Genomic DNA, 288,358 nt, shown 5'->3' with positions numbered 1-288,358 from the left:
TGCTGGAACATTTTCTGCATGGCACTCTACCATTAATATTACTATAAATTTGGTGCCTAAAATAAAATTTGGAAATAGTTATATTCATCTTTAATAATATGAGTCTGCTAATAGGTTTAACCTGTTTATAAGTGATTGCTACAGAGATGAACCCACCAGAATGCTCTCAGACACAAGAACCAAAGCAGCAAGTAGCAAATAGATATGATAAATAGACTTGTGTCAATACAGGACAGTTGTTTCTACTGTGATCTCAGAGTCTTTTTTTTTAATCAGTACCTGATCAATCTTAGAGGTCCTGTTGAAATAAGAAAATACTGACTTTTAAAAAAAGAGGACTGTATATCAGGTGGTTAAAGGTGATACTGATCTTGATCAAATGACAACTTCCTTTGGCCATTTTATTCATCCTTTGAAAACGTGTTTATGTGTTAATCACGTCATAAAATTACTCTCAGCTTTTTTAGTGTGTAATCACTATTCAGAGGTGATTTCCCTGTCTCTATATGTGCACATGCATGCTTCCACAGGCAAGATCACCAACTACTTTGTCCTACAGAAGTCTTTAGGGAAGATTTGGCAGCGTGCTTCTTTGAGACTTAAAGTCTCACTCATCAGTTTTTGGAAGTCTTATTCATTTAAATTGTCACAGCTCAGGAGCGCTGGGATTTAAATCTTGCAAAGAGTAAGGCTTGTCAGCAGAATTTCTGTGTTAATTTTTAGAGATGAAATATATTAAAATACATTCACACTGCAAAAGACAGGGGAGAAACTATAAGAGAGTTCAAAGGGGTAGGAACCATGACTTTCAAAAACTCCTGAATCCCTATTTTATACTTTCATCTTACAGGATAGGAGTGACATATATTTAAGAAAACAGGAAGATCATGTCCAGCAGAGACAATCTTGGAGGAACCAGAATTAGGAACAGAATAAAACAAGTAAAAGACAGTCATGATTTATGAAATAACAAAAAAAATTGTACCCTCCAGATACAAATACATTCCAGAAAAGCTTTTTCCAAATTTTTCATCTTTTTCTTTTTTAGCTTAATTTATCAGAGATTATGCTATTGGTTAGTGTATTTCCAGGAAATGTTTGTTCAAACACAAATTCCTCTATGTAAGAGTGACTGGACAAATTGTCTAATTTGTTAGAAGGCAGCTCCTTAAAATTACTAATGCTTCCCACCACCGATTTAAGGAGGTGAAAAAGAAGCACAGCTCTGGGGAGACTTTTTACCACCCCAACCCCCTTGCAATTGTTGAGATTCCCTGACATAAGGAGAGTTATTTTGAATGGACTACTTGATTGCAGGAGAAGAGACTAAGTCAGCATGATATGTGCTATACAAAACACAAGGGAGAGATACAGAAGAGACGGTTGGTATTTGAGCCAGTGGAATCTTGCCTCTGAGAGGCTTCTCTATCTGGAAATATAGGACTGAAGGGGTCTCTGGGAAGTAAAGGTGGTGGTGGGGCAACTGGTTGCTCTCAGAAACTTCATTTCCTTGCCTCCTTCCCAAAGTCATCAGGGAGTGTATTGAGATTGTCCTCAGTTCCACTGGAGACCTCATGACTCATAAATTATAGACAGTATGTTGAGTATTTTATAAGGTGGGTTTTTTTTCTTTGTTTTGCAATGGTGAATGCTCATGTTCTCTTCTGAATTATTTTGAGAGAGACTTGCAATTGACCAGTAGGATCGTTTACATGGTCATCCTCCGTTGCTTCTCATTTCCTTTTGTCTTTCCTCATTTCACAACTGAAGGTCCACACTTTCAGGCTCAGTGGGGAGCACAGGAAAAAAAGTTAGTCTACAAGCCTCATAGGAAATGGTGAACAGCAGGAAGAACGAGCACAGCACCATTTATAGCTCTGTGGTGCACTGCGAGAGCAGGTGCTTAAATTCTTTGAGTCCCTCAGGCCTAAGATCATGAAAGCGAAGACTACAAAGAAATAACGAAAGTGTCTCTGTGATTCAATGATGCCAAAGTTGGTGGAAAAGAAGGGTGGCTGACAGATCAAATGAAACAAAGTGGGCCTTAGGTCGGAGAATGAATTGAATCTTGCCATCAGAAGATTATTGATAAATTTAGCAGGTAGAATAGACGCAAAGGCTGATCATACACTGCGGACACAGCACAGTCACCAGTGCAATGAGGGAAAGCTGAAAAACTGAAGTTTCATAAATAAAAGTTGTTGAGCCTTGAGGGAGGCTCTGGAGCAATTTTGGTAGATATTGTGAGGAAAATGAGAGATCTCCCTAGGCTTAGGGTGGGAACTTGTAAAGAGATATTAGAGCATCAGGGAAGCAGAGTTAATTGGGCAGGAAAGACAGGCGAAAAGCAAGCCTCGAGCACTGCAGGACAGGACACTGGGAGCTGGCAGGAGTGAGGACAGTGCTGACAGCTGCTGCAACCTTGGCGCACCTGTGAAAGCTTGCACTAGGCTTAGAGAGCACTGGGCGCTTGGAGCAAAGCATTCCAGGGAGACCATAGGATGTAAGGGACTTTGACAGAGGAGTGAGGGCTTCTGAAAGAAGCCAGGAGAAGAGTTCAGTTAAAAAGGTGTTAAGACAATTAGTACAATTACTGCCTGGCAGCAATAGAGGGCATGGGATGAATTTACTAAATTTTTGTGTGTTTATTGATAGTTAGGAAGTAATAACAGGGTTAGAGTTATAGTCCAAGGGCCTGGGTGCATGCGGTGCATGTAGGAAACCTGGCTCCAGCACAGCAACACTTAGAGAGGCCCCTGAACACCGTAGGCTGTGGCCCCCAAGCAACCACTCCAAATAAAGCAACATGAATAGTTACTGATTTAGAATTTTGAGTCTTCCTGTAGCAGAACATTAAGGCAGTTATTCATGTGAATTTATTGAGTGGGGGTGTTGAATCTTACATTTCCAGTAAAAGCAGAGATGTATGGTAGATATGCAAAGAACAGAGAGGATGCTGACATCTCAGTAAAAAGACATGAGGAGGCATCTTAGCAGACTTTCTCATATTATTGAATCACCATGAGATACACTTACAAAGTTGATGAATGAGTTTCAGTCATACAATATTCCAACACCCATCCCTTCACCAGTATACATTTCCCATCACCAATGTCTCAAGTTTTCCTCCTGCCACCCCTCAACTTGCCTTTATAGTAGATACTTTTACTTTTGTCTCTCTCCCTGTCTCTCTTTCTCTCTGTCTCTGTGTGTGCCTCTTTCTTTCAATTTAGGCATTGTCATATGCAATACAGATACTGAAAGGTTATCATATATATGTGTATGTCATCCTGTTGATCTTCGGTTTGCTCGAGGGGGCACCAGTAACATTTCCATTTGTCCCTGCCACATGCCAGTGTAGCCCAATGTTATCTGCTAGCTCCAGGAACACGAAGAGCCTCAAACCGTTCATTCAGGGTTTTGACAAAGAAGTATGGCCATCTCATACATGGGTGGCCACACGGTCTTTTGAAGTCCCGTGGAATCCAGTCTGTAGCAGCTCTAGTCCAGCAGTCACCTCTAAATCGCATTAGGTGTCCGGCCCATCTGATTTTTGAGGCCTTGGCAAACAAGACAGCGTCCCTGATTCTTGATTGTCAACAGAGGTCAGAATTCCAGATTCCTTCTCTCACTTGAGTGAAATGTGATATTCCAAACATAGCTCTTTCTATTCCTCTTTGGCAGACCTGAATAGCGTTCTTATCCCATTTTCATAGGGCCAAGGTCTCTAGGCGTATATTAGTGCAGGAAGAATGATGGAGTCGAAAAGATGTGCCTGGAGCCGGAGGTTCTTAATCCTCTTAACAACTCTTCAACGTTCTTGAAGGTGTTCTACACGCTGCTCTCTTCCTCCTGCGCAGTTTAGGTGCCAGATCATTTGTCATGTTGAGTTCTCGACCGAAGTATACAGAAAACCGCTGCATTCGGAGATGTTCGTTCCATTGAGAGCAAAAACCACATCTGTAGTGGGTGAGATTTGATCAGGAAAGAAACAAGAAAAAGATTTCACATTCAAAATAAGTCCAGTCCAAAGACTCTTTTCTTCACTCTGACTTCTGATTGAGACAAGAGCAATTTGACTTTTGAACCAAAATGTCTCACACCCAAATATTTCTTCTCTCCATCAGAAAGCTGTGGGTTCTATTACCCTGGCAGCAACTCTCTGACTCCCTACTCCTTAAGACACCATCTTAAATGCTTCTGGCTAGTTATCAAATGGTTTATGTAAAGCTTTTGTTCTAAAACCTAAGTAGGCATCAGAATCACCTGGAGATTTTGATAAACAGCCTAGGTGCTGAGCCCTGCCCTCACAGTTACTGATCCACTGGTCTGGGAGGAAGACTGACTTGCAATTTGTATTTCTAACAAGTTCCCAGGTGATGTTACTGCTGCTGGTCTGAGAGTCAAACAGAACTGCTGGAGTCAAAAGCTGCTTTTCTAATCTCAAAAGCTCAAACCCACCTGACACAGTTATTAGTCACAGAATCTGAATCCCGACTCATCTTTTTTCCTAAATCTGGAACTGAGCTGCTTCACGCATACTTCCTGGGTCCTTCCTCTTAGTTTGAAGCCTGTAAACCCTCTTGGAGCATCCTTTCTGCTTTGCCTACAGGATTTGCCATCTATTGCTCAGCTTGCCATGACACAATCCCAAGGTTGGGGCATTAACATCATAGAAATCTAGAGGCTATAAATCATATTCTGAGAGGTTAGCAGGACTGGTTTCCTCAAAGGTCACTCACTGTTCTTGGTGACAGTAACCTTCTTGCTCCCGCATCTTCACATGATCTATTGTGTGCCTCAGCCCAAATTTATCCCTCTTATAAGAATACACTGTATCACTGTCATCCCATTGCTCATTGATTTGCTTGAGCAGGCACAGTAACGTCTCCATTGTAAGACTTGTTTTACTGTTTTTGGCATAACAAATACGCCACGAGTAGCTTGCCAGGCTCTCCGAGAGGGGTGGAGGAATCGAACCTGGGTCGGCCGTGTGCAAGGCAAATGCCCCACCCACTGTGCTATTGCTCCAGCCCAATGTAAACATACCATATATATAAATTTGTATAATTAAAAATATAAAAAATATATATTATGCATTCATATGATATATAAATTTATATTATATATATCACAACTCCTTTAGTTCTTTAGCCAATCATCTGTAATTGGACATTTGGGTTGCTTCCATATCATATTTATTTTTAACTAAGTTCTGCAATGAACATAGGTATGCATGCTTTTTTTTTTGAGTACTTAATTCGGGTTTTTTTTATAATTTATTTATTTTTAATTTGTGAATCGCCGAGAGGGTACAGTTACAGATTTATACATTTTTGTGCTCATATTTCCCTCATACAAAGTTCGAGAACCCATCCCTTCACCAGTGCCCATTCTACATCACAAATAAACCCAGCATTCCTCCCACCCCCTAAACAAATCTCCCCCCAAACCAACTGCCACTGTGGCAGGGTATTCCATTTTGTTCTCTCTCTCTAATTAGGTGTTGTGGTTTGCAATGAACACAGTGGTCATTGTGTTCAGACTCTAGTCTACATTCAGCACACATCCACCCTTCCGCCGCGTGGCCTCCAACCACACTTTACTTGGTGTTCCCTTCTCTATCTGAGTTGCCCTATCCTAAGACTGTGAGGCCAGCCTCCAAGCCATGGAGTCAACCTCCTGGTACTTATTTCTACTATTCTTGGGTGTTAGTCTCCTACTCTGTTATTCTATACTCCACAGATGAGTGCAATCTTTCTATGTCTGTCTCTCTCTTTCTGACTCATTTCACTTAGCATGATACTTTGCATGCTGATCCATTTATATGCAAAATTCATGACCTCATTTTTTTCTAACACCTGCATAGTATTCCATTGTATAGATGTACCAAAGTTCCTTCAACCAGTCGTCTGTTCTAGGGCACTCGGGTTTTTTTCAGGTTCTGGCTATTGTAAACAGTACTGCGATGAACATAAAAGTGCAGATGTCATTTTGACTATATTTTTTTGCTTCTCTGGGATATATTCCCAGTAGTGGTATTGCTGGGTCAAATGGGAGCTCAATTTCTAATTTTTTGAGAATTGTCCATATTGTTTTCCAAAAGGGCTGAACCAGTCTGCATTCTCACCAGCAGTGTAGAAGGGTCCCTTTCTCCCCACATCATCTCCAACAGTGGTTGCTTTTATTCTTTTGGATATGTGCCAGTCTCTATGGTGTGAGGTGGTATCTCATGGTTGTTTTGATCTGCATCTCCCTGATGGTTAGTGATGTAAAGCACATTTTTATGTGCCTTTTGGCCATTCGTATCTCTTCCTTGGAAAAGTTTCTGTTCACTTCTTCACCCCATTTTCTGATGGGGTTGGATGTTTTCTTCTTGTAGAGTCCAACCAGTGCTTTATATACCATTGATACCAACCCCTTATCTGAGGGTATTGTGTAAATATCCTTTCCCATTCTGTATATTGTCTTTGTATTCTGGTCACTGTATCTTTAGCGGTGCAGAAGCTTTTTAGTTTAATGTAGTCCCATTTGTTGATCTCTGTTTCCACTTGGTTGGTCAGTTGCATGTCATCTTTGAAGATACATTATCTTCAATATTGTGGAGGGTTTTGCCAACCTAGTCTTCAATGTACCTTATGGTGTGTGGTCTGATGTTGAGGTCTTTAATCCATTTTGATCTGATTTTTGTGCATGGTGTCAGGTCGAGGTCTAAGCTCATTCTTTTGCAAGTGGTTGTCCAGTTGTGCCACCACCATTTGTTAAAGAGGCTTCCCTTGCTCCACTTCACATCTCTTGCTCCCTTACCAATGATTAGATGATCATACATTTGGGGTTGTGTGCAGGAATATTCCACCCTTTTCCATTGGTATACAGCTCTGCCTTTGTTCCAGTACCATGCTGTTTTAATTGTTACCGCTTTGTAGTAAAGTTTGAGGCTGGGGAGGGTGATGCCTCCATCGTCTTTTTCCCAAGAATTGTTTTAACAAATCGTGGGCGTTTGTTATTCCATATGAATTTTAGGATTGCTTGATCCATTTCTTTAAAAAATGTCATGGGTATCCTTATAGGGATCGCTTTGAATCTGTATAATGCTTTGGGGAGTATTGCCATTTTGACAATATTGATTCTCCCTGTCCATGAGCAGGGTATATGTTTCCATTTCCTCGTGTCCTCTTTTATTTCATGGAGTAGCGTTTTAAAATAGTTTTCTTTGTAGAGGTCCTTTACTTCCTTGGTTAAGCTGATTCGGAGGTACTTGATCTTCTGGGGAACGATTGTGAATGGGATTGCTTTTTTTGTCCCTTACCTCTGTCTCATTGTTTGTATATAAAAAGGCCATGGGTTTTTGGGTATTGATTTTGTAGCCTGCAACTTTACTATGTAAGTCTATTGTTTCTAAAAGTTTCTTAGTAGAGGCTTTAGGCTTCTCTAGATATAGTATCATATCGTCTGCAAATAGTGAGAGTTTGATTTCTTCCTTTCCTATCTGGATGCCCTTAATCTCTTTTTCTTGTCTAATAGCTATCGCAAGTAATTCCAGTACTATATTGAAGAGAAGTGGTGAGGGTGGGCATCCTTGTCTTGTGCCTGATCTTAAAGGAAAGGCCCTAAGTTTTTCCCCATTGATAATAATGCTTGCCATAGTTTCATGGTAGATGGCTTCAACTAACTTGAGGAAAGTTCCTCCAAAATCCATTTTGGTGAGGGTTTTCATCATGAATGGATGTTGGATCTTGTCAAATGCTTTCTCTGCATCTATTGATACGATCATATGGTTCGTATCTTTACTTTTGTTGATATGGTGGATTATGTTGTTTGATTTCCGAATGTTAAACCATCCTTGCATTCCCCGGGATGAATCCAACTTGTCATAATGTATGATCTTCTTGATGAGTTGTTGGATCCTATTTGCTAATATTTTTTTGAGGATATTCGCATCAGGGTTCATCAGGGGTATTGGTCTATAATTTTCTTTGTTGTTGTGTCTTCGTTTGCTTTTGGTATTAGGGAGATGTATGCTTCATAGAAACTGTTTGGGAGAGTTCCTATTTTTTCAATTTCCTGGAAAAGCTTGAGGAGAACTGGCAACAGGTCTTCTTTAAATGTTGGGAAGAATTCGCCAGTGAATCCATCTGGGCCTGAGCTTTTGTTTTTGGGGAGATTTTTGATTACAGTTAAAATTTCCTTAACATTAATGGGTCTACTTAGGTATTCCACGTCTTCTTTGTTCAGTCTTGGGAGATTGTAGGAATCAAGGAATTCATCCATTTCTTTTAGGTTCTCTTCTTTTGTGGCGTACAGACCTTCAAAGTAGTCTCTAATTATCTTTTGAATCACACTGGTTTCTGTTATGATGTCCCCCTTTTCATTCTGATTCGATTTATTATGAATCAGATTCGATTCGATTTATTATGAATTCGATCCGATTTATTATGAATCTCTTTCTTTCTTTGTGAGTCTTGTTAGCGTTTATCAGTCATTCATTTTCTCGAAGAACCAGCTCTTTGTTTCATTGATCTTTCGGATTGTTTTTTTTTGGTTTCGATGTCATTAATTTCTGCTCTAATTTTCATTATTTCTTTCCTTGGGTCAGGTTTGGGTTCCTTTTTATGGTCCTTTTCTAAGGTTTTGAGCCATGAAGTCAAGCTATCTATGTGGGCCCTTTCTTCATCCTGAAGAATGCTTAAAGAGCTATAAATTTTCCCCTTAACACGGCTTTAGCTGAGTCTCATATGTTTTGGTAGCTCGTGTCTTCATTCTCATTTGTTTCTAAGTATCTTTTGATTTCTTCCTTGATTTCTTTTCTGACCCACTCATTGTTCAACGTTGAATTGTTTAATTTCCAGGTGTTTGATTTGGTTCTCCATGTTGGTGTGTGGTTAGCTTCTACAGCGCATTGTGTTCTGAAAAGATGGTTGATACAATTTCTATTTTTCTGATTCTATTGAGGTCTATTCTGGTACATGGTCTACTTAAGAAAATTTCTGTGTGCGCGGCTGGAGCAATAGCACAGCAGGTAGGGAATTTGTCTTGCACCTGGCCGACCCAGGTTCGATTCCCAGCATCCCATATGGTCCCCCGAGAACCGCCAGGAGTGATTCCTGAGTGCAGATCCAGGAGTAACCCCTGTGCATTGCCAAGTGTGATCCAAAAAGCAAAAAAAAAAAGTTCCGTGTGCACTGGAAAATAATGTGTATTCTTTCTTTTGGGGGTGTAAAGCCCTGTATAGGTCTATTAGGCCTCTCTCTTCAATTTCTTCTTTCAGAGTCAGTATTTCCTTGCTGAGTTTTGTTCTTGTAGATCTTTCCAGAGGTGATTAGGCGGTATTGAAGTTCTGACTACTATTGTGCTGTTAGTGATGTCCTCTTTGAAGTCTGTTAGGAGTTTTTTAAATATTTAGCTGGTCGTTCATTAGGAACGTATACGTTTAAGAGTGTGATTCCTCCTGCTGTACATATCCCTTGATAAATAGAAAATGACCTTCGCTGTCCCTTTTCATCTTTTTCAAACTGAAATCTATGTTGTCGGATACTAGGATGGCCACTCCAGCTTTTTTAAGGGAGTTGTTTGCTTGCAGGATTGTTTTCCATCCTTTGACTTTGAGTCTGTGTTTACTTTGTTTGTTCAGGTGTGTTTCTTGCAAGCAGCAGAATGTTGGGTTTAATTTCCGGATCCATTTTGCCACTCTGTGTCTCTTGATAGGCACATCTAGGCCGTTGACGTTGAGAGAGATTATTGTGATGGGGTTTTGTGTCATCTTTCTGTGGGGTTTGTTGTTTTTATGACTCCTCCTTGTCTTACAGTAGCCCCTTTAGACCCTCTTTTAAGTTTGGTTTTGAGTCTATGAAGTTCCTGAGCTGTTGTTTATCCGAGAAATAGTGTATGGTTCCTTCGAGTTTGAGTGAGAATTTAGCCGGATAAAGTATTCTTGGTGGAGAGGCATTCATTTCGTTGAGCTTTTTCACTATTTCCCACCATTGTCTTCGGGCTCGGAGGGTTTCCTCTGACAGGTCTGCTGGGGGGTGCTCCTTTGTATGTGATTTCCTTCTTCGACCTTGCTGCTTGTAGAATTGTGTCTCTATCCACAGCATCCATCATTCTGACTATGATATGCCTTGGAGTCTTTTTATTTGGGTCTCTTTTTGCTGGTACTCTTCGGACTCCTTGGATCTGGATGCCTGTCTTCTCCAGCTCTGGGAATTTCTTAGCAATGATGTCTTTGACTGTGTTTTTTTCATTGGGATTACTTCCCTGTGCTTCTGGTACTCCAATGATTCTTACGTTGTTCCTCTTGAAGTCATCTCCAAGGACTCTGATTCGCTCTGTAGCCATTTTGAGGTCTTTCGACATTATTTGTTGTTGTCTATAAGCTTTCTGCAGCTCGTCTTCATGGTCGCTGATTCTGTCTTCAGCTGTAGTCATTCTACTGTTGAGGGCATCTACTGGGATTTTTAATTCATCTACTGATTCCTGTATTTGTGTGACTTCTTTTCATAGCTTTGAAATGTCTGCTCTCATTTCTTCCTTCATTTTTTTGGTAGACTGTTCCAGTGCTTCATTCATCTCCTCCCAATAAATTATTATTGGATGTCTGTTCCATGGTTGCTTGGGTACGTCGACTCTCCTCAAGATTTCCTCTCTGAATTTTTTATCTGAGAGGTCGTAGATATGAGTAGCCCCTGTTGAGGTTTCTGGAATCTTTTCTTCTCCCTCTCTTCGTGGAGGGGATTGTCGCTGCTTCTTCATATTGTTATGAAAGCGTAGAATCGGAACTTTTTAGTTGTTTATTCCTATTCCCTCTTGCTGTGGGAAGGAGGGGCTCTGTTTGTGCTATTGCTGATGGCAGCTTTGTTCCTATTGTTCCTATTCTAGAGTTCTTTCTTATACTCAGGTGCTCTTCCTGATTGATGTGGGGCCTCTAATGAAGGCTTAAAGCTATGTTCTCTTTACAAAGGTTTAGCTAAGCTTCTCTATTCACTGATAGCTTTTATAAAGTTAAACTAACCTAATGGGCTACTTTGCATAAGTGATTGAGATGGCTAAAGTGATTTTCAAAGAAATATACAGTACCTATTGTGCTAAGGTAAAAAAATAATAAGGGCAGCCGCGGGAACCGCGGGAACCGGGGGACCCGGGGAGGCGTGGCAGGGGGGTGGTCTGAGTACCTGGTGAGAGGGCCAATATTTGGGAGCCAGGCGGGAAGTCGGGGCTGCAGGACTGCATACTTCTTTTGAATTAATATTTGTGTTCTTGGGGTATACACCAAGAGCTGAGATTGCTGTATCATATAAAAACGTTATTCTTTTATTCTCTACAATTTCTTTAATTAATTAATTATCAAATATTTGGTTTACAGTGCTACTAACAATGATTTCTCATGCACATAATTCCAACATCCCACCAATATACCCCCTGACTCTCCCAAGGACCCCAAACCCCCTCTCTCTGAAGATCCTCCCCAAATTTAGTTTTGTGGATCAGTTCTCCTGTGGCCTTTGGCATTTTGTCGCTATCTTACTGTGCCCCACATATGAGAGAGCATTCTGAATCTATCCTTTTCTTTCAGACACCAGAGATCCTCTAGAGGAAGCTCTATATTATGTTTTTTTAAAAAAAATCAGTTTGTTGTTGTTGTTTGTTGGGGGCCATACCCAGTGGAACTCAGGATTTACTCCTGGCTCTGCACTCAAGGATCACTCCTGGCTGGCTCAGGAGTGAGGATTAGGGATCAAATTCAAGTTGTTCGTTTGCAAGGCAAATGCCCTACTGCTCTGGCACAGAGGCAGTTCTCTTAAAGAAGGTTCCTGTGGGTCACCTACCACAATATGCTCTGAGTCTTGCTCAGCTGTGCCAGTCACATCCTTGTCACCAATCATCTGGCACTATTTGGCTCATCCCTCCAAATCCTGAAATTCTACACCTATTTCTAGGCTTTAGGCCATGGGTCTAGAAGGTAGCATATTGTGGGTTTGTGGGTTTTGTTCCCTTTTAAACACTGGTGGAGAACGTGTTGCTTCTCAGGAGTCTCTGGGTCCCAGAGAGGAAGCAAGCAAAGAGTCTGCTGGCCACAGGGAGGAATCTGATACTCTTTATGGACCCGCACACATTCTCTCATCCCCATGCTCTGTTTCAGGATGGTCCTCATAGCAGTCTTTGAGGCAAGAGCAGGGGTAATGGCTCTCTTAGTTGTAGTTGATGCTCTGCTTTCACGGATTTCAGAGATCCCCCACAAATCTGCACTCTCTCAGGAATTGGACAGCAGTAACCTCCTCTGGTCTCCACAGGTTATCTGGGATCATCTCTGTGGCTACAGAGAGCTCCAGGCATTGGGAACACCCCTTAGCTAAATGCACTCAGGCAATGTCTGTCCATTCTTTAAAGAACCTCCTAAAAATGCCTGTTCTCTAAAACCCTCACCTGCAGACTCATGTAACTCTCTTTTGTAGGGAAGCAGGATTAAGACTCATGGTCATATGGTTTATCCTGTATCCCATTCCCAAGATTGTACTATTCTGCCTGAATCAGGGATTCTTTGTCTCTTAGTTTTACCTAAGACTAAGGACTCATTTCGACTCTGGGCTCCCAAAACAATCAGGCATGGAACCCAAAAGGCCAAAGGTCTGACTGTGCTTAGTGTAGGAGAAGTTCTTCTACCTACAGACCCACACTTCTACACTGCTTTTCTGCATACTGAACCAGGTGACATTCCTATCTTTGTCTTTGTATTCTGGTCACTGTATCTTTTAGGTGCAGAAGCTTCTCAGTTTATTTATGTATTTATTTGCTGAAAATTAATTTAATTCAAACAACCATTGAAACTGAAAGTCCAGGGGTCAGAGAGATAGTAGAGTGGATAAGACAAATGCCTTCCAAGTGCTGACCTAGGTTTGATCTTTGGCATCCTATATAGTCCTCGAGAAGCACCAGGAGTAATTCCTGAGTGCAGCACCAGGAGTAAAACTCCCACCCCCACCCACCCCTAGTACTGCTAGGTGTCCAGGTGTGGCCCAAAACTGAAAAACCAAAGACAAAAAAACAAAACCTGAAAGTTTAAGTATGCAGAATATTGACTGGTGCAGCATTCTAGTTCATTCTTATGCTAAACACCATGCATTTTTTTAAATTTTTGATGGTGCTGGGGATAGACCCCAGGGTTTTATGCATGCAAGGTGAGTGCTCATCTGCAAAGCCACATAGGTAGGACAAAGGTCAAGTACTAGAAACACTGCAAGTATTTACACACACACAGAAACACAGACACACACACATTTCTTCTCCACATATTTGGGTGGGGCTGGATGTTTTTTCTTGTGAAGTCCTATCAGTTTTTATATATTTTGCACGTTAACCCTTTATTAGATAAGTGGAGGGCAAATAATTTTGCCCAGTGTGGGATGTCATTATATTCTTGTCCTCATTTTCTCTTATGTGCAGAAGCTTCTGGATTTAACATAGTCCCAATTATTTATCTTTGCTTCCACTTGCTTGTACAGCGGTTCATCTTTAAAGATGACTGTGGATTCAGTGCCCTGGAGAGCTCTGCCAGTTATTTCCTCTATGATTAAAAGCCGTATGAATTCAGGTCTAATATTGAGGTCTTTCTTTAATTCATTTTGAATTGACATTATTGCAAGTTATTAGAAAAATGCCTGAGTTTATTATTTTGCATGTGTCTAAACAGTTTTCCCAACAACACCTGTTAAAGAGATTTTTCTTGCTCCACTTCATAATTTATGTTCCTTTATCAAAGACCAACAAACTACAGACGTGAGGGTCTGTCTCTGGATTTTCTGTTCTATTCCATTAATTCGAGGGTCTGTGCTTATTCCAGTACCATACTGCTTTAATTCTTACTGCTTTATAGTCCAGTTTGAAGTTGGGGAAAGTTATGCCTCCCATCTTATTTTTCCCAAGGATTGTGTTGCCTATTTGGGTGCATATTACTGTTCCATATGAATTCCAGGACTGTTTGATTTATTTTATTGAAAACTGTCATGGGGATCCTTGTAGAAAAATGGTATTGAGTTGGTATAATGCTTTGGGGACAATTGACATTTTGACAATGTTAATCTTCCCAATCCAGGAGCAAGGGGTATATTTTAATTTTTCCTGTATTATTACTTTAAGCAGTGTTTTATAGTTTTCATTATATGATCTTCATCTCTTTAGTTAATCCACTTCTCTGTATGTGATTTTTTTAAGGCACAAATGCGAATGAGGTTTTTAAAAAAATATCTCTCTATTATGTTTTATTATTTGTATATGGGAAAGCCATGGACTTTTGAGTGTTAGTTTTTATATGAGATTTTTTATATTAGAAAAATGCCACCTTTTTATATATGAGATTTTTTTCTATATAATCTTTAGGGTTTTCTAGATATAGTATCATTACATCTGCAAATAGTGAGAGCTTAAATTTTTTCTTTCTTATCTGGATGCCTTTAATGTGTGCTTCTTGCTATGGCAAGTACTTTCAATAGTATATTGAGTTGAAGTTGTGAGGGTGAACAAACATGTCTGTGGCTGATCTTAGGGGCAAAGTTTTTAGTTTTCTTCACATTGAATATAATGTTTTCCGTGGGCTTGTGGTAAATGACTTTGAATATGTTGAGTAAGATTCCTTAAATTCCCATTTTATTGAGTTATTGTCATGACTGTTGGATATTGTCAAATTCTTTCTCTAAATCTATTGATATTATATTTTTTATTTTTTTCTTGTGTTGATATGGTGCTTTACATTGATTGGCTTGCATATGTTAAACTACCCTTGAATCCCCAGGATAAATCCCTCTTGGTCATGGTCATCATTTTGGTCCCACTGCTTAATTTTTGTTGAGTGTTTGTATTTAATTTGCTAGTATTTTGTTAAAAATCTTTGCATCTGTATTGATCAGGGATATAGGCCTGTAATTGTCATTTCTTGTGGCTTCTTGTCTGCTTTTGTAACAATTTACTCTTTGCTTCATATAAACTATTTGGGGATGTTTCTGTTTCTCTGATTTCCCAAAAGATCCTGAGAAAGATTAGCAGTGTGTCTTGTTTAAGCATCTGGACCTGGGATTTGTTTTGGGGTAGGATTTTTATCATCATATTGATATCCTCAAGAGTCAAATCTGTTCAGGTATTCCATATCTTCTTGGTTCAGCCTTGTGAGATATAGGAGACAAAAATGTATTCATTTCTTCTAGTTTTTCTCATTTCATGCACACAGAATTTTAAAGTAATTTCAAGGTTACTTTGAAATTCTGTATGCCATAATATCTTGATGATATGAAATTCTGTCTGCCAAGATATCATGGTGATATTTTGAGTTTCTGTGGTATCTGCTGTGACATCTCCTCCTTAACCTCTGATTCAGTTAATGAGGGTTATCTCTTTCTTTGTGAGTCTTGCTACCTATTTATCAATCTTATTTAATTTTTCCAAGGCCTGCTCTTGTTTTCATTAATTGTTTGGACTTTTAAAATTATGATTAATTTGTGCTCTATGTTTTATTATTTCCTTCCTCCTGCCTTATTTGGGCTCCTTTTGTTAGTTGATTGTCAGTTTGTTAAGCTGTATGCTTAGGTTGTTTATATGGGCCTTTTTTCTTCTAACCTGATGAATTTTCACATAGCTATGAAATTTCCTCTTAACACAGCTGTTGCTATATCCCATAAGTTCTGTTAGCTCATGCTTTTTTTCTCATTTGTATCCAAGAATCTTTCATTTCCTATCTGAACTGATCATTAATCAGTAGTGAGCCATTTAATATCCAAGTGTTTGAGTTATTTCTCCATTTCCTTTTGTGATTAATTCTATTTTCAGTGCATCATGGCATGAGTAGATATTTTATATAATTTTTATTTTGTTTAGTTTTTGGGTCACAACCAATGATACTCAAGTGTTATTTCTGGCTCTGCATTCCTAATGTGCTCAGGGTACCATATGGGACGCTGGGGATTGAACTCAGGTCAGCCACGTGCAAGGCAAATGTCCTGCCTGCTGTACTATCACTCTAGTCCCCATTTGGTATTATTTCTATCCTCTTGACTTTATGGAGATATTTTTTGTTGTCCAGCATGTGATATATCATGTAAATTGTCCCAGTGCATTGGAAAAGAATGTGTTTTAAGCTTTCTGGGGATTAAAAGAAATTAGACATTTCTTCTAGACATATATATGTGTATTATATATATTTATCTTTTAAAATTAAAAAAAATTTATTAGTGGATCACTGTGGGGTACAATTACAGATTTATAAACTTTTGTGCTTGCATTTCAGTCATGCAATGATTGAGTACCCATCCATCCGCCAATGCCCGTTCTCCACCACCAATGATCTCAGTATCCCTCCCAGCACCCCCACCTCATCCCCCCCACCACCCTGCCTCTGTGGTAGGGTATTCCCTTTTGTTCTCTCTTTCCTTTTGGGTGTTGTAGTTTGCACTAGAGGCATTGAGTGGCCACTGTGTTCGATCTATAGTCTACATTTGGTTCGCATCTCCCAACTTGAGCTGGTCCTCTAAATACCCTTTACTTGGTGTTCCCTTCTCTCTCTGAGCTGCCTTTACTCCCAGCATTTGAGGCTGGCTTCCAAGCCATGGAGTAAACCTCCTGGTACTTATCTCTACTATTCTTGGGTGTTAGTCTCCTAGTCTGTTACTTTATATTCCACAGATGAGTGTAGTCTTCCTATGTCTCGCCCTCTCTTTCTGACTCATTTCACTTAACATGATACTTTCCATGTTGATCCATTTATACACAAATTTCATGACCTTATCTCTTTTTTTTCTTTTCGGGTCACACCCGGCAATGCACAGGGGTTACCTCCTGGCTTTGCACTCAGGAATTACTCCAGGCAAAGCTCAGGGGACCATATAGGGTTCTGGAAATCGAACCCGAGTCGGCTGTGTGCAAGGCAAATGCCCTACCCTTCTGTGCTATTGCTCCAGCCCCAATGACTTCATCTTTTCTAACAGCTGCTTTTAAAATAAAAGATAACTCTAGATTCAATATCATGGTCATAAAGTGTTCTGCCAATGTTTTCTCAACATAATTTATGTATTCATGTGTGATATCAAGGTCTTTAGTAGATATTGAACTAATTTTTGTGCATTATGTTAGAAAAGGGTTGAGTTCCTTTTCTGTTTGCTTATATATGGCCAACTGCTATTCCCAATACCATCTGATAAAGACACTTTCCTTGCTTCACTTCTTGTTCTTGACTCCTTTATCAAAAAGTAGTTAACCATATACCTGAGGCCTTCTCTGGGCTCTCAGTTTTATAGCACTGATATGAGAGTCTCTCCTTTTTTCTAGTACCACACTCTCTTGATTACTATAATTTCATAGTATAATTTAAAGTTAGGAAAAGAAAAACCTCCCATTATCTAATTACCTAGGATTTCTGTGGCGATTAAAGGGTTGTGGTGATAGTGGTAGTGGTGGAAATTACTCCATATAAATGTCAACACTTTATATAATCTATGTCTTTAAAAGTGTCATGAGTAATTTTCCTTTCTGGAGAAGTTTGTATTTTCCCTTGAAAATGTATTTCTCAGCGGTATGGTGTAACCAACAGATAAATCTGAACCTGTAGGGTGAGTGCATCAGCAGCTTGATGATCCCTTCAGACTTCCAGATACCCCCAAATTGCTGTTGTGCCTTTGTCCAAACCCCAACAACTTGGGGCCAAGTTTACCAAGAATTAAATGGCCAAAGTTAGGTATGTGGAGGACACACCCTTAAACCACCTTCGGCTCAGCTATATAAGCTAATTTATTGGCCTTATTTCAGAGACCCATAAATCATTTTTTTCTCTTTTATTTTTTTTATTTTTATTTTATTTTTTAAATTTTTAATTAGTGAATCACCGTGAGGGTACAGTTACAGATTTATACATTTTTGTGCTCATGTTTCCCCCATACAAAGTTTGAGAACGCATCCCTTCACCAGTGTCCATTCTCCACCACCAGTAAACCCATCCCTCCCACCCTCCCCAGTCCCATCTCCCCCTACCCCAAACTGCCACTATGGCAGGGTATTCCCTTTCTCTCTCTCTGATTAGGTGTTGTGGTTTGCAATAAAGGTGTTGAGTGGTCATTGTGTTCAGTCTCTAGTCCACATTCGGCACACGTCACCCCTCCCCCGCATGACCTCCGACCACATTTTACTTGGTGTTCCCTTCTCTGAGTTGCCCAGAATGAGAGACTAGCCTCCAAGCCATGAAGTCAACCTCCTAGTACTTATTTCTACTATTCTTGGGTGTTAGACTCCTAGTCTATTATTCTATATTCCACAGATGAGTGCAATCTTTCTATGTCTGTCTCTCTCTTTCTGACTCATTTCACTTAGCATGATACTTTCCATGCTGATCCACTTATATGCAAACTTCATGACCTCATTTTTTCTAACAGCTGCATAGTATTCTATTGTATAGATGTACCAAAGTTTCTTCAACCAGTCATCTGTTCTAGGGCACTCAGGTTTTTTCCAGAATCTGGCTATTGTAAACAGTGCTGCAATGAACATATAAGTGCAGATGTCATTTCGACTATACTTTTTTGCTCCTCTGGGATATATTCCCAGAAGTGAGAGAGCCATAAATCTTGAAAGATCAAAAGATGCAGTTAGGACCTGTAGCACAGAGGTAGGTGGGAACCCATGACTGAGAGCCCCAGACTCACTTAGATCAGGACTTGGCCTCCTTCCCCCAGGTTCCCAATTTTCCAGTAGCTTGGCAGACTGCCCCTGTCACCATGTGACCTAATCAATGGCCAAGACCAAGAGATAACTAAAGCTCCCAGAAGAGAGCGCCTCAGAATGCCCTGATCCTGCGCAAGGCTGTCTTCACCGGGGCACCTTTCAGGGGGCCAGAGTTTCCCTCCCTGCCCCAAGCAGAACCCTGCCAGCCAAAAACCTTCAGAACCCAACCACCACCATGTCCAAGATCACTCTCTACATGCTCCGATGAGCCTCACCCCAAACGGGATGAACCTCACCAGAGAGCGGACAAGCAGGAAAACCCAGATATGCGGGAACCTATAGTTGAGATCTTCAAGCTCGCTTGGAATGGGTCTGGGCCTCCTCCCCGCAGGTTCCCAGTTTCCAGAAGCTTGGCAGTCACATCCACAAACTGCCCCTGGCGCCATGTAATCTCATCAATAGCCAAGACCCAGAGACTATAAACTAAAGCTCCCAAAAGAGAATGACACAGAATTTCCTGGACAGTATATTCTTTTTTTTTATTGAATTACCATATGGAAAGTTACAAAGTTCTCAGGCTTATGTATCACTTATACAATACGCAAACACCCATCCCTTCACCAGTGCCCATAGTCCACCACCAAAAACCCCAGTATACCTCCCATCCCCTGCCCCCGACCCCCGCTGCATAACTGATAAATTTCACTTCATTTTCCCTTTACCTTGATTACATTCCATATTTCAACACAAAACTCACTATTGTTTTTGGAGTTTCCCCCCAAAAAAGACAGCCCTACTGCCAAGGAAGCATTTGATAATTAGTTTTCCACATTGCTGAGAATGAAGTACCTCTGTTCCAAGTACATAACTCTTTTTTTTTCTCCTTCCCATGCCACCAAGTTTGTGCCTACTTAATAGTCCTAATAATATGGCTCATGCCTCGCCACCCGAAAAGGGAAAAATGACCGAGAAAGAAGGATATTTCCTGTCCTCGGCCGGCATGGGGCTATGGCTTAGTTCATAGTCTAAAGACATGGCTGCAAGCAGTTTCTGGAACCAAAAGTAGTCTAGTTGGCCTCCGGATTCTGGTTTATCAGCAGCAAAGCAGCTGCACAAAAGTGTGGCCACCTCGGTCGAATCTCGGCGTAGCGTGCGCTGGTATTGGCCCCAGCCCGAGACTGCCCAAGCGTCCCACTGTTCCAAGTACATAATTTTTTTCCCTTTCCCGTGCCAACAAATTCGTGCCTGCTTAATAGACCTCATAATATGGCGGACGCCATGCCATGGCCTAAAATGGAATGACGAGGGTGAGAGACTGTCTGAGTTCATCATGTTGACCAAGACCATCCATGGTAACTCCCAGTTCCAGAAGGCCGAATCTAAACGTTGGACATGGGAGTCTCCCGGTGGACAGTTCCACAATGAAATTGACCACATGATATTCAATCGAAGGTTTTCCCTGACTGATGTTGCTGTTGTCCTAAAATTCCAAACAGGATCAGACCACCATCTTCTTTGTGCAAAATTTACTTCATGGAGCAGGGAGAAAGAGCTGCAAAGTTTAAGAAGTGAACTCCCAGCTCCCAATTGGGAGCTCTTTGGCACTACTGAGGTAATACGGGAAGATGCCGTCGTTGACAACATGATGATTGACTGGTTCAGCATCTCCATGATTGTGCAAGGAATGAGAGTAAAAAAGCCACGAAGAGATGCCTGTCTTTAAAAACTCTCGAGCTCATTTGCCAATGTGGTTTGGCGCAAGCCTCAGGCAATCACAAGCTAATATCCAAGCTCACAAAACTGTGCAGAGAAGCGATAAAGAAAGACCTCAAAGAGAGGTCAGCAATGTTGGCCGATGTTGCAGAAGTTGGGAAAAGTATTCGCAACTCCCACCTGTCCTTCCCCAACCAGAAGATCAAGATGACTGCCCTCTGATATGCTCATGGATCTATCACATCTTCCAGAAGGGCAATGACAAGGTTATCCATGACTTCTACTCAGATCTCTTCGATAGCCACGTCCACCTGCCCACATACCAAATTCCACAGGGTGGATATGTTGTTCCCAGCATTCTCCCTTCCAAAATCCAATACACAATTTCATCGGTAAAGAAGTGTACAGCACCCAGTCCAGACAAGGTCAGACCAAAACACCTGAAGAATCTGCTGCCAGTACTCATCATTACACTGACTCAGCTCTTCACATGCTAACTCTGAATGCAAGGTTCCATCCCAATGGAAAACCAGCAGGATTGCTCTGTTGTACAAGAAGGGAGGTATCCAAGGCATTGGCAACTACCGCCTGATCTGCCTGTTGTCCGTCTTCTACAAATTGTTCACTCGAGTTATCCTGAATAGGATTGGCAGAACACTAGATGAAGGACAACCATGTGAGTAAACCAGGTTCCGAAAAGGATTCATGACAATCAACCATATTCACATAGTGACCAAGCTCATTGAGGTTTTGTGAGAGTTTAAGATGCCGCTCTGTCTAACATTCATTAAAGAAAGCCTTTGATTCTGTTGAGACTGAAGCGGTCATCAAAGCCCTAGCCAAACAGGGCATTCAAACTCGGTACTTCAGGATCCTCCGTGAGCTGTATTATGGATTCACCACCATTCTACAAGGAAGTGAACATCGACGTAAAGAGAGGGATTTGGCAGGGCGATACCATTTCATTGAAACTCTTCAGTGCCACCCTCAAGAACGTCATGCGATGACTGGAATGGGAAGGAATGGGAGTGAAGAAAGACAGTCAGCAACTACACCACCTCTGCTTCGCTGATGATATCATTCTAATAACACCAAACATTAGCCAAGCGGCACGAATACCTGCCTACTTCAACTGTGAGTGTGGAAAGGTCAGACTGCAGCTGAATCTCACGAAGACAATGTTCATGAGAAACAGACTAGTTCCTGATGTTCCATTTGCTCTCAATGGAATGGATATCTCCGAATGCAGCAGTTATGTGTACCTAGGTTGAGAACTCAACATGATGAGTGACTGAGCTGTGCAGAAGGAAGAGAGGGATGTGGAACGCCTTCAAGAGTGTCGAAGAAGTTGTTAAGAAGACTAAGAACCTCTGGATCTGGGCACATCTCTTCGACTCCACTGTTCTTCCTGCACTAACATATGCCTCAGAGACCTGGGCCCTATGAAAATAGGATAATAATGCTATTTGGGTCTCCAAAAAAGGAATTGAAAGAGCTATGCTTGGAATATCACATTTCACTCAAGTGAGAGAAGGAATCCGGTGTTCCAACCTTCCTCTATGATCAAGAATTAGAGACGAGATGCTATGTCATTTGCCAAGGTGTCGAAAATCAGATGGGCTGGACATGTAGTGCGATTTGGAGTCAACCGCTGGACTAGAGCTGGAAACCAACTGAATTCCACAGGATGTCAAAAGAACGCCTGGCCACCCAGCTACAAGATGGTCAGACTTCTTCATCAATACCTTGAATGAACGTTTTGAGGCTCTTCATGTTTCTGGAGCGAGCAGACACCATTGGGCTACACTAGCATGCGACAGGGATGACTGGAGATGTTACTGGTGCCTGCTTGAACAAATCGATGAGCAACAGGATGACAAGTGATGCAAGTGATACTTTGCGCTTTCTATCATAAAGATTGTCATTTTGATGATATTAATTCTTTCAGTCTATGATGCTCATAGGGATGTGCTTGCATTCCTGTATTTATCTGTAGTGATTTATAGTTTTCTTTGTATAAGTCTTTCACCCCTCAACGGTTTCTTCGATACTATTCTTTCAAGCACAATCATGAGTGGGATTGTTTGAATTTCTCTCTCTCTCTTATTTTATTGTTTGCATATAAAAATGCCATGAATTTATTTGTATTGATTTTGTTGCATGCCATTAAAATGTATATATATTAAAATGTATATGTATATATATATATATATATATATATATTTGGTTTTTGTGTCACACCTGGCGATGCACAGGGGTTACTCCTGGCTCTGCACTCAGGAATTACTCCTGGCGGTGCTCAGGGTACCATATGGGATACTGGGATTTGAACCCGGGTCGGCCGCATGCAAGGCAAACGCCCTACCCGCTATGCTATCACTCCAGCCCCTATTTATTTGTTTTTGAAGATGTTTTGTAGAGCCTTTAAGTTTTTCTAAATTTGGTACACTGTCATATGCAAATAGTGAGTGTTTGACTTCTTTTTTTCCCAACCTGGATGCCCTTGATATCTCTTTCTTGAGGTTTCTGTGGCAAGAACATTAAATACTATGTTGAAGAGTAGGGGTGAAAGTGGACAATTTTGTCTTGTGCCTGATCCTAGATTTTCAGTTTTTCACTATTGAGTATGATATTTGCTGTGAGTTTGTGGTAAATGGCTTTAACTATTTTATGGAAAATTCCTTCTACCTAAATTTTATTGAGTTTTTAATCAGAAATGTGTGTTGAATATAGTAAATTATTTTGTCTGTATGTATTGACGTGATCAGGCTGTAGCGATAGCACAGCGATTGGGTTTTCGCCTTTCATGCGGCCGACCTGAGTTCGATTCCTCCGTTCCTCTCAGAGAGCCCGGCAAGCTACCGAGAAAATCGAGCCCGCACGGCAGAGCCTGGCAAGCTACCCGTGTGTATTGGATATGCCAAAAACAGTAACAATAAGTCTCTCAATGAGAGACGTTACTGGTGCCTGCTCGAACAAATCGATGAGCATTGGGATGACAGTGACAGTATTGATGTGATTATATTATTTTAGTTTTTCCTTATATTGATTGCATATATTAAACCATCCTTGCATTGCTAGGATAAATCCTGCTTGGTTATGTTGTATGATCATTTTGATGTGTTGTCAGATTCAATTTGCTAATATTTAGTTGAGAATCTTTTCATTTATATTTATAATGTACATAAGTCTATAATTTGGGGGGTTTTAGTGATGAAGTTCCGTCTGCTTTTGATATCAAGGTAATGTTTGCCTCGTAGAAACTGGGAGGATTACTCTTTTTAATTGTATCACCGTGAGATACACAATTACAAAATTTTTCATGATTGATTTGGTTTCAGTTAGACAATGTTCCAACACCCATCCCCTTTACCATTAGGTTTCTTTTAGGATTTGGAAGAACTCACTAAAAAACTCATCTGGGCTGGGCCTGGGCTTTTATTTTGGGGAAGACTTTTGATTACTATTTCAATTTCTTTGATAGAAATTTATCTTCTTGGTACTGTTTTTCCGTTTCATTCAGCCTTGAAGTATCATAAGAGTTTTTTTTTTAATTATCCATTTCTTCTATGTTCTTTAGATTTTTGACATATATGTTTTCGTAGTAGTAGCAAATGGTTATCCTTTGAATTTTGGTAGGTTCATAAAGTTTCCCCTTTGATTTCTGATTCTGTTTTGTTGTTGTTGTTGTTGTTTTTCTTAATTAAGATATAGTTGTGATTTGATATGTTGCGTGGAAAAGCAGAAAAGCGGTCTGGAGTATGGCGGCAGTTGGGCCTTTAAAGAAGCCCTTTGATTCTGTTGAGACTGAAGTGGACATCGAAGCCCTAGCCAAACAGTATGTTCAAACTCAATACATCAGGATCCTCCATGGATCCTGATGGATTCTTATGGATTCACCACTAGAATCTTGCCATTCTACAAAGACGTGATCATTGACATAAAGAGAGGGGTTCAGTAGGGCAACACCATTTCACCAAAACTCTTCGGTGCCACCTTCGAGAACTGGAATGAGAAGGAATGGGAGTGAAGATAGACTGTCGGCAACTATTCCAGCTCTGCTCCCTGATGACATCGTTCTCATAACACCAAATACCAGCCAAGCTGCATGAATGCTGGCCGACTTTGACCGTGAGTGTGGAAAGGTCAGACTGAGGCTGAATCTCATAAAGACAATGTTCATGAGAAACAGACTAGTTCCTGATGTTCCATTTGCCCTCAAAGGAACAAATATCTCTGAATGCAACAGTTATGTCTACCTAGGTCGAGAACTCAATATGACAAACAACCTGGCACCTGAACTGCACAGGAGGAAGAGAGCAGCATGGAATGCCTTCAAGAGCGTCAAAGAAGTGATTAAGATGATGAAGAACCTCCAGCTCCAGGCACATCTTTCCGATCCCACTGTTTTTTAAAATTTTTTTTTTTTATCTAGGTGAAATTTTATTTATTTTTATTTATTTTTTAAAATTTTTATTGAATCACCATGTGGAAAGTTACAAAGTTCTCAGGTTTATTTCTCAGTTATACAATATTCAAACACCCATCCCTTCACCAGTGCCCATATTCCACCACCAAAAACCCCAGTATACGCCCCGCCCCCGCCCCCCCACCCTCAACTGTATAACTGATGAATTTCACTTCATTTCCTCTTTACCTTGATTACGTTCCATATTTCAACAAAAAACTCACTATTGTTGTTGGAATTTCCCCCCAAGAAAGATAGCCCTACTACCAAGGAAGCATTTGATAATTAGTTTTCCATTGCTGAGAATGAAGAGATATGTAGCCCCACTGCTCCAAGTACATAACTCTTTTTTTTCCCTTTTTTTCTTTTCCTTTTTTTTCCCCCTCATCCTCCTTCCCGCGCCTCATAGTATGGTGGACGCCACACCACGTTTTTCCCTGAAAATGGGAAACAACCTGGAAAGAGGGATATTTCCTCTTCTCCGCCGGCATGGGGCTGTTGCTTAGTTCACAGTCCAGAGAAATGGCTGCTACTTTCATAACCTTTAATATTTCAACAAAAACTCACTGTTATTATTTGGAGTTTTTCCCCCAAGTCAGACCTGTTAAAAAGGAACTGTTTCACATTGCTGACAATTATAGATGTTAAGTTGCGGGGACACAGTAGCTTTTAATTTTGGATTTCTGTATAAAGTCCAGGGAAAATTCTGCCAGAAATTGCATAGCCCAGCTCACAGTCTCAGTGCATTGTTGTAAGGAGTCTCTGGAATTAAAGTCTTTAGGCGGAGAAGGTCCGTTTCACTCTCAGCAGCTCCGAATTTATCTGGGCCGAGGGCGTGCCAGTTACACCCACTTCCCATGATTCCCTAGGAGCCCCAAGTGTACAAACTGTATACCTCTGGGTTAGGAGTCTTAGAAGATGGTTCCTGCCATGTGGATGTTGCTGCCGCCGCCATTTTCCATGCAGGAAGACAGGGTGGGCAGGAAAGATCCACCCCCGGGCCTAAAGACTTTGATTCCACAGAGACTTCTTACAGCAATGCACTGGGACTGTGAGCTGGGCTACAACTCCGTGCTGCCCCGGGGGTGGATCTTTCCTCCCCACTCTGTCTTCCTGCACGGAAAGTTGTTTAAACAAAAGATTTCTCTGACTTTTCTTCTATATAAAACTTCTAAAAGTAGATTTTCATCTAATTTAAGAAATTCATAGAAAACACTAAAACCTGTATCCAAAGTAATTTGGAAAGCAGTAAAAAATGCACTTAAAACATTTCTGAAATTTTCGTAAGAATATCAGCTTCAGATACGTGCAATGTTAGTTCATTGTAAATATCTCTGATGGCTACCATGAAGAATTGTAATTCTTTTAATATTTATTTATTTTTTTAAATTTATTTATTTTTAATTAGAGAATCACCGTGAGGGTACAGTTACAGATTTATACACTTTTGTGCTTATACTTCCCTCATACAAAGTTTGGGAACCCATCCCTTCACCAGTGCCCATTCTCCACCACCCGTAAACCCAGTGTCCCTCCCACCCTCCCCAATCCCATCTCCCCCCCACCCCACCCTGCCACTGTGGCAAGGCATTTCCTTCTGTTTTCTCTCTCTAATTAGCTGTTGTGGTTTGCAATAAAGGTGTTGAGTGGCCACTGTGCTCAGTCTCTAGCCCTCATTCAGCCCGCAACTCCCTTCCCCCACATGGCCTTCGACTACAATGTAGTTGGTGATCGCTTCTCTGAGTTGACCTTTCCCCGGAACGTGAGGCCAGCCTCGAAGCCATGGAGTCAACCTCCTGGTACTTATTTCTACAGTTCTTGGGTGTTAGTCTCCCACTCTGTTATTCTATATACCATAGATGAGTGCAGTCTTTCTATGTCTGTCTCTCTCTTTCTGACTCATTTCACTCAGCATGAAACTTTTCATGCCCATCCACTTAACTACAAAATTCTTGACCTCCTTTTTTCTAACAGCTGCATAGTATTCCATTGTATAGATGTACCAAAGTTTCCTCAACCAGTCATCCGTTCTGGGGCATTCGGGTTTTTTCCAGATTCTGGCTATTGTAAACAGTGCTGCGATGAACATACATGTGCAGATGTTGTTTCGATTGTACTTTTTTGCCTCTCTGGGATATATTCCCAGCAGTGGTATTGCTGGGTCAAATGGGAATTCAATATCTAATTTTTTGAGAATCGTCCAAATTGTTTTCCAGAAGGGCTGAACCAGTCGGCATTCCCACCAGCAGTGAAGAAGGGTCCCTTTCTCCCCACATCCTCTCCAACAGCGGTTGCTTTTGTTCTTTTGGATGTGTGCTAGTCTCTGTGGTGTGAGGTGGTATCTCATGGTTGTTTTGATCTGCATCTCTCTGATGATTAGTGATGTAGAGCACTTTTTCATGTGCCTTTTGGCCATTCGTATTTCTTCCTTGGTAAAGTTTCTGTTCATTTCTTCGCCCCATTTTTTGATGGGGTTGGATGTTTTCTTCTTGTAGAGCTCAACCAGTGCTTTATATACCATTGATATCAACCCCTTATCTGATGGGTATTGTGTAAATATCCTTTCCCATTCTGTGGATAGTCTTTGTATTCTGGTCACTGTATCTCTTGAGGTGCAGAAGCTTTTTAGTTTAATGTAGTCCCATTTGTTGATCTCTGTTTTTACTAGATTGCTTAGTTCCGTGTCACGTTTGAAGATACCTTTATCTTCAATATCGTGGAGGGTTTCGCCGACCTTGTCTTCAATGTACCTTATGGTTTGTGGTCTAATGTTGAGGTCTTTAATTCATTTTGATCTGACTTTTGTGCATGGTGTCAGGTCAAGGTCTAAACCCATTTTTTTGCATGTGGTTGTCCAGTTGTGCCAGCACCATTTGTTAAAGAGGCTTTCCTTGCTCCACTTCACATCTCTTGCTCCCTTATCAAAGATTAGATGGTCATACATTTGGGGTTGTGTGTAGGGATATTCCACCCTGTTCCATTGGTCTACGGCTCTGCCTTTGTTCCAGTACCATGCTGTTTTAATTGTTACTGCTTTGTAGTAAAGTTTGAGGTTGGGGATGGTGTTGCCTCCCATCATCTTTTTCCCAAGAATTGTTTTAGCTATCCTTGGACGTTTGTTATTCCATATGAATTTTAGGATTGCTTGATCCATTTCTTTGAAGAATGTCATGGGTATATTTATAGGGATCGCATTGAATCTGTATAATGCTTTAGGGAGTATTGCCATTTTGACAACATTGATTCTCCCTATCCACGAGCAGGGTATATGTTTCCATTTCCTCATGTCCTCTTTTATTTCATGGAGTAGCGTTATGTAGTTTTCTTTGTAAAGGTCTTTTACTTCCTTGGTTAAGCTGATTCCGAGGTACCTGATTTTCTGGGGCACGATTGTGAATGGGATTGCTTTTTTCATGTCCCTTTCCTCTGCCTCATTGTTTGCATATATGAAGGCCATGGATTTTTGGGTATTGATTTTGTAGCCTGCAACTTTACTGTATAAGTCTATTGTTTCTAAGAGTTTCTTAGTAGAGGTTTTAGGCTTCTCTAGATATAGTATCATATCGTCTGCAAATAGTGAGAGTTTGATTTCTTCCTTTCCTATCTGGATGCCCTTAATCTCTTTTTCTTGTCTAATAGCTATCGCAAGTACTTCCAGTACTATATTGAAGAGGAGTGGTGAGAGTGGGCATCCTTGTCTTGTGCCTGATCTCAGAGGAAAGGCCCTTAGTTTTTCCCCGTTGAGGATAATGCTTGCCGTAGGCTTGTGATAGATGGCTTCGACTATCTTGAGGAAAGTTCCTCCAAACCCCATTTTGGCGAGGGTTTTCATCATGAAAGGATGTTGGATCTTGTCAAATGCTTTCTCTGCATCTATTGATATGATCATATGGTTTTTATCTTTACTTTTGTTGATATGCTGGATTATGTTGATTGATTTCCGAATGTTAAACCATCCTTGCATCCCTGGGATGAATCCCACTTGGTCGTGATGTATGATCTTTTTGATGAGTTGTTGGATCCTATTTGCTAGTATTTTGTTGAGGATCTTCGCATCGGTGTTCATCAGGGAAATTGGGAAACAGACCAATTCTTCACAATACACAAAGTATAATATCTTACCCAACATAGAGCCTATAAATATAAGTTAAATATTATCAAAAAAACCTCCTCAGGTCCTGATTGTTTTACTGAAAAATTCTACTAGAAGCATAAAGAAGAGTTAAAATTAATTTTACAAAATATATATCAGGAAATAGAAGAGAAGAGAACACTTCTCAATTCAAGATACGAATGTTACATTGATACACCAAAGACTGAAGAGAAAGAAAAAGAATAGCCAGATGAATAGAGTTGTAAAAATTCTTGACAAATTATCGACAAATGGAATTAGGTATTATTTTAAAAAGCAATCTAAACATGTAATGTACTATGTGATTCCATTTTATGACATGTTTAGAATGACAAAATTACTAGAAAGCAAATTAGAGTTTGTGAAGGGTTGAGGAGGCACTAAGGATTGTAGGTGTCTGACTAGTGTGAGGCATATGTTTGTAGTGATGGACTCTGTATCTTGATTTGAGGTGATTGTTATACAAACACACGACTGACATAAAAGGACAGAAAACTCTGCACACCAATATATGGATGTATTTTCTATTTTGATGTTGTTTTATAATTATGAAAAACATAACCATTAGAGGAAATTTATGGAAGAGTACATGGGACTCTACACCATCTTAGTAACTATGTTTTATTATTGTTTTAAAATAAGGCATTTGGAACTATCTTACTCCATTTCTCAAGCAACATAGTCACAACCGCCAAGTTTTAGTCTATCTTCCAGCAGGTATCCCTATCCATGCTATTACTGCTTCAGTGTTCGAAAAGGGGTCACTTCTCACAAGGCATTTTCTCAAGTAAATGTTTACAGTTATCCTTCCAGTTCCTAAATTAGAATTCAGATCCTGGGTACAAAATAAATAACTTATAAATTAAATTGTTTTTCCTATCCTCCTTTTGCCCCTGTGGCACCATCCAGGAAGTCAAACCCAGAAAGGTGATAAAAAGTTATACGGTCTTGTTAGCATCATGCATAGCTGCAGAGTTATCTTTAGTCCCTCTCTCAATAACATCCCTGACCATGTCAGAGTTCAGATGGTTGGGTTTAGAGTCTTAGCTATGAATGAAACTTGAAGGGGGAGAAAAATCTATTCATACAGCAAATACCTGGGCCCAGTCTAAAGCATCCAAATTGGAGATCCAAGCTCAAAGTCTCCAAGTTGGAGAGTGGAGATGGTGCTTAGGTAGAGAGAAGACTAGGAAAACAGGGAATGTCAGAACCCAAATATTTCTGCTAAAACTCTTATCAGAAAAAAACGCCGAAAGTGGCAGGATCTTACAGGCATTTTAATTAATGCTGCCAGTCACCCATAAACTGTTGAGCATATGTGTAAGTGATGTGCTTGTGTGTGTACATGTATGAGAAAATAAAAGAGTGCTTTTCCAAGGATGAGCACACTTGAGTCTTCAAACTCACATTGAGCAGTAATCATGGTAGAACTAATAATTTATTAAGTAGTTTATTAAATAGATGGTGGTGCATTTCAGCACAGTGAGTGCCCAAGAGGACTTAATCCTTTTTGACCCACAGGTTGATTCTTGTCAGTAAGCTCATTGAAGTTAAACTTGGCCTACTGACTGGTGTTCATGGTCTTTATCTTCTACCCTTAATAAATTCATGAGCCTTAACTTGCAGCACTAAACTCCTCCTCTCCCTCAGTATTGAAAAGCATCTGGAGGATGAACTTTAAGGTCTATCAGCAAATTACCAGGGTATGGAAACCACGAGGTAATCTGTAGCACTGGAACTCATTTCAGAAGGAAAAACCCAACTCTAAGAAATGAGACTAGTATCTTAGGTGTTATCACAGAAATGTTTAACAGTTATTGAAAGTGCCACAACTGAAGTGGCAAAATCATGAAGTATCAACTCTTATAGCATTTCAACACTTCTTTAGATTTGGTCTCAAAATGATGTGAGGGGACTGGAGTGATAGCACAGCAGGTAGAGCATTTGCCTTGCATGCAGCTGTCCCGAGTTCGATTCCCAGCATCCCATAAGGTCCCCCGAGCACATCCAGGAGTAATTCCTGAGTGCATGAGCCAGGAGTGCTCATGCTCATTCCTGAGCATCACCAGGTATGACCCAAAAAGAAAAAAATGCCGTGCGATGGCAAATATAGCAATGTGGCCCCAACACTAAGTCTATAAAACAGTCTTTATTTACCTTCATTCATTTGTGGGATTGGAGAAAACTATGCAGTGTCAGCAATAGAATCTGGAATTTGTACATAAAAAACATGTGCTCCAGTTTGTTGAAATATCTTCCTGATCACATGAAACAATTTAGAGTTTAGAAGAAGACACGCACATACAACGTTCACTTAATTCTCAGTCAATTCTGTGAGGCAGGCAGATTAGGACTTGTAAAATAAAAACTACCCCAGGTACAAGATACTAACTTGTAAGGGCTTATAGCACTTACAGTTCTTTAACAACCCTCTTTGCAAAATTTAAACCTTCTATATCTATCTATCTATCTATCTATCTATCTATCTATCTATCTATCTATCTATCATTCTATGTATCTCTCTCTGTCTAGTTTTGGGGCCATAGTTTGGGAATTACTCCTGGCTCTGTGCTAAGGAGTTACTCCTGTCAGTTTTCAGGTAGAATATATTCAGTGCAATATAAGCACCCCGGGCCTTATATTTATATATAAAGAGGCATGCCACAATGCTAAACTAAGAGTTATTCACATTGATCCCAAGCTTAAGGAATTTTGTTTGGTTATAGTTCTCAATCAGAGAATCTTTGAAGTCACTAATATGTTTAATCCATTTATTTTCAGTAAATTGTACACAGTAATAAAAAATGTTATTGCTTTAGTAGTTTCAGACTCCACAGAAACAATAGAAAACTGGGGTGGGAGAACTTTGCTTAAATACAAAAACCGGAACTGGGTAGGTAGAAAGGAATAAGTTAAAGAGTTCCAGGTTATTGCATAGTGTTTTAGACACTTGTACTTAGTACTTACACTTGCATATGAGTAAAAGGACTCATCTTTTCTTATACTGAATACTTCTGAGAAATATCCAGAGTAGTCCTAAATCTTGGTAGAGAATCAGTAGGTTGGCTAGAATTTAAAAAATAGTTATAATTCTTTTGTTAACTTTTGAGTAGGAAAAAATCTCCAATAGCTATAAAGCTATATACAGAAATCTTAAAGCCTTCAAAATCACACACACCTAGGGAATTGTGACTCAATATAAGGTGTGTCTCCAGTGGGTACAAAAAAGCACAATAGAAATGATATCTGCACCTGTATGTTCATTGCAGCACTGTTCACAATAGCCAGAATCTGGAAACAACCCGAGTGCCTGAGAACAGACGATTGGTTAAAGAAACTTTGGTACAGCTACACAATGAATATTGTGTAGTAAAGATGAAGTCATGAAATTTGCTTATTAGTGGAAAGTATCATGCTAAATGAAATGAGCCAGAAAGAGAGGACAGGTATAGAATGGATGCATGCATTTGTGTAATATAAAATATCATAATATGGGGCTTACACCCAAGGACAATAGAGACAGAGCCAGGAATATTGCTTCATGGTTGGAAATCTGCCTTATGATCTGGGGCAGGGGGAAGTCAACTGGAATAGAAAAGGGATCACTAAGTCAGTGATGGTTGGAGGGATTGCTCGGGATGGAAGGTGTGTGCTGAAAGTAGATAAGGGTCCAAACATGATGGCCTCTTACTATCTGTGTTGCAAACCATAATGCCCATAAGTAGGTAGAGAGTAAGAGGGAAGCCATAGAGGCAGGGGGAGGGGTAGAAGGTGGGGTAGGGATATTGGGGACATTGTTGCTGGAAAATGTGCACTGGTGGAGGGATGGGTGTTAGATCATTGTTTGACTGAAACTCGAACATGAAAGCTTTGTAAGTGTAGTTCATGGTGATTCAATTTAAAAAAAGGTGCATCAATTAGATATGATTTTCCTGTCATTTCAAAATCTAAGTTAAAATATTTTCATTAGAATAGTTAATTTATGATTAAAAATAAAGATTTGAAATTTATCATTTATAATTGGAAACTGAAACCATAAAGTAGAAAATGAACCTTCTGGATATTCTCTTTTATCCTAAAATGGTACTAAGATTAACACTTTTTTTGGTATAGGTATGAAAGGATAGATGGAAATAATGATATATTGATTATCCATCTCTTTTTAATAAATAAAAGTAATTTTACCAATAAAAAGTTAATTGCTGCTTTAATCTTAACCCTAATGTTTAATATATATCATGGGGCAACTTTTGTGAATCTATAGCATTTTATTTTAAGGAAGTAATTTAACTATCCTCTACAGAAGACATTGTTTTCAGTCATTTGATATTATAAGCATACTGTGATAATACTGTGGTGAATGATCTCTCACCTTCATCAGTTTGTAACATGTTATCTTTAAATTAAATTTTCAGAAGTGGAATTGCATTTTTATGTTTAATTTTGATAGACATCTCCAGGTTGCCTTCCTCATCAAGTGTATGTTGAAACTAAACTTTCAAATTTTGCTGATTCTCAGCACAACAGATTGCTTTGGTTTGGAAGCTCTACAAAATGACTTTATCATAGAATCCAACACATGGTAACAAATTTTATTACACACCAACGAATTAGGTCTTCAAGAGTAGTCTTCAGAAAACTGAGTAGAGTGACCCAACAGAATTAACATAGCATATGGTTCCCACCTTTTGAGCATTTCCATGTGCCTGCTAAGGTGGCAGGTGGGGGTTGACTGGGGGATTATTGTGTGGGAGGGGTGAGAGGGAATATGGGAACACTGGCAGAGGAAAGTTGACACTGGTGGTGGGATAGGTGTTGAAATATTGTATGCCTAAGACTCAACTATCAGTAATTTTGTAAATCACAACTCCCTAAATTAATTTTTTTTTAAAGAAAGTATTTTCCGAAAGAAACCTTGTAGCAGTATACTATGAACCAGGAACTGAGGGAACTTATTTCACTGAAACTAAGAATAGAGAATTCAGATAAGAGATCTAAGTCCAGCAGGGATATCCTGAAGGGAATAGATAGTAGTACTAACTCATGAAGAGTGAACAAAAAAGTGGGCTGAAAAAGCATTTATTAATTCTCTAGATTGGCTCTAAGAACAATTGTTATTGTTAGCTCTTAAAGTAAAACAAATTTCTTTTAGATATGGAAAAGACAGTTTAATCAAACACTTATTAACCTGCCACTTCTTGGAAAATGTCAGGCTCTTCATTAGAGTCTGGAGTCTTATTACACAACAATATGGGGAGCATGGCTTAAGGGTAGGTTTGAAGCAAGTGATCCTGATTACTGTTGATACAGGGATCAGTGCTATGTCTTCAACAGAACTGTTTACAGACATATCCAAGCACTGTTGAGCTCTTTACTGAAAGGAAAATACCAGATGAATATTTATTCATGGAAAAGACACTAATTATGAAAGCGAGTTAGGATCTTAATGGCACAGCACAAACTATTAATTAGATCCAAAGGTATTTCGAGACCTTGGCTTCACTATAACGTGAGGTAACTATTCTCCCTTGAAGTGTTTGAAACCAAGTGTGGGTATGTGTGTACATCACCCATTCTTCAATGCTCCTATTTAAGCATCTTTCTCCTTCCAGAGTTTTGATAGCAAAAAACAAAATCATTGATTAATAACCTTTTTTCCCTAATAAAATATATTATAGCCAGGAATGGGATGCAGTGGTAGAGTACATGCTTAAGGCTACTAGTCTGATCCTTGGGATTACTCCAGTTGATCTCTTGTTGGATCCCCAACTCACTGCAACCACATGTGATTCTACTAGCACATGGTAATAACAACAAAGGAAGAAAGGAGGGAAAAATTAAAAGCACCCCAATGGTCTTTATCCCTGAACACTTCCATTCTCAGCCTCTAATATTTTATAAAAGATGCTCTTATATGGGACCTAGCTGACCCCTATCATGCTCAAAGCCATAATCTTGGTTGTTCCACTTCTATAGAATTAGTATTGAGGTTTGAGACATCTATAGTTTCATCAAGCTGACTTCTGTCGACAGTTTACAACTCTTCCAAATTCTTTCCTAAGAACAGTCCTTAATATCAAGGCTGGTAGCACTGAATATTGAACCTGTCAGGTTCAATGGAGGAGGGGAGAATTAGAAGACATTTTGCATAATTTTGCTACTTGAACCGGGAATATACCTGTGATACATTTAACTTTCTTAGTTGAAAAATATGTATTTTGCATTAGTCTCATGAATACATCATGTTGCTTCATCAACCTTAATAATGAGACCAAAGAAAGCGACCATGGCTGCCTTCAGGTAAGGTGGTAGGAGATGCTTCAAATATTCAGATATTTCTGTTTATCAAAAATATATAGAGGTGACTAAAGACACTAGGTCATTTCCTTTCTCTTTAATTATTGTGGGCAAAAATCATTTATGATGCAAACACAAAAAAAATGCAGGATCTTCCAGTAAGGGAAGGTAAATATTTTTTTTAATCCAAAGTGATAATTAGATACTTTATTTGATAGAGATCAGAGAAGAAAATACAAATGAAATTTTATCTAATAACATATATATACATATAAAGATGTTATATATCAATGTTAACAGATTTGTTAAAGTGAAGATTTATTGGTATGTCATCAATTGTACTCTATGTGGTTATATTTTATAATGGAAATATTTTAGCTAGGAATGATTTGATTTGTATGTAATGACCAAGAGAAAGTAACCAGAAGAATACGAAACCAATTAAGAGTTCCGATTTCAGGTGTGGATTACTACTATAGAGTCTGAGCTAATAATGCATAGTTGTGATTGGAGAGAAGCAGACACAAGAGCTATTTCAGCGCAGAAGCCAGTGACTAGACAGCTAACGGACATAGAAAACAGTCCAGGAAGATTTAAGTGACCAGTGGTAAGGTCAGGTTAGTCATTAATAAAGGTGAATTAAAAGGGACCATTTGGAGAGCTTTACCCAGAACCTCTAAATTAGTAAGCATCTCCAGGGAGGCCTGGACATACAACATTGTCTCATTGAGCTCATTGAGTGGCAGTTATGCCTGAACTTATCGCCCAATAAACTTTTATCTTTTTTTTATAATTTATTTATTTTTAATTAGAGAATCACCGTGAGGGTACAGTTACAGATTTATACACTTTTGTGCTTATACTTCCCTCATACAAAGTTCGGGAACCCATCCCTTCACCAGTGCCCATTCTCCACCACCCGTAAACCCGGCGTCCCTCCCACCCTCCCCACTCCAATCTCCCCCCCACCCCACCCTGCCACTGTGGCAGGGCATTCCCTTCTGTTCTCTCTCTCTAATTAGCTGTTGTGGTTTGCAATAAAGGTGTTGAGTGGCTGCTGTGCTCAGTCTCTAGCCCTCATTCAGCCCGCAACTCCCTTCCCCCACATGGCCTTCAACTACAATGTAGTTGGTGATCGCTTCTCTGAGTTGCCCTTTCCCCGGAACGTGAGGCCAGCCTCGAAGCCATGGGGTCAACCTCCTGGTACTTATTTCTACAGTTCTTGGGTATTAGTCTCCCACTCTGATATTCTATATACCATAGATGAGTGCAGTCTTTCTATGTCTGTCTCTCTCTTTCTGACTCATTTCACTCAGCATGAAACTTTTCATGCCCATCCACTTAACTACAAAATTCTTGACTTCCTTTTTTCTAACAGCTGCATAGTATTCCATTGTATAGATGTACCAAAGTTTCCTCAACCAGTCATCCGTTTTGGGGCATTCGGGTTTTTTCCAGATTCTGGCTATTGTAAACAGTGCTGCGATGAACATACATGTGCAGATGTTGTTTCGATTGTACTTTTTTGCCTCTCTGGGATATATTCCCAGCAGTGGTATTGCTGGGTCAAATGGGAATTCAATATCTAATTTTTTGAGAATCGTCCAAATTGTTTTCCAGAAGGGCTGAACCAGTCGGCATTCCCACCAGCAGTGAAGAAGATCCCTTTCTCCCCACATCCTCTCCAACAGCGGTTGCTTTTGTTCTTTTGGATGTGTGCTAGTCTCTGTGGTGTGAGGTGGTATCTCATGGTTGTTTTGATCTGCATCTCTCTGATGATTAGTGATGCAGAGCACTTTTTCATGTACCTCTTGGCCATTCGTATTTCTTCCTTGGTAAAGTTTCTGTTCATTTCTTCGCCCCATTTTTTGATGGGGTTGGATGTTTTCTTCTTGTAGAGTTCAACCAGTGCTTTATATACCATTGATATCAACCCCTTATCTGATGGGTATTGTGTAAATATCCTTTCCCATTCTGTGGATAGTCTTTGTATTCTGGTCACTGTATCTCTTGAGGTGCAGAAGCTTTTTAGTTTAAGGTAGTCCCATTTGTTGATCTCTGTTTTTACTAGATTGCTTAGTTCCGTGTCAGAAGGTAAATCTTTTGTTGAATACATTGATAACTTTTGTAGGATGGTCCTTTTGGAAAAAGTTTGTCTGATAATTTTAATTTGTCTATTTAGTGACAAACTATGGTTTCATACTATAGCCATTTGCGTTTGACATAGATTCAGAAAGAATTATTGATCTGGGGAAATCAGAAGAAATCTTTAAAATCTAGTTCTTTTCTCAGGCCTCCACTGAACCAAGATATAACAGACTACCAACTGACATGGACACTGAAATTTCCTTAATTTTCTATTTGTTTTTCCACTTAAAGCAATTCAATTAAGAGTTAATCAGGTAAAAATATGAATGTTTTTTGAATATAGTGTCTTAATATGGAAACATCCTTCTCTTTGATGCCTTACCATCTTTTATAAAATGTTTATCTTCAAAGATGAAACACTACTGACCAAGCAAGTGGAAGCAGAGATAAACAAATGGACTATCTTAAACTAAGAAGCTTCTGCACCTCAAAAGAAACAGTGACCAGAATACAAAGACACCCTATGGAATGGGAAAATATATTCACCCAATACCATTATGATAAGGGATTAATATCAAGGCTATATCAGGCACTGGTTGGATTCTACAAGAGGAAAATATCCAATCCCATCCAAAAATGAGGCGATGAAATTAAAAGAAACTTTCTCAAAGAAGAAATTTGAATGGACAAAAGGCACATGAAAAAATGCTCTTCATCACTAATCATCAGGGAGATGCAGATCAAAACAACAATGAGATATCATCTCACACCTCAGAGACTGGCCCTTCATTGCATCATATGCACTTCACTGCAGCATATTAACCACAGCCAGAATCTAGAAACAACCTGAGTGCCCAAGAACAGATGAAAGAATAAACAAAATATATATAGTATAACAATAATATCCATGGCCAGGAAAAACAGGGCTTAGGAGAACTGGTCAATGGTTGGAACTAACGACAAGTGTGTGTGAGACCGAGGGTAAGATGAGAAGAGACCGCTATGATAATAATAGCTGGAAGTGATCATGCTGGGCAAGATCTGAGGGTTAAAAGTAGGCAAAGGGATCTACTTGATAAACTTTTAGTATCAATATTACAAGCCACAATGCCAAAAAAGAAAGAGAGAGAGAGAGAGAGGAAAAGCACCTGCTATACAGGAAAGAGATTATTCTGCATCTGTATCTCCTTCTGACTAACTTTTCTCAGACCCATCTACAGAGCAACATTATATGGGTTTTTTCTTAAAGATCAGTAGTATTACATTGTGTATATGCACCATAGTTTCTTTATTCAGTCATACATTATTGGATACTGGATTATTTACAGCTTTGGGCTATTGTGAATAGTATTGCAATGAACACAGTGAAAAATGCTTTTCTGAATAGAGTGTTTGGTCCCTTGGGGTATATACCCGAAGTGGAATGGCTCGGCCATATGCAAGCTCAATTCCAAGTGTTCTTGAGAAGTGTCAATCTTGTTTTCCAAAAATGCTGGACTGATTGACATTCTCAACAGAAGTGAATGTGAGGAGTGAAAACACCAGCACTGTTTGTGTTTGATGATGTGTACCAATTTTACTAGTGTGGGGAGATGATATCTCATTATTGCTTTTATTTGCAATCCTAATGGTAAGTGATGCAGAGTATTTTTTCATGTGCATTTTGGTCATCTTTATGTCTTTTTTGAGGACGTTTCTCCTCATTCCCTATCTTTTGATGGAGTTAGTTATTTTTTATTTTAAAATTCTACCTGTGCTTTCTAAATCTTGGTTATCAATGCTTTATGAGATGATTGATGGGAAAATCCTCCCCTCGTCTGTGGTGTGTCATTTTATTCTGGTCATTGTTTTCTTTGTAATGCAAAATTTTCTTATTTTGATACACTCCCAAATTACACTTTAGGTGCCCAGAAAACAGACCTAGAGAACTGCAAGACTACACCTCACTTGCTTGGCTATGGTGCCCCTCAAGCACCTAGGCCACAGGGGATCCCTGGAAAGTTTTAGGACTGCATCAGAAGTAGGACTTTAAAGCTGCTCAGGCACTGATGTGGCCAACTCCCCCACAGGTACAGCGACAGGAGGGGGCATGCCCTCCAGGAAGCTTGCCCAGAAAACTGACCCAGGAACTGCAAGATCCCCCTACCTCTCAGGAAAGGTGTCCCCTGAGAACCCAGGCCAGAGGGGATCCATGGTAAGTTTGAGGACTGCATCAGAAGTGGAACTTTAAACCTGCTCAGGCACCTACAAGGCAAATTCCCCCAAACGTACAGTGGCAGCAGGGGGCATGGCCTCCTAGGCAGCCACACTTAATTTCCCCTTTACCATTGCTTTGGACTTACATCTCAATCTCCATTTCCTAATTCTGAGGAGGACAGCCAGGCTATACCAAACACATTAGGCCAATAATCCAGTAGCCTATTCCAATCTCACCAAAATAATGGTGAACACAAGAAACTGAACGAGCCTAATGTAAAAGAACACATCTTCTGAAGCTGGACCAGTGGCCACACACATAAGTCACAGAGGAGCACCAGGAGAAAGTTAGTATTCTAGAAGGGGTAAAAGGAGACAATCATCAACAAAGCTCATCCAGAATCCCTTCTCGCATCGAGAGGGGGACCAGGGGGATAGTGAACTGGAGGGCCCCACCTCCAAAACAGCAACATGAAGAAAAAGCACAAATCCCAACCATGAGGAGTAGATGAAGAAAAGAACCCAGAAGCCTCACAAGAGAATACCCACAAATACAGTCTCCTTGATAAAGAATTCAGAGATGAAATATTGAGGATGTTCAATGAATTCAAAGAAGCAATGAAACAGGCATCCAGTAAATGAAAGGAATACATGAAAGAAATAGTGGAATTGACAGCCAATAAAATACAGGAAGAAATGAGAGCAGAAATAAGAAAGCTACAAACAGAAGTATCACTAATAAAGGATTCGGTAGATGAAATAAAAAACTCAGTGGGTGCCCCCAACAGTAGAATGACTACAGCTGAAATAGATTCAGAGCTTGAAGATGAGCTGCAGAAAGTATGCAAGAAACATACAATGGGAAAAGACTTAAAAATAGCTCTATGTCAAATCAGAGACTTAGGGGATGAACTCAAGAGGAACAATATAAGAATCATTGGAATACTAAAAGGACAGGGAAGTAACTCCAATGAATTAGCAACAGCTAATGAAATCATTGCTGAGAAGTTCCCAGAGCTGGAGAATGCAGGCATCCAGACCCCAATAAAAATACTCCAAGACATCATAATCAGAATGATGAATACCACAGATAGAGATACAATACTTCAAACAGCAAAGTCAAAGAAGGAAATCACATACAAAGGAGCAGCCTTTAGACTTATGGCAAACTTATTAGAGGAAACCATCTGAGCCAGAATACAATGGTGGGAGGTAGTGAAAAAACTCAATGAAATGAACACCTCACCAAGAATACTTTATCCGGCTAAAGTTTAATTCAAACTTGAAGGAAAGATACACTACTTCATGGTAAACAAAAGCTCAGGAACTTCATTGACTCAAAACCAACTCTAAAAGAAAGACTAAAGGAGCTACTGTAAGACGAGACAAACCCCTATAAGCAGAATAAACTACAGAAAGATGGCACAAAACCCCGTGAAAAATAATGTCAATGGGCTAAGTGCACCAATTAAGAGGCATGGAGTGGCAAAATGGATTAAAAAACTGAGCCCAGCATTCTGCTGCCTACAAGAAACATATATGAATAGTCAGAACAAACACAGACTCAAAGGCAAAGGATGGAAATCAATCCTTCAAGCAAACAACTCCAAAAAAGTCAGGATGGCTATACTAGTATCCAACAACTACTAGATCCATACTAGATTTCAGGCTGAAAAAGATCGGAAGGGACAGTGAAGGCCATTTTTTAATAATCAAGTGATATGTACAGCAAGAAGAAATCACAATCCTAAACATATATGCACCAAATGAGGGGCCAGCAAAATACTTAAAACAACTGCCAATAGATTTCAAGGAGGACAATGGTAGCAACATAATAGTAGTTGGAGACTTCAACACTGCCTTATCACCTCTGGATAGATCAACAAGACTAAAATTCAGCAAGGTAGTACAGACTCTGAGGGAAGAAATGGAAGAGAGAGGGCTAATAGATGTATACAGAGCTTCTCATCTCCCCCAAACTGAATACGCATTCTTTTCCAGTGTACATGGAATATTTTCCAAGATTGATCATGTCCTGGGCCACAGAATCAGGAAGATAGAAATTGTCTATCTTTTTGTCAAAAAATTGTCAACTATTTTTTCAGACCATGATGTACTGAGGATAGAAGTTAATCACTCACAGATGTGTAGAATCAAATCAAATATCTGGAAATTAAACAACTCAATGTTGAACAATGAGTGGGTCAGGGAGGAAGTCAGAAGAAATCAAAAGGTACCTGGATACAAATGAGAATGAAGGCACAAGCTACCAGAACTTGTGGGACACAGCTAAAGTTATGTTATAGGGGAAATTTATAGCTCTGAAAGCATTTCTCAACAATGACAAAAGAGTCCACATAAATAACTTGTCTTCACAGCTCATGATCTTAGAAAAGGACCAACAAAAGGAGTTCAAACCAGCAAGTGGAAAGAAATGATAAAACCTAGAGCAAAAAATAATGACATGGAAACCCCAAAAAACAATCTGAAAGATCAATGAAACCAAGAGCTGGTTCTTTGAGAAAATAAACAAATAAATAAACCACTTGCAAGACTCACAAAGAAAGAGAACCCTAATAAACCTCTTGAAAACTCTAATAAACCGAACCAGAAATGAAAAGGGGGACATCACAACAGAAACCAGAGAAATTTAAAAGATAATCAGAGATTAATTTGAAAGTCTGTATTCCAGGAAACAAGAGAAACTAGAAGAAATGAATAAATTCCTGGATTCCTGTAACTTCCCAAGTTGGAACCAAGTTTTGGAATACCTGAATAGATCTATTACTATCAAGGAAATTGAAACACTAATAAAAAATCTTCCCCCCAAAAAAAGCTCAAGTCTACATGGGTTCACTATCAAATTCTTCCAAACATTGAAAGAGGAATTTTTGCCAGTTATTTTCACATTTTCCAGGAAGTTGAAGAAACAGAAATAAACAGTTTCTATGAGGCACATAACACCCTATTACCCAAAGCAAACAGAGACACCACAATAAAAGAATATTACAGGCTGATATCCCTGATGAACACAGATGCGAAGGTCCTCAACAAAATATTAGCAGATAGAATCCAGCAACTCATCAAAAAGATTATACACCATGATTAAGTGGGATTCATTCCAGGGATGCAAGAATGGCTTAACATTCACAAGTCAATCATCATAATCCTTCATATCAATAAAAAATGATAAAGACCATATGATCACATCAATAGATGCAGAGAAAGCATTTCACAAGATCCAGCATGGTTTATAATGAAAACTCTCAGCAAAATGGGAATTGAAGGAATTTTTTTTTCAATATAGTCAAAGTCATCTACCACAAGTGATTGGTTAAAGAAACTTCATTAAAAAAAGAATATTAAGATGAGAGAATATAAATTCAAATAAATCTCTAACTGGTAGAATTTAGGAGCTACATATACTTTTAAGGCAATATGAAAAGACAGCTTTATAGGCAAAGGATAATTTCTTTGACTTTGCCAGATTTTAATTAGAATATCGATTTTATCAACCATATTATAAAATTTTAAGTTTTGTCATTATAAAAATAATGCTTATTCATCATTATTATGCCACTTACAGATTAAATAATACTTGTTACTAATAAAAAACCAGAAAACAAAGCATGCTATAATTTTTGCCTCTGGACATCAGCTTCTCTAGTACCATTGATTAAAAAATGCTATTTTTATCTAATTGAATTTCTTTAGCAACTTTGTCAAAAAATCAATCAGGCATATTTATGTGAATCCTTTTTTTATTTTAAAATTCTATCTCGGGGCTGGAGCGATAGCACAGCGGGTAGGGCGTTTGCCTTGCACGCGGCCGACCCGGGTTTGATCCCCGGCATCCCATATGGTCCGCCAAGCACCACCAGGAGTAGTTCCTGAGTGCAAAGCCAGGAGTAACCCCTGAGCATCGCTGGGTGTGACCCAAAAAGCAAAAAAAAAAATTCTATCTCATTGATTTATGAGGATCTTTCCACGAATCCCATACTGACTTAATTATTGTACTATATACTAATTCTTAACATCATGTAGAATGATTTTTCTACTTTATTTCTTTTTCAAAACTACTTTAGCTATGCCAGTTCCTTTGCCCTCCATATAAACTGTAGAACAAGGTTGTGTGTGTCTACAAAACACCTTGATGAAAACTTGATCGGAGCCACATTAAGCCCATAGATCAGTTCTGAAGGAATGGTTCTCTTTGCTGTGCTGCACCATCCAATCTAGTCAAAAGCTGTGGCTCCCATTTGTTCAGCTTTTATTTAATAAAAATGTTTTGTTATCAATGTTTTATAATCTGAGCACATACTTCTCTACAGCTTTCTGAAATTTTAGCCTAAATATTCTATTTTACTTATTCATATTATGGCCTTAATATCTGCTTCCACAATGATCTATTTGCAAAATAAATGTTATATGTTTATTTCTTCTCCTAGAATCCACAAAAATGATAAAGTCATTTATTCTAAGATTCTTTCCTTTATTCCCTTAGATTATCTATATAGGCCATAACTCCATCTATCTATTGGTTTGATTTTATTCCTTTAATTCCAGGGCATATCTATTTTAAATTTTTGACATTTAATTTTAAAGTTCTTTAATTGTGTTTGGGAATATGTTAATTTATGTGAACAATCATTGGTCAGAACTCCTGCTTTTAAGATAGCACATTTATGTCCTATATCAGAAAGTATTAAAATTGAGGCAGCCTCTAGTTTTGAAGCATTTAAATTTAATGAAACATTCAAAACACTGGAGACAATTTATTTAATCATTCTCATATTGGAAAAATATTTGGTGAAGACAGGTATTAAAAAACGTTTTTTGAAATACATTTGAAAATATTTGGCTATTTATGTACTTTAATTTCAAAAATGAAATTTAGGGCCATCACCATTTGCATCACTCCATACTAAACCAGGAATTCACACTGCCTGGCTTCAATCTCCAAACCTTATATTCAGCAATGCTGTAAAAAAAATGGGTACCTTGCTCTACTCTTCCTCTTGCCCCGGCCAAGTTGCCAGGAAGACTCAGGCTTAGACCCCCAGGGATCTCTTACATATCTTCTGACAGACTTAATTGCCCCCCAAAATACCTGCTTATCACATTGGGAGATGGTGGGACAAACCTGATTAATGAACAGAATACTTCCATAAATCTCAATTAACTAAACAAATTAACCTTCTTGTCATATTTAAATACAATTACGTGGTAAGAAAAATAAGCTGAACAACAGAGGTAGAAACAGTAACCCTCAAGTGTAAGCACTTGAAAAGATCAGTATTTAGGTTACCAGTAATCTAAAACTTTATGATTAGCACCCATAAAACTTAAAAAACAATGGAAAACAAAGGAACTCTGCAGCTATGGCAGAAAGAGACAGAAGCCCAGGCAAGTCGTCAAGCTCATTAGAACTCCCCAGCCAAAGAACTTCAAATCAACAATCACTAAATTGGCATTAGTAAGTAACTGGAGCAAAAGACTTGACCGTCAAAGACCTAGCCAAACAGGGTGTTCAAACTCAGTACATCAGAATCCTCCACGAGCTGTGTTACGGATTCACCACCAGGATCTCACCATTCTACAAGGAAGTGGTCATCGACATAAAGAGAGAGGTTCAGCAAGGTGATACTATTTCACCAAAACTTTCCAGAGCCACCCCCAAGAACGTCATGCGATGACTGGAATGGGAAGGAATGGGAGTGAAGATAGATGGTCGGCAACTACAACACCTCCTCTTCGCTGATGACATTGTTCTAACAACACCAAACATTAGCCAAGCAGCACGAATGCTGGCTGACTTCGACCATGAGTGTGGAAAGGTCTGACTGTAGCTGAATCTCACGAAGACAATGTTCATCAGAAATGGACTAGTTCCTGATGTTTCATTTCCTTTCAATGGAACAAACATCTCTGAATGCAGCAGTTATGTGTCCCTAGGTCAAGAACTCAACATGACAAATGATCTGGCACCTGAACTGCCCAGAAGGAATAAAGTGGTGTAGAATGCCTTTAAGAGCATAGAAGAAGTTGTTAAGAGGACGAAGCAATTCTGGCTCAAGGCACATCTTTTCGACTCAACCATTCTTGCATTAACATACGCCTCAGAGACCTGGACCCTGTGAAAACAGGATGAGAAAACTATTTGGGTCTTCCAAAGAGGAATCAAAGGAGTATGCTTGGAGTATCACGTTTCACTCAAATGAGAGAAGGAATCTGGAGTTCCAACCTCCGTCGACGATCAAGGATAAGGGATACTGTCTCATTTGCCAAGGCAAATCAGATGGGCTGGGCATGTAATGCGATTTGGAGATGACCGCTGGACTAGAGCTGTTACTGACTGGATTCCATGGGACATCAGAAGAACGCATGGCTGCCCACATACAAGATGGCCAGACTTCTTTGTCAAGACCCTGAATGAATGGTTTGAGGCTTTTCGTGTTCCTGAAGCAAGCAGATGTCATTGGGTTACACTAACACGTGGCAGGGATGAATGGAAACATTACTGGCACCCGCTCGAGCAAATCAATGAGCAACGGGCTGATAGATGATGCACTGAAAATAGGTGATAGTCACAGAAACAAAGTATCAAATCAAACACCTAAAAATTAAACAGCTCACTACTGAACAACCAGTGGGTTAGAGAAGAAATAAAAATAATTCTGAAAGCAAATGAGACATGAACTATGAGAAGTTGTGGGACACAGCTAAGGAAAGTGTATAGCTCTGAAAGTATTCATCAGAAAGGAAGAAAGAGGCCACATAAATAACCTGACTTTAAAACTTAAGATCTTGAAAAATGATCAAGAAAAGGAGCACAAACTAGGCAAAAATAATAAGACTTAGAGTATGAGTTAAAGAATAGGAACCTACCAAAACAATCCAATGAAGAACTGGTTTTTTGAAAAATAAACAAGATCAATAAACCGCTAGCAAGACACACACACAGAGCCTTAATAAACCAAATTAGAAATGATTAGGGACATCACAAAAGAAGCAACAGATATTCAAAAACAGATATTCAAAAGTAATCAAAGATTACTTTGAGAATCTATATGCCATGAAACAAGAGAACCTAGAAATGGATAAATTACTGGATTCCTAAGGCTGAACCAAGAAAACTTGTAATACTTGAACAAATCTTATAGATTATATAAATCTATAATCTATAAGGAAATTGAAAGGGTAATCAAATATCTTCACCAAATCTTTAAAAAGGATCTACTGCTAATGCTTTTCAAGCTTGTCCAGGAAATTGAAGAAGCAATAACAGTCCCAAACAATTTCTATGAGGCAAACATTACCTTGATAACAATTGAAGACAGAGACACCAAAAAGAGCAAGAGAGAACAAGCAAGAGAGAGAGAGAAAGAGAGAGAATTACATGCCAATATCACTGATCAACACAGATGCAAAGATCCTCAACAAAATACAAGCCAATAGAATCCAACAACTCATCAAAAAGATTATACGCCAATATCAAGTAGGAATTATCCCCGGGATGCAAGCATGGTTTAACATTCACAAAAAATTCAATATTATACAACATATCAATAAGGGGAAAATTAAGAACCATATCATCCTATCAAAATATTAAGAGAAAGCATTTGACAAAATCCAGTACCCTTTCATGATTAAAACTCTCAACACAATGGGAGTTAAAGGAACTTTTCTTAAAACAGTTAGAGTCATCTACTACAAACCTACAGCAAAAATGATCCTCAACAGGGAAAATCTAAAATCTTCCCTTTAAGATCAGGCACAGAACAATGTTTCTCCCTCTCACCACTTCTATTCAATATAGTACTGGAAGTACTTGCCATAGCAGTTAGACAAGAAAAATATATTAAGGGCATACAGATAGGAAAGGAAGAATGAAGCTCTCATGATTTGCAGATGACATGGCACTATTCTAAGAAAATCCTGCAGACTACACAAAAAAATCTCCTAGAAACAATAGATTTGTATATCAAACTGGTAGGTTACAAATCCAATGCCCAGAAGTCCATGGTTTTCTTTCTTTTTCTTTGTTTTATTGAATCACCATGTGGAAAGTTACAGAGCTTTCAGTCTTAAGTCTCCGTTAAACAATGCTCAACACCCATCCCATCACCAGTGCACATTTTCCACCACCAGGAGCCCCAGTATGCCTCCCCCACCCCCCGCTTGTGTAGCTGATAGATTCCACTTTACTTTGATTACCTTCAATATCTTAACAATAAACTCACTATTATTGTTTGGAGTCTCCCCCCCCCAAAGTCAGACCTGCTAAAAAGGAACCATTTGTTAATGTTTTACGTTGCTGACAATTAAGAGATATGAGGTCGTGCGGCTGCGACAGCGGCCACACAGTTTTGGATTTCTGTATTTTAGTAATAAAGTCCTGGGAAATTTCTGCTAGAAATTGCGTCACCGCAAGCTTTTTACTTCCCTTTTGTGGTGCTCATAAGATGAAAAAGCCAAGAGAGAGAAACCCTACCCCCCAAGCGCCGCATGGGGCAGTGGCTCAGTTCACAGTCTAGAGACATTTCTGTGAGCTGCTGGTGTCCAAAGTAGTCTAGTTTGCCTCTGGGATCATGCTCGTTCATCAGTGAAAAGGCCGTGCTCATCATTTTTGATGTCACACACTTTGATGGATACCTGTGGTGAAGAGATATGAGGTCGTGCGGCCGCTATTGCGCGCTATTGTGGCCATGCGGTTTTGGATTTCTGTATTTTAGCAACTAAGTCCAGGGAAATTTCTTCCAGAAATTGGATCATTGCAAGCTTGTATCTCTCATTAGTCATCCTCATAGTATGTCAGTCGCCACGCCCTCCCCCCTCGGCAAAGAAAAGGTGAGAGAGAGAAAAACTTCCTCTCCTAGGCAGGCATGGGGCTGCAGCTTAGTTCTCAGTCTGGAGACATCCTGCAAGGAGCTGCCGGTATCAAAAGTAGTTTCGCTGGCCTCTGGAATCATGCTCGTGCAGCTGTGGTGAGGCTGCACACTTGCGGCCCCACGAGATCACATCTTGGCGGAGAGCAGGGCGGTGCCGCCCACCTTCCCAAGAGCACCCTCGTGTCCCTTTGCTGCTGCTTGTACCTCTCATCTGTGGTCCTTATAGTATGGCCAGTGCATGGTTTTCTTATATGCAAATAATAAAAGAAGAAAGAGGTATTAAAATAAAACTCCCAGTCCCATTCACAATTGTGACTCAGAAAATCAAGTACATTGGAATGAGCTTAACTAAAAAGGTGAAGGACCTCTACAAAGAAAATGACAAAATACTACTTCAAGAAAAAAAAGAGGACACAAGGAGATTGAGACACATCTCCTGCTCATGGATTGGGAGCATTGACATTATCAACATGCAATATTCCCCAAAGATTTATACAGAATCAATGCAGTCCCTATAAGGATACTCATGACAGTTTTCAAAGAAATTGATCAAACAGTCCTGAAATTCATATGGAATAATACTAAAGTCATACTTGGGAAAAGAAGATGGGAGGCAACACCTTCACAAAAGTTCAAATCATATTATAAAGACATAGTAATTAAACCAGCATGGCATTAGAGTAAAAACAGGCCCACAGACCAATGGAATAGAGTTGAATATTCTGACACAGACCCTCAAATATGAGATCACTTAATCTTTGGTAAAGGAGCAAGAACTATAAAGTAAAGCAAGGAAATCCTTTTCAACAAGTGGTGCTGGGTGGGAAAACTGGCCAACTATACGCAAAAAATAAAATAAAATGAACTCACACTGTTAGAATTATCTAGCTCCAAGCACAAAAGTAATATCAAAATGGACTAAAGATCTCAACATTAGATCTGAAACCATAAGGTTTCATGGAACAAAAGGAAGGCAGAACCCTCCATGACATTGAAATAAAGGCTTATTCAAAATTAAACCACTAACCAAGCAAATGGAAGCAAATAAAAAACAAATGGGACTACATTAAACTAAGAAGCTTCTGCAACTCAAAAGAAACAGTGACCAGAATACAAAGACAGCCCATGGAATAGAAAAGATTATTTACCTCATATTCATCTGATAAGGAGATAATATCAAAGGTATATTAGGCACTGGTAGAACTTTACAAGAAATTCAACATACCAAAAAATGGGAAGAGAAAATGAACAAAACTTTCTCAAAGAAGAAATTCAAATGGTCGTAAGGCTCATGAAAAAGTGCTCTACATCACTAATCATCAAGAACATGCAAATCAAAGAAACAATTGGATATAATCTCACAGAAACTGGTACATGTCAAAAAGAACAAAAACAATCAGTGCTGGTGCAGATATGGAGAGAAAGAGACTTTCATCCATTTTTGGTAGGAATGCTGACTGGTATCGCCTCTTTGGAAAACAACCTGGACATTCCTCAACACACACTGGGGGCGGAGGGCAAAACCACACAGCAGAAATGCCATCTGCACTTCTATGTTCATTGCAGAACTCTTCTCAGTAGCCAGAATCTGTAAACAACCCAAGTGCCTGAGAACAGAATAATTGGTAAAGTCTGTGGTACATCTAAACAATGGAATGCTTCGCAGTCGTTAGGAAAAATGGAGGTGAAGACGAAGATTAAAAAGAAGGAAGAAGGAGAAGATGAAAGAGAAAAAGAAGGAGAAGAAGAAGAAATAATAAGATAGAAGACAAAATGAAGACAAAGAAGAAAGAAGAAAGAGAAGAGGAAGACGAAGAAGAAGACGATGACGACGATGAAGAAGAAGATGATGATGATGAAGAAGAAAAAGAAGAAGAAGAAGAAGAAGAAGGAGAAGAAGAAGAAGAAGAAGAAGAAAAAGAAGATGAAGAATAAGAAGAAGAAGAAGAAAGAAGGAAGAAGAAAGAAGGAGAAAGAAGAAGAAGAAGGAGGAGGAGGAGGAGGAGAAGGGTAAGGAGGAGAAGGAGAAGGAGAAGGAGAAGGAGGAGGAGGAGGAGGAGGAGGAGGAGGAGGAGGAGGAGGAGGAGAAGGAGGAGGAGGAGGAGGAGGAGGAGGAGGAGGAGGAGAAGAAGAAGAAGAAGAAGAAGAAGAAGAAGAAGAAGAAGAAGAAGAAGAAGAAGAAGAAGAAGAAGAAGAAGAAGAAGAAGAAGAAGAAGAAGAAGAAGAAGAAGAAGAAGAAGAAGAAGAAGAAGAAGAAGAAGAAGAAGAAGAAGAAGAAAGAAGAAGAAGAAAGAAGAAAGAAGAGGAAGGGGAAGAAGAAGAAAGAAGAGGAAGGGGAAGAGGAAGAAGTGTCTGCCATAAAGGCAGGACAGGGGGTTGGGGTGTGGGAGGTAACTGGGACGTTGATAGTGGGAAATGTATACTGGTGAAGGGATGGGTATTGGAACATTGTATGATTTGAAACCCAATCATGTAGCATTGTATCTCATGGTGATTCAATTTAAAAAACTGATAAATATAAAAAGGGAAACTAAAAAAGAAAAAATTATGCAAGCACTGGCAAGTAAAATGAAGCAATAGCTGAACTAGAAATTAAATAATTCAAAGAAAAACTGATTCAGAGTAGAAAGTATTCCATATATATTGAATTTAAGGATCTATAAAACACAATATCAGGATATAGTAGTAAAATGTCACACTATGGGGAGCCATAAAGATGAAATTGAAGACAAAGTACAAGCAAGCATAGATAAGGAAGTGGAAAATAAAAGAAATGCAAAAGATTGGATGAGATGGCCTGTTCGCAACAATGGTACACCAGGTAGGGCATTTGCCTTACATATAGCTGACCCGTGTTCAATCTCCAACATCCAATATGGTTCTCCAAGGTCTTTCAGGAGTTATTCCTGACTATAGAGCCAGGAGTGACCCCTAAGCACGCCTAGGTGTGCCCCCAAAAGACAAAAAAATAGAATGTAAGAGAATATAAGATATTTAATGGATACCAACAAAAAGAATAATCTACACATGATATGAATACAAGGAGAGGGAAAGGGAAGGGAAAGAACAAGGAGTGGAAGAGGTAATAGGTGAGTTCCCCACCATTTTGCAGGAGGCTGCTACAGGTTCAAGAAGCTCAAGGAGAAACAAACAAAATAGATTCAAGCGAACAACAAAATATCACACAGTCATCAAAATGGCAAAATCCAAAGAGAAAGACAGACTACTTAAAGCAGAGAGAGAGAGAGACAGAGAGAGAGAGAACCCACTGAAATACAAGGGAAATTACCTAAGTATTGCAACAGACGCACAGTAAGAAAAGAGTGCAATGATATGTTAAATGCACTGACTGAATAAAAGCTTTCAACCTAGAATCAACTAATCTGCAAAACAGTAATTTAAATGGGAGGAAGGGACAAAAACATTCTCAGACAAATAAGATCTAGTGACATTTGCTACAACTAAACCGGTTCTGAAATAAATACTGAAAGGCCACTTACATAAATCAAATAATGAATTGTGGTTTCAACAACCCCCCACAGAATAAGGGCAACACAAGCCTTTATATCAACAATATTCCTGACTGACAATGAGCTTAACTCATCTATCAAAAATGGCAGAATGAATTATGAAAAAAACGCATCTATTTGATGTTTACAGGAAACATTTAAAATCACAGAATATATAGAGATTGAGAATAAAAGAATGTGAAACAATTATATAAGCCAATGGTTAACAAGCAGAAAAAAGCTGGGGCAGCCATACTTAGACTAAATAGAACATTTAATCAAATAAAATATATAATATAGAAATGAACACTTCACTTTGGCTAAAGAAACAATATATCAAGAAGTACTAACTACAATCAACATGTGGTCAGCGAATTATAAGACTTTTCTCACAAACCTAAATAAACAAATGTATATAAACACATTAATAGTTGGGGAGTTTAACCACTGCATAAATCAACTGTCAGTAAAGACTAAGAGGTCTAAATGGCGAACTAGAACTGGAACTAATGGATATATTCAGGGACTTCCATCATTAAAAGTTGAATACACAGTCTTCTCTAGTGCACACAGTATATTATCCAGGATAAATCACACATTAGGATATAAGTCAAACTCACATAAATTCACAAACATAAAAATCATACTAAGCATCCAATTAAACCACAATGCAACAGAGACAGAATTAATCATAAATGAAGTTGTGAAGAAACGCCAATACCTGAAGACTGAACAACATGCTGCTGAATAACTACTGGGTCAAAGAGGAAATCAGACCATAAATAAAAAGATTCCTTATGACTAATGATGATAAAGAAACAAGCTATCAAAATCTGCCAGAATCAGCAAAAACTGTACTTAAATATCTGGAGAAGCAACATTAAATGAATCCAAAGATCAGCAGGGGAAGGAAATCATAAAAATCAGAGCACAATTCAATGATAGAGAAACCCAAGAAAGTTGGGCCAAGAGGTAGTACAGCGGATAAGGCCCTTGCCTTGAACACAGCCAACCTGGGTTTTACCCTCCGCAGCCCTTATGGCTCCCCAATCCCCACCTAACTCCTGGGCTCAGGGTTAGGAGTAAGTACTGAGCACTGCCAGGTGTGGCCCACTCCCCCCCCCCAAAAGAAAGCAATGCAAAGCAAATTCATTGATTATGAAGCTAGGAGCTTCAAAATAATAAACAAGACAGAAAATCCTTTGGCAAAACTCATGAAGAAAAAAAACCAGTGGTCCAATATATTGGTTCAGAAATGAAAGGGGAGAAATTAACACAGAACACTCAGAAATCCAAGACATCATCAGAGATTACTATGAATAATTCTAATGTGTTTAGCTGGATAACTTAGAAGAAACGAACACATTCTAAAATAAATTAATCTCCCAAAACAGAGTGAGGAGAAAGTACAAAGCCTGAACAGGCTAATGTGAAGCAAGGAAATTGAAACCATTCTCTTAAAATTTTTTTAAATTCTTTAATTAGTGAGTCACCATAAGGGTACAGATACAGATTTACACATTTTCGAGCTTTTTTTTCCCTCATACAATGTTTGCAAACCCATCCCTCCACCAGTGCCCAATCTCCACCACCAATAAACCCAGTATCCCTCCCATCCCCCAATCCCATCTCACCCCCACTCCACCCTGCCTCTGTGGCAGGGTATTCCCTTTTGATCTCTCTCTCCAATTGGGTATTGTGGTTTGTAATAGGGGTACTGAGTGGCTGTTGTGTTCAGATTCTAAGAAATCCAAAGAACAATAGTTCTGGTCCAGATCAGTTTACTGGGGTTGGAGCAATAGCACAGCAGGTAGGACATTTGCCTTGCATGCGGCCAACCTGGGTTCAATTCCTCTGTCCCTCTCAGAAAGCCTGCAAGCTACTGAGAGTATCCTGCCCCCATGGCAGAGACTGACAAGCTACCCATGGTGTATTCGATATGCCAAAAACAGTAACAGTAACAAGAAGCCCCCCCGCCCCCACCCGCGGTCTGGGGCTCAGAAGCTCCCAGCCCAGCCTTGCTGCCCTCAGTCACCTCTTCGTGCCATCCTGACCCCAGCCTCTTCCCCAGGTTGTTTGGGGCGTGTCCTCACTTTAGGGGGCGTGGTCTCAAAAGGGGACGTGGCCTCCTTCTGGAGTGGCCGTGGTAATTTCTCCTGTTTCATGCATAGGGATTTGGTCACAATCGGTATAACCTATTCCTCTGAAGAATACCCTGGTCATCTTAGTCACTATACGCTAATAGTCATCTAGCCAAGCCTATCCTAATTTCACACAAACTGTCAGTGAACACATCAAGCTGCACAAAAAGTTGTTTGTAAAGAGACCATAGCTCCATGTCTTCAATTGAGGCCCCTCACAAGATAAGGAAGAGTGCCTGACAGTAAAACCCATAACAACATGAAGAAGCAGTGAAAATTTCCACTGCCAGGAGAGATGGAAGAGAGGATCTCAGAAACCTCAGCAGGGACTTCCCCAAAATACAACCTCCTCTCAGATATAGAATTCAGAGAGGAAATCGTGAAGATGGTTGACGAACTCAAAGCAACTATGGAATGAACTTCCAATAAATTAAGGGAGGTAATGGATGCAGCATTGGAACGGTCCACCAAAATAATCCAGGAAGAAATGAGAGCAGAAATTTCAGAGCTACGAACAGAAGTGACACAATTAAAAGAATCGGTAGATGAAATAAAAAACTCAGTAGGAGCCCTCAAGAGTAAAATGACTGCAGCAGAAGACAGAATCAGTGAGGTTGAAGATGAGCTTCACAAAGCTTACAGACAACAACAAATAATGGCAAAAGACCTCAAAATGGCTCTAGAGCAAATTAGAGTCCTAGGGGATGACCTCAAGAGAAACAACATAAGAATCATTAGAGTAACAGAAGCACAGGGAACCAATCCCAATGAAAAAAACACAATTAAAGACATCACATCATTGCTTATAAATTCCCAGAGCTAGAGAATGCGGGTATCCAGATCCAAGGAGCCCGAAGGGTGGCAGCTAAAAGGGACCCAAATAAATAGTCCCCAAGGCATATTATAGTCAGAATGATGGATGCTGTGGATAGAGACACAATACTGCAAGAAGCAAGATCAAAAGAAGGGAACCACATACAAAGGAGTACCCCTTAGATTCACAGCAGACCTACCAGAGGAAACCTTCCAAGCCCAAAGACAATGGTGAGATACAGTGAAAAAACTTAACGAAATGAATGCCTCACCAAGAATGCTTTACCCAGCTAAACTCTCAGTTAAACTTGAAGGAACTATACACTATTTCACGGAGAAACAACAGCTCAGGAACTTCACAGACTCAAGACCGAGCTTAAAAGAAGGACTAGAAGGGCTACTATAAGACAGGAAAAACCCTACAAGAATAATAAACCCTACAGAAAGATGGCAAATAATCTCACGACAATAATTTCTCTTAATGTTAATGGTCTAAATGCACCAATCAAGAGGCACAGAGTGGCAAAATGGATTCGAAAACGAAACCCAACTTTCTGCTGCCTACAAGAAACACACCTGAATAGCCAGAACAAACACAGACTCAAAATCAAAGTATGGAAAACAATCCTGCAAGCAAACAGCTCCCTCTAAAAAGCGGGGTGGCCTATTAGTATCTGACAACATAGAATTTTTCAGAATTCTTCTGAAAAAGATCAGAAGGGACAACAAAGGTCATTTCCTATTCATCAAGGGATATTTACAACAGGAAGAAATCACACCTTTAAACGTATACGCACCTAATGACTTACCAGCCAAATACTTAAAAGAACTCCTAACAGAATTTAAGGGGGACATAACTAGCACCACAATAGTAGTTGGAGACTTCAGCACTGCCTTATCACCTCTGGATAGATCGACAAGAACAACACTCAGCAAGGAAACAATGGCTCTGAAGGAAGAGATGGAGGAGAAAGGGCTAATAGACCTATACAGGGCTATACACCTCAAAAGGAAAGAATACACATTCTTTTCCAGCACACACGGAAAATTTTCCAAAATAGACCATGGTCTGGGTCACAAATTATACCTTAATAGAATCAGGAAGATAGAAATTTTATTAACTATCTTTTCAGACCATGATTCACTGAAGATGGAAGTTAATCACACACAGACGCGGAGATCCAAATCAAACACCTGGAAATTAAACAACTCAGTGTTAAACAAGGAGTGGGTCAGGGAGGAAATAAAGGAAGAAATAAAAAAATACCTCAAAACAAATGAGAATGAAGACACAACCAACCAGAACCTATGGGACGCAGCTAAAGCTGTGTTAAGGGAAAAATTTATAGCTCTGCAAGCTTTCCTCAGGAAGGAAGAAAGGGCCTAGCTTGACTTCGCAGCTCAAGATCTTAGAAGAGGACCAGCAAAAGGAACCCAAACCAGATCGAAGAAAATAAACGATAAAAATTACAGCAGAAATTAATGATATGGAAACCCGAAAAACAATCTGAAAGATCAATGAAACAAAGAGCTGGTTCTTCGAGAAAATAAGTAAGATTGATAAACCACTAGCAAGAATTACAAAAAAGAGAGAGAGAGAACCCTAATAAACCGAATCAGAAATGAAAAGGGGAACATCACAACAGAAACCTAGGAGATTCAAAAGATCATCAGAGTCTACTTTGAAAGTCTGTATGCCACAAAACAAGAGAACCTAAAAGAAATGGATGAACTCCTTGATTCCTACAATCTCCCAAGACTGAACCAAGAAGACTTGGAATACCTGGATAGGCCCATAAAGATCAAGGAAATCGAAACTGTAATCAAAAGACTCCCCCAGGGGGCTGGAGTGATAGCACAGTGGGTAGGGCGTTTGCCTTGCACGCGGCCGACCCGGTTCTATTCCCAGCTTCCCATGTGGTCCCCTGAGCACCGCCAGGAGTAATTCCTGAGTGCAGAGCCAGGAGTAACCCCTGAGCATCGCTGGGTGTGACCCAAAAAGAAAAGAAAAGGAAAAAACGACTCCCCCCAAAAAAAAGCCCAGATCCAGACGGATTCACTGGTGAATTCTTCCAAACAATTAAAGAAGACTTGTTGCCAGTATTCCTCAAGTTTTTCCAGGAAATTGAAAAAACAGAAACCCTCCCGAACAGTATCTATGAGGCACATATCTCCCTAACACCAAAAGCAAACAAAGACACCACTAACAAAGAAAACTATAGACCAATATCCCTGATGAACTCCGATGCGAAGATCCTCAACAAAATACTAGCAAATAGAATCCAACAGCTCATCAAAAAGATCATACACCATGACCAAGTGGGATTCATCCCGGGGATGCAAGGATGGTTTAACATTCGGAAATCAATGAACATAATCCATCATATCAACAAAAGTAAAGATAAAAACCATATGATCATATCAATAGATGCAGAGAAATCAATTGACCAGATCCAACATCCGTTCATGATAAAAGCTCTCACCAAAATGGGTTTTGGAAGAACTGTCCTCAAGATAGTCAAAGCCATCTACCATGAACCTATGGCAAGCACTATCATTAATGGAGAAAAACTAAGGGCCTTTCCTCTAAGATCGGGGACAAGACAAGGATGCCCACTCTCACCACTTCTCTTCAATATAGTACTGGAAGTTCTAGCAATAGCCATTAGGCAAGAAAAAGATATTAAAGGCATTCAGATAGGAAAGGGAGAAATTAAACTCTCACTATTCGCTGATGATATGATACTATATCTAGAGAAGCCTAAAAGCTCTAGTAAGAAACTCTTAGAAACAATAGACCTATACAGTAAAGTTGCAGGCTATAAAATCAATACCCAAAAATCCATGGCCTTCCTATATGCAAACAATGAGACAGAGGAAAGGGACATGAAAAAAAGAAATTCTGTTCACAATTATGCCCCAGAAAATCAAATACCTCAGAATCAGCTTAACTAAAGAAGTAAAGGACCTCTACAAAGAAAACTATAAAGTGCTACTCCATGAAATAAAAGAAGACATGAGGAAATGGAAACATATCCCCTGCTCATGGATAGGGAGAATCAATATTGTCAAAATGGCAATACTCCCCAAAGCATTATACAGATTCAACGCGATTCCTATACAGATTCCAATGACATTCTTCAAAGAAATGGATCAAGCAATCCTGAAATTCATATGGAAGCACCCATTGATGGCTTCAACAATTCTTGGGTAAAAGATGATGGGAGGTATCACCCTCCCAAACCTTAAACTTTACTACAAAGCGGTAACAATTAAAACAGCATGGTACTGGAACAAAGGCAGAGCCACAGACCAACGGAACAGGGTGGAATATCCCTACACACAACCCCAAATGTATGATCATCTAATCTTTGATAAGGGAGCAAAAGATGTGAAGTGGAGCAAGGAAAGCCTCCTTAACAGATGGTGCTTGCACAACTGGACAACCACGTGCAAAAGAATGAACTTAGACCTCGACCTGACACCATGCACAAAAATCAGATCAAAATGGATTTAAAAACCTCAACATCAGACCATAATCCATAAGGGACATCGAAGACAAGGTCGGCAAAACCCTTCACGATATTGCAGCTAAAGGTATCTTCAAAGACGACATGGAACTAAGCAATCAAGTAGAAGCAGAGGTAAACAAATGGGACTATGTTAAACTAAGAAGCTTCTGCACTGCAAAAGATACAGTGACCAGAATACAAAGGCAATCTACAGAATGGGAAAGGATATTCACCCATTACCCATCTGATAATGGGTTGATATCAAGGGTATAGAAAGCACTGGTTGAACTCTCAAGAAGAAAACATCCAACCCCATCAGAAAATGGGGCGAAGAAATGAACAGAAACTTTTCCAAGGAATAGATACAAATGGCCAAAAGGCACATGAATAAAATGCTCTGCATCACTAATCATCAGGAAGATGCAGATCAAAACAACCATGAGATACCACCTCACACCACAGAGAATGGCACACATCCAAAAGAACAAAAGAACCGCTGTTAGAGAGGATGTGGAGAGAAAGGGACCCTTCTACACTGCTTCGGGAATGCCGACTGGTCCAGCCAGCCCCTTTGGAAAACAATATGGACGATTCTCAAAAAATTAGAAATTGACCTTCCATTTGATCCAGCAATACCACTTCTGGGAATATATCCTGGAAAAACACAAAAGTATAGTGGAAATGACATCTGCACTTATATGTTCATCGCGGCACTGTTTACAATAGACAGAATTGGAAAAAACCTGAGTGCTCGAGAACAGGTGACTGGTTAAAGAAACTTTGGTACATCTTCACAATGGAATACTATGCAATTGTTAGAAGAGATAAAGTCATGAACTTTGCATATAAGTGGATCAACATGGAAAGTATCATGCTAAGTGAAATGAGCCAAAAAGAGAGAGACAGACATAGAAAGATTTCACTCATCTGTGGAATATAAAATAACAGAGTAGGAGACTACTACCCAAGAATAGTAGTATATAATACCAGGAAGTTGGCTCCATAGCTTGGAGGCTGGCCTCACACGCAGTGGGAAAGTCATCCCAAATAGAGAAGGGAACACCAAGTAAAATGTGATTGGAGATCCTGTGTGGAAGAGAGATGCTTGCTGAAAGTGGACTAGTGACTGAACATGATGACCACTCAATACCCCTATTGCAATCCACAACACGCAAAAGGAGAGAGAGAGAGAAAACAAATTGGAATGCCCTGCCACAGAGGCGGGGTGTGTCCGGCGGGATGGGACTGTGGGTTGGGAGGGATACTGAGCTCACTGTTGGTGGAGAATGGACACTGGTGGAGAGATGGGCTCTCGAACATTGCATGAGGGAAGAACAAGCACGAACATGTGTGAATCTGTAACTGAACCCTCACTGTGACTCACTAATTAAAAAAAACCCAGTAACAAGTCTCCCAGTGGAGACGTCACTGGTCCCCCGCTCTAGCAGATCGATGAACAGCAGGAAGAGAGTGCTGCAGTGCCGCAGTCTAGTGGTACAACAGTTTCCAGAGAAGTTTCCATTTTTCAACAGTTATAACAGTTATAACAAAAAACTATTATGACCAAAAGAAGTTTAAACTAATATATCAATTTCAGGTTTATTGGCATGACATACAAGTTTTCTATGCAGGTTATATCTTGGAAATAAATGGAAAGAAGGACATGTATATCCATCATATAATCATCGCAACCCTAGACACTGCACTGCTGATGTGGTGGCCCTGAGAACGTGCGATAGTTTCCCAGGACTGTTCTAACAAGTAACCCTAGACTGAATGGCTCCAAACAACAAAAATGTATTCGTTCTGGGGTATGAAATTCAGAAGTCCAAAACTGAGTTGTGGATAGTACTGAAACCTGGGACTGGGGATGGAAGGTGGGATTTCTTCCTTGCTGTTTGCAGATTTTTGTATGCTTTGGTATTCCTGGGATTGAAGCCAGCACCTAATATTGCCTTCACTTATTTTCCTCCTTCAACATCTCTTCACTTCTTCTAAGGATATGTATTATCCTTGGGTTGTCTCCTGGCCTATACTCATGTTTGACCTCTCACTCTACATCTCATATACCAACAAAGATTATTTATCCAAATAAGGTCACACTCAAAGGTACAAGAAATTAGAGAATCAACCCATCTTTGTAGGGAGAAAACCAATTCAATCTTTCACAGTAAATTTAATAATTGCAGTCAAGATTTTTGATGAAACTGTCAGTGAAAGAGTGGAAGTGGAGTGTTAGATTACTGGCACCTTCAGCGACTTCAGAGAAACAGGTAAACTCGGGAAAGAGAAAAATTCAAAATGTCAAATGTTTGGTGTATTTGTGGTAGCCAGAAACATTGTAGCAAATAATATCTTTAGACCTCTTAAAAGAATCTAGTCTTTGATAAATAAAGTCTTTAACTTCCAAGAGAGATTTTTGAATGATATAGATTCTATTGTGTGGAATGTATATTGCAAAGACATGAAGCCAAGTACTAATGTAGGTCATTTGAATTACTGACCCCAGAGATAATTTAACTACTAACCATTCAGCTTTCCACTGACTCAAGGATACACCTTGGAAATTTCCTTAGGAAGCTTGAAGTAGTACATACAAATATGCTGACATCTTTCAACAGCTGGGAGGATTCATTCTGGGTGTTAACACAGCAGGGAACAGCCAGAACTAGAAGAAGAAGTGATTGACATGCTGACACACTGCTGTAAGAATTGCAGAAGGGAACAATTACATTGCTCAAAGAACCCTTGACAATTGGATAGGAAAAGAATTATGTCAGTGCTAAAAGATTTCACAGCTGTACTCCAAAACAAACCTGCAAATGCACATTATAGGTATTGGAAACAATAGAGCCTATTATTTTGTCTCCTTTTAGCTAAGTGGTAAAGTATTGGGAGGTAACAGAAAAGATAATTCTAAAGGGCAATTTAGCCTCCTGTCAGCACCTGGATCTTGCTAGATGTCATTTCCAAATGTATAACTTCCTTTCCAAAAAAGGCAGGGTAGGCTTTGTGTAGAATAGTTGAATGAACTCAGTCTGCTCTTCTTATACACACAATGATTATTTTACTGTGTTGATTTAGGACCCAGAGCACTTCTCATAAGTATTTTCAGAAATACTTTGGTATATAACTAAGGAAATAGAAAAAATTCTGACTTTGGAACACTGGATGGGTAAACCATATGTGTGCGTATCATCGGGGGGAGGTGTCTGTGTGTATCTCTCTGTGTAAGTATGTGTGTAATAATCTCTTGATTTAAGAATATAATATAATCTTGGGGTTGGAGCGATAGTACAGCTGGAGAGTATTTGCCTTGCATGCAACCAACCCAGGTTGGATTCCCAGCATCCCATATGGTCCCTGTAGCACTTCCAGGAGTAATTCCTGAGTGCAGAGCCATGAATAATCCCTGTGAATTTCTGGGTGGGGCCCAAAACGCAAAAAAAAGAATATAATAATCTCTTGACTTAATTGAGCCCCTAGGATCACTGACAATGTAAGTTATAGTGATAAAAACAGCAAAGTATGCTAGGGTATTGCTTCTTTCCCTCCCCTGAATGTAGAGAGGGTGCATAAGAGGCATGTTCATTTTTTTTAAGGTAACCTTTCAATGCAACCTTTTATCCCTTTTTAAATGGATGCACAGAACAGTATTTCCTTCTTGGTTCAAAGCTGAATATTTTTCCATTATTTTAATAATACTTTAGTCAAGTCCTATGTCAGTTATAACAACAAATTTTTTCAAGCCCCCACCCCTGCCACTACCACCACTCATACTCTCCCTATGTTCAGAAGCATATACATATTCCTTGGTTTGCTTAATTCCTTTTTTGGGGCGGTAGGGGGTGAGGTCACACCTGCCATGCTCAGAGATCACTCCTGCCTCTATGAGACCAAATTCAAGTTGGCCACATTTAGGGCAAGCATGTTACATACTATCACTCCGATATCCAATTACTAAGCTCTTCACTTTAATCTTTCCCATGCACCACTGAGTAGTTCTCAGCGGGGACTCTATCCACATTTCTCCTTTGCCAGCTGGTTCCTTCTTAGGTTCTGCCATGGGAGGTTCTAAAGGGAGACCTGAAGGATGAGACTATTTGTAATTTGAATCTGAGTTCTAGAGCTGTCACTCCAGAAACTTTTGTGCATCACAATAGGTCACAGTAGGTTCCAGTGATTTTCATGATCCCAGAACCAGTCTCATTTTAAAAGCCACAAGCCCTGAAGTCTAGCTCCTATTTGCAGATATCCAATGCACAGCCAAGCAATCCTTCTGTAGCAGCAGGCAGGCAGCAGGCATCTCTCGGAGCTGCTGAGATAGCAGTACCCAGCTGTGTGCCCCAACTACTTGAGCGTCACCTCTTTATCGCCCAGCTCAGAGTGTGCTGTAGCAGTCTTCCTCCTTTGCCTTTTAGCTCCCAGAAGTTGCTTAATCAATTCCTTATATGAAATTATTCCTGAGCACTGAGTCTCATTTCATGACTAGTCTTTGACTGACAGGCATCTATAACATAACACAATTTCTCTATTCTAATTTTAATCACTACATTTTATGTGACGGTAACTTAACTGCCATAACAGCTCCAGGCATTAGTACATACACATACCCATGGAGCTTTAATTCACCAACATGTCAGCCTGTGTTTCATATCTCACCTGAAATAGTGCTCTAGAGTGTTTAAATATGGGCTGACCTGGAAAATCCTTACAGCAGGTACTGGTCTTTAGTGGAATCATTACATTAGAGCATTCTCTGAGTCGATGGCATAGCAGCTTTAGGTAATGGCTTTGAAGAGCACTTAGACACTCTTTGATTACCTGGGTATCTGTTTCAAAATGCAATGAAGTATTACTCTGAGATATCTGAAGTTAAATATTTGAGACACATAGGGAATGGTATTAATCTGCACTGATGAAAAATTCTTTGATAAAAGAAAGGGCACTTTATTAACTGACAACTAAGGTGGATCATTCCTTAGCTTATCATGGTGTTACAAGAGATTTGCTCTTCATTTGTTACTGTCAAACTATTCTGTGATTGAACCAAAAAAAGGAAAACCACATATCCAAGAGTTAGGAAACTTTGAATCGAGGATGTCTTAAGAGGCAGTAAGATGCAGGTTGGGAGCAAAACTTCACACTCATGGGTAGGAAATAGCCAATTTCTGAGCGACAGAAAGTTTGTAGTGAAAATTTTATTCACAGAAAGGACCCATGCCACCTCTGAAAATTTAAATAAAAACATACTTTATTATCTTATCAACAAATCATAAATAAACCTTGATAAAGTGTGTATGACAAAGAAACAGATTCTGTACAATTATGGGGCTTCTAAGAAGAATTAATTATGCCCTCCCAACACTCACTGGGAACCTAGTCATTTAATATGTCTTATATAGTAAGCAGTTGTTATGTGAATCCCCATGCCAACTTGTTTTAAAAGCAAGAAGGGAGAGTTATTCATCAGTTATGAGAATTTTATAGGTGTTTAAAGCCTTAAATTTGGGGCCTTAAAGTTCTAAGAGAACTCAAGATCAGACAAAAGAATTAATATACCTGAATCCATGGGACACTTCCCAATCTTAGAGATACATGTAGATGCACTAGATATGGAAGTACTGAAAGAAATCTGTCTACATGTCACAATTAATCTCCATTTCTTTTTTTTTCACTTTTTTTTTTATTTTTGTTGGAATTTATCCCCTAAGAATACAGCTCTATTAACAGGGAAATATTTGATAATAAGTTTTCCATTGACAAGAATGAAGAGATAAAATGAAGAGATAAAATGTTTACAATTTCTGTATTATAGTAATTAAGTCTGCGAAGATTTAGGTTTGAAAATGAATCATTTCCCTTCCTGGAATAGCATGTAGCCAAAATTAGTTCACAGTCTCCATACATGGGTGCAAGCACTTGCTGGAACCCCCATTCCTAAAGCTGTCTCTGGTTCCTGCTTGTTCCACATCCACCGGCTCTGCAGAGGCATGGGCACCCGGGCCGAAAACCCGACCGGCCGGAGCCGAGCACGGGCCCCCGGCTGGGGCTGGCCCTGTAACCCGCGGCTGTTTCAAGTTCAAAGCACACATTTTTTTTTTTTTCCGCACCACAAGTTCATACCTTCTCAACGGACCCTCCAAATGTCGGACACCACGCCTTCTCCCGGAGGGGAGAGAGACCAAGAAGGAAGGTTATTTCCTCCGTTAGCCGGCTTGGGGCAAAAGCTTAGTTCACAGTCTCCATACATGGGTGCAAGCACTTGCTGGAACCCCAATTCCTAAAGCTGTCTCTGGTTCCCGCTTGTTCCACATCCACCGGCTCTGCAGAGGCAAGGGCACCCGGGCCGAAAACCCGGCCGTTAATCTCCATTTCTTTCTCTTTGGTGACTGATTTAGTAATTTCTGCTCCACAATAATGAAAGTTTCTGTTGAATTTTTCCTCAACTTTTCACAATAGGAATCAGCCCATTTCTCTGATAATTTCTTTCAAGGTCAAGAATTGAAGAGCTGAAAAGGACTGACTCGTATGCTCACAAACAATTGATAAACTCTTCTGCTCACAGTGTGTTTTCCTTCCTTCCTTCCTTCCTTCCTTCCTTCCTTCCTTCCTTCCTTCCTTCCTTCCTTCCTTCCTTCCTTCCTTCCTTCCTTCCTTCCTTCCTTCCTTCCTTCCTTCCTTCCTTCCTTCCTTCCTTCCTTCCTTCCTTCCTCTCTCTCTCTCTCTCTCTCTCTCTTCTTTCTTTCTTTCTTTCTTTCTTTCTTTCTTTCTTTCTTTCTTTCTTTCTTTCTTTCTTTCTTTCTTTCATCTGTCCATCTGTCTTTTGTTCTGTCTTTCTATCTTGGCACTGTGATTTACAAACTTATGTATACTTGAGATTCAGACATACAACTAATGTCAACTTACCTCCACCAATATTCCCAGATTTCGCCCCCTTACCTCCCTCCCATGCCATCCTTCAGCTTGCTATCTTAACAGACACCTCTTTAAATTCAGTTGTTATAGTTTGGGTCTTATGATTTCAATGTTGTTGACTCTCTTTAGATATTTAACGCTATGCTTTCTTAACATGGGCGCAAGCGGCACATGGACGTGGGCAGCATTGGGCTGAAGTAACAGCACAGTGGATGTGGCATTTGCCTTACATGTGGCCGACTGGGGTTCTATTTCTTTGTTCCCCTTCGAGACCCTGGCAAGCTACCGAGATTATCCCGCCCACACGGCAGAGCTTGTCAAACTACCCATGGCATATTCGATATGCCAAAAACAGTAACAACAAGTCTCACAATGGAGATGTTCTTGGTGCCCGCATAAGCAAATCAATGAACAACAGGATGGCAGTGCTATCATTCCCTAACACCATCAATGTGCCTGAATCTCTTTGACTCCTGCCCGCTATTGTTTCTCACCTGTATCTTCTCCCCCTCTCCTCCACACTATTTCTTTCTTTTTCCTTCCAATACTCTGGGACCAAGAGTGATCTAGGCACCCCCTCTTTTAAAGCATTATATTCCCTTATTCTAAATATAAGCGCTGTTTTAACTCACACCATACCCCACTTACGTAAACAAAATCCCTGGGTTTTCCATGCCCTTCCCCTGCCTCCCACAGGGAAAACAGAAATTTTCTCCTTCGAGTCTTAGGAGTTCAGTACATACTCCACTTTACTAATTGTATGCTTGTTGCACACAATTGTCACTACCAGAGCCTCTCATCTTGCAAATACAGTACAGCCTTTCCCATGGGTCTTTCTCCTGCCATGGGAGGACATTTGTTATCACCACCACATCCTCTTTGAAGACCTTCCCCCTACACTGGCTTTTTGGAGCTTCTTTCATTGCTCTATCTGGTGCCTCAGTCTAAGGCACAAGTCTAAACTTAACAGATACCATCCACAATTCTAAAATTTCAACCCCAAGCTCCTCATTTGACTAAAACTCCCTCTTCATTCACCAATCTCAATTCTAAATGGAACCAATCTGAGCTCTGATTGAGCCTGATAGCAGTTAGTTGCCTTCAGTACTTTCCAGAAACTTCCTTCTGACTCAGTAGGACTTTGTTCCTCTTAGATCAACAGCCCACCTGCCAGTGCACCAATTCCTCCTTCTTTCAAATCTTCTTTTAGAGATTGGGCACCAATTTGCCACACTGATCCCTGTGAAAGGAGAATTCCATCCATCTTATAGACACATCTATAGGTGGTCACCCCAAGACCTAACATTTCTGAACACTATCTGTATAACTCATTAATTTGAAGATCCCAATCTTAGAGTCAGTGTGTAACTTCTATAACCCCTTAACACTGGTCACCATATTGAGCTACAAATTTCCTTTTAGTTCTCAGAGCTAGCCTATGAATCCACTTTCTTCCTATATTCTGCCAACCAGTATCAGACATCTTCTATCCCATGAGTTCTCCATCTTACCCTACCATTCACTCACAACCCATCTCTGCAGACAAAGAAAATTGAAGTAATTCACATCTCTTTAAGGGACTCAGGATTTACCCTCTTCATCCACTTGCTTGGTCTCCTAGGAAGGGAAGTACCAATGCCCCAGATACTGAATTCAGAACATGTATCCACCATTCCTTCCAGAGGGAATTAATTGACACAGAACAGGACCAGTTTCTTTACAGACAAACACAGTATGTACTCAGTACTCTGTGTGAATGACTGTGGCCTTTTTCACACTGTATTACACAACTGGTCTTTTGCTTCCAGAATCCCTGAGTGCAGGCTGGAATCACCCATCTCCCTACTCACTTGCTGCCTCTAGCAACAAATCTGAGACGGGGCACTGGTTTCCCACTGAGAACTCCCTGGGCCTTCAAGTGGCTTGTTGTCAGCTGTACAGTGTTTCCTGGGCTGATGCCATATCTGCAGTCACATTCAGCACATTCAATCTAGACAGGAACCTAAGGCCAGGAAACACAGAATGGGTACCACATGGTCTTGACTCAATGTGATGTCTGCTGGTCCCCTTGTCACATATCAGGGTACCTTGGATCCTCAGATCTTCAGAGTGTCCCTGACAGGCCCTGAACATTATTTGATAGAGCAGAACTTGGCAAGTATTTTAGGTCTTGAGGACTGGAAATAAGCTTCTAAATGAAGAGGAAGTTTCTTGCTGAGCCCACCCATCTGCTGAGGGAAGATGGATTAGGGGTGGCCATGTTCTTTATTTCCTGTGATACGCAGGAGTGTGCTGGAGACTGCTGGAGATCTTCAGAAGAGAACCTCATACTGTGCAGGACAGGCCTGGCAGTGCTGGTGATCAGAATGCTGCTATTAGTGGACAAAGAGGGATTCAGAACCCAGAACTGCTCAGCCCTGTCCGCCTTGTGGTGGCACTGCCTTAGAGTGTCTTCTGAACATACAGGGTTACCCATCTTCCCCCTTTCTTCAGGTAACCCCTGTGGGGGCCTGCACTCTGGTGCTGACACCAGGACCTACCCTGTTGTTCTGGTTTCCCCTGACTCTGTGGGCTACGCACACTGCATGCCTGTGTCATCCAAAGGCTCATCCTCAAGCCCCAGGGTCTTATTTCTGGACCTGGAGTGCCAGTTTCTAAATCAGGAAAGGAAAACTCTAGGAGCATATCGACTTCTTGGTTATCACATACCCAAGGACACTTCAAAGCCTCGGACTCAGGGCTAGGGAAAGAGTGTAGGGATTAGGCCATCACTTCTCTTCCCAGAACCACACAGCTCCTGAGTATCTGGAGGCCTAAGCACTGCATGTGGCCTGCTGTTTCCTGGCACTGCCAGGACCTGAGCAGCACATTCTCAGCCTTACCTAACCACTGACCCATTAGGCAAGTATCACTAGGAGTAGCATCCAGACCATCTGAATACCACTTGGAAGGCACAACCCTTGGCAGGGGCTAAAACAATGAGGATAATACAGTACGTATAAGGAAATGGTTCCCCTCAATGAAGATAACACAGTGAGTACAAGGAAATGGTGCCCCTCATTCAATTGGGAGGAGGAATTGGTGCTGAAAGGTGGTAAAGTGTTATGTATGAAACCCTATTAGCAACAGTACTGTAAACCACAGTGCCAAACCATATATAATGCATATTAAGAGCTGCTCATAGAAGCAGACTGATGGGTAGGAGGTAAACAGGGCTGGGGGGACATTAGTGAGAGAAATGGACACAGGTTAAAGCATCAGTGTTGAAACATTGTCTTTCTGAAACTCAATCATGAATAAAATCATAATTTCACTGTGACTAAATTTAAAAAAATAAGAAAATGATGTCTCCCCAGCTACCCTCCCCCCATCTCCTGGACTCTTTTTAGGTGATTGACTGGCTATCCCCCGCCAAAACACATGCATAAGCTCTCCCTATTACCTAAACATCATGGGCTTAAAGCAACGTCTGGGTCTCTTGGCAAGAAGCCCAGATGGCAACTACCAGCTCTGAAGCCATCTGTGTTTTCTGAGAGTTCAAGTAGCTAGGGGGAGGGGGTTACTTGCTGGGCACTTCACTCAAATTGAGAAGAGCTGTTCTTTACCCACCAGGTTTTAAATACTCCACCATAAAAAGAAAGTGTGAAATATCCTCTTACTGATTCAATGTTCACGGGATAAGATTTTGTATCCATTGTGTTTAATGTACTAAAATTCTTTTACTTTGTGGGTACTGGCTGGGGGGCTGGGTCATCCTGAGCTTGGCTTGTATACCATTTTGTGTGGTGATTTATGGTTCCTGAGGATAACAGAATATGATTTTTAATTTTGTTCAGTGCCCACTTTTGGGGGGGTAGGGGTGCTACCAAGTGGTAGGTACTCAGAGGATCTGAGACCCACTCTCAGGGATTCTCAGCCAACCACTGGTGGATCAATGTGAGGGCCCAAGAGTGTAATGCTTCTTGGATCCTGCCCTGTGATGCTCAGAGACCACCAGGGCCCCCAGCAGTGCTTGAAGGACCAGTGATGTTGGGTGTTGAACTCAGGTAAGACACATGCAAGGTATATCCTTGTACAAATTTATTTTTATTATTTTTTTTTGCTTTTTGGGTCACACCCAGCGATGCTCAGGGATTACTCCTGGCTTTGCACTCAGGAATTACTCCTGGAAGTGCTTGGGGGACAATATGGGATGCCGGAGATCGAACTGGGGTCGACCGCGTGCAAGGCAAACGCCCTCCTTGTTGTGCTATCGCTCCGGCCCCTGTTCAGTGATTTTAGAGCAGCTTTTTTTTAACTGGCTGGCAGCTTTGTGGTGTGGACATGACTGCTGAGGCTTCTGAAAGTACAGGGAGGGTGGGAGCAAGTTGCCCCAAGAAAGTCTGGAGATTTCAGTCACAAAACCTGCATACTCAAATTTTCAGCAGATTGCGTCTCAGTGAGGTCTGTCCTGAGTCAGTGGAGTCTGGATGGGGGCATATCAATGATTTTGGATTGTGGACACTGTTGGGGATTCTGTTTGGGCAGGCATTAGGCTGACCCGTCCCCCTCCGATTTATTTGAGTCTGTTCAGCTTTGCATGCTTCCGAGATTAACTGCGGCTTTTGATCTCTTTCTAGATTTATTTATGGCTTTCTGAAGGAAAGCAGAAAAATGAGCTTGTATCGCTGAATCAGAGGTGGTTTGTGGGTGTGGCTCCCACATATCTAACTTTTGGCTGTTTAATTTTTGGGAAACTTGGTCTTGAGTTGTTGGGGTTCAGCCAGAGACACAGTGACAACTTTTAGGCATCAGGAAGCCCGAAGGCACCATCAGACTGCTGATACACTCACCCTGTAGGTACAAGTTGACTGTTGGGAACTGTTCAGGACCCTGAACAAAAGAGAACCCCGAAACCTTTACCCTGGACAAACGGAAAATTCCATTACCAGCGTTTGCATAACCTGAGGCACAGGTGCCCTTGTGACAAAGGAAATAGCCAAACTCAAGAAGTAAAAGTATCCCAGGGCAGTTAACCACGAGACCCCAAAAAGCCCGTAAAGTAGAATGCCTTCCTCTACACTAAAAGCCTTGTGCATTCCTCCTGACAGATGCTCCTGCCAGATAAACCCTTGTCTTCCCCTCCCCACTATTTCTCAACCTACTCTTGGAGAATGTTGTAAGCCCACCAAATAACACCCCGAACTTTTCCTTATTTGGTCTGAGAAGACACTTCCCTGATGATTGACAACTCATGTACCAACCCCCTGCTAAGAAAGGTATAAAACCAGCATGACTGCCAATAAAGACGCTCTTGATCGGCACGTTTCGTCTTGAGCCCCCTGTTTACTAACCTCACCAGTTTTAGTTTCAGATCGGGACCGCTCATAGAACCCACCCAATTAGGAGCGCTTTCCACTGTTGTCTCTCCGCGGGCCGAAGAGATCTCCGGGGGAACGCACAGTTGACGTCTTCTTCCTCTTCCTCTTCCTCTTCCTCTTCTTCTTCTTCCTCTTCTTCTTCTTCTTCTTCTTCTTCTTCTTCTTCTTCTTCTTCTTCTTCTTCTTCTTCTTCTTCTTCTTCTTCTTCTTCTTCTTCTTCTTCTTCTTCTTCTTCTTCCTCCTCCTCCTCCTCCTCCTCCTCCTCCTACTCCTACTCCTCCTCCTCCTCCTCTTTTCTTCTTCTTCTTCTTCTTCTTCTTCTTCTTCTTCTTCTTCTTCTTCTTCTTCTTCTTCTTCTTCTTCTTCTTCTTCTCTTCCTCCTCCTCCTTGTCTTCTTAGTTTCTCCTTCTCCTCTTCCTTCTCTCTCTCTTTCTCTTGCCCTTCTCCCTTTCCTGCATCCCTCTATCTATCTCTCTTCCCCTCCCTCCCTCTCTCTCCTTTTGAAATACAAGTATTGAAAGCTTATCATATATGTACCTTTACCTATTTCAGCCTCCTTCTCATAAACTGCCCTTGGTGCTGTGTAATCCCATCAACGGCCACAATCCAGAGACTATAAAACAAAGCTCCAGGAAGAGAGCAACACAGAGTCTCCTGCCTCCATGCCTGGCTGTCGTCACTGGGCCCCGTCAAAGGGGATAGGTTGAATTTCTCTTAGGTCCCACCTCAAGCAGAGCCCCAGCAGCCGAAGATCTCCAGAACCCAGCGACAGCCACGCTCAAGGCCACTCTCCACACGCTCAGACATGCCTCACATATGAAGGGAACTGCAGGGAAACCCAAGTGTGTGGGATCCAGGGTTGAGACCTCCAAGCCTGCTTAGATCAGGACTTGGCCTCCTCCACCTAGATCCCCTTTTTTTCCAATAGCTAGGCAGTCACACCCACAAACTATTCCCAGTGCTATGTAATCCCATTAACGGCCGGGATCCAGACTATAAAACAAAGCTCCCAGAAGTGTGCGACAGCATTTGCGGCCACACGACCTCTTATTGTCTAGTTCTCCCTCTCGAAGAACCCTGCAAAATACCAAGAGTATCCTGCCCACAGGGCAGAGCCTGGTAAGCTCCCCAAGGCATATTCAATATGCCAAAAATAGTATGATGGGTCTCATTTCCCTGACCCTGAAAGAGCCTCCAGTGAGGCACCATTATGAAGGACAAGTAAAGAGAGGCTGCTAAAATCTCAGGGCTAGGACAAATGGAGATGTTACTGGTGCCCGCTTGAGCAAATCAATGAACAACAGGATGACAGTGATACAGTGAAACAGTGGTACAGTGATACTTACTTCAGCACTCAGTTCTTATCCACAGTGATCATTTCCAACTATTATTGTCATAGTGGTTCATTCTCTATACTAACTGCCCTCCCCAATACAACTGTAGCAAACTTTCATCCATGGCAAATTTTAACCTTCTGGCCTCTGTTTCTACTTTTCTTGGATATTAGTCTCATAGTAAGCTTTTTATATCCAAAAAATGAGTGCCACCATTCTATGTCTGTTCAACTTTTTCTGACTCATTTCACTTAGTATGAATTTCATAACTTGATTTTTTCCCTGGTGGCTGTGTAGTATTCCACTGTATAGCTGAACAATGGTTTCTTTATTAAGTCATATATTTTGGGCACTCTGGTTGTTTCCAGATTCTGGCTATTGTGAATAGTGCTGATATGAACATAGAAGTACACATGGTTTTTCTGCTGTGTGTTCTTGTAACCCCAGGTTATATTCCCAGAAGTGGTATTGCGGGGTCAAATGGGAGCTCAATTTCTAGTTTTTTGATGAATGTGCATATTGTTTTCCAAAAAGGTTGGAATACACCCATTCCTACCAACAATGAGTCAAAGTCCATTTATCCCCAAATATGCACCAGCACTGGTTGATGTTATTTTTGTTGTGTGCCAGTTTCTGTGATGTGAGATACTCAGAGTCGTTTTGATATTCATCTGATGATTAGTGATGTAGAACTTTTTTCCCATGTGCTTTTGGCCATTTGAATTCCTTATTTGAGGAAATTTCTGTTTATTTCCTCTCCCCATTTTTTGGTATGGTTGAATTTCTTTTCTTGTAAAATTCTACCAATGCCTTATATATCTTTGTGTCTTGGTTTTTGTACCTTGGTCAGTTTTTTTTTTTTTTTTGAGGTACTGAAGCTTCTTAGTTTAATGTAGTCCCATTTGTTTCTCTTTGCTTCCTCTATCTTGGTTAGTGGTGTTTCATCTTTAAAGATAACTTTAGTTTCAATGTCATGGAGGATTCTGACTACCTTTTCCTCCATGAAACTTTGTGGATTCAGGTCTGCTGTTAAAGTTAAATCCATTTTTATTTGATTTTTGTGAATGATGTTAGAAAGAAATCTGAGTTGATTTTTTTGCATGTGGCCCCCAGTTTTCCCAGCACCAGTGTTTAAGAGGATTTCCTTGCTCCACTTCATATTTTTGGTCCTTTATCAAAGATTAAATGATAATATACTTGAGGGTCTGTATCAGGATATTCAACTCTATTTTATTGATTTTACGGGTCTGTTTTAATTCCAATACTATGTTGTTTTAATTACTACCACTTTATAATGCAGTTTGAAGTTTGTTTCCCCAAGGATTTCTTTAGCTATTCGTGGAAGTTTATTGTTCTATATTAATTTCAGGAATGCTTGATCTATTTATTTGAAAAATGTCACTGGGTATCTTTACAGGGGTATCATTAAATCTGTATAGTGTTCTGGGGAGTATTGCATTTTCACAACGTTAATCCTCCCAATCATTGAGCAGGAGATGTGTCTTCATTTCTCCATTTCCTCTTATCTCTTTTTATTTAATTTAAAAAATTTTTATTGAATCACCGTTGTAGGATTACATAGCCTCAGGTAGTTTAGGTTTATTGGGCTACTCCTATCACAGTGCTCCCATTCCTCTGTGTTTATTTGTAGCTTCGTTCTTAGTGTTCTGTTGACTTGTAAATATTGTTTTTCTCTTCTCCTTGAGTCATAGTTTATTCAGAGCCATGTCCTTTTTGTATGGACACAGGCAGACTGAGCAAATGCCATGCTTTTGTATGTATCTCTTGCTATGATCATACAAAATAACTAGTATTAAGATGTTAATGAGTGCTTGGACTGAGGAAAGGAGAAAGACACCTTAAGAGTCAGGAAGGGCTTTGGAATGCCCGGCTCTCAGGAAGGGCTTTCTTATGATGATTTTGCTACCTGGCTGGGTGTAGCCTAGGGGCAAGGGGGAGAGAGAAAGAGGGAGGAGAGAGGTAGGAGAGGCCAGAAGAGGCTTCAGTAGATCCAGAGAGAAGGTGGAACTGGGAGTGCGGGAGATGAGAAAGATGGAAGATTGAATAAACGGTAACTAATCAGCAACCAGCTTTGTCCTCGTTCTTCCTTCGCCTGTCCTTGGCCAACGGCCATCCCGATCCAGCCCATAAACAGCGGTTCCAGAGCACTGAACGCGGGCGGCGAGGCACAGCAAGTGCGCACGCCCCTCGGCGTGCCTTAGTTTTTTACAACAGTGAGATAGTTACAAGCTTTCATGTTTGGGTTATAATCTGCCAATGATCAAACACCCATCCCTCCACCAGTGCACATTCCCCACCACCAATATCCCGGCTATACACTCCCTTTCCCAGCCTCCCTCTGCCTCTATGGCAGACAATATTCCCCACACTCTCTCTCAACTTTTGGGCATTATAGCTTGCAACACAGACATTATAGGTTATAATGTTTGGTCCATTATCTACTTTCGGCATGCATGTACCATCCCAACTGGTTCCTCCAGCCATCATTCTCTTAGTGATCCCTTCTCTATTCTATCTGCCTTCTCCCCTCTGCTTATGAAGCAGTCTTCCAGCTATGGGGCAATCCCTCTGGCCCTTGTATCTATTATCCTTGGGTGTCAACCTCATGTGATACTACCCTACACTCCACAAATGAGTGCAGCCCCTCTATGTCTGTTCCTCTCTTTTTTTTTTTTTGGTCACACCCAGCAATGCACAGGGGTCACTCCTGGCTCATGCACTCAGGAATCACCCCTGGCGGTGCGCAGGGGACCATATGGGATGCTGGGATTTGAACCCGGGTCGGCCGCGCATGCAAGGCAAATGCCCTACCCACTGTGCTATCACTCCAGCCCCTGTCCCTCTCTTTATGACTCATTTCACTTAGCATAGTATTCTCCATGTTTATCCACTGATAAGCAAATTTCATGACTTCATCTGTCCTAACAGCTGCGTAGATGCACCAATGTTTCTTTAACCAGTCATCTGTTTTAGGGCACTTGGGTTGTTTCCAGATTTTGGCTATTGTGAACAGTGCTACAATGAATATATAGGTACAGATGTCATTTCTACTATAATTCTTTGCATCCTCGGGATATTTTCCCAGAAATGGTATTGCGGAGTCATATGGAAGCTCAATTTCTAGGTTTTGAAGGACTGTCCATATTGTTTTCCAGAAAGGTTGGACCAGTCAGCCTTCCCACCAACAGTGAAGGAGCGTCCCTTTTTCTCCACATCCACACCAGCACTGTTTGCTTTTGTTCTTTTGAGTGTGTGCCAGTCTCTGTGGTGTGAGATGATAACTCATTGTAGTTTTGATTTACATCTCCCTGATGATTAGTGACGTGGAGCATTTTTTCATATGCCTTTTAACCACTTGTATTTCTTTTTTGAGGAAACTTCTGTTCATTTCTTCTTCCCAGTTTTTGATGGGGTTGGAGGTTTTTTTCTTATACAATTCTGCAAATGTTTTGTATATCCTGAATATTAATCCCTTATCATATGGGTATTGGGTAAATATTCTTTCCCATTCTGTGGGCTCTTTCTGTATTTTGGTCACAGTTTCTTTTGAAGTGCAGAAGCTTCTTAGTTTGGTGTAGTCCCAATTGTTTATGCTTGCTTCCACTTGCATGGTCAGTGTTGTTTCGTCCTTAAAGATGCTTTAGTTTCAATGTCATAGAGAGTTCTGCCTACATTTTCTTCTATGAGCCTTATAGATTCATGTCTCATATTGAGGTCTTTAATCCACTTTGATCTGACTTTTGTGCCTAGCATTAGACAGGGTCAGAGTTCATTTTTTTGCAGGTAGCTATCCAGTTTTCCCAGCACCACTTGTTGAAGAGGCTTTCCTTGTTCCACTTTGCATTTCTTGCTCCTTTGTCAAAGGTTAAGTGGCCATATATTTGGGGATCTGTGACAGGGTATTCAACTCTGTTCCGTTGGACTGCAGGTCTGTTTTTATCCCAGTACCATGCTGTTTTAATAACTACTACTTTGTAGTAGAGTTTGAGGTTGGGGAAGGTGACGCCACCCATCTTCTTTTCCCCAAGGATTGCTTTAGCTATTCGTGGGGGTTTATTGTTTCATATAAATTTCAGGAGTGTTTTGTCTATTTCTTTGAAAAATGTCATGAGTATCCTGATAGGGACTGGATTAAATTTGTATAGTGCTTTGGGCAGTATTGCCATTTTGATAATGTTAATTCTCCCTATCCATAAGCAGGGGATGTGTCTCCATTTCCTAATGCCCTCTTTTATTTCTTGAAGTAGTGTTTTGTAATTTTCCTTGTATAGGTCCTTCACCTCTTTGGTTAAGTTGATTCCAAGGTACTTGATTTTCTGAGGTACTATTGTGAATGGGATTGTTTTTTTAATGTCTCTTTCTTCTCTTTCATTATTTGTATATAAGAAAGCCATGGACTTTTGGGTGTTGATTTTGTAGCCTGTCACTTTATTATATCGACTTATTGTTTCTAGGAGCTTTTCTGTAGTCTCTATGGTTTTCCAAGTATAGTATCATAACCATCTGCAAATAGTGATAACTTGATCTCTTCCTTTCCTATATGTATGCCATTGATATATTTTTCTTGTCTAACTGCTATGACTAGGACTTCCAGTACTATATTGAATAGGAGTGGTGAAAGCGGGCAACCTTACCTTGTGCCAGATCTTAGAGGGAAGGCTTTCAGTTTTTCCCCATTGAGAATGATACTTGCCGTGGGCTTTTTGTAGATGGTTTTGACTATATTGAGGAAAGTTCCTTTGATGCCCATTCTGCTGAGAGTTTTCATCATAAACGGGTGCTGAATCTTGTCAAATGTTTTCTCTACATCTATTGATATGATCATATGGTTTTTATTATTTCTTTTATTAATATGATGAATTATGTTGATTGACTTGCGAATGTTAAACCATCCTTGCATCCCTGGGATGAATCCTACTTGGTCATGGTGTATGATATTTTTGATGAGTCGTTGGATTCTATTTGCTAATAGTTTGTTGAAGATCTTTGCTTCTGTGTTCATCAGGGGTATCGATCTGTAATTCTCTTTCTTTTTTTATTATTTTTTATTTATTTTTTAAATAAGAATTTTATTTTATTGAATCACCATGTGGAAAATTACAATGCTTTCAGGCTTAAGTCTCAGCTATACAATGCTGAAACAACCATCCCTTCACCAGTGCCTATATCCCACGACCAAAAAAACAAAATCCCACACAGTACACCTCCCATCCTGCACCCTGCCCCCGCCTTGTAAATGATAAGTTTCACTTTACTTTCTGTTTACTTTGGTTACATTCAATATTTCAACACAAACCTCACTATTATTAGGAGTACCTCACTAGAGTCAGACCTGTTATGAAGAGAAATGAAAGTTTTGGATTTCTGTACATTAACAACCAAGTCCAGGGAGATTTCTTCCAGATATTGGATCATTGCGAGCTTGTAAACCCCATCTGTGGTTGTCATAATATGGCAGTCACCACGCCCTTCACCTCTGGCAAGGAAGAGGCGAGAGAGAGAAATACTTTTCCCCTCCTGGGCGGACATGGGGCCGCGGCTTCGTTCTCAGGCTGGAGACATTCTGCGAGGAGTTGCCCATGCCGCAAGAGGTTTAGCTGGGTCTGGATTCACTCTAGTGCAGCTGTGGAGAGGCCACACATGTGTGCGGCCCCCGGGGTCACATCTTGGTGGCAGGAGGGGCCGGTGCCACCCACCTTCCCAAGAGCACCTTGCGTCCTTTTGCTGCAGTTTTTGTCGTAAATCCCATCTGTGGTTGTCATAATATGGCGGTCACCAAGCCCTCCATCCCAGGAAAGGAAGAGGCAGAGAGAGAAATACCTTTCCCCTCCTGGGCGGGCATGGGGCCGCGGCTTAGTTCTCAGGCTGGAGACATTCTGCAAGGAGCTGCCCATGCCGAAAGTAGTTTAGCTGGGTCTGGATTCACTCTAGTGCAGCTGCGGAGAGGCCGCACACACGTGCGGCCACTGGGGTCACATCTTGGCGGCAGGAGGGGCCGGTGCCACCCACCTTCCCAAATGTAATTCTCTTTCTTTGTGGTATCTTTGCCTGTTTTTGTTATCAGGGTGATATTTGCTTCATAGAAACTGTCTGGAAGTGTTTTTAATTCTTCAATTTCCTGAAAAAGCTTAAAGAGGATGGGGAGTAAGTCCTCTTTTTTTTAAAATTTTTGACATATATATTTTGACACATGTATGTTTTTTTTAATTAATTTTATTTTATTTTTTAATAAGTTAATCACCGTGAGGGTACAGTTACAGATTTATACATTTTTGTGCTCATGTTTTCCTCATACAAAGTTCGAGAACCCATTCCTTAACCAGTGCCCATTCTCCACCACAAATAAAAACCAACATCCCTCCCACCCTTTCCAATCCTATCTCCCCCACACCCCACCCTGTCACTGTAGCAGGGTATTCCCTTTTGTTCTCTCTCTCTCTAATTAGGTGTTGTGGTTTGCAATAAAGATGTTGAATGGCCATTGTGTTCAGTCTCTAGTCTACATTCAGCACGCATCACCCTTCCCCCGCATGGCTTCCAACCACATTTTACTTGGTGTTCCCTTCTCAAACTGAGTTGCCTTCTCCGCAGAATGTGGGGCCAGCGTCCAAGCCATGGAGTAAACCTCCTGGTACTTATTTCTACTATTCTTGGGTGTTAGTCTCCTACTCTGTTATTCTATATTCCACAGATGAGTGCAATCTTTCTATGTCTGTCTCTTTCTTTCTGACTCATTTCACTTGACATGATACTTTCCATGCTGATCCACTTATATGCAAAATTCATGACCTCATTTTTTCTAACAGCTGCATAGTATTCCATTGTAGAGATGTACCAAAGTTTCTTCAACCAGTCGTCTGTTCTAAGGCATTCGGGTTTTTTCCAGATTCTGGCTATTGTAAACAGTGCTGCAATGAACATATAAGTGCAGATGTCATTTCGACTATACTTTTTTGCTTCTCTGGGATATATTCCCAGCAGTGGTATTGCTGGGTCAAATGGGAGCTCAACCTCTAGTTTTTTGAGAATCGTCCATATTGTTTTCCAAAAGGGCTGAAACAGTCGGCATTCCCACCAGCAGTGTAGAAGGGTCCCTTTCTCCCCACATCCTCTTCAACAGCGGTTGCTTTTGTTCTTTTGGATGTGTGCTAGTCTCTGTGGTGTGAGGTGGTATCTCATGGTTGTTTTCATATGCATCTCCCTGATGATTAGTGATGTAGAACACTTTTTCATGTGCCTTTGGCCATTCGTATCTCTTCCTTGGGAAAGTTTCTGTTCATTTCTTCGCCCCATTTTCTGATGGAGTTGGGTGTTTTCTTCTTGTAGAGTTCAACCAGAACTTTATATACTCTTGATATCAAACCCTTATTATATGGGTATTGTGTAAATATCCTTTCCCATTCTGTAGATTGTTTTTGTATTCTGGTCATTGTATCTCTTGAGGTGCAGAAGCTTTTTAGTTTAAGGTAGTCCCATTTGTTGATCTCTGTTTTCACTTGGTTGGCCAGTTGCACGTCATCTTTGAAGATACCTTTATCTTCAATATCGTGGAGGATTTTGCCGACCTTGTCTTCAATGTACCTTATGGTTTGTGGTCTGATGTTGAGGTCTTTAGTCCATTTTGATCTGATTTTTGTGCATGGTGTCAGGTCGAGGTCTAAGCCCATTCTTTTGCATGTGGTTGTCCAGTTGTGCCAGCACCATTTGTTAAAGAGGCTTTCCTTGCTCCACTTCACATTTCTTGCTCCCTTATAAAAGATTAGATGGTCATATATTTGCGGTTGTGTGTAGGGATATTCCACCCTGTTCCATTGGTCTGCGGGTCTGCCTTTGTTCCAGTACAATGCTGTTTTAATTGTTACCGCTTGTAGCAAAGTTTGAGTTTGGGAAGGGTGATGCCTCCCATCGTCTTTTCCCAAGCTATCCATGGACATTTGTTTTAGCTATCCGTGGGCGTTTGTTGTTCCATATGAATTTTAGGATTCCTTGATCCATTTCTTTGAAGAATGTCATGGGTATCCTTATAGGGATTGGGGAGTATTGCCATTTTGACAATATTGATTCTCCCTATCCATGAGCATGGTATATGTTTCCATTTCCTCATGTCCTCCTTTATTTCATAGAGTAGCATTTTATAGTTTTCTTTATAGAGGTCTTTTACTTCCTTGGTTAAGCTGATTCCAAGGTACTTGATTTTCTGGGGAACGAATGTGAATGGGATTGCTTTTTTCATGTCCCTTTCCTCTACCTCATTGCTTGTATATAGGAAGCCCATGGATTTTTGGGTATTGATGTTTTAGCCTGCAACTTTACTGTATAGGTCTATTGTTTCTAAGAGTTTCTTAGTAGAGGCTTTAGGCTTCTTCAGATATAGTATCATACCATCTGCAAATAGTGAGAGTTTGATTTCTTCCTTTCCTATCTGGATGCCCTTAATCTCTTTTTCTTGTCTAACAGCTATCGCAAGTACTTCAGTATTATATTGAAGAGAAGTGGTGAGAGTGGGCATCCTTGTCTTGTGCCTGATCTTAGAGAAAAGGCTCTCAGTTTTTCCCCATTGAGGATAATGCTTGCCATAGGTTTGTGGTAGATGGCTTCGACTATCTTGAGGAAAGTTCCCCCCAAATCCATTTGGTGAGGGTTTTCATCATGAACGGATGTTGGATCTTGTCAAATGCTTTCTCTGCATCTATTGATATGATCATATGGTTTTTATCTTTACTTTTGTTGATATGATGGATTATGTTGATTGATTTCCGAATGTTAAACCATCCTTGCATTTCCAGGATGAATCCCACTTGGTCATGATGTATGATCTTCTTGATGAGTTGTTGGGTCCTATTTGCTAATATTTTGTTGAGGATCTTCGTATTGTTCATCAGGGATATTGGTCTATAATTTTCTTTCTTAGTGGTGTCTTTGTTTGTTTTTGGTATTAGGGAGATGTGTGCTTCATAGAAACTGTTTGGGAGAGTTCCTGTTTTTTCAATTTCCTGGAAAAGCTTGAGAAGAACTGGCAACAGGTCTTCTTTAAATGTTGGGAAGAATTCGCCAGTGAATCCATCTGGGCCGGGGCTTTTGTTTTTGGGGAGATTTTTGATTACAGTTTCAATTTCCTTAATATTAATGGGTCTATTCAGGCATTCCAAGTCTTCTTTGTTCAGTGTTGGGAGATTGTAGGAATCAAGGAATTCATCCATTTCTTTTAGGCTCTTTTTTTGACCTTCAAATAATCTCTAATAATTTTTTGAATCTCACTGGTTTTTGTTATTTTGTCCCCCTTTTAATTTCTGATTCAATTTATTAGGGTTATCTCTCTCTTTCTTTGTGAATCTAGCTAGCGGTTTATCAATCTCATTTATTTTCTCGAAGAACCAGCTCTTCGTTTCATTGATCTTTCGGATTGTTTTTTTTTGGTTTCGATGTCATTAATTACTGCTCTAATTTTTATTATTTCTTTCCTTCGGTCTGGTTTGAGTTCTTTTTTCTGGTCCTTTTCTAAGGTCTTGAGTTGTGAAGTCAATCTATCTATGTGGGCCCTTTCTTCCTTCCTGAGGAATGCTTGGAGAGCTATAAATTTTCCTCTTAACACCGCCTTAGCTGCGTCCCATATGTTTTGGTAGCTGGTGTCCTGGTTCTCATTTGTTTCTAAGTATCTTTTGATTTCTTCCTTGATTTCCTTCCTGACCCACTCATTGTTCAACATTGAGTTGTTTAATTTCCAGTGTTGGATTTGGTTCTCCGGGTCGGTGTGTGGTTAGCTTCTATCTTCATCATCGTGGTCTGAAAAGATGGTTGATACAATTTCTATTTTTCCGATTCTATTGACCATGTTCTGGGTCCCAGTACATGGTCTATTTTAGAAAATGTTCCGTGTGCACTGGAAAAGAATGTGTATTTTTTGGGGGGGTTGTGTAAAGCCCTGTATAGGTCTATTAGGCCTCTCTTCAATTTCTTCTTTCAGAGTCAGTGTTTCCTTGCTGAGTTTTTTTCTTGTTGATCTATCCAGAGGTGATAATGTGGTATTAAAGTCTCCGACTACTATTGTGCTGTTAGTGATGTCCTCTTTAAAGTCTGTTAGCAGTTGTTTTAAATATTTAGCTGGTCATTCATTAGGTGTGTATACGTTTAAGAGTGTGATTTCCTCTTATTGTACATATCCCTTGATACATAGAAAATAACCTTCCCTGTCCCTTCTAATCTTTTTCAAACTGAAATCTATGTTGTGGGATACTAGATGCCACTCCAGCTTTTTTAAGGGAGTTGTTTGTTTGCAGGATTGTTTTCCATCCTTTGACTTTGAGTCTGTCTTTACTCTGTTTGTTCAGGTGTGTTTCTTGCAGGCAGCAGAATGTTGGTTTTAATTTCCAGATCTATTTTGCCACTCTGTGTCTTTCGATAGGTGAATTTATGCCATTAGCATTGAGAGAGATTATTGTGATGGTGTTTTGTGTCATCTTTCTGTGGGGTTTGTTGTTCTTATCGGGTTCCTTCTTGTCTTACAGTAGCCTCTTTAGACATTCTTTTAAGTTTAGTTTTGAGTCTATGAAGTTACTGAACTGTTGTTTATCCGAGAAATAGCATATTGTTCCTTCGAGTTTGCGTGAGAGTTTAGCTGGATAAAGTATTCTTGCTGAGGCGTTCATTTTGTTGAATTTTTTCACTATATCCCACCATTGTCTTCAGGCTCGGAGGGTTTCCTCTGACAGGTCTGCTGTAAATCTTAGGGGTGCTCCTTTGTATGTGATTTCCTTCTTTGACTTGCTGCTTGCAGAATTGTGTCTCTATCCACAGCATCCATCATTCTGACTATGATATGCCTAGGAGTATTTTTATTTGGGTCTCTTTTTGTTGTCACTCTTCGGATTCCTTGTATCTGGATGCCTGCCTTCTCCAGCTCTGGGAATTTCTTAGCAATGATGTCTTTGACTGTGTTTTTTTCACTGCGGTTACTTCCCTGTGCTTCTGGTACTCCAATGATTCTTATGTTGTTCCTCTTGAAGTCATCCCCAAGGACTCTGATTCTATCTATAGCCATTTTGAGATCTTTCGCCATTATTTGTTGTTGTCTGTAAGCTTTCTGCAGCTCATCTTCAAGGTCGCTGATTCTGTCTTCGGCTGTAGTCATTCTACTGTTGAGGGTATCTAGTGAGATTTTTAATTCATCTACCGATTCCTTTATTTGTGTGACTTCTGTTCGTAGCTTTAAAATTTCTCCTCTAATTTCTTCCTGCATTTTTTTTGGTAGACCATTCCAGTGCTTTATTCATATCCTACCTTAATTTATTGGATGTCTGTTCCATGGTTGCTTGGGTACGTCGACTCTCCTCCAGATTTCCTCTCTGAATTCTTTATCTGAGAGGTCGTAGATGTGAGTAGCACCTGTTGGGGTTTCTGGAATCTTTTCTTCTCCCTCACTTCGTGGAGGGGATTTTCGCTGCTTCTTCATGTTGTTATGGAAGTATAGAGTTGGAACTTTGTAGTTGTTTATTCCTATTCCCTCTTGCTGGGGGAAGGAGGGCTCTGTTTGTGCTTTTGCTGATGGCAGCCTTGTTCCTATTCTAGAGGTCTTCCTTAAACTCAGGAGTTATTTCCTGATTGATGTGGGGGTTCTACTGGATTCTTAAGACTAAGTTCTCTTTATGAAGCTTTTGCTAAGCTTCTCTTATTCACTGATAGTTTTTCTAAAGTTGAAGTAAGCTAATGGGCAATAGCATAAGTGATTGAGATGGCTAAAGCGATTTTCAAAGAAAAAGACTATGCTTATTGTGCTAAGGTAAAAAATAATAACTGCAGCCTGAAGCCACACCCCCTGTGAGACCATGCACACTGTGATACAGGTCACGCCCTCAGTATCTTCGTGGTGGGGGGATCCAGAGAGGTGTGGCTGGGAGTGGCCTGATTACCTGAGGAGAGGGCTGGTATTAGGGAGCCAGGCGGGAAGTCCATGGTTGCGGGATGCGGGTCTGGGCGGCTGCCTGCCAAACGACTGATGTCCGGGCAGCCGCGTGGGAACGGGGTGGGGGTGCGGGAGGCGTGGCTGGGAGTGGCCTGATTACCTGAGGAGTGGGCTGGTATTAGGGAGCCAGGCGGGAAGACGGGGGTCGCGGGACTCGGGGCCGGGTGGCAGCTAAACGTCCGATGATTGGGTGGCAGCAGGAAGTAAGTCCTCTTTAAAAGTTTGTAAGAATTCACTAGTAAACCCATCTGAGCCAGACTTTTGTGCTTGGAGAGACTTTTTATTAACATTTCAATTTCTTTGATGGTGATGGGTCTGTACAAGTATTCCAGGTCTTCTTGGTTCAGCTTTGTGAGGCTATAGGAGTCTAGAAATTTATCCATTTCCTCGAGGTTTTCATGTTTCGTGGTGTAAAGATTCTCAAAGTAATCTCTGAGGATCCTTTGAATCTCTGTAGTTTCTGTTGTAATGTCCCTTTTTTATTTCTAATTCTGTTTATTACGGTTTTCTCTCTCCCTTTTTCTGTGAGTCTTGCTAGAGGTTTATTGATCTTGCTTATTTTCTCAAAGAACCAGGTCTTTGTTTCATTGATCTTTCGGATTCTTTTTTCTGGTTTCCACCTCATTAATTTCTGCTCTGAGTTTTATTATTTCCTTCCTCCTGTTGGATTGATCTCCTTTTATTGGTCATTCTCTAAGCTCTTAAGCTGTAAGGTTAGATTACTTATGTGGGCTCGCTCCTCCTTCCTGAGGAATGCTTGTAGAGCTATGAACTTTCCTCTTAACACAACTTTTGCTCTGTCCCATAGGTTTTCATAACTCATGTCCATATTGTCGTTTATTTCCAGGAATCTTTTGATTTGTTCTTTGATTTACTTTCTAAGCCTCTCATTGTCCAATAGTGAGCTGCTTAATTTCCAAGTGTTTGATTTCATTTTCTGTTTGTGTGTGTGATTTATTTCTAATCTCAGCGCATCGTGGTCTGAGAAGTTGATACAATTGATAGTTGATACAATTTCTATCTTCTTAAATTTATGGAGTATGTTTTGTGGCTCAGCATGTGGTCTATCTTGGAGAATGTACCATGCACACTTGATAAGAATGTATATTCAGCTTTTTGAGGATGAAGTGTCCAGTATATATCTACTAAATCTCTTTATTCCATTTCTTCCCTCAAATGCTGTATGTCCTTGCTAAGCTTGAGTCTGGTTGATCTATCAAGAGTTGATAAAGCGGTGTTGAAGTCTCCCACTAGTATTGTGTGGCTATCGATGTCTTTCTTCAAGTCTATGAGTAGTTGTTTTAAGTACTTTGCTGGTCCTTCATTAGGTGTATACATATTTAGTATTGTTAGTTCTTCCTGTTGTACAGATTCCTTTATCAATAAGAAATGACCTTCACTGTCTCTTGTGACCTTTTTCAGTCTGAAATCAATGTGGTCTTCTACTAAGATGGCTACACCAGCTTTTTTTTTGTGGGGCTTGTTTGCCTGTAGGATTGTTTTCCAGGCTTTGATTTTGAACCTGTGTTTGCTCTGACTGTTGAGATGTGTTTCTTGCAGGGAGCAGAATGTTGGATTTAATTTTCTAATCCATCCTGCCACTCTGTGTCTTTTAATTGGTGCATTTAACCCAATGATGTTGAAAGAGATTATTGTTATGGGGTTTTGTTCCATTTTTTTGTGAAGTTTGGTGTATTAGAGGGTCCTGTCTTGTCTTTTTTTTAAGCATTTTATTTTATTGAATCACCATGTGGAAAATTACAATGCTTTCAGGCTTAAGTCTCAGTTATACAATGCTGAAACAACCATCCTTTCACCAGTGCCCACATCCCACGACCAAAAAAAAAACCCACAGTACACCTCCCATCCTGTTCCCCCAACACACCCCGCCTTGTAACTGATAAATTTCACTTTACTTTCTATTTACATTGGTTACATTCAATATTTTAACACAAACCTCATTATTATTGTTAGGAGTACCCCACTAGAGTCAGACCTGTTGTGAACAAATAAGAGGTCGCGTGGTGGTGGCCACGTGGTTTTGGATTTCTGTATTTTAGCAACTAAGTCCAGGGAGATTTCTTCCAGATATTGGATCATTGCAAGCTTGTAAACCCCATCTGTGGTCGTCATAATATGGCAGTCACCATGCCCTTCACCCCCGGCAAGGAAGAGGCAAGGGAGAGAGAAATACCTTTCCCCTCCTGGGCGGGCATGGGCCACGGCTTAGTTTTCAGTCTGGAGACATTCTGCGAGGAGCTTCCCATGCCAAAAACTTTATCTGGCGTCTGGAGTCAGCTTGTGCAGCTGCAAAGAGGCCGCACACACGTGCGGACCCCCGGATCACATCTTGGCGGCAGGTGGGGCCGGTGCCACCCACCTTCCCAAGAGCACCCTTGCGTCCTATTAGTGCAGTTTGTAAATCCCATCTGTAGTCATCATAATGTGGCAGTCACCATGCCCTTCACCCCCGGCAAGGAAGAGGCGAGAGAGAGAAATACCTTTCCCCTCCTGGGCAGGCATGGGCCACGGCATAGTTCTCAGTATGGAGACATTCTGCGAGGAGCTGCCCATGCCAAAAACTTTAGCTAGCGTCTGGAGTCACGCTCGTGCAGCTAAAGAGGCCGCACACACATACGGCCCCCGGGATCACATCTTGGCGCCAGGGTCCTGTCTTGTCTTAAAGTAGTTCATTCAGTTGTTCGTGTAACCATGGTTTTGAGTCTATGAAGTTTCTGATCTGTTGTTTATCTGGAGGTCAACCAGTGCTTTCTTTTTTTTTTTTTTTTGCTTTTTGGGTCACACCCGGCAATGCACAGGGGTCACTCCTGGTTCATGCACTCAGGAATCACCCCTGGCGGTGCTCCGGGGACCATATGGGATGCTGGAATTTGAACCTGGGTCGGCCGCGTGCAAGGCAAACGCCCTACCTGCTGTGCTATCACTCCAGCCCCAACCAGTGCTTTCCATACCCTTGATATCAACCCCTTATCGGTTGGGTATTGGGTGAATATCATTTCCCATTCTGTAGATTGCCTTCGTATTCTGATCACTGTATCTTTTGCAGTGCAGAAGCTTCTTAGTTTAATATAGTCCCATTTGTTTATCTCTGTTTCCACTTGGTCAGTCAGTGGCATGTCATCTTTGAAGATACATTTATCGTCAATATCGTGGAGGGTTTTGCCAACCTTGTCTTTAATGTACCTTATGGTTTGTGGTCTGATGTTGAGGTCTTTAATCCATTTTGATCTGACTCTTGTGCATGGTGTTAGGACAAGGTCTAAGCCCATTTTTTTGCATGTGGTTGTTTAGTTGTGCCAGCACCATTTGTTGAAGAGACTTTCCTTGTTTCACTTCACATTTCTTGCTTCCTTACAAGGATCAGATGATCATATACTTGGGTTGTATGTAGGGATATTCCACCCAGTTCTATTGATCGGTGACTCTGCCTCTGTTCTAGTACCATGATGTTTTAATTGTTACTGCTTTGTAGTAAAGTTTGAAGCTGGGGAGGGTGATGCTTCCCATCGCCTTTTCCCCAAGAATTGCTTTAGCTATTCTTGGTCGTTTATTGTTCCATAGGAATTTCAGGAGTGTTTGATCAATTTCTTTGAAGAATTTCATAGGTATTCTTATAGGGATCTCATTGAATCTGTATAGTGCTTTGGGGAGTATTGCCATTTTGACAATGTTAAGTCTTCCTTAAGGGAATATGTTTCCATTTCCTCGTGTCCTCTTTTATTTTGTTGAGTAGTGTATTGCAGTTTTCCATGTAGAGATTCTTTACTTCCTTAGTTAGGCTGATTCCTAGGTACTTGATCTTCTGGGGCACAATTGTGAATGGGATTTTTTTTAATGTCACTTTCCTCTGACTTGCTATTTGCGTATAGGAAGGCCATGGATTTTTGGGTATTGATTTTATAGCCTGCAACATTGCTGTACAAGTCTATTGTTTCTAGGAGTTTCTTTGTGGAGGTTTTAGGATTCTCTAGGTATAGAATCATGTCATCTGCAAATAGTGAGAGCTTGATTTCTTCCTTTCCTATCTGTATACCCTTAATGTCTTTTTCTTGCCTAATTGCTATTGCGAGTACTTCCAGTACTATGTTGAACAGAGATTGTGAGAGTGGGCATCCATATCTTGTCTATCCAGAGGTGATAAGGCGGTGTTGAAGTCTCCAACTACTATTGTGGTGCTAGTGATGTCCTCCTTAAAGTTTGTTAGGAGTTGTTTTAAATGTTTAGCTGGTCGCTAAACATAGCATTAACTGTCTTTCTGTGTCTATACAAAAAGGAGTATGCAAAGGATATAAGGGAAAGAGAGAAGCAATATACTTGCATATACAAAATCCAGAGTCCTTAGAAGAATCTGACCTTACAAGTCACAGGGTCTGATTTGGGGATATAGGTAATTAACAGAGAGGGGAAGCAGAGCACAGAGAAGAGGCTAAACATAAACATCTGGGGAATGGGAGTGTCTCGGGACTTTAATATGTGTAACCCAATAAACCTAAACTCCTTGGACAAAGGCGGAAGGATTAACCAATGTTATCCTACATGGTAGGGGGACATGAAGAATTCAGTACCAAACTCAGATCCTTGTACATGCAAGGCACTGAGTTTCACCAACTGCTGAGCCACGTCCTCAATATCTCCCATCTGTGCCATTTTATAGATCAGAAATTGCAAGTTCCCAAGCCCTGTCCTCAGACAAAAAGGAGAGGGATATGGCTTGAAAACTTGGAGTTTAAAGTCAGTTGGAGGAGATACAGCCTTGAGTCTAGGACAGTCAGGGGATCCTTAAGACTCACCCTATGCCCTTAGATCAGGGAGCCACAGTATCTGATGTCATCTGCAATTCTCCAAACCCCAGCCATATAGATGCACTTTATATTAAAACCAGTGGATGCAACAACCATACTCAGTTATATATCATAAACTAAGTGGACTCACTAGTTCAAAACTCCCTTGTCATACTCTAATAACATGGTAAAGGAAATAATCTGAGCAGCAGAGGTATTATCTGTAATCCTCTGGTATAACTGATGGAACAGATCAGTTCTTAAGTAAATGGAAACCTGAACTTCCAACATAACTCACATAACACTCAAAGAGCAATGGGAGAAACTAAAGAACCCAATTGTTGTGTCAGACAGAGATAGAAACTTAAGCAAATCTTCAAGTCCATTAAAATGCTTGAGTCTAGTCAGGAGGACCTGGAATCAACACTCACTGCATTGGCAATTGAAGTTAAGCAAGCTCTAGTCAATAAAATTAAGCTATCATTAGATGAGAAATTCAACTAACTTAAAGAAGAACTTATACAGAGGATGACATATTCTATTTAATTAACTGTAGGAACTAAAGAACAAATGTCAAGCCACAGTAGAAGAACTGCACAGGTAGAGAACCATTATAGACTAACAAAGACAAAATACAAGGTATCATTGATAAGGAACTGCCAAAAGAAAAAAGAGAAGCACAAGAATGGAAGAGAATTAAGGTAACCTAATGGATAACAGTGTATGATAATATTGGTTTGTCCTTTCTCCTTCATCCTTTCTCCTTGCTTAAAGGACCTTAGGTGTATTGAGTCACACCCATCACAGTGCTCCCAAGGCACTCCCACTCCTCTGTGTTTAACTTTAACCTCTCATTTCTTTGTGCTCTGCTTCCCCTATCTGTTAATTCACTTATATTCCCAAATCGAAATCACAGCTGTTTCTCTTGGGAGGGAGCATAAAATGAGGCCCCCATAACTATGCCACTGGACTCAGGCTGTTTTCACTTGGGTCACCCCAGACGGGGGCAGGTAAGAGCCCTCCCCACCCCAAAAAACCCACAACCCATGCTGCCATGCTCCAGGCCGCTTTCCACACACTCGGGCCGAGCTCCATGTATGAGTGAACATATTCCTAAACATCATAAGACTCTCCCTACTCATTTTCTATAATTACCACACCATATTTGATTGGAGGCAAGATGGACCCAATGCCGCCTGAACCCCTCACGCTCTCCTGAGCCCGGCTCACCATCTCATCTTAGTCAACATGTGGCTCACCATGCCAAGCATGGAACTCTACGTGTGATCCTTGCTGGAACTCCATGCATGATTCCTGATGGACATCGCCGGCTGTTTTGCAACATTAGGACAGAATGCTGTCTTCGGGGCACAGAGAAACTGCAGTGGCCACCTGCCCTGGCCAGGCCAAGTCACAGCGCCATGGGACATAGAGCCATGGTGGCAGTGCACACAGTGGCTCATCCACTGTGGGGTGCTGTCAGCCAACCACCAGGTGACCTGGGACCTGGCACAGACCCTCTGTGATAGGGTTTTGCTCTGCCCAGTGCTCAACAGCCTCTGAGCACACTCCATCAACTTCAAGGAGATCAATCTGAGGCCGCAGATGTCCAGGTGTTGCCCAAAGATGTACACAGGTGTGTGTTTGTCAGTGTGCAGATTGTTATAACATGCCAGTCAACCAAAAGCTTACATTCAGTAGACTGGGAACACCTGTAAAGGTGATTAGAGGTGGCCCCCAAAACCTCCATTCCTCTCAGAGAGCTTAGCAAGCTACCAAGAGTATCCTGCCCACATGGCAGAGCTTGGCAAGCTACCCGTGGCGTACTCGATAAGCCAAAAACAGTAACAACGACGGTCCTCATTCCCCTGATCCTGAAGAGCCCCCAGTACACCACTGGGTTACACTATCACTCGACAGGGATTAATGGAGACATTACTGGTGCCCGCTCGAGCAAATTGATGAATAAAATGACAGTGATACAGTGATCCCCAAATCAGAATCTGTGCCTTATAAGTCAGATTCTTCTAGGACTCTGTATTTTGTATATGTGAGTGAAATATTGTTTTTCTCTTTCCCTTATGTCCTTTGCATAGTTTACTTTAGAGCAATGTTCCTTTGGTATAGACACAGGAAGACGGTAAATGCTATGCTTCTATAACTTGGGAGTTTATAAGATTCTGGATAATACTTTCTTCTGGACATCTGTCATATTTACTCAACTTAAGTCTCAGTTGCTCTTAGTTCCTGCCCCAAATGAAGGGTCTTGATGAAGGGACTGGATGAACCCAGGGCAAGCTGTAATCTACCCTAGCATCAAAATGGGACAGGCCAAGTGCTATAAAATTTATAGTAAGTTAACATCATGACTGTAAACAAATTCTGTCATGACTCAAAGAGAAATGACTAGACAAGGACCCTGCTGGGGTTCACGAATCACGAATCATGAAATCTTGTTGATCGTGGATTGTTGGAATATTTCCCCTTTTCCAGCTGCCTTCTGGAGTTTTGTCACAGAAACCTTTTGTCACAGAAACCTAGCTGATCTTTGACCCCGCAGATCTAAGGTGCTAGCCAGGTTTGATTTGACATTGTAGATTCCAGGCTGCAGCCCAGCCTGGTCTTTGGGATGTAAATCCGAGTGCTTTCAGCCCAAAGAAGGCTTAGGTTTTGGTTTTGTATCTTCTTTCCAGGGGCCTAGATTAACGGCCTGCAGATACAAGAGAATTATGTTGTCTCAACGTTCTTCCTGTAAGATCTTTTGGTGCCTTTGGTGACGTCAATGTATTGCGCCCTTTGGAAGGGCCATGATCAATAAAAGGGGTTTGGAGAGAAGGTGAGGGGGTGGAAAGTGTACAGAGGTGGAAAGTGTATAGAGGCAGAAAGGTGTAGAGAGGTCGGGGAGAGTGTATAGAGAGAAGATTGGAATAAACTGCAAGTGAGACCAACCATCATGGCTCCGTTCCTCCCTTCGCCTGCCACATCTTTGCCATCAACCTCCCCGGGGTGGGGGAAGTGGCTGGAGGCTACCGAACTCGGGTGGCGGGAGAGACAGCTGCTGCCCTAGGCCCTGTGCCTGGCTCGGTGCGGTGAGGCATTCCTTCCCTCGCCCGCGCCTTTTCTTTTAATTTTTATACAGTGGATTTTCTCCAGCAGGCTCAGTAACCTCTCCATTCGTCCTATCCCTGAGATTTTAGAAGCCTCTTTCCACTCGGCCTTTCCAAAGATGCCACATTAGAGGCTCTTTCAGGGTCAGGAAAATGAGATCCAGCTTGTTACTGGCTTTAGCATATGAATACACCATGGGAAGCTTGAGAAGCTGTCCCATGTGGGCAGGAAACTCTCAGTAGCTTGCTAGTTTCTCCCAGAGGGAGAAGTAGGTTATAAGATTTCGCCCAGCCACTATGCAGCCATGTGCTTCTGGGAGCTTGCTTTGAAGTCTCTGGATGTTGGCCGTTGATGGGATTACACACACCTGCGTTCCTCTGCTGGTACCTTCATGCATGAGGCTTGTTTGAAGGTGTGGAGAGGGGCCTTGAGCATGGCTGTGGCTAGGTTCCGGTGGTCTTTAGCCGCCAGGAGGTCTGCTCGTGGCGTGTTATAGTAAGTTAACATCATGACTGTAAACAATTCTGTCATGACTCAAAGAGGGAGGGAAGCTGGAGCCCAGCCCCTCTGAGGGGCCCTGGGGAAGACAGCCAGGCATGCGGACAAGAGACTCTCTGCTGGGGTTAGAAAGACTAATCTGGCCAGGGGACTGTAGTCTGGGATCTATAGGGAGATGTCCCCAGAAGAGCCAGCCTTTAAGCTTAATATATCTGTTACTGTGTCCATACAAAATGACTAAAAATATCATTAAGAAGTAAATTTAAGATGACTGTTTAAATGGACTTAGACTAAGGAAAGGAGAAATATGCCCTTAGATGAGATTCTGCCCTTTACCAGATCTCCTGCAGAGTGAGATTCTCTCCTAGAAGAGCTTCCCTGGAAGGAAGGGCTTTTCATACGTTGATTGTGTGCTACCTCACCTATGTGTAATTGCTACCCTGAACTCTGGGGGATTGGTACAGAGAATGAGGGCTATGAGATGGGGTGAGGTTAAACAGGAATATGAGATAGGGAGAGACTATTTTTCGAGGTAGAAAGTGAAGCTGGAGATTGGAATAAATAGCAATTGATCACCAACCAGTCTGGCCTCTATTTGGCCTTCTTTTGCCCATAGAAGACCACCCAGGTGGTAAAGTAGCTCCTGGCCAAACAGCATTCAATATATAGAATGCAATAGTGATAGATACTACAAATTGATTAAAGGGACAATAGATTAAGAAATGTTAACTTTTTGACATATACATACCAAATGTAGGTTCAGCAAGTTTTTAAGACTTTTTCATACAAACATAAAGAGCATATGGATGAAAACACAATAGTAGTGGGAGACCAGCACTGCACTGTTACCACTGGATAGACCACTTAGAAAAATGTCAGTAAAAGCATAAGAGCACTAAATAGATAACTAGAAGAGCTGTGACTGTGGGTATATATGTGGCTTTACATCCTCAAAAAGTCAAATATAAAATTCTTTTCTAGTGCTCACAGAACATTCTCCAGGATAGATCACATATTAGGGTATAAGACAAACCTTCATAAATTAACAAACATAAAAATCACACCAAGTATTGTGTCAGACCGCAAAGCCACAGAGATAGAAATTAATCATAAAACTATGTGGAGAAACTCTACACCTAGAGACTAAACAATATGCTGCTATATAGTATCTGGATCAAAGAAGGAATCAAAGAAGAGGTTTACAACTTCCTTGAGACTAATGATAATCATAAAACAAAGCTATCTAAATCTGTGTGACACAGCAAAAGCCATACTTAGAGGGAAACTTGTAGCAATACAAATCTACTTTAGGAAAGAAAAAATAAAGTAAAATCAATGATCTAAATGAGTATCTCAAACATCTGTACTAGCAATAACAAATCAATCCAAAGACCAGGGAAGAAAGGAAATCATAAAGCCAGAGCAGAAATCAGTGATATAGAAACCAAGAAAGTAATATAAAACTCAGTGAAACCATAAGTTGATTCATCTAAATCAGCTTTAATCAAGGAATCAAGTTATTTAATCAACAAATAAAAAAGATAGGCAAACTTTTGGATAGATTCATGAGGAAAACAATATAAAGTATTCAAGTAAATGGGATCAGAAATGAAAGGGAAGAAATTACTACCCTCAGAATCCTCAGAAATCCAAGATACCACAAGAGCTTACCATGAAAAACAACTCTGTTGAGTTGCAGAACCTAGAAGAAATAGATTCTTTTTTTTAAACTTTTTTATTAGAGAATCACTGTGATATACAGTTACAAATTTATGAACTTTTGTGTTCTTTTCTAACAGCTGCATAGTATTCCATTGTGTAGATGTACCAAAGCTTCTTCAACCAGTCATCTGTTTTTGGGCACTCTGTTTTTTTCCAGATTTTGGCTATTGTAAACAGTGCTTCAATGAACATACAAATGCAGATGTCATTTCTACTATACCTTTTTGCCTCTCTGAGATATATTCCCAGAAGTGGTATTGCTGGGTCAAATGGGAGCTCAAGTTCTAATTTTTTGAGAATCAGAAATGGACAGATTCTTAGGAGCATGTAATATCCCAAAACTGAATGAAAAGGAAATAGAAAATCTTAACTGACCAATTATGAGCAAGGAAATTGAAACAGTAATTAAAATCTCTCTGCAAACAAAAGGTCCCAGTCCAGATGGGTTTACTGGTGAGTTTCATCAAATGTTCAAAGAATAGTTAATGCAATCAGTTGAATCTTAAGCTCTCCCAAATTATCAAAGAAAGAGGAATCTTCTATCACTTTTTACCAAGCTAACATTACACTACTACTCAAAACAGAGATATTTCTAAAAGAAAAAATTTAGAGGAACATTGATGCAAAAATCCTCAACAAAATATTAGCAAACTGAATAGAAAATAATATAAAAAAAAACTGCACCATGAATAAGTTGTATTTACTGAAAGATGCAATGAAAGTATGGTCCAACATATTGAAATCAATTAACATAATGCACCATATCAGTGAAAGAAAAAAATAATTTGATCATACCAATCAAAGCAAAGAAAACTTGACAAGATCCTACAACTATTCATGATAAAAACACTCAACAAAATAGGAGTGGAGGGGACTTTCCTCAATAAAGGGAATCTATAACAAGCCCACACTATTTTTTTTTTGCATGAGAAGCAATAGTCAAGTTTATTGCGCTCAGACCAGGAGCCCTGGGCCTTGAGGACATCTATGAATTTTGTGATCTTCTTTTCCACATTCTTTTTGGCTTGTTTCCGTAGCATCCTGAGCTGCTTTTTCTTACGGTAATGCATCTTGGCCTTCTTCCTCTTCTCAAGAGTGGCTGTCACTGCCTGGTATTTTTAGCTGCCCTCATGAGCCAGGCGCCCCAGATAGGCAAAATTCTGGATGGGTTTCAGGTGAACCACCTTCAGAGAAGCTGGTACCACCATCCGCTTTTTCTTGTCATGGGGGGCCGGGATCCCATGGAACACTTTGAGATGGTCCAAGGCAGCATACCTCTCACTGTCCACCAAAACATGCGGCTGGGAGCTCAGAAGTGGTAGGGGTCACCGAAGGGGTTAGTGGTCATTCGCTTCCAATGGAAGGCTAGGTACTTCAACTTATTTCTGTAGAAATTTCCAGAAATGTTGATGCCTTCACACCGGACAACCACTACCTTCTGGCCCAGCAGCACTTGCTTGGCCACAATGGCCCAGGAGATGGTCTCGGCCTTCAAGCACGAGGTGTAAGCTCAGCCATCCTTCCAGAATCTAGCTCTCCTGATCTCTGTGCTTGTTTCTAACTACCCCTCGGCCATCTTTGGCAGCCACCTGGGAAAGCTAACTATTCTTCTTCTTCTTTTTTTTGGGGGGGGGTCACACCCGGTGATGCACAGGGGTCACTCCTGGCTCTGCACTCAGGAATCACCCATGGCGGTGCTCAGGGGACCATATGGGATGCTGGGAATTGAACCTGGGTCGGACACGTGGAAGGCAAACGCCCTACCCACTGTGCTATCACTCCAGTCCCCGCTATTATTCTTAATGATCACTGTTTCACTGTCACTGTATCACTGTCATCCCATTGCTTATGGATTTGCTCAAGCAGGCACCAGTAACATCTCCACTGTGAAACTTATTACTATTTTTGGCATGTGGAATACGCCATGTAGCTTTCCAGGCTCTTTGAGAGGGACGGAGGAATCAAACCCGGGTTGGCCATGTGCAAGGCAAATGCCCTACCTGCTGTGCTACACCCCTGAAAATATTCCCACTGAGATCAGGTACAAGGGAAGGATGTCCACTGTATCCTCTCTTATTCAACATTGTACTAGAAGTTCTATCAACAGCAATCAGTTAATAAAAGGAAATCAAATGGGTTCCAATTGGAAAAGAGACAATCAAATTATCTATAATTTTAGATGACATAATATAATACATATAGACCCAAAAGAGTGCTTTCCCCCAAAATCTAGAAACAATAAACCAACACAACAAAGTGGCCAGTTACAAAGTCAATACACACACACACACTCAAATGGGCACATTCTTTTATACAAATAATCAGAGAGAAATAGATAAAAGAATCTATCCCATTCAAAATAATGTCTAAGAACATCAAGTATCTAGGAATCAACTTAACAAAATAAGTGGGAGATCTATATCATACTTCAAAACACTTAAGAAAGAAGTAGAAGAATACCTTAGGGAATGGAAAATAGATCCCATCCTCTTGAATTGGAAGAATCTATATTGTCACAATGACCTTCATACCAAAACTACTATAAAATTCAATGCAAATCCTAGTGTGGCCTCCTGACCTCATATCTCTTCATTCTCAGCAATGGAAAACAAATTACCAAATGCTTTCTTTTCAGCAGGTCGACTTTAGTGAGGAGAAACTCCAAATCAAAAATAGTGAATTTTTTGTTGAAATATTGAATGTAATCAAAGTAAAGTGAAAGTAAAGTGAAATTTACCAGTTACACATGTGGGGTGGGGGGCTGTCTAGGTGGGGGGAAGGGGGGAGGTATACCATGATTCTTGGTGGTGGAATATGTGCACTGGTGAAGGGATGGGTGTTTCAGCATTGTATAACTGAGACTTAAACCTGAAAGCTTTGTAACTTTCCACATGGTGATTCAATAAAAGAATAAAATAAAAAAAATTCAATGCAAATCCTATCCAAACTCAGATGATATTCTTCAAGGACTTTTAATGTCCATAATAAAGTTTGTATGGAATAATAAAAGACCCCAAATAGTCAAAATAATACAGGTAAATAAGAAACTAGGTGCGCGTTCCCCTGGAGATCTCTCTGGCCCGCGGAGAGACAACAGTGGAAAGCGCTCCTAATTAGGTGGATTCTGTGAGGGTCCCGATCTGAAATAAGACTAGTGAGGTTAGTAAACAGGGGGCCCAAGACGACACATACCAATCAAGGGCAACTTTATTAACTGCCACGCTGGCTTTATACTTTTCTTAGCAGGGGGTTGGTACATAACTTGTCAATCATCAGGGAAGTGTCTTATCAGACCAAATAAGGAAAGGTTCGGGGTGTATTAGGTGGGCTTACAACATTCTTCAAGAGTAGATTGAGAAATAGTGGGGAGGGGAAGGCAAGGGTCTATCTGGCAGGAGCATCTGGCAGGAGGAATGCACAAGGTATTTAGTGCAGAGAAGGTATTCTACTTTAGGGCTTTATGGCCTCTCTTAGTTAACTGCCCTGGGCTACTTTTACCTCTTGAGTTTGGCTGTTTCCTTTGTCACAGGGGCACCTCTACCTCAGGTCAAGCAAAGCTGGTAATGGAATTCCCGGTTTGTCCAGGGTGAAGGTTTCGGGGCCCTCTTTTGTTCAGGGTCCTGAGCAGTCCCCAACAACTAGGAGTTTCTCATGACCTAAATTGTAACAATACTATAAAACTATAGTGATCAAAATGGCTTGATATTGGAATAAGGTTCTGACCAATGGATCAGAATAGAATATTCAAGGCAAAATCTTGAATTTATGGTCAGCTAATTTTTGACAAGGGTTTTGGAATATAAAGTGGAGTAAAGACAGCCTCTTTAACAAATGGTGCTGGCAAAACTGGATAACCACATGTGAAAAATTAAAATTAATATTTGCTGTCAATACATCAGGTAAAGTGTTGATATCTAGGATACAAAGATCAGCAACAAAGTAATCGAGAAAACTTATAAAAATGGGAAGAGGAAATGAACAACAACTTCTCTGAGAAGGACCAATACATGACCAACAGACATATGAAAAAATGTTCATCATTCAAATCAAATTACAATGAGATACCAGCTTACACTAGTGATATTTTGACGCATATCAAAAATAATGGGAATCTGTATTTGCAGGGGTGTGAAGGGAGGGAGCTTTCATTCACTACTGGTGGGAATGTTGTTTGGTTCAACCTCTAAGGGAAACAGTATGGAAACTTCTCAGTTAACTTAAAATTGAGCTGCCATAAGACTCATAAATTCCACTTTTGGTCTCTACCCTCAGGACAGAAAAGAATTCATTCAAAGGGATATATGTGCACCAGTATTCATTGCAGCATTCAGTATAATAGCTAAGATTTGGAATCAACCTAGATATCCAGAACAGATCAGAGGATCAGAAGATGTGGTGTGTTATGTGGAATATTATGTAGTTGTAAGGAACGATGAAATCCGCAACTTACAGAAACATGTATGGAACTGGAGATATTATGTTAAAGTCAGAAGAAGAATAAATACAGGATGTTATCACTTAAATGTTGTATTTTAGACTAACTAGACAAGGAATTCAATGGTTTTTAAGGTGGGATGCATAGACCACTCTTGACCTCATAGTGTAGGGAGGAGATGGAAAGTAATAGAGTCATGGAGAAAAAGAGAAGAAATACATGAGGATGAAAGGGGTAGCAATTGAGGGGATTCTGATTCTTCAGTGGTATTAAGGGTTGATAGAGATAAATATACAAACCACAGAGTTAAAAACACTGAAATCATGAGGCCCAAAGTTTAATTTTAGTCTTAAAATGTTCCTGTCAAGATATCTGGCTGGATTTCCCACACGCCCCATCACTGCAAACTCCTACCTGTCTGTCCAGTGGCTATGAAAGGTGGCTGTCGCCATGCTGCCACAAAGGGGAAAAGGCTGAGGGACAAAACCCGTTCCCTCCTGGGGCGGCACAGGGCCTTAGCTTAGTTCACAGTCCAGGAGCATCTCTGCCAGCAGCTGCTGCATTCTGAGATTTCTTTGTGTGCCTCTGGGATCATTAATCAAAGTAAAGAGAGAGTAAAGTGAAAATCATCTGCCACACAGGGAAGGGGTGGGTTGGAGGGGGGTGTACTGGGGTTCTTGGTGGTGGAACATGTGCACTGATGAAAGGATGGGTGCTTGATCATTGTATGACTGACACTTAAACCTAAAAGCTTTGAAATGGTGATTCAATAAAAAAGAAAAAAAAGATATCTGGCTAGGTTTGGGAAAGGGTGATGTGAGGACAAGAAACCTGGGAACACCGATGGAGGAAAACTGATACTGGTGGAGGAATCAGTGATGGGAAAATGTAGGTCAGAAATACAACAATTAATTAAGTTTGTGATTCATATTTTCATAATTTTATTTTATTAAAAATAAAACTTGGTAAAAATATAAAAATACAAAAGTAAAACAGTTTGAGCAAGGGCATGCTTGAGCCCCAAGCAGTAACATTTTCCAGGTTTTGCTTTGACAAGTCTTCTGTATGATACTCACCAACATTCATTTCCATTACTGCTATCCTCCCCAATTCTACCCTCTCCCATTAGCATAGGTGACCAGAACATTCCAGGGCCAGACCCAGTGGGTCTGCAGACATTTTCCCTCCATCTCCTTTTGGAGCATATGTCCACAACCCACAACAACCCCCCCCACACACACAATCTTGATTTTGAGTAGTTAAACCTGTCTATGTTTGAAAAAAAAGTGAGTCCAGGAATCATGGAAACTTTCCGTTGTTTGATGTTAATCTTGATGGTCTGAAGAGTTTTCCCATGAACTTACATTTGTGTATTTTTCAAATCCAACTGTTAGAGCTCCACTGCTCCCCAGTGTGATGTTATTGCTAGGTTTGGGGGACATAGCAGAATGTTTGGAGCCCCTGTGCTGAGGTTGCTGCCCTTCTAAGATATATAGAATTCTTTTTCTTTTTTGCTTGAGTTTCCCATGATATTTTCTTTTAAAAAGTATTTATTTATTATTACTCAATCATGAAAACTTTGTAACTGCATCCCATGGTGATTCAATCATTTAAAAAATAAATAAATATTTTAAATATAAAAAATAAAATAAAAATAACTATCAAAATATTTATTTATTGGGGGCTGGGGCGATAGCACAGTAGGGAGGGCGTTTGCCTTGCACGCGGCCGACCCGGGTTCAAATCCCAGCATCCCATATGGTCCCCTGAGCACCACCAGGGGTGATTCCTGAGTGCAGAGCCAGGAGTGACCCCTGAGCATTGCCGGGTGTGACCCAAAAAGCAAAAAAAAAAAAAAATTATTTATTATTGAATTGCCATGACATACACTGTGATAAAATTGTTCATGATTGGGTTTGTCTTACAATACTCCAGTGTATATTTCCCATCACCAATGTCCCCCATTTCCCTTCCAGCCCCTGTACCCTTCCGCAACCCAGCTGTCTCTGTGGCAGGCACTTTTCTCCTCTCTCTATCTTTTTATCTCCCTTTCCTCTTTGGGCATTATGGTTTTCAATACAGATACTGAGAGATTATCACATTTTTTCCTTTACCTACTTTCAGCATGCAGTTATTCAGAGTGATCATTTCTAACTATCTTTGTCATAGTGGTCCTTTCTATATCTCAACTGCTTCCCCCCCCCCAGCACTTGAGGCAGGCTCCCAACTATGAACCAATCCTCTTAACCTTTGTTTGTACTGTCCTTGGGTATTAATCTCATGTTACGTTTTTTTTTTTAATTTATTTTATTGAATCACCAAGTGGAATGTTACAAAGTTCTCAGGCTTATATCTCAGTTATACAATGCTCAAACACCCATCCCTTCACCAGTGCCCATATTCCACCACCAATAAAAACAAAAGCAAAAGCAAAAACAAAACAAACAAACAAACAAACAAACAAAAACAGTATACATCCCACCCCTCACCCCCCAACCCACCCCGTACGTAAGTGATAATTTCACTTCCTTTTCTCTTTACCTTGATTACATTCCAGATTTCAACAAATAACTCACTATTGTTGTTAGAGTTTCAAAACAGACTCACTATTTTTGTTGGAATTTATCCCCTAAGAATACAGCTCTATTAACAGGAAATATTTGATAATAAGTTTTCCACTGATGAGAATGAAGAGATAAAATGTCGCGCGGCCGCGGTAGCGGCAGCGCGGTTTACAATTTCTGTATTATAGTAATTAAGTCCGCGAAGATTTAAGTTTGAAAATGAATCATTTCCCTTCCTGGAATAGCATGTAGCCAAAGTTAGTTCACAGTCTCCATACATGGGTGCAAGCACTTGCTGGAACCCCAATTCCTAAAGCTGTCTCTGGTTCCCGCTCGTTCCACATCCACCGGCTCTGCAGAGGCATGGGCACCCGGGCCGAAAACCCGGCCGGCCAGAGCCGAGCACGGGCCCCGGCTCTGTTATGGTTTTTTATACTCCGTAACTGAGTGCAGCCATTCTATGGCCCTTTCGTTCTAACTCATTTTACAAAGCATGATACTCTCCATGTCCATCCATTTATAAGCAAATTTCATGAGTTTATTTTTCCTGAAAGCTGTAGTATTCCATTGTGTGGTTGTACCATAGTTTCTTTAACCCATCCTTTGTTAAAGAGTACTCGGGTTGTTTCCAGTTTCTGGCTATTGTGAATAGTGCTGCAAAGAACATAGAAGTGCAGATGGATTTTCTGCAGTGTGTTTTTGCTCTCCTGGGGTATATACCTAGAAGTGGTATTGCTGGATCATATGAAAGTTCAATTTCTAGTTTTTTGAGGAATGCCCATATTGTTTTACAAAAAGGCAGGACCTCCAACAATGAATGAGAATACCTCTTTTCCACATTTGCACGTTTGCTTTTGTTCTTTTGAATGTGCGCCAGTTTCTGTGGTGTGAGGTGGTATCTCATTGGTGTTTTGATTTGCATCTCCCTGATGATTAGCAATATCAAGCATTTTTTCTCATGTGCATTTTGGCCATCTGTATTTCTTCTTGGAGGAAATTTCTGATCATTTCTTCTCCCCATTTTTTGGTGGGGTTGAATGATTTTCCTTTTAATTTCTATTGTGCCTTATATACCTTGGATATTAATTGAGGGAACAATTCTTTTAAAAAAATTTTTTTATTAGTGAATCACCATGAGGTACAGTTACAACCTTTTGTGCTTGCATTTCAATAATACAATGATAGAGTACCCATCCCTCCACCAGTGCCCATTTTCCACCACCAATGGTCCCATCATCCCTCCCCCCACCCCCACCCCGTCATGTTCAGTCTATGTACTTTCAGCCCGTATTTCCGATCCCGAGCCTGCCCTCCTAGCACCCTTAACTTGGTGCTCCCTTCTCTATCTGAGCTGCCTTTCCCCCTAGCATGCAAGGCCGACTTCTAAGCTGTGGAGTAATCCTCCTGGTCCTTATCTCTACTATTCTTGGGTGTTAGTCTCCCATTCTGTTACTTTATATTCTACAAATGAGTGCGAACTTTCTATGTCTGTTGAGGGCAGAATTCTTTATAGTTTTCTTGAGAGCTCCACTAAATAAGGACATCAATAACTAAGCTGTCTGTAAACTAGGAGTAATCCAACCAGGCTGACCGCCACCTCCCCACCCCCTTAGGACTTGATGCCGCTAAGAATTTGAGAAATCAGTGCTTATTGTTTAAGACTGTTGGGGTCTCAGAAGCAAGCCTGAGACTTTGACCAAATGCCCCTGGAAGCAAGAGACAGCCCTGTTTACAGAGGACCAGGGGCTTGCTCCAACACTCCACACACATAGACACCCTGGTTGAGGATGAGGGACGTGACAGTTACCATCTACCTGTGCTGATACACCTGTCTCTAAGAGCAGGAAATGCAAATCATTAACTGATATCTGCACTGATCCCAATGAAATGAACGTGCTATTTGTGTGAAATGCCCCCTTGAACTGCATGTATTTAAACCCCTGTGTTTCCCCCCCCCCCCTCGTGGTTCTTTCTCTGAAGCAGCTGCAGTCTGTGGTTTTGTCCTTGATGTAGTCCTGGTCCACACTGGTCTCTTTGTGTGTGTTCAAAGAATATGGTTGCCAGAGACTGGCCCACATCCCAAAAAACAAAAACAACCGGTGTTGGCGTAGATGTGGGGAGAAAGGGACTCTTCTTCACTGCTGGTGGGAATGCTGACTGGTTCAGCCCTTTTGGAAAACAGTATGGACGATTCTCAAAAAATTAGAAATTGAGCTTCCATTTGACCCAGCAATACCACTCCTGGAAATATATCCCGGAGAGGCAAAAAGGTATAGTAGAGATGACATCTGCATTTCTATGTTCATTGCAGCACTGTTTACAATAACCAGAATCTGGAAAAAACCAGAGTGTCCCCAAACAGATGACTGGTTAAAGAAACTCTGGTACATATACACAATGGAATACTATGTAGCTGTCAGAAAACATGAAGTCATGAAATTTGCATATAAATGGATCAACATGGAAAATATCATGTTGAGTGAAATGAGTCAGAAAGAAAGAGACAGACACAGAAAGATTGCACTCACATGTGGAATATAATATAACTGAGAAGTACAAGTTTGCAGTGATACAATTTCTGGCAGATATTTCTCTGGACTTAGTTACTAAAATACTAAAATACAGAAACCGAAAAATGTGAGGCCGCTAGTGCGGTCACTCTACCTCATATCTCTTCACTCTCAGCAATGGAAAACAAATTATCAAGTGCTTTCTTTTCAGCAGGTCCGACTTTAGAGGGGAGAAACTCCAAACAATAATAGTGAGTTTTGTTGAAATATTGAATATAATCAAAGTAAAGTGAAAGTAAAATGAAATTTATCAGTTACACAGGTGGGGTGGGGGCTAGGGGTGTGGGGGGCTAGGGGTGTGGGGGGCAGGGTGGAGCTGTACTGTGATTCTTGGTGGTGGAATATGTGTACTGGTGAAGGGATGGGTGTTCGAGCATTGTATAACTGAGACTTAAACCTGAAAACTTTGTAACTTTCCACATGGTGACTCAATAAAAAATTTTTAAAAATAAAAATAAATAAATAAATAAATAAATTTTAAAAAAGATAAATTCAGCTCAAAAAATAGTAGAATATTCACCAAAAATATATATTGAAAGGGCTCACTTGTACCACTTGTAGTCCCGATGATCTTCGATTTGCTCAAGCGGGCGCCAGTAACATCTCCATTTGTCCCTGTCTGCTTGCTCCAGGAACAGAAAGAGCCTCAAATCGTTCATTCAGAGATTTGACGAAGAAATCTGACCATCTAGTTGGTGGGTGGCCATGAGGTCTTCTGACGTCCTGTGGAATCCAGTCTGTAACAGCTCTAGTCCAACGGTTGTCTCTGAATCGTATTACATGACCGGCCCATCTGATTTTTGATGCCTTGGCAAACGAGATAGCATCCCTGATTTTTGACCGTCGACGGAGGTCAGAACTCTGGATTCCTTCTCTCACTTGAGTGAGACATGATATTTCCAGCATAGCTCTTTCGATTCCTCTTTGGGATACCCTAATTGCATTCTCATCCTGCTTGCATAGGGTCCAGGTCTCTGAGGCATATGTTAGTGCAGGAAGAACGGTGGAATTGAAAAGATGTGCCCGGAGTCGGAGGTTCTTCGTTCCCTTAACCACCTCTTTGACACTCTTGAATGCATTCCACGCTGCTCTCTTCCTCCTGCACAATTCTGGCACCAAGTCATTCCTCATGTTGATTTCTCGACCCAGGTACACATAGCTGCTGCATTCGGAGATGTTCATTCCACTGAGAGCAAATGGAGCTTCAGGGACCAGAATATTGAACAAAAATATGTATTGAACGGGATGAAAACAAAAACAAAAAAACAAAGTGTGGTTGCACACCACCTGCATTCGGTGGCCATGAGCCACTTCCCTACCTTGGACAGCCACCTCCAACAGTCGCGTGAAGGAGGGAACATGGCCACCACGCTAGTTGGTGATCAGTTACTGTTTATTCCACTCTCTGTCTCCATACCAGACTCACACTCCTCTCTTTCCATTCTAATCCCAAACATCAAAGGTTTGGGGTATCAATTACACTTAGGTGAGATAGCACAATCAACATATGTAAAGCCCTTCCTCCTGGGGAAGTCCTTCTAGGACAAAATCTCATCCTGCTATGAGATCCACCTAAGGACAGAATAGCATGTAGGGGTGTATTTCTCCGTTCCTTACTCCAAGTCCATTTAAACAGTCATTTTAAATTTACTTCTTAATATATATTTTCAGTCATTTTATATGGTCACAGTAAGAGACATATTAAGCTTAAAGGATGGTTCTCCTGGGGACATCTCACTATAGATCCCAGACTACAGCCCTCAGGCCAGGTTAGTCCTTCCTAACCCCGGCACGGTTCCTATCCAATTACTCCTTTTCAGGCCATGCAGTCTGTCCATGATGGAGCTCTTAACTTATTATAAGTTTTATGGTACTTGGCCTGTCACTTTTCAATGCCAGGGTAGCTTATTTAGCTTGCTCTGGGTCCATCCAAGTACCTTCATCTAGACATCTGGACCCTACTTTTGGAGTCCTAGGAATTAAAGGCAATTGAGGCTTAAATTGAGTAAATATGGCAGGTGCCCAGGAGTAAATATTATTTGGAGTCAATTAACTCCCAAGTTACAAAAGCATAGCATTAACTGTCTTCCTGAGTCTACAAAAAGCATATTTCTCTAAAGTCAACTGCAAAGGACATAAAGGAAATAGAAAAGCAATATTTCACTTACAAATACAAAATCCAGAGATTTCTGAAGAATCTGACTTTATAAGTCACAGGGTCTGATTAGAGGAAATAAATGATTAACAGATAGGGGAAGAAGAGAACAAAGGAGAAGCTAAAGATGAATGCTAAGGAATGGGGAGTGTTTCGGGGTCATTGTGGTTTCTTGGAGTCATTGTGTGTTTCTCCGCAAACCTAAGGTCCTTGAGGTGGAAGAGAAAGACCCAAGAAAGGATGAGCTAACATTAACCTAGTATGCTTAGAACTATAATCCAACATCTCTAGTTGTGTCCCTTGAAGTCCACAGGACCCGAGTCCTCTGCTGGGTTGTTCCTCGTTGTCTGCAATGGCTTCTCTTTGATGCTTTGTACTTTGCCTATTCTTGCTGGTTCTTGCTATTCTTCATCCTTTTTTCTTTCCTTTGTTGTCCAGACATGTATTGCTTTGCCTGCTTTTCACTTGGACAGTATCATCTGTCAGGGCATGAGCATAAGGGTCACAAAGGGAGACCATCAGTCATCTGGGTCAAAGAGAGAGTTCCCCGACTGTGTTCCTCTTTTTAAAACCCACTTCTCTGCCATTTGCATTATCTTTCTTACTCTCTATCCCTCCTATGAGCAAGATTTAAAATAATCAATCAGATTACCTGGCACTTCTTCTCCTCTCTAACTACTCTGTAATACCAACCACTGTGGCTACCTCTTAATTTTTTTATTTTTTGCTTTTTTGGGTCATATCCGGCAATGCTCAGGGTTTACTCCTGGCTATGCAGTCAGGAATTACTCCTGGCATGCTCAGGAGACCATATGGGATGCTCGGAATTGAACCCAGGTTGCCATGTGCAAGGCAAATGCCCTACCCACTGTGCTATCACTCCAGCCACCAGTGGCTGCCTCTTTAAACATTCATCAGTGACCAGCATAGTCATGTTGTGCATTACAAAAGCTCCTCAGTAAAACACTGTCACTAATACATACCTTACCTCAGGGCTGAAGTTTCTGAGGTTGAAGATACTGTCCTCTCAGCATGTCCTCTCAGCAAGGATGGGGTAAAACCAAGCTTGCTGAGCAGATGTCCATGGTCCTGAAGAACTTTTTCTCTCTAAAAGAAAACAGGCACAGGTCTTCACATCAGATGGGATCTGAAAGCTTGTAGGACCTTCAGTGAGAGACTTAACTTCTTTCTGCTCAGTATAGGTAATGTGTAAATAAAATGAGATGTTGCCCACAATACTCTAAGCTCAAAAAGTAAGACTGCTTGCAGCTCCTAGTCAAGATAGTGGTAGAATACATTGATGGAACATTTATTATTATTCATAAGCTTTCATACTGGATACATGTTGTAACTGTCACTGTTGTCCCGTTGTTCATCTATTTGCTCGAGCAGGCACCAGTAACACCTCCATTGTGAGACTTGTTGTTACTGTTTTTGGCATATCAAATACACCACAGGGAGCTAGCCAGGCTTTACCATGTGGGTGGGATACTCTCAGTAGCTTGCCAGGCCCTCCGAGAGGGACAGAGGAATTGAACCCAGGTTGGCCGCATACAAAGCAAACACCTTACCCACTGTGCTCTCTCTCCGGTCCAACTGGACACATGTTACTTTGATCAAGTTTGAGTAACTTGGAACTCTGGATGTCCGCACCTGGTGGGTGGGAGAGATCTTTGTTTCTCCACAGCTCTTTCCCAGTTTCCCTGCTCAGCAATTGGCACTATTATGGAGAGAATTGTGTTCCCTCCAAATTTGTGTGTTGGGGACCTTCCTCTGTCCCTATACCTTAACTTTCTGGACATGGAGATATTTAGCAGGTAGTTACAGTTAACCCAGGATATATGTTTGAGAGCCCAATCCTATAGCACTTGTGTTCCTAGAAGAGATAAATCTCTCCTCCAGATAAGATGGAGCCAGAGAAAAACCAAGGAGAGAACCCTGGCCACTCGCATGTCATTTAGGGTCTCCTTCAGATCAAAACCATGAGAAAATAAATCTCTGTGGCCTAAGTCACTCATTGTTTGTCATATTGTGTAAAGAAGCTCCAGCTTCTATGGGAGGAGTTGGCTAAGCTGAAGACCAGGTATGGCTCAACATTGTTAGACAAATTCCACCTCCAAAATATTACTCAAGCAGCTTTTCTTGTTTTCATTAATGACATATAATTTATTTTTCACTTGTTTGGGTTTTGTTTGGTTTGATTTTGATTTTTTTGTGTTTGTTTTGGTGAAGGCGGGAAATAAACTCAGTGGCTCAGGCATGCAAGGTAAGTGCTATACTGCCAAGCACACTTTGGCTAACATTATTTATTTTTATTTTTTAACATTAAACATTTTTCTCTAAAATTTGTTTTATTGGGAGTTGTACTGATATTAATGATATTATTGGTGGTCCCAGATGGGAGGTGTAAACTTTGCTCAGACCAAATGGTACCACTGAGGACCAAATGGTAATAGGCTGATGAGACAGCAACAGAATCAGAGATCACCCTGCCCCCAGCATGAGAGACAGGACTTATGGTCCCTCTGGCGCCAGGAAGCTACCAGGCTGCATTTCAGGCTTCCTCACATCTACCCCCTACAGATAACAGAAGTCCAAACCAAACTCACCCAGTCCCACTGTTCTTTGTTCCCTTTTTCCCACCCAAGACAAAACCTTTGGGCCTAGGTTTCATTTTTTGGTTCCCCATGTGAATTTGTCGAATACCAAGTCATGAGAAGGCACAGTAAATAACGGGGGAACTTCAACCTCTCAGCACCTGTTCAGTACGCCCGGAAATGGCAGTGGCTAGAGAGGGACAGGGCGAGCAGATTTCCCTGGCCTCCAGTTTCCTGGGTGGAGGTTAACTCTGACTCAAGTTTGAGATCTCCAGAATTTAGGGTGCAGGGCCAGAAGTTCGGGTGCAGAGCAGTCGGGTGAAAAGTTCGTGGGACTAAAACAGATAGAGGGGCCTTATTTAGATGTAAGCCAGTCCAGAATCCAGGAAGCAGTGGTTGCTGATGCGTAGACCAGGTTGAGAAAAAAAAGAGAGTCAGTGTCAGAGTTAGACCTGGGTTTCCGTCACCATCACGATAAGCTGGTGCCCACACCCCATGCAGACAGAGGGACAAAAAGTGATAATAGTGAAGAATTGGGAGTGGCTTATTGGGGTGCACTCCTGGGCGGGACCCCACGAACCTCTGGCGAGGTTGGGGCAAGGCCACCCCTGGGAAAGGTTGAGTGGGACTTTAAGTTGCTTTGAGATTTTAAGTTGTCTTGAGTTGCAGGCTTCACTCCTGGGGGCCTGCCTATCAGCTCCTGCCATCCGCCTGCTCCTTCCCCCTCCAAAGGCCACCAGACTCTTACTATTTCCCCACCACTGATTTCAGAGTTCTGACCTGACCATCCCCCTCGCCACCACCTGCAAATCCTTCTCTTAAGTTTATTGAAAGGCTGCCAGTCACGTGCTAGGAAAGCTGAAAAAAACCGGTAACATCTGTGCTTTCCTAGAAATTAGAATTCCAAGAACAACAACTTCAACAGAATTTAGTTTGCCCATTTTATACTAACAAAAGCAATTTCTTGATACATTTTTTTTTCATATTAAAACAGGCAGGGAATAGAGGCTGAAGCAAAAACGTGGAGTGAAGATCCCAAATGGGAGGTGTTCCCGGCGCGCCTTCCGCCCAGAGATGAACCAAGAGCCGCGGCACGAGAAGCAGAGCCTCCCGCCTACTGACTGTGATCCTGAGGTCTCCTAACCCATTTTGGCACCAGAGCAGATTCTTGGAGCCATGCATTTTGACTGCGAGCTGAACTGCAACCTCGTGCAGCCCGGGGAGGGATTTTTTTCCCTCTCCACCCCATTTTTCTGAGCGAAAATGGCGGCAGCGGCAGCAACCACGCGGTGAGAGCCACCCTCTAAGACCCCTACACCAGGAGGTAGGACTTTCTTTAGTGACGTAGCCTGTAGGTGATCCTGGGAGGGGAGGTGTTCCCGGCGCGCCTTCCGCCCAGAGATGAACCAAGAGCCGCGGCACGAGAAGCAGAGCCTCCCGCCTACTGACTGTGATCCTGAGGTCTCCTAACCCATTTTGGCACCAGAGCAGATTCTTGGAGCCATGCATTTTGACTGCGAACTGAACTACAACCTCGTGCAGCCCGGGGAGGGATTTTTTTCCCTCTCCACCCCATTTTTCTGAGCGAAAATGGCGGCAGCGGCAGCAACCACGCGGTGAGAGCCACCCTCTAAGACCCCTACACCAGGAGGTAGGACTTTCTTTAGTGACGTAGCCTGTAGGTGATCCTGGGAGGGGAGGTGTTCCCGGCGCGCCTTCCGCCCAGAGATGAACCAAGAGCCGCGGCACGAGAAGCAGAGCCTCCCGCCTACTGACTGTGATCCTGAGGTCTCCTAACCCATTTTGGCACCAGAGCAGATTCTTGGAGCCATGCATTTTGACTGCGAGCTGAACTGCAACCTCGTGCAGCCCGGGGAGGGATTTTTTTCCCTCTCCACCCCATTTTTCTGAGCGAAAATGGCGGCAGCGGCAGCAACCACGCGGTGAGAGCCACCCTCTAAGACCCCTACACCAGGAGGTAGGACTTTCTTTAGTGACGTAGCCTGTAGGTGATCCTGGGAGGGGAGGTGTTCCCGGCGCGCCTTCCGCCCAGAGATGAACCAAGAGCCGCGGCACGAGAAGCAGAGCCTCCCGCCTACTGACTGTGATCCTGAGGTCTCCTAACCCATTTTGGCACCAGAGCAGATTCTTGGAGCCATGCATTTTGACTGCGAACTGAACTACAACCTCGTGCAGCCCGGGGAGGGATTTTTTTCCCTCTCCACCCCATTTTTCTGAGCGAAAATGGCGGCAGCGGCAGCAACCACGCGGTGAGAGCCACCCTCTAAGACCCCTACACCAGGAGGTAGGACTTTCTTTAGTGACGTAGCCTGTAGGTGATCCTGGGAGGGGAGGTGTTCCCGGCGCGCCTTCCGCCCAGAGATGAACCAAGAGCCGCGGCACGAGAAGCAGAGCCTCCCGCCTACTGACTGTGATCCTGAGGTCTCCTAACCCATTTTGGCACCAGAGCAGATTCTTGGAGCCATCCATTTTGACTGTGAACTGAGCTAAAATATTAGAAACCCAAAACCGCGCGGCCGCGATAGCCGCGGACTCAAAATCTTCACCTTTACCAAGGAAGAGAAATTATTAGATGATGCTTATTCAGCAGGCCTGATTGTTGGGGAAAATTTCCAATCAACAATAGTGAGTTCTGTATGGAAATATCAAATGTACTCAATATATAGAGAGAATAATGGGAATATCATCAGCTACTTAGATGGGGGGTGGGGTGGGAGGGGGGTGTATTGGGGTTTTTGGTGGTGGAACGGGTGCACTGGTGAAGGGATGGTGGTTTAATCAGTATTTGACTGTGACTTAAACCTGAAAGCTTTGTATTTTTTTTTGTTTTCACGGTGGTTCAATAAAATATTTCTTTAAAAAAAAAAAAAAAAAGAAGATCCCAAATGGGCTGACAGGTTTTTTTTTTAATTTTTTACCCTTTTTTTAATTTTTTATCTCTTCCTTTCTCATCCCACATCAGCTTCCTCTCTGCAAGTGTTAGGTAACAACTGGAGCAGATCAATGGGAAGCCAATTTTAATGAGAAATTAGGCTGTTTTAAGTGAAAGAAGGTTTTCTTGTGTCTCATAAAAATTGGTGGTTCAAATGTTTTCTTATGCTGATATGTCTTAATATACATATTTGTTTTATTTCTGCACTGGATTATTGGAATCTCTGACCTAGAAAATCTTGTGAGTAAAAACAATTGTACATAAAAACAGGTTCAAAGAGTAAAGGTTTAGTTTAAAACATGGGTTTTTAAAGTTACAAAATTGGTTGCAAAACTTTTTTTATTGAATCACTGAAATATGCCCTTACAAAGCTGTTCATGATTGGATTTAAGTTATACAGTATCCCAACACCTATCCCTAGACTAGTGTCCCTTTTCCAGCACCAGAGTCCCTAGGTTCCCTCCCATCACCTCCCACCCCCCTGCCTTCCTCTATGACAGATGCTTTTCTTCTCTCTCTCTCTCTGTCTCTCTCACCCCCTCTCTCTTTCTCTCTCCTATTTTGGGCATTGTGGTTTGCAATATTGATACTGAAAGGTTATCAACAATATCCCTTGACCTACATTTAACCCTCAGATTTTGTCCAGCAATGATAATTCCCAGCTATTATTGTCATACTGATCTCTTCTTTATCTTACCTACCCTCAGTTCCTCACATACTTGTGGTTAGTTTCAATCACTGACAAGTCCTCTTAACCTCTGTTTTCCCTGGCCATAGAAATTAGTCTCCTACTATATATATTTTATATACCACAAATGAATATCATCATTCTGTATCTGTTCCTCTCCTTCTGACTAATGTCATTCAGCATGATACTCTCTATGTCCACTTATAGGCAAATTTTATGACTTCATTTTTTTCTGACAGCTGCATAGTATTCCATTGTGTAGATGTGCCATAGTTTCTTTATCCATTCGTCTGCTCTTGGGCACTCAGGTTGTTTCCAGAATCTGCTATTATGAATAGTGCTGCAAAGAAAATAGGAGTGCAGATGGTGTTTCTGCTATGTGTTTCCAAAAACACATAGGAATATGTCCCCAGGGTATATTCCCAGAAGTGTTAATGCTGAGTCAAATGGGGGCTCAATTTCTAGAGTTTTTGAGAAACATCCATATTGTTTTCCAAAAAGGCTGGACCAGTCAGAATTCCAATCAATAACTGTGAAACTTTTACTTTATCAGTGTTTAAAAGATTAGGCTTTCCTCCAGGTATGAGACTGCAATGACAAGATACTCGGGGCCTCACAGGACGGGGGGTGGAACTGGTCCTTCTCCTCACCCCTTCTCCCCGCCCCAATGAGATCCCGAGTTGCTGCCCATGAACAGCTCCTCTGGCTCCTGAACAGCCACGATCCCAGAGGCACACAAACCAATCTTGGAACCCAGCGGCTTTTGGCAGAAATGCATCTGGACTGTGCATTAAACTATGGCACTGTGCCACACTGGGTGGGGAAAGGCATTGTCCCTTCCACCACCCCTCCCCCTCCCAAGCACATTTTTCAGAGCCTATTGGACAGCCAGGTACGAGACTGCAGTGACAAGACACGTGGGACCTCATGGGATGGGGGGATGGAACCAGCTCTTCTTCCAGCCCGACAAGACCCCGAGTTGCTGCCCATGAATGGCTTCTCCAACTCCTGAACGGCCATGATCCCAGAGGCACACAAACCAATCTCGGAACCCAGTGGCTTTTGGCAGAAATCCCTCCAGACTTAATTGCCAAAATACCAGAAATCCAAAATCGCGGTTGCATGGCATCGTATGCTCTTCATAATCAGCAATAGTAAACAAATTATCTAATGATGCCTTTTTGGCAGGCCTGATTTTTGGGGAAAATTCTAAATAATAATGGTGGGTCTTTTGTTGAAATATTGAATGTAATCAAAGTAGAGAGAGAATAAAGTGGAAGTCATTTGCCACACAGGCAGGGAGAGGGGTGCGATGGGGGTATACTGGGGTTCTTGGTGGTGGAAAATGTGCACTGGTGAAGGGATGGGTGTTTGATCATTGTATGACTGAGACTTAAACTTGAAAGCTTTATAACTATTCTCACAGTGATTCAATCACTGTCACTGTCACTGTCATTTCATTGCTCATCAATTTGCTCGAGCGGGCACCAGTAATGTCTCCATTGTGAGACTTGTTGTTACGGTTTTTGGCATTGTCGAATATGCCATGGTAGCTTGCCAGGCTCTGCCGTGTGGGCGAGATACTCTCGGTAGCTTGCTGGGCTCTGCGAGAGGGTCGGAGGAATTGAACCCGGGTTGGCTGTGTGCAGGGCAAATGCCCTACTCGCTGTGCTATTGTTCCAGCCTGGTGATTCAATAATTTTTAAAAAATTAATTAAAAAACATTAGAATTTCCTTCTGGAATTCCAGACCAGCTTCAGGACTTCTTACTGGAGAAAAAAAAAAGTGAGCCACTTTAACATTCAAGTGGGTTAGGAACAGCACCTTTGGCTTATCTCACCCCTCCCATCCATCAGGGACCCAGAGAACTTAAGGTCTGTGTGCTAATGATGGCAGACTGAAGGGGAAAAGGGCTTTTGAAAAAACTCAGCTGTAAGTCATAAAAACTAAACAGTTATTTTCAGACAACTGTGAATTAGTTTGCACAATACATGAAAATACATGCTGTTCTTAGGATGATTTTGTGTCAACTTTATCAACCTCATCTTGAAATTAAGAGAGCTTTATTCACAACTGTGAAATCCTTATAGTTTCATGGTAATCTGTGTTTTAATCCTTTTATATCTGTTTTCCAAGAAATCAGAATTCTAAAGATGACACTTTTTATATGCTTTCTGGTTAATTCCTAGTGTAAAGTGAATATGTATTATGAGATCTTTAATTGCGGGCATTGTAAACCTTTTGAATATCTATAGGATTGTTTAATGCTTTTGAAAGAGTATCATATAGTTTTGTCATACTAAATGAGATAATGATTAGCAACTTGTGTCCAAACTTTGTAGGAGATACAGTCCAAACAAAAATACATGAAAATACTGTAACTTAAGTTCAGTAAAATAGGTTCAATAAAATAAGGATGTTAAACCTGTAAGGTATGACAATGGGGAGTAAAGATGTATATTTTAATAAGAAACATAACAGAATAAATGTAAAGGAACATGAGGATTTGAGGTTGAGTTTTAGGAAAAGAAATTATGACCAATCTGTACTGTTATTTAAAGATTCCTTGTTATCTATAGATAACAAGGAAATATCTAAGGAAAAGATATTAGTTGGATGATCCAGACTCCTGTTTCAGTGCTCTTAGATAATTGGAAATCAAGGTATCAACATGGGATGAAATGAATTAGAAATGGAATTAAACTGTATACTCTACCTCTACAGGTCTTAATACTGGACTCCTATTACTTAATGCTGGACTCTTAGATAATTGGAAATCAAGGTTTTCAACTTCAGATTGAAAGAATTAGACATGATGTTGAATTGTATATTCAATCTTCACAGATCTTAATACTTCTTCTTTTTTTTCACTAGGACCCATAGCAAAAGGGTACATTGCATCTATTGTGAGTAAAGTGAAATATTTGCTTTTCTCTTTTTGCATCTTCAGTATGTTTTTGATGCTTCATGGCACTATATTGGTTTGCATAAATCCAGATAGCAAGTCTTTCCCCCCTGTCATGGGTCCACCCCCATACAGACAGGAAATTCCAAAAGCCAGCTATGGAACCCCAAAACCCTCTTCCAAGGAAACAGTCAAAGGGATTCATTAAATGACAGTAGCAGGTCTAGTAGCAGTGCAGGTACTGTTATAAGTATCCTACAGATCTCAGGGATGTCCCGTCCTGCGGGACCAAGTTATTCCAGGGTCTGAAGAGGCGCTACCTGAAATAGCAAGGGCGAGAAAGAAGAGGGAGACCAAGCAAGGAACTGTTGTCAAGGTCTCATTTATTGAAGGAAAGTTTACAGAATATATAGGCTGAGGGGCAAGGCTTTTGCAAGGGGGCCATGGTGGATCATGTGGGGCATTCGCGGGGCATTTTCGAGGGGGATCAGCAGGCTGGAACATGATATGCCTGTCATCTTTGTGGGTTTCGCCCTTGGTATCGGATGTCTGTTTCATAATACAATATCTTGGTGGGCACTCCCTGTCTGGGGAAATGGCTAAGTTCTCCTTTTCCCAGGGTCCTGGTCCCCCACACGGGGAGACCTTAGAGCAGACAAGGAAGGACCGGAAATAGTCTCTGCTATGGAGAATGAGGAATCTGCAATTCTGCAATAACTGACCACCGCCAGGCCCTTCTAAAAGTGTCAAGAAAAACCTGGAAACCAGGATCCAGCCCAATTCTGAAGAAGGGGTGGGTTGGACTCCCTTCCAGGACATGCCTATGAAAGTGGCCCAAAGGCATCTCCAGCTTAGGCCTGAGGCTACCTGCAGCTTGTTGTGGAACCTGATCTTTACATCTCTACAGCAGCTTATCCCTGATGTGACAGGTAAAATGTCTGCTCGGTCTTATCCAATTCCCAGGACTTTTTAGTAAATAATGGAATATCCTTAACGGAGAGTACTCCAGTCTTGCTGTGTTTATGCAAAGGAACAAGTCAGATTTGTTAAGCCATCTGGCAGATCTAAAGTGAAAGTGGAGAAAAAGTATGTTTTTGTAACTTGCCCCTCTGTAGAAATCAGATTCTAGAGAGTGATTGAACTAATGTATTCTAATGGGCTTGCTTAAAACAGGGTTTAATAAGTCTAATAGTCTGGTGTGTGCCCCACTGATAGGGCCATTGATTTTAAGAGTATCTTTTTTGCTTGGAACCTATCTGATTTTTATCTTAGCACCCTGCCACCTCAAATTCACCCAGGTGTGCATATGAGAAATTTCCAGAACCAGCATCAATCAATTGGTCCTCTACCCATACTCTCGGTTCTCAACTGACCCCCTCCCCCAAATAAACCATCCCCCTGAAAGCTACAGCCATATTTCCATCAGAAGAAGCAAGAGAAATCTAGTCAACTCCTTTTATATAAACCACTGGTACCTAAGGTTTGCTCAAGCTAATGGCCTAACCTGGAACCAAATGGCAATAGGCTGACGAGACAGAGACAGAATTACCCTGCCCCCAGCATGAAAGACAGGACTTACAGCCCATCTGATGCCAGGAAGCTACCAGGCTGCATTCCAGGCTTCCTCACATCGACCCCCTACAGATAAAAGAAGGTACCCAGTCCCACTGGTCTTTGTTCCCTTTTCCCACCCAAGACAACTTAAAATCCCCCTCAGCCTTTCCCAGGGGTGGCCTTGCCCCAACCTTGCCAGAAGTGTGTAGGGTCCCGCCTGGGAGTGTACCCCAATAAGCCCCTCCCAATACTTCACTTCTACTCCTTTCTGTCCCTGTCTGCAGCAGGTAAGGTCTCACAGCTATCAACAGGAACAGAGCAGGAAGCAGGAAAATCAGGTGAGGTCAGCCCACCCTCAGAGCTGCCCTCCCACAGAATTTTTCCTTCCAGGTCCTGCCAACTGCAGTCTGTACTGGGCCCCTCCTATCTGGGGGTGTTAGCAACACCCTTCTCTTTGTCCATGGTGGCACATGTCAATCCTTGATTTCCTCAAGCTAGCCTCTGCACACTCCCCTTCTTCTCAGCTTTATTTTGGACCTGAAGGAACAGATCCACTCTGGGATCCAGCCTCCGAGGCCAGGAACTTTATCCAGCCATGGCCCAGCACACAAGTTGGCTGGTACTGGAATCCACTGTCTCCCGTATGCCTCTTCCTGCCTGGTCTCCTCTACTCTTCCAGTAAGTTTTTGCTTCCATTACAAGGAATTCAATCATTTCCACAGTTTTCTTTCTTGACCTCACCTCCTCCCCAGATAAATGGGTGAGTGTGAAAACATGGTTCCTGAAGTTCCTTATATTTGTTTCTATCCAAACCCCGCTCCACTGCTTTTCCTAGCTTCCTGTCAGGACTTGTCCCTTGCTCTGGTCTTTCTTTCCTGGCAGTGGGCAGACAGGCAGGAAGTCATCTTCCCAGCTCCACCAGCACACCCATTCTTCCTTCTATTTCTCATGAAAAATGTTTTCTTTCACCCCCCTCTCCCTTAGAATTCTTAGAGAGTGTGGGATGTGGTGGTTTGAGGCAGAAGGGACAGTCTGGTTTGGATTACATATTGATCTCTTGAACAAACACATTCTGCCCATATTTTCAGCTGTTTCAATGGTGACCATTTTCCTGCTCAGAACTGGACTATTGATTGAATCCTCCTGAGACTCACCCAGAGCTGCTACCTGGCCCACCTAGCATGAGGTACTGCTAACCCGTATCCCATGGTCAACCAGGAATTCTGCCTTTGAGGGATCCAGAGCCTCACACTTGCCTCTCTCTGTCCACACAACATGGGATCCACAAACAGCAAACTTATTATCCAGCCCCATCTCACCCAGAGAGCTAACCACTGTCCTTCCTAGTTTGATTTCAAGTGCCAATGGAGCTATGCTCTTCCCAGGCAACACCCTCAGGACTCTGCAGCAAAATGTCATGTAGTTCTGGAACTTTTCCAGGACATAAATTATCATGGGCCTGCTCTTACTTCTTAGAAATGTTCTGTCTCTGGAAAGGCTAACTCAAAACCTCTCACCCCAGATAAGTCCTGGGAGGCTCCTTTATGTCTGTGGGTGTTTGGGGGAGCAATCAAGAGAAGCTATTGACAAAGAGGGGCGACTCAGACAACAGAACTTTCTCTCCCACCTGAAGAGGGATATCCTTTTACCTTCCCACTGAGATAGTACCCAAGGATACACCCTTGAGATAAAATGTGTTGCCACATGGACCGCACAGGTGATCAGGCCCAGTTAAAGAATCTATATAAACGTTTTTGGTAGGAGCCATTCCTGCAGAGCTCAAAGTAGACCAGTTGTGCTGATGGGTCACCAGGATCCAACCATGCCATGCCAAGAGTCCATAGCACATGGCTGGGATTTGATTTAAGGCCTCACACATGCTAGGTATAACTAAGTCATCCCCAACCCCAAACCTCTGTATAAATGTTCCAGACATGTGGGGGGCACAGAAAGGCACTTGTCTTGCAGTCACCAGTATATGTCTGTTGGTTTTTAAAGCTTCCATCTACCAATACTGAGAGGAGTGACCTTACAGGGAGAGGGTCTCTCCTTGCCTCTGTGAGAGGGTCCCAGATTCAAATAACAGCTAGTTCTTTGCACAGCCTGTGCCAGAGCACTATTTATCACCTACTGAGTGCAGGCAGTGCAGTTTCAGGGGGAAGGGGCAGGTGGCCACAGGGTGATGCAAGGGACATGGCCTGTGTCAATGTTTGATGGTATGGTATCTTTTGGATTGTTTTTTGGGGGGCTTGTTTGTTACTTGATAGTACTCAGGGCTACTCCCAGCTCTGTGCTGTAGGCTGCTCCCCGGCATTGCTTGGGGGGTCATGCGGTGCTGGGGATCAAAACTGGATCTACTACATGCAAAACACATACCCTGGACTTTTGAATCATCTCTCTAGCTCTGATATGGCATCTTTGGTGACGGACACAGCAGCATCATGGTGGAGTAAACTAGGGAGACAGAGTCCCAGGCAGCCAAGTGCCTCACCTTTTCTAGGCTGGGCACTGTGCACTTCCACAAACACTTCACCCACATTCTCTTTCCCTCTATACCTTACAAGGAAAGCCTAGTCACTCCTAGAACCCTTCCAATTCCAGACACACCAAGTAAGTATATACAGGGCAACTCCATAGAGAGCAGGCAGACTGGGTGCACCCTCTGTGCTCATTCTTCTGGCCTCATAAGCATTATGGTCACCCCCACACTTAGCCAGAGTGACTGAAACACTTCCTGGAAGGGCGGGCCCTGAACATCTGCAGCAGCCAGGTTCTGTGAGAAGTGTCCAGAGTTGCAGCACTTGGCCATGCTGCGAATCTCATCTCACATCTTTCAGATAGGTCTCTTCAATAGCTCTTTCAGAACCCTCATCATGTGACAGACACTACTGGGACAACTTCACATATATTACATCATTCAATTTTTATAGAAACCTGTGAGGCGGTACTCTTATCCACTTTGTAGAGGTGAAGAAACCGGGGCAATAATGTCACAGAGGCAGGATGTGGCCTTGTTGGGACAGAGCTCTGGCTCTAAATATCAACAGTACTGCAGAAGTATCTCCAAGAGGGCATGAGCTCACTCTCAGACCACCACAGTCTAACACACAGAGTAATAAAGTAAGTCTTAGCCATCTTTGCATTTTCTGTATATAGAAAAATAAAGTTTGCAGTTTTGTCACAATTTATGAAGTGTGAACAGTATTCTACCTAAAATCACAAGGTATGTGCCTTAGTTATCATATTGGTGATGGCACTGCAATTTATGTTCATTAAATCACATTCAAGTGTGAATCACTAGTGGTCCCAGTGTATTGTGACACAGACATGAAGGAAGCACGTGCTGTTGAAACCATGACACATGGATTTTGCCCATGTAGGCTTGCAACAAATTTTCTACTTGCAAAGAAAATATATATTCTTCACGGAGCACAACATAGTGGGGCCCAATAAAGGGAGGCCTGTCTGTCTAAGAGCTGATCAACCAGTCCATAAACAGCTTCTCTTTCCCTTTTCCTTAACTTTTCTTCTCCCCTGTTGTCTTTTTTTTGTTTTTCTCTCTTTTTTTTTGTTTTTCCCCTGTTGTCTTTTCTGCAATGAAACACTTGATTCTTGATTGTGGTGTTCACAAACTTTTTGGTGGTGGTGTTTGCTGGAGTCACATATTTTAGCTGAGGTTCTCTAATACACTTGGTGTGGTTTGCTGGAATGAGAACCAGTCTAATTCTACAAGAAAGGCACTTATCACAGAGCAATCTCTAGTCCCCCTAAACAGTACTTCATAACATCCTGCTTCATTTCCCTGTATGAACTCATTTATTCCTCTGACCCTAAACTAATGAGTGCTCTCTACACATGGGCATGCCTCAAAGTGCTAAGTGTATGGAAATTCTCACGCCCTCAAGAGGATTATATTTTACTAAGGCAAAAAGCCAAGAGACATGTAGGCTATAAGTGGTGTGGTGCTATATGCAGCCAGTAAACTGCCCAGCTGTCATCAGTGCACTGCAAAGACAGATACCAGGTGGAGGTGGTGAGGACTAGGGGTGCCAGGGAAGGGTCAGAGGAAGTGACATTGGAAGGACAAGTGGGGATCCAGGAGAGAGACTGCAAGTGTAATGCCCCACAGCTGTTGTGTGTGGAGTATGGAGAAGTTCAAATACCTATGCAAGTCTGGCAAACTGTTTGGGGGTAGAAAGACAGGAGAAGCCTTTGAACCTAGGGACCAGGAGGACAAGTGAGTTGGAAAGGCCTCACCTGGGAAGAGAGAGGAGATGAAGGAGACTGAGCATCTCAGGATTTCTTGGCATCTGGAAGGTCAGTACTCTAGGTAAAGGGTAGTTTTTAAAAAATATATTATTTATTTAATTTTGGGGGGAACACATTTATCTATAATCAAGGGTCTATATAGGAGCCTCAAAGCTCAGGGATTGCTCCTGGCATTGCTCACAGAACCATGTGGTTCCTGGGCTGGAAACAAGGCCTTGGGTTTGCAGCATATGCACAGCCCCACCTTGAACTCTTACCTAATAGGAGTGTCTTAAAAAATTTATTGAATCACCGTGAGATAGTTACAAGCTTTCATGTTTGGGTTACAATCACACAATGATCAAACGCCCATCCTTCCACCAGTACACATTCCCCACCACCAATATCCCCAGTATACCCCCCTCATTTCCTACCGTCCCCCTGCCTCCATGGCAGACAATATTCCTCACACTCTCTCTACTTTTGGACATTATGGCTTGCAACACAGACACTGAGAGGTCATCATGTTTGTTCCATTATCTACTTTCGGCACGCATCTCCCATCCTGACTGATTCCTCTAGCCATCATTTTCTTAGTGATCCCTTCTCTATTCCAGCTTCCTTCTCCCCTCCACTCATGAAGCAGGTTTCCAGCTATGGGGCAATCCCCCTGGCCCTTGTCTCTACTCTCCTTGGATGTCAGCCTCATTTGATGTTATTCTATACTCCACAAATGAGTGCAGTCCTTCTATGTCTGTCCCTCTATTTCTGGCTCATTTCACTTAGCATGATATTCTCCATGTGTATCTATTTATAAGCAAATTTCATGACTTCATCTCTCCTAACAACTGCTTAATGTTCCATTGTGTAGATATACCAACATTTCTTTAACCAATCATCTGTTCTAGGGCACTTGGGTCGTTTCCAGACTTTGGCTATTGTGAACAGTGCTGCAATTAACATATAGGTACAGATGTCATTTCTACTGTGCTTTTTTGCATCCTTGGGATATATTCCAAGGAGTGGTATTGTGAGATCATATGGAAGCTCAATTTCTAGTTTTTGAAGGACTGTCCATATTGTTTTCCAGAAAAGCTGGACCAGTTGGCATTCCCAACAGGGAAAGAGTGGCTTTCTGGACATATAGAAGTGACACATCAACCCAGGGCCACCCCAGTGCCCTCTCCCTCACCCTACTCTGGGTGTCATTGGATGGAGTGTCTTGGGGATGCACAACAACAGTCACCTGCAACTCCAGTTTAAACAGAAGGAAGGGCTGGATGACAGAGTTAGGAGTTAGGTGACAGTCAAGTGTGGTTTCAGTTTCCTGACATATTTCTCCAGATTTTGCCCACAGTACCTAGAGAGCATTCTGCAACACCTATGAGGGGGAGGAAAGCATGGTGCCGGGAGGGTGGTGCAAGGTCTGAGTACAAGCTCCAGAATCTTACTGCCTTGATGGGTGCAAGTCCCACCTCCATAACTTAGAGCAGGATGACTGTGGCTTAGCCACTTAACCTCTCTGTGCCTCCGTAGTTGTATATATAAAGTTCATAGGATAAGAATGCCCATTTAATAAGGTGGTTGGCAGGGTAATATCAGTAAAGATCATAAAAATGCTAAGCCTCAAGGCGACCCCGAGTCGCTGTCCACAAATGGGTCCTCTGGCTCCTGATCAAGCGCTTTAAGCCATGATCCCAGAGACTCAGAAACAAATCTCAGAACCCAGCAGCTTTTGGCAGAAATGTGACTGGACTTCGCATTAGGTTACTGGCCCCTGGCCATCCCAGGTGGGAAATGGTGCTGTCCCTCCACTGGTTCCCCTTGGTGGCTTGGTGGCAGCCATTTTACAGAGGCCAATGGACAACCAGGTATGGGCATGCTGTGACAAGATACACAGGTCCTCATGGGATGGAGGTGGAGCCGGCCCTTTCCTCCCCTGCCCCAATGAGACCCCGAGTTGCTGCCCAGGAACAGGCCCTCTGGCTACTGATCAAGCGGCTTAAGCCATGATCCCAGAGACTTAGAAACAAATCTCGGAACCCAGCTGCTTTTTGGCAGAAATCCCTCCAGATTTAATTATTAAATTTTCAGAATTCCAAAATCGGAATCATGCTTGGCCTGGGCACCTGTGGGAGGAGGCCAGCATGGCAGGGAAGGAGGGAGATGTGGCAGGTGTGGATTCTGGAGGTGGAAAAAGTCCACCGGTCAGAGAGTAGGGCCCTAAGTAGCATACAAATTATATGCTATTTATAATCAGCAATAGAATACAAATTGTCTGATGTTGCCTTTTCGGCAGATCTGAGTGTTGGGGTAAAATCCCAAATAATAATGGTGGCTCTGGTGTAGAAATATTGAATGTACTCAAAGTAGAGAGAGAGCAATGAGGAAATTGTCTGCTGCAAAGGTAGGGGGAGGGTGTGGGATGGGGGGGTATACTGGGGGTTTTGGTAGTGGAAAATGTGCACTGGTGAAGGGACGATTGTTTCATCATTGTATGACCGAGACTTAAAACCTAAAGCTTTGTAACTACTCTCATGGTGATTCAATAAATAAATAATTTTTTTTTAAAAAGTGCTAAGCAAGGTGTCATAACATATAGAGTGGGATAGATGGCAGTACTTTTATCTACATTCCCTCCCCCCACACCCCTTTTATTGTCATTGTGATTCTCAACACTCTAATTAAAGGGTTTCATGCATACAGTGTTTCCACCACACCCCTCACCAGAGTATCTGCTCCCCTCACCATTTTCTCAGGTCTCCCCCTTACCACCCTCCAATACTCTATACCTGCCACAATAAGCTCAGTCTTTAGATTCTGTTGTTCATGGGCCATTTATTATTTCCTAATTATGTTTATTATATCCCACATGTGAAAGTAGTCATCCTATTATCCATCCCTCTCCTTCTGACTAACTTCATTCAGGATGATACTCTCCAGACCCATCACATAGTAGAAAATTGCATGGTTTTGTCTTTTCTTTTGTCTTTTCTTATATTCCAGTGTGTATATATACTGGACTGGAGCAATAGCACAGCAGGTAGGCCATTTGCCTTGAATGTGGCTGACCCCCGTTCAATTACTATGTCCCACTTGGAGAGCCCCGCAAGCTACCAAGAGCATCCCACTCCCACAGTAGAGTCTGGCAAGTTACTAGGGTATATTCAATATGCCAAAAACAATAACAACAACTCTCACAATGGAGAAGTTACTGGTGCCCGCTCGAGCAAATTGATGAACCATGGGAGGACAGTGCTACAGTGCTGCAGTATATATACCACAGTTTCTTTATCCAGTCATTCGTTGATGGAAACTTGAGTTGTCTATAGCTTTTTGGCTATTATGAATAGTGCTGCAGTTAATACAGGAGTGCAAATAAATTTTTGGACTAAAATTTGGGGGCTTTTGGACAGATGCCTGAAAGTGGAATTTCTGGGTCACTTGGAAACTAAATTCCCAGCTATCTTAGAAGTGCATATACCATTTTCCAAAAAATGGAACCAGTATATACTTCCTCAAGCAGTGAATGAGGTTCCCTTTATCCCCAAACCCACACTAACACTGACTGGTTTTTGTTCATTGTTATATGAGCATCTCTCACTGATATGAGGTGATATCTTATTATTTTGATTGACATTTCACTGATAAAATCTGATATGCAGAGCAGGTTTTACGTATACCTTTTGGGCATCTACATGCATTCTATGACAGAGTTTCTCTTCCACTGTTGAAGAGTTGGTTTTTGGTAGGGTTGATTTTTGTATGTTTTGTTCTCTTTTGGGAGGGCTTTAAGTTATACTAGTGCCTTATATAATCTTGGATATTATCCCTTGTCAGATGGTATGAGTATTTTCACCCAGTCTGTAATGTGTCTTTTTTACTCTGGTTATCACTTCTTTGGTAATGCAAAGCTTCTTAGTTCAATGTAGACCCACTTATATATCTCTGCTTCCATTTGCTTGCTAATAGCATTGAATCATTGATGATACCTCTAGATTCAATGTCATTAAGGGTTCTGCCTATGTTTTCTTAACATAATTTGTGGACTTATGTCTGGTGTTGAAATATTTAATCTAGTTTGAATTGAGTTTTGTTCCTGGTGTGACATAAAGATCTGAGTTAATTTTTTACATGTGACTGACCACTTTTCCCAGTATCATTTTTTAAAGAAGCTTTCCTTGCACCACTTCATACTCTTGAATCATTTGCTAAATATTAGCTGACCATATATCTCGGATCTCAATTCTATTCCTTTAGTCTGAGAGTCTGTTCTTATCCCAGTACCATACTGTCTTTTTTACTATAACATTGCAGTAGGATTTAAGTTGAGGAGAGAAAAGCCCCTCATCTTTTTACCTAAGATTGCTTTGGCTATTGGATATGGGGAGGTATTATTTCACGTAAGTTTTACCAGCATTTGGTCTAGGTCTTCTTTATAATGTTATGGATTTTTTGCTGCTATTGTTTTAGGGGCCTGGAACAATAGCACAGCGGCAGGGTGTTTGCCTTGCACGCGGCCGACCTAGGTTCAATTCCTCCACCCCTCTCGGAGAGCCCGGCAAGCTACCAAGAGTATCTTGCCCCCACGGCAGAGCCTGGCAAGCTACCCATGGCATATCCAATATGCCAAAAATAGTAACAACAAGTCTCACTATGGAGACATTACTGGTGTCCACTCGAGCAAATCGATGAGCAACGGGATGATAGTGACAGTGACAGTGACAGTTGTCTTAGGGCCACACCTAGCAATGCTCAGGGGTTACTGCTGTCTCTGTCAGAAATCACGACTGGTGGGGTTTGGGGGTCCACATTGGATGCAAGGCAACTGTCCCACCCACTGTACTATCTCTCTGACCCTAAAATGTCATCAATATTTGTATAGGAACTGCATTGAATCTGTATGGTGCTTTGGGTAGAATTGTCATTTTGACAATATTAATGCTTCTAATCTACGGACAGGAGATGTATTTCACTACCTTGTGTTTCATTCATTTTGGCAGTAATTTAAGTGTGCTCTATATTTCTTTCACCTTTTTTATTAAGTTGATTACGAAGTATTTGATCTGCCTTTATAGAAATTTTCTTCTGGTGTTTTTGGTGAAAGATGGGGGACACTATTCTTCTGACTAGTGATTATGATAAGTTCCTCTCCTCAGTCTACTTAGGGAAGGTATCTGGGAAGCATTCAGGTGGAAAAGTGGAAAAACCACCTATCTATTGTTTATTAATTCATATAATTTACTCTTTGCATATTTATTCATCCACCCTTTCATTTATTTTTTCAGTAGACATCATGTGTACAATACCTAACAGCCAGTTGGGAATGCAGAGAGACCAACACATGATTACTGCTCTTTTTTTTTTCAATTTTAATTTTTTTATTGAATCACCATGTGGAAAATTACAATGCTTTCAGGCTTAAGTTTCAGTTGTACAATGTTGAAACAACCATCCCTTCACCAGTTCCCATATCCCACCACCAAAAAAAAAAAAAACAACACAGTACACCTCCCATCCCGCCCCCCCCCCCGCCTTGTAACTGATAAATTTCACTTTACTTTCTATTTACTTTGGTTACTTTCAATATTTCAACACAAACCTCACTATTATTGTTAGGAGTACCCCACTAGAGTCAGACCTGTTGTGAAGAGATATGAGGTTTTGGATTTCTGTACTTTAGCAACTAAGTCCAGGGAGATTTCTTCCAGATATTGGATCATTGCAAGCTTGTAAACCCCATCTGTGGTCCTCATAATATGGCAGTCACCACACCCTTCACCTCTGGCAAGGAAGAGGCGAGAGAGAGAAATACCTTTCCCCTCCTGGGCGGGCATGGGCCTCGGCTTAGTTCTCAGTCTGGAGACATTTTGCGAGGAGCTTCCCATGCCAAAAAATTTAGCTGGCATCTGGAGTCACGCTTGTGCAGCTGTGGAGAGGCCGCACACACTTGCGGCCCCGGGGACTACATCTTGGCTGCAGGCCGATTACTGCTCTTAAGTGCTCTCATTCACATATAAGCAGGGAGATACTTGTTTCCACATACATATCCTCTATCTTGACCACTATCAAGGTCAAAATATCTATTATGTCTCTATGGAGGTCACTGAAGTCCATTGGAATGAGAAAGATTAAGATAATTTGAGAATGGAAAGAAAGGAAAAAAGAGGATTAACTGTTTTGAAATTGAAGTTCAATTTCACAGCCACCAACTATTTCCTTCTATTTATTTAACAACTATTACAAATACCCCTAATTATATCCTTGTTCACATCCTTGTACCTATCCATATCCAGATCTAAAACTATTTTACCTGTCATAATAGAACCCACTGAAGTCAGAACAAAATTCTATCCATCTGGTTACTGATATAAGGCACCAACATACACACCAACTGGTTGTCTTATATAATAGCTCTTTTCCTCTGATTTTGTCTGGGAGTTGGCAGAGACCTTATAATTTGAATCCCTAAAACTTTTTTAATGAGGTGTATCATCCTTACTTCCTCACTGCTTTAGATTTCAATAGAAATTTTACCTTAGGACACCAGTCTCTCTGATTTATTCATTCATTCCTCCTGATTCAGCACACTTCTTCTCTGGAACAGTGAGGAGACAAAGTAACACATACTTATCCAGCTTAATATGCTCAAACATTGAACATCCATGACACTTATGGACACCAGACAGCAGTGAGTCATCATGTCTATCATTCCCATTTCACATAGAAGGAAGTAGGTATTGAAAGGGAGACACTGTTTGAAGTGGGAAAAATGATTTGGACACTTCTTTTCCATATCATCCTCTCTGATAACATATTAGGCTGAATACTAAAGTGATAAAAAAAAGTAGATAAATGCTTATAATGTTGGGACAGGGGGCATATGCAGACAGTTAAGTGAATAATAGCAATGTATGATCAACAATGCTTCTGATAAACACTATTTTGGGTCCTTGCCTTAAATTAAACCCACTCTAGTTACATCCTCAGCCCCACATATTATCCTTTCAGAACCTCCATATGTGACTCCTGAGCACAGAGACAGGATCAGTACCTGAGCACCACCAGAAGTGGTCCCAAAAAATCTTCCTCCAAAATCAAAACAAAAATATGGGACCAGGAGATTATCCATAGTAATCAGAGCCCACGCACAGATATGTCTGATCCAAGTTCCATTTCTGAGACTACACGGCCCTCTGGGCATTCCCAGGTAGAGCCCTGAGGCCTCTGAACACCTGTAGGTGTGGCCCCAAAGGCCTTTAAAACCTCAGGGCTATCCCAGGTAATTCTTGGCACCCCAGGAATCAAGAAGCACAGCATTCTCAGGCCCTTGATTTGAATCACAGTCAAGTTGAACAAGAATCCCGTAAAACATCCAGACCACCTGAGAAATGCTTTTGGACAGCTTTTCCCCCAAAATGAAATTACAATTAAGTTTATATAAAACCTAAAGGATAAGTAAGAAATTACCCAGGAGAACTGAGAATAAAATGGTGAGATGAGATGGTAAATAGATGGTGTCAGGCAGAGAGAATCAGCATGAATAAAATCATGGCAATGAGAAATATATAACATTTATAAATTTATAATATTTATAAATTAATAAGAAATTATAAATATAAGAAATTATATAGAAATTCCTTAAATTTATAACATGTAAGGAATTTAAAAAACGGAAATATGACTAGGGAATGTAGAGCCTGTTGGTTGGGGTGGTGAGGCCATTGAGACTCACTTCATGTGGATTAAAAACTTTTATTTATTTTTATTTTTATTTATTTTTTTTTGGTTTTTGGGTCACACCTGGCGATGCACAGGGGTTACTCCTGGCTCTGTACTCAGGAATTACTCCTGGCAGTGCTCAGGAGACCATATGGGATGCTGGGATTTGAACCTGGGTCGACCATGTGCAAGGCAAACGCCCTACCCGCTATGCTATCACTCCAGCCCCGATTAAGAACTTTTAAAGGCAAAAATATATCTTCTTCCTTCTTGTGCGTTGAACAGCTCAGGGATAAACATGAATGCTTTATGTTAATCTTTGCATAAATGTATTCATGAGAGTAAAAAATCATGTGCTTTTCTACAAATGCCTAAAATTGCATGACTTTCCTTATTTGAGTTAGATTTTAGCAAAAATAGTATTTCCTGAAAGTATGTGGCATTTTAGGCCAACTCGTGTTTTCATTAATGTTGGCTCCCTTGAGCAAAGTAGCTTTCCACTTTCCTGAGAATCTTACATTCTACCAGCAATTTTACTAAGATCATGGTGAACAAACCCCAGTCTTTTCTGTCAGGCCTTGGATATGCTTTGTCATCCCACGAATGATAAACCCCGGCAGCTGGAGAACTTCTGGTTCACTAGCTAATGGTTGAATAAATTGCTGGAAATTTGACTTGCACAGAGAGACCACTTATCAAAAGAAGCTGAAATTGGGCATAAATTAGATCCATGGTTTGTTGGGATGCCTGAAAAGACACTGATATATACACATGTGCAAATACAAACATGTGCACACAAGAATGAAGCCAGGTAGCATCTTTATCTTAGGTCTCACCTGGGAAGTGATGCTTTCTTTCCTTCCTTGCTACTTTATTCCATATCTTAAGTCATTTTCCCTAATGAAACTATCAGGCAGAACTAATCCAAACATCGACTTAATTAATCAACATTTGGCAGTATATAAGTACATGCTCCAGTCCAAATTACTTGTGACAAATTACTTTTAAGTTTCTTAAAACAAAAACAAAACATCTACAGAGAAGAGCTGGCTCTGTCAGCTGACTAAGGAACACTGATCTTCAACTTATCTAGCATATGTTAATAAAGTTTCAATAAACTTTTAATCCCAGGTATTACATAGAGCATTTGCAGACAGGAAAATGTCATTATTTTTAATTCAATGAAATGAAGTTCCTTTATAGTGTAGACATACATAGACTAGAAGATTCCCCGGATCAGAGTGTGACTTCATACCGAGATTACCTTCAGGTCAGGCACTCACACCAAGAGAGCCTTCTGTGAATGGTTTTCTGGTCAACTCAAGACAGTAAAATGTAGTCAGGCAGCTCTTTCCAGAAGCTCTAACTCTTGGTCACAGATTGACCACACAGTAGAAAAAAGCTCAAAAATAAGAATTATGATTATTTCTATTTATTTACTGTCTTATGTTTCCTAGTATACTTTCCTATTCCTGATTTCACTGGATCTTACAAAACTCCTGAGATGTAAAATAGAGGGGAGTTTATTCCTTTTGTGAATCCATAACAGCATTCGACATCAATGCTTCTTTAGTGTCTGTTTAGTGCTAACAACTAGATTATACATTATTTTACAGGTATGTGAACATAGTGTTATCTGGATGTGCCAGACATTTAATATGTTCCTCTACGTCCATTCTCATATTGTCCATTGCAGACTGATAGATTATTAGATATAGAATCTTCTGGGCTCCTCTTGGGTGCAGCCACAGAAGGGGGGAGACTGGAAGTGAGAAAACTTAGGGCTTTAGACATTCAATTCCCCTATTGCTTCCATGAGCAATAAGAGGCCAAGATCTTCAGTCCTTTTCCAAGAATATTGTTCCTATCTTTTATAAGTGTATCTATAGCTCTCTCCAGAGTTTAGCAGTGAGTGTTACCTCTTGTCCTTTTAGTACTAGGAAGATTTGCTCAAACTCTGGGTACTCATACTGTCAAAATCCTTTAAACCATAGATTACATAATCTGCTTTCTATCAGAACAATACCTGCTAGATCTAGTTTTATGTTGTTATGTAAATGTAATGTCTGATGGACATTAATCAAACAGTTACACAAATAACCAAATGCAATTGTGATACAAGCTACAAAAGTGAATGTGAATTTCTTTGAGAGTATATAACAGGACATTTTACACTGGGGATCATTGAGGATATACTTGCAGGGGTATTTTTTCATGCTGAGACCAGAGGGTTGGATAGGGTAGCAAAGTGTTATGTGAAAACGACAATAGGTCTGTGCATTGGAAGAAGTCTGAGAATACACTGGGGTGAAGAGAGATATTTTTGAAAGGTCAGATGCGATCTTTGTGAATCATTGAATAAAGCAGGAGAGAGGAGAGAAGGGCCATAGCAACAGATCCAATGAGGGATTCAGAGTGAGTCAGAATTAAGGTTATGTGAGAAAAAGAAGCAGAAGTAATCCCATACTCAGTGATGCAAATGTAGGTGCAGCCCTACACATGAGTGACCTAAAATTTTGTGCCCTAGGCATTTAACTTGTTTCACTGTAGCCTTAGTGCTTTAGAATTATAGGAACAGCATCAGGAAAGGAGGTGTTCCAGGGACAAGATAGGGGTAAGGATCAAAAAAGATGGTTCAAAGATAGGAATAACTAAATGAGGAGAAAAGTGAAAGGGAAAATCAGGCTTGAACCAAAGGAAATAAAGAAGTTCAGAAGACATAGAAGAGATTAACTGAGAAGATTATTTGCATAATCTTTTAGGTAGGGCAGAGTGGGGAAAACTTTAACAGAACAACTTTAAATTTGTCTGTGGGTAAAGAGGGAGCTTTTAAGGGCACCAAGTCTGAGAACATACTCCTAGGCGGTTGAGAAGTATTAATGGCAATTTCTGAAAAAAAATTTTCTGTTTACAGTTTGTATTGAATAGTAGAACTGGTTATAGAGTCCAGGCTTTGATGCATGGCCAAGTGTTCTGGCAAAACTATTATCAGCAGAACTGACAACAGAAAACGCTTTCCTGATCTCTGATATCAATCACCTTTCCTGATCTCTGATAAGGCTTTGAAAGTGGGTATACTGTCCACCTGACCCTGTGTCACAGGCTATAAAGTGCTTTGGCAACTGGAAAGTCTCACACATAATTGTCACATTTCTGCCACCATTGGCAAAGAGAGTACAACCAAACTTCTTTTAGAAGTGATGAGTCACCAGACCAGTGTTTTTCTGAAGTGGGAGATATCACACTCCTGGACACTTTGGGATCACTTAGGGGGTCAGTATCAACCTCAAGCACAATTTGGGGAGGGGGGTACTTTCTATTGTTTTTCTTAAAGTAGCTTTATATAGGAGTGCTGGAAAATTATTTTTCTGAAAAGGGAGGAGATCAAACAAGTTTAGGAGTCTTTGCACTAAATGAGTGTAGGAATATCACCGAAATCTACTATGCTCACAGTTGTAGTTTGTTAAAGAGTAGGATACAGATTTAGAGAAGTCAAATATATAAGTGAAGTATTTAGTGTCCTAGAATGGTGCAAACTATGAAGTTACCATACATTTTGCCCTGTGGAGAGTGTTTCTTCTCTGCTATAGATTTGAATGTTTCCAAATAGTGACACTGAGCTTTGGGGTTCCAGGTTATTTACTGGGGCCCTACTACAAACTACTTGGGAAACATTTATTTCATTTCTAACTCCTTTGGAAGAGAAATTGATTATACATGGCCCAGGGCCACCATAATAAATCACAGTTAGATGATTTTATGGCCAAAACCCACAGCAAACTCCTGGGCACGATATTCCAGAGGCCCGGAAATCACTCCCAGTGTCTGAGGGGGAAAGCAAGAGCTCCTTGGGAATGGTTAATTCCCTGCTGCACATTAGCTCTTATGAGAAGTATTATGTGTCCACTGACAGCCTCCGAGCCAGTAGGAGGCCTGGTTCAGATCTTTTGCTCACTGCTTCTTTTGTTGGCATCAGTTTTTCAAACAGAAGATGAAGGATCTACAGGCTTTAAAAATTTTTTTTTTTATTTTATTGAATCACCATGTGGAAGGTTACATAGTTCTCAGGATTATGTCAGTTATACAATACTCAAATACCCTTCCCTTCACCAGTGCCCATATTCCATCACCAACCACCCCATTATACCTCCCGCCCCCTCCCGCCCCCCCAGTCCCCGCCCTTGTAAGTGATAAGTTTCACTTCGTTTACGCTTTATCTTGATTATACTCCATGTTTCAACACATAACTCACTATTGTTGCTGGAGTTTCCCCCAAAAAAGAAAAAGACAGTCCTACTGTCAAGGAAGCATTTGATAGTTTTCCATTGCTGGGAATGTAGAGATATTAAGTCCCGCTGTTTGTTACATAACTTTTCTTTTTTTCCCCCCTCGTCCCGCGCCACCGAGTTCATGCCTGCTTAGTAATCGCCACACTGCCTGACAAAGGGAAAAAAACCTAGAAAGATGGTTATTTCCCATCATCAGCTGGCGTGGGGCTATGGCTTAGTTGATAGTCTAGTAGAATGTCTGCAAGCAGTTTCTGGAACCAAAAGTAGTGCGCTGGTATCAGCCCTGGCTTGAGATTCCACCAGCGTCTTGCTGTTCCATGTACATAATAATTTTTTTCCCTTATATCCCATTCCCACGCCACCAGGTCCGTGTCTGCTTAATGGACAACATACTATGGTTAACGCCATGCCACGTTTCTTCCCGAGAAAGAAGGATATTTCTTCTCCTCAGCCGGCGTGGGGATATGGCTTAGTTCAGTCTGGAGAGATGGATACCACTTTGATTGCCTTCAATATTTCAACAAAAGACTTACTATTCTTGTTAGGATTTCCCCCCAAAGTCTGACCCATTAAAAAGGAACCATTTCATATTGCTGATGATTAGATGACATTAGGTCCGCGGCTGCGCGGTTTTGGGTTTCTGTATAAAGTCCAGGGAAAGTACAGCAAGAAATTACATCACTGCAAACTTTTACCCTTTTATGGTGCTCATAAGACGGAAAAACCTAGAGAAAGCTGGATTGGCGTCTCCATTTTGTGCTCAAAAAGCGGTGGAAGCTGTGCTGTGCTCAGGAGGAAGGGGTTGAGAGAGAGAGGTTAAAAAAATAGAGAAATACCCGGCTCCCACTGTCGCAGCCCGGCGTAAGCTCTTAGTTCACATTCTGGAAGTATTTCAGTGGGCTGCTGGAGTCCAAAGGAGCTCTTTTGGGCTCTTCGATCATGCTTGAGCAGCAGCCACGCCCAAAGGGGCGCGCACGTGGGTCCACTGGGTTTAGGATCTACAGGCTTTGAAGACAAATGTAGATGTATTTTATTGTTTTGTTTATTATAAAATTAACAAATTCACATAGTAAGTTTTTCTAACACTGCACAATGGTGTAATATAAAATTTCCCCTATCATACAACACAACACAGAAGTATATATAAAGCAAAAATTCCCCATAATTCAAGAAATAGTTGCTCTTAAAAATTTTGTTTATATTTTCTCATTTTTTCCTATGCATATTTTAACATATAAATATGCAATTACTTTTAACAAGAATGATAAGTTGTTTCTACTATTCTGCAACTCACTTTTCCCTCTTAACAGTATATCATAGAAATGACATGGAATTGCCACTTCATATAAATGAACCTAATTTTTTTCAATGGCTAAATAGTATTACAGTGTGAGTATAACACAATTTATTTAACCAATGTTTTACTAATAGACATGCAGTTTGGTGTCAATATTTCTCTACTGCAAATAGTATTGGGCTTAACACCTTGTACATATGTAATTAGGCCTTGTGTTAAAATTTGTATAGGGAAATTTTAAAAGATAAATTACTAGATTAGAGTTTATACGTATTTTGAAATTTAATAGATCTTGCCAAATAGACCTGAAAAGATCATCCAATTTATGCCGATATTAATAAGTTTGGGTGTACTGGATATGGAAACCATTGTTATTAATCCTTTACATATTTAAAGTGGAACTAGCATCACATTTTTCATATACTAGAGCTGGATGACTGCCCAATCCTCCCTAATGTCCCCATCAGAGGGCAGTTCTCTTTCACGTAGCCCAGGAAATCTGAACTTAAGAGTAAAATTGTCAAATAAGAACTTATTTAATATATTATTTATATAGACACTGGATTTGAGATCATATATTTGAAACTGGAAATCCCGGGAATGCCTAATGCCCCATGATACTCCTCTCAGCCTTATTTGTTTCTACTGCCATCACTACAAATATACTCACTTAATAAAGTGAAGTTTATCAGTTACAAGGTAGGGGGTGAGGGGGGCGGGGTGGGAGGTGTACTGTGTTTTTTTTTTTTTTGGTGGTGGAATATGGGCACTGGTGAAGGGATGGTTGTTTCAGCATTGTATAACTGAGACTTAAGCCTGAAAGAATTGTAATTTTCCACATGGTGATTCAATAAAATAAAATTATTTAAAAAAAACAAATATACTCACTTAAAACAACTAAGTTATCTTCAGTGTCTCTGTGTCTAAGTTTCTGCTCAGCAGGTCTGCAAGCAGAGCAGAAAATCTTGGGTCTTGCTTGAAGAGCTCACCAGGCTCAAATCAAGGTTTGGACCAGCACAAAAACCCATCTGCAGCTTAGGTTCCACAGTCAAGTTTGTTTAGCTTCTTGATAGATTTCAGGTCCTTGCAGTTTTATAAACGAGGTTCATGGTTTGGGGGGTATCTGCTGGTTTGGGAGTTTGGTGGTCAAGGTCATATATCCTAAAAGTCATTACATGGTTCTAAACAAGTTAGCCTCTGACAGCCTATCTGCTCACTTCTTAAAAGATGACAGGACTACACATTTCCAAACCACCAAATCTACCAAGGCAGATTAATCAATGGTATGAAAACTCTGATCCTTTCTGAGTGTGGGTGGACAGATACCCCTCCCTTCCACAGAGGTCCAACAGCCACCACACCTGACCTCATGCATATGTATCACAAAATTTCACAGTCAAAGCACAGAAATTTGATGATAAAGTTGTGGAGAAGTCCAGCAAGCTCAATGAGTGAAAATGAAAACACAGAAGACTCAGCCAGTACCAACCAGCTCAGTAAATCCTCAATAATTTTAGTAATGCCTCTGTGAAATATAACAATTATCACAAATTGACCTTTGTTGGTCAATTTTCTGATAATTCTATTTGCTATTTTGTTATAACAAGCAATATGAAATAAATTTATTTGCATCTGCTAAGGGGGCTGGCTTGCAGGTAGGTGGACATTGGTAGAGGGAAGGTCAAATTGGAGGTGAGATTGATGTTGTAACATTAAATGCCCGAAAAAACTATTATAAACAGCTTTGTATATCATGGTGTTTAAATTAAATGACAGGAAATTATTCTCTAATGAACAACAATTTTATTTTAGTCACAGTGAGAGTATCCAACTACTTCTGTCACATACTAATCACGAGTGACTCTTACCATATTCTCAAATCCTACACCCACACTAGAGGAAGGAGATTATATAGGTACACCTAAAGGAGTCAGGAATCTTAGAAACTATATTGTGTTCTCAGCTGAATTTTATATGCTGGTTTCCCAGGAAAGGTTCTAGGGAGAGAACATTTAATTCCAGGTATGCAATCATTTGGAAGAATAAATCTAGTTTTCTTCTTTATCTTTAACGGAATAACAATGGAAACTTCCTGATGGGCTATGTTGTAATTCTATTTGAAATATCTCCTCCAACTCACCTTGGTCTTTATTCCATCCCTTTACTTTAAAAAGGGCCATGTTTTCTATACAATGGAATACTATGCAGCTGTTAGAAAAGATGAAGTCATGAACTTTGCATATAAGTAGATCAACATGGAAAGTATCATGCTAAGTGAAATGAGCCAGAAAGAGAGGGACAGACATAGAAAGATTGCACTCACCTGTGGAATATAAAATGGCAGAGTAGGAGACTAATACTTAAGAATAGTAGTGTATAATGCCAGGAGGTTGGCTCCATGCTTGGAAGCTGGCCTAACACGCTGGGGGAAAGTCATCCCAGATAGAGAAGGGAACACCAAGTGAAATGTGATTGGAGATCCCGAGTGGGGAGGGAGATGCATGCTGAAAGTAGACTAGAGACTGAACATGATGGCCACTAATACCCCTATTGCAAACCACAACTCCCCAAAGGAGAGAGAGAGAACAAATTGGAATGCTCTGCCACAGAGGCAAAGCGGGGTGGGGGGGATGGGATAGGGGAGTGGGGGGGGTACTGGGTTCATAAGTGGTGGAGAATGGGCACTGCTGGAGGGATGGGCTCTCAAACATTGCATGAGGGAAAAACAAGCACGAAAATGTGTGAATCTGTAACTGTACCCTCACTGTGACTCGCCAATTAAAAAATAAATAAATTATATAAAAAAAGAATATAATCTGGGTGGCCTGTGTGGAAAATAGTATGGAGATTTCTCAAAATATTAGACAAACAAAAAACAAAAAATAAAGATTTTTCATATTAAAAAATAAAAAAATAAAAGGGCCATGCTAATTTTATTCAAACGGGAAAGGTGGCAGAGCTGAGAGCTGCCAATTTCTTTCTTCTGAAAATTTGGAACTGGGATTAAGAAGCGGAGATGATGAAGAGCCCAGCACAAGGAATAACTGTGCTACACACACTGTTCCATCAGGAAAAGAATAAAGCCTGAAAGTAGCACCTGAGGAGAAAAAAATGGTAAGGTGAACAACTATCATGGTTTTCCTATGTATGGGGGGACTCCTAGGACACAGTGTAAAAATTGAAAAGTCTCAGGCAAACCAGGACCTCTGGTCCTTCAAAAGGACAGAGAAATTTCCCTGCAATCTCTAGGACTAGTAGGAAAATCCTGTTTAGCCTAGGTTTGTCTGTCTGTCCCCAGTCTTAAGAAAGGCTGACTGGATACTTGTCCCAAATTTCAGAAACCACTCCATAACCTCCAAACTCCTTTTTTGCTTAGGTTGATGTTGAAAGTATAATTTCTGTTAATTAATGCATATTCAAATGTGAACCAACAGTGGCATGCACTGGCATCGATGTGTTAAACTGACCTAGAAGTTTAACTTAGACCAGCTACACTTACCAATCTTCACACCTTAGGTGGACTTGTATAACTCTTTCCTCAATATGAGAAGATGAAGTTAATGTTGTGGGAACATGTGAGCTCCATACTCCTCTACTCCCCAATTCAAACAAGTAATGTTAAGTGTTGGTTCAAAAGTGGATTTATTCCCAAACTCATGGATTCCTGAGAGTTATATGAAATATTTGCGTACAAAACTCTGATGTTTAAGAATTTAAAGGTTATTGTACAGGTAAGTAAGAAGGATCCAGGTCCCTCCTCAATGCCAAAGCCTTTCTTTTTTACCCATGTATGACATCACTTATCCTGTGTCTTGATACCTGATTCAAAGCAAGACATCTTAATCTGGTCCTTCATTGTCTGCTTGCCTCCAGTGCATAGTAGCTCAGTCTTGCCCCTATGGTATTCTCTGTTTAGTTCATGCATCCCTAGTTTGAAATATGCAGCCAGAATATTGTCATCTATGTCTCCTTGCTGGTGCTTGCTGTAACCTGTTGCTGGACCTCTCTAAAACTGTACTCCAGCAGCTCCCTTTCTCCTTGACTTTTGTTGTATCAGGTCATGGGCCACATGACTTTTGTGTGTAGATGAGAGGGCAAATAGAGAGCTGCAAGGCTGTGGGTCTTCCTTTAATCTGCTACTATCTCCCATCTCCAGTTATCCAGTTATATGTTTTCACTTGACACTGTTTCGACAGGAAGCCTTAAAATAGCCAATTAAATTAACTAGTTTATCTGGCACTTGTGGCTTACACCATCACTATAACACAAAAACAGTCTGAGCCCAATTCCAGAAGATAATCTTTGACACTTAGACATGATGGAGATGAGGCAGGAGCAGTGACAGCGGGTCTCTGTTCTTTTGCAATCCCAGGTTCTTCAATATTTTCAAGGATGAAAATATTGAGCAATCAAGATGCTCAGACTCAGAGTTGGAAGGTAGAAAGTTTATTTGAAAGCAGAAGAGAAGGAGCTTCCCACGTTGGGGAGGAACTTAGCATAGGACTAAGTTAACTCTGACTCTTTTTGTGGGTTTTTTAATAGAATAACTGAGTCTATGTTACAGGGAATGCAGGGATGTTAAAGAAAGGGTTTTCTTATAGACCCTTTAAAATGAAAATTGGGCTCTTTACAAGTGTAATAGAGGATGTAAGGATCTAGCAGATCCTTGTCTGGCTTTTTTCCTTAGGTATTTCCCATTATCTTCACCTCCCAGGTGAGCCTAAATGTAGGATAATATTGGTTTCTCCTATCTCCCTTGCTGCATGGAGCTTAAGTTTATTGGGATACACCCATCATAGAACTCCTGAGGCACTCCTGTTCCTCTGTGTTTATCTTTTGTTTCAGGCATTGCTTTTATTTCATTTTTTTCCCCTGATCAATCTTTTTTTCTCATTTTTTAATGGATCACCATGAAATGCAGTTACAGACTTACAAACTTTCTTGATTACTATAGACCAAACATGATGGCCACTTAGTATCTCTGTTTATCTTTAACTTCTCTGTGCTCTGCTTCCCCTATCTGCTAATCACCTGTATCCCCTTAATCAGACCCTGTGACTTGTAAGGTCAGATTCTCCTAAGGACTCTGGATTTTGTATTTGTAAGTGAAATATTGCTTTCTCTTTTCCTTATGTCCTTGGCATAATTTACTTTAGAGCAATGTCCTTTTTGTATAGACACAGAAAGACAGTTAATGTTATGCTTTTGTAACTTGGGAGTTAATTGACTCAGAATGACATTTACTCCTGGGCATCTGTCATATATTACTCGACTTAAGCCTAGCACCCCAAAAGGAGGATCCTGACGAAGGGACTGGGTCGACTAGGGCAAGCTAAAATCTAGCCTGGCATTGAAACAGGAGAGGCCATGTGCCATAAAACTTAGAATAAATTAAGAGCATGGTTGTGGACAAATTCTGTCATGACCCAAAGAGAAGTGACTGGACAAGGACCCTGCTAAGGTTAGGAAGGACTAATCAAGCCTGAGGACTGTTTTCTTGGATCTATAGTGAGATGTCCCCAGGAGAGCCACTCTATGAGCTTAATATATCTCTTACTGTGTCCATACAAAATGACTAGAAAGATTGTTAAGAAGTAAAAGTAAGATTATTGTATATGGACTAAGGAAAGAAAAGGTATGTCCTTAGGTGAAATTCAGCCCTTGAGCAGATCTCCTAGCAGGAGGAGATCTTCGTCTTAGAAGAGCTTCCCTGAAAGGAAGGGAAGGGCTTTGCATACGGTGATTGTGCTATCTGAACTATTCTGCCAGACTGGGTGCAGGGAGACTAGAATGGGGAACGAGGAGACAGGAATGAGTGCAGTGTGAGACTGGAATGGGGCTCTTAGTGAGAGTAGAACAGGCGCACCGGGAGAATGGAATAAACCACAGAACCAAGATGGGAACAAATGGGTACTGATCATCAACCAGCCTGGCACCCTGTTTTCTTCTTCATGTGTCTGTTGGCAGTGGATGCAGGCCCGGGTGGGGAAGCAGCTCATGGCCACCGAATGCACGTGGCAAGAGAGCCCACATACACTTATTTATTGAATACACACCTGAACTCTTTTTTATGATGAACAATTGAACTTTATGACAAACAATTGTTAACTTCCTGTTTATCAGAAAAGAAAAATTCAGAAATTTTTCAGGGAGTCAAAAATGTGGGATTGGCCAAGCCAAAAAACTGGACTGCTCATAGTAGTTGGTCAGGGAAAACTGAGGCTTCCTCTTTCAGAAGGGGCAGAATAAATGAAGTATGGGATGAAGAAGCTGAAAGAAGAGGACCTTTCTGGTTGAAGAGAGATCTCAAGGCTTTGGGAGACAGGCTATAAAGGTCATACACAGGTCTCTGACCTCAGTGAGGCACTAGTGGCCTTGAACCCTCCTGTCTACAAAGGATTTCCATTATGATTCTGATTTTACAAACGAATGCCCCTCAGTTAGAAATGACTTGCTTTGGGTGACAAAAGCTCTGGTTCCAGTGGACTACCCCGAAAACACATTCCAGTTACCTGAATAGTCTTGAACGCTGAGTGGGAAACATGAGATTCTTTACATGTCAATCTCTCTCCTCTGAACAAAACAATGTGTGGAGAGGTGAGTTAGATGCCCTGTGCTCCCAGAATAGTGAGGAAAAGCCTCTGGGCTCTCTGTGCAAGGTGATGCTTGCCCAACAGGAGTGAACATTTCTTGGAAGAGTGAAGACTTCCTAGTAGCATCACTGGACCCAGGGTATGTAACTTCAACGTTGGCTTCTCTGAGCCCCTCTTCCCTGTACTCACCTTCCCTGGATCCAAGCACTTGGAAGCTATTATCAGACTTCTCTAAGGATTCTGCTAATTATCCATTTATCTCCTTGACCAGGAGGCAGGGAGTTCTCAGTCACCCTCTTCTTCCCAGACTGGCTGCCTTGTAGAACACCAGACAGGTAAGTGGTGGCCATGGCCCAGGGGTGCTATGCTGAGAAGGGAGAAAGACTGCTATCAAATCCCAATAACAATCACAGGGCTGCTGGGGTCTCTCTTTGGGAGCTTGCACTGTGAACTTGCTACCTGCCAAATTCTCCCCTAGGCTCTGGGAGGCCAAGAAGAGAAGTTCCAAGGCAGTTCTCAGGAAGGCAGATACAGTGCTCAAACTGACTGCTGTTGTAGATGAGATGCCAAGGGAGAGCCCCACAGGGGAGATGACCTGGAATACTTTGAGTCTAAGGTGATGAGTAGGATTTTGCCAGACTGGAAAGGATTATAAGGAAAGTAGGAGAAGTCAAACCAAGGAAATTGAGTGAAAAGCAAGGGGGGTGTCCTGTTGAAAGGACAGCAGGAAAAGTCAGGTTAGTGGGCACTAACGATTGAATGCTTCAGTGGCTGGTTTTACTGTGTATATGGTGCTGAAACCAAGCATGCATTCTGTCACTAAGTCACACCCCTGGTCCTATAATCTGCTGTCCAGTTGTCTTTATATGTGTCCTTCTGATCCCCAGCTAGACCCCTCAAGGGCAGAGACTGCATATTTGGTTTCAATTCTGTGCAATTCAATAAATATTTAAGGAGAGTGTTTTATATGCAAGGCACTGTGCCAAGGATTAGGTCAAAATCAGAGGAGAAGGGGGAACTCAGAGCCACAAAGTAAGGCAGATTATAGGAGAGCCCAAAAGAAAACACCCAGGGCCCAGGAGTTTGAAAACTGGTGGGCGCCAGAGATTAATAACAATGAGGAGGGATCAGGGGAAGTTTATGGAGGAAATGCTGTTGGACTAGCTCTTAAATGTCAACAGGAAAGATGGGGAGAAGTTTATCTTTACAAGTGGAAGAGCCAGCATATGCGAAGTCCCAAGGTTTGAAAAATGCAGGGTGGTTCTGGAATAATGATGAGACTCACGTGGCACCTACAGCAGGCAGATGGCCTGCAAGTGTATGTACGTGGAGCTGGGAAGGAGTTAGGTAGAAATTCACAACAGCTGCTCTTATATAGCACTCACCATGGACCAATCCCTTAAGTGTATCTTACCCTTGTATAATTTATATGTTGACTTATATTTATTAATGTATCTCCATAATAGCTTCTATTATATTGTCCAAGAAATCTGAAGTACAGAGAGGCATATTAAATTGCCTGAGGTCATACAGGTAGTAAATAGTATGGTGGAGAACTTGAACTTCATGCTCTAAACACTAAATTTCTCCTGTAGTGGTGGTAATTATGTAGGCAGGCAGGTAGATAGGGAAGGCCCTCTCCCAAAATGATGGCAGTGAATTTCTTGGGAAATAATAATATAAATAGCCCTAAAGTTGCAAAAGTCAACTTTACAGGATGTGTGTGTTTGGGGGCATGATAGGGAGATGGGGGACAGAAATTGAGACTTCACCTGGCTCCAGTAACAGACCCAGAGAAGGCTGGATCCCTACAGACGTGACACAGATAGGAACTGCAATTAAAAACTTGAAGGAGATTCACCGGAAGCTTCGAAGTTTTCCCTCTGTGACAATACCTGATCAAACCCCCACTTCCCGCAGAAAACTCCAGACCAAGACATCCCTCAGAATAGGCATATAAAATCCAGTCCTAAAAGGCCACTGAAGGCTTCTCCACCTTTGGGGAAGCTCGCATTCTCTCTTGAGCACCTTACTCTCCACTCTCTCCCACTTTTTCTACTCCCCCCTTCAAAAACCTCCAAATATGTTTTTAGTTCACTGCTACTTTGCTTCTACTCCTGAAGTTCTTTTCTGTGAAGCGAGACAAGAACCCTGAGACCCTGGGTGAGGCCTGGGACTGACTTCTCCTTTCCTGTAAAGAGCAAATCCCTGCTCCAACCTGAGTGGTTCCCTGAGAAATAGGGTGGTGGGGGTAAACTTCAGTATTTAGAAGACCAAGCGGACTTCAGGTGTGTCTTGAGGGCCACCTGGTGGAACTGGTGGGGCTCAGGCCTGTTCCAAGCAGGTGCTCATCACAGAATTTTATCAGCCCAAGTCTTCCCAGTGGGTCCTGGGGTGGCAGAGGTGGATTGGGATAGTGACCTTCTCTCTCCTTCCCGCATCATGTAAGCCACCCCTGGGACCCACCCGTGTCAGTAAGAACAGTATGTCCTGCTACTGTATCTCTTTACACTGAGCTCTGAGTGGATTGGGATATCTAGCACAGCCCCACAAGACTTAGAATAAACCTCAAATACTCTAACTCAATTATAATAATACCATTGCTTTTGTTGTTGATAGGTTTAGAAAGATTATGTTACCAAATACTGACCAAAGAGAGAAGAAAACTCTGTGGGACACTTTGGGGAAAATACTTTTCTCTGACAAAAATATGACAGCAAAGAGGAAATGGCTACTCTGTATTCTAATGCTACTGTGTTTAGAGGTAACTCCTTGAACAGTGGCAGTTATTTTATAATCAGGAATGGAGACAAAGCCAAGATGCTGAAGATGGTGGTTTAGGAAAGTTCAGAGAATCTGTAAGATTCTCTCTATGAGGCTGTGGGCAATACCAGCTGTGGTAATCTTGCATATACCAATCTTGCATGTCGTGTGGTGTGAGATCATCCATTTCCTAGTTAAATACAGTGGGTAGAGCCCAAAGCACTGATGACTAAGGAGACACTATGGAAGAATTCCTCAGCCATGTGTGGTGTCTGAGAGAAGGGAGAGGACCTGGAAGGACTATGCAGATGACCACAAGGGGGTTGTCTGAACCAGCTACCCTGTCTACCCGACCCAGCTCTGTACAGGCCCCAGCACCCTACAACAAAAGCAGAGAGAGAAGGGAAAGGGAAGCCCATATTATGAGCTCTAGATATAGATCCACTCTCATCTTGCTTTTAAATGTGGGTGTTCCTCCCCAAAGTCCTAGCTTTATTCATTATGAAATGAAGAGGTTTGACTCGACATTCTTAGAGTCCTTCAGGCTTTCTGATATTATGATAGATGGTTAGTCTGAACCCATTAAGCTGCTTTACTAAAAGAGTTAAGTGAAGGAGGGGTGTGGTTCAGTGTGGAGACTTGCCTTAAATGCCTGAATTTCTGAGTTTGATTTCCGGCATTGCCTGGTTGTCTGGGCATCATTAGAGGATAGTGGAGACACTTGAGCACAGAGCACAGAGTAGCCCCTGAGCACTCCCAGGTTTGACCCCCAAACTAAAATAGCACTGTAGCACTGTCATCCCATTGTTCACCAATTTGCTCGAGTGCGCACTAGTAACGTCTCCATTGTGAGACTTGTTGTTACTGTTTTTGGCACATCGAATACACCCTGGGTAGCTTGTCAGGCTCTGCGGTGCAGGCAGGATACTCTTGGTAACTTGCTGGGCTCTACAAGAGGGATGGAGCAATTAAGCCCTGGTCAGCTGGATGAAAGGTAAACACCCTACCTGCTGTGCTCTCGCTTCAGTGCAAACTAAAATATAAAAATCAAATACTAAAAGAAAATTAAGTGGGAGTTGGTAGTAGCTAAAATTTGGGATAAAGGTTAGACACTTCATCTCAGGGGTCGTGTAGGATAACATTGGGTTTGTCCTTTCAGCCTTGCCGCAGGGAACTTAGTTTACCTTAAAGCAATGTCCTTTCTGTATGGACACAGGAAGACAGCTAATATTATGCTTAACTTAATAATATGGCATGTTAAAACAAAAACAAAAAAGGAGCTATTTCCCCACTTGAATGTATTGGAGAAACTCCTCATAGGAGGAATAGTCTATGCTTATATTTTCACAGGTACCAAACCCGCAAAGAAAATTTGGGTCTCCTTAGTCTTATTACGTCTCGTCAGAAGTCGAATTGATTCATCTAATTCAACCCTCAAACCGCAGAAACTACATAACCTTCTAAACACCAGTCAACCAAATCGATTTCAGCTGGAAGTCACAAGGAAATTGGAGGAGTCAGCATCAGAGAAATGGCAAAAGAGGTTTTCTAGCTTCTCTACAAGATTGCCTGACAATTTGTTAGATATCTGATTAGAGTTCTCCAGAGACTCAATGATGTGACCACTACCATTGCTGTTGCCAGAACAGATCTTCAAACCTTATCGAGACACATGATGTTGTCAAAACATGGAAAAGTGACTCTCATTATCCCTGAACAGTGCAGCACAATGGACGCTTTATTACAAGCACTGCTCCAGGTCCAGGGTTGGACTGAAATCTTAGTACAACTAATAAGACTATATTGGAATTTGTAATTGTTTCTCTAGTTCAAATTTTTGTATTTTTGTAAAAAGAAAAGAGGGAGACAGTTAATATTATGCTTTGTAACTTGGGAGTTGATTGACTCAAATGCTATTTACTCCTGGGCATCTGCTTTCTTGATTCTGTTGTCCTTAGTTCCTAGTACCTCAAAAGCAGGGTCCCGATGAAGGACAGAATGGACCCAGGGTAAGCTGTGAGCTACCCTGGCATTGAAATGGGCCAGGCCAAAGCACCACAATACTCAACTATAAATTGACAATATGGTCATATACAAATGCTGTCATGATCCAAAAGTAACGACAAGACTAGGACCCTGCTGAGGTTAGGAAGACTAACCTGACCTGAGGACTGTGGTCTGGTATATTTAGTGAATGTCCTCAGGAAGAACCAAATTTTAAGTTTGATATATCTCTTACTGTGCTCATACAGAATGACATTGCTAGAAATATTAGAAGTAAATTTACTACAACTAATTAAGTGGATTACTACTTAAGGAAAGAAGAAAGCAACACACCCTGGATGGGATCCGCCCTTCAGTGGATCTCCTAGTAATCTGGAGTAATCTCCTTAGATGAGATTTTGTTAATCTCCTGGAGGAGTGGTCTTACCCCTTTTTGTTGATTTGTTAATGTTCAACCCACCTTTGTGTCACCAACCTATGTGATTGGTATATAAACTAAGATTGTAAGAGAAGACAGGAGAATACACAGAAGCAGAGCACAAAGTGAAAGAAAATCAGGGAGTCATTGGAGCAAGAAGCAGGGGAAAGAAAGAGACAGAAGCAGACAGAGTCAGAAGTGAGAGCGAGAGAGAATCCGGGTCAGAGTCAGAAGTGAGAGCAAGAAAGGATCCAGAGATAGAAGTGGAAGAGCTTCGGAGAGAGACATTGGAAGAGACCAGAAGAGAGACAACAGAGACAGAGAGAGGTTGGAAGAGACTAGAGGAGAGACTACTGAGACAGAGTCAGAGATAGAGAGACAGAGAGAAGAGAGCACAGCAGCACACACAGAAGCAGAGCACAAGTAGAAGCCATCCCAATCTGGTCCATACACAGCAGCTAGAGAGCACCAAACACAAGCGGTGTGCATGAGAGAGAGAGAGAGATAGAGAGAGAGAGAGAGCAAGCTGCCCTGAGAGCCCACAAACACAATGCACACCACTCCCTTCAGCACGCACACGTTTGTATTTTTTAAGGGTTGTGTTTGGGTTATCAAGGCTGGTAGAAAATAGCCTTTACCTCCAAAAACTGAAACAGATGTGTATTTGTCTATTGTCACTGAGATCAGAGAGGCCCTAGAAAGTTACTGGTGGTCACTCTCACGTGTGAATCAGTCTTGAGGACTGCAGAGAGAATTCTGTTCCCTTCAATTGGACAGGAGTGTGCTTATAGGATGCACACACTCAGTTCCAACTGCTAGAGTTCTGATCCTCTACTCCATTATCCTGGAGATGGAGTAGTCTCACCAGCTTGGTGCAGTAGAAATATAGCATCCCTTTGGGCTGCAATATCTGCCTCTCATACATATTGAATGTAACCATCAGGCTGAATTGAAAGGTGTGGAATCTTTATATGTAGCTTCTACTGATCTCTCCTTTATTCCTTCGCTTTGTTAAGGAGCTCAGGCCACTTCCCATTCCTTCCCACCCCCTACCGTTTTACATCGATTCCTCTCCCAGCCTATCCTTCTTGAACATGTTCTGAAATGTCTATTTTCTGTTTTAAATTCCAATCCATGTATGCTCCTTTTCTGTTAGTGGTTTGTTTCAGAAAGTGCTAGGTGGCAATCCAATGTTAAGAATTCCCACTGACTTGTGAGTATGATTGACTAAATATTTTACTAAAGTTTACTAATTTATTTTGTAAATTTACAAAGAAGTTTACTAAATTGCACTCATCTTTATTGTTAAAATAAGAGATTGAGTATGAGAACAAAGGTGAAGAAGACAACAAGAAAAAGTATGAGGATACAATGGGATGCAATTACTCATATATCCAATTTTCTCTCTCAAACTCATATTTTTAGTTAATCTTAAAATCACTGTGTAACCTCACCAGCAGATAAAGCTGACTTCTAGAAACCATGAGTACAGCATGGTTGATCTGAAAGTGTTAAAGAATATACTAAAGTTGACCTACACAGCAGTTGACCTACATTAAAGTTCACCTACAGCAGCCAGGAGGTAAAAGAAAATGGAATGGGTCACTGTTTTTGCCATTTCTGAGGGTCTTCCTTTACCATCATAATGGTCGGGGCCGGGACTTTTTTTACATGCAGGCAACACAGGTTTGATCTCCAGTACCCCATATAGTCCACTGAGCTGTGCCAGAAGAGATCCCTGAGTGCAGTGCCAGGAGTAAACAGTAAGCAATGCCTAGTGTGGCTCAAAAATTAAGAAAAAATAAATATGAGATCCAACTAGTGCAGATTATTCTGAAATTTGGACAGACCTTAGAGATATGAGGAAAGTCAGTATATAACCAGTTAAGTTTTATAACCAGTTGTCAGATTCAAATCAATCTGAATTGATTCATTAATACTCCAACTAATTTATGAGGTAAACATTATTTTTATTCCATTTTTATAGACCTGGTCTTCAGGTTTAAAAGGAGCAGAGGCAAGTTTTGAGCCAGGCTTTGTGACTCCAGAGCCATGCTCAGACATACACTGCCTCTTCAAACCTATCACTGGGGTGGAAAAAGCCCACGCTCTGACCTTCATTTTGGATCCATGTGATTTTACAATCCACCTTCATCTAAAGCTTTTCCTACCCTCTCCATCAAAGTACCTGTCCCTTGCCCTATCATCTTTGTCTCATGATATCAAAGTGCAAATGTCCAAGGTTCAAGTATAAAAGTAAGTATTGTTTTTAACTATAATTTCTTTGCTTGTTTTATTTATGCCTAACAAACTGATAATTACCATTGTTGGGTGACCAGACAGCGGAACAAAGGCTTAGACTGAAAACTGAACTACGGTGACCAGCGAGAGCATAAGGAGTGGAAGTGCAGCCATGAAGACCTAGTTTCCTGCTGCTCAGATGTGAGTCAAACCAGAGACACGGTGATGTGACGAGTGAGAAAGCCTTATTGGCAACAATTTGGCAGGTAGAAAACGGCAGACTCATATAAAAATAACTATCTTATTTACACAGTCACAGAAGGGGGTTTTAAATGGAAATACTAGAGAGGAAGGGGTGGGTTGCAAAGTGGTAGACACCAGTAAGAACAATAATCTTTTCCTTCCAGTATGTTGGAATTTTGTTTGGGTTAGTGTTTCTGTTTGTTTATGGGCCACACCCAGCAGTGTTCAGGGCTCTATGCTCAGGGGTCTCTTATGGTGGGTTTGGGGGACCAGATAGGATGCTGGGGATTGAATCTGGGTCAGCTGTGTATAAAGAAAGCACAGTAACGACTGCACTATCTCTCTAGCCCCTTCCAATATGTTGGACTGGTACCCTGAAGCACACTGCATCTCATCTATAGACCTAAACTAAGTAAAGGTTAGACTTTTGGGAAAGGGGCAAACTGAGGACATCCTGTCCTTCAGGCTTGGGAACAAACATAGTTGTCTGTGTCTAATGTTTAATGTTGTGTAATGCCTGGGTTCAGAATGGAAGGGCCTTGAAGAGCACTGTAGTGGTGGGTTTGGTGTGGTCATATCCCCAAGTAACAGAGAAATATTTGCACTCTTAAAAAAGAATTTTTAAAAATCACTTGAAGAAAAATGATCTCTTGACTAAAAATTTAAAAATAAATTAAATTAATTAATTAAACTTGGGCTGAAGCGATAGCACAGTGGTGGGTGTTTGCCTTGCACGCAGCCAACCTGGGTTTGATTCCTCTGCACCTCTTGGAGAGCCCGGCAAGCTACCGAGAGTATCTCACCCGCATGGCAGAGCCTGGCAAGCTACCTGTAGCATACTCGATATGCCAAAAAAACATTAACAAGTCTCATAATGGAGACATTACTGGTGCCTGCTCAAGCAAATCGATGAGCAATGGGATGACAGTAACAGTGAATTAATTAAACTTAAATTTAATTAGTTAAGTTAAAAAACCAATGCTATATATTCCTTCCCTTGGGGAGGTCATATAGTAGAGTCCAAAAGCTTAGTGTAAATAACTATAGAGCTAGAATGTGAGACTAGGGATATGTAGAAAATGAGGATGAGGAAAAGATTATAGCTTGGGATCTGCTGTGGAGGGGCTGACATAGCACTGAGCTTGACATGGAAGACTGTGTTTCAGGAATGTGAAGTCCCATGGTGGCAGCCTAGGAGAGGGGTAAACAGATCAGAGGATCAGAAATGACCCTGTGAGGCTAGAGTCATGAGCATAGCTAAGCCCAAGTGTAGATTGAGTTTTGTCTCCAAATGAAGTCTGGGTATAGATTGGAGACTTAAAGATGTTTTGTTTTGTTTTCCTTAGTGCCATACACATAACTGGGCATTGAAATTCTCACAAGAGTACTTTAGATCCTTTGATCTACACTCTGTTGGGGTACCCACGAACATGCTGGAAGGACTAAACCACAAGATGATTGTTGGACATCGTCTTGAAGCACCATCTTTTATTTTACAGAGAGTATTTTAAAGCTTGACTTGCATATGAGAAACAAGTATGGGTAAATTATGGGACAGAATGAAACATTTGCTACCATTTTTCTGCAAAGACACTCGCCTTCAGATGGGTCATTGGGGGCTGTGTTTGCAAATAATACTCTATTTACCAACCAATACAAGATTCAACCAGTCAACTGGAGAAGGGTCTTGAAGGACTCCGGCAACATCAGAGGTTAACCCTTTTGTTGCTGGATTGTGTGAAAGATTGTGTAGAATCCTGATTGAGTGATAGGGGAGTGTGGAGGGATGTCACCTGGGGATACAACTGCATTCATTTACCAACTAGTAAGGAAGTGTGTCGGCATTTTAACAACCAGATAGCTGTATCTGTCCTGGCAACTTTCTTACCAGCTCAGGAAACCCACTGGCTTTCACCTTCCACTAAGTAAGTGTTGAAGGGAACCTGGGTCTGAGGGGAAGGAAGAGGTTCCAGGAAGCAGGATAGTCGTGGGGGACCCCTAAATATGTCTGGGTGATCATATCCTTAGACCTCCTTGATGACTTCACTTGCTGGTCCTAAAACAACCAGGGGATTTCCCCTCTTGAGCAGCATCTTCCAAAAAAACAGCTTTCCTGGAAAAGAGCAATGCCTACTATATCAAAGGCGTGCCCAATTATACCTACAGGTATTTCTCTCACAAGAGTTTTGGAGGAAAAATATCATCCAGACTCTTAGCAATACATCAATGATACTTGAATGCATTTAACATGTAATGAGTATGCAGTTATAAAACACATGGCTCAAAAGAATCTTTTAAAAGAAGGAATGAAACTAATCATCTTTCCTCTCAGAGGACCATCGGGTTCCTTGGTGTCTTCCCCAAATCAAAAGCTCAGGTATAAATTACAATTAATAATTAGGTTCTTCGTTTTCCAAAATAGACCACGTTCTGGGCCACAAATTATACCTTAATAGAATCGGGACGATAGAAATTGTATCAACTATCTTTTCAGACCATGATGCACTGAAGGTGGAAGTTAATCACGCACAGACGCGGAGAACCAAATCAAACACTTGGAAATTAAACAACTCACTATTGAACAACGAGTGGGTCACCAAGGAAATCAAGGAAGAAATCAAGACAAGGTCGGCAAAACCCTCCACGATACTGAAGATAAAGGTATCTTCAAAGATGACACGGAACTCGTGCTTTGGAGTCTGGAGACCCAGGCCCCTCCCGCGCGTCTCACTCTCCCTGTGGCGGCGGCCTTCACTTTCCCTCCCAGCCAAGGTGTTAGGGGCGTGGCCACACGTCAGGGGGCAAGGCCTCAAAAGGGGCGTGGCCTCCTTCTGGAGCGGTGGCCACTAACGGCGGCTGAAGAGTTTTTTCCCACTTATTGCATTGTGCTTTGGCCATAATTGATGCAATCTATTCCTCTGAAGAATACCCTCGTCATCTTAGTCACTATACGTTAACAGTCAACTGACCTAGCCTATTCCAATTTTACAAAAATTGTCAGTGAACACATCAAGCTGCACATAAAGTCCTTTGTAAAAAGATCATAGCCCCACGCTTTCTCTTGAGAGTCCTCTCTAGCTAAGGAGAGCGCTTAACAGTAAAACCCAAAACAACATGAAGAAACAGCAAAAATCCCCACCACCAGCAGATTTGGAAGGGAGGGTCTCAGCAACCCCAGCAATGGCTCCCCAGAAATACAGTCTCCTCTCTGATAAAGAATTCAGAGAGGAAATTGTGAAGATGGTTGAAGAACTTAAAGCAACTATGGAGCGAACATCCAATAAATTAAGGGAGGATATGGATGCAGCATTGGAACGATCCACCAAGATAATCCAGGAAGAAATGAGAGCAGAAATTTCAAAGCTACGAACAGAAGTGACACAATTAAAAGAATCGGTAGATGAAATAAAAAACTCAGTAGGAGCCCTAACAGTAGAATGACTACTGCCGAAGAAAAAATCAGTGATCTTGAAGACGAGCTGCAGAAAGCATATAGGCAACAACAAATAATGGCAAAAGACCTCAAAATGGCTCTAGAGCAAATTAGAGTCCTAGGGGATGACCACAAGAGAAACAACATAAGAATCATTGGAGTATCAGAACCACAGGGGACCAATCGTAATGAAAAAAAACACAATCAAAGACATCATTGCTAAGAAATTCCCAGAGCTAGAAAATATGGACATCCAGATCCAAGGAGTCCGAAGGGTGCCAGCTAAAAGGGACCGAAATTAAAAATCCCCAAGGCATATCATAGTCAGAATGATGGATGCTATGGATAGAGACACAATACTGCAAGCAGCAAGATCAAAGAAGGAGATCATATACAAAGGAGAACCCCTTAGATTCACAGCAGACCTATCAGAAGAAACCCTCCAAGCCCGAAGACAATGGTGAGATATAGTGAAAAAACTCAATGAAATGAATGCCTCACCCACCGGCCCCTCCCACCGCCGAGATGTGATCCCGGGGGCCGCACGCGTGTGCGGCCTCTCCACAGCTGCCAGAGCGTGAATCCAGACCCAGCAAAACCTCTCTCGGCATGGGCAACTCCTCGCAGAATGTCTCCTGCCTGAGAACTAAGCCTCGGCCCCGTGCCCACCCAGAGGGGAAAGTTATTTCTCTCGCCTCTTTCTCTTCGGGGATGAAGGGCGCGGTGTCCGCCATATTATGACGACCACAGATTGGGTTTTAAAGCCTGCAATGATCCAATATCTGGAAGAAATCTCCCTGGACTTAGTTGTTAATGTACAGAAATTCAAAACCGCGCAGCCGCAGTAGTGGCCGTGCGACCTCATTTGTCTTCACAGTAGGTCTGAATCTAGTGGGGTACTCCTAACAACAGTAGTGAGGTTTCTGTTGAAATATTGAATGTAACCAAAGTAAACAGAAAGTAAAATGAAATTTATCAGTTAGCGGGGGTGGGGGGACGGGATGGGAGGTGCACTGTGTGTGTTTTTTTTTTTTTTGGTGGTGGTATATGGGCACTGGTGAAGGGATGGTTGTTTCAGCATTGTATAACTGAGACCTAAGCCTGAAAGCATTGTAATCTTCCACATGGTGATTTAATAAAATAAAATTTTTATTTTAAAAAAAAAGAAATGAATGCCTCACCAAGAATACTTTACCCGGCTAAACTCTCAATTAAACTTGAAGGAACTATACACTATTTCACGGAGAAACAACAGCTCAGGAACTTCATAGACTCAAGACCAAATTTAAAAGAAGTACTCAAAGGGCTACTATAAGACAAGGAAAAAAAAACCTATAAGAACAACAAACCCTACAGAAAAATGGCACAAAATCCCATGACAATAATTTCTCTTAATGTTAACGGTCTAAATGCACCAATCAAGAGGCACAGAGTGGCAAAATGGATTCGAAAACTAAACCCAACTTTCAGCTGCCTACAAGAAACACATCTGAATAGTCAAAACAAACACAGACTCAAAATCAAAGGATGGAAAACAATCCTGCAAGCGAACAGTTCCCTCAAAAAAGCGTGGGTGGCCATACTAGTATCCGACAACATAGATTTCAGACTGAAAAAGATTAGAAGGGACAGCGAAGGTCATTTCCTATTCATCAAGGGATATGTACAATAGGAAAAAATCACACTATTAAACGTATACGCACCTAATGAACGACCAGCTAAATACTTAAAAGAACTCCTAACAGAATTTTAGGAAGACATAACTAGCACCATGATAGTAGTAGGAGACTTCACAACACTGCTTTATCACCTCTGGATAGATCAACAAGAACAACACTAAGCAAGGAAACAATGGCTCTGAAGGAAGAAATGGAAGAGACAGGGCTAATAGACCTATACAGGGCTATACACCCCCAAAAGAAAGAATACACATTCTTTTCCAGTGCACATGGATCATTTTCCAAAATAGACCATGTTCTGGGTCACAAATTATACCTTAATAGAATCGGGAAGATAGAAATTGTATCAACTATCTTCTCAAACCATGATGCACTGAAGATGGAAGTTAAACACGCACAGACACGGAGAACCAAATCAAACACTTGGAAATTAAACAACTCACTATTGAACAATGAGTGGGTCACGAAAGAAATCAAGGAAGAAATCAAGAGATACCTTGAAACAAATGAGAATGAAGACACAAGCTACCAGAACCTATGGGACGAGGCTAAAGCTCTGTTAAGGCTTTTTAAAAAAATTTCTAGCTCTGCAAGCATTCCTCAGAAAGGAAGAAAGGGCCTATATAGATAGCTTGACTTCACAGCTCAAGATCTTAGCAGAGGACCACCAAAAGGAACCCAAACCAGATCGACAGAAAGAAATAGTAAAACTTAGAGCAGAAACTATGGAAACCCGAAAAACAATCCGAAAGATTAATGAAACAAAGAGCTGGTTCTTCAGAAAATAAATAAGATTGATAAATGGCTAGCAAGACTCAAAAAGAAAGAAAGAGAGAAAACCCTAATAAACTGAATCAGAAATGAAAAGGGGGACATCACAACAGAAACCAAGGAGATTCAAAAGATCATCAGAGACTACTTTAAAAGTCTGTATGCCATGAAACAAGAGAACCTAAAAGAAATGGACAAATTCCTTGATTCCTACAATCTCCCAAGACTGAACCAAGAAGACTTGAAATACCTGAATAGGCCCATAAATATCAAGGAAATCGAAACTGTAATCAACAGTCTCCCCAAAAACAAAAGCCCAGATCCAGATGGATTCACGGCGAATTCTTCCAAACATTTAAAGAAGACTTGTTGACAGTTCTCCTCAAGCTTTTCCAGGAAATTGAAAAGACAGGAACCCGTCCAAACAGTTTCTACGAGGAACATATCTCCCTAATACCAAAAGCAAACAAAGACACCACTAACAAAGAAAACTATAGACCAATATCCTTGATGAACACCGATGCGAAGATCCTCAACAAAATACTAGCAAATAGAATCCAACAACTCATCAAGAAGATCATACACCATGACCAAGTGGGATTCATCCCAGGGATGCAAGGATGGCTTAACATTCGGAAATGAATCAACATAATCCAGCATATCAACAAAAGTAAAGATAAAAACCATATGATCATATCAATAGATGCAGAGAAAGCATTTGACAAGATCCAGCACCCATTCATGATTGAAAACTCTCACCAAAATGGGTTTTGGAGGAACTTTCCTCAAGATAGTCAAAGCCATCTACCATGAACCTATGGCAAGCATTATCATCAATGGAGAAAAACTAAGGGCCTTTCCTCTAAGATCTGGGACAAGACAAGGATGCCCACTCTCACCACTTCTCTTTAATATAGTACTGGAAGTATTAGCAATAGCCATCAGGCAAAGAAAAAGATATTAAGGGGATTCAGATCGGAAAGGAAGAAATCAAGCTCTCACAATTCGCAGATGATATGATACTATATCTAGAGAAGCCTAAAAGCTCTAGTAAGAAACTCTTAGAAACAATTGACCCGTACAGTAAAGTTGCACGCTATAAAATCAATACCCAAAAATCCATTGCCTTCCTATATGCAAACAATGAGACAGAGGAAAGGGACATGAAAAAAGCAATCCCATTCACAATCGTGCCCCAGAAAATCAAATACCTTGGAGTCAGCTTAACTAAAGAAGTAAAGGACCTCTACAAAGAAAACTATAAAACCGTACTCCATGAAATAAAAGAGGACCTGAGGAAATGGAAACATATCCCCTGCTCGTGGATAGGGAGAATCAACATTGTCAAAATGGCAATACTCCCCAAAGCATTATACAGATTCAGTGCGATCCCTATAAGGATCCCCATGTCATTCTTCAAAGAAACGGATCAAGCAATCCTGAAATTTATATGTAACAATAAACGCCCACGGATAGCTAAAACAATTCTTGGAAAAGATGATGGGAGGCATCACCCTCCCCAACCTTAAACTTTACTACAAAGCGGTGACAATTAAAACATCATGAGATGAACCAAGAGCCTCGGCACGAGAAGCAGAGCCTCCCGCCTACTGACTGTGATCCTGAGGTCTCCTAACCCATTTTGGCACCAGAGCAGATTCTTGGAGCCATGCATTTTGACTGCGACTGAACTACAACCTCGTGCAGCCCGGGGAGGGATTTTTTTCCCTCTCCACCCCATTTTTCTGAGCGAAAATGGCGGCAGCGGCAGCAACCACGCGGTGAGAGCCACCCTCTAAGACCCCTACACCAGGAGGTAGGACTTTCTTTAGTGACGTAGCCTGTTGGTGATCCTGGGAGGGGAGGTGTTCCCGGCGCGCCTTCCGCCCAGAGATGAACCAAGAGCCGCGGCACGAGAAGCAGAGCCTCCCGCCTACTGACTGTGATCCTGAGGTCTCCTAACCCATTTTGGCACCAGAGCAGATTCTTGGAGCCATGCATTTTGACTGCGAACTGAACTACAACCTCGTGCAGCCCGGGGAGGGATTTTTTTCCCTCTCCACCCCATTTTTCTGAGCGAAAATGGCGGCAGCGGCAGCAACCACGCGGTGAGAGCCACCCTCTAAGACCCCTACACCAGGAGGTAGGACTTTCTTTAGTGACGTAGCCTGTAGGTGATCCTGGGAGGGGAGGTGTTCCCGGCGCGCCTTCCGCCCAGAGATGAACCAAGAGCCGCGGCACGAGAAGCAGAGCCTCCCGCCTACTGACTGTGATCCTGAGGTCTCCTAACCCATTTTGGCACCAGAGCAGATTCTTGGAGCCATGCATTTTGACTGCGACTGAACTACAACCTCGTGCAGCCCGGGGAGGGATTTTTTTCCCTCTCCACCCCATTTTTCTGAGCGAAAATGGCGGCAGCGGCAGCAACCACGCGGTGAGAGCCACCCTCTAAGACCCCTACACCAGGAGGTAGGACTTTCTTTAGTGACGTAGCCTGTAGGTGATCCTGGGAGGGGAGGTGTTCCCGGCGCGCCTTCCGCCCAGAGATGAACCAAGAGCCTCGGCACGAGAAGCAGAGCCTCCCGCCTACTGACTGTGATCCTGAGGTCTCCTAACCCATTTTGGCACCAGAGCAGATTCTTGGAGCCATGCATTTTGACTGCGACTGAACTACAACCTCGTGCAGCCCGGGGAGGGATTTTTTTCCCTCTCCACCCCATTTTTCTGAGCGAAAATGGCGGCAGCGGCAGCAACCACGCGGTGAGAGCCACCCTCTAAGACCCCTACACCAGGAGGTAGGACTTTCTTTAGTGACGTAGCCTGTAGGTGATCCTGGGAGGGGAGGTGTTCCCGGCGCGCCTTCCGCCCAGAGATGAACCAAGAGCCGCGGCACGAGAAGCAGAGCCTCCCGCCTACTGACTGTGATCCTGAGGTCTCCTAACCCGTTTTGGCACCAGAGCAGATTCTTGGAGCCATGCATTTTGACTGCGAACTGAACTACAACCTCGTGCAGCCCGGGGAGGGATTTTTTTCCCTCTCCACCCCATTTTTCTGAGCGAAAATGGCGGCAGCGGCAGCAACCACGCGGTGAGAGCCACCCTCTAAGACCCCTACACCAGGAGGTAGGACTTTCTTTAGTGACGTAGCCTGTAGGTGATCCTGGGAGGGGAGGTGTTCCCGGCGCGCCTTCCGCCCAGAGATGAACCAAGAGCCTCGGCACGAGAAGCAGAGCCTCCCGCCTACTGACTGTGATCCTGAGGTCTCCCAACCCATTTTGGCACCAGAGCAGATTCTTGGAGCCATGCATTTTGACTGAGAACTGAGCTAAAATATTAGAAACCCAAAACCGCGCGGCCGCGATAGCCGCGGACTCAAAATCTTCACCTTTACCAAGGAAGAGAAATTATTAGATGATGCTTATTCAGCAGGCCTGATTGTTGGGGAAAATTTCCAATCAACAATAGTGAGTTCTGTATGGAAATATGAAATGTACTCAATATATAGAGAGAATAATGGGAATATCATCAGCTACTTAGATGGGGGGTGGGGTGGGAGGGGGGTGTATTGGGGTTTTTGGTGGTGGAACGGGTGCACTGGTGAAGGGTTGGTGGTTTAATCAGTATTTGACTGTGACTTAAACCTGAAAGCTTTGTATTTTTTTTTGTTTTCACGGTGGTTCAATAAAATATTTCTTTAAAAAAAAAAAAAAAAAAAAAAAAAAAAAGAAATAGTATGCTTGCTCTTCTGTGACTAGTGTAGATGACATTCAGAACACATCCTGTCCTCCTGGAATGAAATCGGAGTGTATTCCTCGTGTTGGGAAGGCACATGCTCAGGAAACAAGCTCCGAGTCCATGGCTGAAGTGCATATATCTATGAGGACCCAGGAAAACTCCCCAAGATGTCTGCCACTCAGAGACTCTGGGAGTCACCAGTAAATCTTTAAGTACACTGAGAAAGAAATTGTTAAATTTGAGTGCAGAGTGACAAGAAATAGACGGCATCTAGAGCAGTTCAGAGTGATGCCTTATCCTACAACTAGCTCACACAGGTAAGATGGAGACATGCTTCAGGAAAGGGTACTGTCTTTTTTTTTAAGTTAATTTATTGTTTCCCAACAAGCTTTGTGTTCATCTTTTAGCTTTTAAGATCAATAAGAAACAGTTTGTGGTAGTTGTTATATCCGACAGTGGTGTTACCAAAGTCACTGTCTGAAGACCTGCTGGGCTGGTCAGTGCCAGATGAGCCCGCGGTGTTACTGTCCTTCTCCACCGAGCTGGCGAGCTCCTACGATGCTTCACTCTCAGACTTGCTGTGCTCAAACCCGGCTCTCAGTACTGTGAAATGTGGAGGCTGTGCACTACAGGACTCTGGAGCTTGGTGCTACTTGGTGGCTTGGGCGCTTGATAAAGGGCCTAGGTCTCTGAGGTGTATGTTACTGCAGGAAGAACGGTGGAGTCAAAAAGATGTGCCTGGAGCCAGAGGTACTTTGTCCTCTTAACCACTTCTTCAACACACTTGAAGGCGTCCCACTCCACTCTTCCTCCTGCGCAGTTCTGGCACCAAGTCGTTCCTCATGTTGAGTTCTTGACCCAGGTACACATAGCTGCTGCATTCGGAGATGTTTGTTCCATTGAGAGCAAATGGAGCTTCAGGGACTAGTTTGTTTTTTATGAACATTGTTTTGCTGAGATTCAGCTGCAGTCCGACCTTTCCACACTCAAGGTCAAAGTCAGCAGCATTTGTGCTGCTTGGCTAATGTTTGGTGTTATTAGAATGATGTCATCAGTGAAGTGGAGGTGGTGTAGTTGCTGACTGTCTGTCTTCACTCCTCTTCCTTCGCATTCCAGTTGTCACATGACGTTCTCAAGGGTGGCACTGAAGAGTTTTGGTGAAATGGTATCATCCTGCCGAACCCCTCTCTTTATGTCAATGATCAACTCCTTGTAGAATGGTGAGATCCTGGTGATGAATACATAATACAGCTCGAGGAGGATCTTGATATACTGAGTGTGAACACCCTATTTGGCTAGGGCTTTGATGACCACTTCAGCCTCAACAGAATCGAAGGCCTTCTTTAAATCGATGAACCTTAGACAGAGCGGCATCTTGAACTCTCGAGAAACTTCAATGAGCTTGGTCACTGTATGGATATGGTTGATCGTGCTGAATCCTTTTCAGAACCCGGCTTGCTAGCATGGTTGTCCTTCTTCTAGTGTTCTGCCTATTCTATTCAGAATGACTCAAGTGAACAAACTATAATATATACACATATAATCCATTTTATTTTGATTTTACTATCTTTTTAAATAGAATCACCATGAGCTATGGTTACAAAAAAAAAAAAAAAAAAAAAAACATCATGGTACTGGAACAAAGGCAGAGCCGCAGACCAATGGGACAGGGTGGAATATCCCACACAAAACCACAAATGTATGATCATCTAATCTTTGATAAGGGAGCAAGAGATGTGAAGTGGAGCAAGGAAAACTTCTTTAACAAATGGTGCTGGCACAACTGGACAACCACATGCAAAAAAATGGGCTTAGACCTTGACCTGACACCATGCACAAAAGTCAGATCGATTTGGATTAAAGATCTCAACATCAGACCACAAACCATAAGGTTCATTGAAGACAAGGTCGGCAAAACCCTCCACGATATTGAAGATAAAGTTATCTTCAAAGATGACATGGAACTAAGCAATGTAGTAAAAACAGAGATCAACAAATGGGACTACACTGAACTAAAAAGCTTCTGCACCGCAAAAGATACAGTGACCAGAATACAAAGACTATCTACAGAATGAGAAAGGATATTTACACAATACCCATCAGATAAGGCGTTGATATCAATGGTCTATAAAGCACTGGTTGAACTCTACAAGAAGAAAACATCCAACCCCATCAAAAAATTGGTCGAAGAAATGAACAGAAACTTTCCCAAGGAAGAGATACGAATGGCCAAAAGGCACATGAAAAAGTGCTCTACATCACTAATCATCAGAGAGATGCAGATCAAAACAACCACTAGATACCACCTCACACCACAGAGGCTAACACACATCCAAAAGAACAAAAGCAACCGCTGTTGGAGAGGATGTGGGGAGAAAGGGACTCTTCTACACTGCTGGTGGGAATGCAGACTGGTTCAGCCCTTTTGGAAAACAGTATGGACGAGTCTCAAGAAATTAGAGGTTGAGCTCCCATTTGACCCAGCAATACCACTGCTGGGAATATATCCCAGAAAAGCCAAAAAGTATAGTCGAAATGACATCTGCACTTATATGTTCACCACAGCACTGTTTACAATAGCCAGAATCTGGAAAAAACCTGAGTGCCCTAGAACAGATGACTGGTTGAAGAAACTGGTACATCTCTACAATGGAGTACTATGCAGCTGTTAGAAAAAATAAGGTCATGAGGTTTGCATATAAGTGGATCAGCATGGAAAGTATCATGCTAAGTGAAATGAGTCAGAAAGAGAGAGACAGACATAGAAAGATTGCACTCACCTGTGGAATATAGAATAATAGACTAGGAGTCTAACACCCAAGAACAGTAGAAATAAGTACTAGGAGGTTGACTTCACGGCTTGGAGGCTGGTCTCTCATTCTGGGCAACTCAGAGAAGGGAAAACCAAGTAAAATGTGGTCGGAGGTCATGAGGGGGAGGGGTGACACGTGCCGAACGTAGACTAGAGACTAAACACAATGGACGCTTAACACCTTTATTGCAAACCACAACACCTAATCAGAGAGAGAGAAGGAAAGGGAATACCCTGCCATAGTGGCAGTTTGGGGTGGGGGGAGACGGGACTGGGGAGGGTGGGAGGGATGCTAGCTTTACTGGTGGTGGAGAATGGGCACTGGTGAAGGGAAGAGTTCTCGAACTTTGTATGGGGGAAACATCAGCACAAAAATGTATAAATCTGTAACTGTACCCTCACGGTGATTCACTAATTAAAAATTAAAAAAACTAAATAAAAAATAAAAAATAAAAACACACACACAAAATTAGGTTCTTGTGCAAAATGTATTTTTTTGGTTACAGAGGCAAAACTTCCACTTTAGGCAGGGCTATTGTTGGCACTTCCAGCTCTCAGACTCGGTTGGAGACAGAAATATCTGCCCTTGTATCCAGCCAGCGTAGACCCATCCGGCCACGCCTCCCCGGGTCCCCGCTTCCCGCCACCCCTGGGGCTCGAGGACATCCTGCAGCCTCCGTGCCCCGCGTCCAGCGACCCCCTCAGGAAGATACTAGGGGCGTGGCCTGTATCTCAGTGGGCATGGTCTCAAAGTGTGCGTGGCGTCCTTTTGGAGTGGTGGCCACTAATGTGGGCGGCCGCAGTTATTATTTTTTACCTTAGCACAACAGGTATTGTCTATTTCTTTGAAAATCGCTTTAGCCATCTCAACCACTTATGTAAAATACCCATTAGCTTAGTTTAACTTTAAAAAAGCTATCAGTGAATAAGGGAAGCTTAGCACAACCAGAGCCCCTCCTTCCCACAACAAGAGGGAATAGGAATAAATAACTACAAAGTTCCAACTCTACACTTCTGTAACAATATGAAGAAGCAGCGAAAATCCCCTCCACAAAGAGAGGGAGAAGAAAAGATTCCAGAAACCTCAACAAGGGCTACTCACATCTACGACCTCTCAGATAAAGAATTCAGAGAGGAAATCTGGAGGAGAGTCGATGTACTCCAAGCAACCATGGAACAGACATCCATAAATTAATGGAGGATATGAATGAAGCACTGGAACGGTCTACCAAGAAAATGCAGGAAGAAATGAGAGCAGAAATTTCAAAGCTACGAACGGAAGTCACACAAATAAAGGAATTGGTAGATGAATTAAAAATCTCAGTAGATGCCCTCAACAGTAGAATGACTACAGCTGAAGACAGAATCTATTCGGCCAGCCCCTTCCCATGTATAGGACAATGCTCCATTCTCTCAGACCTCCATGTAACCCACCTTGTCAGGTGACCCAGATCTGACAAAAGAGAGGTAAGGGGCTTTTGGGAAATTTTCTAATTTTCCTTAAAAAGGGGGAAATGGTAAGAGGATCCTTTTGCCTCCCTGCTTCCCTACTGACTGGAAGCAGTTCTGGCATGTGAGAATTACGCGCATTTAACTGTGGACAGTGTCCTGAGAACCTGAGACAAGACTAACACCCCGAGGAGGGCAGAGGCAATGAACAGGAGCCTGACCCCTTCATAAAGAAATGCTTCTTGACCTCAGAAATCCGTGAAGAATTCTGTGAGTTCATCCCCAGAGAAGCGATTCCTACTTTTACCCCTTTTACAGAAAGTGCCAATGACAGCCCTGCAAAAAGGTGAAAGTTTTGCCTGCTATTTGAATGCTTGTTTTAAATAAGCATGACCCAAAGTATCCTGTGCTCATCAGGAAAAACTAGGCTTTGCTGTGGCAAAGGTGATTCACAAATATCAGCAACTAGTCAGATGGATCATGCCTTTATCCCTTTGAGGCCACAGAGACTGGGCAGCTCTTTTCTGTCTGTGGCCATGTCAGTTCAACACCCAAGGATCCTGAAGCAGAGGAAGAGAGTTGAGGACAAGTGTAAGTGTGAAAAGCAAGTTCTGACTGTAGCTTATATTATTCCTATCCCCATCCCAGACCCTTAACACAATCTAAATTTATAGGGAGCTGAGACATGAAGTCCCCTAGGCTATACATGATATCACATCTACCACACTTTCTAACCAATACACTGTATTGTATGTTCTTCTACTAGAAAGCCATGAACTGACTCCATAGGGAACAGGAAAGGAAGACCTGGTTCCCTTCTCTACGACTATGTCCCTGTTTCCAAGCATCCTACACAGGATACACTGCAGGAAGTGGTTAATAAATATACTAAATACATTAAACTATGCTCATATATTAATATGTGACTATATGAGAAAATATTAATATGTAGTTAATGAATCTATGAATATACTTAATCATCCCTATTCTCCAGAAGCTTAGTACCAGCAGGGAGGTAGGTGAGTAGGAAAGATGGTGTACTAAGAGGCAGAGGCTCTCATATACATATGTGCAGTGGTGGTCAGGATAGGACTTAGTGGCACGTTTGGCCTGTAAAACTCAGGAAGGACTTCTGGGAGGAGTAAATATATGACTAGAGTATTGAAGGATGAACAGGAATTTTCCAAAGGCAGAAAGGAGGGAAGTGGAAAGTCTGGGCTTCTCAATGACCATAAGCATGGATGCAAGGGGACTAGCCACCAGCACAGCTAGCTCACAGCACAGCTAGGGTATGGGGAGGGGCTGGAGTGATGGTATAGCAAGTAGGGCATTTGCCTTGCACATAGCCAACCTGGGTTTGATCCCCTATTATCTATTATGGTCTCCTGAGAACTGCCAGAAATAAATCCTGAATGTATAGCTAGGAGTAACCCCTGAGCATCACTGGTGTGGTTCCAAAACAAACAAACAAAAAATAAGGGTAAGGGGGAGGACTTGGAAGGGTAGATGGTAAGGGTGACAGCAGAGGATCTAAGCCAGGGCATCTCCATCTTTACAGCCCTGTAGTCATCATTTGGGAAATGGAAAAACATCTATATTCACAGAGTTCTCCACACCCCGGTACCCATTAAATTTATTATGTCCTTGTGCGGGGCCTGGGCATGAGTAGTTTTAAAAGTTCACAAGGTGATTCAGTTAGGATGATTTGTGGGTGAAGATCAGGAGTAGAGTCATGTCATATACGATGACTTCTCTATCTCTCTTATTCTTTTTAGTGTGTTTGTTTTGGGGCCACACTCAGTGATGCTCAGGGGTTACTCCTGTCTCTATGCTCAGGAATCACTTCTGGCCATGCTTGGGGGACCATATGCCAGGAATCAAACCCTGAATTGACTGTATGCAAGGTAAGGTCCCTACCCGCTATTCTATCTCTCTGCCCACTCACCTCTTCATACACTCCTAAAATGGGGGTCATTTAAGATCCAGTGGTGGGGAGTGGGGAGAAAAGGGAGCTGCCAAAATATTCCTTGATTGTTATTTTTTGTTTACTCATTGTTCCTTTTCTGCACAGGCAGTCCCTTTTCTCCCTTTATCTGGAACACCTTTGGGTCCGAGAGCAGCTGTGCTGACAGCTGGCAGGAAATTTCTCAGACACTAGAGTCTCCTGAAGCAGAGACAGGGCAGATGCCAACCTCCATATCTGATTAATTCCTGGGTATGAGGATGTTTCTCCCCACTTAGTGCTTCGTGACCCTGGTTCAGGGTACAAATCACCTCTTTTGCCAGTTAGGACAGTCTTCCCATGCTGCAGAGCTTCCCAGATAGCTGAAAGCAGATTGGTTGGACTCCGATGTCCTGATCCTATGCCTCTTTTGCTGCTTCTACAGTAGATTCCCTGAGTTTTCTTCTATTCTGGGCTTTCTTCTTTAGAATTTCTTTCATTTATCTGAGCGTGTTTCCAGTTTGCCAACTCATTTTACTAGTAGTTAACCATGGATTTTCAGCAGAGACAGTATAGCGTGTTCATTCTGAAACAACGAGGCATGTTCTTGCATTGTCATCACAGTAGTGAATGGCAGTCTCAGACTGGGTACAGAAAGCAGTCATGGCTTCTTTGTATGTCAGGATTGGAGGTAAGACCTTACAGCTGAGGTGGGGATGCAGCATTGATCTCTTAGGCTTGACACCTTTCTGTTTATTTTTCCAGTTTTGCATGTTCTTTATATTTGCATCCATTCATTCATTAATTTAGAAAAAAGTACTGAGCATCTATCTTCTTGCTATATATGTCATTTTTGCTAGAAGCAAATGACTCTGAAAGTCAAATAGTTGATAGTCTATGTAAATTTCTTGTAGTCTGGCAGGGTTGTCTAGAACACGGTGAGACCAACACTAAATAGATCATTTCCTTACACTTTTGCAAGTTTACTCCCAATAAAAACTGGACCAGTGGTTTATCAAACCTTGAAAACTGCAGTAACTGCAGAGGACAAGGGGCTTCAGAGGAATCTGATTTTTTCCGTCATCATCAGCTGTAGGGGGATTCTCTTGTCTTTAGTTTAACATACCCGGATTCTTTTCCTTTGGAGGGGGGTACACACCTGGAGGTACTCAGGGTTTACTCCTGGCTCTGTGTTCAAGAACCACTCCTGGTGGTGCACTGGGGACTATGAGGGATTCCAGGGATAGAACCCAGTCAGTGTGTGCAACACAGATGCCCTACCCACTGTACTATCATTCTGGCCCCATGCCAGAACTCTATGTGTTATCTTGACTGGGTCATAGCACCAAGTTGAGTGGATGGGTGTGTCTGTGTGTATGCGGTTGTCCCTCAGTGGCTGAGTTATCCATCCTCCTCAGTTCATGGAGACATCACCTGCTACAAGCTAATCTGTCAAAAAAATCTTTCAAACACATTCAGTGGAACCCCTTCTCACCACCCTCCTCTGCTCTTCATCTGAAGGACTCTTCCTTCAGTTGTTCCCTTGTCTGCCACTCCCCCCCATATTTACTCTACACAACAGTGAGGGAGATTATATCAAACTTCAGTCTCTTTTACCTCAGATCCCTATGAGGGCTCCTCATTTTCCTCTGTGATAGCTCAAGTCCTCATTGAGGCTCAAATACTTCACCTAACAGGGTTTGGTCACCTCTCTTCCCTGTTCCCCTAGTACCCATCTCCCCCACTCTTCCACTTGTATCTTGGAGGCCTCATTCTCTTCAGATTACATTAGCTCACCCATCTCTCAGCAAAAACCCTTTCTTCTTCTTAAAAGCTCTTTCCAAGACTTTTGTATATGACTGGTGCCTCAACTCCTTTCTGCCTTATTTAAAATCACAGCACCTCCACATGACCCCAACCTTCCTTATACTCATTTACTTTTTCTCTTCCCATAGTGCTATTGAGTATCCAAGGTACTGGAAAACATTTGATATGTGAATTATCACCATCTCCCAAATAGAAAATAAACCCAAATAAAAAATAACTTAAAGAAATAACTTTCTTTAAGTTAGAATCATTTCTGATTTGTTAATATATAAGCAACATAGTGTGTGCTTAATATTAGTGGCATGATGTTGCCATTAATAATAATAATAATAATTTCCACTAATAATAGTTATATGATACCCAGGGCTGTGATTATTCATACCAGGGATTCTTTGGGTACCAAATTGTATTCTTTGCATTAGATTCAAAGTTCCCCACAAGCCTGGGGCAGGAACAACCTAGGCATGACCACAATTTCCCCTAGTTGATTGGATGCTGCTCCAGCCTACAGATCACTTTAGAAGTGAAAGCTTTAGAAGTGACTTGGTTGTCTCCACCCTTCTCACCTCTTTTGACCTCTGAGTAAAGTTGACTTCACTCTTGACTTCAGTTCTAAAGTGTGAATTCCCTCGAAGTTTCATCCCTCATTGTATCCTGAAGTCTTCCATCCCAGCAGCAGTGAGGGCCTCTAAATCCTGTCCACCCTGACCACTTCCTTCTAACTACTTCACTTCACAGGTCATCAAAAGATGCCACTTCCCTCAGATTACCCTCAAACTGTCTGAAATGACTTGAGTTTAAAGCTGAGATCTCTTATCCTTCTGGTCATTGCCAGCCCTGGTATCAAATCCTGTGGGGACCTTGATGAGGTGAAGATACCTCCCAGAACAGGGGCTGAGGGGCACACTGAGCTCCTCTCTGACTGCAGTAACCTGAAGTGGTCCATCCTAGTCAGTGCCTGAGTGTTGAGGACAGCCAGACTAAACACTTCCCATAGAATCAAAGACACCTTACAACCTTCCCCTCTTGAGAACAGTTCTGACATAGTTCTCTCCGCCTGGATCAGACCTGGACCCCGGAGCCTTCCTGGAACACCCAGATTGAGAGTACTAAACAGAAGCTTCAAACTGGAACTTCCCAGAGCTTTAGTGTCCATGTCCATGAGTGGAAGCAATTTATTCCTAAAATGCCCCCAGCTGGTGGGAAGATTCGAGATGCGAGTGTAAGCATCCTGGTTCCCCTTGCTGTGAGTTCATTGTTCCCAATCCAAGCAGATTCCTTCAACTCCAGTGACTTCTCTAGTCCCAGTTCTTTCAATCCTTAGGATTTCTGCTGTCCACTGGCACAGCTCTATGCCAGAGCCTTTGGGGTTCTGGCCAAAAATGTCTGAGTTTCTTGCAGCTTCCCATGAGCTCTTGGAGGTGGGGGGTGGGTCCCCTGGCTCTGAGAGACAACTCAACTCATTCCTCCTTTAGCAGAAGAGCTTAAGTGCTTAGCATTTTCTCACAATACTGCACCACCCCATCATACTAATGGACATTTTAGAGGAGCTTTTCCACTCCAAGGGAAAGCCTTCTTTTTTTTTAATCCTAAAAAGGGAAATTACTTGCTTAATTTAATTTGTTTAATATTCTGTTAAAAATGAGGTTCAATTAAGATACCCAGAAAAAGCCATAATGTTCATTTAACAGAAGAATAGAATTTGAGTTCCACAAATGCATTTTTCCCCTCTCTTTTTTTTAAATGCAAATTCATCTACGTGAATTACTGGTCTTTATTAGATGCTTTAATTACAAGTTGTTAATGGAAATATTACTGAAATTAAACTCAAATGTGTTAAGCAAAGAAAATGCTTTAAATGTCACTAAAATAACCAACTTCCAAGACTTTGTCGATATGGTCAATTGAAAAAACACCTGAGAAATTAGCCCGTTAATTGTGATACAGTGACAGCATATCAAGGGAGGGCTGGCCTCTGTGAGACTGGTGGAGAGTAACACAAAGACTTGAACACAAAGACTTGAACTACATGTGTTCCATAACACAAAGACTTGAACTACGTGGGCCAGATCTACACACACACTGGCAATCCCTGCACAGACCCCGGTGCCTAGGGCGAGGCAGCCCTGCCAAGTCTGGACCATGCCCATTCACTTTCCGCAGGAGCACAGTCTGAAGTCATACATGATATGCTCTCTGATGTGCCAAAGAAACTTCAGACTCTCCCTGCACTTTACCCATCAAAGCTGCTCTGCTCCTCTCTCCTGCAGCACATGTGAACGTGCCTGATAAACTTGAATAAAGTTGGGCTTGTGCTCTGAGGTGATTCCTCCCTGTCCTGGAATGTCCACTCCCTCAGGGATGGGTGATGTTAGTGTTTTGTAGGTCCTTCTCTTTTTTTTATGTTACCATAAAGTCTGGTGTATTTTACTAGACACCATCACTTGATAGTGATGGTTTTATTTCCTTTTTTATTGAATCGCCGTGAACAACACTTTACAAAGCTTTCATGTTTGAGTTTCAGTCATACAATGATCAAACACCCATGCCTCCTCCTCCCCCACATCCTCCCCTCTCTCTGCCTCTATGGAAGATAGTTTCCCTCTTACTGTCTCTCTACCTATGGTCCTTATGGTTTGCAGTACAGATCACGAGAGGGCATTGTACTTGATTGTAAAATATTACAAAGGCGGTGCGCGTGGGAGGGGGAGACAATGTGTGTCGGTGTTGTGCTCTGTTGTCCGTGGGCATTCTGGGCAGTTCTCTCTCGCATGCTGCTCGCGCTGCTCGCGTTCTGTGTTCTCAAGCTGTGTATGGACCAGATCGGGACGGCTCCTCCTTGTGCTCTGCTTCTGTGTGTGTCGCTGTGCTCTCTTCTGTCTCTCTGTCTCTGTCTCTGTAGTCTCTCACCTGGTCTCTTCTGACTTCTCTATGTCTCTGCTTCTGTATCTTCTCCGTTCTTCTCCCGTGTCCTCTCATGTGTCTCCCCTTGCTCTGCTGCTTCTTCTTCTTCTGTCTCTCCTGTCTTCTTCTTCTGTCTCCCTTCTCTTCTTCAGTCTCCTTTGTATTCTTCTTAGTTTATATAGCAAATTACATAGGGTGGTGACACAAAGGTGGGTTGAACAATAACAAACCAACAAAGAAGGGTAAGACCATTTCTCAAGATTAACAAAATCTCATCTAAGGAGATTACTAGGAGATCTGCCCAAGGGTGGGGTCCAAACAAGGGTGTGTCAGGGTGTGTCCCTTTCTTCCTTCCTCAGCTAATAATCCACTTAAATAGTTATAGTAAATTTACTTCTAATATTTCTAGCAATGTCATTCTGTATGAGCACAGTAAGAGATATATCAGACTTAAAGTTTGGTTCTTCCTGAGGACATTCACTATATATTCCAGACCACAGTCTTCAGGCCATGTTAGCAGGGTCCTAGTCTTGTAATTACTTTTGGGTCATGACAGCATTTGTCTATGACCATGCTCTCAACTTATAGTTGAGTATTGTGGCACTTTGGCCTGGCTCATTTAGATGCCAGGGTAGCTCACAGCTTGCCCTGGGTCCATTAAGTCCCTCGTCGGGAGCCTACTTTTGGGGTACTAGGAACTAAGGGCAACTGAGTGGAGAAAACAGATGCCTGAGAGTAAATATTATTGGAGTCAATCAGCTCCCAAGTTACAAAGCATAATATTAACTGTCTTCCTGTGTCCATACAGAAAGGACATTGCTTTAGAGTAAACTAAGTTCCTTGCAGCAAGGCTAAAAGAACAAACCCAATGTCATCCTACACTTGATTCCTTATCTACTTTCAGCACATATCTCACATCCAGAGCGATCTTTCCAACCATCATTGACTTAGTGATCCCTTCTCTATCCCCGCTGCCTTCTCCCCAGATCATAGGTCAGGCTTCCAACTGTGGAGCAATCTTTCTGACTCTGTCTCTACAGTCCTTGGGTGTTAGTCTCATATTATCATATTTTATATTACACAAATGAGTGAAGTCATTCTATGTCTGTCCCTCTCTTTCTGACTCACTTCACTTAGCGTGATACTCTCCATGACCATCCAGTTATAAGCAAATTTCATGACTTCATCTTTCCTAACAGCTGCATAGTATTCCATTATGTAGATGTATCAAAGTTTCTTTAGCCAGTCATCTGTTCTCAAGCACTCAGGTTGTTTCCAAATTCTGGCTATCGTGAACAGTGCTTCGATGAATATACAAGTTCAGATGTCATTTCTACTGTGCTTTTTTGCACCCTCAGGATATATTCCCAGAAGTGGTATTGCTAGGTCATATGGAAACTCAATATCTAGTTCTTTAAGGAATTCCCATATTGTTTTCCAGAAAGGCTGGACCAGACAGCATTCCCACCAATAATGAAAGAGAGTTCCTTTCTCCCCACCCACATCCACCCCAGTACTGGTTGTTCTTGGGTTTTGTTTGTTTGTTTGTTTTATGTGCCAGTCTCATTGTTTTTATTTGCATCTCCCTCATGATTAGCAATGTAGAACATTTTTTCATGTGCCTGTTGGCCATTTGTATTTCTTTTTTGAGGAAGATTCTGCTCATTTCTTCTCCCCACTTTAAAAATGGGTTGGAGGTATTTTTCTTGTACAATTCTATTAGAGTCTTGCATGTCCTGGATATTAACACCTTATCAGATGGGTATTGAGTAAATACTGTCTCTCTTGAGGTGCAGAAATTTCTTAATTTAATGTGATCCCATTTATTTATGTTTCTTTCCACTTGCTTGGTCAGTGGTGTTTCAACCTTAAAGATGCTTTTAGCTTCAAAGTCATGGAGGGTTTAGCCTACCTTTTTCTCCATGAAACTTATGGATTCCGTTCTGATACTGAGGTCTTTAATCCACTTTGGTCTGACTTTTGTGCCTGGGGTTAGAGGTCAGTGTTCAATTTTTGCAGGTAGCTGTCCAGTTTTCCCAGTACCACCTTGTTGAAGAGGCTTTCCTTCTTCCACTTCATATTCCTTACTCCTTTATCAAATATTAAGTGATCATATATTTGAGAGTCTGTGACAGAATATTTAATTCTATTCCATTGATCTGTGGGTCTGTTTCTAGTCCAATACCATGATGTTTTAATTATTACTGCTTTGTAGTACAGTTTGAAGTTGGGGAAGTTGATGTCCTCCCACCTTCTTTGTCCCAAGGATTGCTTTAGCTATTCATGGCGGTTTACTGTTCCATATGAATTTTAGGAGTGTTTTGTCTATTTCTTTGGAGAATGTCATGGGTATTCTTATAGGGACCCCATTAAGTCTGTATAGTGCTTTGAGGAGTATTGCTATTTTGATAATTGAAATGGTAATAAAAGGTTTCCCCCAAAACAAAAGTCCTGACCCATATGGATTCACTAGTGAATTCTTCCAAATCTTTAAAGAAGACTTACTTTCAATCTTTTTCAAACTTTTCCTGAAAAGTAAAGAATCAGAAACACTTCCAAACAGTTTCTATGAAGCAAATATCACCCTGATACTAAAAGCAGACAGAGATACCACAAAGAAAGAGAATTATAGGCTGATATCCCTGATATTCGTTCATAGGATGAATGGAGAGGTTACTGAGACCGCTTGAGTAATTCGACGATCAACGGGATTTTGTGATCATGATCGTGATCCCTGATAAACACAGATGCAAAGGTGCTCAACAAAATCCTAGCAAACAGAATCCAACGACTCATCAAAAAGATCATACACCATAACCAAGTAGGATTCTTCCCGGGGATGCAAGGATGGTTTAACATTTGCAAGTCAATCAATATACTCCATCATATCAATAAAAGAAAAGATAAAAGCCATATGATCATATCAATAAATGCAGAATAAGCATTTGACAAGATCCAGCACCCATTTGTGATGAAAAATCTCAGCAAAATGGGCATTGAAGGAACTTTCCTCAATATAGTCAAAGCATCTACCACAAGCCCACGGCAAGTGTCATTCTAAATGGGGACAAACTAAAAGCCTTCCCTCTAAGATTGGGCACAAGACAATGTTGCCCACCCTCTCCACTCCTATTCAATGTAGTACTGGAAATTCTTGTCATAGCAGTTAGGCAAGAAAAATATATACAGGTAGGAAAGGAAGATGTCCTTTATACTCTTTCTAGTAGCTTCTTTGTTGTTGCTTTGTTTGGGAGGGGGTGCTGCACCCTGCCATGCTCAGGAACTATCCTCCATCTATTCTCTGGTTTGCTCCTGGCAGTGCTCAGAGGACCACGTGGTGCTGGGGATTAACCTCAGCCCTCCTTTGTGAAAAGTAGTTGTTGAACTTTCTCCAGCCATATATTGCTTCTTTTCCCTTTTGCCTCCCCTCCCGTCCTGCCCCTTCCATGCCCCTCGTTGTTGCAGCTATTGTTGCAATTTCTGGAACACTACTTCAAATGCGCTAGGGTTTTAACTCACATCAGATCAAACCTAGGGCTCCTATACTTGAACTACATCCCTGGACGTCATATACATTTATTTTTATTTCCTTTTGGGAACAAGAGTTCCCACACCGCCAGCCCGGGCTGATGAAACCAGATCCCCCAGAAAGCCACCTTTGGACAAGTCTGTGTCCACAGAAGATATGGGAGAAAGTGAACAGTGTTTCATGGGTCCCTTGTGCCCCCTTGATCCTGGGCAGAGAGGCTGTTCTCTCCTGTCCTCTCTGATCTCTTTTTGGCCTAGGGACAGGGCAGAACTCAGGGTTTCAACCCCTTGAGTCTCCAGTCTGCAGCTGAGGGTTCCTCTGCTCTGGTGGGCCTTCACAGCACCCCCTTTCAGCTGCCATCAGTTGTTCCAGCTGCACTGTCATGCTAGTGGTGACAGTCTCCCAGGCACCTTAACTGGATGTAAAAAGTTAATTCAGGTATAAACGCAAAGCTTTAATGAAAGGAGAATACAGCAGATTAATTGTTCCCCCTTTTTCTCAAAGTAATGCAGGCACCCCTCCTCATAGCTCAGCTCTGACAGCCCCTGCCCACTGGACCTTCCCCGACCTTTCCTTCCAAAGGCCTGAAGGTGCCCTTTTGCCAAGGGACTCCCCGGGGCTAGAACTAGGAGATTGGTGTTAGTTCTAGAGCTTGTGCTGTTCTCTGGCCTATCTATAAACCAGGACCCACCCCACAACCCCACAGCTATCTGATCTTCCAAGGCTCAGGGGACACAATACTAACATCATGGGCTTCCTCATCAAATGATAATGTGTATGATCTCTCCATATTCTCCATCATTTGGAGTGAGAATATCAGAATGACAATTTGTAGGTTTTTGTGGTCCCACTGGAAACTCTATGAGGTCAGTTTCCAGAATTTTAATCAGAAATGTGTGTTATTCCCCTTATATTTTTGTATTTTTAACATTCTGTCAAGGAGTAATTATTTTTTAGTCTCTACCAACTAATGGCCAAAGGGAGACCCTGAAGTTATAAATTTACCAATGATAATAAACACTGGTAGTTGTGACTGTGTTACAAGCACTCTTAAGAACTTTTTCCATGGTAATTTATTTCATCCTTACAATAATTCAATGAGATGTGTGCTATCAGGGGGAAACTGAGGTATAAAGCCTCATTCCCAGGTAAGAGATTATATCATGGGTAATGTGTTTGCCTTCATGCACTCAACCAGAGTTTGATCTCTAATACTCCATATGATCTGAGAACCATCAGGAGTGATCCCTGAGCAATGAAACAGATATAATCCCTGAGCACTACTAGGTATAGTTCAAAACCCCAAACAAACAAAAATGATAAAACACACTCACCCCTGTGAGTCACACCTGGTAAAGAGTCAGCCTAAGTGCCATGCCAAGCGTGTTGATCCCAGAGCCTTGGCACTGTGGTGTGCATACTGACAGTATGGCCAAGTGCTATGGACACCTCCACTGCCGAAGATCTTTGAGTCTTGGATTAGGTGTGTGCAGACCTCATCCTTAGGAATGGTGCTTTCTGCTTCTGTCCTCGGGAGTCAGGATCCTGGACAGACACCAGGTCAAAATGCCATCTGGAATCAGTCTCTCCACCTGTCCGTCTCAGTTCTCCATTTGTCAAATGAGTGAGCAAGATCAGCTTATCTTGAAGTGTTCACATAATTCTTGGGCAGCACTTCCAAAATAAAAATTTCTGAGGGTCCGGGGAAAGTTTGATGGTAGAGTGCCTACCTTTCAAGCATGAGGATGTGAGTCTGGCCCCCAGTGCTTGGTGACATTCTGGTGTCCCAGCCACAGGGATTCCTGGCATCACAATAGAGTGTGTGAGCAACCAAACATATATTGTATTCCTATGCAATTTACAAAATAGCTGACACTCAAAAGGATGAAATAGAACAAAAGTATATTGCATTCTACACTACACTGGCTCTTTGATTGTTCATCCCATTGCCCAACTGTCCTTCCAGGTCTTGGTGAATGGTCAGTAGGTCACGTGACTTACTCTGTGCTTGGTGGTACAAGGGTTGGATGTGGAACTCCAAAACTCCAACTGGCCACTGGACTGGCTGGAAAGCAACCAATCTGAAAATCTCTTTGGAAAATGGAACTAAGACAGACATTACGACAAGGCAGTGAATACTTGGGTGCTGTTGGTACCTTAACTGGGGTTAAAACTGGCACCATGGTAACTAAATGATACATTGACATTGAATTAATGAGCAAGTTTTCAGAAAAGCTTGGCTTGAGGAGAGTAAAGCTTATGGACATAAAAAAGAGAGACCAAATAATGAGCATGAGATAGGAATGTTCTTGGATGCCTTTTCAAGCTCCTCAGGTCAGTAAGCACTACCGTAGAGGAAGATCTACACTGTTATCGATGTCTTTATTATAGTTTCCCTATACTTAGGCTCATATAGTGGGTTTCTGATTCTCACAGCCGAATTGTTATTTAAATGATCTGTCCCAACTTCTCTGAAAAGAATTTAGGATCGAACACTATCAAGATGCCGTGAAGGCACAGTGACCATGAAAGAACATGGAACAGCTATAAAATATATGGAACCAGTTCTAAGATTAAATATAATCAATGGACAGTTGCAGAATATCTTAGACATGGGGCTTACTCTTCAAGCCCATGTTCTCCCTTAAACATGTTTTGCTTGCCTATTTCCACTCTGGAGAAGTCGGTGTTCTCTCTTGAACATATACTTCTTTTCTCTCTGCTAATATCTTCATAAACAAGTTGAAATAATTGTTACGAATGTTTACACTCATTTGTGGGATAATAAAAAAACTATGAAACTAAAATCTGAGGACAGTATAAGTAAGGGCAGGAAGGACTGGTTCAATGTTGGAAGCTTGCCACAAGTGGGGCAGGGGTGGGCCATTAGGATAGAGGAGAGGCCACTATGACAATGATAATTGGAAATTATCACTCTGAACAAAAACTGTATGCTGAACGTAGGTAAAGGGATATACATTATAACATTTCAGTATCTGTATTGCAAACCATAATGCCCAGAAAGAAATAGAGAATGAGAGAGAGAGAGAGAGAGAGAGAGAGAGAGAGAGAGAAGAAAGTGTGCGATAGAAGCAAGCTGGGGGGGTAGGACTTGGCAGGAGGGAAATGGGACATTGGTAATGGAAAATGGACTATGGTGAAAGGACAGGTGTTGGAACATTGTATGACTGAAACCCAATTATGAACAATTTTGCAACTGCATCTCAAAGTGATTGAATGAAAAAAATAGGAAAAATTATCTTGCTTCACAAAAAAGAAGAATATTTGGATACTAGAGGACTGACTCCAGGGAGATTTAATTAAGGAGATTTTTAGATGGTGGATGTGGATGTCCTCTGAACAGCGAGTGGGATTGGGGGTGGGAATAGCAAGAGGCTCCTATGGCTACTGCTTAACACTGTAAGGTTTAGGGAATTTGAGTGACTGAATATTTTTTGTGTATGCAAGAAAATAGTAAGGTTATGGTAGACACTGGCTATTTGAACCTCGTAAGATGTTTTCAGAAAGACAAATGTGATTTGATAGATCTGTTGGTGGGATGAAGGATGAATCTAATTAGAAGTTGGAGTCATTTCAGAGGGTCTGGGAAAGCATCCAGAAAGAGATTTTTATGAATAAAGAACAATGATGTTTGTATATGGATTGTACGTGGATCACTCATTCATCCATTTATTTATTCATTTTGACAAATTTTTACGAGCACCTCTTATGCTGTTCTGTTACCAGGAGATTCTTTTGCACGCTTATGAGAGAATTGACAAGATGCATATAGCTCAGGAGCCATGTTTTATTGGAAGTGGCATATGCCTGGGCAAGAAGGGAGTAGCAAAGTAGGTAAGGACCCAAGCTGAACCCTCCCACTCTGGGAGAATTTCCAAGAGTCTTTTGTGAGAGCTTTTGTATGTAAGTCGTGGAACTTCATTCGTGAGTTTTATGAGCATTGAGAGTTTTCAGACAACCTTTTAGAAAGACAAGTTTTTATCCCCTTTCAGCTCTTTATAGATATTCCCTTGGAGGTTGCCTTCTTGTATTCTGCTGGAATAAGCACGTGTGAAATCCACATCCTGTTATTTGATGCAGGTGTCAGTTAATTGGTAAAACACTGGTGTGGGATCACAGCCTGCCCTGTGAGCTGGCTGATTCCCCATGTCAGTTCCAAGCAAAGGTGATTCAGAATGAAGGAGACGGCCTGGTGCCTGGCCCCTTGGAGCTTGTAGTCCAGTAGGGGAGATGCAGTGGAGCACAATCCTGACACAGATCCACTCACAGTGTAAAGAACCTGCAGCAGCAGCTTGGCCAGGAGAATATATATGAAATTGGGGAAAGCCTTTCAAGGCAGTAGAGTTTTCAATGAGTTTCAGTGCTTAAGGAGGAAATTCCTACATGAGGAACAGGTAGGAAGGCACTCCAGGTGGTGATCAAAATGCCCATGGAGTGGTTAGAGAGAGCAAACGACAGGAGAAGAAGGGGAGTGTTCTCTTGATGAAGCAAGAAGCTAAGAATGTTGATAGAGCCTTGCAAGCCCTTTGAAAAATGTTAAGGGTGAAGGGGCCCCTAAGCTGTGCTCAGGAGCCACAGGAGCCACTCCAAGTGAGACTGGGACAACCAGGCAAGGCAGTCCAATGCTTGGGCCCAGTGAGGTGACTAAGGCCCCAAAAGACCACTGAGGCTATGGACCACAGAGGTACTATGATAAGTGTGCTAAGGTGACATATGATACTGGGCATTCAAAATCCAGTTCTTGAATATTCAAGGCATGTAGCCCTGGTCCCTGAGCTATCTCCCCACTCTGAAAGATTTTATACATGTTCTAAAGGCAATAGGAATCCATGGGAGCATTTTAAGCCAGGAAGGGTCTGAGTGGATTTGTAACTTCAGAAGACCATTCTGCAGAAATGTGGCAGAATGAGTAGGAGGAGATCAAAAGAGAAATCTGGGAAAACAGTTGAAAGGCATTGGCTGTAGGCCACGGAGACCATCTGATCGTGCCAACACAAAGAATTGGTTCAAAATTGTCACAGACTTACATAACTAAAGGAAATGTTCTGGCCACCTTTACAGCTAGCTTAACTTTAGCCTCACACCATCTTTTCCTTTCTCCTCACACTCACGGAGATCCTTGTATGCCAGGTACATGGGTGATACTTGCCTCTAGGTTGTATCTTTATTTTTACTGACCAGGAAGAGGGAAAAGTTGGAGAGTTCTCTGACTGGGTGAGATACTATGCTGGGATTTAATTTCTGTGACTTGGAGATACACTCAGGTGGAATTTCTGAACTTAATAGTGCCGCAAAGAAATAGATGGGATTTGATAAGATACTTTCCCTAAAGGCAGGAATGAAGGACAAAAATATTTTTCTACTAGAAACTAGTGGAAGGGAAGGTCATGGCAGAAGGAAATGACGCGCAGAGCGGAGCAAGCTGAGTCATCTTGGTGGGCAGAACCCTGTCCTGAAACAGTTTCATATCTGAAGGAGGACAGGGCAGGAATTTGTGTTTATGAGGTGACTCTCCAAAGATAGCTCATTGGGTATCCTCCTTCCCTTCACAATTGCCGCTGATATAATATGCATTTCAGATGGAAAAACCTGACTCAAGGGAGCTGGGCTGCTCATTGAAGTTTGCACAGGCAGAGCTGAGCAGTGACATAGGGTCTTTGGGTGGCCTCAAACTATACTTCCTTGTAGCCCACAATTGGTCTTCTTGAAGTTTGGAAGATACAAATCATATTGATCTCTAGTTCCAATGTCTTTTTAAATTTCCTTTATTGTTCCAAGATTTATACCTCAAAAAAAATTTGGAGGGATGGGTGTTGGAAGATTGTATGACTAAAACCTGATCATGAACAACTTTGTAACTGTATATCTCATGGTGATTCAATTAAAAAAGTTAGACATTGAAAGAAAACTTTTCTAAATTATATGAAGCTTCCAAATGCAAAAGGAAGGAAGGAAGAAAGGAAGAAGGGAAGAAAGAAAGAAAGAAAGAAAGAAAGAAAGAAAGAAAGAAAGAAAGAAAGAAAGAAAGAAAGAAAGAAAGAAAGAAAGAAAGAAAGAAAGAAAGAAAGAAAGAAAGAAAGAAAGAAAGAAAGAAAGAAAGAAAGAAAGAAAGAAAGAAAGAAAGAAAGAAAGAAAATGAAAGAGAGAGAGAGAAAGAAAGAATGAAGATTTTGGAAACAACTTGCTCTTAGAGAAGATGAGGGGATGAGGCAATAGTTAGAGGCCAAAAGGTTATTCCAGAGGGTTGGGGGGCACCTGGGCCCTCAATTAGTATCAATCTCTTTGTACCTTCAATCTTATTTTAGTTTTTTAGCTCCAGCCACCACAATCCACTGTTTGATGATCTTCTAATCAACAGAGGAGCCAGTCAGTTGTTTGGTTTTGTTTTAAGTTCACATTTTGGGTCAGGAAGTGAGATGATTTGCATAGGTTTGTCTGATTGCTGGATTAACAGGTGCCTTCCAGTTCCTTAATCCTTATTTAATTCCTCCACCAACGTAGGCTCAGCACAGCCTACTCTGAGGAGTTGCTGGAAAAGAGCTGAGTTTTCACTAGTTAAGCAGCAACATTGTAAGCAGTAGTATACTCTAATACTACCCAGTGGTTTCTGAGTCTGCAACAAAAGAGGCAGACTCATCAGCAGGGAGGGATGGAGTGCTCAGAGCAGGATCTAAACCTTTCAGATGGTATTCAGGAGACCCTGGGGCACAAAACCTTACCCCTGAAAGTGTAATCAGGACAAGACTCTGACTGGGTCAAGTACCCTGAAATCTGTAACACTAAGTCCTACCCCGAAATAAAGGAGGGAATGTCTCACATCACAGCAAAGGGTCAGGCAGCAAGTACTTTACATTCAAGTTAGGTATGTGAAGATATTTTAGTAAAAAGCCTATTTAGAAGAAGGAATGGAAGCCTATTTAGGAAGGAAAGGAATGAAGATACCGCAGAGGAAGACTCAGTTCCAGATAAGTCACAAAAAAACTGTCCCCAACACATATAGACATATACACACATACAAGCATGCACACATACACGCTCGCACGCACACACACATGTATGCACACACATATGCATGCACGTGCACACACATTCACACACATGCATGCAATCATGCACATGCGCACACATGCACATGTATGCACACATGCACACACACTCATATGCACACTCACGCATACACACATGCACACACACATGCAGACACGCATGCACACATACATACACATCTGAGTGGGTCCTGCCATGGGAACCCCTTGGGTGGCAAAGTCCACCACATTGGAGCTTCAAAATGACAGGCCGGACCTTGGGAATTGAGTCCCGATTACAACCTTCTCCCTCTCTTCCTGTTGTTCATCATTGGTCATTTCTAACTGGAATCTTGGGTGAGGAGTCCAGTAAGGGGCATGGAGAGTAGTTTGCCTGGGGTACAACTGGGGAAGCAGATACAGCAAATACATGGAAAAGAAAGCTTGCCCAGCTGCCAGTCATCCTCTTGATCCTTTGTGCTCTCTGTCTGTCTGTAGGCTGGAGTTCCTTAGCCTCCCCAGCAGTGTTTAAGTACTCACTTCCAATGTTGGTAGCCAGCCAGGCTGAGGTTCTATGTTAGGCTCAAGTATGTGGTGCTGCTCAAGCCTTGAGGTGCTGGGGACCAGGTAACATCGGAATCATTCCAGTGGTGGTCAGGGACCTCTAGGGCCACATCCCATGGTACCTAGTGGATCATACCAGGTTTGAACTTGGGTCAGAGCACATGAAAATCATGTGTAGGAATGATTTTCTGACCTGTCTACCTAGTACCAGAATCCTTTATTTCCTACAAATGTACTCTTTTGTGGGTTGCCTTAGGTAAGAGAAGAGAAAGCTACTTGGATTGAGTAGGTATAGCTACTGATGCTTCTTTGCTCACTCACCCTTGGAAGGTCTGAGACCTTAGAAATCAGGGTGCTATGTGACCCAAAGCCCCAACCCTGAGCTGGTTCAACCCTGTGTGAATGCTAAGGCTGCAGAGTAATAATACTTGATACTGAAGGACTACCATTCTGAGACTGGCTTCCCTTATTATCCTGCCTCTCACCCTCTAAGGAGAGTTCTCACAGCCAGAGGTCCCTGCCAGTCTGGTATCCTTGGTCATTCTTGGCTAGCCTCCTCTCCTGTTGAAGAACACAGCCACTGTGGGGCATGAAAGCTGGAACTGATGTTGCCTCTGGAGCATCTCCTGTCTTATGGAACCACAATTGCTGAGAATCCAGCTAAATTAACCCAGGGTGGGAATGCCCCAAGGGCCCAGTCCACGTCCTCTCCTGCGCCACCCTCATCTATGGTGTTCTGAGCTGAGTTATCCCCTTGGATGGTCAGGGGTATCCTAAGAAATTCAATTAGCATGCAGGGCTGGTACTGGCTGGCTTCACATATTATTTGCCCAGGTTAAGTATTCCTGATAAGGATTCTCAAGTCAGAGGACTGAAATAAACTCAATTAGACCTCAGAATACTCCAGGTAGAGATAAAAGCATCATGTCCAGGTCTCTGATGTGAGACTGCAGAAAAGCAGAAGGTGAAAGAGCCTGCCCTACTCATGCTGAGGTAAGACCCTTCTTCCTAGTACAGAAAGGGGAGCTGGTGCTGAGTTCTGCTCTCCACACAGGGACCTCTAAGGCCCATCTCATCTCCTGAGAAAGTAGGCTGAGTACTGTACTTGGGGTGCAAGCAGCCAGGGGTGAGAAGAGGGGAAAGAAAGGAAATTGCTTTCAATGTAAAGAGAGATCAACCCCAAGCAATACTCAGGGACCTGCCAGGCATAAGCTTTACCACCTTAATCCGCATCCCCAGTCCAGGGAACATCACCGTCTCCCTCTAAGAGATGTTGTTTCTCAATCTTTCTCATCATGGCTCGTTCTGACCTTGTTTTCTTCCTGTGAGTCACCTGGTCTACAAGTGTTCTCTTTGGACTTGGTTGGCCACTTATTCTCATGTAGTGTTTTCCCTGTGGACCCTTGGTATGACCTGGGCATCCACAGGGCAATAAACATAACTTTGGAATGACCATCCTTTATCTTTCTGTGCTCAGGATCTCCTCCAGGTAGGATAACATTACCACAGGTAGCTTAGGTTTATTTCGGTTACTCCCGCCACAGTGCTCCCATTCCTCTGTGTTTATTTGTAACTTCGTTTTTTGTGCTCTGTTAACCTGTAAATATTGTTTTCCTCTTCTCCTTAAGTCCTTTGTAGAGTTTATTTAGAGCAGTGTCCTTTTTGTATGGGCACACGAAGACAGTAAATGCTATGCTTTTGTAATGGGAGTCAATTGACTCTAATTGACATTTTCTTCTTGGGCATCTGTTCTTGACCTAAGCCTCAGCTGCCCTTACTCCCTAGCACCCCCAAAAGCAGGGTCCCAACTAGGGACTGGATGGACCCAGGGCAAGCAGTGAGCTATGTGCTACCCTGGCATCAAGATGGGCCCGGCCAAAGTGTCTAATGCTTAACTATAAGTTAAGAGTTTGGTCATGGACAGACGCTGTCATGATCCAAAAAGTAATAACTAGATTCGGACCCTGCTAGGGTTAGGAATGATTAATCTGGCCTAAACACTGTAGTCTGAGTCTGTGGAAAGATGGTCTCAGAAGAGCTTCCCTATAAGCCTCCATGTGTCTCTAACTGTGCCCATACAAAAATAACAAATATTAAGATGTTAATTAAGATGCTAGGAGGAGTGGAATGCCCTCAGGTGGTGTTTCCACCCCTGAGCCTGATGGGCAGTCAGGAAGAGGTTTCTTATGTTGATTTTGCTACCAGACAGGTGTAATGGGCCCAGAGGGCAAGGGGTGGAGAGATGAGTGGGGAGAGGCAGAAAAGGGGAGTCAGGGAGTCTCTGGGAGAGAAGCAGTCAGAGTCAGAATCCAGGAGGAGAGAGAGAGAGCTCATCTCTAGGTTGGGAGATGGAGCATGGAGAGATGAGCAGGAGAGACAGGAGGAGACAGGAATGAGGGGTAGTGTGAGACTAGAATGGGGGGGCTCAAGAGAGACTGGAATAGGCTCGTGGAGAGAATGGAATAAACAGCAACTGATCAATCAACCGGCTTGGCCTCATTTCCTCCTCCATCTGCTCCATGGCCTGGGCCGTCACAGCGGAGCGAGCAGCTCGAGACCACCCCTGAACCCAGGCGCCAATGGGGAGAGCCACGGGGGCTCTCCCTCGGCCACCCTGGGAGATATTTTACGGGTGTAGTTGCATAGTCTTCCAGATGGTATATTCTTAGGCAGGAGGAGAGATATGGAGCAGAGACATCTCTAGCATTCATTCAGGGGGCCCAGGGAGGCAGCATAGGGCTTCACATCCATGCACCTAATCCAGGCATGAACCGCAGCATCACATGAATACCCAGATGTAGCTCTAGAGGCCCTCAGTGTGGGCATCCTTCCCTCTACCACTCCCACCATCTACCTGCCTTCAGCCCTGCCCACTGTGGACTTCACCCTGTGACCCTGAAAACTGCTTCCTGCTGTGCCTGAAGGTTTGCTCTTTCTCCTGTTCTTGCAACTCTTTCTGTTGCTTCTCCTTCTCCTCTGCTGCACTTTGTTCTTGGGCAGACAACTCTGAGTGGGATTAATTTGGCAACTGCGCCCTACATGGCTGATTTTTCCTCCCACTGATCTATTCATTTTAGGGAGTGTTCACCCTTACATGCAGTTTCTTGGGCTCTCTTGTCAGCCTGACTTATTTGGGGGGTTCACTGACAGAGGGCCACGGGGGAGACTAGATGGAGGAAGAAATCAGGCTGCTTCCCCGTCCTTGGGTGTCATCCCCAGGCACTGTCTTTCCTGGGGCTCTAGCTCTCACAGCAGCCCACCACGACACAGGTGACTGCACCCAGGGCTTGACATCATTTGCTCCTCCATCTCAGGAGGGGGTCGTCCTGCTACAGTAGATTGTCTCACTCTTCCCTACAGTTCCCAGTTCCTTCATCTGCTGCGCTTACGGAATTTAGAGTCCTGGTTTAGGTGCTCCAAGGCTGATTTGTAGACCGGGGTGATATTAGGACTCAATTAGAAAGGGTGATGAGGTTCCCGGCTCGCCTTCCGCCCAGAGGTGAACCGAGAGCCGCGGCACGAGAAGCAGAGCCTCCGCGCCTATTGACTGTGATCCTGAGTTCTCCTAACCCATTTTGGCAACAGAGCGGATGCTTGAGCCATGCATTTTCACTGTGAACTGAGCTACAACCTTGTGCAGCCCGGGGAGGGATTTTTCTCCCTCTCCACCCCATTTTTCTGAGCGAAAATGGCGGCACGGCAGCAGCCACGCGGTGAGAGCCACCCTCTAAGACCCCTCCACCAGGAGGTAGGACTCTCTTTAGTGACGTAGCTTGTAGGTGGTCCTGGGAGGGGGGGTGTTCCCGGCGCGCCTTCCGCCCAGAGGTGAACCGAGAGCCGCGGCACGAGAAGCAGAGCCTCCGCGCCTATTGACTGTGATCCTGAGGTCTCCTAACCCATTTTGGCACCAGAGCGGATTCTTGCAGCCATCCATTTTGACTATGAACTGAGCTAAAATAATAGAAACCCAAAACCGCGCGGCCGCTATCGCGGCCGTGCGGACTCAAAGTCTTCACTCTTACCAATGAAGAGAAATTATTAGATGATGCCTATTCGGCAGGCCTGATTGTTGGGGAAAATTTCCAATCAATAATAGTGAGTTCTGTATGGAAATATGAAATGTACTGAATATATATAGAGAATAACGGGAATATCATTAGCTACTTAGATGGGGGGGTGGGAGGGGGGTGTATTGGGGTTCTTGGTGGTGGAACGGGTGCACTGGTGAAGGGATGGTGGTTTAATCAGTATTTGACTGTGGCTTAAACCTGAAAAAAAAATAAATCATGTCAGTAATGTGAAAACATAAAAAAAAAAATAAAAAAATAAACCAAGAAAAAAAAATTACATTGAATGTTAAAAAAAAAAAAAGAAAGGGTGATGACTGTGAGTCAATGTGTACAACCCCCCCTTACCAGGACTGTCCCATTTTGAATATATTCTGGCTGCATGGCCACTGTCCAACCACAGTGGCAGAGGGAAGAGGTGGAATGCTAAAGCAGCACCTTATCCATTATGATCTGGGAGGGGGGTTCCCTTCCAAAGACTTTAAAACATTGACTGAAATCTAGTTTTTTGTACTGAACCAAAATTTACCCACAGGCTAGGAGCACAGAAGAGCACATAAACCAACTCATGGGAATCAGGGGACACTTCAGGTGCTTTGTGCCCTCCCACAGATATCTAGTCTGAATCCCACCGGCTCTTGGAGTAGCCACTACTCAGGGTCCACTTAAAACAACACTGTGGTGTGTAATGACAGCGGCTACAGGGCATGCCCAGGGTCACCGTTGTTACTGCTTCCTTTCACTGCCAGAGGCTCCAGGGGCTTTGCTCCTCCTGCTAGGTCTTCCTGTGCTGGCATTGGAACTGGGTTAAGTTCAGTGAATGAGTAACTAAGGGTAGATGTAGCATCCTACAGGGAAGCTGCTCAAGCTATAAACCACCCAGATGACACCTAGGTAGAAAGCTCAGCTTCTCCACTGAACAGCCATATGACTCTGGCGAAACAGCCTGGTGCTTTATAGCGCTGGACAAGCATGGGAGTTTTAATTTTCATGTGAGAGTTAGTTGTGTCTGCAGAGCACCGAACCATTCCTGGGCATAGCGAGTACTCATCTCATGTTTATTATAGCATTATTTACAATAGCTAATAAATAAGAGAAACAAAAGTGCCATCAACAGATGAATAGATAAAGAATATGTGTATATATACACATTGGGATACCATTCAGCTATTTAAAAAATTTTATTATATTTTTAAAATAAAATTTTTAAAATTCTGCCATTTGCAGCAAAGCAGAAGGAACTCAAGATATTCAAAGGAAAATAAGTTAGAAGGAAAAAAGCAAATATGAGGAAGTTTCTCCTCTGTATGAAATATAAGGAAATAAAACAGATGAATTCACAAAACAAAATAAATATGTCAGTGGGCATATACAACACTCAGGTTATGAGAGGGAAATGGTAGAAAAGAAGGAGGGATCCCAATGTTCATTTTACTTTTATTTTTTGATAATCATTTACATTTTAAAACCAAAGAAATAAAAGAAAGTAGAGGAGAGTGGACATTGGGTCCTCATTCACTGTTCTGAGACAGATAAAGGGATCATAGCAGATATGGATGAACAATCCACAAGCTTTTTGTGTCCCCAAACATTGCAGATTCTTCTCTTCCCAGGAAGCAGTTGATTAGAACTAAAGCTCTCAAGAAAACCATCTCAGAAGCAGAAAGGGGACCTGAAATTGCTTTGATGGTTTCTAGGAATGGGGTGGTGTCCTTCAGAAGTCAGGACTGGGCCCTCACTCTACCATCTCTGGTGTGTTTGTCGTGGCCTCAACTAAAGCCTCAGAAGCTGAATAGAACAGGGCTGCAGGGAACAGAGCATCAAAGTGCCCACAGCTGGCCCTGCTCACATTCTGGACAATTGGTGCTGCCCTGGCACAGTGGATGCCGATGATGCCCCACTGATGTTCTCCATGCATGCCCCTTTACAGGTCATTCCCTCTTGTGAAAGCTTGGATGGACACTAAACAGGGTTGCTCTTCACTTGGGCCCTCCTGCAGGGCAGATGAGCTTGGCAATACCTTGGGGAGTAGCTTCTGACGAGCAATGAAGAATGGCTGGTACCTAGACTCCCAGGTGCCCACTGGAGGCACATCAGACAGTTTCCCAGAAATCTCCAGTGGACTGAGATTTCAGGTATCCACAAGAGCAGCTCCTTGTACTGCCCCCTTCCCTTTCTATGCCCTCTCCTCCGGGTGGACGTTTTCTGGAATCCTCCCAAATGAATCCTCCTGGCACTACTGTCTTGGGTTTACTTTCAGATGATGAAATCTAAGACACCTACATAATGAAGAGGAGGCAGGAGCCCAAACTGGGAAGACAGGTAGCCACTTTTATTGTCACCATGATCTGAGCACCTGATATAGGAGCAGAGTCAGGGGGTGGGCTAAACAAATTAACTCAAGTGTTAACTGTGTAACAGGATGAAGAGAAGTGTTCCAGAAGTGAACTCAAGGACCATGGGATCAGCAGAAAGTAGTTCTTTTGAGAGCTGTTCCCACAAAGAATTCGTCCAGAGAAGAGGACAGAAGAAAGGGAAGGGGGCAGTGTAGGGGGCTACTCTTTTTTTTATTTTAAATTTTTTATAATTTATTTAGTTTTAATTAGTGAATCACCGTGAGGGTACAGTTACAGATTTATACATTTTTGTGCTCATGTTTCCCTCATACAAAGTTCGAGAACCCATTCCTTCACCAGTACCCATTCTCCACCACAAATAAACCCAGCGTCCCTCCCACCCTCCCCAATCCTATCTCCTCCCACCCCACGCTGCCACTGTGGCAGGGTATTGCCTTTTGTTCTCTCCCTCTAATTAGGTGTTGTGGTTTGCAATAAAGGTGTTGAGTGGCCATTTTGTTCAGTCTCTAGTCTGCATTCAGCACGCATCACCCTTCCCCCGCATGGCTTCCAACCACATTTCACTTGGTGTTCCCTTCTCTATCTGAGTTGTCCTCTCCCCAGACTGTGAGGCCAGCCTCCAAGCCATGGAGTCAACCTCCTGGTACTTATTTCTACTATTCTTGGATGTGAGTCTCTTACTCTGTTGTTCTATATTCCACAGATGAGTGCAATCTTTCTATGTCTGTCTCTCTCTTTCTGACTCATTTCACTTAGCATGATACTTTCCATGCTGATCCATTTATATGCAAAATTCATGACCTCAGTTTTTCTAACAGCTGTGTAGTATTCCATTGTATAGATGTACCAAAGTTTCTTCAACCAGTCGTCTGTTCTAGGGCAATTGGGTTTTTTCCAGATTCTGGCTATTGTAAACAGTGCTGCAATGAACATATAAGTGCAGATGGCATTTCGACTATACTTTTTTGCTTCTCTGGGATATATTCCCAGCAGTGGTATTGCTGGGTCAAATGGGAGCTCAACCTCTAGTTTTTTGAGAATCGTTGATATTGTTTTCCGAAAGGGCTGAGTCAGTTGGCATTCCCACCAGCAGTGTAGAAGGGTCCCTTTCTCCCCACTTCCTCTCCAACAGTGGTTGCTTTTGTTCTTTTGGATGTGTGCTAGTCTCTGTAGTGTGAGGTGGTATATCATGGTTCTTTTGATCTGCATCTCCCTGATGATTAGTGATGTAGAGCATTTTTTCATGTGCCTTTTGGCCATTTGTATCTCTTCCTTGGGAAAGTTTCTGTTCATTTCTTCGCCCCATTTTCTGATGGTGTTGGATGTTTTCTTCTTGTAGTGTTCCACCAGTGCTTTATATACCATTGATATCAACTCCTTATCTGATGGATATTGTGTAAATATCCTTTCCCATTCTGTAGATTGTCTTTGTATTCTGGTCAATGTATCTTTTGCAGTGTAGAAGCTTTTTAGTTTAATATAGTCCCATTTGTTGATCTCTGTTTCCACTTGGTTGGCCAGTTGCGTGTCATCTTTGAAGATACCTTTTATCTTCAATATTGTGGAGGGTTTTGCCGACTTTGTCTTCAATGTACCTTATGGTTTGTGGTCTGATGTTGAGGTCTTTAATCCATTTTGATCTGACTTTTGTGCATGGTGTCAGGTCGAGGTCTAAGCCCATTTTTTTGCATGTGGTTGTCCAGTTGTGCCAGCACCATTTGTTAAAGAGGCTTTCCTTGCTCCACTTCACATCTCTTGCTCTAGGAGGCTACTCTTGAAGAGTGACTGAGTTCCCATCCCATAGAGACCTCTTAGAAGTTACATAATATTCCTCCTACTAGGATCTGGGCATTTAGGTACCAAATTCTTATTGTTATTGGTTTGGGGTTTCTCCCCTAAGGAACTCCCCAGCACTTCTGTCTGTGTGACTGTGGGCAAGTTCAGCTGCTTTACTGCTCTAAGTCCCACTTTCACTCTTTATAGATATTAGCCCCCTAGAGAAGGAATGAAATGATAGCCATGAGGGAGCTTTGTGGTTCTAGCACCCTCTGATTTGTGAGAGGTGAAAGATTAGAAAGCAACCTCTTATCCTTATGGCAGCTTTTCAAAATGTCCAACTAGGAACACTTTAATGGCTAAAAACAGCGTCAATTTTCTCACTGAAATTCTTTTATTCATCAAAGTGAATAATACTAGGGGAAGGAACATACATTATATTTTTCTGTAGGATTCATTAATGCTGTTTTCACTTTGAATTGAAAACACACACTTCACTGAATATTTATTCCAAAATAGTTCTGTGCAAAAAGAAAAGCTGTACTTAGCAATCTTCTGTTACATTAAAAAAAAAGATTGGGGGTAGGAGGTTAGTTAGGAAAATCCATTCACTCTGTATATCCTCCTAGTCATGGACTCTGGTCAGGTACCTGGTTGATATGGGTGTGCCTTTGAGAGTCCCCAGGGATGTGGTGCCACTGTCATGTAGCTGTCAGTATTGTTAATGGGAGTATGAGCAGACAATTGCAGTGAGGGGTGGAGACAGGTGCTGTCAGAAAAGAGGATTTTTCTCCCAGAACTAATGCAACTAAGGCATTAGACTTCTTTGTTAGTGGAGGTGGGTGATGGCTTTTGCACTGAGGCCTGAGACAAGACCTGGGAGAGAAACTAAAGGAGAACTTGCAAAAGGAGACAGCATTTGCAAAGGTCCTATGGCCCAGGGAATTATGTGGTAGGTTTGCAGTGGTGCAAAAAATGATCCTGATGAGCAGTGAAAAGTGAGGTATTGAGTAGAGCAGGGAAGTTGCCAACATGAGCAAGGAGCCACCCACAGGGTCCTTGGAGGCTAGATGTGGTAAAGTCAATCCAACTCTTTTTCCCCATAAAATCCAAAATTGTAAGATAAAGTTTTCAATGACACAGAAAAATGTAAAAACTGCCTAGACTCTACTATCAACAATTTTCTTTTTGTTTTCTCTCACGTATATTTTCATTAGTTCATCCTTTATCCATTTCTTATTTTTGCGTCACACCCGGTGGTGCACAGTGGTTACTCCTGGCCCATGCACTCAGGAATTACTCCTGGCAGTTCTTGAGACAATAGGATACTGGGAATCGAACCCTGGTCAGCTGCAAGCAAGGCAAATGCCCTACCCGCCTTGCTATCGCTCCAGCCCCCTTTACCCATTTCTTAATCCAACTAATTTTTGCACATCAAAGTAAGGCTCAGAGGGCCCACAGAGATACTACAGAAGTTAAAGCCCACAACTTGCATTGCATCCAGGCAACTCTGGTTCAGTCTTGGGTACCAAATGGTCTCTGGAGCATTGAGCATTGCCAGGCATAGTCCTGAAGGCCTCTGAACACAACTGGGGTGATGAGGGCCTGAAAAGCACCAAACTTTCCTTAGTCCTTCACATTGATCCACTGGTAGGTTGGCCAAGAATCTCTAGGAGAGATCCACATCTCCTGTGAACTGTTTCAGAGACAATACCCCACTCCCCATATAAAAAAAAGTAGCAAATTCTTCTGCAACTTTATATTTTGCCATGTGTATTTGGGGAGATAGCTCAGAGGCCTGTGCACATGCTAGTACATAGGGGCCCAAACTCAATTCCCACAGCATATAATCCTGTGGAGTAGCTTTTGAGCACCACCCAATTTGACCCCAAAATAAGACCAAAAGCAAAAAAAAATTTTCAGGGACCAAGACATAGTACTATGAATAGGATATTTCCCTTGAATACGGTTTCAATCCTATGCTCACATGTGGTTCTCTGAGTACCACCAAGAGTAGTCTCTGAATAAAGAATCAGGAATAATCCCTGAAAAATTCTGAGTGTGTACCCACCAAAAATTGCATCTCAAATGTACACAGTTATGGAGCTAAAATTGTTATCATAATGCAACGTATTCCATAATCTAGAAAGTCCCTTTAACTATTGTGAATAGTGCTACAATAAACATAGGAGTTTAAGTGTGTTTTCAAAATAGTTTTTTTGAGCTTTGGCTTATATTTCCCAAAGAAGAATTGCTGGATCACATGGAAGCTCAATATTTAGGTTTTTTAAAATTTATTTATTTTTTAATTAGTGAGTCACAGTGAGGGTACACTTACAGATTCACATATTTTCTTGCTTGTTTTTCCCTCATGCAATGTTTAAGAGCCCATCCCTCCACCAGTGTCCATTCTCCACCACCCACAAAGCCAGTATCCCTCCCACCCCCCCAGTCCCATCCCCCCCACTCCACCCTGCCTCTGTAGGGGGGAATTCCAATTTGATATCTCTCTTTCCTTTTGGCTGTTGTGGTTCCAAAGAGGGGTATTGAGTGGTCATCATGTTCAGTCTCTAGTGTACTTTCAGCACGCTTCTCACTTCCCACACAGGATCTCCAATCACATATTACTTGGTGTTCCCCTCTCTATCTGGGATGACTTTCCCCCAGCATGTGAGGCCAGCTTCCAAGCTATGGAGTCAACCTCCTGGTATTATATACTACTATTCTTGGGTATTGGTCTCCTACTCTGTTGTTCTATATTCCACAGATGAGTGCAATCTTTCTATGTCTGTCCCTCTCTTTCTGGCTCATCTCACTTAACATGGTACTTTCCACGTTGATCCACTTATATGCATAGTTCATGACTTCATCCTTTTTAAATGTTGCATAGTATTCCATTGTATAGATGTACCAAAGTTTCTTCAACCAGTCATCTGTTCTCAGGCACTCGGGTTTTTTCCAGATTCTGGCTATTGTAAACAGTGCTGCGATGAACATATAAGTGCAGATGTCATTTCGACTATACTTTTTTGTTTCTCCAGGATATATTCCCAGAAGTGGTATTGCTGGATCAAATGGGAGCTCAATTTCTAATTTTTTGAGAATCGTCCATATTGTTTTCCAAAGGGGCTGGACCAGTCGGCATTCCCACCAGCAGTGGAGAAGGGTCCCCTTCTCTCCACATCCTCTCCAACAGCGATTGCTTTTGTTCATTTAGATATGTGCCATTCTCTGTGGTGTGAGGTGGTGTCTCACGGTTGTTTTGATTTGCATCTCCCTGATGATTAGTGATGCAGAGCATTTTTTCACGTGCCTTTTGGCCATTCATATCTCTTCCTTGGGAAAGTTTCTGTTCATTTCTTCGCCCCATTTTCTGATGGGATTGGATGTTTTCTTCTTGTAGAGTTCAACCAGTGCTTTGTATACCCTTGATATCAACACTTTATAGGATGGGTATTAGGTGAATATCCTTTTCCATTCTGTAGATTGCCTTTGAATTCTGGTCACTGTGACTTTTGCTGTGCAGAAGCTTTTTAGTTTAATATAGTCCCATTTGTTTATCTCTGTTTCTACTTGTTTGCTTAGTTCCATGTTATCTTTGAAGATACCTTTAGCTTCAATATTGTGAAGGGTTTTTCCGACCTTGTCTTTGATGTACCTTATGGATTGTGGTCTGATATTGAGGTCCTTAATCCATTTTGGTCTGATTTTTGTGCTTGGTGTCAGGTCAAGGTATAAGTCCATTCTTTTGCATGTGGTTGTCCAGTTATGCCAGCACCATTTGTTGAAGAGACTTTCCCTGCTCCACTTCACATTTCTTGCCCCCTTATCAAAGATTAGATGATCATACATTTGTGGTTGTGTGTAGGGATATTCCGCTCTGTTCCATTGGTCTGCGGCACTGCCTTTGTTCCAGTACCATGCTGTTTTAATTGTTACCGCTTTGTAGTAAAGTATAAGGTTGGGGAGGGTGATGCCTCCCATCAATTTTTCCCAAGAATTGTTTTAGCTATCCGTGGGCGTTTATTGTTTCTTATGAAATTCAGGATTGCTTGATCAATTTTTTTGAAGAATGTCATGGGTATTCTTATAGGGAAGGCGTTAAATCTGAATAATGCTTTGGGGAATATTGCCATTTTGACAATGTTGATTCTCCCTATCCATGAGCAGGGGATATGTTTCCATTTCCTCAGGTCCTCTTTTATTTCATGGAGTACGGTTTTATAGTTTTCTTTGTAGAGGTCCTTTACTTCTTTAGTTAAGCTGATTCCAACGTATTTGATTTTCTGGGGCACGATTGTGAACGGGATTGCTTTTTTCATGTCCCTTTCCTCTGTCTCATTGTTTGCATATAGGAAGGCAATGGATTTTTGGGTATTGATTTTTATAGCCTGCGACTTTACTGTACAGGTCAATTGTTTCTAAGAGTTTCTTACTAGAGCTTTTAGGCTTCTCTAGATATAGTATCATATCGTCTGCGAATTGTGAGAGCTTGATTTCTTCCTTTCCTATCTGAATTCCCGTAATATCTTTTTCTTGCCTAATGGCTGTTGCTAGTACTTCCAATACTATATTAAAGAGAAGTGGTGAGAGTGGGCATCCTTGTCTTGTCCCCAATCTTAGAGGAAAGGCCCTTAGTTTTTCCCCATTGATGACAATGCTTGCCGTAGGTTCGTGATAGACGGTTTTGACTATCTTGAGGAAAGTTCCTCCAAAACCCATTTTGGTGGGAGCCTTTATCATAAACGGATGTTGGATCTTGTCAAATACTTTCTCTGCATCTATTGATATGATCATATGGTTTTTATCTTTATTTTTGTTGATATGATGGATTATGTTGATTGATTTCTGAATATTAAACCATCCTTGCATCCCCGGGATGAATCCCACTTGGTCATGGTGTATGATCTTTTTGATGAGTTGTTGGATTCTATATGCTAGTATTTTGTTGAGGATCTTCGCATCGGTGTTCATCAGGAATATTGGTCTTTAGTTTTCTTTGTTAGTGGTGTCTTTGTTTGCTTTTGGTGTTAGGGAGATATGTGCCTCATAGAAACTGTTCGGAAGGGTTCCTGTCTTTTCAATTTCCTGGAAAAGCTTGAGGAGAACTGTCAACAAGTCTTCTTTAAATGTTTGGAAGAAGTCGACATTGAATCCATCTGGACCTGGGCTTTTGTTTTGGGGGAGTCTTTTGATTACAGTTTCGATTTCCTTGATATTTATGGGCCTATTCAGGTATTTCATGTATTCTTGGTTCAGTCTTGGGAAATTGTAGGAATCAAGGAATTCATCCATTTCTTTTAGGTTCTCTTGTTTTGTGGCATACAGACTTTTAAAGTAGTCTCTGATGATCTTTTGAATCTCCTTGGTTTCTGTTGTGATGTCCCCCTTTTCATTTCTGATTCGCTTTATTAAGGTTTTCTCTCTTTCTTTCTTTGTGAGTCTTGCTAGCCGTTTATCAGTCTTATTTATTTTCTCGAAGAACCAGCTCTTTGTTTTATTGATCTTTTGGATTGTTTTTCGTGTTTCCATATTAATTTCTACTCTAAGTTTTACTATTTCTTTCCGCCGATCTGGTTTGGGTTCCTTTTGCTGGTCCTCTTCTAAGATCTTGAGCTGTGAAGTCAAGCTATCTATATAGGCCCTTTCTTCCTTTCTGAGGAAAGCTTGCAGAGCTATAAATTTTCCTCTTAACCAGCTTTAGTTGTGTCCCATATGTTCTGGTAGCTTGTGTCTTCATTCTCATTTGTTTCAAGGTATTTTTTTATATCTTCTTTGATTTCCTTCATGACCCACTCATTGTTCAATAGTGAGTTGTTTAATTTCCAAATATTTGATTTGGTTGTCCTCATCTTCCATGTTCAGTGCATCATGGTCTGAAAAAATTGTTGATACAATTTCTATCTTCCCGATTCTATTAAGGTATAATTTGTGACCCAGAACGTGGTCTATTTTGGAAAACATTTCATGTGCGCTGGAAAAGAATGTGTATTCTCTCTTTTGGGGGTGTATAGCCCTGTATAGGTCTATTAGCCCTGTCTCCTCCATTTCAGAGCCATTGTTCTCTTGCTAAGTGTTGTTCTTGTCGATCTATCCAGAGGTGATAAGGCGGTGTTGAAGTCTCCAACACCATGGTGCTAGTTATGTCCTCTTTAAATTCTGTTAGGAGTTCTTTTAAGTATTTAGCTGGTTGTTCTTTAGGTGCGTATGTGTTAATAGTGTGATTACTTTCTGTTGTACATATCCCTTGATGAATAGAAAATGACCTTCGCTGTCCCTTCTGATCATTTTCAGCCTGAAATCTATGTTGTTGTGTAAAAATAAAAAGAAAAAGAAAGGGCGCGCAGGCAGCGAGGCAGGCGAAGGGACGGACGGAGGCCAAACTGGTTGCTCGATCGGTTTATTTCATGTCCATCTCCATTCTCCTCTGATTCTCCTCCTGCTTCTTTCTCCCCCATCCTACTTCATTCTCTCTCTCTCTGCCTCTCTCCCGGCTCTCGGTCTCTCTCTCGATCTGTGGATCTGGCCCCCGTGGATCTGGCCTGTGGATCTGGCCCTGTGGATCTGGCCCCGGTGGATCTGGCACCGTGGATCTGGCCCCGATGGATCTGGCTCCGAACCCACTCTTACCGCCTCGTTAAATCTCCCCAGCATGAGGGGGTTGGGGCATACACATAGGTGCGGTCAGCAATAGGGTAAGGTTCTTTTCCCTCAGGGGATGCTTCTCCTAGGACTTAATTCTCTATCAGCAGGAGGATCCACCCAAGGGCAGAATCCCATGAATGTGTTTCTCTTCTCCTCAGCCAGCAAACATATAAGAATTCATAATATTAATTATTTTGTATGGACACAATAAGAGATGCATTAAAGCTTATAGAATTGCTCTCCTGGGGCCATCTCAATCTCAGACTACAGTGCTCAGGCCAGATCAGTCTTTCCTATCCCTGGCAGGGTCCCAGTCTCATAATTACTATTGGATCATGACAGCATTTGTCTATGATCAAGCTCTTAACTTATAGTTAAGAATTAGGCACTTTGGCCAGGCCCATCTCGATGCCAGGGTAGCACATAACTGACCGCTTGCCCTGGATCCTTCCCGTCCCACGTCGGGGACCCTACTTTGGGGTGCTAGGAACTGAGGGCAACTGAGGCTTAAGTGGAGAAAGCAGATGCCCAGGAGGGAATATCGAGGCCAATTAAGTCTTAAGTTATAAAAACATAATATTGTCTGCTTGTGTCTATACAAAAAAGACATAGCTTTAAAGTAAATTATTCAAAAGGCATAAAGAGGAGAGAAAGGCAATGTTATAATATTCAGTGTCCTAGGAAGTTCTGACCTTACCGATTAACAGAGTTTGATTAAGGGAAGAGCAGATAAACTGGTAGAATTGGTTACAGATAAACAAAAGAATGGGAGTGACTCGGGAGCACTTTGATGGGTGTGACTGATAAACCTAAGCTCCTAGTGGCAAGGGGGAAAGGACAAACCAATGATATCCAACAGTTGTCAGATACTAGTATGGCCACCCCGCTTTTTGGAGTGAGCTGTTTGCTTGCAGGATTGTTTTCCATCTTTTGATTTTGATTCTGTGTTTGTTCTGACTATTCAGATGTGTTTCTTGTAGGCAGCAGAAAGTTGGGTTTAGTTTCCGTATCCATTTTGCCATTCTGTGTCTCTTGATTGGTGCATTTAGACCGTTAACATTAAGAGAAATTATTTTCATGGGATTTTGTGCCATTTTTCTGTAGGGTTTGTTGTTCTTGTAGGTTTTTTCCTTGTCTTTTAGTAGCACTTTGAGTCCTTCTTTTAAATTTGGTCTTGTGTCTATGAAGTTCCGGAGCTGTTGCTTCTCCCTGAAATGGTGTATGGTTCCTTCAAATTTAACTGAGAGTTTAGCCTGGTAAAGTATTCTTGGTGAGGCTTTCATTTCATTAAGTTTTTTCACTATATCCCACCATAGTTTTTGGGCTTGGAAGGTTTCTTCTTATAGGTCTGCTGTGAATCTAAGGGGTGCTCCTTGGTATATGATCTCCTTCTTTGATCTTGCTACTTGCAGTATTGTGTCTCTATCCACAGCATCCATCATTCTGACTATGATGTGCCTTAGGGATTTTTTTTGGTCCCTTTAGCTGGCACCCTTCGGACTCCTTGGATCTGGATGCCTGCATTCTCTAGCTCTGGGAATTTCTTAGCAATGATGTCTTTAATTGTTTTTTTTTCATTGGGATTGGTTCCCTGTGCTTCTGGTACTCCAATGATTCTTATGTTGTTTCTCTTGAGGTCATCCCCTAGGATTCTAATTCGCTCTAGAGCCATTTTGAGGTCTTTTGCCATTATTTGTTGTTGCCTGCAAGCTTTGCGGAGCTCATCTTCAAGCTCATTGATTCTGACTTCGGCTGTAGTTATTCTACTACTGAGGGCTCCTACCGAGTTTTTTTTATTTCATCTACTGATTCTTTTAGTTGTGTCACTTCTCTTCGTAGCTTTGAAATTTCTGCTCTCATTTCTTCCTGGATTATCTTGGTGGACCATTCCAATGCTGCATCCATATCCTCCCTTAATTTATTGGATGTTCATTCCATAGTTGCTTTGAGTTTGTCAACCATCTTCACGATTACCTGTCTGAATTCTTTATCAGAGAGGAGGTTGTATTTCTGGGATGTCACTGCTGAGGTTACTGAGACCCTTTCTTCCATCTCTCCTGGTGGTGGGGATTTTTGCTGTTTCTTCATGTTGTTATGGGCTTTACTATCAGGCGCTCTCTTTAGCTTGAGAGGGGCCTCAACTGAAGACCTGGGTCTATGATCTTTTTATAAAGGACTTTTATGTGCAGCTTGATGTGTTCATTGACAGTTTTTATGAAATTATGATAGGCTAGGCTAGTTAACTATTAACATATAGTGATTAAGATGACCAGGGTATTCTTCAGAGGAATAGATTATATCGATTGTGGCCAAATGGAATGAAAGAAACAACTGCGGCCACGTAAGCGGCCACATAAGTGGCCACCACTCCAGAAAGAGGCCACGCCCACTTTGAGACCACGCCCCCTAAAGTGAGGACACTCCCTTAACCTGGAGAACAGGGAGGGGTCAGGGCCAGTCAGCATGGTGGCTCAAAGGTGCCAGGAGGGGCTGGAGGCTTGAGGGCGAACCCCAAACAGCGGGCAGTGGGCGAGGGAAGGGCTTCTCCACGTTGGGCGGGGTCTCCCAATATTTAGTTTTCTGAGAAGTGTCCATATTGTTTTCCAAAGAGGTTTTAACAATTGATATTCCCAACAGCAGTGTATGAAGGGTCCTTTTTTTCCCAACATCCATACTAACACTGGTTGTTTTTGTTCTTTTTTTTATGAGTGCCATATCATGGGTGTAAAAAAACATGCATTCTAGGTTCCATGATTATCTGCAGAGTCCCCATTAAAGACTAGCCATGTGCTATCTAGACAACATGCGCTCTGTCTCATGGAAAGCCAACATCTATCTGGGTCTTCTGACGTCCAGTGTTCTTCCTGCTAAGTCTAACTTTTGTGACAGCTCTGACTCTTCTATGAGTGTAGGATTCCCAGGCCAGCAGAAAGATCCCATTTGCTTTTGAAACCCAGCCCAACTGCTTAAACATACTACTTACATGGAAGCAGGTTATCTCACTTCTCAGAGTCTCAGTTTACTCAGATATGAAAACAAAGTAAAAAGCCCTAACTCTTGTTTTGACCATGAAGATGAAAGAAGACTGACATCACATCCAGTTGACAGTAGACCCTCAGACAAATGTCATTTCCCATCATTCCTTAGGGACAGCAGCCTATCTTAACTTTAAGGTGACTTAAGGCTCTCTATGTTATGGCAGGACTCTAACACAGGAACATAATTTAGGTTTGTGATGAGATGTTGTGATGGTGCTAATAAAGGGGTGAGTATGTATCTCTTCAGTGCTGGTCAATGGCTCCTGCTTTCTAGAAATTATGAGGTTTCCCAAGTTGCTAAAATACTGCATTTTTAATGGAATTCCTTATTTCTCTCCACCAGCAAAGAGATTTGGGAGAAGGACACCAGTGGGCTGATTCTCTCACCAGTCATGGATTCAACACATCCTCTGTGCCCACTGGGTCACCTTCAATGTAAAGTCTGGGGTGGGAAACAAGGGATGTTTCAGGCATCTCCAACCCCCAGCATCAGGCATCCTCCAACCCCAGTATCTGTGTTTGTGAGCCTTCATCTCTGCAGATTCCAAGCACAGCTGGGAAACATTTTAATAGAATTGGCCATTCTATTTGGAAGCATTTATGAAAAATTTTTATAAGTTCCTGTTTTGAGGCATACTCTGCTGAGTAGAGGGGCAAAGGGGCATGAATTGATGCTCCATCACAATCTGAACTCTCAATCAGACCTAGATTAAAACAGAAAACCATCCATAGGAAAGATATTAATGTGCCTTAAAAAGAAAAACAACAACAATGTGTGCACTACTCAGGCATCTTTGTGCTCAGTCTTCCTTTAACCATCTTCATGATGGTTCAGAATAAATGATTCTCCTGATTACTCCAATTGGTCAAATCAAGTTGATCTCACCGCCCCCTTTATTTTATGCCTAATTAGTAAAGAAATTCTGTTGACAGGAATACTTTTCTTGTAAAGGTTTTAGACGGTGTATTTGTAAAATCATATGTAGGAAAAATTAAAACTAATTATTCTCTAATTATTAATTCAGGAAATCCAAGACTTCATGGGAGGGATTTGTGTGAAGTGTGAATTGCTGACACATGCCTGAATGCAGAAATCAGCTAGCTGGGAGATGTTTTCTGGACTCACATCCTTAACTCTGGACCCGTTGCCATCCCTGAGGAACCCCTTTCTGTCCCCAGTAATATGGCATCAACAAACACAGCAGGCCCTTTGTTTGGGAGCTGTGGTATGTGAGTTAGTGAAATAATTCACTGAAGGGATTACAGGGGGAAAAGAGGTTTTTATTTGGAAATAGGATGCTTGCAAATAAGAAAGTGGGCTCTTAGACTACAAGACCTGAAGATCCAGGGTAATCTTTCGTCTGGATTTGAGTGCCTTTCTTAGCTAGAGGATCCCCCACCTGAGTTCTTCTGTGTGACTTGCTGAGTTGCTGTAAGTTAACACCTGGGATCTACATCATAGCTTTGCTCTATAGAATAGAAACCTGCTAAGATATCCTGCAAGTTCAAGGGCCCGTCTCCACATTATGGCTTCCTGAGAGATGTACTGCATCTCCTAGATGGTCCTGATACCAGTGGGGTCCCCAGGTGACTTATGTGAAATAGGGAGAGGGAGGTAGTTGCCTCAAGAAAGGCATCTGCCGTTTTCTTTTTCTATTCATCTCTGCCACTGGGGGAACCGCTGAGGAACTCTACACCTGTGAGCCTGGTGTGGACCTTGCTCCTTGCAGGAAAGGAAAGTCAGTCCTGGACCTTACCCAGGCCTTTTGGGTTCCTGCCTTTCCCTCGAGAAAAAAATTTCAGAAGACAAGCAGTGGCATAGAACAGATTTTATTTGAAAAATTTGAGGAAGGGGGTGAGAGAGAGAGAGAGAGAGAGAGAGAGAGAGAGAGAGAGAGAGAGAGAGAGAGAGAGAGAACATGAGAGTACTCAAGAGGGAATATGGGTTTCTTCAGAATGAAAAGGGGAGTCTCAGGACACATCCCAGCTTTAGATATGAAGTATGAAGTATGAAAGTCCATATCTCAAGAAGGCAACACATGTGTTCAGGTACCACATGCACTTGGCAGCAACACAGAGACATGGGCAGCACATGCATGTACTTCCTTTGTTCAAGTTGGCTTTTATAGGGTTTCTCCCAAGCTACCCCATGTGGGGCTTTCTACCATGGTCAGAGTCTATTGCTAGGATGACTGCCAAGGAGGTGGAGATGATCTTTGATATTACTTGCCTGGCCTTCGTACTTGAGTGAGCTTCTCTCAGATCCTTTTTTTCCTTAGTCTGTGTTGGCACCAGGTAAAGGTCTTATCTGGCCTTCATTCCTGTATCCATAAGGTGGGCCCTGACAGTCTTTGGCCTAGTTTTTATTACTTCCCCAAAACTTATTGCCATAGGCGGCCCTTTCCTATCTAACTGCCTGCCTGCCTGCCTCAGTCCCATGCTGGTTCCTGCATTCTAGTTTGTGCCTGGAAGCAAAGGTCATGCCCAGCAGTCATATCTTATCACTGTGCCATCAATCTCTAACTTCAAAACAGGTGTTCTGCTCTCCAGTATTCATCCTTTGTTGTCATATAACCTGGAGACTCTGGGCCTCAGTTTCCTCATCTATAAAATGGAGGTAAGTGACAGAGCCAACCCACAGACTGAGGAGTAAATACGTCACCAACACAGTGTCCCCCCGACCCCCCTCCCACATCCAGTGGGAACAAAGTCAAAGTTAACTGTTCATATCACCTTTCACACTGTTTGCCTCGGGCTTGGAAACCAGACAACTGGAGGGACACAGGTTGTGAGGGCCCCGCCCTGTCCAGCAGGGTCAGGTGTGAGGGCCCCGCCCTGTCCAGCAGGTAGGACCCTTTGTGGGTCTGAGGAGGGGACGCAGCCGAATGAACAGACGCAGAGACAGAGGGAGGAGGAGAAAAGGAGAGAGAGCACTTTATTCACTGGCAGCTACAGCATTTTATACTTGCCTGCTGGGAGGCAGGTAGTGGTATGCATGCCCGGACCCCGTACAAACAGTAGTCAATCATAGATTGTGACATGTTCATCTATCATGTCAGGCACGGGTATCGGCTAGTGGAATGGTAAGGTCAGTAAGGTCAGTAACGGCGACCTTGTTAGAGAAGTTTTAATTAGGCCCCTGTTTGAGAAGTGTCAGGCTCTCTCTTACTTGAAGATAAGAGCCAGGATTGAAATATGGCTTCCTACAACAGGTCACTAGGACACAGGTAACTGCTTTGGTAGGTGGAGCCCTGAGATCCAGTCTCAGTTATTGGATTCTTTCTGAAACTTTATCCCCAAATAGCTTTCCCCCTCCTCTTTCCTTGGAAGCTCCTAATCCCAATTTATATGTAAATTGAAAATCTTAGTTCAAGAGGCCACAGAGTGGGTTGAATCTGGCGTTTAAATTTCAAGGAAGGCTAGAGAGAAATACTCTCGGAGATAGGGATACAATTTTCTTCCCAGAATAATCTTCCTCTTGCCGGCCTCCAACCATCTCCCATTAATAGAAGGTTCAGTAATAGGAATGGTTAATTCCCTATTCTGTTCCCCAAGGGACTCATTTAACAGGATGTTTTTCATCATCTACCAATTCCTCTCAAGTGCTGACACTTTCTACCATTCACAGCTCTTTGATAGATACCTGCAATAACGACTTTCAACAAGCACAGGGGGTGTAAGAGCCCACTGGGTGCTCATTACCAGGCCCTCCCTGGCTTCCTCCCTTGGCTCTACACTCACAGACAGTGCTTCCCCAGAGGGGCATGCAAGAGAAATCTTGGGCAAAATAGAGCAATTCCATTCCAAGATCATGGGTTTTCAAGTGCTCTTCCTTTATCATCCCATTTAATTATCGAGGAACCTGGAGAAGTTACCTTATTAGCCCAATTTGCCAGGTCAGAAAACTGGAATTCAGGAAAAAAATGAAATTGGTTCAAGACTCGGCTCAGGGGTTGGAACTGGAACAGGTATTCTGATTGCAGAGGGCAGTACAGTTATCCTCTGCTGTGTCCTTGGTCTTGTCCCTAAAGGAGGTGACAGACAAGATTTCGTCTGAGCCTGTGTGGCTAAAAATCCATGTTCCTTCCCACGTAGGGTGGATTCACCAAATGTATCACAGAATGAAATGTCAGAGAAATGAAATGCAGCAAAACGAAAGAGAATCAAACTCTTCTAGACAGAATTTTCTATGTGTCTGAGATTCAATAAAGAAGGGGAGGGAATTGTAAATGTAGGATATTAACTGAGGGATGAACGGCACAGAGCTGAGCAGAGCTGGTGATCAACCAAAGCTTTGGAAACAAAGATAGGAATAATGAAAGGTTTCCTACCTTAATCCAGTTTATCTTCTTAGGAAAATGGTGATTGAATTTTAGCATCGGTGATGGGAAAAGCTCAGAGAGTGCTTGTTTATGAGCCATTTGATTACAGTCACTGGATAGCCAAGCCCTAGTGAATAATAATAACTACCTTGGAATTAGTGCTTTAAACAGCTTGTTGATACGCAGACTTTTAGACATTTATTTTATCTTTAAGTGATTTTCTAGCTTCTCATGCACATAATTCCAACACCACCCCATCTCCAGTGTACCCATATCTTTTCGCCAAGGACCACAATACCTCTCCTACTTAACCACTTCCAACTCAATTGAATAAATCAGTTTTTCTACTATGTTGCCTTTGAACCATTTTTGCTTCCTCACTGGGTATTTTTAAGTCACATATGAGAGAAATCATTCTGTATTTGTCCCTTTCTTTCTTATTGACTTCACTCATCATGATATCTTCTAATTCCATCCATATTGTTCTAAATTGATCTTTCTTAAATACATGTACCACAACTTCTTGATCCATTCACCTCTAGTTGAGCAGTTAGGTTGTTTTCATATCTAAGCTATTATACTAAACTGTGAATTGTGTTTCACAATGATAGGATGGAACTTAAGCGATAGCACAGCAGGTAGGGCATTTGCCTTGCACATGGCTGACCTGGGGTTCGATTCCTTCATCCCTCTTGGAGAGCCTGGCAAGCTACTGTGAGTATCCCACCTGCATGGCTCTGCTACCCATAGCATGTTTAATTTGCCAAAAACAGTAACAAGAAGTCTCAAATTGGAGATGTTACTGGTGCCTGCTTCAGCAAATCGATGGACAACAGTGCTACAGTGGTATACTAAATGCAACAATGAATTCAGTTATACATAGACTTTTAACCTGGGGAGCTATCCAGGCTTCTAACCTCAGATCCTGCAACCTTTCTGAGACATGACTCTTGCTTTACCTGTTCCATCCTCAAACCTCAAGGAAGGTCCATATTCAGAACCAGCGGGAGACAGAATCTCTAATCCATCCCATTCGCATTCATCCAGATGAAGTCCAAACTCAAAGTGAGTGTGGAGTTGGACAACACAGTTGGTAGAGTGAAATCTTGGGGATAAAGAGAGGGTGTATTTGTTCAGAGGGAAGTCCTGAATTATTTACAAATTTGTCAGAAATTCAGACTCTGAGGCTGAAAGTCAGATCAAAATAGATCAAAGACCTCAATATCAGACCTGAATCCATAAGGTCCATGGAGGGAAATATAGGCAGAGGACTGACTCCATGACATTGAAGCTAACAGCATATTTAATGATGAAATGAAACACCACTGACCAAGCAAGTAGAAACAAGTATAAACAATGGGACTACATTAAACTAAGAAGCTTCTGCACCTCAAAAGAAACAGAGATCAAAATACAGAGAGAGCTCATGGAATGGGAAAAATATTTACCCAATACCCATCAGATAAGGAGTTAATATCCAGAATATATAAGACACTGGTAGAACTTTTACAAGAAAAATACCTCCAACCCAATCAAAAAATGGGGAAAGGAAATGAATAAAAACTTTCACAAAAAAGAAATACAAATGTCCAGAAGGCACATGAAAAAATTCTGCACATCTCTAATGATCAGGGAGAAACAAATCGAAACAACCATGAGATATCACCTGTTGGGGCTGGACTGAGCTATCAGGGCGAGCCCATGTATACTGTACCGTGCTACGGACAGGAACATAGGGACCCATGAAAATGGGCGAGACTTCTCGTGTGTCCTGACTGGTTTGGATGAAGCTGAACATTTTCCCCCTTCAAGCTGCCTTCAGAAAAATAATTTCAGAATACTGAAAAGAGCAGTTTTTCCTTCTCTCACAGAAGCCTGGCTGGTCTTTGACATGCAGATGGCGTTAGCCAGGCCTGACCTTTGATATTGTAAATTGTAGATTTCAGGTGCAGGCCCAGCTTTGTCTTTGGGATGCAGATTTCAGGTGCCTGCCCAGTTTGTATTTGAAGTGGCAAGCACAGCCTAGTCTTTGGGATGTAAATCCAGGTGCCTGTAGGTTTCAGTTTCGGTTTTGTATCTTTCCCTTCTCAGTTCTGTATTCTTTTCCCGAGGCTATAGGCCTACCCATACAAGGAAACAATATGTTTCCATTGTCTCAATGTTCTCCCTGTAACATTTTTTGATGCCTTTGGTGACGTCACTATATTGCGCCCTTTAGAGGTACCATGATCAATAAAAGGAGGTCCACGAGGCCATCTGCCTTTGCTAAGAGCCAGAGCGAGCCTTAGTCCTCCAATCAGTGATTATTTCTTCCGCGTTCCTATCTCAGCGCCTCCGATTGCAGAACGTTCATGCAACAATCACCTTATATGACAGAGACTGGCACACACCAAAATGAACAAGGACAATTCATTGTGGGTGGGAATGGCGACTGGTCTAGCTTTTTTGGAAAACAATATTTTGTTTTGGGATGGGACTTAAGATGGGACTCACAAAACAATTCCTCAAAAAACTAGATATTGAGCTTCCATATTACCCAGAAATATCACTTCTGGAATATATCCTATGGCTGCAAAAAACACAGTATAAATTCCATCTGCATTTGTATGTTCATTGCAGCACTGTTCACAATAGCCAGAACCTGGAAACAACCCAAGTGCCCGAGAACAGACGACTGGTTAAAAAAAAACTTCAGTACATCTACATAATGAAATACTATGTGGCTGTTAGAAAAGATGAAATCAGGAAATTTGCCTAGAAGTGGATGGATATAGAGAGTATCATGCTAAGTGAAATGAGTGAAAAGAGAGGGACAGATATAAAATGACTCCACTCATTTGTGGAATATAAAATAGCATAATATGAGACTAACACCCAAAGACAGTAGTGACAAGAGCCAGAAAGACTGTTCGATGGTTGGAAGCCTGTCTGTATACTGGGGGAGAAGACAGCGGGAGAGAGTAGGTACCACTAAGTCAATTATCACTGGAGAGATTCCTTGGGAGGAAGATTTGTGCTGAAAGTAGACAAAGGACCAAATATGATGGCCTCTCATTATCTGTATTGCAAACGATAATGCCCCAAAGTAAAGAGAGTGAAAAGAAAAGTGCCTGCCTTAGAGGCAGGGGGTGGGCTGGGGGGGGCATGGCAGGAAGGATACTTAGGACATTGGTGGTTGGAAATGTACACTGCTGGAGGGATGGGTGCCCAATCATTGTATGACTGAAACTCAACCATGAGAGCTTGGTAACTGTATCTCACGGTGATTCAATAAAAACAAATTAAAAAAGAAAGGTCAAGGGGAATAGGGCAACTTGTGTGCAAGGAATACAGCAAGCTACCACTAATTCCTAACAACTGCTCTGTGAACAGAATAGTCCAGGAGGGCTTGTCGTTGGCTTCCTGGCTTCATAGCTTATCCCAGTGTTGCTAGGGGAGTCAAATAGAACCAGGACAAGTGTGGCTTGTAACACACAAAATAATGAACACCCCTGAAAATACTGTCACTTCTATTCCATGGGGGCTATAGAAAACATAGAAAGAAAACATCTTATTCTACAACCTAAACATCATCATCATCATCATCATCATCATCATCATCATCATCATCATCATCTTCCTGTTGATCGTTGATTTTCTCAAGTGGTCTCAGTAACATCTCCATTTGTCCTACCCCTGAGATTTTAGCAGCCTTTCTTTACTCATCCTTCCCAATGGTGCCTCACTGGAGGCTCTTTCAGAGTCAGGGAAACAAGACCCAACAATCTAAACATTAAATTTAATTCACTTTGTCTTTTGCTGCTGTTTGCTAAGAATGAAATTCTGGAATTGCTTTCCAGCTTGGAGAAATCAGAGGGATTTAGGAATAGTTTTGAAACTTTCTCTCACCCAGAAAGCTGATCTATGTGTGTATAATATGTACATAATGTTCAAGGACTCTGAACCCTGGGACTGTGTAAGGGGAGACAATGCAGGACCTGTCACATGGAGACACATGTTGGACTGACCAACCATATAGCACACCTGAAAAGGCCCTCTGGCACTATTGTAGGCATAGAGGGTTTGGCATTTACCCGTGCATACAGAATCTCAAACTCCATGGAATTTACGTTCTTTTGAGTAGAGGGCCACATCCAGTGATACTCAGGTATCACTCATGGCTCTATGTCACCGTTCCTGCATTGGGTGTGGCATCACTGGCCTGACTGTGGTGACTGAGTGTCCTCTGGTGAGTTCGGTGCTGATCAGCATCCCCAACCCCTGACCAGCCAGCGACAGATGAATGAAGGAGGGAATGGAGGCCACCAGGCTGGTTGGTAATCAGTGGCCATTTATTCAAGTCTCACTACGTTAGGTATAGAGAAACATGAAGGGTTGGGGGTAGCAATTATACAAAGGTGTGTTTAAACATTATCATAAACAATAAACATATGTAAAGCTCTTCATTCAGGGGAAGTTCTCTAGGAGATACTCAAGGACAAAATCTCATCCTGCTAGGACATCCACCCAAGGGCAGAATTCCATCTAAGGGTGTGTTGTTGCTTTCCCCTTTCCTTAACCAGTATTCATTTAAACGATCATATTAAATTTACTTCTTAATCATATTTCTAGTCATTTTGTTTGGACACAGTAAGAAATGTATTAAGCTTTGAGGTCACTCTTCCTGAGGACATATCCCAGACTACAGTCCCCAGGCCAGTTAGTTTTTTCTAACCCCAGCAGGGTCCTTATACAGTTGTAACTGTATCTTTCTGGGTCATGACAGAGTTTGTTCCATGACAGTGCTCTTAAATTATTATGCTTTTATGGAGTTAAGATGGAGTTAAGTTTATCCCTTTTAGATGCTAGTGTAGCTTATGACTTGTCCTGGGTCCATCCTTGTCCCTCAGAGGGACCCACATTTGGGGGTATTAAGAGCTAAGGGAAACAGTGGCTTAAGTCAAGTAAATATGACAGACACCCAGGAATAAATATGATTTGGAGTCAATTAACTCCTAAGTTTCAAAAACAGAGCACTAAATGTCTTCCTGTGTCTATACAAAAAGGACATTGCTTTAAAATAAACTATGCAAAGAACATAAAGGAAAGAGAAGAACATATTTCAATTACATACACAAAATCCAAAGTCCTCAGAAGAATTTGACTTTACAAGTCACAGCATCTGATTTGAGGATAAAAATAATTAACAGATAGGGGAAGCAGATCACAAAAGAGAGTTAAAGATAAACACAGAGAATTGGTAGTGTCTGATGGAATTGGGTGTGCCTCTGGAGCACTGTGGTGGAAGTTACTCAATAAACCCAAGCTCCCTGAGGAGGGAAGAAAGGGAAAATCAATTCTATCCAAAATCTTTGTTCTCAGGAATCACTCCTGCTGGTACTTGGGGGACCACACAGGATGGTAGACACAGAACCTAGGTTGACCGCATACAAGGCAAGTGCCCTACATGATGTTCTACCTCTCTGGTTCATGGAGATTATATTGTTACAGGTCAGAGATATCAATGCCACCTAAAGAAGCAAACACACATCAGTAACTAAGCAAACTAAAACAGTGAAAGGCATTGGAGAGGGGTCAGGGAGCTACTACAGGGGAGGAGAAGAGAGAAGAGGAGAGGAGAAGGTGGGATAGGGGAGGGGAGGAGAGAAGATGATAGGATAAGAGAGAGAGGAGGGGAGAGGAGAGGAGAGGAGAGGAGAGGAGAGGAGAGGAGAGGAGAGGAGAGGAGAGGAGAGGAGAGGAGAGGAGAGGAGAGGAGAGGAGAGGAGAGGAGAGGAGAGGAGAGGAGAGGAGAGGAGAGGGGAGGGGAGGGGAGGGGAGGGGAGGGGAGGGGAGGGGAGGGGAGGGGAGGGGAGGGGAGGGGAGGGGAAGAGAGGGGAGGGGATGGGGGAGAGGAGACGAAAAGAGGGGAGGGGAGGAGAGGGGAGGAGAGGAGAAGGGAGGAGAGGAGATGGGCTGGAGGGGGGGAGGGGGAGGAGAAGAGGGGAGGGGGAGGGGAGAGGGAAAGGGAGGAGAGGAGAGGAGAGAGGAGGGAAGGGGAGGAGAGGAGAGAGGAGGGGGAGGTTCTAGAGGAGAGGAGAAGGGAGGAATGGAGAGGGGAGGAGAGGGGAGAAGAGGAGAGGGGAGCCTTTGACCAGTCCTCCTAACTCCTGTTTACTCTGGCCATGGATGTTATTCTTTATATATATATATATATATATGTATATATATATATTTCTTTTATATGTATAGTATATACCATAAATGAATGCAGTCATTCTATATCTGTCTTTTTCCTTCTGATTCATTTCACTCAGCATGTCCATGTCCATCCATTTATAGGCAAATTTTATGACTTCTTTTTTCCTGAGAGCTGCATGGTATTCCATTGTGTAGATGTGCCATAGTTTCTTTATCAATTCGTCTGTTCTTGGGCACTCAGGTTGTTTCCAAATTCTGGCTATAGTGAATAGTGCTGCAATAAACATGTGAGTGAAGATGATGTTTTTATTGTGTTTTTTGGGGGGAGCCCAGGGTATATTCCCAGAAGTGGTATTGCTGGGTCAAACATTCAATCCCGTCAGAAAATGGGGTGATGAAATGAACAGAAACTTTCTCAAAAAAGAAATTCAAATGGGCAAAGGAAACATGAAAAAATGCTCTTCATCACTAATCATCAGGGAGATGCCAATCAAAACAACAATGAGATACCATCTCACACCACAGAGACTGGCCCACATCTAAAAAGACAAAAGCAACCAGTGTTGGTGTGGATGTGGGGAGAAAGGGACTCTCCTTCACTGCTGGTGGGAATGCTGACTGGTCCAGCCTTTTTGGAAAACAATATGTATGATTATCAAAAACCTAGATAATGAGCTTTCATATGATCCAGGCTTCAGTACTTACAGTTTACTATTCTTTCATGTAAAAGAAGTCAGGAGAGGGGTGCACAGCAAGTCAAGTCTGTCAAGAGTGGTCCTTAGTATCAGCTATATCCCATCTCCATTTCTCTCTGCTCCTCATGCCACTCTATCACCTAAGACCCAACTTCTGTCCCTCCATCCCCCACCCTGCCATCCCCACCTCCTCTAGAATACTAAGCATTCTGGGGATACTGCATGCAGGAAGCAGAAGGTCACGGACATTCCTTTTTATCAGCTGAGGAATCCTCCCACCCCACTCACCCTAAAATCTATTTTATTTTCTCTGGTTCCATTGAGGTGTTCGAGTGGGCACCAGTAAGGGCTGGAGCGATAGCACAGCGGTTGGGCTTTCGCCAGTTGGTTTGATATACTTATGCATCATAAAATTCCCCATAATCACATAATAAATGCAACCAAAAGTTAATTTAGCTGCCTATTTTTGTTGTCCCTGTCTTGTTGTGGTTAAGAATTCCTGTGATTTACTCTCCTGGTCAGTGTCAGGTAGACGTACTGGTACAATGCTGCTCTTCAGGTACAAAGAGCTGCTTCTATAAATGAAAGTTTGCACCCTTTGACCAAGTTGTCCCTATTTTCCAAGTCTCTCAGCCCCCATATCCCCCAGTCTTTAGCAACCTCTATTCTGGTCTCTATTTCTATGGGTTTATATTCCTATATTCTACGTCTAAGTGATAAGATGTAGCATTTGAATTTATCTCATTTTATTTCACTTAGCATAATGTCATTTAGGTCCATCCATGTGGCTACAAATGACAGAATCTCTTTCCTCTTTAAACCTAAATATTATTTGATTGTGTGTGAAAAATTATATATGTGTGTAAGTATGTACACATGTATACCACATTTTCTTTAGCATTTTTTTTGCATTTTGAAGGTTTTATGTGGCAGTGCTCAGGGGCACATCTCAACTGGATGTCTAGAGGTCTCCTGCAGTGGTGCTTGGGGTACGAGAGATTCACTCCTCATGCAAAGCATGTGCTCTGCTGGCTTAACTGTATCTCTGACTTCTTCCCACATATTCTTTATCTGTTAATCTACTGGTAGAAACTTAAGTTGCTCCAGTATAGAACTATTACAATAATGCTAGATTGATCATGGGCTGCAGGTGGTTCTTAAAGCTCTCCTTTGAGGAGACAGATCCAGGAGGGAGAATACCACACCATGGGCTAGTTCTGATTTGGACATTTGGAGAAATTTTCCTCCTGTTTTGCATGCTATACTAGCTTACATTCCCACCAACCAAAAACAAGTGATCAGCTTTAATCTCAAGGAGAATTCCCCTTTAAAGATCTTTGGCCAAAGTCCAACCCAATGACTTTCTATTTTGTCAGCCACCACGACTTGCAGGGAAAGAAAGTTGCCTTGCCTCCTTTTTTACTTAAGTTACTTAATTAGCAAGTAGGATTTCTAAAAGAGGGGGCACTGCAGATTTGAAATTGCACCTCTGAGATTTATGCAAATGTACCAAGCAGAAAGAACCCAACTACTAAGACAGAACCCCGTCTACCCTACTAAGATAGATCATGGTAGAGAATAGGGCATCCCTTGACATTCTGGTCCGTTGGATATCCTGAGGTCTCATACTTTTCAGAGGGATAGTAGAGAGGGGGGCAGAAATGGAAAATGTGGACAAGTGTCATTCTTGGGTCATTTTCAGGTGGTGTCCTTTCCTCCTGATTTTTTTAGCATTTCTGTGTAAGTAAACTGGTTCATGGACAGGTTTTCTTGTTTCTTGTTATAGGATGTTGCTGATAATAATAGATAATAAGGGAAGGACAAAAATACAACTGAAGCACAAATTTTAGCAACTTGGCATGGAGATGACAATTTGAGCACCAGCTTAATATTATTGTTAAATGTGTCTAAAGTCCAGATGACTGCATATTTGTGTTTGCATGTACATGTGCATGTGTTATATAAATACATGTGTGTGCATCTCCTGGAGGAAATGAGAGAGAGAACCATTGTGATAAATTCAGACAGCCATGTGGCCTTGTGACTTTTGCCCTTTGTGTCCCATAACCTAGTACGCTAGAGTAGGGCAGGGCATTTCCCAGAAGTCAGTTTTCACAGGAGACACTCAACACTACACATTCTGCAGTTTGGTTTGGAGGGCAACGGGCAGAGAGAAGCTGGGTTGCCAAGCAACCAGCCACTAATCGGAAATTAGTGTTTCATCTCTGAATGCCCTGTCCCATTTCCTTTGCATGTCTCCTTGTTCTGCCAAATGGACAGACAGATGCATAAATACAGAGCAATACAACTGGGCATCACCAGGAATATTACTGGGCTTACCACCAGCTTCGACAGACACATGATGTGATCTGCTCCTGTTCCACATCGTTTTGTTTCTCCTTCTGGTACCTCCCCAGACAAGTCATACTTGTCAGTCATGGGAATCTGCCCTATTTACACAACAGGTCTGAAGGTCTTGTGTGTGTTCTGTTCCTCTCCGTGTATTCTGTCCCTCTCCTGGCTGCACCAGAAGCTCTCTGAATCCTGAAGCCATTTCTCCTTCACAAGGCTGGGAGCTCATACAAGTCCTGGGCATCAACCCCTGAGTTCTAAAGGTCATCTATCTCTTGATTCTTATTCTAGTTCCACTCAACCCAATCCTGATGTTTGATCCAGATTTCCATTTGGAGGAGCTGGGCAGGACTGTTTTAGCAAAGGAGAATCATGTCCACACAATTTAGGGGAGTAAATTATCATAACTCTGTTGAAAGGAGTGAATCATCTTTTTTCAGGAGCCAGTGAAGCCAGACCAGAGTCTCAGGACTCAGGCTATGGGCTGTTATGTTTTAATTCCATGCCAACTGGAGGGAAGAAGTTTGGACCATAAGAGGTCATTGGCACCATCCCTCCAGAACATATCTTGCCCTAGTTGGAGAGAGTAATTCTTGGGGGATATACATACCACAGAGATATCTAGAGCAGAAGCCAATTCCCCACCCCGACCCCAGAATCCCCATCTCTAACCCTGTTCTGTTTCCAAGTCCCAACAGTCCTTCTCTAATGCTTGCTCCTAGGGGCTACTGATCCCACCGCAACATCAGCAGAACACACTCTTCTGTGATCCCACCCTCGCCAAGGAAGTCACAGGGGGAAGATCATGGCCTAGAGCCCACACCAGTCATGGTGTATCTTGAAGCAAAAGCCACTTTATATGTGAGTTAAGATATGACAGGGTAGAGAGAGCAAGCCTGAGGAACAGGTAATATTTTAAATGATTTGGGGGCTCTGCAAGATGTTTGTATAGACATTTGGGAGTGTTTGTGGGGAGAGGGTTACCAAGCGGATAGGATAACTTGGACATGGCTGAGTATTTATTAACCAATCCCTTGCTGCACTTGGGAATTCCATACTGAAACAATAGAGAGGTGTGAAGCAGAAGTGCAAGTTCAGCTTTGTCCCTAACTTACTCTATCTCCTATAAGTGAGGCCTCTAGTTTTCTCACCTGTGAAAGAAGAGGCTTGAATAACTTCTGAGGTACCTCTCTACTCTGGAAACCATTAGTGTGTGTGTGTCTATGTGTGTGTATTCCTGTAATGCAGAGGGGAGCCTCTCAGGTCCCCTCTCAGGTGGGGTCTGTAGATGGACTGCTTCTCTCCTCCTGTCTGCTTTTCCTCTTGTGCCCCTCCTGCCATGCCTTGCAAGGTCACCAGATGGTTCATCACTTTCCTAGAGTTGCAGTAACCTTTGCAGGGCCATTTTAGAAGACTTAATTGGATTGAAAATCAATGTAAGTCACTATGAGTCCAAGGCCCGACAAGTGAACTGGAGTGTAAGAACAGATCACTGGTGCTGAGGCTCCCCTGCCTGCTGAATGCTCAGAGCTGAGGACTGGAGACCACTAAGCAGGACATCAGCATCTCTGAGGATTGTGATGACCACTCACAAGAGAAAAGGGGTGAGGTGGGTTGAGGCAGGGTTTGCTTATCCCTACCCTGTCTCCTGCCCCTTCAATGAAGCCTGGTTCTATCTCAACAGATTTGCCAGGACATCTGCTCCCTGACCCCAAGTCACATCAGGAATATGCTCCTTCCCCTGAAGGTAGGAAAACCTGACAATAAGCAGGGTCAAATCACTGTTAACACATGCTATGGGGGTGAGGCTGGTGATCACTCAGGAGGGCACAGGAAAGGAGGGAGAGACTAAAGAAGACAGCAGTCACCTTCAAGGACAGGTTTCAGCCCTGCCCAGGTGCTTGTACCTCTTGGCAGCAACTCCCACTGCCGGGCTGCCAGGTCCCATTCCACCTCCTGGGATCCCCTGACCCTGTCTCTGCCTCCTGCCATGGAGATTTCTATGCCCTTCCTTGACTCCATGAAGAAGACAGTTGAGCAATGACATGAGCAGGTGGAGGAAAGCTTAACCCTCCCTGCCCCTGTCCCCAGGGCTTCCCCTGGGAAGGGGAAGGAAGAAGGAAGGGGAAGGGAAGGAGAAGGAGGCCCACAGCTCCCTTCCCCAGAGGCTTTGAATCTTTAAAACATTTAATGTAGTATGGAAGAAAGGTAAGTTATTGGTCAAATCAAAGACTCCTTCACTGTGCAGAGGCCGCTCATTCCAGACACCCTTGCCTTGGGCATAGCAGGGTCTCATGATTTGGCAGGGCTATGCTCATGCATACTTGATTTCAGTTATATTTAGAGCCCTGGGCTGCACCCTAGCTGCCTATTTGGTCTTCATCTGTTGGTCCACAAGCAAACCTGGGTTCTCAATGTGCATAGTGGGCAGTTGCCTGCACGTCACCACCTTGCATACAACCAAGTGCTGGACAATTCTGCTAAGTAGAGATGAAGGGGAGACAGAGTAGCATAAGCAAAAACTCCCAGAAAATCTCAGAAAACTTGCACAAGATCCGGACCACACCAGAGTCTTGGAGAAGCTAGAAAAGGCTGAGTCCTTGGGGCATGGAGGCCAGCCCCACTGAAATCCTGATCTACTAAAATCCAATCTCACCAGACAGTTCCAGAGTTGAGAGGCTGGTGCCTCTCTACTCTGATGTCCCCTCACAGCCCTGTATCCCCTCATTATGAACTTGACAACTCTGTGTCTGCCTCTTTTCTGAACATGGACTACTGGCTGCTAAGAGGGAGAAAGTGGGGGTGGATATGGGAACTTTCTGGGATTAGCCTGTTCCAAGAGGAGTGGTGGTTGAAGCCTTTGGATTACAGCCCACTGGTCACCCAATGGGACTCAGAAGTCTGGTGTGAAGACAGATCTTAGCAGGATGACTTGGTGTTCAGTGCACAGGAATGAGGTGGCTCAGAACCAGATATAGAGCCACTCTCCTTGCCCTAAAGGGAGCTGCTATCTTTGTTATTCCAGGGCTCTTGAAAAGAAGGGTCAGGTCTGCCTAAGACTGTGAAGCTCATGCAGCAGTGGGGACAGTGTTAATGGCATTAAAGATGTATTGGATTGTGTGAGAGGAGGGGTTTTCCCGTCTCAGGATGGAAGTAAATCACCTTCTTCCAAAGGCAGGTGGAAATGTGGGGAGCTAAAAGGGGCCCCCTCTGCTTTTAAGGTCCCCTCTTGCTTTGCCATCTACCCTCCAGATTTTCTTCTTCCCTTTATCCCCCTAGTTTCCCTTGCAGATGCTCCTTCATCAAGCCTAGTTTGATGCTTCTGGGAACTTCTGAGGACCTGTGCCCTCTTTGCTGGCCCCACAAATTCCTCTGATGCCCCTCTGGGAGGGACAGAGAGGCACTGTGAGCTGCACGCAGGACCCTTCCACACCCATCCTTTGTCTCCCCTTCCAGGGTAGCAGTCAGCTTTGGAGCTTGCTGAAGATCAGCATGTAATTAACATTCTCAAGGTGCTTTGGTGAGCATGAAGCACTACAGGGCTCTGGGAATTCGAGGGCCACCCAGGCTGCCTCTGGCAGTTGGGCAGTGTTAATGACATTAAGGATGCATGGAGTGCACTAGAAGAGGGGTTTACTTCTTTCATTCTATCCCCCACATTGCCTTGGATCCACACCATCATGCATATGAATCTGTGCTCCCCTTTTTCTCAGCTGCATTTTCCTCATCCCTGCACCCCAGGCTCCATGTTTTCCTTCCTCGGCTCCTCCAGACTCCAGCTGCCTAGGAGGCTTTTGTTAGTAAGTACCCCTACCCCTGCCTGCACCTCCTCCCACCATCTACCTGCCTCTATCCCTACCAGCCTTCTAATTTTGTTCTCAGCTCATCTCCCTGTTCCCTTCAGGTCTCACCCTCAGTCAGCCTGTCTCCATAACGATCAGTCTGTCTGTATCTCCCCTCGGCCCTCCCTTCCTGACTGGAAATGTTCATCAAGATGAAAAAAGGACAACCCCACAAGCTTGGCAACGGAAAGCAACTTTACAACCCCAGGCATGTGGCAGAGACCACGAGGAACAAAGGATGCCCAATTACTGCTGCTCAGGGCTCAGCTCAGTGCTCTAAGAAAAAGAAGGATTCCAGATAGGAGAGGCAAGAGAAACATGGGTAAATCTGGGGGTTGCTCGAGACAGCACAGTGGGTATGAAAAGACTGAAACATTTTTCAGCCCCAAATACTCCATAGGCCACTTTCTTCTTTCTCTTCAACTCCGACTCCAGAGTCCAAACCTGCTGTGCATTAGTCCCCAGAGGCAGGCAGGATCGCCCATCCTGTGACCGTCAGAATCCCTCTTCCAATGCAGCCCCACAATTCCAGAGCCTACAGGTCTGTCAAGGCAGTCCCTGCCAGGTACTGAATCTCCCAGAACCCCCGTGTGTGAAATCAGGGCTTAATCACAGCAAGTTTGCAGGAACATATGTTTTAGAGGAGGAGGAGACTAATATCCAGCCGGCACCGCCTCTATCCCCAGAAGCCACTCCAGGAGCATCTGCGGTTTCCAGTGTGCCGGTGCACAGACACAGCTGTCTTTGAAGACGCCAGTACCTTGACCTGGGCATCAGTGTCAGAGTCTTATTTGGCTCATCCAGGCTCCTGGGTGTTTTAGCAGGTCCTAATGACCCATTTGCATTGATTCTTCAATGAAATCGAGAATCTGGGTGAATTGCTTCACAAGAGCTGCCAGCACCTTATCCCTGTGCCCTCAGCCAAACTGTCCCCTCAGGTCCCCTGAATGAGTGAGTACTCGTTTCCACAGTACTACCCCGCTTAATGACACACGTAATCATCAGATTCCTTTGCTTTCCTGGCCTTACTGGCCTTCCTTCACCTCTCACCCACCCATATTTCTGCTTTCGGCAACAAGTCAAATAAAATGACTTTGGGGTCTTGGGGGGAGGAAGTGGGACCAGGAGTCCTGGCTTCTCCTTCCATTATTGATGGAACTAAGTGGAGGGCTCTTGCTTTTTAGCCTATTTAGAGGTTAGATCCTTTCCTTTCCTAGAAGCCAAGAGCTGGAGCACTTGGGAAAACAAAACAAAAAGGTGAACCTCACGTTGGCCATGTAGAACATCAACATCCTCATCACTTCCTTCTCATCCGGTCAACACAGCATCAAAAGGCTCTCTAGGAGCAGAGGTCCATGGGCGCTTCCTTGGAAAAAATTTCATGGAGCCCATCTCCTGGCCCCTTTCATCCTCTGAGTACCTGCCTTTTGCGCTTTGATTTCCCCTATTCCTCCCAGGGTGTCCTGACTTTGAAGTATTAATGGCACTCCAATTTACTGGCTCTGGAGCTCCTCCTGAGCAGCTTCATTTTAGATTCGTTGCCTGGACATTTGACCCCAAGTTTGCATCTGACCTACACTGTTCCCGTGATAAATAATTCATGAGACTATAAACCTGAGAGGAGATTGTATACATTTCTCCAGCACAATTCATGCTGCTCATGACCTCTTTTCCTTGGCTCATTAGCCAGACAGAGGTTTTTTCCTTCCTTCCTTCCTTCCTTCCTTCCTTCCTTCCTTCCTTCCTTCCTTCCTTCCTTCCTTCCTTCCTTCCTTCCTTCCTTCCTTCCTTCCTTCCTTCCTTCCTTCCTTCCTTCCTTCCTTCCTTCCTTCCTTCCTTCCTTCTTTCTTTATTTCTTTCTTTCTTTCTTTCTTTCCTTTTTCTTCTTTCCAGAAATAAAACCTTTGATCCTCAGTGCACATACTTTCTGATTTTCAATGAGGTTTTCTTTCTTTCTATTCTTTCTTTTATTTTTCCAATAGCCAATAGGTTTTTTTATGCTTGACATTTTTTTAAAACTTTATTTTAAGCCTTTTCTTTGGATTTCCCTGCTTTTAAAGACCAGCTCTCTCATTTTCTGTGTCTCTCTCTAAAGAAATGAACAGAGGCAAATGGGTATTTTCAGCTTCCCACCAGGGGGTTCGACTTCAAGGTGCCTGGGTCTGCAGGTGGCAGAGCTCCGCCCACCCACACTTTCTGTCCAGTCCCTGTTCTCCCTTCCCACAGAGTCTTGCCCCCATTCCCAGCCACTTGGGTTTGATGGGCATCCCAAATCTTTGCACTAACAGGGACTTATTCTGGATGCCACTTTATCACTCGCTGTACCTTGCCCTTAATTAATGACACCATTTGCTGCAAGCAGTCATCCCCTGCCAGTGACAGCCTTCAAGCCCTGTCAGATGAAAAAGAAAAATTTTTTTATCTCTTTTCATGGATCCTCGTTCTCTTTTCTCCCTCTTCCTGCCAAATTCTGCCTCCTCTCTCAGTTGGCTTGAGCTCCTGACCCAAAGGCTACTCACCAATGGTTCCTGGGCTGCAGGAGAGCAAACTCCAGAGGCATGGGTTAGGGTTGGGACGGGGAAACAAAATGTGATTAGTCTCAGAGATTCTCAGAGCCAGAGTTCAAACAAACCAACCAGGGTCAGAGGTGTGTCTAGTGAGGGGGATTGTTGGTTCCAGAGACTGAGTGCTAGAGAGCAGTAGATTCTGCAAAGAAGCAGCAGTGACAAGGCTCAGTCAGGAGTTCCAAAAAGGCTCTGCCTCCTTAGAACCCACAGTGCAGACCCAGACTCCAACCACCCAGGACTCTCACCACAGGAACCCGTGCAGAGTGGAGCATTGCAGATGTGGCCAATGAAGTGACAGCTCTAGTCAATCACAGAGCTTGCGGCATTTACCCTGCCATGCTCAATGGACAGTATCCAGGAGAAATGAGCTCCTTGGACCCAACCAGAGAGAGCAACACATTTTGTGAACAGAGAAGAGTCATCTCCAGCCTCTGCCAACACCCTGCACTTCCATTCCTGAAAACTCCAAAAGTCCAAGAATGACAGCTGGTGCCGTACCTAACCCCAAATGGTAACAGGCTGTGACAAAATTTGCAAAAACTTCTCAGCTTTGTGAATAGTAATGACATGGCGTGCCAAGTTCTGGTCTCACAGTTGGTGGTGCCAACCACTGGGACTCATGGTTATTTCACACAGTGGCCAAGAGCAGCCTCCTGCCCTCAGCTTCCCCACTTCCCAGCACTCTCAGCTTCTTCTCAAGTTCTTCTGGTTCCACCCTTCCTTCAATGGAAATCTCTTTACTTCTCTGTTCCTTCCTCTGAGTGCTAATTAAGCCTCTTACGTGAAGAACGCAGCCCCAGTGGCCTTTTGAAATCTGCTCACCACAGTAGAGCGTTTCCTCCCTTCTCCTGTGGCAGAGCTGCGCCTGGCACTTCAGACTGTCCTGTCTGGGCTTATGCACTCTGTCTTTATGTCTCTGCTTCAGGACTACCCAGGACCCTGGATGTCACAGAAGGCCAAGGGAACTCCACTTCCAGAACTGTCTGTCATACTTGGTTTCTTTCTGACTCTAACTCTGATGAGTTATCATTGTGAGCAGGTAGTATGCAGAAAGAAGGGCAGGCTCTGGATGAGGCTGGATGGGGCTGCTGGAACACTACCTCTGGACTTTGTGGGAAATGATTTCACTTTTTTGTTCCTAGGTTTCCTCATCTAAACTATGGAGATAGCAATCACATTCAGCTCAGAAGGTGCATGTGAGAGGAAATCATGTGATCAATAGGCATAATGTCATCAGAAGAGTTTTGAACTTGCTCTTCAAGCCCATGTTCTCCCCTGAGCATGTATCCAACTACTTGTTTCTTTGCTTGCTTATTTCCTCTTCAGAGAAGCCTGTGTTCTCTATCAAATATGCACTTCTTCCTCCCTTCTCCCTCACATCTTTCAAGAAAAACTATCTTATGTCTCAAAAAGAAAATAGATCTTTTCCCACAGCTATGTCATGGTGCCTCAGTCCTTCTCTGAGCCCATTTCCTTCTTAGTCCCACAACTCCACACTGTCTCCTTGTTTTTTCTCAAAAGTGCCATCTCACCTCCCTCTCTTGGGGGACACTGGTACTTCAGTCTCCATGGGTAAAGAGAAGGGAAGGGGGCTTTTCCTATTTCTGCCAGACTAGATCCCTCACCTTCCTCAAGTCTGCTCAAATGAATACTCAACTTAAATCAAGACCCTTTCCAACTTCCATGTCCCTTGCCTTGCACAGGAACCTTAGTATTAAGTTTTCAGAGCTGCATGTGGAGCAAATATTTCTCAGGGGGTGGGTATATCACTAATTTAAACTGTCTAGTGATAGGAAAGACTCATTGAATCAAGGTCTTGAGAGGTGAGGGAAAATTGGAACCAGTTAAAATTGGAAGAAGAGGTGGAGAACCATGTCACCTACTCTTAATGCTTATTATTATTTTGAATTCACTAGGCCAGTTCTGTGGAAGATGGAATCAAAATGAGATTTTCCTACCATTGCCTGTGTGGGGGTATTGGGAGTACTTGGGGTATTGGCAGAATCATGGTTGGCATGACTGGCAGCAAGGGAGATGAAATCGCCATATAGACTTTGATCTCTCTTCTCTCCTCAGGACCCATGGAAGATGAAGATAGAAAAATAGAATAACCCAAGCGAAGCCTGCATCTCAGCTACTGAGAACTCCAATAGAGAGTGACCACTCACTCAATTCTAACCTGTCCCCTTTGAAGTTTGGCCTGGGACATAGTTTCCTTCTTGCCTACAAGAAGATGCTTAGACTGGTACAGAGACAGTGACAAAACAAGAAACCAACCAAAACCAAAGTCATAAGCCTTAAATCTAGAAGCCCAGGCATCCTCAGTGCAGGGTATTGTAGACTGAACTAGAACCTTCCCGGCTCTGAACCACAGTGCTTGCAGAACATGTAAATCCATCTCCAAGCCCTGGGCTGAGAGTCTGGGGCAAAGACACTGCCTACCCTTTTGACTGCTGTGGACAAATCTCTGCATTAGGCACTTCCACCATTGAAATACCAGGTTATCTTTGAGGCCTGGAGTAGATCTTCTGGGGCTGTAGTTGGTCAGTTGAGCAATGAACACAGTACTAGCCCTGGTGAAAATCAAATATGAGGGGGTTGGAGTGATAGCACAGTGGGTAGGGCATTTGCCTTGCATGCGGCTGAGCCGAGTTTGATCCCCAGCATCCTATATGGTCCCTCGAGCACCACCAGAAGTAATTCCTGAGTGCATGATCCAGGAGTAACCCCTTGTGCATTGCCAGGTGTGACCCAAAAAAAGAAAAAAAATCAAACATGAGACAAACCTGGAAAAGTCCCAGAGCAGACCAAACTAGTTTAGTCATCCAAACAAAGTTCAATTTAGCTATTTTGCCAGACAAAATGACTAAGGCCATTTTTGTTTATGCCTTTAGAAATCATAAGTAGAACAACTGTTTCTCGAGGTTTATAAGCTATAACTGCCAACCAATTTCCTATCACTTTGCTAAAACAAAGCTACCTCATTGAATGGGAGAAAATATTCTTCCATACCATACATTTGACAAAGGGCTAATAATACTTGAGACACATAGTATTGTGTCTCAAGCAGTCACTAAATTAACCACAACAACAAAACAAACAATCCCATCAAAAATGGAAGAGATAAAATAACATATTGCAAAAGAAAACATATAGATGGTCAAATGGGCATGTGAGAAAAAAAGTGTTATACTCCTTGATTGTCAGGGAAATGCAAGTCAAAAAGACAATGAGAATGACCTATATCAGCTAACGAAGATGTGGGGAGAAAGGAACCCTCATTAATTTTTAGTGGGAGTGTAAATTGGTGAACTCATGGAAAACAATGTTGAGACATCCCCAACATTAAGGCTGATACCCAAGGAGAGTACATACAAGGGCCAGGAGGATTGCCCCATAGCTGGAAGTCTGCTTCATGAGAAGAGGGGTGAAGGCAGATGGAATAGAGAAGGGATCACTAAGAAAATGATGACTGGAGGAATCAGTCAGGATGGGAGATGCGTGCCAAAAGTAGATAATGGACCAAATATGATGACCTCTCAGTGTCTGTGTTGCAAACCATAATGCCCAAAAGTAGAGAGAGAGTATGGGAAATATTGTCTGTCATAGAGGCAGGGGGTGGGTGGGAAAGGAGGGGGTATACTGGTGGTGGGGATATTGGTGGTGGGGAATGTGCACTGGTGGAGGGAGGGGTGTTTGATCATTGTGTGTTTGTAACCCAAACATGAAAGCTTATAACTATCTCACAGTGATTCAATAAAATTAAAAAAAATTAGGACTCCTATATGATCCAGCAAGTAGGTACAACTATGTTCATTATGGTGTGATGTATAGATACTGAAGCAACCTAAGAGCCCAACAAAAGATGAGTGGTTAAAGAAATGATGGTGTGTACACACAACAGATACTTCTCAGTTCTGAGAAATGATAGAATCTTGCTTTATGGATACAACTAGAAATTATCATACTGTGTAAGGTAAGTCAGAATGAGAAAAGCAAATACTAGTAGCTCACTCATATGTGGGATATAAAGAAACAAAGCAAGAGAGCAGACACTATTTGGTGAAAATAAACCCTTAGACCCTGCCCACAGATGTGAGATTACTCATATAGGGGAGATGGGTGGGAGGGACCTGATGGACATGGTGGAGAAATATTAGCTTCTGAGGTGGGTATAGAAGGTAACATTGTACTCCTTGTGTTTATCAGCACTTTCATTCTTATAAGGCAATGTTACCTCAATAAAAATTAAGTTAAAATATAATTCTGATATTATAACCATAACTTAAAAACCATAGCCTCCTCACTCTAGAAGCTGCTTTGTCCCAAAATACCCTGGAATCTCCTCCCATGTCTGGGTTTGAATGCTTCCAGTGTGCACACTCTTCACGGTGTGTGTTAAATAAATCTCTATTGATAATCTCCTTGACCAGAGATTCCAAGATTTATTTGGACCACTTCTACCTTCTTAGAAAGAAATCACTTATCACACCCCTGGAAACCTACCTTCTTTACATGAACAAACAAAAATCACTCTCCCCCAACTGCACCTGAAGCTATTGGAGAAAGGGGTGAGGCATCATCTACTTTTGGAAACAGTTTTTTTTTATTTTAAATTTTATTGAATTACTGTGAGATAGTTACAAGCTTTCATATTTGGGTTACAAACACACAATGATCAAACACCCCTCCCTCCACCAGTGCACATTCCCCACCACCAATACCTCCTTTCCCACCCTCCCCCTGCCTCCATGACAGACAATATTCCCCATATTCTCTCTCTGCTTTTGGGCATTATGGCTTGCAACACAGACACTGAGAGGTCATCATGTTTGGTCCATTATCTACTTTCGGCACGCATCTCCCATCCTGACTGATTCCTCTCAAGTCATCATTTTCTTAGTGATTCCTTCTCTGTTCCATCTGCCTTCTCTCCTCTGCTCATGAAGCAGGTTTCCAGCTATGGGGCAATCCCCCTGGCCCTTGTATCTACTGTCCTTGGGTGTCAGTCTCATGTGATGTTATTCTATACTGCACAAATGAGTGCAGTTCCTCTATGTCTCTCCCTCTCTTTCTAACTCATTTCACTTAGCATGATACTCTCCATGTGTATCCATTTATAAGCAAATTTCATGACTTCATCTCTCCTAACAGCTGCATAGTATACCACTGTGTAGATGTACCAAAGTTTCTTTAACCAGTCCTCTGTTTTAGGGCACTTGGGTTGTGGAAACAAAATATTAATGATCTAGTCACTGGACTCACTTATGCTATTTCTGGACTCTGCCCTGATAGATGTCTGGAGTCCCATGATGGAAAGCTGTGGTTTAGGGATGCCCAGGCAGCTGGTGATCCTCACTGTTCCCTCTGCTCAGCATTGGCAGGGGAATGCATTGTCCCATCTGAGATCCAACCTCCCCGTCTCTGGAGGGATTCAACCTACCCGTCCCTTGGACACCCTCTGATATGAAAAGCTGGGGTTTCTGCCTGCTCACTGACAGATGTTTCCTGGAGCTTGTTGGAGGAAACTAATCGGGACAGGTTTCAGACGCCGAGAGAGTACTTTAGGTAAACAAATAAGCAAAGACTAAGATGTGGGAGTGAGCAAGAGAAGCAGTACATGAACATCCCAGTTTCAGCCAGACCACACTGGGACTGAAGTTAAGGGATTGAATCAAGCTGGTTACATTGGTTAGAGGTGTTCTGATGTCATCCTTGAGAATACCCTTCATTCATTCTCTTATGTATTCATAGCTCTGAGGGCCTTCTAGGTGCAAGTTACTGGTAGCATGGGACTATAAAATGAGCAAACAGACACGGAAGTGCATAGCCTGGGGGCTGAGTTCAGAATACACCAGGTTTCTTTCTGATGCTGCAGATGGATGCTGGATATCCACATGATTAGGCTGCTGTTGAGGAAATGGTGAGACAGTAAGTGACCAGTGCCTGAGACCGGCTCTGCTTCCAATCCTCCCTACAGTCTGGAATCAACTTCATAGAATCTCACCTTTAGAGAGGCCCTCAGGTACTGTCGAATGCATATTCCTGGAATGAGGGGTGGGGGCAAGGCCATCAGACAACTTGACTAAGACTCTGATAAATAAAATCAATGAACCAGGAATAAATTCTCCAGCTACCACTGCCTCCAAACACATACAAGCACTCACAAACATACATAAACACAGAGACCCAAAGTCACTCATTCATGTAGGCACACACAATGACTTACATACTTATACACACAAAGACATGTACAGACATTCATACACTCAAACAAATATACAAACACAAAGATGCACGTTCACACATCAATACACATATATTCACACATTTTTCTTTATATATAGGAAATATGGACTGGAGCAATAGCACAGCAGGTAGGGAGTTTGCCTTGCATGCAGCCGACCTGGGTTCAATTCCTCCATCCCTCTCAGAGAGCCTGGCAAGCTACCGAGAGTATCCCGCCCACATGGCAGAGCATGCTACCCATGGTGTACTTGATATGTCAAAAACAGTAACAAGTCTCACAATGGAGACCTTACTGATGCCTGCTCGAGCAAACTAATGAACAATGGGACGACAGTGCTACAGTGCTATATGTTTATATTATGTATATAATATATGTTATATATAACATAATATATAAAATATATAAAATAAATATATAAAATATCACTGTATCAGTGTATCACTGTCATCCCATTGTTCATTGATTTGCTAGAGTGGGCACCAGTAATGTCTCCATCCGTCCAAGCCCTGAGATTTTAGCAGCCTCTCCTTACTCATCTTTTTCAATGATTAGAGGCTCTTTCAAGGTCAGGGGAATGAGACCTATTATTGTTACTGTATTTGGAATATCAAATATGCCACGGGGAGCTTGCCAGGCTCTTCTGTGCAGGCGGGATGCTCTCAGCAGCTTGCTGGGCTCTCCAAGAGGGATGGAGAATGTATATCAGATAATATATATTCATTATATATGAAATACATATATATATCTGTAAAAATATGTACATTTCCTCTAAGATTGGTTGCCTTCTACTTTGAATCCTGTCAAATGTGGTGTGATAATCTTGGAGTATGGGTAGGGTGTGTACTTCACAGAATTTTTCAAAGTTTCCACAAGATCCACACCAATTGTGCCAGTGATGTGAGCACATGTCTTTCTTTGGGACAAGCATCTCACTCCTAACCCTGCTGTCCCTAAACTTTCCCTCATTCCCTCTTGAATAGATTACTCTCTTTCTCTATTCTCTAATATTTCCTAAATAAAATTATTTTACTTCACTCTATATTTCTGTGATGGTAGATATTGGGCATGGAAAACCTTAACACTGACTTTCTATTCTTACAAAGAGCAACAATCCCTCGCTTCAAACTGTCGTGGATCCTTAAAAACTTGGGTGGCAGGGATCAAGTGTTGTGCCTTGCAGATTAGTTGGACCTTGGGTACAGCTGAATGGTTGCCTTGTGGGGCTGGTGGAACCCAGTCTCTGTTAGAAGCTCACCTGTGCTTGTAACAGAATTCTCCTAGTTCTGAAGTCCTAAGCTTCTCTTCCTTTCTCTTCCTGGCTACCCACATATTCCACTACATCAAAATGAGCCAAAACTCATTTCTGTTGCTTTTTTCCCTCCAGTTCGGTTTGGTAGACATTAGACATTGTGATGTTTGACTCAGTGCTCAATACACGTAGAATGTACTCAATAAACTTATAAGCACTACCCCCTTAAGATGCATGCACCTAGCTTGGAGGGTACAGGGAGTGAGGGTAAGGAGGTAAGTAAGGAGGGAGGACATGTTCCTACCTTCAGCCTCTCCACCACTGAGGTACAAGGAACCCAACGGAGGTCAGAAGGCTTTCTTTCCCTGATTTCTTGTCACTTGCCTACTTCCAGCAGAACGATGTATTTGTGCAGCCTGATGCCAAGAAGTGGGATAATCTGTAAGAGAGATATGAATGGTACTCCTGATAAGGGCTTAAAAGTGGGTCCCAGCGTTGCACACCAGCATTTATTCCCTTTATTCTCCAGGCAATCATGTTTCTGTTGTGTGGTATCATTGTCTCCCTCTCTGCTCAAATAAACCCTTGGTCATCAGGTCTTAGAAAGGAAGGAAGGAGCACGTGACTCAATGGGAAGGTCATCACTCAGAGTCTGAGTGGCGTCTGCATGGAGAGCTTAGCCCAGCCTTCAGGTCTTCTCTGGGAAGGGACAGGGAGCCAAGTTCTTCAGCAAGATGTTTACTCACCACAAGCAAGGAGACTGGGCAGACAGAGCCCTCATGGGTTGTAAAAACTAAAGCACGCTGACGGGCGTGTGCACTCGTGGGCTCTCTGGGTGGCTGTCTCACCACCTGAGTTTGGTGCTCTGGGCTCAATCAGTTTATTTCATTCTCTATCTCTGCTTCTCTCCTGGCTCTTGATCTCCCTCAGGATCTCTGGATCTGGCCCCCAAACCCACTCTTACAGCCTAGTTAAACCTACCCGCATGAGGGGATTCGGGTTTACACATAGGTGTGGTCACCATCAATAGGAGTAAAGTTCTTTTCCCTCAAGGGATGCTTCTCCTAGGACTGATTCTCTTTCAGCAAGAGGATCCACCCAAGGGCGGAGTCCAAGTGTTTCTCCTCTTCTCATCCAGCAAACATGTAAACATTCATAATATTAATCATTTTGTATGGACACAATAAGAAATGCATTAAAGCTTATAGAATTGCTCTCCTGGGGCCATCTCGATCTCAGATTACAGTGCTCAGGCCAAATCAGTCTTTCCCATCCCTAGCAGCATCCTAATCTCATCATTGCTTTTGGATCATGACAGCATTTGTCTATGATCAAGCTCTTAACTTATAGTTAAGAATTAGGCACTTTGGCCAGGCCCATCTCGATGTCAAGGTAGGACATAACTCACCGCTTGCCCTGGATCTGTCCCATCCCTCGTCAGGACCCTGCTTTTGGGGTGCTAGGAACTGAGGGCAAATGAGGCTTAAGTGGAGAAAGCAGATGCCCAGGAATGAATAATATTCGAAGCCAATTAAGTCCCAAATTACAAAAGCATAATATTGTCTTCTTGTGTCTATACAAAAAGGACATTGCTTTAAAGTAAATTATTCAAAAGGCATAAAGAGAGGAGAAAGGCAATATTAACTTATAAGTTCAGTATCCTAGGAAAGTCTGACCTTACAAATTAGCAGAGTCAGATTAGGGGGAGAAGCTGATTACTCTTTTTGGGGAAGAGAGCATAGAGAAGTAATTACAGCTAAACAAAGGGATGGGAGAGATTCGGGAACACCTTGGTGGGTGAGACTGGGGTAAGCCTAAACTCCAGGAAAAACCGAGACAAGCTCCTCGTGGCAAGGGAGGAGAGGATAAATTAATGTCATCCTACAATGGGTGAGAAAATGGCACTTGTTCTGGACTCCAAACTGGATCCATCCAGCATGAGAAACAAGGGATTCTAATTGGTGGCAGAAGAGTCTCTGAGTGAGTAATGTACATGCCTTTGGGTGGCTAATACAACTTTAAAGGCTTTATTAACCATAGTAAATAAAAGCAAATAAAGAATAATAAAAATAAAGTATAAAAAGAAAAATATATCACTATTTTAATATTAAAATAACCATAGTCAATAAAAATAGTTAATAATTTCCCTTCAAAATGGATAAAATTGGATTTTCTCTCTCCCCTCGTCCATCTCTTTCCTCATCTCTTTTGACTTTTTTCTTTCTTTTTTCCATCCTTTTGTTTCTATTTTTCTTCCTTCCTTTCTCTTCTCTTTCTCTTTCTCTTTTTCTTATTCCATCTCTTTGACTCTTCTACCTCAACAATAATATTGTATTCACCCATTAGAAGATAAGAAAGTTTGAGTTTATTTTTCTTCATATAATACTCAGAGCCCAGTGAGCAATAATACCTGGACAAATTAATCCATGATTGTGCTATATTAACTGCACTCGTTTTTTTCATGTGTTAGATGCATTTTTTTATTTCTTAACTGAACTATATTTTTAAAGAGAATTTCACATTTGGTATGGCCTCAGACAAGCAATATGTACAGAAAATCTCCCCAAATCCACCTCTGCCATCCCAAAATAGCACACAGCTTTCCAGTGGAGGCTCTGGATCAAGATGGACCAGAGAAAGGACAGGCAGGAAAAGATGCTTCGAATGGAACCACACTGATATGTCTGATGAGACCTGAATGGGAATGTGCTGTTTCTCACAAGGGCCCTCCAATCTGAGGCTCAGATGTTGATTTTAAAAACATTTCTTTGCTCGGCTGGAGCAATAGCACAGTGGGTAGGGTGTTTGCCTTGCACGCGGCCGACCCGGGTTCGATTCCCAGCATCCCAAATGGTCCCCTGAGCACCGCCGGGAGTAATTCCTGAGTGCAGAGCCAGGAGTAACCCCTGTGCATTGCCGGGTGTGACCCCAAAAAGCAAAAATAAAAAATAAATAAAACATTTCTTTGCTCTTTTATGCACTAGGGCACCATTTGCAGGGGGTCTGGCTGATTTCCCTGTTGGGTGCTGGGTGCACTACCTCTATAATAACTCCATTCACCGGCTTCTCTCACCCATGTCTCTGTGTACCAGGAACAAGCACCACAGAAATAGCTGAATTAGAAGGCTCTTGCAAGGAAGCAGTGGTGATAATATACATCCAAAAGAAAGGTACTGAGCCTATGAGCCTATTTTCCAGGACTCTTTTTTTTTTTTGCCTCAGTGATACTTTATTTTAAATATATATCAGTATATATTTACAAATTTACCTAGTAGTGAACTTTCATGAAGCACCCATAGTAAAATTACTAAAAGTGATAATAATAGAAAAGAGTAGTAATTAGGCAAAATATGAAAGCTCGTACAGGACCAAACTAAAATGAATACCAGTTTCAGAAAGATTTGCTTACAAATTCTTTCAAATATCAAAAGGTTTATTATTTCACCAATTTTGCATATTTAATAACAAAGTATATAACAACACATATAGCCTGATTAATTCTCACAGATCAACAACAGAGATGTAAACAGAGATTAATACAACATATCAACTTGTTCAAAAGAGAAAGCACATAAGGCAGACCTTAAGAAATGCCAGAGCTGAGTCATGTAATGTTAAAGTTACAAAAAAGAAGAAACTTAGTAAATGAGGGAAGGAATTACACTCCCTTTTCAGGAAGCAACTGGAAGTCATTCTTATAATTTTGACCAAAGGAAACAAGTTTTCATGTTGAATTTTAAAAATGATTCTTCCAGTTCTATCCGGGCAGTGGGAGAAAATACACAGGTAGGGATAATAAAAGGGAAGAGCAAAGTAGTCATTTTTATACAATATAGTTTATGAAACTAAACCAATCAACTAAAGTCACAGTAAAAATTTAAAAAAACAGATTTAAATTTATTAATGGGGAGCAGGAGAGAGGGTTTGATTCTGGATGTCATGTACATCCCCAAACATCACCAGATTTGGCCCTGGATGACCCCAGCACTGCCAAGGGACCCAGATGTCCCCAGAACTGCTGGCTTCTGCAGCCTCGCATCCCCAGACACTTGCACTAATCCGACAGACAGCTTGGCACTGCCCGTGGAGTCTCCTGGACACTGGGATGCCCCCCGCCCAAATAAAAATAAATAAAATAACTTTTCATCAAAATATATGTCTGTGAGAAATATTATTTAACCTCTCTTGGCACATTACTTCAAACATAACATGTCACAACAATTCTTGTTTTATATACGCAGAGTCACATTTAGAACCTATTCATATCTCTGAAAATACACTGGATGTGTCAGCCAGTTCAAAATTTTGTTGAGAAAGCTCTAATATCCCTCTCTTATTTTTATGCTGTATTTACATCCCTGTTTACTTGAGAAGTGAAATTACATTAGAAATTTAATGTAATTCAACAAACTTAGCATTTCAACCTTAAATTGAATCCAAGTTTTTAAAAGCTCAATTTTAAAATTTCCATTTTTGTTTATTTCATCTTCAAGTGCATTTCCCTTACTGGGGTAAAAAAAAATCCACAAGAGGGAGCTATATATATGTTTCATTTGGGTTACTAAAGGCATCATCTACTCTTTTTCCTCCAGTGATGCAGAGTAAGTCTCTATCTTCAAGCTGGATTTTGATTTGTGACATTATTTTCCAGCACTCTTTTATCTTACCTCGCTTCCACCTAACCACACTGCCTGCCAGCCCCATGGAAAGCCCCAAGCATGAGGAAATTTTTTGGAAAGACTTGTTTTTGCTTCCTGGGTCATCCAACTGGCCCAGGCCCCTGCCATGTTTTCCTGCCCTTGCTTCCGCCCATCCTCAGAAGCCCAGGCTTGTGGTGGGTGGGGACTTCCCTCAAGTGCGCCCCTTTACTCCCCCTCTAAGACCTCAGGACAGCTTATCTCACAAAGACCTGGTCATGCAGGGAATCTGCTCATCCCTAGGTCCTAGCAGCTAAAGTCAGCTCGGGAGGAAACCTTTCTGTTTTTCTTTTAACAAAAATATAGATGCTAAAATTATCTGCCTTACAAACTTGATCATTGTGTGATTGTAACCCAAACATGAAAGCTTGTAACTATCTCACATTTATTCAATAAAATAATAAGTAAATAAATAACAACAAAAAAATAAACTTGTTCACGATTTCAAAGGTAACACAACCCAGGCTTGGGATTGGTAGGTTCATGACCTCAGCTGACACAGACAGAGACAAGTAATGTGAAGGAAGTAGGAGAATTTTATTGAGGGGCTCTCCCGGGGGGACTCTATGAACCTACGGTGAGGCTGGTGTAGAGCTGCACCCTGGGAGAGACTAGGGGGCTTTTAAATTGTCTTGGGCAGGAAAAGGGAACCAAGACTATAGTGGAACCGGTGTGCTTGGTCTGGCTCCCATTATCTGTAGCATTGGATGAACCCGGTGGCCTCCTGATGCCACGTGGGCCCTAAGTCCTCTCTTCTGGGATGGTTCCCAGAATGCTGCTGTCCTATTACTGGTAATCATTGTGTCCAGGTAGCCATTTGGCTGCACAACCCTCACAGGGATTCAAACAGAGATCTTCACACTGCCGGACGCAAACCTGGATCCCTGTCTCCACGCTCCCTGCAGCATGCTGGATTGGCTTCTGGACAGTGAGAGAAGCTGTACAGTCATCCTACAACCCTCCAGGAAAGACAGTCATTTAAGGACAACTGGAGGTGACACCTAACTGAGATTTCTACAGTTAGGCAGGACTTTTTACAAGAACCTCTAAAAGCAAGTGGCTGGGGTTGTGGTGTAGTTAGTAGCTGAGAGTGAAAACCTGAACAATAATAACAAGAGTTGGAGAAGATATCGAGAAAAAGGAACACAGTGTGTGCTCTTGGTGCAATATAAATTGGTATAGTCCTCTTGGAAACTGCTCTGAAACTTTCTTTAGACACCGAAGGTAGAGCCAGAGAGGCAGTATAGGGTTTGTGACTGAGCAAAGTTCTATTTCTAGCACAACCACAAATGATCCCTCAAGCAACTCAAGTAATAATCTCTGAGCACAGAGCCAGAAGCAAGCCCTGAGCACCTTGAGGAACCAACCATCATCCACCAAGAAGTTAATATAGAATCAGGAAGATGCTCAACAGCCTGAGCATGTGCTTTGCATTTGGGAGCCCCTGGTTAGATCCCCAGTTTTGCATCATCTTCAAACATTACAGGAAGTAATCCCTAAACACCAAGCTAGGTTTAGCTCCTGAAATAAAACCAGGTGTAACCTTCCATCCACAATAAAAACAAAATAGAAATGACAACAAAAGGTAGCTAAAGATGAAGCTATCATAGGATCTAGAAATTCCACTTCTGGGTACCTATCAGAAGAATATAAAAATGTTTGAATAAGACTTATTTAGACCCCAAAGTATTGCAGTGATCTTTACCAATAATTAACACAGGGAAAAAGTTAAAATGTCCTTTGATATCTGATTGGAGTAACAAAATGTGATATATGTAAACAGTGGAATATTATGCAGCTCTAAAAAGGGGAAATCATGCAATTTACAGTAATAAAAGGGGATCAAAGGGATCATGTGAGAAAAATAAGTCAGAAGGAAAGTACATGTACTCAATTATTTCACCATGTGTGCTAAGTAAGGATATGAATGAGTTGAACAGACATAACACAATAAGAAAGCAAGTCAACTGACTTTGACAATGGGACAAAGAAGAGTGAAGAGGTAGAAGGAGAGGGACAAAAGCAGTAGCCTGGAGAAAAAGGTGACAGGTATACAAAAAAATAAATAAAGACAATACGAATAAAGACAGGACTATGTAGCTGTGATTCCAGGACCTGTGGTTTGACCATGAGTTGTGATGCCATCTGTTCATTAGGCCTATCCAAGTTTCAGAGTCATCACCATGCCACAGAGATCATTAAAATGCCATATTCCCCATCCAGCAGCCGCAAGATGACTGACATAGTTACAGTGTCAGTGTTACCTCTGAGTTTTTTAGAAACTGACAGTCCCTCCCAGTCCCAGAGACAGAAATGACAACAGGCTGAGTGGAACGAGAACTCTACGTCTTCAATCTTGTATGTCTGAAGGCACCTGGAAATATAAGTATATCACCAAATACTTAGGCATATATAAAAGTAATACTGATAAGAATATATTTTAATAATACTGCTGTTTTAATAATCCAGGTGTACCATGTGCTTAGTGACAATAACTTTCTTCATGGACTGCAAGGAAATTTCTGAGGAACTAATGTGCAAAGTGTTGATTAAAAGCCCCTCTGAGCAATAGTACGAGGTGCGGGGAATTTGCCTTGCACACAGCTGGCCCAGGTTTGATCCCTAGCACCCATATGATTTCCCAAGCTTTGCAGGAGTAGTTCATGGGTGTAGAGTCAGGAGCAAACCCTGAGCATCACTGAGTCTGGCCCCAAACCTCAAATCAATCAATTAATTAATTTAAAAGTATATTTTTACCATTGCAAAGTGGTTTATGATTGGGTTTCAGTCACACAGTGCTCCAACACACAGTGCTCCACCATGTACATGTCTCAGCAAAAGCGTCCTCAGTTTCTGTCCCACCACACCCCAACTTCAGCCCCCAAGCTTGCCTCTATGGCAGCTGCTTTCCTTCTGTCTCTGTCTCACTCTCAGCATTATGGTTTGCAATACAGATACTGAAAGGTTGTCATGTATATTCTTTACCCACTTTCAATATTCAGTTCTTGCCCAGAGTGATCATTTCCAGCTATTATTTTCATACTGGCCCCTTCTCTATCTTACCTACCCTCCCCCCCACACATATGTGCTAGCTTCCAAACATTGAACAGTTCTTTTTTTTTTTTTTAAGAAATATTTTATTGAACCACCGTGAAAACAAGAAAAAAAATACAAAGCTTTCAGGTTTAAGTCACAGTCAAATACTGATTAAACCACCATCCCTTCACCAGTGCACCCGTTCCACCACCAAGAACCCCAATACACCCCCCTCCCACCCCACCCCCCATCTAAGGAACTAATGATATTCCCATTATTCTCTATATATATTGAGTACATTCCATATTTCCATACAGAACTCACTATTATTAATTGGAAATTTTCCCCAACAATCAGGACTGCCGAATAGGCATCATCTAATAATTTCTCTTCATTGGTAAGAGTGAAGACTTTGAGTCTGCGCGGCCGCGATAGCGGCCGCGCGGTTTTGGGTTTCTAATATTTTAGCTCAGTTCACAGTCAAAATGGATGGCTGCACGAATCCGCTCTGGTGCCAAAATGGGTTAGGAGACCTCAGGATCACAGTCAGTAGGCGCGGAGGCTCTGCTTCTCGTGGCGCGGCTCCCGGTTCATCTCTGGGCGGAAGGCGCGCCGGGAACACCCCCCCTCCCAGGACCACCTACAGGCTACGTCACTAAAGAAAGTCCTACCTCCTGGTGGAGGGGTCTTAGAGGGTGGCTCTCACCGCGTGGCTGCTGCCGCTGCCGCCATTTTCGCTGAGAAAAATGGGGTGGAGGAGGAAAAAAATCCCTCCCCGGGCTGCACGAGGTTGTAGCTCAGTTCACAGTCAAAATGCATGGCTCAAGCATCCGCTCTGGTGCCAAAATGGGTTTGGAGACCTCAGGATCACAGTCAATAGGCGCGGAGGGTTTGCTTCTCGTGGCGCGGCTCCCGGTTCATCTCTGGGCGGAACTGACCAGTTCTTTTGACAGGAGAACACATGCTTTCCCTGACCTTGGATATTAGTTTCATACTACTTTTATATACCACAAATGAATAGTCATTCTGCAACTGTCCCTCTCCTTCTGAATTATTTTATTCAGCATGATACCCTCCATATCTGTCCATTTAATGCAAATTTCATGACTTCATTTTTCATTACAGCTGCATTGTGTAGATGTGCCATAGTATCTTTATCCATTCATCTATTCTCAAGCACTCAGGTTGTTTCCACATTCTGACTATTGTGAACAGCGCTGCAATGAACATAGAACTGTAGATGGTGTTTTTGCTTTATATTTTTGGAACCCCAGTATATATTCTCAGAAGTGGTATTGCTGGGTCAAATGGGAGCTCAATTTCTACTTTTTGAGAATTGTCCATATTGTTTTCCCAAAAGGCTAGACAGTTGACATTCCCACCAGCAGTGAATGAGAGTCCCTTTCTCCCCGCATCCACGCCACCCTGGTTGTTCTTATTCTTTTGGATGTGTGCCAGTCTCTGTGATGTGAAGTGATCTCTCATTGTTGTTTTTATTTGCATCTCCCTGATGATTAGTGACGAAGAGCATTTTTTCATATGCCTTTTGGCCATTTGAATTTTGTCTTTGAGAAAGTTTATTTTCATTTTTTCTCCCATTTTTGATGGGGTCATATGCTTTTTTCTGCAAAGTTCTACCAATTCTACCAAAACTATACATTTTTTTTATATTAAACCCTTCTCAGATGGGTATTGAACAAACAATTTTTCCCACTTCATGTGTTGTCTTTGTATCTTGGTCACTGTTTCTTTTGAGGCACAGAAGCTTCTCAGTTTCATGTAGTTCTGCTTGTTTATCTTTGTTTCTACTATTTTGGTCAGTAGTGTTTCTTTTTTTAAATTTTATTGAATCACCGAGAGATAGTTACAAGCTTTCATATTTGGGTTAAAATCTCACAATGATCAAACACCCCTCCCTCCACCAGTGCACATTCCCCACCACCAATATCCCGGGTATATACGCCCTTTCCCACCCTCCCCCTGACTCTATGGCAGGCAATATTCCCCATACTCTCTCCCTACTTTTGGGCATTATGGCTTGCAACACAGACACTGAGAGGTCATCATGTTTGGTCCATTATCTACTTTCGGCATGCATCTCCCATCCCAACTGGTTCCTCCAGCCATCATTTTCTTAGTGATCCTTTTTCTATCTCATCTACCTTCTCCCTTCTGCTCATGAAGCAGGCTTCCAACTATGGGGCAATCCCCTGGCCCTTGTATCTACTGTCCTTGGGTGTCAGCCTCATGTGATGTTATTCTATACTCCATAAATGAGCGCAGTCCTGCTAGTGGTGTTTCATTTTTTTTCCATTGTGAGACTTGTTATTAGTTTATTTTTAATTAGAGAGTCATCGTGAGGGTACAGTTACAGATCCATACATCTTTGTGCTCATGTTTCCCCCATACAAAGTTCGATAACCCATCCCTTCACCAGTGCCCATTCTCCACCACCAGTAAACCCAACATCCCTCCCCCCCTCCCCAGTCCCGTCTCCCCCCACCCCACCCTGCCACTATGGCAGGGAATTCCCTTTTGTTCTCTCTCTCTGATCAGGTGTTGTGGTTTGCAATAAAGGTGTTGAATGACCATTGTGTTCAGTCTCTAGTCTGTATTCGGCCCGCATCACCCTTCCCCCACATGACCTCTAACCACATTTTACTTGGTGGTCCCTTCCCTGAGTTACCCAGAATGAGAGACCAGCCTCCAAGCCATGGAAACAATCTCCTGGTACTTATTTCTACTATTCTGTTTCATTTTTAAAGATGCCTCTAGCTTTAGTGTCATGGAGGGTTTCGTCTATGTATTTTCTTCCATGTGCCTTATGGGTTCAGGTCTTATATTGAGGTTTTTAATCCATTGTGATTTGACTTTTGTGCATGACGTTAAATAGAGGTCTGCATTTATTTTTTGCAGCTTACACAGTACGTGATTAGTGTCACAGTTTAGGTAGAGGGATTAGATAGAGGAGGGTCCATTATGACAATATTAGTTGGAAATGATAACTTTGGAGAAGAACTGAGTGTTAAAAGTAAGTAGAGGGACATACATGATAACCTTTCCGCATACGTGAGAGAGAGAGACAGACAGAGAGAGAGAGAGAGAGAGAGAAGAGATACCTGCATAGAGGCAGGCGGGGGTAGGGGGTAGCTTGAAGGGGTGGGAGGGAAACTGGGAACACTGGTGCTGGGAAATTACATTGGTGGAGGAATGGGTGTTGGAACATTGTATGATGTTTTCCCTGTTTATTTTTTTACACTTAGCTGTCACAGTATGCGCTTTCCCCCGGAGATCTCTCCGGCCCGCGGAGAGACAACAGTGGAAAGCGCTCCTAATTGGGTGGGTTCTGTGAGCGGTTCCGACCTGAAATAAGTTTAGTGAGGTTAGTACACAGGGGGCCCAAGACGACACATACCGATCAAGGGCGACTTTATTAACTGCCACGCTGGTTTTATACTTTTCTTAGTAGGGGGTTGGTACATAAGTTGTCAATCATCAGGGAAGTGTCTTCTCAGACCAAATAAGGAAAGGTTCGGGGTGTATTAGGTGGGCTTACAACATTCTTCAAGAGTAGATTGAGAAATAGTGGGGAGAGGAAGGCAAGGGTTTATCTGGCAGGAGCATCTGGCAGGAGGAATGCACAAGATAGAGGAAGGTATTCGACTTTAGGGCTTTATGGTGTCTCTCAGTTAACTGCCCTGGGCTACTTTTACCTCTTGAGTTTGGCTATTTCCTTTGTCACAAGGGCACCTTTGCCTCAGGTCAAGCAAAGCTGGTAATGGAATTTTCCGGTTTGTCCAGGGTAAAGGTTTCGGGGTCCTCTTTCGTTCAGGGTCCTGAGCAGTCCCCAACAACAGTACATGATTTGCAGTTTTCACAGTACCACTTATTAAAGAGAATTTCTTTGCTCCACTTCATACTTCTTGCTCCATTACAGAATACTAAATGATTATATATTTGATGGTGTGTTTAGGATTTTCAACTCTGTTCTATTTGTATGTGGGTCTGTCTTTATTCCAGGACCATGCTGTTTTAATTACTACCACTTTGTAGTAGAATTTGAAATTGGGGAAGGTGATGCCTCTCATCTTCTTTTTCCCAAGGAGTGCTTTAGCTATTCATGAGAGTATCGTATGAATTTCAGTAATGTTTGATCAATTTCTTTGAAAAATATCATGGGAATATTATAGGGAACACACTGAATCTGTATAAAACTTTGGGTGTATAGCCATTTTGATGATGTTAATCCACGAGCAGAGGATGGTTCCATTTCTCGCGTCCACTTTTATTTCATGAAGTAGCATTTTTATACCTCCTGGCTGATACCCCTGATAAATATAGAGGCAAAGATCCTCAAAATTAAGATCTTAGAAAATGACCAACAAAAGGAGCCCATACCAGGCAAGAGAAAGGAAATAATAAACTCAGCATAAGGCAATTCCCCCAAAACAATGAAAAAAATCAATGGAACCAAGAACTGGTTCTTTGAAAAAATATCAGCAAATAGAATCCAAGGACTCATAAAAAAGATCACACACTATAACCAATTAGGATTCATCTTGGGAATGCAAGAATGGCTTAACATTTGCAAGTCAATCAGCATAATATATATCAATAAAATAAAATATTAAAACTATATGATCATATCAATAGATGCAGAGAAAGTATTTGACAAGATCCAACAACCATTCATGATTAAAAAAAAAGAAACCTCTCAACAAAATGGGAATTGAAGGAACTTCCCATTGGTGGTAGAAAATATACATTGATAAATGGGTGGATGTTAGAACATTGTATGACTAAAACCCATTCATGAACATTTTTGTAACTGTACCTCATGGTGATTCAATTTAAAGGAAAAAATTATATATAAAAAACATGTCTTCTCAAGAAAGCATAGCCCTATTATGATACACATGATAAAGTGCTTGGCATGGTTGGTCTATAGAACAATGAGTATCAAAACCACATTGTGATTTCATTAAACACCCACCAGAATGAGATGACAGAAATGTGGAGCATCTGAGCTGCTAAGAAGACATGGAGAGGACAAAGCCACTTCAGACAAAGCCACTTCTGTTTGGAAATTTCCTTCAGAGTGTCTTAAAGTTTGTCTTTTCTACTCCTGGGCATGATACATATGCTATTCTGGAAGACTGTGCTAGGAGGTTTCTAGAAGCATTCACTTTCAAAGCCTCAAGCAGCTTTGATTTTTCAAAAGCATTGTGGATAATCAAGTACAGGGTAGTCACACCAAAGAAAATAACAGCCATGAGAATTAATGGCCCACATTCTCACCTAAGAACATAGAAAGCTCTGATTATTTAATTTTATTGCATTTTATGATGCCTTCCAAACAGTGCCCAGAAGGCCTGTGAAGGCCATATTTGGTGATCCTCAGTGAATTAGGCCAGAGGTTTAATGCAAGGACACAGGATGCAAGGTTTTCAGGACCTGCAGTTCCAGGAATCACCATGACCACCCCAGCTCAAAGTCTCCAGAACAACACCTGGAGATGCTTGGGGGTGGGCATACAGTGCTAGGGATCAAACAGTATTGATCTATTTGCTATCTCCTGGCTATCTGCCTATCTTAGTGATGAATGAATTTTTAAGTAAAAGAAGGCAGGCATGAGAGAAGACATATGTGCTATTGGATTCCACTTATCTGAAGTTTCATAACAGAGTAAATGTGGTGGTAATGCCTTGAGACAGTAGTAACTAGAAGAATAATAAGGCCTGTGAAGTGCTGGTGGGGTACTAGTGCTAGTACGCATTCAGCTTGTGAAAATTCATTTAACTGTCCTTTGCTAAAGTGTGAGCTTCTCTGCATGATGACTTCAGCAAGTGAAGCAGTGTTCTTACCCATAGACATTACCCATAAGCTGACACAGAGCTGCAAAGAGGGACACAAAGAACAGTGGAAAGGACCCGGGACACTGCTTTTGGACTTCCTTTCCCTGTCCCAGGGCTGACCCTCAATCAGAAGAAGACACAAGCTACTTGATACTTAAGAGCAGAAGGGAACCCCCTGAGGTGGAGATGCAGACAGAGCCAGGAACCTCACTCGGCTGCACATCAAGGGGTGAGAGAGGCCCTGACCCTCTGCTATTTTTTGTTTGTTTGTTTTTTGGGTCACACCTGGCCATGCACAGGGGATATTCCTGGCTCTGCAGTCAGGAATCACTCCTGGCAGTGCTGGGGGGAACATATGGGATGCTGGGAATCAAACCCAAGTCTGCCATGTGCAAGGCAAATGCCCTCCCCGCTGTGCTATCGCTCCAGCCCCCTGGCCCTCTGCTTTTAAAAGTGCCGGGACAACATCTGCTCTGCACACAGCACGCAGAGCTGTTCAAACCAATCACGGTGGCCGTGCTAAAGCCCGAGTTAACTTTATGAATTTTTCACTACCTCCCAGGCCCATGCTCATTCTATCCAAAGGCATACTCTCATTCCTTCTTGAAAGGGATTACAGTTCTTAAGTAAGCATGCCAGAATAATCTTCATTAACCAGGGGAAAGCTGCTACCTGAGTGGCAAGAGACTCAGCTGCCTGATAGGCAGGATGACTGGAAGCTTTCCTGTGGAGGGAAGTTTCCAAAGGTTGCTTTTCCCTTTTTAATTTTTTTTTTTATTGAATCGCCATGAAATACAGAGTTACAATGCTTTTTATGACCAGGTTTTAGTTGTCATACAAAGCTCCAACATTCATCACCAATGTACATTTCCCACCACCAACGTCCCCAGTTTCCCTACACTCAACCTCCCCCACACTACCCCAGCCTGCTTTTATTGTAGGCATTTTCCTTCTCTCTCTCTCTCTCCCTTCTATCTCTCTCCTTCTCTCTCTCTTTCTCTCATTTTGAACATTATGGTTTGCAATACAGATACTAAAGCATTCGCCTGTTTGTTCCTTTACCTACTCTCAGCACACAGTTCTTATACAGTGTGATATTTCCAACTGTCTTTGTCACAATGGTCCCTTCTCAGAGGATGCTTCTCAGGACACCAGGCCACAAGGTGTCGTGTCATGGGTGCTATGAGCAGGGGAGGTTCGGAGACTCCAACAATTTTGGGAAACTTCTCAACTAAATATCGGAAGCTGCCTTCTCTGACTCATTTCATTATTTCACTATTAGAGTTTTGTAGAGAATTTTTTAAGAAGTATCCCCTGGAGTCCACAATGAAAATATTGATATGGAGTTAAACCTGTACCCAAGACCAGGAAACTTGCCTGATGATCCAGCTTTGATTCCATCAGCAAATTTTTCCCCCTCTGACTCTTCTTTTTGCAAGCAGGAGTCTTGAAAATCCAGAAAAATAAATTCCAGAGAAGATGGTTTTCTAACCATTTTCCAGACAACTTTAAAATTTTATTTTGCATTTTATATTGTAGTATCAGGAAAAATGCCTTTATTATTTATGTATGAGGCAGATAGTGTCAATAATTAACTCAAGAGCTGTTACCTTCCTCTCTTTCCAAAAGATTCCTGATTTTTCCCATGTGAAATTTTTGTAGAAATATTATGTGCATATTTGTAGAAATATTTTTCCTCTGATGAAATAGAGCTGCCACTCAAGAATAAACTTTCTATTTTTATCCCCTCCCTTCCTGATTAGGTGAAAATATACAGCTGGGATGATGGCAGCCATTTTGGGGATATAAGACAAGAGGAGGATGAAAGCCAGTGAGCTGAGATGGCATGGAATTTGGTAGTAAAGCACGTGGGTTCTTGATGACATCATTGAATTGTTGAGCTAATTTTCAAATGATACACCTGTAAAACTTTTGGTGAAAGCATTTAACCTTTCTCCTGCATTACACAAAGGCCTTTGGGTTGAAAGAGGCAATGTTTCTGGCGGTATTTGAGGGCCTCATGATGGACATGAAGCTTTGGTTTGGGACAAAGCGGAAAGGCACTGAAGATGGGGGCCCTGGAAAATAGACTTAGGTCAAGCAGCAAGTTCTTGATCACTTGAATAAAGGACAGTTTGAGCATTTGTAGGAACAGTGGTTTTGGCACAGAGCCACCTTTGTTCCATTTTTTTTTCTATAAAAGAATTCCCAAAGACTGTAGAGGGACCCAGAGAATGAGCAGGCAAGTGGGAGAAGGAACAGATAGTGACCCCCAAGTGTTTTAAGCTTCATCAGTGAATTCCCCCTTTTCCTCCCAACAGAGAAGCTTACAGTGCTCCTACAAGTGCCCCTAATGCCTGAGTTTATCTTTAACCTTTTCTTTGTGCTTTACTTCTCATTGTTACGTTCCCCAAGTCAGTCTCGGTTACTTATAAGTTAAAATGTCTGGTGATTCTGGACTTTGTACTTGAAGTAAGTTACCTACTTTTCTATTTCCCCTATAGCCTTTTCATATGTTACTATAGAGCAATATTCTTTGCTTAAACACAGAAAGACTGTTACTATTATGCTCCTAATATTGGGAGTTGATTGAATCTGAAATATATCTACTCCTGAGCTTCTGTCATAATTACCTGACTCAGGCTGTAGTTGCTCTATTTCCTAACACCCCAAAAAGGGGGTCCCATTGTGGGCCTTGGAGAGACCTGGGGCAGGCAGCAAAGCTACCCCAGGATTGAAACGAGACAGTCTATAAAGCATAAAAGCATGGTCTTGAAGCAAGTCATTATGACTTAAGAAACAGGACCCCCGTGGGGAAAGAGAAGTTGAACCAGCCTGAGGACCTAGTTTAGAATTTACCGTAAAGCCCAATCGGCTTGTCCTCAAAGCCCAGAGAATTAAATTTTGGAATTTATGTCTCTCCTGTGTTTATCCAAATAACTGTAAGTATTAATAATAAACAAACTTAATTGTTTAATATGTACAACTAAAGGGAAAGAGAAAAGGTGATATATATGTCCCTGGGAGACAGAGCGTCCCCTTGAGTTAATCTCCCCAAGAGAATTGCCTCCTTTGAAATACTTTTCCTCTGAAAATGATTAATCACACCTGTGTGCAGTCCCATACCTTAAATCCCTTAAGATGTTCTATCGGTAAGCTAACAGCTCTGCGTTAAATGGGCCATTTTGACCATCAGTCTGTGTTCTTCTGCTGGAGAAGCCGAGGAGGTGACCCTTGGCCACTGAACACATGCATTGTACGCCCACCCCTGAACTCACAAGAAGAGGCGTAGTAGGGTGCAGTTAGCTAAGGTGTGCTGGCACTGCTAAGAGCTGCCCTTGGCCATACAGGTGAGCCCCATGAGGAAGTTGAGACAGCCCGACTCCCAAAAGAGTGCAGAGCTGTAGGGGTGCCCTGAGCTGAGCAGCAAAGCTGTGCCTAAGAGCTGGAATAATGAGCTCCCAAGGCCATTGCTCCCAGAAGCTTGGATCTCCTCAGGGAGACCTTGAGACAGAGTGATGGGGTGGAGAATGTGCCCAGCTTGTAGCTCCAGTGAGTGTAAGATTGCTCCCCAAGCTGGCCTTCTTTGCCTAACTTCCACTCTGGAACCAATGGACACCCGAGAAGAACCACGTAGGTGCTCCACAAGTGGTAAAGGGAGGGCAGAAGCTAGAGGCCCAGGACCTGGAGCCCTAAAACATCTGGGTGTTAGACAATATTCATGGCCTTCATGGGTTTAGCCAGCCTCAGTTTATTTGCTCTTACTTGTACTCACACAGAAAGTTATTGACAATATTTGTGTCTGCTTCTGTTTTTCACAATTTGATTTTCTCATCTTAAGGGCCTGTGACATTCTTGAAATAAAAGGAATATACATATATTTATCACAGATATTTTGTCTTCATCTACAGTACACCACATTCTTGGAATTTCTTAAGTGTGTTCAGTAATAACAAAAGATCTCTTGTTATGTTCATTAAAAGTAACTTTTGGGGGGCTGAAGAGATAGTACTGAAGAGATAGAGGTAGGGAGCTTTCTTTGCACAAGACTGACCCAGATTTGAGCCTCAGCATTCCAAATGGTTTGCATCAGAAGTGATCCTTGTTCACAGAGACAGGAATAAGCCCTGAAAATCACAGGGCATTACCCTAAAAAAAAAAAAGGTAACTTTTGGAAAACATCTGACGATGGAGACTGAGCACAAGAAACCAACACGAGTAGAGAGGGTGGTTCCTGTAGACTTTTTCTCAGCTTCCTAGGTTTGCTGAGAGGCTGGAGATTGACATCAACTTCCAATGACCAATAATTTAGTCAATGATGCCTAAGTAATAAAGCTCCATAAAATTTCAAGGAGAAGAAAGAAATATAGCTGGAGGTACAGCTACACAGCTACATGCTTCACACGTATGAGGCCCTGGATTTGATCCCTGGCTTGTACACACACACAGACACACACACACACACACACACACACACACACACACACACACATACAGCCAGTAGAAGCTTGGGCAATAGCTTGGAATTATGACCAGCTCCTGAAGTTCCTGAAGTAGAGGGAAGTCTTGGGAGACTGAGTCCTTAGTCTGAAATCTGAGACTTTTTTGTGGGTAGACAGTCAGAATGGAGTTGAATCCTCAGACACCCTACTATTATCTGAAAACACCAGAATACAATTGGAATTGGACTATGGGAATCCTACTCAGGGGACTCCTCAGTTACGAAATGGAAACAGTTTATTGCTGCAGATAGGATAGGACATTCTAACACAGTAACAGACAAAAGTCTGACTTAGCCTAATAGCTTCTTAGTCTTTACTCCATCTTTGCCCAATATGGCTAGGTGATCTCAACTGAACAAATCAACAGAGAACATTTGGTGTCTGTCAGGTTGGCTGGCGAGGTGGCAGTAATAATCTCTAACATTTCAGTAGCTTAATATCCAAAGAATTATTTAAGGTTAGAGAAAGTCTGTTCTTGGTCTGTTCATTCTCCAGAGAAGTTCTGAAGAAATGGCTCAGGGATCCAGCAGCATCTTATAGAGACTGTCACTGTCACTGTCATCCCGTTGCTCATTAATTTGCTTGAGAGGGCATTAGTAACGTCTCCATTGTGAGACTTTTTGTTACTGTTTTTGGCATACTGAATATGCCATGGGTAGCTTGCCAGGCTCTGCTGTGAGGGCGAGATACTCTCGGTAGCTTGCCAGGCTTTCCGAGAGGGGCGGAGGAATCGAACCCGGGTCAGCTGAGTGCAAGGCAAAAGCCCTACCTTCTCTGCTATCGCTCCAGCCCCTTATAGAGATAGTTTCTGCAAAAGGCAATGCCCAAGTTGTTGAACTTAGAAAAAAAATTGCTGAGAGTGATGCACCAATACATCAATATTTGGGCTTAGAGGAGATTCTTTTTTGTTGCCCAGGATCTAGATGGTGTCAACCCGTCCTTACTAAGTTTCCATACGAGTTGATCATACAGTAGCACAAGACTGTCAGGTGGCCCTTACTCTCATCTGACACTTTTAATGACAGGATATTTTTCCATCTGAGATCAGGAATACGGCAGAGGTGAGGGGGTGACAAGGGGAGGCAGGAAATGCCCCTGAATTCAGCTTCCAGATAACAGGCCTGGTTTCTGTTTCAAGGTAATATATGGAAAGAGCCATATTAGGACCCAGAAGTTTGGATTCACTATAGTCTCTCAGTTTCTCTGGATGCACCAACCTCACATCCTGTGGCTAGTAGGCTCCCATTAGCGAACAAACACAGTCACCAGGTTGGACATGACATATCAAAACTCCCAGCACTGCCCCTGCCCCTCAGGCCCACCCTGGTTCCAAGAGGGTAAGCGTGTGAGAGATGGCTTCCCAGACCCCATCTCCAAAATCTTACTTTCCTTGCTGACCACCAGGATGTTCTCCCTGGTGACACCCTCTCTGGCTAAGGAGTATGCTGGGCCTCTGAAAGATAGGTTCTTCTAAGACTTCCTGGAAGACTCCTGATCTCAGAGGATAAAATATTTCATCCTGAAACACAAACTCATTAGCTATTTAATTTTTTGGCAAACCATCAAACAGGGTTTTGTTGTTGTTGTTGTTGTTTTAATCATTTCCATTTCCCAGATTGGGACACTGAAGGCTAGAGAGGCTGACTCCCCTCAGCCTATGTGGAAGCAAACTGCAGACCCAGAGTGAAGGTAGGTGATTATCTCTCTTGGAGGCAGGCTCAGCATCTTGCTTCTATCACTCTGGAAATCCCATTGTTCTCTCTGCAGCTCAGAGTGGTAACAGCTGATGCCTTTTCTATAGAGAAACTTGGGGCAGTCCCAGGCAGTTTGTCTTGCCCCCTCACAGTGCCACTCCTTCCTTCACTGCTTCCACCCCATTGGGGCAGGGGTTTCTTTGTACCCCAGGAATTTTCTTTTAGACGAGAAGTCCCACCAGCATTTTAATATTTCAGATGCACATTGAGTTAATGGTCTTAGTGGCAGAACAAAACAGCACGTTCTTGCTTAAGGGAGTGATAATGGAGTCTGATAATTCAGAACAAGGAGTGATTTCTTTGTGAGCTGGCATATTAGCGCTTAACTGTAAAACCGCCCTTTTCTTTAACTGCCAGAAGCAAGTGAAAGAGCACAGACCACACATTTATTAAATGTTGTGGATGCAGATAAGATGATTTAAAGTTCAGGCTTTTGTCCCTGATCTACCTAATGCCTAGAAGCCTGAACAAAGATTTCACCCATTCCAACAATTGGTCTGCATTTGAATGAGACAAATGAGAGATCTAAGGCTCTAGGGGTGGGGTTGGTGGGGGAGGGGAATGGGGATTCAGAGGACAGGAAGGGAACTGTGAGTCCCAGCACTCCAGTTCCCTACCATAGATACCCAGAGATAGTTAGGGTGCTACTAAGCCCAGTTCATCTATCATGCATGTGTGATGGGGGGTTGCAGAGTGGGGTGTGAAGCACCCAGGGTAGGAATGAGGGGTAGATGGAAAGGTGGGAGAGCAGGACGTGATGGTTGAGGGTACAGACTTCGGAGGCATGCTGGACATTGTCTTTGCCCTAGGCAAATGGCACCCCAATGGTTTTCCAGACGGAGATGGCAATAATGGCACCCATCTCGATGGAGTGCGTGAGAGTTCAGTGGCCCCAAAGACCCCTTGAACTGTGGCTGGGCATACACTAAACACATATCGTGAGTCCCACTTTTATTTCCTAGGCTTATGTGGCTGATCTATGGCTCCTTCTGGAGCTGTGTGTATGAGTTCTTCTCTGTATCTATGTGCAGTGTGTGTGTGTGTGTGTGTGTGTGTGTGTACATGTGTGCACATGCACATGTATAAGCATGTCATCATAGGGGGGTGCACTCAAACTCAGCATAATTAAAGATAATAATTTAGGTAAATTAATGGTTAAATAATAAATAATCAATAAAATAACAATTCATTAATAAAATTTAAGATAAAATAATAAGAATTAAAACAGTGATAATTAATAAAAATTAAAAATTAAATTGTGATTAGTAACAATTAAAGACAATAACTCTGGCAGTGGGAAGTCACCACTTTGCAGGTGGAATGTGGCATCTATATCTCCCAGATGAACAATGTGCTGAATCCAGGGAACTAGAATCCTGCCTGGCGGCAGCGCCCTCTCTGAGTGCAGTGGGACAGGACAGTTCTAGCTCAGGCCACTGATTCTTGTTCTTATTCATCAGCATATCTAGTAGGTTTGCTGGTTTGTCCCCTGATGGACCTCCAAAAGGGCTCTTTGCAATCAATGTGCTCTGGTGTTGGGGTTTTCAAGACTGGGGTGTCAGCCTAGCTAGTACTCTAAGGACCACCACCTGCCTTCGGTCCTGCTGGCTGCCATATTTAACTGAAACTCTATTAGCAAGTTGGTAATTTATCCTCATGAAAGGACTCAGGCTACATTTTGTTTTGTTTGTCTGTGGGATCCAGACAGGTGTCAAAGGCCCAAAGGACCCCTCTTTGCAATTCTCAACCAATGGGCCTGGCAGTTCAATGGTCTGAGGTCTCATGCAGTGCTGCTTGGGCCATATGATCATCCAGGCCACCCCATCCTGGCAGTACTCGGGCCTCCAAGGATCAAGCAGTGCCAGAGATAAAATCAGAGTGACTGCACACAGCTCATGCACATTAACACCTGTTCTCAGGATACATTTGTAGATTAGAGCCCTGGTCCCAGCCTTCAGTTCTTCTGAATTATAGTATGCTATCAGATGATTCCATGCAAGAAAAGGGTGACAGCAGTTTGTCATTATGGGACCTCATGCCCTGTCCACTCTGCATCCCTGTCTTGGGCTTCAGCTTCATACCCTGCGGCCCCCAGTCCTTTTCCATCCAAGTCTTTCACCTCTAACCCAGGAATAAGACACTGGCCCCCATGAAGACCTGTGTGGCCAGCAGTGGGGATACAGCAGCCCCTCAAAACTGAATCCTATGTTTGAGAGTAGGCAGAGATCTGGGGACATCATGGAGAGGACTGATAATTGGAACACTGGCTTTCTGACATTGACTCTGGCAGCTTGCTCTGGTAGAAGGGACCTAACCTTGGAGTGGAAATTGGGGATAAGAAATGATCCTTTCCCTGAACCTCAAGGGCTTTGGCTGGGCCTTGAACATTACCTGACTCATCTCAATAACTTTTTGAAGATGTAATTCAGACCCCACACTGATGGGTGAGGCTGGTCTTGGATGCCCAATCTGTCATAGGAATGTTGGGCAAGGCTGATGCAGTGCCAAGCTTCATCCTGGCTTCATACTGGTGGTCTTCAGCCCCTTGTCATCTAAACACAAGTGCTATCTCTCCAAGTATATTTTGTTGGCAGCAAAAAATATACGGCATATTTTACTGTGTCACTGAAGAGAGAGGACACTGCATGTCCCACCCCTCAATGGTGGCACAGAGAAGAAGTAAGCACTCTGGCCTTGTTCTGAGAATCTGTGATTCTTAGAAGACTAACTACAAACCTACTTCTTCCTTTTTTAAAAAAAAGTTTTTTTTAAAAAAAAACTTTTTGGCTTACAATCTCACAATGATCAAACACCCATCCCTCCACCAGTGCACATTCCGGGTATACCCCTCTTTTCCCACCCTCACCCTGCCCCCATGGCAGACAATACTCCCCATATTCTCTCTCTAATTTGGGGCATTATGGCCTGCAACACAGACACTGAGAGGTCATCATGTTTGGTCAATTATCTACTTTCGGCATGCATCTCCCATCCCAACTGCACCTGCCCTTCCTGGTCTGTCTCCTGAATAGCTGCTAGTGGGGTTTCTTCTGAGAACATAGCCTTCATTTGTACAAAGTCTCATGAGGTTTTCAGAGCATACAGCTCAGGTATGCTGGCCCCACTTCCTCTCAAACCTTATCTCATCCCACCTTCCATTAGCACCTTTTGATCCATCTACATGATTTCCTCTGCCCCTTGAATACACCATGCTCACTTCCACTTCAGGGTGTTTGTACTTGCTCTGTCCCTTACTTGAGATGCTTGGTGGTACCCACTGTGTGTGCGTGTGTGTGTGTGTGTGTGTGTGTGTGTGTGTGTAAGAATGCCATCTGGTGGTATGCACACAAAGACACTCCTTTCCAAGTGGAATGGGACCTCTCTAACTCTCACCAATTGTTCCGCGTTCCATTCAGATCTCTCAGGTCTTCAGATAGTCCTTCTATTCTTTTTTGATAGTCTTTGTCAAACAACTGTCTGTATTATTTCTTTGGTCCCTTATCCAGTGTTATTTCTTATGTGTTTTGGGGTAGGTGTATATTTGCTTTAAAGCTTTCCATCCTCTGGAAAAATGTAACAAGTAAAGAGGAAATAGGATGGATTTTTGGCTCTGTCCCCAAAGCCTCAAACAGTACTTGACAAAAAGCAAGCTCTGAAAATGTGTCTAGAATGGGTGCAAGCATGGGGAAGCGAAGGATATGGCCTTGCAGGTGCAACTGAATCTCATATGGTTTTCTAAATAAGCAAGGTAGTCCTGATCTAGGTGATTGCCATCCATTAACAAGTAAGAGTAATTCCCTTGTCCCTGCACCAGTGGCTGGGGTGAGCGGACTGCTGTGAGGCACGAATGTGGTTATGAGGATTGGGCTCAGGGGCTATGCAAACACTGGTTCTCATTGGAAGGAGAGCATCAGGATCAGCATAGCTTTTCCATCTGTCATCGGTGTGACGTGACTCCCAGCATGTTGGGGGCAGGTGACATATCTCCACCTCTGCATGCTGTGTGGAGCTGGTGGAGAAGCAATGCTTTATTTTCTACCAGGGAATTTTAAAAGACTGACCATGTTGGCTGTATGTTTGTGGGGGCTCCCATGGCAAGGTGCCATGGGATGGGTGACTTCAACAACAGAAGTGAATTTTCTCATAATTATGGAGCCTGAAAATCCAAAACACTTTTATTGGCAAGGTTGGTTGCTCCCAATCTCTCACTCCTTGGCTTATCAACTACTGTCATCTCATTGCATCTTTCCATCATTATCCTTCTGTGTTCTTGTAAGTGATTCTAACATGACCACCAGTAAGACTAGACTAAGATTCATCCAAATGTCCTCATTTCACCTTCAATACCTTTAGTAAGTCCCTATCTCTAAATCCAGTCACATCTGAAAGTCATGAGGGTTAGAACTCCAGCCAATAAATGTGAAGACAAGGGACAAATCAGTCCATAACATCTACCTAATTCCCTGTAAGCCTTTCCATAAATTTTTAGAATAACCAATTAAAAAAATCCTTGTGATTCATGGGATTACCATTCCTAATTTACAGAGGGATAGTGAGAGGTAAGTACTTGCTCAAGGTCACACAAGTGAGGTTCAGAATAGACCAAGGACTGGAAGCCCACAGCAGTGCTATTTTCCGCACCTTTTCTCTTCTCATCTTTATGTTAAAAGGCAAAAAGGTTTTGCAAAGTCAGGGACTCAACTCTCCCATTTAAGTTTGTCACTATCTGCTTGTAGAGAAGATAGCTAGCTAGCAGTAAGGGGAACTTTTGATGCTCCTTCTCTCTAATGGGATCCATAGCTCTGCACAACACCCTTTGTGCCTTTGATTGCTTTTTCTGTAGAGGGAAGCAGTGAGAGGAAGGAAAGTTGAATAATTTTTCATCCATGGAGTAACTAAGATGACAACATCCCAAGGCCATGGCTCTCTCTCTCTCTCTAGATATTCTCTCTCCAGCCTGAGAGATGCCTGAAGACCACAAGGAGAAGGGAGCTATTCAGAATAGGGCCTACCTGCCTACTTTCTTTTCCACTAGTGAGGATCAAGATCGGACACTCTGTGAGCACATACCTGCACAAGTGAGCCTTTTGGAAGCTTGAGAGGGGCAAGAAGTTGGGTCAGCAGTCCAAAAGACTCACTTCTGCAGCCCTACCTGCTGCCTCTCCTTGTCCTCTCCCTTCCTTTCATGGGGCTGTAATATCCAGAGCCACAAGGACACTGTGAGTCTCTGGAACTCTGTCAAGGTTGCTGGGGACACAGTGGCTCTCTGTGAACATGGTGGAGGCACCAACTCAATATCAGCAGTCTTTATCTCTACATTACTCAATATTTAAGAAAATAACCTTTGAATTTAACATGTATAGTAAGATGGCCTGTTAATTGCAGTTAGTGCATTTGTAATGATACGTTTGTACAGTTTTTAAAAAAGCAGCAGTATCTCAATATCTACCTGTAAGTGCCTCCAAATCTTTAGGGGATCCCCACCTGGTTAAGTGTGATAGATGTGGCTTCAAAGCTGTGTCCTGCTTAATTTCTCTTACTGCCTTTCTCTGTGTAGCAAGAAGTGGTTTTGGCCTCAAGAAAGCTCAGTTTTTCTATATTCCTGCCACCTTCACCTCATATTACCCACTACTGCCCTGGCAGTAGCCATTGACACCTCTATATCATCTTTCATCGCTCTTAGTACCCCTTATTTCCAGATCATTCCTGTAAATAAGACAGATGCCCAAACACAGACAACCATCGTCTGTACAAGAAAAAACAAATTGAAAAACAAAAGAACCTCAAGAGAGCATATTGGGGTGCTGCCCATAATAACAATTCTTCACATTTTCTAGCAGTCACTTACACCTCATCTGCCAGTCTCTGAAGGATTGCCAATTCATTTTGTGGGTGAATATCTACATGAATTTTAACATAGATTCAGAAGGCAAATCACTGCCCCAGAATGGGCTCTGTCATTTGGTGATGTTCTAACCTTATAACCACACTTTTTGGAGATTCTGGAGTAACTAGAGGAGGCTGTGAGTGAAGTACTGTTAGGAAACCCGTGTACTAGCTGGAAACTGATTAATTCAAAAATCATACGATTTTATATATTAGGAATGAAGTTCCCAGAGAGCAGTTACACCTGGGAAACTCAGTTAACAAATGACCAGCACTTGCTGGGCTCTTAACCTTTTGTCATAAGCCATTCTACTACCACAGAAGTCTGTGGAAATATTCTTATTCTCCTACTTGTGAAGAAATCGGAACTTAAGTAAAATGTTTTAGCAAAGGTAATACAGCTAGTTCTCAGATGTCAGGACTGTGGTTAAAAATGTCTCTGACACTGTTTCCTATATGAATACTTTTTTGTAAGCATTTTCAGCATTTATTCATTACTATATCACTGTATCACTGTCCTGTTGCTCATTGATTTGCTTGAGGGGGTTGCCAGTAATGTCTCCATTCATCCCTGTCATGTTCAGGGTCAGGGGAATGAGGCCCATTATTATTACTGTTTATGGCATATCGAATACACCAGGGGTGGCTTGCCAGGCTCTGCCATGTGAGACTCTGCATCGCTCTCTTCTAGGAGCTTTGTTTTATAGTCTCTGGACCTTGGCCGTTGATGAGATTATATGGTGCCAGGGGCGGTTTGTGGGTGTGGCTGCCAAGATACTGGAAAAAGGGGGATAGGAGTGGAGGAGGCCCAGTCCCAATCCAAGCAGGCTTGGAGATCTCAGCCCTGGGTCCCGCACACCTGGGTTCCTCTGTCGGTTCCTTCATGGGTGAGCCTCATCTGAGCATGTGGAGAGTGGCCTTGAGCATGGCTGTGGCTGTGTTCTGGAGGTTTTCAGCTGCTGGGACTCTGCTTGGGGCGTGGAGGAAAACTCAACCCTCCCCCCTCTGAGGGGGCCCTGGTGAAGACAGCCTGGTGAGGGGCAGGAGCTTCTGCCAGAGGTTTTTCATTAATTGACAATACAAAATATATTATTTTGGTTTGTTTTTGGACAGGGATTGGGGCTTGGAATGGAAAAATCACAAATGTGGTGGTGGGAAGATGTAATGGTGGTGGGATTCATGTTTGATTAAATGTAATCAAATATTGTGAACTACCTTATAAAATAAAAAAAATAAAAAGCAAAACAAAAACCAATCCCAAGAGAACAATAACAACAACAACAACAACAAAACATAAGTCTCTGAGTCTCAAGTCTCAAGAGATGATGGCTTCCCTTTGTGGAGAGCCCAGGACGTGGCTGCTAGAGATCCTGGGTATGGCATTGGGCAGAAGGGAGGAATGGTGGGAGAGGAGAAGGAACTTATAAGAGGATCAAAGGGACTAGAAAGTCTCTAAGGTAGGAAAAGGTATCACACAGGGAAATTATATAACATACTCAAGACCAGAGTGATAGAACAGCAGGTAGGGCATTTGCCTTGCACGTGGCTGATCTGGGTTAAATTCCTCCGTCCCTCTTGGAGAGCTTGGCAAGCTACCCGTGGCATATTTGATATGCGAAAAACAGTAACAACAAGTCTCATAGTGGAGACATTACTGGTGCCCACTCGAGCAAATCGATGAACAACCTGATGACAGTGCTACAGTCTAGTGCTACTCAAGAGAGAATCTGGGCTTCTCCAAGGGCATAGAGAGCCCCTACACACATCCCAGCATTAGTCATGAAAGCATGAAAGTACACATCTCAAGAGGGGAGATGCAGGCGACACATGTGTTCAGGCATTACATGTGCTCAGCCAAGTGGGCACAAGCAGCACATGGGCACAGGCAGCATATGTGTGCCCCTCCTTTGTTCAAGGTGGCTCTTATAGGGTTTCTCCACCCTGCTCCCATGTGGGGCTTCTACCTACATGAGTCCATTGCTAGGATTGTTGCTAAGTGGGTAGAACTGGGTGTGGCATTTGGAACACCTTTTCTTGACCTTTGGTCCTGCTGGATCTTGTCTCAGAGGATGGGTGCAGCCTTCTCTGGTCTGGGCTAGCTGAGAGTTAATCATATTAAAGGAAGGAATTGAGAGTTCTCCAATAATTTCCTTCAGGCTCTTTCTGTAGGGAGGGGTCCAGTTTCCTCAGGGTCCATTGCTGGAAAAGGTCTTATCAAGTCTTGCTTTCTTTATCCACAATGTGGGTCAGATTTAGGACTAGTGGCTTTATTACTTCCAGAAATTTCATTGCCATCATGTTGGGGGCATCAGAAAGAATATGTCCCAGTGATCTGTGGCTGCTGGTCTTAAACACACTGCTGGGGGAAGGGTCAGCGGCCACCTGACAGCTTTGTGGACAAGGTGAGTTTGGTCAGTTTTGCAAGAGGAAAGTAAATAGAAAATAGGATCTTGAGGTGGAAGAAAGGCTAAGGATAAGTATCTCTTCCCAAGAGAGTTCTGGAAAAGTTTTCTCCTGGCGGGGCTGGAATGTTGGGTTGCGTGTCAGTCAGTTTGCTCTCCCTCCCAGATGGGAGAGCTGTGCATTCATCTCCAGAGCCAGTCCGACCTCTAGTGCAGTGGACTGAGAAGGACAAGTGCCAAGCCACCTGTGCTCACACAGCTGCATGACTGGCTTCAGCTGGCTGCTGAGGACACCTTGGCAGGGAATAGAAAGAGCTGTGCAGACACAGGGTTTGGAGTTGAACTTTAAGTTCCCCCATCGCTTGGGAATTCTGTCTCCTTCATCAGACTGGGACTTTCTGGGAACAGAGCTGTATCTCCATTAAACTTGGAGCACCCTAGGATCAGGAACTCTGTCTCCCCGATCAGATGAGAAGCTCCCTATGGGCAGAGGCTAGGTCTCCACCATCTCTCCCGGCTAGACCCATTTCCTCCCGGCTAGAGGGACTATGCTTTTCCCATCAAGACGAAAGTCCTCTGAGCACAGAGACCTTTCTCCTCCCAACTCTAGGTGTGAGGATGAGCAAAGATTACTTTCAGTCCTGACTACGTCTGTCCATGCACGGTTTAAGGCATTAGTTTGCTTTGGGCTATGTTTTACTCAACTTTTGCCAATAAAACAACAATTTTAGAAAAAGCCAATATTCTCATCATCTCTTCCTTATATCCACCCTGAATTGCTTGGTAGAACAGAAGGAAACACCATTTGAAGCCCAATACTCTTGTCAGTCCCATTAGCTTGCCAGTCAAAAAGGAAGCGGATGGGTAGGTCCAGGTTCATCCGCAGGGATTCTGGGTAATGTAGTCATTGCCTCTTCCCGCAGGTTGCCCTCCCCCACCCTGTCCCCCTCCCCCCGCCAAAATCTCAAAGCAGCTTCTGTTCTTTTTTTTTTAAAAATATATAAAACAAAATTTCTTTTAAAGAGATCCCCTCTTTTTTTCCCCTCAGAATTTCTGGGAGTATTTGTATATCGGAATAAACAAGAACGATTTTTCCTTATAGCTTGGTACAGTTTAATGATTTTCTGAAAAAGCAGGCTGTTTTGATAGAGACTTGCAGTGTTTCTGACAAGCGTTTCTGACAGCGTTTCTGTTCCCTCTAACAAGCTGCAGCTTCCCTATTGGTGGAAGCTGGGACCGAGTGGGCCAATGGAATGTGAAAACCCAGAAGCTGCCAGTGCTTACCATGGAGACAGGGGTCACCGTGGTGCCCTGAAGGTGGCCCAGCTCAGTGCATATTCATCCCACCCAGAATTTAGCTAATTCATCAAGCAATGAGAAAATAGAAATATGTACACAACGCTTTTGTCATAAAGTTAAAGGGATTTAAAGATTGTTCTTTAGTCTGGCATCCCCTTTCCTACTTCTTGTGCGACTAAAGTATGGGGCCCTGGGTAAAAGGCTAATGGGAAAGGGTCTCCCTGCACCAATGGTGAGTCTCAAGTGACTATGTGTGAACAGGAATATTCACCTAATTTAGTGTACATAAATCAAGATAGCAACTCACTCTTAGTGAATTCTTAATGATCTGTGCTGAAGAAAGGGAGAAGTGGGGATAATATAGGGAATCACTTAATCATGAAAGTGAAACCAGGAAGGAAAATAACGTTTACCGAGGACTCATTCAGAAAGGATAATTGACAGACCCAAGGTCACCTGATAGCTAATGTCGAGTCTGGGACTGGAATCTCTGTCTCTTAGTGCCTCATTTCGTGCTTTTTCAAGCACACTCGTTGGAACCTAGCAATACTGATGATGACACCAGTGAACAACTGTGGAGTATACACTAAGCATTTTCCTCCATCCATCCTCACTGCAGGCTCTGGTGTCCTATTACAGAAGGATGACCCAAAATATTTTCAGTCCAATTCAAGATACACCGACTCAGCACTTACTGGCTTACATTCCAGATGTTTTACTTGGTACAGAAAATGGAACTTTACAAGATAGGTTTCTGCCCTTCAACAACTCAGGAGGGCAACATAAGCAATGGTGTGATTTTAGTGAATTCGAAAAATGGTTTCTACAACAGAGGGTGGAGAAGGGAGAAGCAGCTCTCAGAGGTGTCCTGGAAGAGTCTTTCACAGAGAGAGGTTGTGAGTCGGGGAGATGAGCACAGCAGAACACCCCTGGAAAGACTACGGCCCCTGTGCAGAAGCACAGTAGGGAGGAGGAGAAAGGGTGATTCCAGACATGAGCATCAGCCTTTGGGTAGGGGGAGCCATGGAACGCTATGAAATGGGATCGTGGATCCCATTCATACATTAGGAGACGCCCTGTGGCTACAGGGCTCCAAGTGTTGGGTGCAGTGTGGGCACCATTCTGTCATAAGGTGTACCCTACTGGGGCTCTGGGGTTCAGAAAGAGGCAGGTTAAGGGAATGGGAGCACTACCCCACTGAGAGGTAAGGTGCAGGGGTGTTGGGGTGTGGCCTGTTGAGGTTTCTCATTCAGATCCTCAGGTGATAGGTAGGTTGAATAAGGGACTCCACAGGAGATCAGGAAGCATGTGCAGATGGCACACTCAGGGGACTTGATGAATCCCCCACCCCCAACTCTCTCCATTGATTTTATTTAATTAATTTATTTATTTTTAATTGAATCACACGTGGAAAGTTACAAAGTTCTCAGGCTTATGTCTAAGTTATACAATATTCAAACACCCATCCCTTCACCAGTGCCCATATTCCACCACCAAAAACCCCAGTATACCTCCCGCCTCCACCCCCCACCCCCAACTGCATAACTGATGAATTTCACTTCATTTTCTCTTTACCTTGATTACATTCCATATTTCAACACAAAACTCACTATTGTTGGAGTTTCCCTCCAAGAAAGACAGCCCTACTACCAAGGAAGCATTTGATAATCAATTTTCCATTGCTTAGAATGAGTAAATATGTAGCCCCACTGCTCCAAGTACATAACTATTTTTTTTCTTTGTCCTTTTCCTCTTTCTTTTTCTCATCCCCCTTCCCACGCCTCATAGTATGGTGGACACCACACCGCGTATCTCCCCGAAAATGGGAAACAACTGGGAAAGAGGGATATTTCCTCTTCTCGGCCAGCGTGGGGCTATTGCTTAGTTCACAGTCTAGAGAAATGGCTGCTACTTTGATTATATTCAATATTTCAACAAAAAACTCACTGTTATTGTTCGGAGTTTCCCCCCTAAGTCAGACCTGCTAAAAAGGAACCGTTTCACATTGCTGACAATTAAGAGATGTTAGGTCGCGGCTGGGCAGTTTTGGATTTCTGTATAAAGTCCAGGGAAAATTCTGCCAGAAATTGCATAGCCCAGCTCACAGTCCCAGTTCATTGCTGTAAGAAGCTACTCTGGATGCCAGAATGGGTTAGAAGACCTCTGGAATCAAAATCTTCAGGAGCAGAGGGTCCATTTCGTGTTTAGCAGCTCTGGATTTTTCTGGGCTGAGGGTGTGCCGGTAACACCCACTTCCCATGATTGCCTATGAGCCCCAAACTGTAAAAACCGTATACCTCTGGGTTAGGAGTCTTAGAAGGTGGCTCTCGCCACGTGGATATTGCTGCTGCCACCATTTTCCATGCAGAAAAACAGGGTGGAGAGGAAAGATCCATCCCCGGGCAGCGCGGAGTTGTAGGCCAGCTCACAGTCCCAGTGCATTGCTGTAGGAAGCTGCTCTGGATGCCAGAATGGGTTAGAAGACTTCTAGAATCAAAGTCTTTAGGAACAGAGGGTCCCCCCATTGATTTTATAATGATGACAGGGGTCACACTTTAGCTTGGTCATGGTGCCCCTTGGGGGTTACACACCAGACCATGTTGCTCACACACTCACACACTCAGCCGAGGAGCTCACTGGGGGGTCCCACTCCTGGCCATAGGACTCACGTCATTTTTTAGCTGTAGTACTCACTAGGAATTGCACCTTTTAGTGTTCATACATACCTGGCTGCAGAACATCCTGGGCTAGTTGTAATACCAGGAATCACAGACAGCAGAGCTTCCAGGATGGTACTAAGGGCTTGTAGCAGCACAAAGATCAGATTCGTAGCTACACTTGCAAAGCAGGTGCTTTGGTCACCAAGCCATCTCCTCGTCACCATATCTGAGTTACTTTTAGTACCAATCTCCCTCTTCCTGCTAGTGCCTGTGCATCCAAGCCCTGGTATCCCTCAGTTAGCCACAAGGGTAAGAGGGAGGTGGGGTAGGGTCCTGTAATCTGGTGAGTTCCATGAGAGGAGTCTATGGGATATTGCTAGAGAAAGTGAAAAGGTGTCTTTTGTTCTTGCCTAGAACACAGACAATGAGGGCAATGAGGGGCTTGTGAGGATAGATCCTAACTCTACCCCTTCAGAAAACACATCCCTGGCCTCATTTCTCACCTGCCTGGGAGAGAGTGGGGAGAAGTGGATCATGACACAACCTGGTCATCCTTCTTGGGGCTTCTTTGCTCTTCTGTGGTGGCTCAGATAGAAAGGTACTCAAATAATTACAAAAATGTGTCACTCTTTTGCTCTTTGCAACACAGGTCATATGTAACCTTACCCTCAGTGCTCTATCAGACACATGCAGATGCTCAGAACAGACCCTTCCCTCCAGCACTCACAGACCTGTGATCAAGACAGAAACGTGGCCATCTCTTTGACATGTCAGTGCCACTCCTGCTAAGGTGCTCTCAGGTACTTATGTGATAGGTGTGGAATCAGAGAGGCCTCAAGGACTGCTTAAAATCCAGCATCTTCAGCTCTGCATCAGGGAACTCAGGCTATACCTGGCCCTGTGTGGTGAGCCCCCCAGTCATGGCTTCGGGTCTATGAGACAGGAAACAGATGTCCCTGTGTTAGTCGTAAATATCAGAGACCAACAAACCAGTTTCTTCTTCCAAGCCCAGCACACCCAGCTGTGCAACCTCACAAGTTCTTTACCTCTGAGCCCTCTTTTGTAAAACAAGGACTACAGTAGTTAGGACTAGAGAGAAAATAGCACAGCCCAAGGCCCTACAAGTACTGCCAGGAGATCATTCCAGCCAGGAATAGCCCCTGAGCATCCTGCAGTATTCCCCTGCCCAACAATAGCCTCTTCAGGGCCTTATTTTGAGCACTAAATGCATAATAAATCAAAGGTGCCTGATGCCAGGCATGCCATGTATGGGTGGCTGTCGGTTATTATCAGGTCCCCCAACCACTGATTTCGTATCCCCACACCCCAGTCACTTCTCAGGATTCCCCTCACCTTCCTGTGGAGACACATGATACTCCAGATGGAGGGTGGGTTCGTGCAGAAAGTGTCTTCCCTCCCCTGTGCCCCATCCCCATCCAGACACTTCTGTTTTACCTTCTGTGGATGACATGTAGTGACCCATCCATGTTGCTCTTTGTGGTGTTAGCCAGCCTGTGTAGAGCCAAATTCCAAGCTGAAATCTTTGAAATTCTTGCTGAAGGCAGTGGGCTGGACAAAAGAATTCCAAGACCCCACATTTGGAGTCTTCCCCGTGTCTGCCAGCTCCTCCTGCCTGGCTATAGAAGCAGATTCTGCTACCCATGCAGAGAACAACTCTGTATCACATCTTCTTGCTTCCTTTCAATCAGCGTGCTGGGCAGGGAGGCCATAGCTCCACAGTTTGGAGCCAGCTACAGTAACACCATAACTGCATAGCCCTTGGAAACTGTTGAAAATAGGATGTGTGGGCTGAGGAAGATGAGAGAAATAGCAGTGGCTCAATCCACAGTGATCATCCTGGGTCAGTGCCCCTGCTTTCATGTTCCCTCCTGGAACTCAATTCAGCTGCCCAAAGAAGCATGGTCCTTCAGCGAAAGTCAAGACTCTTCATCTCTCTGTGTGACCCCATATCCTGCTGGCAAGGCTGGCCTGGGGGACAGCAATCAGGGGCTCTGACCTCCAAGAAGGGGAGAGAGCTCAAGGACTTTCCCGATCAAGATGTTCATTCTAGTCGTATTCCTTGATACCAGGAGGAAACTGAGGGCACCATAGTAGAATTCCATCATTCAGCTCTGTGGGGTCCACGTGCTCTGCAGCTCCTCTCTTCCCTGGCCCTGAGCACTGCTAAGATCACTCCAGAGCTGTGCTGAGACAGTGGAAGTGGTGGCTTTCTCCACATAACTTCTTATTTAGTCAAGGGAAGCAAAGGGGAAGCTAGAGGGTAAGAGCCAGTCAGCAAGGGTTAAGAAAAGAGGTTAGAAAAATTAATAAAGAGAAGGAACCCTTAATGGGTAGTTGGAAGAATGGGAAAGAAGGAAAGAGAGAAAGAGAAAGAGAGAAAGAAAGAAAGAGAGAGAGAAAGAAAGAAAGAAAGAAAGAAAGAAAGAAAGAAAGAAAGAAAGAAAGAAAGAAAGAAAGAAAGAAAGAAAGAAAGAAAGAAAGAAAGAAAGAAAGAAAGAAGGAAGGAAGGAAGGAAGGAAGGAAGAAAGAAAGGAAGAAAGAAGGAAGGAAAGAAGGAAAGAAAGAAAGAAAGAAAGAAAGAAAGAAAGAAAGAAAGAAAGAAAGAAAGAAAGAAAGAAAGAAAGAAAGAAGGAAAGAAAGAAAGAAAGAAAGAAAGATAGAAAGAAAGAAATGCAAGAAACATCAGCTAAGTCATTCACTTAGGTGTGAATTGGATACTTACTGTGTCCAGGCACCATCACAGGGATAAGAGGTATAACAGTGAGCTAACAATCAGGATCTCTGATCTTATCAGAGATTAATAAATACCTGCAACCTAGCTTTTAAAGTTGAAGATAAAGTTGAAGATAGGAACATTGTGGGAAGTAGAACACGCTCTGCTATAGGGAAAGTATTGACAGAAGTAAACCAGGAACACAAAACTCACTTAAGGATTTTTAACTGCAGTGATTTCATGCAGGAAATTGGTTCACGGGTATGAAGGGGGTCAGCAGACCTGGAAATTAGCAAGAGTAGGACACAGCTGCTATTCCCAGGCTAGAGCAGCAAACGCTGGAGGCAGTGTGATAAAATTCCACCAGGAGGAGCTGGCGAGATAGGAGAGATGTTAAGCCTCTTTTTTTTGTATGCAGCTGACCTTGGTTTGATCCCTCGCACTACATATGGTCCCCTACTATCTCAGGAATATACTTTTACCACTGAAGTATGTGACCCCAACCTCCTTCCCCTACCAAAAAAATTTTTTTTCATTAGAAGTAAAGCCAAGTGTAGAGCCTCATGGGTGCATCCAAAAGAAGCCAGAACCATGCAGGAAACAGGGGCTAATAAAGTGTTCCAAGAGGGAGGAAGGAAATGAACTATCTGGTCTTTTCACCTGCCCTCACTCCTCTGCCAGTGTCTCCTATTGACCATTACCACCTTGTCAGGTGACTGGGACACCTCGAGGGCACAGCCTTGCTCTCTCTGTCCCCTTACCACATAGATGGGGAAAGAAACTGCAGAAGAAGGGGCTCAGAGCTAAACCCAGACTAAGATGGGGTAATGGGAAGTTTTCCCATGGAAAGTTGAAGCCTGAAATATTCATAGAGGTTGATAGAGAGAGGCACTTAATTGAGATTCAAAGATATGGGGGATCATAAAGCATGTTGACTAATGAGAGGAATTGTCTTGTGAAAGATGGAGATTGGGCAGTTGGGGACTCAGGGGAAATTTGTTGAGAGAGAGCTTTCAGGGGGGGGCAGGAGTAAGGTTGTGAGGGGACTCCAAAACAAATCAGCAAGGTTGGACCTAAATACAGAAGTTATGGAGGGTGGGGTGGCACTCCGGCTTTAAGCAGTAATAGGATCAGGTCAAGAAAGTCATTCTAACTGCAGGGAGTGGAGGGTCTTGGGAAAGAGCAAAGGGTGTTGGATGTAGGCATATGAGCCACCTCAGTGATCTAAGCAAATGAGGAAGTGGTTGAGGGACAGCGGGAATGGGTGGATTTCAGAAGAATTAGAGAAGTGACAGGATTGGGGAGTGACTGGCTGAGGGGGTATTCGAGAAGGAATAAGAGTGATGCCCATGACGTTAAATTGAACAGCTGGGCAAATGACATGCTTTTGACTGGGACACAGAGAGTGGCATGTGTTGGGAGAAATGAATTACTTTTGATGTGAGAAGTTTGTGAAGCTTTCTAATAGCCGCGTTCCCGGTAGAGCTGTTGGAGGTATGTGTTCTTTCTAGAAGAGTATGTATATGTGTGTGTCTGGGTTTCCATGTGGAGGCCTCCAGGGCAGCCCCGGACCCCAGAACCACTTTCTGGGACTGCAACAGGTGTGTTTTCATTCCTAAAATATCATACGCTCCTCTCCGTATTCAGGCTCCTGTCCAGCCTCAGTGTTCACAGACAATCAGGCACCGAGGAAGCACTTCAAACTGTTTCTTTCCAAGCTGCCTATGTCACCCAGACTGAGTTATGCCCAGGCCTAGCAAGGGGCCTGCTCTCAACCTCCCTTGTGGCTAGGATATGATAATCTCCCTGGGCTACTGACAGTCTCTGAAAATATCATTTTCTTACTTTACCACTTGTCAGCTATTGCTCAGCAATTTGCTCTAATCTAAGTCAGAAATGCAGAGCACAGGGTGGGCCAGGAGACCCGACATCGCAGCGGGTAGAAGATATTGGAAAAGACTCCCATCTCAGAGTTTCATGTGTCTCATATTTCAAAGGTGTGTATTCCCTAATCTTCCCATCACCCCTTTTCTTGTAGACCTGGAAGCATAGAAGCATGAATCCAACCTCACAAACAACCATGGTTGACCGTGGCAATGTCAAACTTATTTCACCAATGGGTTGTATCACTTCACTTGTATCACTTGTTGTCCCGTTGATCTTCGATTTGCTAGAGTGGGTGCCAGTAACGTCTCCATTTGTCCCTGTCACGTGCTAGTGCAGCCCAATGATATCTGCTTGCTCCAGGAACAGGAAGAGCCTCAAATTGTTCATTCAGGGATTTGACAAAGAAATCTGACCATCTAGTTGGTGGGCGGCCACGAGCTCTTCTGAGTCCCGTGGAATCCAGTTGATAACAGCTCTAGTCCAGTGGTCATCTCTGAATCGCTGGCCCATCTGATTTTTGATGCCTTGGCAAATGAGACAGCGTCCCTAATTCTTGACCGTCAACGGAAGTCAGAACTCCGGATTCCTTCTCTCACTTGATATGAGACGTGATACTCCTAGCATAGCTCTTTTGATTCCTCTTTGGGATACCCTAATAGCGTTCTCATCCTGTTTGCATAGGGCCCAGGTCTCTGACGCATATGTTAGTGCAGGAAGAACGGTGGAATCAAAAAAATGTGCCCGGAGTTGGAGGTTCTTCATTCTCTTAACCACTTCTTCAATGCTCTTGAAGGCATTCCACGCTGCTCTCTTTCTCCTGCGCAGTTCTGGCACCAAGTCATTCCTCATGTTAATTTCTCGACCCAGGTACACATAGCTGCTGCATTCGGAGATGTTCATTCCATTGAGAGCAAATTGAGCTTCAGGGACCAGTTCGTTTTTCATGAACATCGTCTTGTTGAGATTCAGCTGTAATCCAACCTTTCCACACTTGTGGTGAAGTCGGCCAGCATTTGTGCTGCTTGGCTAATGTTTGTAGGACCGTTCTGTTGTACAAGAAGAGAGACATCCATGACATCGGCAATTATCGCCCAATCTGCCTGCTGTCTGTCATCTACAAGTTGTTCACTTATGTCATCCTGAATAGAATAGTCAGAACACTAGACGAAGGACAACCATGCGAGCAAGCCGGGTTCCGAAGGGGATTTAGCACAATAGACCATATCCACACAGTGACCAAACTCATTGAAGTTTTGCGAGAGTTCAAGATGCCGCTCTGCCTAACGTTCATCGACTTAAAGAAGGCCTTCAATTCTGTTGAGACTGAGGCGGTCATCGAAGCCCTGGCCAAGCAGGGTGCTCAAACTCAGTATATCAAAATCCTCTGTGAGCTGTATTGTGGATTCACCACCAGGATCTCATCATTCTACAGGGAAATGATCATTGATGTAAAGAGAGGGGTGCGGCAGGGTGATACCTTTTCATCAAAACTCTTCAGTGCCACCCTCGAGAACATCATGCGACGACTGGAATGGGAAGGAATGGTCGGCAATTACACCACCTCCGCTTCACTGATGACATCGTTCATAACACCAATGGGTTGTATACCAAAAATTTCTGGTGGAGGCACTCAGGAGTTTCCCAGAAGACATTTAACAGGCACGCATCAATGAGTGGCCCAAATTAACAGCAGTTTATTGGAAGATAGAAGTCTAAATCATAGCATCAACAGGGCCATAGTCTCTATTCTCTCAAAGACTTCAGAGGAGAATCTGTACCCTTCACTCTGTCTTTTACTTAGCTTCTGGGACCACTGACAATATTTTGACTTGTCACATCACCATGTACCTGCAACCCTTGCCATAACTGTCACGTGGAGCTGTGCTGCTTTCACACAGCTCTCTCTCTTATAAGAATGGGCTAGTGGTCCCCTATACTGTAGCATGATCTCCCCCTCAATGCATAATAACTGAAACTACCCCATTTCCAAACAAGATTTCATTCTGAGGTACTTTTGCAGTTCTGGGGGTGGGAGATCGGAGCATGTTTTAACTCATAATTAGCTGAGGAAAGTGGTTGAGAAAGAATTTCCTCCCAGTTCAGGCCATTCCCCTTTTATATTCTATGGAAAATGTGATGCTGAGGGCTGCACCATCTTGGGTCCTGGCTAGAGGCTTGTCACTGAGGTTGGTGGCAAAAGATGATGGGTAAAACTACTGATACTGACCCCCTCCCTCCAAATTCCTGCTTCTTTACTTCTGATTTTGTGGGTGAAGTTGGCAGAAGTCACCATTCCTCACAGGTTCTTTTACTTAAAGCCAGCCACATCCTCTTTCTTCTTATTTCCCTGCTCTGTTTAAGAAAATGTAAGCACCATGGGATTTGAGAACTGGATGCATATTGAGGAGTGTCTAATCCAAATTCCTTGTTGGATGAAGGAGGAAACTGAGGATTAGTTTAGGAAGGAATTTATCAAGTCACACCCCAGGATCTCCAAAACCATGATTTTTCCACCATTTGTCTCTGGTTTCTTGTATGCCCAGATACTCTCTGAAGGAAGAAGCAGGTATTGTTTGAAAGGGAGCTTGCTGGACGGACTGTCTCAGTGAGAAACGAAGGAAAGAAGTGGTAGGATTCGAGCTAAGGAGAATTCCACGGGGACTGAGTGGGAGCTTGCTGTGCCGCAGAGCCATGTTTAGCCTCAGGGACACACATTTATTCTAATCACATGCTCTGCACAGGGCTCACTGCTCTGAATTATGCACCTAGAAAGGGCCTTTCATCTAGCCCAGGGATTGATGCTGGCCTGCCTGGCTGTGGGTGCTGGGCTGTGACTTAGCTTCCTGAGTAACTTGGGGCAAGGAGGTAGGAGGAGGAAAATAGGAACACCTGGGACCTTTTCAGAGAATTCAACCTACCCCCTTCCTACCTTCCTCCCTTCCAGGCCAGTGGGCTGAGGAAGTCTGGCGGGTTGGAGGGAAGCAATGTCCACCTCCTCACAGAGGTCAATTAAGGAAACTGAAGGGGACTTGCAAAATAGTTTACTTGGAAGATTTCCAAGAATACAGAGAAAATCTAACTTCATCAGCTGAGCTAAGATCTGTTAGCTTCAAAGAACTTAAAAATTCAGAATGTTGGATGGAAGAGTGGAGGTATCAGCTGGTGTAGGCTATTTATCTGACAGGTACGAACAACACCAAGTTCCTGAGAGGGTTTGAAGAGATTTGCCTCAAATGAAAAGTTCAGAACCCTAAGCATCCACTACACCCATTTTTGTATGAGGCAGAGCTGACATTATTTTTAGACGTGCCACTTCCTGTGGAACTCCAGGGAACCAGGTCCACACCTGGCAATACTTGTCCCACAGTAGGGATCTGACTGTCTAATGCTCAGGCCTAGAGGTGCTCATGGGGCCACCAGGGCTACACTCTGGGGCATTTGGGGGTTATGTGATACCAGTGATGAGCATACAAGGCATGATTTTTACAACTTTGAGCTGTCCCCTTGGTCCCAGAGTTAGTTTTCAAGCCAACAAATACATTTAAGCCCTTTGGTGGACAGCTACGTCTGGTGGACTCCTATTCTTAGTTCCAGATGCTCATGTCTGTGAACAATATTCTTCCCTTTGAGTGTGGGCTGGACCTTCTCATTGCCTCTAGCCAGTGAAGTAAGGCAAAAGAGATGCTACTTTTGATTAAGCTGCAAAAAACTATCACATCCATTTGTCTCAATCTCTTTGTCTTTCTTCCTGTCTTTCTTCTTTTCTCCTCTTCCCATAAATGTGCTCTGATACAGTGAGCTAGAAAAGTACAGATTACAGGAAATTAAGGGTTAGGGATCCCATCCATGGCTTCAGGAAGCTGAGACCTTCAATCCAAGAGATGCAAAGAAACTGTAAGCAGAGTGAACTTGGAAGCAAACCCAAGCAGTCAAACCTTCAGAAGAGACCACAACTAGTTGATCTCTTGATGACAGATATGAGACAAATCATGAAAAAGAAGACCAAATTCAACTCTGATTGGATTCCTTACCCACAAAACTGTAGTTAAATAAATGTCAATTGTTTTAAGATACTGAGTTTTGTTATGTAGACGTATATAATTAAGATAATACCCTAGTCTAACTGATTTATAATACTAAAAATGTGCCTAGCACAGACTTGGCAGGGTCAGGGATGGAGATAAATGGTTAATATGGATTTACATACAGTTGTTTGTTGAACTAAGATATAGCAAATAAAATAACAATACGTAACATTTTATCTATTTATTTATTTTGCTTTTGGGGTCACTCCTGGAAATGCACAAGGGTTACTCCTGGCTCTACACTCAGGAATTACTCCTAATGGTGCTCAGGGGACCATATGGGATGCTGAGAATTGAACCCAGGTTGGCCGCATACAAGGCAAACGCCCTACTCACTGTGCTATCACTCCAGCCCCAGTAACATTTTGTTGAGTGTTTCTCTCTGCCAGAAATTATGCTACTCTATAGTTATTCTTTTTTTTTTTAATTGAATCACCATGTGGAAAGTTACAAAGCTTTCAGGCTTAAGTCTCAGTTACACAATGCTCAAACACTCATCCCTTCACCAGTGCACATATACCACCACCAAGAACCACAGTAAACCTCCCCCCACCCCCCTAGCCCCCCACTTCGCCTGTGTAGCTGATAAATTTCACTTTACTTTCACTTTATTTTGATTACCTTCAATATTTCAATAAAAAACTCACTATTATTGTTTGGAGTTCCCCCCCCAAAGTTGGACCTGCTGGAAAGGAAGCATTTGATAATTTGTTTTCCATTGCTGAGAATGAAGAGATATGAGGTCGTGTGTTCTTAATCCTCACAAGAACCTGTGGGGCAAGTTATTAGCCCAACTTAACAAGTGAGATAACAGAGGTGCAAATGGAGAATAGGTTGGCCAGGTTCATACCAGGAGTCAGGTAGAGAACTTGGACTTGACCCTTGGCAGTCTTGACTCAGAAAGAAACAAAGCATTTTTTCATTTAGAAAAGACACTGTGAATACTCCCTGTTCACTCTCCATTGCTAACTGCTGGTCTTTTAAAGGGAAATCTCTAATTTGGGGGATTCAGCTTCCCCCTCACTCGTTAGTGCTAATCTTGAGCTAGTTATGTAACCTTGGCATATCACCTTATAAGGAGGTAAGGGAAATAATAAACAATAATGCATGAGACTGGAATAAGACTAAATGAGTTAGTGCTTATAGAGCAATGGCAACAGTGACTGCCACATAGTAAGTGTGATGATTGTTAAATACAAATAATTAATAGCCATTAATAGCCATGTCTATTGAAAATGATGTTTGAGGAAATTTTCTGGACCCTAGTCTGCTCAAGGAGCTGTAAGCGCTCAGAGCAGGCAACGTGCTTCTTCCCATCTTCTGTATGTGATCTGCTAGATCCTGGATTCATTGGTGATGAAGGTAGCAGTTTGGTAGTGAGGCCCCTTTAACCAACCCAAAAGTCTAATGACTGAGTCCCTTATGGAGATTATTTTTATAGAAAATTGATGTCTGATAGATTTCTAAAAAATTCCAGTCACAAATGAGAAAGTTGGACCCCACACAAGGGAAGGATTAACTTCATCAGGAACAAAAGGCCCTATAAGAATGATAAAAAGACCACCATACTTTCCTTTTGTCAACACTAGCAATCCCTAGTCATGACTCTTAGAAATATCCAAGCATGGGAGTTTGAAAAAAACCTATAAAACCAACTTTGCAAAAGCAAATCATATGCATGCCAAGTCTGAGTTCACATGCCAACTTAGGTTGTATAACTCCTTTCCTCTAGTTTACAGATTTTCTATTCTCTCTCTTCTCCTATTCCATAACTAAAACCATTGTATCTTGTTATTTATCTTCTGCAGATTTTTTCTGCAAGGACAGATAGGGTGAAGTCAGGAATCGGAGTCCACATGGTGCAGGAATTCATGCAGACTAGCAACATCAATGCATCTCTTTACTGTGCCTCAGGCCCTGGAGATTAAATCACTCACAACAGAAGAAACATAAGAACTCTAAAAACACTTGATGAACTATAAGTGCTCAAATGCATCTCACAGATAATTAGAACTATTGTTGACCAGGTCCATGAGACCAGAACAGAAGGCAGAAAAGCCTTCCCAGGAATGCTCAAACTATAAAATGCCAACTTAAAGCTAAATGACTTACTATAAAATTGAAACCAACTATATTAAAGGCTAATAGGTTAATTGATATAAACAAGTGTGTTTTACAGCATGTTTCTGATTAAAAAAAAGTCTCAAGCTTCTCAATAGAAACCTGAAACATAACGCTAAAATAATTTGTATTACTCACTCATTTATACTCTGATCTGCTTGTTTTAGTTTAGGAACCAGTGACCAGAGTCTCACTTGGTAGTTCAGGACAGAGGCAGGACCCAGCAGGATATCCAGCACAGATACACACCCACACTCTCACACAATCACACATACACCACATCCAAACTCACACACTCACCCCACACCCATCCACTTTCACATGCACAAGTACACAACTTGAGATGAGACAGAAAATGCACACAGACATGAGAAGAATGTGAAAACTTCACACAGACCATGGTCCAGTGAGGAACTAATTTTATTAGTTTCTCCTCCTCCTCGTACTCTGCCACCTCTGCCTCCTTCTTTTTGTGCTAGGAATGGAGCTCAGGACCTCACACAATAGCTCCCAGCTACTCTCTGTTCTCTGGTCCAGCCTTTAGATTTTACCCACTGACTAATGACTAACCAGGCATCATTGCCCAACAAATGAACTCTACCTTCCAATATAAATATATTCAGTTCTATTTTATCAAAGCTTCTAAGTCAAATAGGTTTATAACCTAAAAGAAGGGTCTTTTCAATGAACAGCCTGTCCTACTGCATGCCTGTCATCAGAGAAAATCTTACAAGTATAGCTACTCTGATCTGTATTTCTCTGCTTCAAGTATTTTTTGAGACAAGATCTGTTGAATTCCTGCCATGGAGTTTAAGCCATTAACATTCTTGCTACTTGTCTTATGCACCAGCAGTAGTATTACACTTCCCCACCAGTTTTCAATATAGTTTTATCACAATTCTTGGTCAAAATAAGTATTTGGTATTTTTATTAACACTTAGATTATATCAATACTTTTAAGTGTGTTTAAAACACATTCACATATGGTACAATTTTTCTTATACAATTTTTAATTCTCTCAATGCTAAAAACTGTTTTGGTTCATTTACTCGCACTTTAGACCTTAGTCAGTGATCAGTACTCAGTAAATGTCTTCTATCTGCCTTATTCAGCTAGCAATCATAGTATCATTTTCCACTATAAGAGAGTGTGACAACTATGTATAAATCCCCAAGATCCTCCCAGACCCCATATTTTTTGAGAAGCAGTCTAGATGTTTGTTTACATTTTATCCTTGTCTTCTAGTTCTTGTTTGACCTCCCAAAAGTGTATGTTCACTGAGCCAGCAGAAATAGGTTTCCTGTGTGCTATTTTTCTTCTAGAAGCTCTTTACATCCCCAAACAGACTGGGACTCCCTGAGGACAGGACTGTGGACCCTCAGACAGAAGCTACCTGAATACAGCGCTGTAATCCCTCAGATTGGGCCTCCATAATAATAGGGATGTATCCTCCCAGATGGAGGATCCCTGAGAACAAACTATGTCCCCTCCCCAGACTTGGGTTCCCTGAAATAAGCTTGTGTTTTCCTTTTTTCTTCCCATCCTTCCTCAGTATCCTAAAAGGGTACAACACTCAGAGATCGGAAACTCTTTTTGGTACTATGAACCCTGCTGAGGCCCAGATATTGCTTCTCTCCTTGTCCCTTGTGCTAATATCCTCAGTCCCTCAGGAAACAAAGAGGAGTTCGTTCAAGGCAGTCTGAAGGGCTCTGTCAGGTCAGTGGGCTGCACTGAGTCTTTCAAAGACTCCCATTCTCAGGCCTTGCTTACTCCTAAGGATGCCCCTCTCTCTCTGTTGCTTTGCATGTAGCTTTTCTTATTGGCATTGTCTGTGTAGAGAGACTGGATAACATGAATAATAGATCATTAATTTGGAACCTCTCCAGTGAGTGAGACTTGCCACCTAGTGAGGACACTAGTTATGTAAGCAGCAAATTATGGTGACATCAGAGACTACATGTCTGCCAAAGAGCTTGAGATCTGAGGAACCAGAGAAGCGGGGAAGAAGGGCACTTGGCAGGAAGGTCTGTGGGGAGTCAGACTCTGGGCTGGTTGTTTTCATCTGCTTTCTCTCCTTTAAGCCATTCTGTGACCAGTGTGAAGGCACTGAAAACTCCCTGTGGAGAGAAAAGTGGCTGGTAGGAGCAGGGGCTGACTGACACCAAGGCCTGTGGAGCTCTTGGCCAGGCCTATAGCCAGCTGGTGTGAACCTGATTCTTTTTCATGAGAGGGTTGAACCTGGGTTACAGTCATTCTTCAGAACACAGAAAAGGTATTCTAAAGACACAAAATGGGAAAGCCAAACCTGGGAGCTGTCATCTCTGTCAGAGGAAGTCCTTGACCAATCTTTCATGTGACACTTGGAAAGCCACAAAACTCTCAGAAAGCAGATTATTACCCAGCTTCCCTTTACCATCTTCATCTCCAACATTGATAATTTCATGGGAGAGAAAATTAGTCTGACTTCCTGACAAGGCTCAGGGCGTGGGTGGTGTTTGTAAAGGATTCTGAGATTAGCTCCTCGGAGGTAGGGGTCTGGCTCAGAGTGTCCAGGAAAACACTGCTCGGTTCTATTTGTGCAGAGGAACTCATTCCGTACCACTTTTGCTTTAGGCACACAAGCCACATACACTTTAGCCTCAGAAACTTTGCACTTCCCAAGGCAGAAATCAGTTCAATCACTTTATGCATTGATTATAAAAACAGCACTTTGCCTCCAGTCAATTCCTTCTTGGATAGGGCCTTGGGAAGACTTCTGGCTGGTCCTGGGGTGGGAGAACAAGCGTTTGCATTAATCCATACCCTCTGAGAGGCAACTATTACAAGAGAGAAAAAGATCTGAGATGGAAAGTGAGAGAAAATAGAGAAAACTGGAAGAATCTTACATTTGCTAGACTGATCCCTGGAGAAAAGAGTGGCAGGGAAGGCGGGCTGGGCAGAAAGTTCTTTGACTGTGATGCCTTCTGAAGAAAATCAATGGAAAAACGTCATTGTTGGGAGGCAGGAGGGAATATGGAGGGGCCCATTGCTTCAGCTCGTACTTTCTTTACTGAATTGTAGGAACAGGTCTGCTGGTTACTGACTTCCCTAGAGTCTGTATGGTCTTTCCTGTGTGATAGGCACAAAATTGGCTCCCCGATAATGTTAAAATTTCTCACTGACAGAAGCAGGCATTTGGACTTCATCTCCCTCCTCAGCCCGGGGTTCCCTGAAGAAGACATGTATCAGTTAAAGTCTCAGTTATCTCAGTTGCTCAGAGATGATGCTAATAATGGCTGCTTACACTATGGAGTGTTGACATTATTCTCAGTGCTGTGGTGAGTGTTTTACATCTATTGAGAAGTTAGTAGGTGGGCTGGGTGCTCCTAGTGCTCCAATTTTATAAGAAGGTAGTTAAGGTGAAGAGAGATCATGTAACCAACTTGGTGATTATATGGTGAGGACAGAGGGGGACTGTCTCTGTCCAGGTAGTCTTTATCCCTGTGTTGTCCTGCTTTGAGTGCTCATGTCAAGCAGTATCATCTTAGACCGACATCAAAGTATCTACGGTCCTTTAGGAAATGTCTCAGAGCTCACAGACACCTGCATTATGAACCTTGGGTCTTCTATGGCAGAAGTGTCACTGGATGCTTCTGCCATTCAGTAGGAGCATACTTATTGAGGACCTCCTAGATGCCAAGCAATGTGGCAGGTGCTGAGATAAAATAATGAACAGACAACATATGTCCTTACCCTCTCTACCCCTGCAATCTGCTAAAAGCTTAGAGTCCAAGAGGAAGAGAGACATTTAACAGAAAGTTATGCAGGTAAATAATTATAGTCTGGTCTGGTCCACAAAGTAGTAAGGGTATCCAAAATGGTAGCAAGGTGGCATGACTTGTGTGGGAATAATTAATCAAGTCCCAGCCCCTTCCAGCCTCAGTATGATGCTGATCATATGGAAGGGACAGTGCCCTAATTCAGGGAGCCCCAGGCTGAGTGGAGAAGTACACGTCTTCTTCAGGGAACTCCAAGCTACGGAGGGAGATAAAATCCAAATGCCTGCTTCTGTCAGTGGGAAATTCTAACATTACTGGGGAGCCCATTTTGTGCCCATCATAAAGGAAAAACCATGTGACAGAGCTAGGGCGCATGACAACCAGTTCATTTCCCTAAGACAAGAGGAAACACTTTGCTTGAAGAACCCAGACACTGAGAGCAGTAAGCATAGCCCCCGAGATGGGGTCCTGCGCAGAGCTTTCTGGATTGAAGTCTGGACTCACCGTGTGATCTGGTCTCAGTTTGGTGTCTTGACTTGTTTTTTTTTTTTTTTTTTTTTTTACTAGTTAGGTCACACCTGGCGATGCACAGAGGTTACTCCTTGCTCTGCACTCAGGAATTACCCCTGACGGTGCTCAGGGGACCATATGGGATGCTGGGAATTGAACCCGGGTGGGCCACGTGCAAGGCAAACGCCCTACCCACTGTGCTATTCCTCCAGCCCCTGGTGCCTTGACTTGTAAGGTTGAGTTTCTCAAGGCATATAGAGGAATCAATACTGAAGGAGACTGTTAGAGTTTAAAATTCTCCAGTAGTTCACACCCTGACATCTGACTGATGCAACTGAAGCAAGAAGAGAGATAGGGAGTAGATAGTATTTGCCTCACATGAAAATAAACCTAGTTTGATCCCAGACACCGCACAAGGGCTCCCTAAGTCCCACCAGGAATGATCCCTGAGCACAGAGCAAGGAGTAAATACTGAGCACCACTAAGTGTGCCTCCCACACAAAGTAAAAAATAATCATGAAGCCAGACCACCAGACAATCAAAAATTCTTCTCCTAAAAGCACCTAGCAATGAGCTATTATCTACGTAGGAAGCCCTATAGGGACAGTTTGAAGGAGACCTATAAACCAACTTTGCAAAGATAAGTAGGTGCTACCCCTAATCCATTGGCCACATCTCAACCTGAGATGTGTATTCTCAGCTCTCCTCTATGGAGAAGCCTGTGTTCTCTTTTTAATGAGCTATTCTCTCTCCCCACATCACTTGAGTCACCTACAACACATCTCAGCATTGGAGCCACAGAAGAAACTATATCTCACTGTTTCCAGTAAAGAACTCCAGGGAGATCTTGGAAGATGTGAGCCAGCTCCTGCCCCGGAAAAGCCCCAGAGTTGCATCATGTCCCAAGGCCACCACTGTGCCTCCAGCCGGAGTCTACCACCTCAGGACTGAGTGCCACCGAGGTCCTAACGTGCCGAAATTTTCAGGTAGACAGGCTTTTCCTTCTGTTTTTGTTTTGGCTGAAAACTCCGTGCCTTCTCAGAGTCAGGATGTCAGGTTGGCGACATCCCCTGACCACTTCGTACTTCTGGAAGCCACACCCATATCCCCCACTACCACCACCATGTAAGTTTATCTACCAGTCCTGTTCCAAAGACTCATATATAAGCCTCCAAAGAGATCAACTAGCTGCAAAATTTTCTAGGATACCAGTCCCAGGCTGAGACCTCTAGAGAGATCTCAGGAGGAGAGCAGGCCACCTGGCCCCTAACAAAGCCCCAACAGCCACAGTCATACCCCAACACAACCACCTTTACTTCCAGCCAGACTGCCCAGTTAAATAGTCTGGATTTTTTTGGAGTGCTGCAACATTCACAGTCACAAAACATCTCCAAACTCAACAATACTGACATCCTAGTAGTAGCACACCAGATTGGAAGGAAATGTAATGTGAAAGCCAACAAATCTCAACTAATAAAAGCATTAACAAAGAAGGTTTAACTTGCAACAACAGCTTAGTAAACCCTCAGACAAGGACTGAAGGTCCCATGGTGAGATACAGCAATTTTCACAATTTTTTTTTCTATGGAAATATTTTTTTGATCATTCTGCTAGTGATAATAAGCACTGTAGCACTGTAGTACTGTCATTCTGTTGTTCATCAATTTGCTCGAGCGGGCACCAGTAATGTCTCCATCGTGAGAATTGTTGTTACTGTTTTTGGCATATCAAATATACCACGGGTAGCTTGCCAGGCTTTGTCGTGTGGGTGGGATACGCTGGTAGCTTGCTGGGCTCTCCAAGAGGGACGGAGCAATTGAACCCGGGTCAGCCACGTGCAAGGCAAACATCCTACCTGCTGTGCTATTGCTCCAGTCCTGGTAACAAGCAACATAAAATAAATTATTATAGGCCTGCTATGGGGAAGTGGAGACAATGGTGGAGGGAAGGTGGCAGTGGTGGTGAAATAGGTGTTAGAATGTTGAATACCTCTAACAAATCAACATGAACAACTTTGTAAATGACAGTGTTTAAATAAAGTGGTGGTGGTGGTGAGAGATAAGCACCAGGAGGATTACTCCACAGCTTGGAAGCTGACCCCACATGTTAGGTGAAAAAGCAGCTCTGATAGAGAAGGGATCACCAAGCAAAGGGTGCTAGGTGGGCCCACTAGGGATGGGAAATATGGGCTGAAAATAGATTATGGACCGAACATGATGTCTACTTAATACCTCTGTAGCAAACCACAACACCCAAAAAGAGAGCGAACAAAAGGGAATGCCCTGCCACAGAGGCGGGGTGGGGTGAAGGGGACAGGGTGGGAGTTGTGGGAGGGATGCTGGGACCATTGGTGGTGGAAAATGGGCACTGGTGGAGGGATGGGTACTTGATCATTGTATGACTAAAACGTAAGCATGAAAACTTGTAAGTCTGTAACTTTGTCTCATGTTGATTCACTAATTTAAAAAAAGTGGTGATGGTGAGGGCACGGCAGTTGAAAATAAAAATAAACTCTTTCCCTGCTCTGAATGGTCTCTGTGGCCAAATGGTTTTCTCACAATCCCTCCTTTTCATTAGATAACATCATTTCAAGCCAACAGAGTTCCTTAAGACCCACTGACAAATGACAAGAAGTGGAGACGGCACTAGCCATTGGCACCCTGCCCAAACTTTCTTTACACTTAGACTTGTATAATAAAGGAGCACAGGGGCACAGCAGAGGTCAGTGAGCAGGACCAAGTCCAAGCAGAGACTACAGTCAAGCCTAAAGAGACCTTTTCAATAGGCTAGGACTGGTTTGGGGGGCTCTGAGCACGCCCCCTACAGCCTGTTTTCAGTGATCCATGGTAAGAAGCAAGAATAGGAAACTAAGCTGAGTGACCAGCCCCCTGCCGGACCCAGGGTGGGAGCTAAATGAATTAGAGATGTTATTCGGAAAGGGAGGAAGATCAGTAAATAGCACCGAAGAGTCTCAGAAAATATCAACTTTCCAGAACATTCCATTATCAGGGGGCCTATAGCTGAAGCTCCTAGAAAGATTTATCTCCATTTCAGTACCTGGCTCTTCACAGTTGGAAATTAAAATTAAACCAAGGAGCAGAACCTGGGGCTACGGCGATGTGAATGGTGTGGGAATGGGGACTGGTCAGGAGTGTTCAAAGGAAAGCCAAGGCAGACTCTAGCACCGACTGAGTCACTAAAGAGGGATTTTTTTTTTTTTTAAAGAAAAGTAGTTGGTGAAAATTTCTAATGAATCCTATCCAACCATAAAATCATGTAGAAAATGAATCCTATCTGACAATAAAATAAAAGTGAAACAAATTACTGGCTTCTCATATTTGTAGGACAAATTAATTTCATGTTTAGAATACTAATTGATTGCTGAAGGGTCTGTGACCATGAGTTGCCTGAATGGTGCCTGAGTCTTAAAGTTGGAGGATGAGGGTGAGGCTGTGGCCTTGCCTGTGTCCTCTTCTCCAGCTATGCATTTGTCAAATCTCTCTCCAGTGCCCAGGTTTCCGTTTGGACGACTTTGCTTGCCATGTGTAAGTTATTTGGTTGTTTCCCTTTTTCTCTCCCCTGCCTCCGACTGGGCTCCCTGATTATAGGATTGTGTCCCCTCAGACAGGAGCTTCCTGAGCACAGGACTATGTCCCCCCAGACTGGGGCTCTCTGAGGAAAGGACTGTGTCCCCTCAGATTGGGGTTCCATGAGGACAGAACTATGTCCCCTCAGCTATGTCCCTCCATTTAGGGCTGAGTCCTCTCAGACTTGAGTTCCCCTGGTCAGAGCTGAGTCCCCACTTCTGAAGTAGGCAGAGAATAAATATGCCACATTAGGATTCTCTGAAATAAGAGGATCTTGAGACAAACTATAAATCTTTTTCTTTAAAAATGAATTGCTATACAACATCCCTTTCAGGGGTTCATGGACCCACACACACAGTGATTTCAGTACTCTTGAGTTGATGAAGACAAATCTGAAATAGAGGCAAAATCTAATTGAGGTGATTTCTTTCTCATTGTAATATGAAAGGCCTGATGTTTTCACTTTTCATTTTCACCCTCTCTGCTTCCTGGAAGGATGTGTGAGCTCCTTCCCAACTATTCACATGTGAGTTGCTATGCAAGTGAATTATCAGCAGAATGCTTAAAAGCCCAGTGTAAAAATTAATCTACAGAATCCCTATTTAAATGAGACAGGAGGCTGTATAAAAATAAAAAGAAAAGGCGCGGGCGAGGGAAGGGACGCCTCACGCACCGAGCCAGGCACAGGGCCTAGGGCAGCAGCTGTCTCTCCCGCCACCCGAGTTCGGTAGCCTCCAGCCACTTCCCCCACCCCGGGGAGGTTGATGGCGAAGATGTGGCAGGCGAAGGAAGGAACGGAGCCATGATGGTTGGTCTCACTTGCAGTTTATTCCAGTCTTCCCTCTATACACTCTCCATCCTCTCTATCCTTTCCGCGCCTATACACTTTCCCCCCCTCACCTTCTCTCCAAACCCCTTTTATTGATCATGGCCCTTCCAAAGGGCGCAATACATTGACGTCACCAAAAGCACCAAAAGATCTTACAGGAAGAACATTGAGGCAACATAATTCTCTTGTATCTGCAGGCCTGCTAATCTAGGCCCCCCGGAAAGAAGATACAAAAACAAAAGGGAAGCCTTCTTTGGGCTGAAAGCACTCGGATTTACATCCCAAAGACCAGGCTGGGCTGCAGCCTGGAATCTACAATGTCAAATCAATTCTGGCTAGCACCTTAGATCTGCGGGGTCAAAGATCAGCTAGGTTTCTGTGACAAAAGGTTTCTGTGACAAAACTCCAGAAGGCAGCTGGAAAAGGGGAAATATTCCAACATCTCCCCCCTTTTTGTTTAGAACAGATTTTAACCATAAAATAAAATACTAGGCACAAAAGGTTCAATAACACTAGCAGAACACCTATTCTCTAGGACAGATACTCTTTCAGCAGGACCCATCCAAGGATGAAATCCCAATGGTTGTGTTTCTCCTCTCCTTGTCTGAAAACATATAAGCATTCACAATATTAATCATTTTGTATGGGCATAGCAAGAGATGCATTAAACTTTTAGAATTGCTCTCCGGGAGTCACCTCGATCTCAGACTACAGCGCTCAGGCCAGATTAGTCTTTCCTAGCCCTAGCAGGGCCCTGTCTCATCGTTGCTTTTGGATCATGACATGACACCCCATGACCAAGCTCTTAACATATAGTTAAGCATTAGGCGCTTTGGCCAGGCCCATCTCGATGCCAGGGTAGCACACAACTTACCGCTTGCCCTGGGTCCTTCTTCGTCCCACGTTGGGACCCTGCCTTTTAGAGGGCTAGGAACTGAGGGTAACCAAGGCTACAGTCAAGAAAGCAGATGCCCGGGAATTAATAATATTCAAAGCCAATTAAATCCCAATTGCAAAGGCATAATATTAAATGTCTTCCTTTGTCCATACAAAAAGACATGGCTATAAACTAAACTATTCAAAAGACAGGAAGAGAGGAGAAAGACAATATCTCACTCATACATATAAAATCATAGATTTAACTCATCAAAAATACTTTGCCATATAACTGAAAACCCAATACCAGAAGGATAGTTATTACAGGTACTATGAATTTACAAATCCAATATTCTAACTGTTCATATATATATATATATATATATTACGCTAACAAATGATTCTTAACATTATCCCATAAAAATTCAGTCAAATTTTACAGCAGAAGTAAATTTATACAAAATAAAGCATAATTCTAATCTACAGGAAATCAAAAGGGCGCACAAGCTAAAACAAAGAGTTAAATTTCTGTTAAAATACATCAGGTTAAAAATCCAAATTAAAATGATGCAGTGAGAAAAAATCTATTGCATCCATACACTGATTATCTTTAAATTGCCATACCAGGCTTATTTCTACTCTTTTGTCTGTATGAACATAACTTTGATGGGCGTGGCCGATATACCTAAGCTCCTAGTGGCAAGGGGAGAAAGGACGAACCAATGATATCCAACAACTCCCCCTTTTCTGTTTACAAAATTACAAAAATTTGAAATAGGAAGAGGAACAATTCCAAACACAATACAGTCTTATAAATTGTAGTAAAATTTCAGTCCGACCCTTGGCCAGAGCAGTGCTTGTAATAAAGCGTCCAATTGTCCTGCACTGTCCAAGGGTGAGGAAAGTCACCAATGATGAGAGTCAGTCAGTCCCATTCTGAAGAAATGAAGTGTCTGGATCAAAATTGAAGAGTTGTTTCTGCAGCAGCAGCAGTAGTGGTCACAGCAACGAGTCCTAGAGGAGCAGCTATAGGAGTCTGATGAATTTCATGAAGTACTGGATCAGGCAGGGAGCACTGGAACAGGAGCATCACAACTTCTGTCAGGAGTCCTTCAGCAGAGGGATGCAGCCATTCTCTGGTCAGGTTCACCGGCAGTCATATCTGTGCAACCTAGCTTATGTTTGGAAAAAATACTTTTTAAAGTTATTAGAGGCTTCGACCATTGGGGTTTGGTACATCTCCACGCCTGTGGATAAAGAGACAGAGGAAAAGCTCCAATACAAATGGATATCCTAGAGAGAAATGAGAAGGTGTTCCTGTTAAAAGTCATTCCTTCCTCCTTTGGAAAAAACTGAGGCACCTGTGAATTCCAAGGAAAGGGTAAAAGTAAAGAATTATTAATCCAAAATATGGGGTCCTGGCGTTTTCCATTCTACAACCTGTAAAAGAAGGATACAAGGAATGCTCTTAATGTGGCCTTGTGATATGATAGAGGAGCTAGAGGCCTTTGCTGCAGGCCCTCTGATGCAAACTCCTCCTCTGGTTTCCTTGTGGCTTCCAGCTGAAATCAGCTTGGTGATGGCTTGTGACTGGAATTTGGAGGGTTGTAAAACTGCAGAGTTCTGAAAGTTAAAGCAGGCAGATGAATTCGGCTCCTGACGAAATGCAAAACGAGACTCAAAGTTTCTTGGTGGAGATATCTGTTGAAAGAAAAACATAGCCTTTTCCTCGAATGAGGAGTCTCCCTGCTATCCAATTTTTGTCAATTTTAATCTAAATAGGAGAATTAGTAGTTTCTTGAGCCTGTGCACCTTCCTGGGAATGCCTTTCAGCTGTTGTAAATGGCTCTCCTTGAGGTAAATTCAAAAATTTTAAAGAAAACAATGTCAAGGACAAGGAGTCAAACGGGGCATACCTCCCTTTTTTTTTTTTTTTTTTTAAAACTGCTCAAGTCATGATCCAGTAAGACCAGCACGAGATCTGATATGAGTAACAAAGGAAAAGGAAAAAAAAATTCAGAGCACTTTTGTAAAACAGCTTGTAGCTGCTGAAGCAATTTTTGAACTATAGTGTTTGATGCATTTAAAGACAGTCATAATACCAGGGAAGAAACCAACAACATAAACTGAGTTTGAGATTATATTAGCCAGCCCTGGAATATGGGAGAAACCCATATGAAGTTCCAATGTGAATATGAAGAAACCAATGTGGCAAGTTATGGCCCTCATTGGAAGCTCTTTTCTGATATCCAGAATAACCTGCTTCATAACTATGCACACACACACACACAAGCAGAAGTATCCTAGTGACAATGCCTTCTGTCCCTCACCAGACTCAGCATCTATAGTGGCTGAGTGGGTGAGCACCCAGGAATGAGGCATCTTTGTGCCTCCTGGGTCAATAAGCAATTGCCGAGTGGGAGAATAACCACGTACCCACTGGCCCTGAAGCCGTTTTCCCAGAGGTGGCATCTCATGAACTAGAAGTGGGAGTTCACTTCCCCAAAAATAAAAACGTACCAGCCTGAATCTTTGAATAACCTTTCTTGGAACTGGCACATCACCACAGGTTCTGATAAGAAGCCTGAGATTTGGTTGTCCAGACTGAGTTCCTGGCAGATGATCTTGGGAATTGAGACTAGAAACTAGACAAGGCTTTCTCCACCTCTGGCCTGACTGAGGCCTCTCAGGGTAGGTGAGCCCTTTTACACAGAGTTCTGCTCGGTTAGCCAGTGCAAATTCACCAACAGACACAGCTCTTTGATTCCAAAGTTCCTTGCTTTTATCCTGGCTCAAAACCTGTTGCGCATTAGGTACAGAACTCAGCTCCGCATATCCCATACTCGGGATAGCTTCCTGTTCCCTGAACTCAGCCGCTTGTCGCTGAGATTCTAGATGCACTCCATGAGTGGAGTCAGAGATTGGAGACGCCTTTACTTTCACTGTCAGGAAATCCTCCAGACAACCATGAAAACCTGATGTGCTGCTTGCAAGGTTCACTTGAGCAAGCTCCCTTTCTACCTGGGGGCTCAAATCTTGTCCCTTTACTTCAGAATTTAATGTGTAGGGACTCTGGGTGAGGCAGATGGTAACTGTATCAGGACAGGGAATATCCAAGGCATTGCTCCCTGCCGTGGCTGGTTGCAGTGAATCTACGGACTGGAGCTCTGAAGCTCCATACTGGGGAGAAGGGCTGCAGCTGGGAACATCCCCTGATTTTGCGGGGCCTGGGGCTGGCCCCACTGCAAGTTTCCCGAATTGGGGTCAGCAGCCACACCAAGATTGGAGGGACAATCTCTGGCCCAATGATTTCCTGTACGGCATCGTGGACAAGGTCCAGGTGGCGCTCTCACAGTGGCACGGTTTGGAGGTGCCCTGCAGTCCTTGCGGAAGTGGCCTGATCTCCCACAATTAAAACATTTACCCTTATCTTGCCTCTGAATGGCATAGACCTCAACAGCATTAATACGTGCTTGATGTTTGATAGAACCAACATTCCTACATGCCTTCAAGTATCCCATAATATCCTCCTTCTCCTTAATGGGGCGCAAAATGGCCTGGCAATCCTCATTAGCATTTTCAAAGGCCAATTGTTTGGACAAAAGCTCCTGAGTTTCCTTACCCTTCACCTGCTTTTCTATGGCTTCCATCAGTCTCCCTATGAAGTCTGCATAAGGTTCTGAGACTCCCTGAATAATCTTTGTATAGCTTCCCTTGAATTCAGCGTCTGCATCAATCCTCTCCCAGGCCCACAAGGCGATATCACGGACGTGAGAAAACACAGCACGAGGCAAGGTGACTTGCTTTTTAGGGTTGTGCCATTTCCCTTCACCTATTAACATCTCATACGTCAATTTAATCCCTGAAAATTTTCGTCCAGTGTGGCCTAGGCTCTGTAGTTTTGCCTTGGCCTCATCACTGAACCACATCCTCCACTGCATATACTGAGAAGGGCTTAAGCACGTCTTAGCAACCACGTGAAAATCTTGAGGTACCCAATGAGCCTTTTTGCTCCAGCCTGTAAGATACTCCTTACAGTATGGAGATGTAGGTCCGTACAAGGCACAGGCCTTTTTAAAATTACTGAGTGAATCCATTCCTAACCCTTCATAAGATGGAGACTGATTTTCCTCTAGCTGGATGGGAAAAAAGAGACGGAGCTCATGGGGTCTGGGTGGAATTGACCATTTACGGTCGAGAGGTCTCAGCTGTAAGCTTCTGTCGGGAGCATGTCCCGAGCGACCTGGAGGCCGCTTGGTTGAAGGGCGGCGGCTTCTGTGAGAAGCCTCCTCTACCAAGACGCTCTCAGACTCAGAATCTGAGGAAGTGGTAGCTGGCTCATCATACCCATCACTTTCCTCTGATTCACTAGAAGTGGAGTCATACAAGGGAGATGGTGGTCTCTCTGGTCTAACGTCAGTAGAGAACGTTAATTCTTCAGTGGCAGAGTGATTTTTGCTCTGAGAACGTGTCTGCACTGGAAACGCCTTGAGCTGCTTTCGGGGTTTGGGTACGGGAGCAGCCACGCATTGAGCAGCAGGCTTCTTTCTAGGCTTGGGTATGGGAGGAGCTGAGGGTAAGGCTCTCTCCGTAGTAGAAACTTTCTTTACTTCATCCTCAAATTTAAAATCCTCTCTGTTTAACTCCTGAGGAAAGCCTCCCATAGCATGTCTAATTTCCTCCTCCTCGGAGGTATCTTCCAAAGCTTTGAGAATGGAATTAATGATTTCCCAAGTTACCCAGAATTGTTTGGGGATTTTAGCCCCTCCTTTAAATTCCTTAAAGACATTATCCTTAATTTTTTCCCAAACCTTAGGCTCTAAAGTACCCTTATCTGAAAACCAGGGATGAAACTTATAGACAATTTTTAGGCAGGACCGGAGTTGGTCCCGAGAAACACGATGCCCAGTTCTCTTTGCAAAATGCTTAATTAATTCAATAAAAAACTTGCCACGTTCAGTTTTGCGCGAAAAATTTTGAGTGGACTTCTCGCGGCACTGTTTTTGTCCCATCTTACTGGGGCAGTAAGTCTAGTATTTTAATTCACTGCACCACAAAATTCTGTTCTCCCACCAAACTTTTCTAGAGTGGAGTTCTACCGAACTCTATTCTTACCTTTAGTTGTACACTGGTTGGAGGTTCGTGCATGCACAGGGACGCCAGTTGTTAAAAATAAAAAGAAAAGGCACGGGCGAGGGAAGGGACGCCTCACCGCACCGAGCCAGGCACAGGGCCTAGGGCAGCAGCTGTCTCTCCCGCCACCCGAGTTCGGTAGCCTCCAGCCACTTCCCCCACCCCGGGGAGGTTGATGGCGAAGATGTGGCAGGCGAAGGAAGGAACGGAGCCATGATGGTTGGTCTCACTTGCAGTTTATTCCAGTCTTCCCTCTATACACTCTCCATCCTCTCTATCCTTTCCGCGCCTATACACTTTCCCCCCCTCACCTTCTCTCCAAACCCCTTTTATTGATCATGGCCCTTCCAAAGGGCGCAATACATTGACGTCACCAAAAGCACCAAAAGATCTTACAGGAAGAACATTGAGGCAACATAATTCTCTTGTATCTGCAGGCCTGCTAATCTAGGCCCCCCGGAAAGAAGATACAAAAACAAAAGGGAAGCCTTCTTTGGGCTGAAAGCACTCGGATTTACATCCCAAAGACCAGGCTGGGCTGCAGCCTGGAATCTACAATGTCAAATCAATTCTGGCTAGCACCTTAGATCTGCGGGGTCAAAGATCAGCTAGGTTTCTGTGACAAAAGGTTTCTGTGACAAAACTCCAGAAGGCAGCTGGAAAAGGGGAAATATTCCAACAGGAGGCAAGAAGAGAGAGTTTGCCTTGCATGTGCAAACAGCAAGCTTCAGTGCCCAGCATGCCTTGCATCTGTGTGGGCCACCAGGCTACATCTCCGGCTCAGCAGAGAGAATCAGGCAGCGTCTTGACAGAAGCCCTGACAAAGGAGACTGGTTGGGGATCTGGTCCGTAACCAAAGGAAAGTGCAATGAGCCTCCCATGGTACCACACTTGACTAATTTCTTTTTGCAGTTGTTTTCAAATAAGTCTATTTTGTTGATGGAAAAACTTTTGAGGTAAACAACAGCTGAATGCTTTTTAGAGGCCCTTGGGTCATCTGCTCTTGCCTGTTCAAAAGAGGAAAGGATCTTATCCTAGAGGTCCAAGTCGATCATTGCAATAACACCTGATATTGGTGTTCTTCAGGGCCAGAAGCTCTGTGGATGTGCTAATCCCTCTACCTCCTACAACTGCAGGTTTCCTTACACAGTGTACAACTGAGGCAAGGAAGCCCCAAATGCATTAACTTGCCAAAGACTGCACAGAAACTATCTTTTGAGTTGGAATCTTAACCCAGACCTGAGAAATAATTTCTCCCACGTTGTACTTCCAAACAGTGCACCTTTAGGACACTGTTTTTCTCTACCCCACCCCCCAAATAGTCAGATTCTTTAAAGATCATACATAAACACATACAGGTATATGCAATTTGATCATACTTGTAAATACAGTTTGATCTGCTTAGTTAGGATAGAGGGTTGGGAATAAGGGAAGAAGACTTTCCTTTAAAAATCTCTGGGCCACATCTCACCTTTTCCTTGCCAGGGCCAAAGGGCGTGGCGACCGCCAGCTTATGAGGACCACCAATAAAAGAACGAGCTTGCAGCAATGGGACACGTGGGTGCTCTCTGGAAGGGAGTGGTACCGGCCCTGCTCTCCTTGGAGATGTGATCCTGGTGCAGCAGGTGTGCAGCCTCTCCGCAGCTGCATGAGCATGATTCCAGAGGCCAGCTAAACTACTTTTGGAACCAGCAGCTTCTTGCAGAAATGTCTCTAGACTATGAACTAAGCCGCGGTCCCATATCTGCTCAGGAGGGGAAAGGTTTTACTCTCTCACCTTTTCCTTGCCGGAGGCGAAGGGCATGGCGACTGCCAGTTTATGAGGACCACTAATGAGCAGTACAAGCTTGCGATGACCCAATTTCTGCCAGAAATTTCCCTAGACTTAGTAAAATAGAGAAATCCAAAACTGCGTGGCCACAACCTCATATCTCTTCAGGTCTGATTCTAGGGGGGAATCTCCAAACAATAATAGTGAGTGTTTTTGTTGAAATATTGAATTTAACTGAAGTAAAGAGAAAGTAAAGTGAAATTTATTGGTTACAAAGGCGGGGATGGGAGGACGGGGGGGGGGGGCTGCAGTGGTGGGAGGTATACTGGGGTTTTTTGGTGGTGGAATATGTGCACTGGTGAAGGGATGGTTGTTTGAGCATTGTAAAACTGAGACTTAAGCCTGAAAGCTTTGTAATTTTCCACATGGTGACTCAATAAAAATATTAATTAAAAAATCTCTGGGCCACAGTTTTGAGCCTGAGCTTTTGTCTCTATGTATATAGACTGGCTGGTGGGCCTGTGGCCTGGCTGAAATTTCTCCTTCTGCCAAAAACTTGAGTAAGGTCTTCCTACATATCCTGCAGAGTGCCAGATGCTGGCCAACCGTGAGAAGCCAGTCTAGTACAAATGCTTCTCCTAAGACAACACCCTCTATTACTCCTAAAGGCTATGTCTGTGGGCTTTGTCCTGGCTTCTTTCCTACTTTAGTCAATACTCCGTGTCGCTTTCAGTTGGGTCTCACTCTCATTGGGTTCAGCCTCCTGGCTATACTAGAGACATATAGCCAGATCCAGACCCCCATGTGCCATGTGCCTCTCATCTGGAAGAGGGTAGTAGGTGTGGTGGGATGAAAGCAGAGCTTCCTGCCAACCTTTCTGCCTTCCCAGGCAGCCGGACTTCTAGAGTCCTCTACAATGTTTCATGATGAGAAAAGGCTTCTGGAATGGGGTACAGACTAGAGGCCGGGCATGCTTGCATCGAGTTGATATCAGGCTGTGCCTTGATGTCAGTGATGGTATACTTGCCAAGTAGACTCCCAGGCTATTGGGCAGGACCTGGCATAGTGCTTGTGTTTGGCACAGTTAATGAGTAAATAAACAATTGGTTGGGTAAAATAAACTTTTTTTTTTTGCTTTTTGGGTCACACCTGGCAATGCGCAGGGGTTACTCCTGGCTCTGCACTCAGGAATTACTCCTGGCGGTGCTCAGGGGACCATATGGGATGCTGGGAATCGAACCCAGGTCGGCCGCGTGCAAGGCAAACGCCCTACCCTCTGTGCTATTGCTCCAGCCCCTAAAATAAACTCTTGATCAAGACTCACATCAGGATCTGGAGAGAAAGTATAGGAGGTAAGGCCCTTGCCTTAAAGATGGCCAACCCTTCTTCTATTCCCTGCATGTGTTTCCTGAGCTCCATCAATGGTGACCCCTGAGCACAGAGCCTATGACACTGCCAAAGTGAATCAAAAATCCACCCCATAAAAAGGACCCCCTTCAGAAAACTCTTCCAATTTCAGGTCAGTTTTATCTTCCCGTGGTCCCTTCCTTCCATTCCACATTCCAGCTCTCTAGCATGAAAGGTTGTTGGATATTAATCCTAAGCATTTCAGGCTTTCTCAGTGAATTGCCTCTTTTCCTCCTCCTAGTGAAGCTTACTGTGCTCCTGCTAGCATCCCTAATTTAGTTAAAGTTTATCTTTAACCTTTCTTTTGTGTTTTATCTCTCATTGTTACAGTTCCCCAAGTCAGTCTTGATTACTTATAGCCAAAACTTCCTAGTAATTTTGGACATGGTATTTGTAGTGATTTGTATTTGAAGTACTGTGTATTTGTACCTGCTTTTCTATCTCCCTATAGACTTTTTATATTTTACTATAGAGCGATGTTCTTTGGGTAAACTCAGAAAGACCATTAATGCTATGCTTCTAATATTTGGGATATGACTGACTGAAATATAACCACTCCTTGGCATTGGTCATAATTACTTGACTCAGGCTTTAGTTGCTGTAGTTCCTAACACCCCAAAAGGGAGGGCCTATCATGGGAATGGGATGGACCCAGGGCAAGGGACATTCTAGAAAGCATAAATGCATGGTCCTGGTGCAAGCTCTAATGACTTAAGAGATAGGACCCCCATGGGGAAGGACAAGCTGAACTGGCCTGAGAAGACAGTCTGGGGATTTACAGTAAAGGCCTTGCTCACTCTAAGAATCCAAAGAACTGTTAAAAGACTTGCTTGCTCTCAGAGCCCAGAGAACTAAGTGTTGGGATCTTTGTCTCTTACTGTGTTTTTTCAAACAGCTGCAAATATTGATAACATATACAACTAGAGGGAAAGATAAAGGCAATGTAGATGTCCCTGGGAGAAAGTGTCTCCTTGCCTTAATCTCCCCAAGAGAATTTCCTTTGTTTTATCTATGTAAATTTCCAGATGTCTTATCTATATAAATGATCATTTATACCTAGTCCTATATTGCAAACCCTCTTAGATGTTCTATAAGTATGCTAGCAGATCTGCATTAAATGGGCTATTTTCACCATCAGACTGTGGTCCCCTTTCTCTCTGTCTCTCTGTCTCTCTGCTGGGGTGGCCTGAGGAGGCAGCTCTCATAACTGAACAAATGCACAGCAACCACATTATTTTTTGAACTCACAGAAGGTGACAACCTTTCTTTCATCTCCTGTCCTTTTGTGTCAGCTGCTGAACCCCTTCCACCAAGAACTGCATTCTGTCCTCCCTCCCATACAACATTTCTTCTGCCCTCCACTTCCCTCCTCACCATGCAGCATTCTCATCATCAGGCCTCCAGCTTCTCTTCTCAGTGTCCTGTAGGATAGAGCACTCTTGGGCACAAAGTGTCTCTGGAAGATAATGCAGTGTCTTACGGAGCTCCTGAGGGGCCTGAGGCAGGGGCAGCCTGAATCCCTGCCATGAACACATTCCTCTCCCAGGGACTGAGGAGGTAGCACGTTCTAGGTTTAAATTGGGAACATTAGTAGTGAGAAATGTACACTGGTAAAGGAACAGATGTTAGAATATTGTATGGCTAAAACCTAGACATGGACAACCTTGTCACTGTTTGTCTCATGGTGATTTCACTGTATCACAGTCATTAACATCTCCATTTGTCCTAGCCCTGAGATTTTAGCAGCTCTCTTTACTTGTCCTTCCCAACGGTGTTGCATTCAAGGCTCTTCAGGGTCAGGGAATGAGACCCATCATTGTTACTGTTTTTGGCATGTCAAATATGCCATGGGGAGCTTGCCAGGTTCTACCTTGTGGGAAGGGTACTCTTGATAGCTTGCTGGGTTCTCCAAGAGGGAGAACTATACAATAAGAGGTCGCGTGGCTGCAAATGCAGTCACGTGCTTCCAGGAGCTTTGTTTATAGTCTCTGGATCTTGGCCGTTGATAGTATTACACAGCGCCGGGGGCAGTTTGAGGATGTGACTGCCTAGCTACCGGAAAAAGGGGGATTTGGGTGGAGGAGGCCCAGTCCCTATTCGAGCAGGGTTGGAGATCTCAGCCCCAGGT

The 288,358-nt window shown here is 42.5% G+C and overlaps 1 pseudogene; it reads right to left on the bottom strand.

Moving 5' to 3' along the window:
- Positions 1 to 88,590: 88,590 nt before the first annotated feature.
- LOC101558206 (60S ribosomal protein L13a-like) lies at positions 88,591 to 99,059 on the bottom strand (annotated as a pseudogene).
- Between the last annotated feature and the right edge of the window lie 189,299 nt (positions 99,060 to 288,358).

The sequence above is a fragment of the Sorex araneus genome, chromosome 7, assembly GCF_027595985.1.
Source record: "Sorex araneus isolate mSorAra2 chromosome 7, mSorAra2.pri, whole genome shotgun sequence".
Lineage (NCBI taxonomy): Eukaryota > Metazoa > Chordata > Mammalia > Eulipotyphla > Soricidae > Sorex > Sorex araneus.
This window is presented reverse-complemented; position numbering and strand designations above follow the sequence as displayed.